A 259,179-nucleotide genomic window follows, 5' to 3' on the forward strand; every position below is an offset into this window, starting at 1 on the left:
TGTTTAAGTTTAAAGAGAGTCGTGTTAGGCGGAGCGATTCCCCGCGGTGGTCATTACTCAGTACTGACAAACACACCGCGGCGGCGTACTGTGGATGTTTGTTTTATGGGTTGGCATTTTTACATGATGGGAGACGGGAAAAAAGCATGCATATTTACACTTAGCATGTTTTATGTCATTCTACTCTTATAACACTGTTGAACATTTGTGTATAAATCTAAATAAATGATGCCTTCACATAGCTCCGGAATTTAGAAACGTTAGAATACAGTTGTGCTTGAAAGTATGAGCATACTGCATGGTGAGACAAAAGTTTAAAGCCCATAAAATCCAAAATACCGTGGCAATTTTTTTGATATTTTCAGAAGTTGAAGTTCACATGAATAGAGATGCGTGTGTGAAATTTGTTGACAATTCATAATATTTTTGTGTCAATAGGTGACGTTTAGCTTTTGTACATTTGCATTTGTGTTCGAAAGTTTACATACCGCAAGTGTATGTAGGTGAAATACACGTCTACAGCCTTTAAACTACTGATTTGTGCAGTTTACCACTACAACAACATTTTGCAGTCAAATGCGTATGCCGAGATACGGCTTTAAAAATCTCGGCCTATGGCCAATCCAGTGCGCAGCCGTGGATGGGGGGCTCGCGGGAGCTCCCTGCCCGGCCGCAATTTCTACTTGGTCGTTCCTACAAATGCACCCCAAAAACAGGTATCCTAGACAAATGCTTGATGTTATTAAATATGTAATGTATATTAGGCCCGCAAAAGCAAATTATGGGCATCGACTAAAATTGTCTTCACTTTTAAAAACGCTGATATTGCAAACTTTTTTTTTGTTAGCAACATTTTTTTTAGTTAATGAGCCACACACATACTGCTTCACCATGTCTCAAGACATCATTATCTAATCACACACAGCCTCTTCTGGTTAATATTTATTCCATTCCATTATAGATTGCTCTTATCTTTGTGTTATGTCAAAATGCCTCAATGTTTTAAATGTGTGCAATTTATTAGAAAAGAGTGAAACGGCTGCTGAAAGAAATTGAAAAAGTTGAACAATCGCTCATCTCAGGCGCTCCAAATATGTCACCACTGGAAGAAAAAAAACACACACATCAGGGATCCTTCGTTGCAACTCTCTCCCACACAGGAATCAACTTCAGGGATGCTTTGTACATTCTACAATGCAGCAGCAATGAGATTTTCCATAGCAGATGTTAAATGATACGTATTAAAGAATAGGGAAATATTTGCCCAAGCTTCTGTCGCTAAAATCAGTTTTAACCTCCATCAATTGCAAATTTCACTTTTTCCATCAGAAAAAAATGGAGGTAGGTGTAATTGTCGAACGTGTTCACACAAATATTAAAGAGTTAAGTTGCGTCTATTTGAACTTGGTTTCTTACCAAAAAGCAACATCTACGAAGTCATTAGTACCTGGTGCAGTATTCACAATGATCTTACATTAAATTTGAGACCGGGTCTCGAATAACTATAACTGTGATACTAAATTCTGACACATTGCAGTCGCCCCACAATGTTGTGTGCATCCATGTTTATGTTTGGGGCAACTCAATTGGCCTACCCAAACTCCCTCTTGTAAAGTAGATTTTGCATTATCTACAGATGCCATCTTTAATGACTATAAGCGTTCTGCTTGCATTGTAATCACTCCACAATGTTGTTTCCACGTTTATGTTCTGTTAAATATATTTTGAACATATATCCTCAGTCACTTACTTGTTTGTGCTAAAGCCAAAAGCCATGTCTAATAAAACATGCTATTTTGGTGCTATTTTGTGGTCAATCTGTTACAGCTTCATTTAGTCAGGCCATAACCCAGTCTAATAGAAAACAGTGCTTTGCCACCATTTTGTGGCATTAATAGATAGTATTCACATGACGTCATTTGCCCCACATTGTGTGCCGTTCACGGGGCCCATGGAATGTCGTATGTTAACGGACAAAGAAGTGTTTGGAATTGCAAAGATAAATCAAAAGGATTTCCAACCAACAAAGCCTACCAAAGTGTGTTCTGACCATTTTGAGTAAGGTAAGTGTCATTGTAAGATGGTAAAAATGCTTTTACCATAATGCAATTGTGATATACAGTATCTGAGCCACGAGACATGGCTAGCTCTGGCTATAAATAGATCTGGTGGTCAAGATGTTTGATTTTCATTTTCATTTTTTAATGGTGTTTCTTTATAAAAAAAAAATCGGTACACGCCAATAGAGACCTCTCGCACATTGCAGTTGAGAAAATAAACACCCTGGCTGTGCCATAATGGTGTAACTATAGGAGTGCAGCTCCTGGACTTACTCTCCGGCAGGTGGCCCCTGCGGGGCCGGGGGTTGTCCCTTGGCGCTGCCGTGGCCTGGGGGGCCCTGAGGTGTTGCGCTTGCTCTGTCCTGGCAGGGGTCGACGGCTCCCCTCTTTGGTGGAGATTTTCGTGCATGCCAGATCCACCACACCAACATCTATCGAAACTCAGACACAATCTGCTTCTTCCTCTGGTCATTGAATCAGTGGAGGCTGGTGTCTGTGGATCTCACTCTGCTTCGTCTGTCCTTCCTTCCTTTCCTCAGTCTCTCCTTTGGTCTCTTGAGGTCTCCCTGATTTGTTGGAATTTAGATGTTTCTGGGGTTGGTGAAGGACTCTGATTGGTGGCCCGGTGGGTGGTGTCTGGTCGGCGCTGGATTTCACTTTCCTTTCTTTTCTTTGGTCCTTCCTCGGGTGTCCTGACGGCCTCACGACTCTGGCTGGATTCTGAAGTGTTGGGTTTAGGTGAACGTTATGGAGTTTTTTAGTAGGTTTTAGGTGAACTAATGAATACACACTCACACACACGCACACACGCACATGCACATACACATACACATACTCACCCACATACAAAATGAAAATTAATACAAAAAATATATATATATTAAAAAAAAAGAGAGAGCAATGATGATGACATGTCAAATCGGTAAAATTACCAAATGAACAATACTGAGCTCTCCAGAGAAAAAAAGGGAAAAAAAGGAGTGCAGTTCCAATTGAACAGTGGCTATGCCCTCAACAAACAAATCTACCCTCAATATGTGCTCTTGAGAATTGTCAATGTACATTTGATTTAACACACAACTGTCTCCATCAGTCTGCTTGCTCGTTGGCTGAGCAGTTGTTCGAAACTAATGAGCGTCATGTTTGGCAAATCGTTCTCTGCATGCGACGCAAATGATCACAACCCGCTCCACTCAAAACGGTGATTGGCAGTCGCAAACACCTGTGTACGTAAATGCCCGTCTTAAGTCAAAGTTTCATTTGCAAAGGCGGCAAGATTCTTTTATGACGATTTCCCAGCTCTTCGCGGTGGGAGATAATGATTCCGTCTAACAGATTGGCTGCCATTATGCCGTTTTTTTCTTCTTTTGCTGGGACTTCCCCGTCAAACAACATCTTTGTCAATGTGTAGAACTTGGGAAAGCATGTTTGTCTTTGGGGAGAAAGATTGAAAAGGTGACAGTGTTCTGCTGTTTGTTTTTTGTGTTGTGTTTGTGTTGTAGTGTCTGAATATATTCTGACAGCGACCAATGTGGATGGTGAAGGATTTTTTTCCCCCGGTGTGAAGCGTGAAGCAGCCCTTTGAAGGACCCTTGAAAATATCCAAAGTGAATCTAAAATTGGAGCTTCCAACCCAAATGGACAGTTTGTTGTGTCTTTTCAGGCACAGACACTTCTTCTTGAGTCAACTCTTAAAATTTTATGTGGCTAAGTGAAACTGGCTCTGGCCTTGTGGAGAAAAGTTTCACCTTTTTATGATGACTGGCGTGGCGAGTCATCAAACTTTGCTGCCACGCTACGCCACACCTAACGCAGAAAATTCAGATTGCCTTGCAAGTTGTCATCTGTTTAGTATCTTTATTCATTCATATTATTCACTCTGATAATAACGTATACGAGCAAATCGGTAGATAGTATAATACAAAAGTACAGAGAAATGATTCTTTTTCTGGATGGTTTTAGGGGGGGCGTATTATACACGGGTGCGTGTTATTCCCATAAATTTACGATGGTTAATTTGCATCTTGCATCTGTTTTGGTAGAACATTTTTCCGTTTATGCCGCTCCCAACCATTTTCACTGAAGCAACTCTCTTCACACTTGCATGGCCCACAGAATATTATGTTCTATTGCTATAAAAACATGGTCCCTACCAAAAGAAAGATTAAAGTCTCTTCTTTCATCAGAAAAAAGTACACACAAACCTGTTGAAAACACTGTGAAAAAGAGCTTGTTTCAACACGGCCCTGGTTGATCTCATATACTCTGCTGGCCGTAATAACTACCATTGCTTTAAGCTTTCTCTTCAGCCCAGGGACATCAAAGCCTTCTGTATGCTCTAGCATAAAAAACATATATATATATATATATATATATATATATATATATATATATATATATATATATATATATATATATATATATATATATATGTTAAAAAAATATGTTTTTGGGACCATGGCAATATTTAAAATAGAACGTTTTTATACGTTTTTGGGAGCAAATGTGTTGGATAGCAGGTCACAAATGGCCCCCGGACCAAAGATTGGACACCCCTGGTTTAAACAATACTTAGTTGTTTGATGGATTAGTTTTAATTTAGGGGTGTCAGGTGATTCAAATTTTTAATTAATATATAGATTTTTTATTATTATTAATCGCATTACTTCAATAGTTAACACGGAATTAATCGCAAATTATGTTCTTAATGTACAATAAAATGTACATTAAATATTTTTTCTAAGTTTCTTCCTCTTGTTAACATAAAAGCGGAAAAAAAATGTAGGGATGCACCAAAATTAAAATTTTTGGCCGAAACTGAAAATGAAAAATACTTGGCCGAAAGCTGAAAACCGAAACAAATTATGCCATTGCATTTATTATAATTAATTACAATTATAATCTTATTATAAAACATTAATATAGCACTGGCATTTTAACAAAGCACAATATAAATTGAAATGTGCCCACACCGCAGACATGTTGGCTATATAATAATATTAGTAAGTGTTTCCGTGTTTATGACTGTTAGCAATAGTGCTAGCATTAGCTAAAGTATTTAGCACGGCCACCAGGATGCCGGTGAAAAAGTGGAGGCGTTCGAGGGAAAGGCTGTGCAGGAGAAAGAGTGGCTCACCTGTACTGCAGTACACGGCAGTTCTGTCTTTGTTCGACCATCTTAAAAGTTGTACACCACGCCCCTCTCCTCTGGTGACCCCGGGAGCTGCTGCGACCAACCAGTACAAACTCACACGGTAAAAAGCCAGCGAGAAGCGAGGCGAACACTCAGCCCCGCGTTCGCTGTTTAATACAAACAGACGCTTGCTTGCACCGTTTCTTTGCTTGCGTCACCACAACATCCTAATTCGGTCATATTCTTTCGGCTTAAAATTTTTGTTAGACGAATATTCGGTGCATCGCTAGATATATTACAATGTGAATTTTGTGATATCAGGAATTAAAGAGCTCTTAATACGGTCGTGGTAACTGCTGTTACAAATTATGCAATTTGTAATTTGTACTTTCTTTTATTTTCACAGCTTGCATCATGCGCTGTAGCATAATGAAGGATGGATACCAGTTAGAAAAAATAAGATTAAGAAAGCCTTCATTAACAATGCCGCATTTGTTGTTCATGTAAAAAAAAAAAGAAGCTTTAAAATAGACTTATTAATGTTAAGAGGCAGACACAGTACTGTATCTGTTTCACGTTGTAGTTAAAAGCATAATTAGCCAAAAAATAAACTTTTATCCATTCCACCGTCAGCCCTCCTAGGTGTTTGGATGATATATTAAGAAGTATATAAAATTCTGCACATTTAAAAAATTGTAAAATACAAAGTGAACCCATTCTCCACAAATATATGCATTATTATTAAATTTATTACTGCAAAATTTTGACGTGGATGTGTCTGATGCATTGCGATTGGAATTCCCCCAGTACAGGCTTTCCAAGTAAGTCATTAATCATGCAATAAAAAAAAAATGCTGTTAAAGAAACTTTACATTAACTCAAAACGAATGCCCTCGTTTTAACTTATTTGTTAACTTAAAGATGCCAAATTTTAAAGAGGCTGTTACATCCATAAATTTTTCTGCATCAGGCCCTTGATTGTAAAAGTTTGGACACACCTGCCTTACATTGTTGCTGCTAAAGGTGTTAGTTGCATTACTCTCAAATCACAGTTACCAGCAACAGCCACTAAATGAATGACGGAGGTAATGGGAAATTTGTGTTGAGCAAAAGCAGAGATGCTGGCTAGTAAAGCTCATCACCTGTCAAAAAGTGTACTACTGCTGTGTCACTGTAAAAGAAGCCGCCTCCCTTCCTTTCCTCCCCTCCCTCCCGCCGCCGTCCTTTTCCAAACACGGCCTCTCCAATCGACAGCACAATTGATTTCCTGATTAATGTCCCGGCCCACCTACTTGCATGGAGGCCCCTCGAGACATCATTTCCTTGTGAGTGAGATCAATATTTGCAGCAACATAAATGATTGTCGGGAGAAAAGTAATTTTGTTTAGTCGGAGGAGGCATTGAGGCTAAAATACTTGATGGCTTTCTACCTATTTGCAGCCATCTAACGATACATTGCAGAGCACTAATTGCTTTTGCTTCTTCAGTCCAATCATAGAGCGCACACCGGAAGAAAGAGTCTCTTGCCATACTTAACCGCGTTGTGTCCTGAGATGGCGTCCATCATACTGAGCCGCTTTCAAGTCTGTTTATCTGCATCGCTGCCACTACACCATTTGAGTGTTGTCTTTTACGCCAAGTCATCAAACTTCACAGCCATGCTTCACCTGCACTTATTGACTGCATGTAAACACACTCAGTGTTAACATTTCAGTTTATCTTCAATAACTACACAAGTATTTAAGGCGGATTTTAAGGTAAATTCTTAACTCGAATCAAAAGAAGCACCAAAGCTTAAGTTCAGAAGGTAAGACGATTCTATCAGCTGTGCGAAGTGCTGATGTACATTTACAGTCGACCGACCGCGTCGGAAACACGCAGGAAGGAGAAGTTGCCTTGCCACTGGACTGCTGACCTCTCTCTTTCTTTGACTCTCGCTCTCTTTCTCTCTTTCACTTGCTCACCATCTTTTACATGATGAGCACAGATAAAATATGTAAGAGCCTGTCGGCTAATTTTAGCTTCCGACTCCTCCATCATCACTTTTAAAAGTTTGGAGCTTTTTAAAGGGGACTGTCGGCTTTGTCGTCATCATTTGTGGTTATATTACAAGGCCAGGCCTTGCCTTTTAACTTATTTGCATCATATTTAATGTTCTATACAGTACAATGTAACTGCTATGGATGATATTTACCTATTAAATGATTAATTTTGATCTATTGTAGTATTTGTACATAAGGGTCGAGAAACTCATTTACAATAGTTACATCAGATTTAAATGTTCCATACAACTCCGCTGTACCGTTTTTACACCAAATTTGATGTGCCACAACTCTAACGTTTCCATATTTACATACTGCTAGTCTCTATACCAGTCCATTTTGCCAAATTTACATCTTATTTAATAATAAATACTACACTAATGACCCAGGCCATTATTTAATGTTCTATACCGCTCTAATGTACCATTTTTAGTTACATCATGTTTAATATGCTATACAACTCTAGTGGATGTTATTTGAATTATATGGGTAACATTTAGCTATTTAATGTTCTATACTACTCTAATCTATCACATTTACATAATAATCTTACATCCATACAATTTTAATGTACCACATTAACATAAATGTACTATACAGCTCTTATCTACAATAGTTACATCATATTTAATGTTCTGTAAGTACCATAGTAATGTCAAATGTAATGTTCTATACCATTTCAATGTACTATATTTATATTACATCATATTTATTGCTCTTTCCGCTCCTAATGTACTCTATTTACATATACTGCACACTGGGCACAGTTCTATACAACTCTAACAGATTTACCTCACATTTAATGTTCTATGCAACTTTAATCTACCATGTTTAAATCCTATTTGTTATGCTGTACAACTGTTATTTCCTATATTTAATTGTTCTATACTACTCCTAATATCCTGTATCTAATGTTCTATACAACTCTCATGTACAATATTTACACTATATCCAATATTCCATACAGCACTGATTTACCACATTTACACCCTATTGTACTTGTAAGTGATGCCCTATATGACCCTAATGTACCATATTGATAGTTGCATACAACTCTAATTTACCACACTTGCATTATAGTTAATGCTCTATAAATCTATGTTGTACCCAATTTGCATATTTAATTATCTATACTGTGCACAACAAGTTGCTAATACTCCATATCCATTGCCACACTTAACTTGAATTCTTCACAGTTGTTTTTTTGGGTATCTGTTTATATTTCCTACCAAAGGCTGCTTTTAAAAAAATAAAAAAATAAACTTCCTGGGTGGCGATCATTTATCGCTACAGTCCTAGACGTTGTAAACCGAACCCCCCAAAACAAAAACAAAACTCCCAAACAAAAAGTGTGATTCATTTGTAGGTTGTCAAGACCCGGTATTGTTTCTAGCCACTGATGACATTGGGAGAATAATTAAAGCGTGGCCAAATTGTTGCCGGGGGATATTTTACATGCGCTAGACGATGGGTGGGGGAGGCAAACGGCCAGCGATATTGATTACTACTGGGATTACGACACCGGCAGCACCGCTCTCAGTCCAACAATGTAATCATCAGCATCCCCACACTTGTAATGCGCAGGTGGCCGCCCGCCTCCTCACCGGGGGAGGGAGTGTCGGGGTGCGAGTGGACGCGGAGCAGATGGATAATGCTGCATCCGCCAGAGGTCGGGATGAATTGGAAGGCGGAAATGTGCCGACTGGGGATTTGTTCTTCTCGGCGACGTTTTAAACGGCACACTTCTGGTGCAGTTAAGAAGATGGGACGATCGCTTAGAGCTTTGATGTCTTCGTCAAGGACACGACAACACTTCCGTACTAAAAAGAAACATTTTTTTCTTGTCTCATTGTATAGGGCTGGACTGGCCATCTGGCATACAGGGCAGATGCCCAGTGGGCCGGTGTCCTTTGGGGCGGATGTGGAGCTCTTCAATTATTATTTTTCCTCCATTTTACCCCGAGAGACAGGCCCTTAATTTAGAAGGAGCAGTCCATTCATCCATTTACACTATAGCGTGTAAACTGAACCAATAAACATCAGTGGTAGAGCTACTTGGTAGCTAAAGGTGGTCAGGAATCGGGTTGGGCCGGCGGTCCTAAGTCAAAATGCCAGGTCCGATTATTTGTGCCAAACCAGTCCTCGGCGATGCCAACACAGAATGTGAGGACAAAGTCGTCCCGGCAATTTTCCAGCTTTGGTCGTAGTATCGGGAACACCATGATGCATGAGGCTTGTAAATTTAATTAATCCCAAATGTTTCCCATTTCCATCACAATTGTGACCGGCGGGTTAAAATGGGTATAAACACTCACTTCTCCTCCTGTATTTTGTTGAAAGCAGTTACCTCTATCACTCGTATCTATTAAAGCAAATGACAAACCATTACCGTTGACATGACTTGGCATTTTTCCTGTCTTGGCGGTAATATCAGAGGCTGCATATGCAGTCTGTAAGGGAATAACAATGTCAGAAATGGAGTTTAAAGTTTAACACCTGACACTCACTTCACCTTTTTGTGGTTAAATTTTAAGGCCAAAATTCCGGTTTCTGAAACATTCGCGGCCCAAACCTGTTTACATGCTTGATTGGACTACCGTATACATGGTTATTGTGCTCAATTGGAAAATCTGTTCGAAATGGTGTCATTACTCAAATTGACGTAATTTCCGCTTTCAACTTTCTACGTTCAATAAAAGACATTATATTTATGTCATTCACCACGCTAGTAAAGTAGTCCGTTTCCTCCTTGCTACAGAAGTGTGGTTCTTGGCTGCATCGTCATGTCTGTTTACCAATGCTTGAATATTTCCAGTGGGTCGCTCACCAGAAGCACAGGCATTAATACAAATATAATTTTGTATAGATATGCACTGCGCAATTTTCAGCTTGGAGAAAGACAATAGTGTAAAAAACAGAGCAGAGAAATCACTGTAATCAAGTGATGCTCATTTAGCGAGTGGGACGGCGCCACGTACAAGTCGTTCGTGTACTAAGTGAAGAAGGAGAAGTTAGTTAGTAGAAGAGGAATAGAGCATGTGCACAAGCCAAACCATTCAAAAATCCGAATAAGCATATTCGGGTTTTTGCGTGTGTTTTCCTGCCCTTTCAAAACCCGAATATTGTCAATATTAAGGTTTTAAAAGGGTTATTGTCTGCGTGTAAACGTGCTCACTGTTGACCAGACATTTTAAAAATTATGAAATTTAAGAGAAGTGGATAACCTGATAATCTGAGTAATCGTTTCCTATGACTATTAACATAAAAGCATTTGAAACAAAAGAATACAACTGGTGGCACAGCTCCAATTTTAATTTTTAGATATTAGAAGGCGAATGTGCCGATTCTTTCTGCCATTAGTTCACAAGCTGACTGGCTTGTGAGGAATGATGGCATATATTAATGGCACATAATAATGTCACAATTAGTCCAAAGTCACTTTAACTATGCACAAAAAAAGAATGCAATTACTGAAAGGACAAGTGACGACTCTTAGTATATTTTAAGTTGTGGAGTGTAAAGAATATTCCCCGTCACCCTCCTTTTTTTGTTGTTGCTTTTTTAAAAAACATTTCCCCCTGGGGAATGTGTGTGCGTACCTTGATGGATTAACCCTGTGTTTCCTCTGTATTATCTGCAAACCTGGGGCGATTTCCAGGGCACAGAAGTACTTGCACGAATGCTTGCTTGGGAAGATGTTTAAATGGATCCCAATTATGTATCCTAGACATTGATGATGCTAAACGTTTACACCATCTAACGTGGAGCATGGCTTTAAAGTTTGATAATCATTTGGAGGATTCGCCATGATATAGGGGGTCATCACCAGGGGGAACGTGGGACTCGAGTTATCGTCAACCAAGGAGAGGCATCAGCGTGTGCGTTCAATATTCCACGGATTTGTGCCGGGATGGTAGTGACGGAGGGATGTGGATTTGATGGCGGATAATGACGCCATCCACAGCCTCCTGTGTGTGTAGGGGGAAAGTGGAGCTAGCTTCTCTCAAGGGGTTAGGGGGTGTTGAGAGAGAGATAAGTGTCTTCTCACGGTTTGATCCGGCAAAAAAAAAAAAAGGGGGGGGGGTATTTGATGCTTTTAGATAGAAATAGAGAAAAAAATCTAAACGCAAGAATCACTTACGAGTAAGCGAGATGGAAGCATTTGTTCAAATGCTGGGAAGGATTAAGCCCAATGCGCAAATCGCCAGCACAGTTTCCAGTGTTTGTGTGTGTTGTTGTTTTTGCGCTGGCAGTGGGGAAACAAGGACAACTGGCAGCGTGTTGACAGTCGGCAAACACAGATGTACAAAGCGGGACAGCGGAGGCATCCTCACTTGCTTGCTTGGTGGCCTTCCATCGGGCGCAAGCACATAAGAACAATGAGTAATACTACGCAGAGTTCACTAGTTAGCCCCAAAGGACATCATGTCATCCATGTTGCGTTTTGCTTCTAAACTAAAACGAGGTGGGTTGATCGATACAAATACCAACACCAGTTTTGGTATTTAGATTAGTCCATGCCATTGCCAGTCCAATGAGATCAAATGCTTTGCTTTCAGTTTCCTTCCTCTATCACAGGGGAAAAAAAGAGAAGAAAAAAAGGAAAATAAACTTTTGAAAATATTAAGACAAATACAATTATTTGAAACACTATAATTATGTCATTTCCTTTTGGACCAAACTAAATTTATGATAATATATATTATTTACGTTAGCAAAAATTTGAAGTTGGGGTGCAGCGTGTGCAGTATGGCTTGCGGGGTGCAAGCTAGTTTTGATAGGGGTGTGTGGTGAAAGAACTCGTGTGGACGTGCCTCAAAACAACTCAAAATTAATATTATTAGGGCTGCAGCTATCGAATATTTTGGTATTTGGATATCCTATTGATCTAGCGAATAATCGGGTATTAAGAAATTAAAAAAATATATACCTATAGGCCTATATACTTTCTTGTTTAAAGAACAATTATAAATACAGATGACAAAAAAAACACACGTTTGCATGTAATAATTAATAACCAACTGGTTTTCATTTTTAGATAATCAACTTTTTTCTTTTTTACTTAAACTGTGCTTGTCAGCAAACTATTTTTCTGTGAAACTGAGATTTTAGACAAATGGTGGAACTAAAATGACGTCAGACCCACAATAGAGATCTAGTCAGCTAAATAAATAGCACATCTGAGTAAGCCTTGTTTGTTAATAAGTGATCAGAAGGAATGGCAAATTAGTCAGGCTGTTAGCATCAAAGTGTGCACAATCCATCAATCCATTTTCTGAACCGCTAATCCTCACGACGGTCGCGGGCACGCTTGCGATGGAGCCTACCCCAGCTGTCTACAGGCTGTAGTATTTACGCCTTTGAAAAGTAATCAGACGGCTGGAGCACTTTAGCTAGCTTGGTGCTGGTAGCTCGCTGTTAGCTAGCAGTCGCCACGAAACGCTGGCAACAGGCGCCGTACAATACAATGTCAGAATAATTATGTCTTAGCGCTCTTAACTGGAGCTTGAACGTGACTTCAGGACTTTGTCTTACTGACGTCTGTCGCAACAGTTTGGGGCATTTCTATTGCCGTTGTTCGCAAACTCTGAATAGAAGAGCACGTCGTCAGCCCTTATACCGCGACGACACGCCTCCGGAAACAACTTCAAAATAATAGCGCTACAATGCATTGATCTACATATACTACTTGGCAAGGTAAGGTTTAATTTGAAATTGGGTTTCTCTCAGCGTTAGCCCCGTTTACTGTCATCCATACTGCCGTTAGCTTGACTACGACTATCTCAGCGGGTATCCGAGGCAGAAATGATGCGAACTCGTCGCAGCCCTAGTATTAATAATTGTTTTTGTACGATTATGCCCATTTTGTAATCGTGGAGGGTAATAATCGAAATTGTAATTGAATTTCGATTAATTGCACAGCTCTAGTATAAATTTTATGTTTGTTTTTTAGATAAAATATTATTCAAATAAATGAATGATTTAAAATAAAAAAATACATAATTAAGTGATCAAAAGAAATATCCAAATGTTTAGGTTGTGAGAAAAAGATGAAAAAGTGTTTATAAAAATTAACTAAAATTGTCCAAAAAGTTAACATAAAATGTCTCAAAAGGAAGTGGAGAAGCAAAAAGTTAACATAAAATGTCCATGAAATTGCCATAATTGTCAGACAATAATAATAATCCCCCAAAAAAAGGCAGGAAAAAAATGTTCAAAAATTAACCTAAAATGTCCACACACAAAAAAAACTACTACTACTAAAAACTAAAGTTTTAAAATATTTTTGGAATTGCCAAAAAAGGCAGAAAATGTATTTAAAGAAAAAAAAAAGCCAGAACAGAAAAATGTTCAAAAAGTAGTTATGAAATGTCCAAAGACAAAAGACGAAATCCCAAAAATGTACACAAAATTGCCAAAAATGTCAAATTTAACTGGAAGGCAAAAATGTCAACTGACCTGGAAGAATTTTTTTTTAAAAAATGACACAATTTTTTTCCCCAAAAACTAAAAAGGGTAGAAGAAAATGAATGTCAAAGTATTAGATGCTGCACATTTTTGTGTCATTTGTGGTCCAGCTCAAATGAAGTCTCGGGTAACACTAACACTAACACACTGTTTCTTTCGTCACAATCTTTAAATGTTTTATGGCTGCAGACACATTTTTGGTTATTTATTTGACCTAAAATGGCTCTTTCGACAGGAAAAGGTAAGCAAGTGTTTCGGATTTTGTGGAAGTCTAGACTTTCAAAAAAATTTCTTAGAATCACAAAAGCACTTGAACATTCACTTATATTTAGAAATGGGACCATTTTCATTAAAAAATATCGGAAACTCCAATATGTTCCCTGTACTTTCTTAATGTTGGATCAATATTTAATCTTGCGTCATTCCCATCCCCGCATCAGAGAGGACAAAAATATCGGTAAGCCTTTTTTCCTCCTATCTTTGTCATCATGCAGTGCTAGATAACCAGCAGAAGTTAATCCCTGGATCAAGGATGACCAGCGGTGATTAGCAATGGTGACTACTGAAGACATTTAATATTTTCAATTTGATGTTTTACTGTTTTTGAATTTACTTATAGGCATATCAATGTGATATAAGCATGAGTGTTTAAAAGAATACAGTGGAGTAATGATTTTGTGAACTTTATTTGATCTTTGTACCCTCAAATGCTGTTGGAGGGGCAATGTGCATGATGTGTCAGAGTCTTTTGGCATTAGAGACTAAAAGTCTGGGGTTAGATCCTAATTGCATTTCTCCCCCAGTCAAGAAGGGGAACTGTATGTAAATGTCTGTTTACTAATAACATCACGTCTGTTTGCTAATAACATCACACATTTGGTCACTAGGAGATGACATGTCTGCCCTTTGTTCAATCAAGAGCCAGGAGGAGGAACCTTTTATCTTTTTTGTATAAATGAGTCGATGTTCATACAATTGTCACACACTTGGAATCATCACGTTGCATTCTGATGTGATATTCTGACTGTGTCTTTAGAGGCCTCTAAATAAATTCTTGCAGGAAAACTTCTTCATCAGATCCTGAATACAATTATTTTGGACACGCAAAGATTACACTTAATATAGTAATTTAATATTCCTTCAAAATGGTGACCCTGACGTGAGTTATTGAGACGTTTTTCAACAGCTGTGATTGATCCTGAACACCGGATTTCTAAAGCGCAAAAATATTAACAAGGTGAGTGGACATTTTATCCACGTAGAGAAATTCTGGTTGTTTGGGATCAATACAGTTGCATTTCGTCTGTGCTAAGTTGTATTTGGGATCTGTGAACAAGTTAGGGGGGTTGTAGTAATATTTCTTACGGTGGGACGGAAAGTCCTCGATTTTGAAAATTACTACGACATTGAACCATGCATGGGAGTTTTTTCCGCGGTGGAATAGGTTGTGTTTTTATTTCTTCGTATGAATAAGCCGTCAGTATATAAGATACTGGGAGTGCGGAGTGGATTAGCCGCCTGTGTGTTAACAAGGTGTGTGCTGTGTGGAGTTATTGAAACGAGGGACATAATTCCTCGGTGAGTGTCTGTTGTGTTAAATCAGAAGCCGGGAAAATATTAAGTCGCGCATAGGAATGCCCCGTGTTTACGGAAGTGACGTCAAGTCGAAGCGCTTCGCCGTTTAAAACGGCATGTGACATTGAGTACCACGGGGGATTGGCTGTTGGGTTGATTGTAGTTGTGTTATTAGCCGCTAAGTGTTGATCACACTTAAGTGAGTGCTGTTGTGTGTTTTGTGCTTTAAGCGGCCTGTGTTGATCACACAAGGCGTCTGCTGTGTTGAACACCCGTATATTAACGGTGTGTGGTGTAATATTAGCCGTCCGTACATTGTTACGTTCGAGAGCTGTGTGGTTTAAGCCGCCCGTGAAGATCCGGATATATTTGTTGAAGTCGCGCAAAAGGTATTTAATATCTGTTTCGTTTTCGTCTTGTTTGTGTTTGTCTGAAAAAAAAAAAAATATATATATTTTTTTTTTTGGGGGGATTAATGAGAATACTTTTGATCTGTTATATCGTAGTATAATAAGTGAGACGTCACTGACTTTATAAATATTAAAAACGACTAATTACTACATATTATGGACGGAAAAAATTGACCGTAACTAAGGAGGTTTGCATAGACTTCCGGTCGAGAGTCAGAATTGGTCGCTAAGCGAACAGTGAGTTCATGATGCTGGACGCATTTCCACCACGGCGTCAACGTAAGTATGAAACTCTTTTAAATGTATGAATGCGCACGAATTGTGATAGTGGTTGGTTCTCACCGTTGTAAAGTGTGGTGTGTTTGTGGAATTTGATTGTGTAAACAGCGCCAGACGCTGATTACCTCCGTGAAAAACACTTCTATAAGTTTCTTCGAATGGAAGAAAAATTAGACGGTGCGGGGTCGTGAGCCAAATGTTGGTTTGTTCTAGAATGTTAGCGTTGGATAGCTCTGTGAAAGTTGCGCAGATGGAGGTGTTAAGTGATTTTGAGAATGAGGAAACTGATGCTAAGCTAGCGGCTCTGACAGCGTACGAGTTTTGCGCAGGAGATGAGTTTTTGGTAAGATGCTACTGTGCGAATCTGTTTTTAAGGCTAAGGATGAGTTAGCTGCGGGCAGCCGCATCTGTTAAGAAATTGGAACATAAATTGGATGAAGTGTTGACTGTGAAAGATGACCCGGGGGGAAAATTTGAACCAAGCGAGAGCTCTTGGCTTAGAAATGAATTGTTGAGTGAACGCGTTTGTTTGTTTGTTTGTTAAGCTCCATGGTGTGTTGTGGCCACGCGGTTTTTCGTTGGTTGTCTTACAATGTGCGCGACGTGTCTGTGTCGCAGCCGTAACGTTGCGATGGATTGTGCGCGAATAAGTCGACATTTGAGCTATAAGTACGTGGTGAAGTTATTATTAGACGAATAAACGGTGTATTTTACAAATGAGTGCGCACTTCGGAGAGGTTTGTGTTCGTCTGTGGTTCAACAACTGAGACGCCACTGAATTAAGTTGAGGAGTGTGTGTTGTGTGAGTGTTTGTTGAAACTATGAATATGTGAAGCATGTGTGAATTGTGAGTTTAAAGGGGGGATTTGATTTCTTCTTGTTTTTGTGTTTTTTCTCCTCAATGCCTTTATGACAAGGGAGAGGAAACTGAAGTTACAGTAAGTGAAAGAAGGACTGAGTTTGTTGGAAGGCAGGTATTTTGTGTCTCCAAAAATGAGCGAGATAAGATAGGATGTATATGAATGGCGTTTTGTAGGAAGAGGAAAAGAGTAGATTTCAATGGAAAAGAGGTGGAAAAAAATTCCTCTCTCTCCAGTTTCTTTGTCCTCAAAAAAGGGTGAAAAAGAATGGTAGCAGGAAATCTGCATATTTTGAAAGGATGGGGGTCGTGAGCTGCTGTTTTAAGAAGGTGGTGATTTGTAATGTTGTCTGTTAAAATTAAATTAAACTAGATAAAAAAGGACAGGGGGGTGTGATACGTTTAGTCCTCTCTTCCATTGTCTCCATTTGGGAGACTTGTAGTCTGTTGTGTGTGTGAATAGCAGGGGTCTTCTAATCATAAAATCAAATTGGTCCTGTTATGCGGAAGGATATAGAGGTCTAGGTGTTAACTACAGGCCACTATCATATTATTTTTAAAATCAGATCTGTGTTTTTTATAGTTGAATGAGTAATAAAACCAACTTTTAATATAGTTGAATAAGTAATAAAACCAAATTTTAATTGAAATAGACTTTTCATTTTTGATTCTATATTTCCCCTGCATCTCTGATAACTTATTCATAGGTGTGAAAATGATTTAACCTTTGTCTTTATCTGAGTCCCATTCTAGAAGTCTGGAAAGGACTTCCATCCAAGTGGCCAGGGTGACTTACAGATGTCACATGTTTCTTAAATTTGAGGTAACACGTAATGAAGATGTCTATGGTAGACATATGCGTAAATATAGTACTACTACTTGCTATAGTGTAGTGATCAAATTCAAATAAAACCACAAAATGAATAAATTAGGGGTTTGAAAAACAAAATATTTTGGGGGAATTTTTATTTTATTTTGTCTTGGAAATTGAATGACAACAAGCAGTGTTCTCTTGCTATGATCTCATCTCCCTATGTCTGTTCCGAGTGTATAAATGTTTCAGGCAGGTTCAATCTTTGACTGAAAGGTGTTTCACTTGGGTGACTCAACCGAAAAGTGCTGAAAATGGAATGAACAGCATTCTCCTGCTATGCTTGATGTTCAGAGTGGACGGCGAACTGAACAATGGTCACTTTCGGGGGGGAAGTGACCACACGGACTGCAAAAAGGATGGTACACTGTAAATCCGCTCGTCCTGTGACTGTTCAATGACTCTTATGCATTGTTTGAGCATAATGTCCAGCAACTTTTTGAGCCGACAGGATTATCATCGATTCTGCCATGATGAACTTTTCCTGAGAGCTCCAGTACACAAAGCCCAGTGCCCGCTTTGAACTATGCCCTGCATAAACTGCTATCGACAAGGACAGGAAGGAATATGAACTACAGTTGTGGACTCAAAGTTCTGGAATCATCTGAGTTTGGTGCCTGAGGTCGTATGTTGTATTCTGTTTGTAGACATTTGCACTCTGTACTATGTCAGAAAGGAGATGTGATCTATAGCAACGCAGTTTCGGAAATTGAGAACAGCTTATGTGAATTAAGGTAGTACAAAATTCATTCTAATCCTTAAATACTATATTTTCCGTTGTTCGATGCTTGTTGAATTTGGCCTTCTATTTTTTTCCCCCATTTCTCTTTTATAACTTTGGCTTCTCAGAGTGGACTCAGATATGGAACACTTACGGCAAATTTGCTGGTTAAATTTTTAATTTTGATTAAGCTCAACAGCACTGATCTTTGGATTCCACGGGGAATGCACAAAGGCAAAGTTCCCTGCTGTGTTTTTACAAGCCCCCACTACTCTGTAGAAGAGGTGAGGTTAGTTAGCATCTTAAGAATACTTTTTGGTAGGTTTAAAGTAGGGATTTTGTTTTGTTTTTCTGATTATAACTCGTTCCTTTTACTAGTTGAGATGGCAGATATTTGGAAGATTTGTGACCTGCAATAGATTAATGGGGTTGTTTAAAAAAAATAATAATAATAATAATAATTCTTCTCTTCCTGACCCTAAAAGTCCTCCGCTGCAGGATCTTAATTTACATCTGCTTAAGTTGGTTGTTTTTCTAATCTACAGGATTCAAATTTACATTACAAACTCTTGCCTCAAAGGCTTTTGTTTTGATGGCTCCTGGCTAGCTCAGCTGGAAATCTTTTTATAGTTCTGGTGTTGGCCAAATTGTCACAATTTGGTTGTTTTTTAATCTACAGGACACAAGGTGTCTGTTTTTCCTCTTTGAAGCAGCAATTTGGAAGCGGCTGCAGTTTTCACATTCAGGTCTGAAATGATCAAAATTGATCTTTATCAGATGGGGGAATGATTGGTCTGTCTGAGTTTGTTGAAAAGGAAGTCTGATGTGAGAATGATTGGTCTGTCTGATGTGAGAATGACTGGTCTGTCTGATGTGAGAATGACTGGTCTGTCGGTGTATCAAAAGGAAGTCTGATGTGAGAATGAAGTTTGGTGTGAGGAATTTACAGGCAAAGAATGGAGCGGAGAATTGGAGGTTTTGACCATGGGAGGTAAAGTAAGTTCTACAAAGATGACAAAAGACGACCCTTATAGCAGAAATACGGTAAGTATGTTCCATCTCAGAAACGATTGAAAAGTATAATTTCTAGAGCCCATGGAATATGCCATTTAGGTGTGGAAGGAACATTGACACACCTGGGTGACATTTTTTCATGAGACAAGTTGTTAAAAATGAACTGCAGTGTTTATTTAAGGTATGAGTATAAATCTCTTCTCAGACTGTTCATGGCCCGGCCGGACATGAATAGTTCTGAGTAAAGATGATGTTGTTTTTAAATGATTTACACTGCTATAATAAGAAACCAGCGTTAAAAATACAGAAATTTGATGTACGACAAAGAGCACATTTATGCTAAAATCTACAACAGTAAATATCATGGTAAAATATTTGATTAATCATTATCTACCATCATAAGGGTTTCCTAGGAAGATTGGATCAGACAAACCCACTTGAAAAAACAAAACTTCATAAGATATAGAAAAGGCATTGAGATTAAAACATATTTGATTTAGTATATTATCTCTGATCTCAAGGACATTAAAGAAAAATAGAAATATTAAACAATTGGCCTCATAAAGTTTCAATGGCAACAAGACTTTCATTATTATGCCATTGAATGTACAAATGTCATTAAACGGATTCTGTTTGAATGCCACAACAAAAATAACTTTTTCCGTGTCCAACAGCATGTTTCAGGACCTACAGAACTTAAACAATTAACATTTGCTAAAAATTACCAGGTGCTCTTTTCAAAGTAAAGAATGAAGACTATATGTTATGAGTGACTAAATGAAAATGATTTTGCACACAGATTGGTTTGCTGATCATAATGGTGGGGGTCACATCCACCACGTGAGCCACGAGGTCCCAGGCTCATCAAATCACATCAATTGAAACCGACTGAGGGGGTTGACTAAGCTGCTGATCTGCGTCCACACCAATTGGAGCCATCTAACGGATCCCACCACACCCGGTTCCAGTGTCTACCTGACAAGCTACCCAAGGACGCGGAGGAAAGAAGATTCATTGGAGTGCCTTTTCCCTGGGCACGGATTGACACAGTTGGAAAAGCTGATCAAGTGTCAATCTGCTGTTTGAAAGGGGGAAATCACTCAAATCCCCTTTTCATCAATTCACAAGGATTGAGTCACACTGGGAATGAAGTCCCGTGACCTTTCCTGCGATCTCTGGCAGTGAGCCAGGGTTCGGAAAGAGGCTGACAAACGCCTCTTCTTAAAAAATTTTGACCAACTGTCGAACGCACTTTTCATTCAACAAGACCTTCATCAGGAGATGGCTTCGAGGGACAGACACATCTGCTATTGCGTCGTGACACTTAACCACATCACATAGTGTTATGCCTCACATTTATTATGCCCCTTCCACCGAATTTTTTAATGAATCAAACTGAATTTTGACTGCTAAGCCCCTCTATCTTTCTCTCTCTCTCTTTCTCTTTCTCTCTCACCTGCTATTCTTATTTTCTGAACTCCACACATAAAAATTGCTTCATTTTTGCGACGATCAAGATTCGCGCTGGACTTTCTCTCTAGACTATTGTGGGATTAAATGTCCGGTTTTTGAACTTATAGAAGTTCAATGGTAGGACTGAAGACATTTAATATTTTCAATTTGATGTTTTACTGTTTTTGAATTTACTTATAGGCATATCAATGTGATATAAGCATGAGTGTTTAAAAGAATACAGTGGAGTAATGATTTTGTGAACTTTATTTGATCTTTGTACCCTCAAATGCTGTTGGAGGGGCAATGTGCATGATGTGTCAGAGTCTTTTGGCATTAGAGACTAAAAGTCTGGGGTTAGATCCTAATTGCATTTCTCCCCCAGTCAAGAAGGGGAACTGTATGTAAATGTCTGTTTACTAATAACATCACGTCTGTTTGCTAATAACATCACACATTTGGTCACTAGGAGATGACATGTCTGCCCTTTGTTCAATCAAGAGCCAGGAGGAGGAACCTTTTATCTTTTTTGTATAAATGAGTCGATGTTCATACAATTGTCACACACTTGGAATCATCACGTTGCATTCTGATGTGATATTCTGACTGTGTCTTTAGAGGCCTCTAAATAAATTCTTGCAGGAAAACTTCTTCATCAGATCCTGAATACAATTATTTTGGACACGCAAAGATTACACTTAATATAGTAATTTAATATTCCTTCACTACACATCACACTAATGGTGCTTACACATCCCTAAAAACGGACTGTTCTTAATGAGCCTGGAAATAACACAGGACATATTGTGGAAAATAGACTTTTTATTCTTTGTATACATCTTGTTTGGTCTCTGGTACGCCTTCCAACCCATTAAGTGTGAAATCAAAGAACCAAGTAAATCTTTTGTTAGCTGCCTTGTTTAGAAAATGTGTTTGTGAGCAAGCTTTTTAAGATTGCTGATGAAGTGTCAGGAGTGCTTTTTTTTTTTTCAACTCGGCGACGCTGCTATGAAGAATTACCTCCTCTCTTGCCGGTGAGTGCTTTGAAATCTGATCATACAGAGAGGCTTTATACAATCCAGATTTATTTCCCCTTTATGTGTAGTCAAAATGCCATTGAAGTTAGCAGTTTCACACAAGTCTGCTAAATCGTCCGCCGTCATTTATGCCGTAAGAAGTCAGTTATTAAATTCAAATGTGTAATATCTATTAAACCGTAGCGGCACAATTGAATGAAACAGATTATTTCAACAGTTGTGCTAATCTTGTGAAAGAAAACCACACACTGTGAGTGGTCAGTGGAGTAGCAGAGGCACTAATATGACTCCTACAAGCCCAAACCGAAACCAAGATCTTATCCGCCGCAGTGTCATCGGCACGCAAAGACGGCGTCACCTCTGCGAAAACGTGAGGCGGCAGGGTCGACCTCGGTGAATTAATCGAGACAACATATCGATCGTGGCCTGTTAAATATGCTAAACATTTGTCAGCAGAATTCTGGCAAGCTAGGAATACCAGGAATTAATCCTTTCTTTTTTTTTTTTCCTTTTCCCGGACGTGACAGCAAGAGGTTTAATTACACCGCTAATAAAACATGCAGTCACCATCATCAAGCGTCCTTCTGTCTGCAGAACGTTAAAGACTCGTGTGATTAAACCTCTCGCTGACTCTATTATTGATGTTTTTGCAGGTTTTAAATGGGATTTTCTAACTAAGATATGTTAACTCTACGTAGCCAGAAAACGTGCTAACTGCACTTTTTTTTTCCTTTTTTTTTTTTACCGGTCTTTTCTCCAAGAAGACGCTTTCAATGGAGTTAGAAGAAAAAATTACTTTTACTTTGTTAGTCTCCTCTCTGATCTCTTAAACGCTTAAATAACAAAAACACTTGAGATCATGATAATCCTATTAAGTGATTTGATGACACATCTAATTAGCATCTATGTTGCAGTGCAATAACCCTTTAAGCAATTGACTGAACAATTATGGTTTAGCAGCAACATGTAGACAGACAATTTAACAGTACTCACAGTTGTTAACGCTGTCCTCTGTACACAGTGACTAATATTAGTGCCATACTGATGATTTCAGACAGGAGTTGAGACCTTACAAATTCCATTTGCGTTCTGAGCAGGCCCCGCCCTGCTGCAGTATGATTGGCTGCTGCAGAGAGGTAAGGACTGCCTCGAGATCATACAACAGAGGCGCAGCATTTAATTGCAGTGTGATAAAAACAGTTTTTCTTTTTTCATCCCCTTTAATGTTTTTACTATATGATTTCTGAAGTATTACATCTTGGAGGGCTATTTTGGTTGTTTTTTGGGGAAGGCTGGAACGGATTAATGGTAGTTCCATTTTTTCCAATAGGATGATTTGTGTTACGAGCGTGGTCACGAAATGAATTAGGCTGGTATGTCAAAGTTTCAGCAAAACTTGCCCTGTATCTACTTTGTATCGGCTCACACAAACACCTCAAGGTCATTAAATTGATTCCAATTTGCCAATAATGTGATGCATTCAATGTGATAATAAAAAGCGCAATGGATGATTATCTGCACCGGTATCAGTCGGTATCAGTATATTCTTGGTGTCAAACCACAGTGCCCATGAAAAAGTATTCATAATTCAAAATAAATTTGATGACGCACCTACTGTACTTTTTAGTTGTTAAAAGTCAGTATCGGTTAATATTGTCTCTGTTTCGACTTGGTATTGGTTCACGTAAAAACGTATTTACCAGTTCATGAATTCAACGTAGTTATTGAAAATAATAAATAACCAGAGCAATAGTATCAGTACCAATGTCCCTGTATGAACTTATTTGGATGTCATAAAAATGCTAAACTAATGAAAATGTATTCATCTTGAGCAATTTGTTAACACATCCACCTTAAATATTAAAAAGATTGTTATTAATATTGGTTTCAGAAATCCTATCCTATCCATGCATCTACTTGCTATCAGCACCCACAATAATTAAACGTCATTAAAATTCAGTCTGATTTATCAATTTGGTGATTCATACTTGGGTGAGTGCTTAAACCTCCCGCTGCCTTTATTATTGATGTTTTTTGTGGGTTTAAAATGGGATCTTTCTTTAAGATGTGTAATCCCTCCGTAGTGAGGATGCGTGCTAACTTTTTTTTTCCTGGCTTTTCTCCGAGAAACGAGAAGCCACGTTCGGTTGAATCAGAAGGCTGACTCGAGGCGACATCTGTTGTCATGGAGCGCACCAAAGCGCACTGGGGGGCATCGATATTTGTGAGTTTTTCTGACAAACTTTGGTAATGGCACAATCCCAGCAGATCCCCGCTGATGTCCGTCCTGCTGTCCACGCATGTTCCCAAAGCACCAGGCTTCCTTTTGTCTGCTTCCGTGACAGACCGGACCGCCGCTTCCCGCAAGGGTAGCTTGTCCACGTTTGATGTTGAACTTTATCAAGCCTGTCCCGGCCGTCACGACGACTGCCGTCAGTCTCGGCGTTCCCCCGCAGAGTGACATGAGACGGCTGAGAAAGTCGTTTTAATTAACGCTCGCAACGTGTTTTTGAGACGCCGCCTCACACTGGGCGGCCTTCTGTTATGGAGAAGACATCTGCTTGATAAGCGGGCATCGCGCTGCTATGGGAATCCCGCCAAGGGGACGTTTCCTTTTGATTCCTTTCCAGTCCGTGTCTCGCTCATTGATGGCTCTCTTTTTCGGTGTTGTCAGTGTTGAATCCCTGTTGATGGATTCAGAGTTCATTTTAGGGTCCGAGCATGGCCACCACACAAGAAACGGACAGACAAAGGTAGTCAGACATTTTGAGTTGAAAGTGCTGTCGTGGAATTTTGTCTATTTACAAGCATCAGGCTGCTCTTCGAGCATGGACTAGAAGTACTTTGCTAGAAGTTTAGTTTATTAGGTGTATATGTGCATTAACAGGCAGCTGTTTGTGTTTTCCGACATTTAATGGCATCGAGAGAAAAAACTTGATGTTGTTCAAGGTTTGAGGTCCAATTTTGCTCAGGAGTCTAGTTTATGAAATATTTATTAAATATGTAACAAGTGAAGCTGCTTGAAAGTGGAGTAGAATTACTGATTCCAGTGTTATTAACCTGCATTGAGAAAGGATTCTCTTATTCATGGTTTGAGGTTGAATTTAACTTCGGGCTGGACAATAAATTAAATTATTTTGATTAATTGTCATTTTAAAAATCGAATCATTGAAAATTTGCTAAATCTTGAAGTCTTCTGGATTATTAGAAGCTGTTGTTCTTATGTTCTGTTACATCCAATTGTTTTTGTTAGTTGTAATTTTGCATAAGTGGCAGAATGCTGGATGAGTGGTTTACTTTTCTTTTCTTTTTTTTACAATAGCTATTGTAAGGGAAATCGGTCCAGTTAATTATTAAATGAATAATGGTTAATTACTAAATTAATAATCAATTGACTCATTAATTGAAGAAGACTCAAACTTAATATTAAATTAATATTGAGTAATTTTGATTAAAAAAAAGTATATATATATATATATATATATATATATATGTGTGTGGTGCTCCACAGGATAACAGATGAGAACCTTGTTGAATCAGTCATTAAAATGAAGGTTATACCCTTTTACAATTTTGTGATTTCTTCTCTTTAGTTTAGAGAGTACTTCCTAATCAATTAAACATGGGACCCAACATTTAACCTCATTGCTTAACCCAATTAGAGGCACCAGTTTGTACAATCTGGTTAATGCTTGCAAAGTTGCACTTACAGATGGTCCCGTGTTGGCCCGAGACACAGGACCCTGGATTGGAGATCCACCAAGCCGTTGAAGAACAGAGGAAAAAGGTTTAGTAGAGAGAGAGAGTTCATCAGGATGGCTGGGGAACGTCACGGGGGTTGACCGGCCGGCTGAAGGGGGGCCTTTTTGGTCGGGGCCTCAGAGCGCCGTTGTGCCATTCATTTTAGCCTTTGCAGTGACCAAAAGCAGCGTGTTTTGCTGTGCCTGTCGCGGAGCGATGGCGCCGTGAGGTGGTCGTGGCCTGGCGGTCCCGCCAGCCATGTGCTAGCCCACTGGTAGCAGCTGTATCAGAATGAAGAGGGGACCCCTAGAGAGCAGGGGGCCAGCAGTGTGAGGAGGGAGCCAGGGAGAGACCGCAGCAAAAAAGAGGATGTACAAGCAGGGAGCCTGCCCTTTATAGTGGGTGCGGCCTCTGCGCCTCCACAGAGACCCGGGCGGAAATTTACCAGCCTGGCGTAAATTTGGGTAAAACTCATCAGGTTGCATTTGGATCCCATGTTAACCGAGATTCTAAGGTCAAAATTCAACCAATGCAAAAACGTACAGTTGAACACATCAAAAGAAATGTTACCTACAATAGCTCACAACTGTTAAAACGTGCACACAAATGAAAGTTAAGGAGATTATGCTACTCAAGTGAAACATCTTCACGACACTTCATGGAGTCAATATTTCAGAAATGGAAGACACCAACATTGTCACACAACACACAAGACACGCAGTCAGGTTTGGAAAGGTTTTTATCCGTCAGTCATCTCAATCCACAGAGCTGGTGGGGCTGGAGGTCTGGGGGGGCTCTTGGTCTCCCCCACCCAGCCCCCACTTTGGCATGTCCAGGTCAAAGAAATGAAATTCCTTTATTTTTGATGAGGTTGTGAAACTTACAACCGGTCGATAATCGTTACACTATCAACTGCTTCATTTTGGCATTCAGGCACAGACAATGAATGTTAAGTTTATGTTAAAAATGATTCAGAATTAGTATACATTGTTGTCTGAACATTTTGCACAGGAATTATTTTTGAATAAATGAAACCTTGAATAAATATGTGTTGCATTTATTAGATTAAAACCGATTACAATTGTAATCGTCCTGAATATCGCCCAGCCCTAATTTAACTAATAAATCTGTTAACAACAATCAGTAACTGCTGGTGAGTGGACCAGAGTGTTCATTGGAATGCTCTCCCTTTCGCAAAGACCGCACCGCCTACCATGAAAGTCAACCATGGCTCCCATTCAAATCATTATTATGCTGCACTATGCTCCCATCTTACCCACAGCTTCTTTGAAAAAAAAAAAGGGGGGGGGGGGCGGGGGGAACGTTGCCCAGGTAGGAGGTAAAGGGAATAGCAAAAGCACAGCGGTAGATTGTTTAAAAGGCGAGTGAGAGGCACAAAGTGTGTGAAAACATGACAATTCCGAGCCCCCAATGACCCCCGGTGGTCTTGCTGCGGTTGATCCCACGCGATCGCTTGATTCAAATCGACCTCAAATGACAAAACCATCCCCCCCTCCAAACGGTCTCATTTTGTCCGGTAATAAGGAAACCTGAGCACATCATGCCTGTCGGGTCGCTTTAACCCGACAGGGTGGCTGTCAATCATCCCGTGAGCCAATCAGTCTTGGAATTGGAGCAGATGTCAGGAAGAAAAAAAGAGTGGCCTGTCTTCGACTGCGCTGATGTGATGACTGCCTGTCGGAAAATAGAAAATAAACTGCCGCCATCACAAAACGTCGTACAAGTGTAAGAATACAACAACCGCTTTTAAAATTACGACATCAAAAAAGCATAATTTTGTCATGTTAATAATGATGGTGTGATCCGATGTAAGTTATAAAACACATCTTTGCTTTTATAAAAAAGTGACAATGAAATGCTAGCTAGTGTCAATCTCCAACTCTTCTGTTTTTGTAACTCCACTACCAAGGTAGTATAGTTTAAACAATTTATCCTATAAATCAGAGCACAGTTAACATCCACTTGTCGCACTCTGGTGCAAATCATTGGGGACGTTTTTGTCTCTGCATTAACAACAAGCAGCTGCTGCTTGAGAATAGACAAGAGGGACTTTCATTGATATTTATTTGCCTTGATAATTGAAACCCATGAACTAATGTTATTTTATTATTTATTATTATTTTAAAAATCGGTTAATCTGTAGATTATTTTGGTGATTAATTGATTAATTTGATGATTTTTAAATTTTTTATTTCCATCCCTTAATCAAAAAAACAGGCCATTATTTCAAATCAACATTGTAGAAAAGGTGCAAACAAATTAATTATGATTTTGTTACTGGTTTGATCCATATAATTGGTGAATCATCCTTTTCTAAATGTAAAACTGTTGTTTGTAATTTATTATTATTATTATTATTATTATTTTGATTAAACACAAAAGATAATCCGTCTGACGTCATGGAGGGCTACAGACATCTGACATTTACTGTTGAGAGGCTAATGTAAGGATTTGGACAGTTTTAAATTCAACAGTGTCTACATGATTAATTGATAATGAAAAATAATTGATGAATTTAATATTCAACTTGCTGTTGATTAAGCGTTTCACATATATTCTCTGTAGTTCAAGATTTGAAATGCACTTTACGAAGTAAGTGCACTTTAAAGAGTAAAGTTTCCATTAAAATTGACTTCAATTGTGGCACAAAAATTTTATTTCAAGTTTGAGATCCAATTTGTACTGTGTTGGATGTGTATTAACAACAAGCAGCTGTTGCTCAAGATTGGACTAGAGTGGCTTTTTTTGTAATATTTATTTACATAAACAAAGTACGTTTTGTTTTAAGTTTTAATGTCCAAATAAGTTTAGAATTCTAATCTAAATTATAACCCCGGAGTTGAGTAAGTGTAGTGAGTGCGGGCCAGACCTGTCACCAGATATCATTCATAAGGGGGGCCCATAAAATGCATGGGGGGACACATTTATTATAACCCAGATTTTTGATTTGCAAAGCACTGACGCACATAATCATTTTAAACATGACTAAAAGCAAAAATAGCCAACAACGTCATATCTTAATAATCGAAAGAAATATTACACTATCAACAAAAGATCCATACATGTGTTCAATATATGTGATGGTACATCAGAGGCAACCCTCAAACTGAAAAAGCACCACGGTAGGTGCAATTTAGGTACATGGTACATCATGCATTGTCATCATGTAACACACACACACACACACACACACACACTTGAACTGAACTTTAAGCGGCGTCTTTCTGTACTGAACCTCATCAATGCATCCTTCCAGTCTGACTTGAATTTGTGAGTGAGGTCTTTTTCAAAGGCAAGCTGAATCAGCTGGGCCTCCGGGAAGCATACTGCGCCGATGCTCCGAGAAAACATTTTTGAGTGCAGAAAATGTAGGCAGTGACAACTGTTGGCATAGCTTGGAGTGGACATTTGAAAGCGCTAAGAAGGTTTGCTATTGTCCATTTTCCATCTCCGGGGGTAAGCGGGGTGTTTTTTCACTAGGAACTCACGAGCCACAGTGTGTTCCATTTCATCCACATCAATCCCAGCTAATTCAACTCGTGGTTTTACTTTTAATGGGTCCGGGAAATTACCTTCGGTCTCTGGGTTCAAAGTTGCCAGTGCGCCAATGAGCTCCGCATTGCGCTCTCCAAAACGTGCATCTATCTCTCCTTGCACAACATCAATAACACTGTAGAATAATTGCTTCAGCTGGGTCTTTTCATCTGTGTCACTTTGTATCTGTAACTGTTTCTTCTACTGAAAACTCACAAAGATTCTTGTTAACTGTTCATCTGGGGTGGCCATCGGCGCCTGTGGCCGGAGGAGCGCAGAGACCCCACAGTTCCGAAAATTATTTTTCTGTGCGCAGTTTTCACACATTTGGAAGCGCTGTTCACAAGTTTGACCGCAGTGAATAAGAGAGTATCTTCTGCTTGTAGAAGTCGGTTAACCGGCTCAGAAAATGACAATTGTTTAACGAGATGCGCAATGAAAAGAAAACGGTTGCGTAATGGCACGAAGGAAAATTATTGTTTTTTTTTTTTAACCCAAAAATTTGACAGGAAACTTTGTTAGCACAACCTGTTTGGGTTTGTCCGTGCCAAGGTCACTCACATCCACACATCCAACAAGGAGTTGCTGCCCAAATGCTTTAATAGTAAGGGTGGGACTTGAAAATGATGTGCTGCTGGATGATGGCTCTTTGCTAGGCGGCTCCGTGGGGTAATTAGCGAAGGCCTCTGTCTTGAATTCTCCAACGACAGCATCTGGCGTTGTTTTAGTGTCCGATTTTGGAGACGAGGAGGAGGACACTGTTTTGTTTTTTCTCAACCACTTACGGATATCCATATGATAACTTTGATCAGATGAGTTATGATTCAATAGTGTCAACAATGACGTAATGCGCGTACGTGACGGTCACAAGCCTCTTGGTGGGCGGGCACGCACCACTATGGCCCGCCCATAGCGACAGGTGTGGTGCGGGCAAGTCATTACAAACAGAACATACACCAAAAGCATCTGATTTCTACAGGGCAGTAAGAAATGTGTGAGTGTGTGTATATTTTGATTATGACCTTATTTTGACACTGGATTTTATTTTTATTTTCAAACACCATGTTTACGTTAATGGAAAATGTGACTGTATGATTTTTAAGGTGCGACATTACAGAGGCAGAGTTTAACGGTACAACACAGTAGAGGGTGAGCAGTGACCGATTAGATATGAGACACTGAGTCCAACAAAAAGCAGCTGATTTTTAAAACACTATAAAAAGTGTAATACAGTTCTTGAAACTTACCATATTTTGACCACAGTCTTGATTTTTTTTTTCTTCATTTTTTATACAGTATATATAAAGATGGCGGAGATCTGTTTTTGTCCTGATTTTTAAGGTGAGGACACTGAAGGTGGTGGCTCACCCAGTCACCAAACCGATTTTGACGTGGGTCCGTCCGTCCTGAGCTAGCCATGCAACTTTAATGCCCATGTGTTGCCCTGGGCTGCCATGTATAATTAAGGCGCTCGTGTGAACTCCTCCCCCGGCACACATGCCGGGAATTAGGTGGCAAAATTGTGAGAAGACGGTACCAAACGTACACACCGTAAATGTGGCGTGACATGCTGTTTCATTAAGTTTGACCTGTGTGTCGAGGAAAAGGATTTTGTAGGCACCAACTACTGGAAATCCGTCCTTACGTTGACCTTGACCTTGTAATGACGTGGCCACATCAATTATGAGGGGCGTTTGTTGGGGTAATGTGCTGCATGCAAATGCAAAAAGTGAGTGTGAGTGGGGCGAGCAGGGTTTAAGGGACGGGACCTGCTGCACTATTCATGCCGCCATCTGCTCCCTTTCACTCGCATTTTCAGACCAGCTTCATTCATATATATATATATATATATATATATGTGTGTATGTATGTATACATATATATATATATATATATATATATATACATATATATATATATATATATATATATATATATATATATATATATATATATATATATATATATATATATATATATATATGTGTATGTATGTATATATGTATGTGTGTGTGTGTGTGTGTGTGTTCAGTTCAAACATACCTGAGATGTGGGCGGCAATGAGAGGGAGCAAACAGTGGCAGCAATAAGGGAGGGATCAATAAAAACAGCCGCAAAAGGGGAGGGGGCGGCTTGAAAGGGGTCATCTCATACAGACCCTGGGCCCATGAAATATAAATGTGGCTCAAACAGACGAGATTGCTCCGTTCCTTCGGCTCCCAAATGTGAATGACAATCACATCTGCATGGACGCTGGACTAATTAGAAGCATTCATCTGTACCAAACTCATGGCCCGCGGGCTAGATTCAGCTTCTGTGCAAAATTCTTTGATAATAATGATAATAGGGTTAGTGACAATTATGTAACTTGATGAGGTGTTTTTTAGGTTCATTGGAAACAGGTGAATGCCATGATTGAGTATAAAACCCAATCAAAACCCAACCCTATACAAGCTGAAACTCTACCATGCAAAGCGAAAGGATACATTAACTCTTTTACTGCCAAAAACATCAATTGACGTTAAGGACACACCCTTTGTATACTGCCAATAACGTCAATTGACGTCAACGTTTTTTTCCCCTCAATGGGCAGTGTAACGTCTTGTGCAGCGCTCCTTTTGTGAATGGTGTTGGAAAATCCAAAAACACCCACTAACTATGGCCAGCAGATGGCAGCATTGTATCTCTTTTCAATGGACTCCCGGGTATCAAATAAGATGAAAACATAGCGGATCTTAGGAAATAGAACTTTTTCAAGGATGACGTGAATGAAAAAAAGTGTTTGTCACATTAAATCTAATTCACACAGTGTCACTAAACAAAAAAATATTCGTGTCAAAGTCACCGTTGTACAGAAAATGTATCTTCACAAAAAGCACGATTCAATTCGATACCGATTAATCCCGATGCGAATCTATGAATTGATTTTTTATTTTTTTTACTCAAATTTAGAAAATACTTATCAGTAAACTTGAAAATTCAGGCTTATAACTGAGCCACTGCATTTAACAAACAGGTTACAATCTGTTTCATGTTCGAACAGCACTGAAATAAAATATTAAGGCTTAATGTTCCATGAATATAACATATATATATGCTTAATGTGTGAATCCTAACCCTAAGTAAGACGTTCTGTTGAATATTCCCATTAAAAAAATTATGTTAAGAAATCGATTCGGCTGCATTTCAAATTGATTCGAGAATTGCGCACTGTAATATTGCGATATATTGTCGAATCGATTTTTTCTAACACCCCTAGTAGAAACATTTTTTTTTTTTTTCAAATGAAAGAATGGAACACGATCTTTCATATGGCATACACCATGTTTATGTAGTCATAGCACACAATTTTCTGTTTGCCTTGAAAGATGAGTGAAAATGCTTTGGCAGTAAAAGAGTTTTAACAACAGCCACAAACGCTGCTAGCTCATCTGAAATGGACTGATTCAAAGAGGAAAAGTGTACTTTGTTTTGACGATTCCACATTTCAAGTTTTTCGAAACATGGACGTTGTATCCTCCCGGCCAAAAAGATTTCTCTCCATCCAAACTTTTATCAGTGCAAATTTCAAAAGCCAAAATCTGTGATGGTAAGGGTGTTTGTTTGTGCCTGTGACATGTCTAGCAACTAATAAACTAATAAAGTCGACCAAAACAGGTTAGTTTTTTGTTTTTACAATATGTTCTTTGCAGCCCCACTAGTCTAAATATGATATTCAGCTTAATATTGCGTTAGTTGAATACGAGTTAAGCAGCAAAATCCAGCAGTTTTTGTCAATATCAGAAGGTGGCCATTTTGCCAATTGCTGTCGACTGTAGATGACATCAATGTTGCTCAGGTCTCAGACAACAACCAATCACGGTGCAGCTTCAGAAAACAGGTGAGCTGGTCGTTTAGACTAGTGAAATCACGTATAACATAATATTGTCAAGAAATGTTTAAAGTTGACTTCCACTTTAATGCCGAAAGGAGTAAATGAGTGTGAGTTGTAGACTGGCCTGCCAGCAGTCCAGACCTGTCATTGAAAATATGCGGTGCATTTTGAAGTGCTAAATAAGACGTCAAGCACATCAAGCAAGAATAGGAAAGAGTTCCACATGCAAAGATTTAACAATGTATTATTTTTGGCTTTCCTTTCCGTCCCTAACAGATGACAGCATCATCTACGATAACATTTTCCCACAACACAAATTCCCTTTCCTCGTTGGCGTCAAATGAGCTGCGACTGACTTTGAAAGATGCTCCAGTGTGCACGTGTGCCACTATCATCTACATTTAGAATGCACTGACACACACCGAGGGGACTCTACGGTGTTTTCTCAGCGGGGTGCGGACTATTAAAGAGGACTTAGCCGTGCAAGGATATCATTAAAGAATAAATACATGTGCACAGGCTTCGTGTTGCTCTGTATGCTGCTCTGTTATCTGACAGTGGGGGGTAGCACCAAGAAGTAGCCCACCGCAAGGACAGTAAAGGTGTCGCCAGGGTTTAACATGTGCCGTCTTCAATAGTTACTTTGGTAGAATGTGAGATTAGGATTCTTTTGTTTTTCAATGAGTGTTGCCTTCATGGTTTTCTTTTACAACTTGGGTTATTTTTGTCCATTTTAAAATTTCTCGTATTTCTTTTTACTGACATTTTCGACACTGCATCTTTTTTTTTTAAACTAATAGTATTGTCACTTCAATTGGGGGAAAAAAAGATTGTAAATTATTCTATTCTTTTTCTATTTTTTATTACTATATGCATTTCTATTTTCAACAATTTGTTCTTTTTTTAATTTTAATTAACTAACGCTCAACATTCACAATTTTATTTTAAACGATGCATTCATCATAATTGTTAATGTTTTATTATTTAGAAGTATTCTTATTGTATGTATGGTATTTTTAACATATTTTTACACTGCACTTTTTATTTTATTCGCTCCAAATAAATCAAATATTTAGTCATTTCAATTTAAAAAAATCTTTATTTCTGTTTTTTAATTTGTATTTTTAAATGTATTTTTTGTTTTGTTTTTTATTTTTTATTTATTTTTTTTTAAAGTTTTTACACCACATCTTTTAGTTTTTAAAAGTACAGTTACATTTTTTTCATTGACTTTTCAAATTTCATATCATGTATTTCTTTTTTTAGCTTTTCTGCATTTCTTATTTTATTCTTTTGAACAAGTTTCTGCTGCTAAGGTAGTAGTAGTAGAAACATACTATCAATCAAAAGTGAGCATTATCATTGTAAAGTCAGGTTTTTTTTCCGCTTAAATGAATACAAAATATTATTTGCATAAGGTTAATTTCCTTGTTTCCGTTTTGCTATAGATGAAACTGAAACTATGTTTTTCTGCGTCTGCAAAAGTGTTGTCATGGTGAATATGCCTTTGTGGTAAGCCTAAAGTGAGGCAAACGCCTGAGTCCATCCACATTCAATATCATAAAGGTAAATCTTATTTCTTATTATATTTTTTATTGTGTAAAGTTTTAGCCTGGGCTTACTTCATTAATACAAAAATAGCAGTTTTGTGTATTTTTCTTTTCCCAAATACAAGTCAGTTGTCAAAAATCAGATGTAACTTTTGGATGCTTTTTTTCTTCTTCTTTTTTTTTTTTAAATACAGCAGTTGAATCTTTTCTGACTTTCATGTGTTGATGGAAAGGATTCACAGAGCAAAAAAAGCATGTGACAGTCCCCGTTACAACACTGCCCCCCTGTGGCTGATTAAGCAACTTCTTTGAGGGCAGTAATGTACCACTGACTGCTTCCCAACTGTTTGTTGGGGTGGGCTGAACTGTAAAGCTAAGCTTGATTGAGTTTGGTCTGAAATAACCCAATTGAACAATTTTGGAATGATCTAGAAAATACTTTTACTTCTCGGTTTTACTTCCTATAAATGTGATGGGCACAAGTCTAAATAATTGTGAGACATTAAACTTTCACCACCCACATGCAAATAAGAAATTTCTAAAACTGCACAATTTAGAGTCACCCACCTGTCATTGTGGTTTCACTTTGGTAGCAATGATCAAACTCACTCCTGGGGGCCAGAAGCGGCCCATCGCATGTCAAATTCATTTGCATAGTCCTTAATCACAAAAGAGTCAAGAGAGAGAAGTGGCAGTAAAACAGGGCTATGCATAATTTTAATAAATGCCAGAGTATAAGATAAAGTATTTCTTACATCAGGATAATAATAATAATTTAATTCAAATATTTCTATGCATCAAAATAAATAATGTAACACCAAGTGAAACTAGCTTAGACACTTTTATTGTGTTTACTAGACTAAATGCAAACAGAGACACTTAATTCCACTATATAGATATATATATATAATCTCCCAGTGAGGTGATGGGCAGGTGTCGTGCACAATATGAAATATGAAACAGGACGCCTAACGGCTGTGTCACCAAGCATCAGGGATGGATGACAGCGCCAAAGAGCTCAGCCAGCATTGCTTGACATCTTCGCGGCTAATCGGAAGCTACAGCAGCTGGGCCACGATGTGGAGATGGTGGTGGGCTGTGATTGGCAGGTAGCGTTAATAATTTAGGAGCTGAAGATTGTCTAGTGTTTGTCCTGTTGTCCTTTCTTTGCAGTTTTTAGATCATGTGAACCAGGTCCAGCCAATTAATGTTCCAAAAGGGCTACATGAGGAACTGAAATGCTTGTCGTGGGCCAAGCCAACATGCTAACTTCAACTGTGTTATTATTAGATTTAGAAGAAGCAATAAATTGTCTTGTTTTAATAAGCGTCTATTTGTGTGGCTATGATTTACAATATATTGTTATAAATAGTGCATTTTCACTAGGATGCGTGTGCTTGCATGCAGGAATTGTAAAATTTTCATTGGAAGAAAATGAGCATACAAAATCTTTTGGGCAAGTTTCTTTTTGATGGACCCCTGAAAATGGCCCTAAAATGTCCACTTAGAGGACAAAATGGCAGACCTCTGTTGTCTTCGTTGGGTTCATGATTGTTTTTTTTTTTTATGGGCCTATTCATTATAGACCTACCTACCAATTTCAGTGAAACTGACTTTGTGGGCCGATTTAGTTTAAAAAAAAATTCATAGGATCTACTGGGATGTTTTTATTTTATTTTTTATTCATAGGATCCTATTAGGATGGGTTTTTTTCTTTAATTTATAGGGTCCTATTGGTACTTTTTTTTGTCCATAGGGTCCTATTGGGATGTTTTAGTTGTTTGTTTGTTTTTTATTCATAGGGTCCTATTGGGACGTTTTTGTTTTTATAATTCATCGGGTCTTATTGGGACAGGTTTTTCACTCTGATGCCCATATACTACCTGATGTCCATTTTTACCAGGAATGATCATACCTACAAAACAAAAGTTAGTAAGTTTTTAAATATGAACTCTAAAATGCAAGGCAATTCAAGAGTCCTTTGCACCCCATTTAAAGCCTGGTAAACACAGAAAGGAGCCTGAATCATTGTTTTGCCGATGGTTCCGGAAATCAGTGAATTACAATAAATGAATAAATAAATAAATAAAATTCAACACCTACGATGTGGAATTGAATGACAGCCAACCAGAAAATGATTTGACTGAAGAAAATGGAAACGACCAAATAGTGGCGGCTTGGTTCCTCTTCTTCTTTTATGTAACTAAATAACTGATGACACATTGCTGCTTCTCATGGGTTTGTCTGTGTACAACACTTGATTGATCGTGTAAGAGTTCTGGTTTGGGGTGAGGATCATCCATCTTTCAGTGTGTGGTGTATCATGTTGGTCATCGGTTTCGGGCTTCATGGCTTGATATCGATGATCGAAGACTTGCAATTCACTTCTCCTAACCAATAATATGCGCATTAACATGGCACCCACCCGCATATAGATACATCACATCTACAGTATTCCTGACCAATAGGATCCTGATGTCTCTTATTTATCTATATTTCCCCTCAAAAAGCCACATTCAACATCCATATCTCCAGGAGGCAATGGAGTCAAATATCTTCTTTCTTTCTCCTGCTCGCAAGTCACGTTGTCATGACAACAGAGATGAGATGAAGCTTATGGCAAAGCATCACCTTTTTTGCTGTCTGAACTGTGGACACTGCCACTCAATCCACAGCGCAATGAAGGTAGGGGTGTTATAGGATAAGAGATGAAGGAGAAGGGAAGAGAGAGCCGTCTCATCACTACTACTACCCGACCAACCCCCCCCAGCTACCCATTTGCTGCCCCGAAACTGGTGCTGAGCTCTCGTCTGTGACACAGTGATGACAGGAAGTCCTCAGTGGATGAGGGAAGTGCAGGAAGGACATTGGCGGGCCACCGTGGGTTCACCCAGGACGTTCACCTGATCAAGGAAATGTCTGACAGTAGAAGAAATGCAAATTTTAACACTTCTCCACTCCACGTGGATTTATAGTTGACATCCCACCACCACTGTACATATTTGCTGTATGTAGTGTGTGAATAGATCTAATCAGACACACCTTTCGTTCTCCAGTGCCTCGTAGTAACAAGGTTGCTTTCCGGTGGAGATTAACAACAGCACCGTTGTCGTCTTGGACCTGATGTCCATAACCACGGAATAGAACATAAGAGACATTTTTTGATATGATAAGGCACACTACAATTCACCCAGGCCTGCTGCTTGTATGCCGATTTTGCAATGCCTGATTAAAATGATAGTCAGCACCCTCACCATTTAAGCCCCTCCACAGCCGCCTACTTGCCAAATGGAACGATAGCAAGCTTGGAAGAACTCTGCCATAGATTCAACCATACATGACTTTAAGACTAGAAACCGAAGTACCACAAGAAAACAAATGAAAGAATAGTAATGCAACACAGAAAGGCACCAGACTGCCTTGTCGCCCTCCATAACAGTGAAGACCTTTACTAACATAAAATCATGTTAGAAAAACAGAAAATGAAAAGACAGCAGAAGAGAGCCTTTCACCACAAAGCCCCTTTAATGGCACCTTTTGTTCATAGCTCATGATATTTGGTTCAACATAGCGAGTGTTTACAGTTTGGATTCAGCGTGAATTGCCACAAAGGGGTCCTCGTCTCGGGTGCTGATCCGGAATTGGGCGCGACCATCATCGCCCACGTGGATCTGCTTTCCTGTGCACCTGTCGCCCTCCTTTTGGCCGGAGATGATGTCGCAGTAGGTGCCGCCGGGCATGCCAGTGTTCAAGGTCACGTCCAGGTCCCTAAAGATAAAAGACAAAAGCTGCTGTTTCAAGTGTGCAACGCAAGTGACTGCAATCAGTCGTAGGGTAGAGAAAACATATGATTCTTTGTTAGGTTTCAATACAGTATAGAACAATAAAGACATTAGCTAAGGGATCGAAATTTAAATACTCGGAAGTGTGTTTAGCATCTGGCTGTATGCTCGTGAGACCTGGGGCCATTTCACAAAGCATGTTCAACAACACAGAGACTAACCCTGAACAGCGAGTTGACAAACACTGAGAGAGGAAACTCTGCGTTTTCGGTTCCAGGACAGCTGATTTAAGGTAGTTATATCAACGCAGTGTAGTTTCACCTGGCGTTGCCACTACACTAAAAAGACCACATCATTGGAGCCCCAATTCATTGAGTCACCATGGCAACAGGAAGCGCAGTGCGCGGCGCCGTCTTCTGTTTCCCTGTTGTTGTTGTTTTACCTCTCTCAACTGAAAATCTTTCTGCGATCATATGGCGAATTTGAACATGTCTTTACAAAAAAAAGTGCCACACCGTAGCGGCTCCCCGTAGAGGAAGGCGGCGTGGGAGAACGTTGCTGCTCGGGTCAATGCGTACATTTAAATGTTGTCCTTTGCAATCACAATAATATTATAGGGGAATCCTGTTGAATTGTAGCTCATTAGTTCATTTCATTTAGGTGCAATCCTGCGGGGGAGAAGCGCACTTGACTTAAGACTTAAATCTAAAAATGTTATTCAAACGGTTATAAAGAAAAAAGCGCAGCACAATACACAATATATGCTGTGATGAGAGCGCATGACTACGGCGCCAGTAATGTTGCAAATGTAAGGACGGATTAAGTTGTGTATGTAGATGATGGACTGTGACGTGAAACGGTACAGTTAAAAAAGATAACTGTCCGGAAATGCCAGCATATCTGTGCGAGGTCTGATAACAATCTCGCGACGAATATTTAATTCCCTGCGGCACTTTCATCAATAGGGTCATTGTCAAAAGGACATGCCGTGTTCGTGTCAAAAGTGGACTTTACGCTATAGACTATAAGCGTATTTACGCAAAAATTCGCAACAGCGGACTTTATGAATGAGGAAATAAAATGTCGTGTGTGGCAGGAGGCGGGGACAGGGAAAACCTCGAGGTTCATTGTGAAAAACCTGCCACCGACTACGTTTGATTCATGGACAATGTTGCTATGCTAACTGACCGAGAGCTTAAATGACCTCTTTTTATGAAACAGACTAGAGACACCTCTTTTCTCTGGTTTCAGTTACCTCCCTCCCTCTGAAACGGAAGACGCAGAGTTTCCCAGATTTCAGGGTTTCTTGACCCAGGGTTCTAAGTAACTAAACCTGCTTTGTGAAATACACCCCTGGATCCTTAAAATAACAAACAACAAAGTCAATGTCTGAAATAAATGCGACCGACCCTCACGGTTACTTGCAAATTTTATATCTGTTCTAAATGTACAATAACATATTTTTTTTCTAGGTTTCACACTCTTGCTAACATAAAAGTGGAGGGAAAAAAAAGTTAAATTAATAGAAATGTGGCTGCATCTTTTAGTCATTGATAGATAAAGTAATTTCATAATTCATAAAAGTAAGTTAAAATTAAACAGATGTACTGTAATGTAAAAACAGGTCTGATATTGATTTGTGTTGAGGACATTTTTCTGCCACTAGATGGCATGATTGCATTTGACAGTATGAAGTAATTTCTAACTCAGTTACTTTTTGAACAGGTGATGAGTCAAATTGCTTTTATATAGTAACGTTCCCAACACTGAATTAGAGACACTTGAGACATGCACTCATGAATATTCAGTCAAATGTCAGTCATTTGAGCTGCTCACCAGTTGTCATTGTTAAAGACGATGAAACCACGATTGCCGCGGCCAAAGGCGACCTGGTTACCTTGGTTGTCCCACCAGTTGCTATGAGGCTGTCCGTTGACAACATTGCGGAAAATGACCATGTTCCTGAAAGGATTTGACAGAGAGAAGTTATCATGCCCCACGTTTTGCATATAAAAAGTGTTGTTCTGATACCATTCTTTGGCCCCCAATACCAATACCCAGCTTTGCAGTATCAGCCGATGCCGATACCATAACGATACCTGAGTTGTTGTTTTTTTTCTCAACATGAAAAGGCTGTCCTGCCATTGGTTCAGAGCATTCAAGGGCCAATAGGATATCTCAGCTCGGCATGCAGTGAACATGTCACAAATCAGTGAATGTTGTGCATGAGCAAGACACAAGATGCTGCATTCAAAGTCCTATATTAGAGTCAGAATTAATGGTATCGGCATGTTAGTTGTTCGTACTCACCGATACCACTGTTTTAATGCAGTATCGGGGCCTATGCCGATACCAGTATCGGTGTCGGAAAAACACTACTTATAAAGAGCAAACACAGACTAAAGCAATCAGTCATCTTGGAGAAGCAACACAAAAAAAAGCAAAAAATCCAGAATATCCTCACTTGATCTGACGCCATCTGTGCTCACACACCCATCCATCCCCGCAGGTCTGATTGGGGTTGATGGGAACAGACTTGGTGCTTCCGTTACTATGACTCGGGGGTCCCATCCAATCGTTCTGATCCTGAGAACGCGACCAGAGTAAAACATGAATCCATCGGAGGATGGATTAACAGCGATGCAGCGAAATGATTGTCAGAGTTGACCAGTGAGAACCTTTCCATTGACAATGTGGCGGTTCCAACGGAAGCTCGACATGACCCTGGTTACGCCGTAAGGGTGGGCCAACATGTACCCCATGGCCATCTTGTAAAGCCTTGGATCCCAGAAGGTGATCACGGACGCACCGCCTGCGCCGTGGCCCCGCTGGTTATCGTGGTTGTCAACAAAAACAACGGCATTGCCGCTGGGCATGAATGCCCATCCCTCTCCCCAGTTTCTGCACATGAAAAACGCAAATGATATTTATGGGGAGTTACAGGTGGTCCTTGTCATTATGACACAAAGTATTTCTCCCCGAAAAAAAAAAGAAAAAAAGACAAAGTATTTGTATGAAAAACACTTTTCGGCCATAAATTCAATGTAAATCAGTAATTACAGCAGTAGCTGATGCATTCTTACGCCTTTGCGGACAATCATTCATTGCGCGGTGTTCGTATCCTCAAAACCACATATTTCTGGACCATCCTAAACTGAGGACTGCCTCATGGCTTATCATGTAACACTACAGGCAGATCTCAGGTTTAATACAGAGTTCTGTTCCTGTGGTGGTGATATAACCAGAATTTTTACACAAGACTGAACACCCTGTAGTTTGCAGAAAAGTCATAATTAAAGTAAATATTTTTTTATGAAAATCATTCTCTCTTTTTTTCTGTCAACATTTCAACAGTGATACAGCCAGTTTTTGTTGTCAGGGTGGCGTGGATCAGTGATAGAGCAGTCGTCTCACAACCCTGAGAACGTGAGTTTGATTCCCAGGCCGGTGTGACTATGTCAAATTATCCGTGAGCAAGATACTGAACCCTCAGTTTTGGAAGGAGGGATAACACTCTATAAATGTGACATTTACTAGAGTAAAGTGTTGTTTGAGTTAAATGTTTAACACTGACACTAGTGTAGAGCACTTTCAACACTACTAAGTGTTTACCAATTTAGATTTCTAATGCTATACGGTGTTGCACTGGTTAAGTGAAAAAAGTAACACTTTGAAAAGTGTCAGATTTAATCTCGATGGTGTGGACACATACGGTATAAACACTTTTCTCGTGTTAGATTTAACACTGTCAGTGTTAATCTTGTGATTTTGCTGTGTATATACACAATATTATTTGTATGAAAAAAAGTTCTAAGCCATAAATATAAAACAATCCAATTAAAGACATTAATTATGGCCGTAACTGAATGTATCTTCATGATCATGCGTAGCCACATTTTCTTACACCTTTCTTAACCTCGGAACGTTGTAAAGTGGGGACCACCCTTGTATATACTGTACAAAGTGTAATTCCCAAACTGCCTGACTGTGGTGTACCTCGTGTAGCACAACTTCTCGCCGTGCGATTTCCGGAAGACGTTTCCCAGTTTTGCGCTGTATTTGAACTCGGTCACTCGTCCCAGGTTGGAGTACTCTTGAGATGAGATGGGCTCACCTCCAAGGTCAATAACCTGAGGGCCAGAGGATAAATAGTTTGTATCAACTACACGGTGTTTGAATTCGAACACATCTTCCATTCCCACAACCGTTACTTCAGTTTTTTTACCCCGAAAATGTGTTTATATTTAGTTCTCCAGTTGGGGACTTTTGCAGTCGTGTTAAAATGCAAATTAGCTTCAAAGGCGGCAGTTTGTTTGCTCACTGCTTGTTTGATCTAAAACTGGATTTACATAGCATGTCTCTTTTTCTATGTACATTAAAATGTGACACATGTCTGCGATGACACTATACATTGACAGAACGCATGAAATGTGCATATACCCACATGACAGCTCATTCCACAAATGTCCGCATCAAGCAGTGAAGTGAACGTGGAAGTAAATAATGTAAAATATAGCAAACACTATGTGTCAATTTTGACCTGGGACAAAAATATTCTCATATTTAACGACAGATTTTTTCAAAATGTAGCAATAGATTGTTTAACATTTATTAATGGATGAGTAATCCTCAAAGGGGTTTTGATTTTACAAGTGCAGATCTCTGACCTTGATATGACTTCTGTTCAGATCATTTCGTCTCAAGACCGCAGTTAGTTGTCTATGCTTTTGTTTCAGTTTAAAGTTAAAGCAAGTGCTTATGAAATGTTTATTTGTGGTAGGCCAGATGCCAGTGTGTATCCGTCACCAACCGGTAGATTTTAACTGACAGGGGTAGCCTGCAAACCTACATCCAATCGTTATGTTGACATTGCAGTCAAATGAGCAGTTTACTGTATTACTTTTTCCACCTTTGAAGAGGCCTGATCCAATCGTAATTCCATCCATTTTTTTCCCCAATTAACGCCCAAGTTTGCCACACAAATTTGAAAAAACAAATTGGAATTGTCACTTGAACCATGTAAATCCAGTCTATAAGTTAAAATAAAGTCGTCTTGGTGGAGTCTTGAGTACCTCCTGGTAAATGAAGGGTCTGGAGCCTTCGCCAAACCACTTGGAGCTGAGGTTGTGCAGGCGGCCGTAGACAGCGGCCAGGTCGCCGGGCCACATGTGCTTACAGGCGTCCACCCGGAACCCGGCCACGCCCAGGTCGATTAGCGCGTTCATGAACTCGGCCACCTTGTCCCGCACGTAGTTCTTCTCCAGGGCGAGGTCCAGGAGGCCCACCAGCCGACAGTCGCGCACCTGGAGGAGGAAATTAATCCTTTTCAAATGATCTCAGGCTAGTCATTATGGACTTTAGTTGACCATTAGGATTCAGGCTGCATGTCTAGCATGTCCACAAACAAAAACCCATGTTACATAAATAAACATATTCAGTAGTTCAGTTATTCAGCACAAACATAGAGCTCACTTTGTTGGAAAATTTGATACAGCGTACCTGATTTGCATCCCAGTAGTTCTCAATTTCACCGCTGCCCGTCCTGCATTTGTGGTCGTTGAAGTCCCAGCTGCTGTAAGGAACGTCGGGGAAGTTCTTGGTGCTGGCGCTGAACCATGTCCCGCACGACGAGTGTTTCCCCTCGCCGCCGGCCGACCCGCACATGTGGTTGATGACGGCGTCCACGTAGATGTTGACCCCGACGTTGTTGCACCTCGTCACCATGTCTCGCAGCTCCTGCTCAGTGCCGGACCTGGAACACAGTTTGTATCCCACCGGCTGGTATCTCTGCCACCACGGCCTCCAGGGATCGTTCAACACAATGTGCTCGTTGGGAGGCGAGATCTAAGCAAGCATACGGGAAGGAAATGATGATTGTACAATCAATGGGCTGCCCAACTGTTCTATGGTCAGGTGCGCATGTATCGCTACCAATGAAACTGGTTCCCTTCCATTTATTGATGATGTGACTGCTGACAAAAATAGCTGGATGAATTTGGAAGTTCTTCAAGCAAATGCATCAGAACTCATAGAATGACACTTACAGCGTAGATGGACAATGACCCAAAGCATACTGCGAAAGTAAGAGTTTTTGAAAGCAAAGAAATGGAATGTTGCCAATGACCAAGGTAATCACCAAAACTGAGTATTTATTTCACTTGCTGAATTCAGACAACACTCTAGGGCAGGGGTGCTCAAGTCCGGTCCTCGGATCCCCTATCCAGCCTGTTTTCCATGTTTGCCTCCTGCAGCACAGCTGAATCTAATGATCAGCTAATCAGCAAGCTTTGCAGAAGCCTGATAACGATCCTGATCATGCTCAGGCTGGATAGGGGCTCTCGAGGACCGAACTTGAGCACCCCTGCTGTAGGGAAATTGCCCCAGCACAAGCAGGACCGGAAGACTATGCCTGGCTGGCAGAGCATAACCGGTAACAAATTCCAGCATCAGCTGGATTTGCCTTTTGCGACTGCAGAACATTTTGCAACCAAGTATTAAATAGTGGAAGTTTGATTTGTTATTGTTAATTTGTCCCATTTACTTTTGGTCCTTTACAATGCTGGCAGCATGTACACAAACTGCTTCACCGTTCACCTGATTTTGATATAAATGTGTCCAATCAAAGTTGAAAGTCTGCAGTCAAAGCACATTTTGTTGGTTTCATTTCAAATCCATTTTGTGGTGTTTAGAGAATAAAAAATTGTCTGTCTGTGTCTGTCATTGCTTCTCTTGGTAAACACCACGTTACACAATAGAAATACAGTGGTGCCTTGCATTATTGGCAACTAATCTATCAATACTAGATTCAAAATATATTTTCTCCAGAGAGTGTATAAAAAGTGTCTAGAATTGACTTCCACTCTGAAACCCCCCACCCCAAAGGATCACACTCTATTTGTAAACACAACAGTCAAAACTGACGCTTGAGGAAGACGAGGACAGCAGCCAACCAGGAATAAGCGTGAAACCAGTTTACCAATCAGGAGCGGGGGATTGCATGGCGAAATTTGCAAATCGACGCCTTTAAATAATTGCCTAAGTCATTTTTTCAGATTTGTCAGGAAACAAACATTTTTACAATTTGTATCATGAGGAGATGATTTAAGCACAAAAAAAAATTGCCCCCCCCCCTCCCCCAAAAAATGACGAATTAATTATTTTAAGAGGGTGACAATATGCCACTGATAGTAGCTTGACACCGTGGTTTGGCTGGAAGGAAAACGTTGAGTCTCAGAAACATCCCGGACAGGCCAAAACAAATCCTTCAGGCTATACCTTTAACGAAATAAAAATAGGCGACACATTACTCTAATCGTCCAAATCGCTGAAATTATTGATGCTAAAATCCTACTCTTTGTATCGAATATTAAGTGTCGACTAATAATGTAAAAGTGACTCTTGGCTGTTCTTTTTACATCCAATTTATGTTCATATCGCACTTTTGCCTCTGCAGCCAGATTGTTATAGTAGTCAAACTATCCTACTGATATTGATAAAATCTGCTGGATTTTGCTGCTTAACTCATGTTCTATTAATGCAATATAAACCAAAACACCAGAATTAGACTTGTGGGCTGCATAGAACTTTTTTTTTTTGACATATTAACTCTTTGACTGCCAAAGACGTTAAAAGACGTTCTCTATGTTTTTTTGTTTTTTTTTTAAACGGGTGGAGGAAAGCCTTGGCCAGCTGTGCTGAAAGTATCAAGCAGATCTAGTTAGTATAATGACTATTTTTGGCCCCTAGATGGCAGCGATGACTCTCTTTGGACAAGATTGGGTAGGCGTCAGTAGAAGATGTGAGGCGGAGCTAGAGTGTTGTGGAGAGAATGTCTGAGGAAGCGAAAATGGCGACCAGTTGCAAGCAGCTCACGCTTGAGCATTTTTTTCAAAGACGAAAAGCATCGACCAATGCTAAAGAGTACATTGATGACGACGATGATGATGATGGTGACTACGAGGTTGACGCCGAAGTTGGAAGCGTTGACGCGGCGGCTATGACCACGTCATAAAGCCTCACCGGCTAGCGATGCTAACGCCGGAAAACGCGGAGCACAACCGAGCACTTCTGCACAGGCGGACGTTCAATCGGACCAATGCGAGTCCAATGCATATTCATCGGAGGAGTGGGTACAGTCTGATCACAGAGAAGACACTGGTTCTGGACTACGATGCCACCATGAATGGAGCGATAAGATGGATCAACTACCCGGTATATAGGAACTGAAGGACAATGAGGAAGCCAGACGTAACACCACCGTAAACGTCACCGTATCATGATCCTGAGAGTAGACTTGATGGCAACATGGCCAAACACACACTGCAGTATATACTTGCTATTCCCCGGAAAAAACGGCCGGCAAGAAAGTGTAGCGTCTGCACGCGAAGGGGCAATTGCAGTGAAACTAATCTGTTGTGCAAATCCTGCTGCGTCCCCTTGCACGCTAGTGATGTGTCGGTCACGAACGAACCGGCTCTGAGAGCCGGATCTTTGACGTGAACGACGGGTGCCGGCTCCTGACTGGGAGCCGCTTTTTTTTTTCTCTCTCTCTTTTTTTTCTCTCTAAAGCAGCATTTGATTGGTGAGTATGTGTGTGTGACGTCTCTGTGTCTGCGCTCAGCGCTGAGCAGCAAAAGGGGGGAGGGGCACACGACAGCACGCTGCAAGCAGTCACACACACTCGAACGCGAACGGGAGGGAGAAGACGAGAGAGAGGAGGAGAGCGCTTGTATAAACGGAAAGGTAAAAAAAAACAGTTAAAAAATGAGTGACAAGAGAAAACGCAGCAATATATGGACACATTTCAATACAACAACTGACAAAACTAAGGCAGAGTGTAAAGTCTGCAAGACTAAAACTTCATATCGGGGAGGCTCTAGTGTGCATTGTTGCCACTTCAGTCCCACCTGAAAGAATCTTCTCAAAAGCAGGACAGATATTAACGGAGAGAAGAAATAGGATCAGCCCCTCAAAGTTGAGGCACTTGGCATTTCTGAATGTAAATCTAGACTGAAGAACACTGTTTTCTGGATGCAGATTTTTTCTTTTATTTTTATTTTACACATTTTAATTTATATTTTGCTCTGCGATTCTGTTTGTCTGTTGTTTCATTTGAAAATTGTTATTGTTAAACCTTATTTATGTTCATTTTTAAATAGTTAAATGTTTGTTCTAATTTGTTTGTTTGTTTTTTCTATTTGAGTTTATAGTCGAGTTTATAAATAAAAGTGTTTTTTATACAACAAACATTTGATATAGTGCAATTTTTTCACATTAGTAATTCATATTGCGCATAGTTTTAAATTATTGTTGGTAATATATTTATTTAAGCGACAAAAAATCTAAAGAGCCATTTGGGAGCCGAAAAAGCCGGCTCTTTTTAGTGAACCGAACCAAAAGAACCGGTTCCCTAAAAAGAGCTGGAATTCCCATCACTATTGCACGCAGGGGAGTGTTACAAAAAGAAAAACTGTATTTGAAACATCCACATAATTGTAAATAGTACCACAGTTGCACACATTTGTAAATAGTTTGCGAAATTGTTTTGTCAAATTGTTACACTGTTGAATGTAATAAACGTATGTTGCTATCAAAAAACACTTTTTCCATTGTTGGTGGTAGTGTTTTACAGAAGTAAAGCACTATTTAGGTGTTTGTGGCATCATTCATGGGAAAAAAAAGGTGTCAAATTCACTAGAGTGCATGAAATAATATCGTTTCACAAAAAGCTTGATTTCTCCGTATTTTGTTTCAAAACAGAGCATTTGGGTGAAACTAACCATTTTCTATTATTGATTACTGAAAAACGGAATAAGGTAGAAACTAACTTTTTTTTCTGATGCAAGATGAGAGTTCAATCTTTCATTTGGTAGTATGTGTGTTTCCATAGTCCAAACACAACATTTTCTGTGGACCTTGAAAGATCAGTCAAAATGCTTAAATCGGCTGGCACTCACAGCATCCCTTTTCTGAAAACGCTTGGCAGTCAAAGAGTTAATGTCAATCAATTGGGGGGGGGGGGGTTACTTCCCCTTTAATGCGTTTAAATTATACAAACAGTTGTGCTACCTCTGTTAGGGGTATGTAAACTTGTGAGCGTACCATATGGTGAGAATTTTTTTTGATATTTTCAGAAGATTAAATTGACATGAGTTAAGATGTGCATGTGAATTTTGGTGACAATTTATAGCATTTTTGTGTCACTAAGCGAGGTTTAGCTTTTGTACATTTTCATTTTCAAGCACAAATGTAACAGTTTGCCTTTAAGGTTAAGCATGGTACTGATTTACGTATTGATGCTCTGAAGGAAATGGTCGTCATGTATAGAAGGCAGAACTCCTCTGTTTAATTGGTATTATTGCTGCCTCAAAACTAAAGCCCTTTGATCGGGTAGACCGTCATAAGCTGTTCTAAAAAGAGGAATGACCAACAGTACAATTACCTGGTTTATCTAATGTGTACATTGATGATTTATCTCATCACAGGATGTATGAGAGGTAACATCCTGGCAAATCATCTTATGTATGCTGATGATTTTCTAACTAATTTTCTCTCCTGTTCTGGGTTTCCTAACCCTAACCCTGTACAGATAGCGCTGCCTGTTATATGTGCAAGATTACATGCTGGTAAGAAAATTCCACGTTGGGGATGTTGGGGAGTACTCAGCTCCAGAGTAGTCCCAGATACCAATACCATTGCCACTTTTGACAATGATAGTTCATTTTAAATAAACACCTATATATCCCGGTAGGCCAAGGTGCAAGTGTACATTGTGTAACTAGTAGTTGTTGGTTCCATTTTAAAATACACTGAACATATACAGCTAAAAATGTTAAGGCCACCGTATCGCCTTCAATTTAATTTGCTTCATCTTTTATTTGTTGTCATTGCAAAGTATGGCTGTGACCAAAGCCAAATGATGGCTTTATAGGAGCAGCTGTTTGCTGGTGTGATAGGCTCCAATTTGCATATGATCCGGTTAGTTGCCTAATTGTGAATACTTGTAAAGTCTAGTTGATTATCAAAATAGTTGTTTGTAGCAGCACTAGTTGAGAATAATTGCATAGACTACTGTAGGTTAGTGCTCAAAATAAAAAGGGAAGTCAAACCCCCAAAAGTTCCTCTAAATAATATGTTCTATGGGCCCCCACTAGTCTAAACACGGTATTCTGATTAATATTGTGTTTGTGGAATATGAATTCATCTGCAAAATCCAGAGGCACATACACATGTGCATTGTACTTCTCATGATTAATGCAGCTCTCAGCAGTTTGTGATGATAACATCCAACTTGCCCAATAGAAATAAACAGCATAGCTAGAAATGATGTGGATAATTTCTAGCTATGCTAGTAAAAAAAAATTGCTAAACTTTTTTTTTTTAAGTATGGTCACATGCACCATATGGCTCAACTCACCAGTTTCCATTATAATCACCACTTTGCACAATCCATGGTCTTGCACCAAATCATTACCAAACTAGCAAAAATCAGCATGGGCTATACCTGAACTCCCCCAAAACCGTTGGGCCCCAGAAATCGTTCGCACTCCTCCGCGATGTCCTCCCAGCGCCACTCAAAGAGGTGCACGATGGCCGTCCTGCCGTGTCGGAGCTGAGGATGGTGCTGGGCGGCGACGAGCCCCCACAGCAGCGTCCACACGATGAACCACTTCATGCTTTTTGGAGGAAATTTGGTAAAAACCCACAAGTGCAACTGTTGCGCTTATATTTGTACTCTTTTTCTCCCCCTCGGGGGAACCAGTGGGAAGGCTGGCAAATAGTGTCAGGCTGGTTTGACAGCTGCCTACTTTCTCACCCTTTTGAATGGGACTGTCATCTTGATCGAAAATACCAGGCAAAAACAAACCTAGGTTTTGCTGCTGGTCAACTCGGAATCATGATTCATGTTAGATCACCTCCTATTTCTGTGAATGTACTTTCATTAGTGAAGTAAAAGATTTGTCTATGTTTAACCATGACTTGGCTGCCAGTTGATGTGCATGCGCGTCAGCAGTGCAAACAAACAAGGGCAACGACTTGTACTCAGTGTTGCTGTCATGGATTGTCACTGTTTTTAGTTTTTCCAAACATTGTCGAATCAAATATCTATGTTTTTTATTTAGTAGTTCCTCCCCACTTCAAACTTCGAACTCCCAATCGTTCTAGTTAGGGGGGAATAAACGGACACTTTTGAGACACTTTTGAGACGACTTATGGCGACTCTAAGGTTAAAATGATTGAAATTATGTTCTGGTTAACTCCAGGCAGGGGCCCTCAAGACTTTTTTAAGTGTCCAATCATGATAATTAAATTTTTTGTTCATCAGTAAATGTGGTTTTGCGGAAAACTTTACTGAGGGAATTTTAGAATGGTTGATTTTGAACAGAGCCCGGCACTTCCGTCTCTCATCGCTTCCTTTCGTTGACGATGGCCACATTTCGGTGAGTGAAGAATGACGTGAAGCCTCGAAGAGATACAAGGACAAAGCATCAACTGAAGAAAGTCGATCTGGGTGAGTACAGACGGGTTTTGCGAAGCTGTGTGTCATCAAGCATTCGCAGAATATGCGGAAAGTGAAAGGTGGGCGTCATCAACGAGAGAAAGCAATGGGAGAGAGAAGTGCCCGACTCTGTTTCTGAATCTCTTAAATAGTTACATTTTCAACCGAATGCACCCCTAAAATTCTGTCAATTTAGTGTAGTCCATCTCTGGTGTACATCATGGGTCAATTTCACAAAGCATGTTCAGCAAATACCAAGTAACCCTCAACAGCGATTTGACGTGACCTGAGATAGGAAACTCACCACTGATTTGAGGTAGTTATATCAACGCAGAGTTGTTTCGCCTAGCGTTGCCACTAGTTAAAAAAGACCACAACAATGGAGCCCCAATTCGTTGAGTCACCATGGCAACGGGGAAGCGCGGTGCCGCACTCTGTTTCCGTGTTGTTGTTGTTTTCTTACTGCGATCATATGGCGAATTTGAACATGTCTTTAGAAAAAAGGTGCAAGACCGCAGCGGCTTGTCGTGGGAGAACGTTGCGGCTCGGGTCAATACGTAAATTTAAATGTAGTCCTTTGCAATCACAATAATATTACAGGGGAAACCTGTTGAATTGTAGCTCATTAATTCATTTAATTTAGGTGCAATCCTGCGGGGGAGAAGCGCACTTGACTTAAGATGAAATATAAAAACATTATTCAAACGGTTATAAGAAAAAAACGGAGCGCAACACACATTATATGTTGTGATGTGAGCGCATGACTACGGAGGTAATGTTGCAAATGTAAGGACGGATTAAATTGTGTATGTAGCAAAAGGACTGTGATGTGAAACGGTACCGCTCAAAAAGATAACTGATAACAATCTCATGACGAATATTTAATTCCCTGCGGCACCTTCATCAATAGGGTCATTGTCAAAAAGACATGCCATGTTCGTGACTTTACGCTATATACTATAACTCGCCACAGCGGACTTTATGAATGAGGAAATGAAATGCCGTGTGTGGTTGAAAGGAGGCGGGGACAGAGAAAACCTCGAGGTTAATTGTGAAAAACCTGCCATTGACTAGGTTTGATTCATGGACAATGTTGCTTTGTTAACTGACCGAGAGCTTAAATGACCTCTTTTTAGTCACCTCTTTTGCTCTGATTTCAATTACCTGCCTTTTTGAAACGGAAGACGCAGTTTCCCACATCTTAGGGTTTCTAGACCCAGATTTTAAAGTAACTAAACCTGCTTTGTGAAATACACCCCTGGACAAGTTCGTCTATGAAAGACCCACAAAGTGGCAGACTTCCTGTATGTTTTCTGGCATGGTTTCTTGAGATATTTCTGTTGCTCTACTCATGATGTACACACTATTGAATATCATGTTGCTAAATGAAACTGGCTTCGGGGGTGGAATTTTCCAACGTTTCCAGCCCCCACCCCCAGCTCTCCATCACACTGTAAAAGTTGTATGAGTTTTAAACAGGGGTGAAAGTGGGCTCTCCTCCACATTACGGCTTCGGCTCTGGTTCCAATCCTCTCGAGAGGGGTTGGACACTCTTCCACTCTGGAGTTGCCCACGATGAGAGGTGTGCAGGTGTGGGTCCTGACTGTTGTTTGTGCATATGCACCAATCAGCAGTTCAGAGTACTCACCCTTTTTTGAGTCCTTAGAGGGTGTGCTGGAGAGCACAACCCCTGTGGACTCCCTAGTTCTGCTGGGGGACTTCAGCGCTCACATTGGCATTGACAGTGAGACCTGGAGGGGCATGATTGGGAGGAATCGTTCCCCCGATCAGAACCCGAGCGGTGTTCTGTTGTTGGACTTCTGTGCTCGTCAAGGATTGTCCATAACAAACACCATGTTCAAACATAAGGGTGTCCATATGTGCACTTGGCACCAGGATACCGTTGGCTGCAGTTCGATGATCGACTTTGTAGTTGTGTCATCGGATTTGCGGCCGCATGTTTTGGACACTCGGGTCAAGAGAGGGGCGTTGCTGTTAACTGATCCCCACCTAGTGGTGTGTTGGCTCCGATGGCGGGGGAAGATGCCGGTTAGACCTGGTAAACCTTTTGTGAGGGTTTGCTGTCAGAAAGAGTTTCAATGCCCACCTCCGGTAGAACTTCTCCCTTGTTCCGGGGAAGGTGGGGGACATTGAGTCTGAGTGGACCATGTTTTGCGCCTCCATTGTCGAGGCGGCCGATCGGAGCTGTGGCCGTAAGGTGGCCGGTGCCCGTCGTGGCGGCAATCCTCCAACCTGCTGGACACCAGCGGTAAGGTATGCCATCAAGCTGAAGAAGGAGTCCTATCGGGCCTTTTTGGCCTGTGGGACTCCGGAGGCAGCTGACAGGTACCGGCTGGCTAAGCGGAATGCAGCTTCAGCGGTCGCTGAGGCAAAAACTCGGACATGGGAGGAGTTCGGTGAGGCCATGAAAAACAACTTCCAGACGGCTTTGAGGAAATTCTGGTCCACTATCCGGCGTCTCAGGAAAGAAAAGCAGTGCACCATTACAACACTGTGTATAGAGGATATGGGTTAGTGCTGACCTCGACTCGGGACATTGTGAATTGGTGGTGATTATACTTCGAAGACCTCCTCAATCCCGCCGACACGTCTTCCTTTGAGGAAGCAGAGTCTTGGGACTCTGAGGTGGGCTCTCCTATCTCTGGGGATGAAGTCACTGAGGTGGTTGGAAAGTTTCTCGGTGGCAAGGCCCCCGTGGCGGATGAGATCCGCCCGGAGTTCCTAAAGACTCTGAATGTTGTGGGGCTGTCGTGGTTGACACGCCTCTACAACATCAGTGGACATCGGGGACAGTGCCCCTGGATTGGCAGACCGGGGTGGTGGGGGGGACCGGAGGGTTAGCTCCAACTATAGAGGGATCACAATCCTCAGCCTCCCTGGTAAGGTCTATTCAGGGGTGCTGGAGAGGAGGGTCTGTCAGGAAGTCAAATCTCGGATTCAGGAAGAGCAGTGTGGTTTTCGTCCCGGCCGTGGAACAGTGGACCAGCTCTATACCCTCGGCAGGGTCCTCGAAGGTTGCATGGGAGTTCACCCAATTGGTCTACATGTGTTTTGTGGATTTGGAGAAGGCGTTTGACTGTGTCCCTCGGCGAGTCCTGTGGGGGGCCCTTCGGGAGTACGGGATACCGAGCCCCCTGATACAGGCTGTTCGGTCCCTGTACGACCGATGTCACAGTTTGGTCCGCATTGCCGGCAGTAAGTCAAATTTGTTCCCAGTGAGGCCTCCCTTTGTCAAGGCTGCCCTCTGTCACCGGTTCTGTTTATAGCTTTTATGGACAGAATTTCTTGGCGCAGACAAAGCGTTAAGGGGGTCCGGTTTGGTGGCCTCAGTATAGCATCTCTGCTTTTAGCAGATGATTTGGTGCTGTTGGCTTCATCAAGCCGTGATCTCCAACTCTAACTGGAGCAGTTCGCAGCCGAATGTGAAGTGGTTGGGATAAGAATCATCACCTCCAAATCCGAGACCATGGTCCTCAGTCGGAAAAGGGTGGAGTGTCCTCTCCGGGTTGGGGAGGAGGTCCTGCCCCAAGTGGAGGAGTTAAAGTATCTTGGGGTCTTGTTCACGAGTGAGGGCAGGAGGGAGCGGGAGATCGACAGGCGGATCGGTGCAGTGTCTGCAGTGATGCGGGCTCTGTATCGGTCTGTGGTGGTAAAGAAGGAGCTGAGCCAATAGGCGAAGCTCTCGATTTACTGGGTGATCCACTTTCCTACCCTCACCTATGGTCACGAGCTGTGGGTTGTGACCGAAAGAGCAAGATCCCGGATGCAAGCGGCCGAAATGAGTTTCCTCCGTAGGATGTCCAGGCTCTCTTTTAGAGATAGGGTGAGAAGCTCAGTCATCCGGGAGGGCCTCAGGGTCGAGCCGCTTCTCCTCAGTGTGGAGAGGAGCCAGTTGAGGTGGCTCGGGCATCTGGTTCGGATGCCCCCTGGTCGCCTCCCTGGAGGGGTGTTCCAAGCATGTCCACCGGCGGGAGGCCCCAGGGACGACCCAGGACACGCTGGAGAGACTATGTCTCTCAGCTGGCCTGAGAATGCCTTGGGATCCCTTTGGGGGAGCTGGTTGAAGTGACTAGGCACAGGGAAGTCTGGGCTTCCCTCCTAAAGCTGCTGACCACGCGACCCAACCCCGGATAAGCGGTAGTAAATGGATGGATGGTAGTTAAAATTGAGGTTTTGCATTTAGATGTGAGGGAATGAGGGAAAATATTGTTAGGAGATGGAGCTTGGGGTTACTGGTGTTTTTATTAACTGTTATTTGGTTATTATTGAAAAAATACAATTTTGAATGAATATCAGTTTTTCATGTATGCCTTGTTACAATCATGTTACAGTAAGTGTAATGCACTAACCTAATGCCTGTGTTAGACCACCTGTTGTGTTTTATTGTGTGTCCCGTGTAACTGTGCCAAAATAAGTTTTTTTTTGCATGTCGGTGGTTTGATGATGAAAAAAATTCCCTAAAAAAAATAAATAAATAAAAATAAATTATGGGTGCACCCCTGGTTTAAAAAAATATTTTGTCATGTTTTGCAAGACGGAGCTTGGTTGAGGCGTGTGTACTCCTGCAGCTGTTTGCATTGGATGTGATCCCATATTGATCTTAGTCGATGAGTAAATTTATTGTTTGCCATGTGACGACTATTGCCTTGCAATGGACTCTGCAGTTGTCAGTTGTGCTTTAAAAATCATTTTCTGCTTATTATTATAACAATTATTATTATTATGGGTGAACACGAAATATTACATTGTGTTCTAGACTGCTAGGGAGTTCCCCATTCCTCAAAACATTCTGGTCGAACATAAACAAAAAAAGCATAGCTGAAGTCAGAGGCTATGCATATTTGCATATCCTTTGACATGAAAACGCTCGTTTTTTTACACGAAAGTCTAAATTTGATCATGAACCACTATTTTTTAAATGACAATAACAAAACTTCACAGGAATAGGGACAGAATAGAAAAAAGAAAAGAAATGTCGGGAAAACTAAAAATGTTCAATATGTCAATATTTTTAATTTATTCAATTTTCTTCCCATTCAATACATTTTGTATGTAATTATTATTATTATTATTATTATTTATTGATCATTATTCATATAATATATATATATTATTCAATTCAATATTTTATTTATTTATTTATAGGCTGATTATTATTCATATTTAGACAAATTTTTCAATTTAATTACATTTTTTCTTCATTCTTTCAAAATTATTTCAAATTTATTTAAAAATTATATTCGTCCATCACATTTGAATTGTTTCCATTCAATTTTTTTATTGTTTGTTTTTCTTTACTGAATTATCTTTATATTTTTCTATTAAATTTACTTTTTGTTTTTTAATCAATGCTCCTTGTCTGTATTCTTAAAGTCTGCTCCATGTTAATTCCAATTATGATATTTCCCTCCTGATGCAACACTTTTCCCACTTGCCCCCACTTTCTTTTTCCCACGAGCCTTTTGGACCGCCAGTCTTCCCAAGGACAAAAGCTTCCTTTCACGTCTGCAGCTGTGGCGTCCAGGTAAAAAAAAAAAGAAAAAGTGGAAGGATACCTCGCTTCTGCCAAGGGAAAATTAGAAAGCAACTAAACTGGCAGAGAGTGAGGGAATAACAGGAGCAGGAGAAATTGGAAGAATGCTTTTTCATCAAGAACTTTTGGCCTTTTTTTGTGAATGTTTGCATGAACTAATTTGACTGAAAGAGGAAAGCGTCCCACTGAGTGAAAATTCACTCGGTCTCATCCAATGGAAAGTTTTTACTGTGCTGATATGTTGAGCAGATGTCGTTTTCTATTGCGCCGCGAAGAAGGTGAAAAAGAATAACAATAAGAAAAACAGCAGCATGAGCAGAAGTTCTCAATGACACACACACACACACTCGTATATCACATACCTCAATGAAAATCTTCTCCAGTGTAAGGTTTGGAGCCTGTGCCAGCACACATGCTCTTCTCTCCATCCACCGCTGACATGACACCTTCATTTCTTAAAAACACCAATTGTCACATCCTTCAAACGGTTCAGTGGTATTTCTTGCCATGAAGTAGCAATATTCTGAGATTAAAATGACATCTTATGTAAAAATGCAATATTTTGCAATCCAACTGAAATAATCTAACTCAAAAATAGCATGTGGCAGGAGGTTAGTTTGGAACGCGGCCCTTCAGTAGAGACATATGTTACTGACTTTTGTTGACAGTTTATTTTTTGTGCGTGCAGCATAACAGCTAAATGCTGCCTCACCATGTTTGCTTTGAACTCTGGTCTTCACTAAATGACCCATGTCCGCAGACATCTATCAGATCAACTCCAAACAAGTCCGAACCTGGGACGCGATGGCGTGCCGGGCGGCGTGTTTGGGACGTTTCTGGCGATCATTTCGCTACTTCGCCCATATAATCAAATAACAAACACATGTTGTTAATGGCCATTTCAATGGAAAAAGCAAGAGTTATGTCCAATTTAAAGTACCGCTGATTGTCACACCCACCTAAATGGGGTGAAGTTCGTTCTCTAACCCCAACCCATCCACTGAGGGAGCGGTGAGCAGCAGCGGCCACATTCAGGAATCATTTGGTGATCTAACCCTCCAATTCCAACCTTTAATGTCAAGGAGGGCGGCGATGGGTCCCATTTTTATAGTCTTTGGTATGACCGAGCCGTGTATTGAACCCACAACCTCCCAGTCTCTGGGCGGACACTCTACCACTAGTCCACTGAGCTGGTTTTCATACATGGGAGGCTAATAATTTGTTCACAACTGTATATTTCCCATTGAAAATGTAATACTTTTCTATGAAAACACTATTTTGACAGAAAAACACAATTCTTTCTGTCGTGCAGACTTTTTTCAATTTAAGATTTCATAACTAAACACTGATTGAAACCCTTTAGGGAGGAACGTAAGGGAGCAGTGAGGAAAGGTTGATGCAAGTGGACTGTGTGGCTTAACTCCATTCCATTTGCACTGCCGGTGGCTGGAAAAGTTGTCAGTGAAAAAAACAAAACAAGTCAGCTGGACTCAATTTTCTGATCGTCTTTCACATGAGTCAGCGGGAAATGGGAACGGCGCTCTTTCGCTTCCATGCTCTTCACCACACTTCTTACTAGCCTCACTAATAATGCCCCTTTTTTCACATAAGGGCTACGCAAATACAAAAAAGAAAAATGAATGTATATCTCATGCCAGATAAATGACACTTAATACTTTCTTATTTTTTTCTCAAATGTATTTCAATTTTTGGTTGTATTTCCCACACCACCTTTTATTTTATTTATTTTTTTCCCTTGCACCAACCATTATGGTGATAAAACTGTTAACACATATTTCATGTTTATTTTTTCTGGTTCCTTTTTTTCCAACTAGTTATTGATATATTTTTTCATATGTGGTTAGTTCTTATGAACTATATTTTATTTTGGTTGGATTTTCAACACTGCATTATTATATATTATCTTATTTTTATATTTTTATTTTATTTTATTTTTTTAACATTGTTGTATTGTTTTTTTTTTCATTTTGTTTCAACACTGTTCCTTTATTTCAATTTATTGGTTTAAATTATTTTATTAGTTTACATTCTATCATAGTTTATTATTTTAGTATTTTTCCCACACTGAAGCTTTTTATTTGTTGATTTCAATTAGTAATACCTGTCCTGCATTATATAATAATATTTGCATATTTTATTGACTGTGATTAGATTTTCTATGCTGCACTTAAAAAAAAAATCGATCATAGTCTTATTTTTTGTTAAGTATTGCATTACTACACTGCACTTTTATTTATTTTAATATTTGCTATATTTTATGATAGTTTTGAATGTTTTCTTTTATATTTATTCACATCATTTTATTTAGTTTTATTTTCAGTTTTTAATATTCTTTTTATCTTATCAATCATACCTGTATATGTTTTTAAATTAGCAATCAAAATTGGATTCTAATTTTATTTATTTTTTCATATTTCTCGCTTTTTGTGATGCTTTTGTATTCAGCATGTAGCTGGCTACATAACATGTGACTCAGTTGACAAGGCTTGTAGGTGCAAATTGACAAACAGGCTTTGAAAGACATCAAGGAAGTTTAAAAAATGTCTGCCACCTCAATTTGAGCCGGATCAAATCAAAAGCAGAGTTTTAAGAAGTATAATCTTTTTTTTTTATTCTGTACTGTCTGTTGTTGTTGAGGGTGCACTGATATGTTCTCCTCACTAGAGGGCTGTCTAATGTTTGGCTTGGAATGTCTTCGTTTCAACCCTCCATGAAAACCTCTGAAAGTTCCTTTCCTGCAATCTCATATAGTTGATATATTCCCATGTAATGACACTCATTCCCTACCATATATTATGCCTTTTAATTTTAATCTGTACCACTGGATCAAATTTAGATAGTAGCCATTTTGACCGTCAAACAGTATATAATCCTTTTCAAATGTAATTCCTCAGTTACACAGATAATGCGATGTCTTGTATAATGGATTTGTTCTAATATGCAGAATATGTAAACAATGTATTTTATGCTAGCTTTTATCCTCCAAAAATGTATTTTGCGATACTATGTTACCATGAAAAGTTTTGTCATTAAAACGTTATATCAAACATTAAAAATATATATTTGGCCATTAAAAAGTCACATTTGCCATGCTGTTTTTTATTCATGAGAGCTATATTTTATTATGAAATCTATAGTTCAACATGAAATGCTAAATCCTAAATTATGGGACCCTAAGTGACATGTAGTCTATCTTAAGATACAGTAAATACTCCATCGTGGGCTTCAGAATTTCATACAGTTTTCTATTGTAAAGTTTATAACTCTATTACACACTATTACATTTGACACTGTGTAAATTTGAAGAAAAAAAAAATTCTATTACATTTGACACTGTGTAAATTTGACTTAAGAAGAAGATGGAAATCAGGAAGTGCAGTATTTTAGCCCAGCTTTTTTTTGCTGAAAATGATTGAATGTCAATCCCCTTTGATCCTGCTTTTTACGCCTACAGAAAGTGACGACTGTGGGTTGCGTCCTTGTGCGTGATTATTGATAATTAGTGTGATATGTGTGTTAATTTAGGAAAAAAAAGATACCCTTCAACACAAAGAGGGATCGGTACACTGTCACACCGTACAATTTTTTTTTGTGCCATCCATTGCTTTTGGTCTTTCCCAATATATTATGTGTTTAAAAGCATTTGCATTATTTTATGTGAGTGTGTATAAAGACCTTAATAATATTTGCCCTAAATACTATAGCTAAAAACATGCCTAGGTTATATTTAAATATGGTATTTTTATATCACGGATTTTACTCATTATGAGGATGAAGTGATCGAGGGGGGATTCATGCAATGCAATATTTTGCCATAAAAATGCTAAAGTTTTTCAACATGAAATTCAAAGTATTTTGGCATTACAAGTTACAACAATATCATATTTTGCTGATACAATATTGGAAAAACATGCTATATGCAATATTGGTGTTGAATATTGCAATATAATATTGCGATGACAATATTTTTGATATATTGTGCAGCCACACTGCACCACCATAAAAAAATTGTGAGTTGCTAGTTTGAAAAAAAAAAAAGCTAGATACAAGTCAGTAGGTATCAGAGATGGGTCAAAATATCGATATCTCGTAATTTCTTACGCTTCAGTATCGATACAGCTGGATCACATGCTGATATTATTGTTGGCCGACGTCATAATTTATGACACTTGAGTTTTTCCTTTATATACTTTAGTAACATGACAAATTGTATCTCTTCTGTTATATCTCAGTATCGTGATACTGTTTGCATAATCAGGTGATATTTTCAGTATCGCAATCAAATCAGTGTCATCGGAAAAATATAGCAGTCATAATGTGAGTTTCTAGAAAAAAGCAAGGAAGGAGCTGGGCAAAATATCGATTCTGCTGCATCATATGATTTTTCTTCTGATATCGTGACACTAGTATTGTAAAAAAATAAAATAACTACTGCTTGTGCGCCTCCTTTGCGGAATTATTATAAAGCATCTATCGTCATTGAGTGACTGGACGCCACCTTCGCAGGACAATGAGTCCACATTTGTCAGCCACTAACTTCTAAACAGGAACGTTCAAAGTATAGTTTAGTCTGGTAGCGCGCATGTGTGTGTGTTTGCGTCTCCATTGGTGAGCGTCGCATGGGCGTATGTGATTTTCTTCTTTCTATTTGCACCAAGGTATCAATTTGGTGTGCCGTGCACCAGTAATAAACTTCTATTCCCGTGCTGCCGGCGCTCTGTTGCCTTCTCCACCGCAGGCTGCGGCGTGGACGTTGGCCCGAGCTGCCCGAGGAAAAACCGTGCGAGCTCCCCCGAGGTTTACTACGCTGCTCTGGCGAGTTGCCGCCAATAATTCGAAATAAGAATGTCTTTTTTATTTTTAATCTCCTTCAAGGACAAAACGCTGTTAATAATTGTTCTGCCATAAAAATTCTATATTTTGCCCTCCAAAAGTTAATTTGGAGATGAAATCTATATTTTGACACTAAAATACTATGTTTAGCCACAAAACACTATATTTTGACATAAAAATGCAAACCTTTGACATGAAAACTCTGTATTGTTCCTTAGCACCTTTTTAAAACAAAAGTACTACATTTTAGCATGAACACAATATATTTGGTCACAAAATGGCCATTTTTTGCAATGAATACTTTGCAGTATTTTGTAATTAGATGCTATAATTTGCTATGAAAAAAATATGCCAGTAGATTTAAGTTTTGCCATGATAAAAAAGGCTACATTTAGACTTTATTGTGCCCATGTAACTATATATATAGCATTTAAATTCCATATTTCATGATTAAAATGGCATGTTTAGCCACAAACACACTACCTTTGCATTCCAATGCAATATTTTGCCGTAAATGCAGTATATATTGCCCTGAAAATGCTATATTTAGCATTTATTGAATTCCATATTAAAATGCTCTATTTTGCCATGAAAAATACAAAATTTGTGCAACATTTGGTTCTGCACTTTATACATCAAGATACAACACTACATTTCAGAATGATAATGCTTTGTTATTTAAGTGTTTCAACATGAAACATTTCCACTTCCTCACACAGATGTTTGCTATGAAAACGTTATATTTCAAATGATAATGCAGTATTTGGCCATTAAAATACTATACATGACATGTACATTAAAAACTGGATTTAGAAGTTATATCTTATCATTAACATTTGGCATTAAACATATTGCAATGTCAAAATTCAATATTTTGTCATGAAAACCATAGAACAACTATCATTTGGTGGATATATATTTTGATGTGAAAATAAAATATTCATCCATTAAAAAACTATATTCAGCTACTAAATCGCAATGTGTCCAATTATTTTGACATGAAAGCATTGTACTTTATTTGCCATGAAAATATGTATTTTTGAAATGATAACACGATGGTGTCAGCAAAGTATTTACTTGTCAAGTGTTTGCTTAAAGCTTTTTATTAGTAGAATTTTACTACAAACAATTAAACTTTGTCTTATGAAAGCCTGCTTAGCTAAATGTTAACACACAATGTATAATACCCTAGACAGGCTAACAAAATTAGCATCAATGTTGCGGTTCTTCTATACCTTGAAACAACTTTATATTTGAGCACAAGCAGTAGAAACACATGCACACCTTACAACACTCACCGGCATATTCAGCGAAAAATTAAACATTTCAATGAAGCTTAGTTGAGATGGTCTTCTTCACATCAGGATGACCAGCACACACTGAATCGTAATGATGCACAAACTGTTTAATATTTGCCTTTTGCTAAATTATGTCATTGCTGTATGTCTGTTAAAAGTACAAGAGAGCAATGTTTGTTATTTGGGGCGCTGGGACAGATTAATGGCATTTTCATCCATCCATCCATCTTCTACCGCTTATCCGAGGTCGGGTTGCGGAGGAAGCTGCTTTAGGAGGGATGCCCAGACTTCCCTCTCCCTAGCCACTTCAACCAGCTCCTCTAGCAGGATCCCAAGGCGTTCCCACGCCAGCCGAGAGACATAGTCTCTCCAGTGTGTCTTGGGTCGTCCCCGGGGCCTCCCGCTGCTGGGACATGCCCAGAACACCTCTCCAGGGAGGCTTCCAGATGCCCGAGCTACCTCAGCTGGCTCCTCTCAACGCGGCGGAGCGGCTCGACCCTGAGTCCCTCCCGGATGACCGAGCTTCTCTAAGGGAGAGCCCGGACACCCTGCGGAGGAAACTCATTTTGGCCGCTTGTATCCGGGATCTTGTTCTTTCGGTCACGACCCACGGCTTGTGACCATAGGTGAGGGTAGGAACATAGATCGACCGGTAAATCGAGAGCTTCGCCTTTCGACTCAGCTCCTTCTTCACCACAACGGACCGATACAGAGTCCGCATCACTGCAGACGCTGCACCGGTCCGCCTGTCGATCTCCCGCTCCCTCCTGCCCTCACTCGTGAACAAGACCCCAAGATACTTGAACTCCTCCACTTGGGGAAGGATTTCATCCCCGACCCGGAGAGAGCACGCCACCCTTTTCCGACAGGAGGAACATTGTCTCGGATTTGGAGGTGCTGATCTTCATCCCAACCGCTTCACACTCGGCTGCGAACCGCCCCAGTGAGGGTTAGAGATCACGGCTTGATGAAGCCAACAGCACCACGTCATCTGCAAAAAGCAGATGCCACATTATTAAGACGAAGAACAATGACCGCCTGTTGCCTCGGTTTGCTGTCCTTCCAGTGAGATGTACATAGTGTGTGTCAGTGGGCGGTGAAACATATAGGAAAACATGCCACCTGAATCACGGCGAGTGCAAGAGAGGAAAAAATGACAAGTCCTATTTGGATGGAATGATTCCATATGCGGGAAGGCCTTCTTTTCTTTCCCCACTGAGTTTTAAACACTTCCAGACGCGCTTGCGATCGCCTTTATGTTACAACGTAAGCCCCTACGTAGACGAGTCAGAGGCACACGTGCATGTACTTGATGCACATGTCTGGCACACACACACACGCACTACATTGAAGTCCCTCTAAAGGGAAAATAGTGTCTAAGTTTGATACTCAGAGAAGAGGATTCCTAACAACCCTGCCAATTTGGAATATATATATCTTTTTAAATCCACAAGTCTATACCATCCAAAGTTTTTTTCAGTTAATAAAAACTTTATATTTTAATGGCAAAAAATTGTGAATGAAACAAAATAAAAGTTCTCTTAAAAAATAACAAGCTACATTTTATGTTTATAATAATGACTATTATATATTTACTACATATATATATTGTTTTTAAACTAACACCAAAACTACATTAAATTTAAACATTTTCAAAAAAATAACTAATTAAAAGCAACTGAATGTAAACAAAAGTCAAAATGAAATAAAACTAGCATAATGAAAAATCCCCAAAATGACTATAACCTCTGGTCTAAAAGGAGGCTTAAAGTTGTGACAAATCAAACTCTTAAGTGCATTTGGGCATGTCCACTGAAAGTTAAACCCGTGCTTCTTTCAAGTGTTAGTTGTCAATCAAATGCTACAGAAACGACCTGGAAAGTTAAATACTACTTCGTCTAGGGTCTTTCTTATGCGTAGACACAAAAAGTTTGAGCCACAAAAATATACCCATTTAAATCCTTCAGTGGCTGGTCTTCACTGGGCTTTTCCACGCCACAACAACAAGGCACTCTAAAGCAGCTACACTAATCCAAAGCCCCTGTTAAGTCTGATTTAGTTTTCATTCTTTACACACACTTGGTTTGCGTGGTGCCCACTGCGCATGTAGGATGGTGCAGGGATGGCGGCGGCACAGTGCAAGCTAGCCCATATTTGGCGCTAGTTGCTAAGCGAATGAACAGGAAATAGGCTGATGCCTTTTCCCACAACAACAACAAAAAAAAAGACAAGTGTTTTTGTGCCTTGGTAAGCATGCTGTTTTTTCCCCCTACATTGTTCAAGTTATTCTGTTACTTTGAGAGACTGATTATATGCCCCGGTAGGTGCTGCTGTTCTGGTTAGCAAAGGAGTATCAATGCCCCCATTTAGGTTAATCTCTAATTCTAAGAGACCATTTGCGTGTGCCAGTAGACGCTGCCGTTTTAGTTTTTGGTTATCAAGAGTTCAAATGTGGGATAAGGGGCATAGCCTATTGAGGGTCTAAATTAGAGATGCATGATTGACTTTTTGCAGGTTCAGTGCGTTGTAGATTTTTAAAAGTTGTATTTATAACACATATTGATTTTCCACATGGCCTGTTCCTGTTGACTCACGTAACAATAAGTGCAAGCCAGGAGAAAAAAGTTCATTTCACATAATTTCACACTTAATAAAAGAAGCTAATATCATTAGCTAATTGAATATATTTTACCACTGCTAGTTAGAACAAATTGTAATCCACAACAGGTGGTTTGGATAGACAGAGAATGGAAACAGCCGCTGGTGCTCTAAAAATCGCTTTATTGAATAAACGATTTTTAAAAAATCAGTAAAAACAAGCTTATTCTTGCCAACCTGTCAATGGCCTCAACTGATGCCGTCACTCTGTACAAACAGCGGCTAAAATATAAGCCAGTAAGCAGTCTTCATTTTCTGACTTCCACATCACTAACTAGGTCAAACTATTGAATGTCACAGACACTATAGTGTGAACAGCGACCCCAAGTGGCCGAAAAATATACCCGCACCTCATTTCTAGCCTACTAACTGATTTCTGGTTAGTAGGTCTACAGTGTATGCATGACGTTTTTTTGTGTACATATGTGCATTGTTTGGTGCTGCGGTTCTGGTTAGTAAAGGATTTCAAATAGGTTAGCTGGGTTTACCCAGAGGCTGAGCTTCACTGAGTTTGTTTACAGAGTAAACGAATGGCTGGAGCGTGAGGAAGTGTAGTCATTTTGCCCCTTATCTATAACGTCGTATTCCATGAGGGAACTTGTTACACCTTCATACTAAAGATCCTTCGTCTTAAATTGATGTCAATCTGAGGCGCGTCAACTATTTGAGAAACTACGACAAAGGCAACATAGAATCGAAGTGTTTTTCCACAGTTTTGAAGGGATGCTCTCGACAGGTCTCAGGACAAATGCGTCACTTCTTCGCGTCCCATTTTTTGGCTTTCCAAACCACACTACTTTCCCAAGTGCCTTTTATATTTATATTGTCATTGTTCCTGTGGTCGCAACGTGCCATTTATCGGTTTCAAACCGTCACCCAACATCGCAGCCCCCCTCATCATCTCCGCAGCGCTTAATTGCATCTTTTGCAATGTTGTGTCATTTTTAGATGTCAACTCTTTTAGCGGGGATAAGCCTTTAGTGGAGTGGAGCTGTTGGGGGTTCGGCGTGGAAACAATGCTGCATCCAGCTGGCGACTGCAAAGCAAACCGCTGCGGTGGACGCTCTCCAGTACTCACACTGGGGGAGGTGTTGATCACGGAAAAATAATGTACTACTGCACCCGCGGCGGCGGCTACTGCTCGTCCTCGTACCTTTTCCACTTGAATAATGTACGTTGACTTGTTGTGGTCACAAAGCTGACATTTTTAACCGCGCTCTCCGTAGTCCATGAACCATTTTGAAAAAGTGTGTCACCGATATAATTTGTACCTTGAGCATCAAATGTTACAATTACAATTGGCAAAAACGTTGGTATTAATCATTCAGGACAAAGGGACATTATATGTCAGCTAGCCGAAAATGGAAACACAGACAAAACAGAAAACTGTTGAAAAGGCCATTTTGAAAAAACACTTATCATAGGGTGACCAGAAGTTTACCATTTTTACCCGGGGCAGTTGCAATTTGAGCCTTGTGTCCCAAGTCCCAACGGATTTTGCCACCACCATTGTTTTGTCCCAACTTTTACGCAGGTCCCGTCCCAGCATCTCTGTTTTTAAGCCAATTATTTGGGCCATGATGATGTCAATCACGCAATTATCAAAGCAATTCATACAATAAACCAATTAAAATAAATTGATCTGTAATAATCCTTCCTATTTACTTTCACATTCACGTTTGCGTTCTTCTTTTCATTCGCTAGCTGGCATGTTTTTGTCATACCGGATTGCTACTACTTCCTGCTTCTGTGTCTAAAAATCTGGGTGGGGGGTATCAGGGGGTTTGGGGGTGGCTGGGGCTGGGTTGGGGTGGATGGGGGGGGTGGACCGGTGGGGTGCCTAGCGGGCCTGCAGTGCCCCGTCCTGCTGCTTTGGGTTGGGGGCGCGGGCCGTGTTGTGGTGGGGGGCGCTCCTGGCTCCTGGGTTTGCTCTCCGGCCCGGGGGTTGTCCCTTGGCGCTGCCGTGGCCTGGGGGGCCCTGAGGTGTTGCGCTTGCTCTGTCCTGGCAGGGGTCGACGGCTCCCCTCTTTGGTGGAGATTTTCATGCATGCCAGATCCACCACACCAACATCTATCGAAACTCAAACACAATCTGCTTCTTCCTCTGGTCATTGAATCGGTGGAGGCTGGTGTCTGTGGATCTCACTCTGCTTCGTCTGTCCTTCCTTCCTTTCCTCAGTCTCTCCTTTGGTCTCTTGAGGTCTCCCTGATTTGTTGGAATTTAGATGTTTCTGGGGTTGGTGAAGGACTCTGGTTGGTGGCCCGGTGGGTGGTGGGTGGTGTCTGGTCGGTGCTGGATTTCACTTTCCTTTCTTTTCTTTGGTCCTTCCTCGGGTCTCCTGACGGCCTCACGACTCTGGCTGGAAGTGTTCGGTTAGGTGAACGGTATGGGATTTTTTAATAGGTTTTAGGTGAACTAATGAATACACTCACACACACATGCACCTACTGTACACATACTCACCCACATACAAAAAAAAAATAAAAATTATAAAATAAAAAGAGAGCAATGATAATGACATGTCAAATCGGTAAAATTACCGAATGAACAATACTCAGCTCTCCAGAAAAGAAAAATAAAAAAAATAAAAAAATTAAGAAGGGGGGCCGGAGGGTGTGTTCCAACTATAGAGGGATCACACTCCTCAGCCTACCTGGTAAGGTCTATTCAGGGGTACTGGAGAGGAGGGTCCGTCGGGAAGTCGAATCTCGGATTTAGGAGGAGCAGTGTGGTTTTCGTCCCAGCCGGGGAACAATGGACCAGCTCTACACTCTTGTCAGGGTCCTTGAGGGTGCATGGGAGTTCGCCCAACCAGTCTAAATGTGTTTTGTGGACTTGGAGAAGGCATTCGACCTGTGGGGGGTGCTTCGGGAGTTCAGGGTACCGAGCCTCCTGATACGGGTTGTTTGGTCCCTGTAAGATCGGTGTCAGAGTTTGGATCAGCAGTGAGTCAGATTCGTTCCCAGTGAGGGTTGGACTCCGCCAAGGCTGCCCCGATACTGCTCATAACTTTTATGAACAGAATTTCTAGCTGCAGCCGAAGCGTTGAGGGGTCTGGTTTGGTGGCCTCATTATAGCATCTCTGCTTTTTGCAGATGATGTGGTGCTGTTGGCTTCTTCAAGCCGTGATCTCCAACTCTCACTGGAGCGGTTCGAAGCCGAGTGTGAAGCGGTTGGGATGAGGATTAGCACCTCCTAAAGCTGCTGCCACCGCGACCCGACCCTGGATAAGCGGTATAAAATGGATGGACCGACCGACCGACCGACTGACCGACCGAGCAATAACAGTTGGATAATGGTGAATGCATTGCTTGTTTAGCGCTGTCAACCAAGAGAGCATTTCAACCAGATTGACTAGCGATTAAACTTGTTATAAATAGTTCCTGTTGAGAATTTGTTTTATATATTTAATTTTCAGCAAAATAGTTGTGTCCCAATTTAAATGTGAAAATCTGATCATCCTAAGTTATCATCACATAAACTGATGGTGCTTAGTTTACTGTCTTTCTATTTTTAATTTTTACATTTGTCCACCAGATAACGCTACTGTTCCCTATTCAAAGCATGCAGCAATTTCACACAATTCACTGTTTTCAACAACTGAAATGATGCAACCCAGTTGCAACTATTTTGATTGTGCTTGATGTATTACAGTATGTGTAAGCTATTTCATCTGCATTTGGAAATGTCTCCAAGATATTTTGGAATGCTGCATGAACATAGGATGACTTTGCCAGACAATATACATTTTAAAAATGTATATTAAAAAAATATATAAAAAAATCTTGCTCCTTAAACTAGCCTAAATTAACAAAGAAACACCCAAAATATGCAATTGGTGATCCCTCATTTACGGACTGTGCTGGAGATGAGTAACGTGGTTTCCATTAATGGCTTGACAGTATCAATGGCCTCAAATCAAAGGAATCTTGGCCTTGACTCCACACATTTACTCATTCTTGCCATCACATTCGATAGCCTTTGTTACGCTGTTTGACAAAACCCATTCGAGGAAACGTAAACTTTCCAAATCGGAAGAAGCGGACTCGCCTCAAGCAAAAATCGGATATTATACATTCCTCGTTCTGCAACATTTTCCTTACACTGTTATAGTTGGAAAGGCAGTCAAAATGTGAGGGGGGGGGGGGGGGGTCACTGGAAAACACCAGGCGTTCTAGTTTGTTCCTTGCAAAAACGCGACACACAGAATGAAGCATACAAGGTCCTCTGACAAACACAAAACCGCATCATGGCCACAAAGGTGATTGTTTATGGTTACTTGGAACGGGATATTCCAAAAATAACCTTGAATAATGAGCCACATGCTGCTTCCCTAAAGTCTGGTCGCATGCAGCAGCCTGTTCTAGTTGCACAGACGTTTGAATCGCTTGGTTGTGTTAGGAAAGGAAATAACGAGGATGTGGACCTACAATTCCAAGCTGTATATTTACCTTCAAACCCTGAATTATGTACAATTAACCTTATTGAGCAAACTTAGAGACATTTTTATGAAATTGCCCTGCCACCCTGCAATGTGATATGCTAGAAATTTACGCCCTCCAAAAGTGAATTCTTTACAACAATGGGATTTATTTTATTTCTCGGTGTTCCTATCTGGATTTAATAGGATTACTTGCAATGAAAGTCCACGTTTATGTACAGTTGGGTGAGCAAAAACAATTGGGACATATTCAATTAGATTCGAGTGAAGACTTCAAATGTATGTACTAGTATGTTGGTGTCACGTGTACTGCGTTCTTTTGTGCCTCTTTCGCTTGTTTGTTAAAATGTTGGGTAAAATGCATGCTCTATTGGGTTTAAATCTAGAAAATTTCAAGAATTAAATTCCCAAAGCAGATCAAATACATGTTATTAAGAACGAATACAAAAAATATATATTGATGAAAGCATGAGGACAAAAAAAAATGCTAATGAAAAAGTACGCAGGGTGGACATAAGGCGGGTGAATAAAAACAATAGTGGCAAGACTGCAAAAATGCAAATTAATAAACTAAGCCGTTTAGGAACCAAGAAAGTTAACTAAATTAGGGAAGTTCTAACTGTACAAGCTAAACCAAACTAAACTACGCATGAAACAAAAGAAACCAGAATGACTTACATGAGCAAAAACAAAAAGGTGAGAACTCGTGAAATGTGAAAACAAGCACACAATGGACATGGGAGCAACGATGTCCCGGCTACCAGCTTCCATCTCTCCAGCGCCTAAATGCCCAGCTGATTGGAATGCCCATCCACTAGGGCCAGAGACTGGAAAAAATACGGTACTGTCAGCAACAGAACACAGGGTCATGACAAGTCACTCTCTCATGATATGCTTGGCACAGTTTTTTACACCAGATGGCGTTCCTGATACAACCCACCCATTTTCCAAGGTCCCACCCTGATCCTTGTGTCCAAAGTCAGCGTTGTTGCCCTCTGAGCCATCTAGCCACCGCCAATGTTTTTTGAAGAATGTTATTTTCAATTTATTTCAACCTCAGTACACAAAATGGTGACCACCTTGAGCTCTTCAGCCCGCCCAAACTCAATCTTCAACCCAATCTTTTGGATCAACCCAGCCTTGGGTAAAAGTAACCCAATCTTCTCAAAACCCACAGCTTGTCAGCTAGGAAAACAACCCAACATTGTGTGCATCAAAATTAGGTCGATTAAAAACAAAGGCGTTACCTTTTCACTACTTGTGTATTCGATCCAAATGGCAATACCTGGAAAAAAAATCTGAATTTTTATTTGTCTAATATTTTTAATGTCAAACTTTTGTGCACGACACCTGGAACTCATGCAGTTTCAATATGGCTGAACTATAATAAACATTGGCTTTCAATTGGGTTAGCATATTGCCAAACGCTATTTTTTTCTTTTTTTTATGCTTGAGTTGCTTTCCTGAGCACATTCGGCAACGATGACCGCTGCTTCCAACCGCCATCTTTTTGGCCGCCGTTGACTCTTTGAGTCTTTGCCACATGAAACCCGAGACACTCAAGCTTTACATTATCAAAGACCTCGCCACTTCGCCCGCTGACAGGCGGAGCCTTTCATTATAGTCGGAAACGTCCGCCCCCTTCTCTAAAAATGTCACTCGTGATAGCTGAGGCTTTGTTTTGTTTTGTTTATGCCTCAACAACTGTCAGATGCCTCAACATTATATAGGACATTTATGATCCCCTAAAAGACATTTATGGTTTCCTCCCGAAAATGGAAGTGTATGTGTTTTCATATTTCAATGCAGATCATTCTGTATGGTACGTAAAAATACCGTTCTGAAACAGAATATATTAGGTAAGTGACTACCTGACGTTATAGCCACATGCTACTCTCAAAACAAATACAGTACTGCTCCAATTCTGTCTGGCAGACGTGGCTATATGCGCTTTTGTCAGATTGTCAAACTTTTTAACTTGCTTCAAACGCCATCACGTCAAAGGTAAAAAAAATAAAACGTTCAAATTTCCATTTTGAACGTATACATTAATTTTGAACAAGCGTTATTTGGGACTACAGATGATTACGGTATTTCGGCCTCATCATGTTTTCGCGTGCCACCAGAGAGCACACAATTATAAATCCATAAGTGAAACTGATTTCTATCTGTATGTGGGTTCTGTTACAGAAAACATTTTTTTTTTAGATTTGAAACATCCTCGTCTGCACCAGGCCAAAGCCCTTTTTGCACTCAGAAATATTTCAAACCTAATTTAAGATTTATGTATTTTTTTGCATGACAAATTCCCATTTATTTAAAAAAAAAAAAAATGGATAATTTTAACCCAAACCTACCAAATAAAAGTTATATGATACATATTCATTCACCTTATAAAGCCTATTTATTTGAAATGCACAATCTTCAGGTTTATGTATTTACAGTAGTTGTTTTTTTTTTTGTGACCATTATTTAACAAAGGAAATTCCATTGAGATCCACAGATCTCTTTTTCAAGGGAGTCATGGCCAAGAGGCGCACTACAACACAATACATTACATACAGTTAAAACAGTAAATTAAAGATTAAGATTCACTGATTGTCACACTAAGAAAACAGCAACAGGTTAATGACTTTATTTCCAGATCCTTTAAAATGGCATCAAACTGAGACAAAGTTATGAGATCTTAGAAGATCTTTTGTAAAGAATTACAATCTGTAGGTGCTCGATACTGAAAAAAAGAAAGTAGAATTACTCTAAATTAATAATTATGAGAGAATTTATGTAAAATACATAGTCTTTTGTTTGAATTGCATAATAATCAGGTTATCTATACACGATAAATATACTGCTATGTGAAAAACACTTATGCCCTTTTTTTTCAATTTTTTATGTTTTTGGGATTAAACTGAACTTTAAAAAAAATAATAAAAAAATAAATACAAAAAAATTAAGTTAATACTTAATTAATACTAAATACATAAACCTGAGGATTATGCCTTTCAAATAAACAGGCATTAGACGAGTGTATGTATATGTATCATGTAAGTTTTATTTGGTAGGTTTGTGTTATAATTACGTAAAAAAAAAAAGTAAATGGGAATTTGTGTAAAAAAAATACATAAATCTTAAGTTAGTCTTGAAATATTTATGTGAGTGAATATGTTGAAGAAATACAGAATTTACCAAAGGATAACTTTACCATGTAAAATTCCACTATACGTGGGTCCATAACAAGCAAGCCTCGACAAAAGTCAATTTCAGCCAGTCGTTAGGAGTCCCTCTCTTCAACGCATCGGCGAACTTTGACTCGACTGGAACTCTGAGCCCTCTCTGAACTTCCGTGTGCTTCAGGGCAAAGTCGTAAAAAAATAAAAAAAACTATGGCGAGGAAATGTCCTCTAAAATTCAGCGGGTTTACAGGCGGTTTACATAAGGGCTAAATGCTTCAAGATGGATGACCTTTAAGTCTTCGGGGCGTACTCGCACTACTCGAACCGTGCCACTAGACACCTAAAGTTCGCTACGTGTGACTGGTGTGAGTGTTCTGATGCACACTCGAGATTGGTACGCTTCCCCTCACCTGACACACACCTGAAAATGTTGAGTCCATATCTCACTGACATTGTTTGTCAAAGTAGCAAATGTTGATTTTTATTTTTTTGTCAGGGTTCATTCAAGGTCACAATTTGTGGCAAAGACATTTGCCAGATGTTCGCCAACAGTTGTAATGGTCGCAAATGTTCATTGCTTTGACTTGTGAGAAACTATTTGAGATTCTGTACAAGTGCTGTAATGTGGCAACTCATTTCACAACAAGCGACAGTTTGGCAGATAATTAAAAAAATATATATATACATATATATATATATATATATATATATATATATATATATATATATATATATATATATATATATATATATATATATATATTTCATGTAGTTTAACACCACTCATACTAAACAGAAAACGGGGAGAATTACATTTAACAACAATTAGACAACTTTGCCTTAAATTATGCTAGCTTAATGCTAACACAAAATGGGGGAAAGCCATAGACAGGCTAATGAATAGCATCAGTGCTGCGGTGTTGTGACGCTTGAAGCAACATATGTTTGAACTTTTAAACATATAGAGCAAGACGTATAGAAAGATACGAACACTGAAGGGCATATAGTCTTTATCCTCTGCAAAAAATGGCGAATAGAACTGTGGCTATTGACGAGCCAAGGTATGCCCATCAGAAGGAGCAACGCAATCTCTGTTTCCTTATGTTGTATTTGATTATGTTATCTATGTGTGTTTTCTTTTATATTGTAGAGTGCTATTTTTCTTATTTATTTATTTTTATATTTATTTGTACTATTTAAAATACATGACAAATATTTTTGTTGATTTTTTTTTGTGAGGCTGAAATAGATTAATGGCATTTCCATTCAATTCAATGAGGAAATCTGATTTGAGATACCGGCCTGGTATCTTTGAGTTACAAGCATGGTCACAGAACAAATTAGTCATACTTCAAGGCACTGCTATACAATAGAAATGTAAAATAAATGACTAAAATTGTCTACAAACTCAAAATCAAAAATCCAGAGGATTCAGTCAGGCACCCAAAAGTACAGTTTTGCAACATACCGCGTATGTGTCGTTAATGATGCAATTTCCTCTCTTGCCAATTAGACATGATAATCGCCATTCTGCACAGTAGAAATAAACAGAAATTATCCCCAAAGTCAGGAAAGTTTTAGTCTTGTGCATAGCGATGGCACGGTTGAAGCCATCAGAATGACCCCCCCAATAAAAAAGTGTGTCAATCCATTTTGGGAAGGCCGGTGAGACACTGATTTAACACATCTTCCTGTACAACCGAAATACATATGAAAACTTTATTTTCACAGCCGCTCTACGTATGTATTACGACGGCATAATTACACATTGTCAGCCGAGCGCATGTTGGCACCGTATGCACGGCTTGTAATCACATGCCTCGCAACTACAAAGAGTGGCCCCGCATGTCAAATCATCCCGAAAATTAAAGAGCAGCCCAGAGAAAAGAGCAACTACAAGAAGAAGTCTGTACATTTTTCTTAGGCGGGTGACTTGATTTTCAAAGAGAAGCATGAAAATGCACATTCATACTTTGAAGAAGATGATCCGTTGGTTTAAATTGAACATTTTGGGAGTGCAGTCCCATGAGAAAGTCGAAATGATGAGGAAAAACCAGACTGACTTGACGGGGATTCCGAAACTGGGGCGCACGCATTCTCAGAAGTGCATAAGTATGAACAGTTCCTCCGTAGATTAAATTTTTGACTTCACATTGTGTATGTATTGACTACAAACGGGCTATGCTAACTATGCTGGATATAAAAAGTCTACACACCCCTGTTTAAATGCCAGGTTTTTAAAGTAGCACTAAGGAACTTTTCAACCTTAATAAAATATTTTCAGAATTCTTCTGATGAAACATGGACTTGAAACTAGTTAAATGGTACCTTTGCCATGGCCTGAGGGGGTCTGTATCGTTTTTACTGGCACTAGGCAACTTTGAGGAGGGTGGTAGGAACACTGCCACACAAAAAACTACAAATATCACTTCCCCCTTTACCCATTTCTTACAAAGACGCAAGTCAATTTGAATGTCGTGAGCTAAAAAATCACACTTGCGCTTGTCCTAATGAGAAACGTGGTCTTCCTTCAGCCATAACGTTACCGACTATGTCCATATGGCGGCGCCATAATCAACGAAAGTTCCTTACATTGCCTTAAAGTGATGAAAAAAAAGGAAAAAAAAAAGAGAGACCAAGATAAATTATTTCAAAGCCTTTTCTACCATGTTTTGTGACATGACTCTTAAAACACAACTGAAATCAGGGGTAGCACAAGTGTGCACACCCCTTCCTCGACATTAACCACATTCAAACTTAAGCTACTTGACAGTCAGTCCACACCACTTAAAGTGCCTCTAATTACCCCCAAATGAAGATATTCAGTTAGGCTTTTGTTGACACATTTTGCTTTATAGCTGACACTGGCTGGTATTTTGAACTGTTCATAATTCCCTCCACCTTGACCAAGGCCCAGTTCTTTTTTGTTTTCTCATGTGTTTTGGGAGATTCCAAAAATGTAGTCAGAATTGTAAGTCTATAAGATCAATAATCTTATAAACTTACTATAAACCTAAGATGGAAGATCTTTATAAGAGCAACCCTGTCCCAAAGCCCGCACATATGCAGAAGATGGGAGATTGCTGTTACATGTATGACACAGCCATTACTTGCCAGAAAACGCCAGAAATCCCTGACCAGTTTTCAGTAAATCTTTTTATGACTTTTCAGGGGACGTCCAGTTCTTGGTTAATGTCACTCATGTGCCCATTCTCTCCATGTGTTGATGACTATTTTAAGCACATTTTATCGGATCTGTTTTAAATTTGTGAAAATGGCAATGCTTAATTTCGAACCAAGCAAACATGGACAGACATTTTTTTTTTAAGGACAGTTCTGGCTATGCATATACAATGGAGACAGGCTTTCATAAAACATTTTCATTGCTTGTTTGACTTCACACTTTTACCAATACATGCAGAAGAACAGAGAGAATCAGTTAAAAACGTCAAATTTGTCATAAAATGGGCTTATAGGGTTTTTGTTGGACTTCTCTCCTTCATTTTTCAAATAACCTGCATTTTATTGGCAGGCATTTGAATTTTTTGGGGATGCTGCCCATTTTTCCCACGAACGGCCATTGTTTTCCATCCAGTGCATATCCCTTAAGACAATAGATTGGAGCAGCTGGTGTCCACAGTGGCGATCGCACACGCGCCAAAATGGAGTTTGCTTGTGCATCCAACAGAAGCCGCGCCTTTCTGAATGTTTCCGTCTGATTGGTTCCGAAATCTCCCCCTACAAAAGCCAATAATAAAGTCAATTTTGATGTGTCTTTTATCCATCAAGATTCTATTCTCTCGCTCTCGAAAGTGGGTCGCAGTACATTCCCGTCCATCTTATCAACATGCCAATGCGCCGTTTCTTTTTTATAAGGTGCCATAAAGTACCTGTTTGTGTCACAAAATGGCGCCGTACGGAGAAATGACTGTGTTTGCGAGCCTTAAACTGCAGTGCGGTGGACGGTTTAAAAAAGAAGCCCTTGATTAGAGTGAGGGAGAACATTGAGGCTTTGGCTTTTAGTGCAGCCCCTCAGTTACGTGGCTTGTGAAAAAAGGCTTGGCTGGATCGAGTATCACCGGCTTGCTACATGCTAACATTAGCCAGATAGGAGGCTAAATCGACTAGAAACCGGACCCTTTTCTGTATAGGGAAAAAGCATGTATGTTCCTTATGTTTCCAAAACACTTGTCCTCTCTCTCCTTGCCCATCTGACTTTGGAACAAGGGGCAGAGTGCACAGTGGATTCGTCAAATTCGCATTCACAAATTCACATTCACACCTAAAATGAGTCAAAACACACTGCCAAAGCAGCAAGGAGTTCATCAGGTGCAAGAAGTGGAAGATTTGAGGCTTGTCCAGTCAAATTCTTGACTGAAACCCTACAGAGAATGCTCGTTTGGGTTATTCCCTTCAAGTCTCCTCTTTAAAAAGGTCATATACATTCTGTGCAGGGTTTAAGGGGATACTTGACTCATTGAGCCATTTTCAGCAGTAAAACGTTAATATTTTGTCCAGAATGAATCTGATAACTTCATGATCAATTTATACCTTTAAAAACAATATTTTCGACTTGCTGTCGACTGAAGATGACATAACATGTGCTGAGGAAGTAGAGGTAACGACCAATCATGGCTCTCAGTTTGCTGATCAAACCCAAAATACAGGTTAGCCATGATTGTTAGTTACCTACTTCCTCAGGACAGGTGATGTTATCTTCAGTCGACAGCAAGTGGAAAATTTTGTTTTTAAAGATATTAATTGTACAAGCATCCCTTTAAGTCTGGAGATTGACTTGACTCCTCAATTTATGAGGGCGTTCCATATACAGCAGTGGCCTACCCCACTAGCCTAGTGGTGAGCATGTCTGCCTCACAGCTCTGAGAGCTTGGGTTCGAGTTTTCGCCGTTTATATACGTATTCTCCTCGTGCTTGTATGAGTTTTCTCCAGGTATGCGATTTCCACCTACATCCTGGTCAGTAACATTTAGCTTGCCTGAAGAAAAATAAACAAACTAGTATTATATTTTGTTGAAATTGCTGTCGTGGGTCCAAACACTTGTCAATATTTCATAAAAACTCTGAACGTCGCTTTCTTGTATGTTTTTGAAGTCTGCTTTCGTGGGCGTAGCCATCTCGGAAATGAAAGTTGGCCTAGTGTTGAACTGATGAATCCAGAAAGTGCTGCGTGCAAGCAAGGATTTTCCCCTGAATGTCAAATTTGAAACCGAACCTTGATTTCAACCAGTATTCATCTGAAAGATGAGCCTTTGTCCTATAGTCACTTCTGCATTTAACTTCAAAATGACAAACAAAGTTAGTCCACACTTCGTCTCAGAATTCTGTAATATTTTCCATGGTGTTGAATTTTTGAGGTTCCACTGAAGGCATTCCAGACGGCACTCGAGTTTTTTTTGTTTTTTTATAAATAATAATGCAAACGATTAGCAACTTGTAAAATCACGGGTTAGCATTCCTACAGGCTGTTTATAGCTTTTAAGAGCTGAAAGTAACATTGTTTGATTAGTGGCAAGCGCTCCACTTAGCGTCCGCATGCCGGCTTCTATGGCTTCCACCTGTGCTTCCATTTTGTCTTCCAGGTTTTTTTCGGTTGTTTTCTTATCCGCTAATTATTATCAGGCCTGAGGTCTGCAAGAGGAAGCTGGCGAGTCTGGAAAACATTTGGATTTTTTGGCTACCGGGTGCTATTTTTTATATATTTTTTTTCCTTCTATGAAAGCAGTGGCCCATAAAGGAAGCTGTTAAAACTCCATTTTGAAACAATAACAACTCCGCCCCCTTTCTGCTTCATTTGCATTTCTGGTCAGCTGACTTGTCATTGACATTTTGTTTCATTTCCTATAGAAAACAATGAAAGTGGAAATAGTCTGGTGGGGTGTCAAACTGTGGCCCGTTGCAAAAACCTATTCATTGTAGAGGCAAGGTTTCAAAGTAACATTTGATTCCTAATTGTGCTTACATGTGTGAAAAGTTCAATTTCCTGTTCTGTGGTGATCATCACACTTGTACCATTCCTTGATGACATCACAAAAAAGACAAAGAAAAAGCAAAATGTCATATTGAACTCCATGTTTTTAGTCCACTTAAAAAGCTTCTCGGGTCATTTTCATACTAGTCGCTAGCTATTGCGAGTTTAGACACATGCTAATGATGTTAGCATCTGTTTGGTAAAAATGGATTATTGCTATTTAACTCACTTATTCACTCCAAGCCATTTTCACTGAAGCAACCCCCTTTACTCCCTGCTGTTTTACTGGATTTTGCAAGGCCCACAGAATATTGTGTTCTATTGCTATAAAAACATGAAAGAAAAGAAAGATTGGAGTCTCTTCTTTCATCGGGAAAATAAGTATCTGTTTCCGTTTTGCATCAATTAGCATTAGAATATAGCTAAATTTCATCATTATTCACAAATATTCACAAATCTGCTTAGAACTGTGGGTAAATCAGCTTGTTTTCAACATGGCCCTGGTTGATCCCTTATACTCTGCTGCCACCTGCTGGCCGTTTTGATAATACCTACCATTTCTTCACACGTTCTCTTCAGTTCAGAAGCTGCATCAAAGCCTTCTGTATGCTCTAGCATAAAGAACACCTGAAAAACTTATAACTATGTTTTGGGGACACTGGTAGTATTTAAAATAGAACATATTTATACGTTTTTGGGAGCCAATGAGTTAACGAACCGCATTTCTTATATCACTGGTTCCCAAAAGTACCACCTCAAGTATAAAATATCTACCAAAGTCTCAAGTGATTATGCTTGCAACTCTCAGAAGTTTTATTTGTTTAGTTTTTTTGGAACCGTGTATTTTTTTTTCCAGAATAGTTACAGAACACTTATTTTCCCCTTCACTTTTTGAAGGATTTCATGTGATTCGGGAGGAGTTGCACCTGAAGCCAGTGATGCTCTGCTCAAGATGGGGGGGGGGGTGAAGTCGTCTTATGGGGCGTGGAAAGAACTTTACTGAGTGGTGATTTGACGAAAGGATGCTTTTCCACTGCGAGTGTCCTCCTCGTTGGCCTTCGTCCAACCCTTCTGAAGGAGCCCACTGCATTTTTTTCATGACAGCGCTCCACCATCAGTGTGCTGCTGCGCTTGAAGAAAGGGGGAAGCCGGTCTGAAGCTTCTCGTCAGGCCGCCACAGCCACAGGCATCGTCACTCTTCCCCCACATGGAGCTGTAGTAGTCGCGAGCACACACACTTTTTCAAGCGGGATTTATTTAAATTTCACTTTTTCCATTTACCGACCAAAGTTCGTGCACCACCCGCGCGGGTGATCACCATGGAGACGCAGAGACGGCCCGCCAGGTGGAGGACGAAAAGGTGGCTGCGGGAGTCCACGCTCGCCGCCGTCATTGTTTTAATCCTACAAATTGCCGCTGTCAAAGCAGGTAAGAAGCGTTTTCATGCTTATACGCCTGCCAATCTTCCAAATCAAGGGTTTTTGTTTGCGCGAGTATTTGCTGAAAAGGAAGTTTGTGATTTTGTCGTATTAATTGCTGGTTACGCGCCTCTTGCACCTTGCATTCGCAGCATTTGTTTAGTTCAACGCATGCGCCTTTACGCACCGTTAAAGCTTCCGTAAATTCATTTTACGATGCGTCACGTTTGACTTGCGACGGATTGAGGGTTTCGACTTGAGTTGGCACACACGCACCCCAAATCCCACATTTTTTAGGCGTCGTCCGTCGAGGTGAGCGATGTTAAAAAAATAAATAAATAAAAACTAGGCAACGACGTGCTCTCCATCGTCAACGCTGTGCACTTGTTTGCTTTATTCTCATTCTTGGTCGTAAAACTGCTGCCTGTTGCGCTGCTGTTCCACTTCTCCACACTGGTTTTTACGCCCGACTTTTACGCATAGAATAAGAAACGCATACGTGAATACAGTACAGGAATCGCTTATTTACAGTAGAAATTAACGCATTTCTCATTACCCTGTAAATCTGATTGTGTGATTATTGCCATATATATATATATATATATATATATATATATATATATATATATATATATATAACAACAGAAAAAGTTAAAATGTTTGACATTGTTGAACTCTGAGGCATGGAATTCACATCCCAGCTCCTGGAAGGATATCTTTTCCATCGTTCCAATATTACCCCCCCCCCCCCAAAAAAAAAAAAAGGGGTGGGGGGGGGGGCGTTGATGGAAAAGGGAACGGGAGAAGGGGGGAGAGAAAAAAAATGGACTATTTTGACTGGTGTAAAAACCCATATGTGGGTCACATTAACGTCTAGCTTTGAAGAATATTGTCGAGGGAGCCAAAGAGGCATCCATACTGTGCGGCTTCTGGCCAGGAATATAAAAATGTGTGTCTACTAGCTTTGTCAGTATTTTTGGTTTCAAATATTTGCTTTTTTGGGCTCATTTCAAAGACTTGGATATATTTCTGAGAAGAAGACTTTGGTTGGCCTTTATTAGTTCCACAATGAGTGAATTAAGTGGACAGAAGCAGCAATCAAGAATAAAGAAGGCCAATTCGAATCAAACCTATAAGCAGCAAGTTGACAATAGATGACAGTGGTAAACTGTGCAAGAATAGATACTATGTATTCAGAGGTGAATGTGACTAGCAGCAAGAATAGCCAGCAACTATTTTACTTTTGGTATTTTGCTAGACTAGCACAGATAGAAGAGGGCGTTTGCCCCTGCTGTGCGCCATTGTGGGAGGGAACGCAGCTGACTCCCGGCCAATCCAAGCGGCTCCCCACATTAATGCATTTAAATTCAGTAGAGCGATGCGTGCATGCGGTCTACATGGTGGCAGAACTTACTTGAGCCCACGCAGCGCTTTTACAGTTAAAGGAACCACAAGAAGAGCTCCACTTGTGGATGAAAGTGGATGTAGTCAGTCATGCATGTGACATGGGCTGTGACGCGAGATGTATCGTCCGCGTGCCAGTTGGGTACGCCAACACAGGAATGCATTGCGCATTTCTAAAATTAGCATGCTAAACTAGACTTGGCTCGGCATGAAAATGAAGTTGCGCCCGTTTTTATGCTAAGAGCACGGGTGCCAATCTATCAAAACAGTGTATACATGCATCGACTATGTATGAATTTTGAACTGAACATTAGGGGTGTGCCAATAAATAGATTAGCATAAGAATCACGATTCTCATTTACTACAATTCAGAAGCAACTTAACTCTTTGACTGCCAAAAACGTTAAATAACGTTTAGTAAAATCCTACGGAGGACTGTCAAAGACGTTAAAAGACATTCACTATGTTTTTTTTGTTTTTTGGGGGAAACGGGTGGAGGAAAGCCTTGGCCAGCTATGCTGAAAGTATCAAGCAGATCTAGTTAGTATAATGCCTATTTTTGGGCACTAGATGGCAGCGATGACTCTCTTTGGACAAGATTGGGTAGGCGTCAGTAGAAGACGTGAGGCGGAGCTAGAGTGTTGAGGGGAGAATAGCTGAGAAAGCCATAATGGCGGCCGGTTGCAAGCAGCTCACGCTTGAGCATTTTTTTCAAAGACGAAAAGCATCGACCAATGCTAAAGAGCACATTGATGACGACGATGATGATGATGGTGACTCCGAGGTTGACGCCGAAGTTGGAAGCGTTGACGCGTCGGCTATGATCACGTCATAAAGCCTCAGCGGCTAGCGATGCTAACGCCGGAAAACGCGGAGCACAACCGAGCACTTCTGCACAGGCGGACGTTCAATCGGACGACGAAGAGTACCCCGAGTCCAATGCATATTCAACGGAGGAGTGGGTACAGTCTGATCACGGAGAAGACACTGGTTATGGACTACGATGCCACCATGAATGGAGTGCATAAGATGGATCAGAACATCTACCAACCGGTATAGGAACTGAAGGACATGAGGAAGCCAGACGTAACACCACCGTAACGTCACCGTATCATGATCCTGAGAGTAGACTTGATGGCAACATGGCCAAACACACACTGCAGTATATACTTGCTATTCACCGGGAAAAAAAGCCTGCAAGAAAGTGTAGCGTCTGCACGCGAAGGGGCAATCGCAGTGAAACTAATCTGTTGTGCAAATCCTGGTGCGTCCACTTGCACGCAGGGGAGTGTTACAAAAAGAAAAACTATATTTGAAACATCCACACAATTGTAAATAGTACCACGGTTGCACACATTTGTAAATAGTTTGCCAAATTGTTTTGTCAAATTGTTACACTGTTGAATGTAAATAAACTTATTTTGCTATCAAAAAACACTTTTTCATTGTTGGTGGTAGTGTTTTACAGAAGTAAAGCACTGTTTAGGTGTTTGTGGCATCATTCATGGAAAAAAAAAAGGTGTCAAATTCACTAGAGTGCATGAAATAATATCGTTTCACAAAAAGCTTGATTTCTCCGTATTTTATTTCAAAAGAGAGCATTTGGGTGAAACTAACCATTTTCTATTGTTGATTACTGAAAAACGGAATAAGGTAGAAACAAACTTTTTTTCTGATGAAAGATGAGAGTCCAATCTTTCATCTGGTAGTATGTGTGTTTCCATAGTCCAAACACAAAATTTTCTGTGGACCTTGAAAGATCAGTCAAAATGCTTAAATCGGCTGGCACCCACAGCATCCCTTTTCTGAAAACGTCTGGCAGTCAAAGAGTTAAAATGTCCCAAAATCAATTTTATTAAAATTCTTTTATACTGTCTTGCCCTTGTTTGAGTGTGCCTTTATTGGGAGTGCTGTTCATGTTGTACACGATTTGGCCACTTAGGGGTAGTGTGGTTCCGCGTGTTCTGATACACTGTTAAGTTTTAGCCACATTAGAGCGTAGAAGAAAAAAGTCACGATCAAATTATGCCAGTAAAAGTTGTTTTTTTTTGCAGCGTAGGAAGAGCATATGCTGGTGAGTAATGTTAAGCTGCTTCTCTGTATACATTCCTGAAACATTTTTGTATGACTAGCCGTTCTTTTGAGTGATAAAAGTGCTGTGAGTAGCGCACTAATTAGCATTAGCAAGTCAATCGCGCTTTCCATTCTGCGTTAGCCTTGAGCTAGCTACGTTCAAGAAACAAGCTAAACAAAGTGTGTTTGCATTTAAATGTGCGCTGTGTGTAATTTTCTTCGTTTTGTGTGTTTAGATTTACAGTTAACCTCAACTTGAGGTTAATTTAACAATAGTGTTGTTAGTTTGAGTTCATGTTGCTTGGGGGACTGATATGCAAGTCACTGCTTTAATGGTCCACTCTGTATGGTGAGTGAGAACGGAATAGGGTGAAACAGATAGTAACAATGCACTCTTTTTTGGGGACTGTTTGCTGCCTGCTAAACTGCAATCAGGGAAGGCAGAATATATACTGTATATATATATGCACATATATAGCACGTAGCAGTTGTGGTCCACACACTGTTCTTGTGGAAAAAGGCACCAGAGGTCAAAGAGGCAAATCCAGAGGCAAATCCAGGTCTAGAAAGTCAAAACCCTGCCACAGTTTGGCTTTAGCCCCGGGTGCTAGCTATCTTCCATGATGCTTTTTTTACCTGCTAGGGCGCTATTTAGCTAACATCAGGGGCTAAAGCCAAACTGTATCAGGGTTTTGACTTTCTGGACCTGGATTTGTCACTTCTGAAAGACACTTTCCTTACAATTCAAAACATAATAAATGTATGTAAAAAAAGAAAAAAAAAGAAAGAAGAAGACATTTTAATTTTTTTAAAAATTAAAAAATTCAATTTGTCATTCTGTCTTGCAAACCAGACTGAAGTAGATCATGACGATTCTTTGCACATCTATTTATTGAAGCAGAAATCATTTTCAATTAAATTATATTGAATCAAAAATTGTGTTTGGATCGAAAATCGATTCTGAATCAAATCACAGACCCAAAAATCAGAATCGAATCGAATCGTGAGACAGTCAAAGATTCCCATCCCTACTGAACATGAAAGTGATTTTTACATATGCAGGAGTGTACGTGAACAGCAGCAAGAATAGTCAGCAACATTGTATGGAGCAAAAAAACAACTTTCTCAATAATCATTTTGTACCGTATGTGTATTGATTACTACTGTGAATTACAAACGTCAATGTAAGCAGCGGCAATAGTCAGCAGCTTTGAGGTAGTAAAAAACTACATGGAAAACCGTACATGAGGAAATCGATGACTCTATCTAGCAGAAGAGGTGGCAAATCCAGGTCACAGTTTGACTTTAGCCCAGCTCCCTAGCTAGCTCCCTGGGTGCTCGGTTACCTGCTAGGGAGCTAGCTAGCTAGCACACGGGGCTAAAGTCAAACTGCGGCAGGTGTTTTACTTTCTGGACATGGATTTGCCACCTCAGTCCATCAGTTATTGTGAGTAGCAGCAACAATAGTTATCAGCATTATATACTGTCTATTGCGTAATCATCAAAGCCAAGTGTCCCATTTGGCCCCTCCTTCCTGTCCCACCATGATTGAGATGGAAGCTCACCATAATTGCATGATGTGCACACACAAACATTTGCGGGGTCTCTTGGGGGGGACTTTAATTGCTGTCATTGCTGCCAGACCTTGTTAGAGCGTCTCTTGTCAAAGGGAGTGAAGAAAAAAAAAAAGTCCCTGAGAGAAGATTCCCGGCTTAATCACAGCTCAATTCCACATCAAAAACGAATAGTCGGCTGGAATTTTTGCCTCCACGTCTACTTCGTTCCTTCTAAATGATTTTAATGAGTTTTTTTTTCTTCCTTTCACTTCGTGTCTCTGCACGTACCTCAGACAGGTTATCACGGTTTTTGTTTATTTTCCCAGGCGAGCTTGTTAACACGGCAGACATGCTGCTGCTGACACAAGTTGACAAATGAGCTGCCGTAATGGCCGCAAAAACTCCATTAAAGCAGTCGCGGCTATTAGTCGATTATCTGTGGAGTTCGAGGCGGAGTGGCTGGAATGTTGGATGGGGACAGGGTGCCGTGCGGTGGAAAGAAGAAAAGCGAAGAAAGGAAAGTGGTGGGGAAAGTGGGGGTGGGTAGATGGGCGGCTGTCCTGAGCAATGGGCCACATCTGGAATATATGAGGCCTTGAGGTATGCAGTAATGCACAAAGGTATTCCCAAAGTTGCAGAGAAGCAGTAGCGCCGCACAGTATTCCAAAACTGACAAATGCTCATTTCATTTATTTAAATACGTTCCCTTTTTATCACACTTTTGACATGATATTGACATGAGAAATTGTTCTTTAAAATACATAATCACTAATGGTTTCACTAGTGGTTTATAAATAGATTATTAAGTGGTACTATAGGTTAGATCATTCTTCATGAACTCATTCACTGCCATTGACGGCTATAGACGTCAAAATTTCATTTGAAGTATTTCTATTAGTTTAAAATGTTTTCCACTTTTGTTAACAAGAGTATGAAAACCTAGATTTATTTATTATACATTCAGAACAGATATAAAAATTATGATTAATCATGAGTTAACTATTGAAGTCATGCCATTAATTACAATAAAAAAAATTAATTGCCTAACACGATTAATTAAAAGAAAAGATTATTAAAAATTTAGGAGCGTCAGGCGATTACATTTTTTAATCGTAATTAATTGCATGAACTTCATGAGTTAACTCACGATTAATCAAAAATGTTATATCTCTTCTAAATGTACAATAAAAAAAATTCTAGGTTTTCATACTCTTGTTAAAGTGGATTTTTTTTTTAACTAATAGAAATGGTTAAAATGAATATTTGACGTCTATAACCATCAATGGCAGTGAATGAGTGAAGGGAAAAAAAAGTGTGGCAGTATCTTAACCATACCTAATAACCCTAATGAAATTGCTTAACTGTTTATTAAGTGTTTATAACATTAACAATTATCAGTGATGTTCATTAGGTTTTGTCTCACTATTAGGAATATGCAAGCTACAGTCATACATAAACCTTACATCTCATATGACATTTAGGCATTCATTACATCTTTATAGAGCAATAACCAACTAGGTCATAATCACTTAATAAACAATTTATGAGCCCCGCGTGAGGGCAACTAGTGTGTTAATGTGTTAATAACGATATGCAGTAAAGTTTGCCAGCAAATGCACCAATGGTGTCTACATACTCAATAGTAGTAAGTAATTTAGAATTGCTAATTAGCATTTCTTTAACATGTTTATAACACAATTATAAAGCTACTTAGTAACTACTTTTGTGGTTATTAGGTATGTATAAACTTGGCAACAAATTGACCAAATACAATATCTCAGAGGTGCCCAAGTCCGGTCCTTGTGAGCCCCTATCTAGCCTGTTTTCCATGTGTCCCTCCTTCAACGCAGCTGCATCTAATGATCAGCTCATCAGCAAGCTTTGCAGAAGCCTGATAATGATCCTGATCATTAATCAGGTGTGTTAGTGGAGGGAAACGTGGAAAACAGTCTGGATAAGGGCCTTCGAGGACCGGACTTGGCACCCCTGCAGTATCTTATTTTTATGTGCTTATTAATTATTATGTAATCATAAGCGACTGCCCCACTTAAAGCTTATCGTGTGACTTAAAACCATTTGGTACGTCTTCATAAAGCAATAACCTTGATAAACGTGTTATAAAGCCTTTAAAAAGCCTTCATGAGCGTAACTTGCTAGTTAATGCTTGACAAAGATGAAATCATTCATATGAGAAGATGTCTAGCAGTCAACACCAGACTGCAGGAAGTATTAAGTAGATTAATAATGATGTCATAAAAGTCATAAAAGCAGCAATAGACAACTAAAATGTTTAACATTAGGCAGTGGGAGTGTTATGCAAAATGTTATTTTTAGAGCTGTCAAACGATTAAATGTTTTAATCAGATTAATCACATTTTAGCGTTTTGATTAATCGCTTAATTAAAAAGGCTTTTTTTTTAAATCAAATTTGAAGCACACCTGTTATGTGTTAATATTTTTGACATTTAATGTTATGAGACGTCTTCAACACTTTTTGATCCACGGCACATGCTCATCCTCTTTTTCTAATCAGTTAATTACTTGCATAATTTAAAATGGGGGGGGGGATACCCCAATATTTTGACATGAACAAATATTCTGAATGTCATACACAAGCATTTATTAAATGCATTACTTATGACAGCTTTATAAAGCATTAGTAGTGTTAATAACCTAATTAATAACGTTAAAAAGAATGATAATAGCAGTTATACCCGCTTTAGAAAGCATGAATAATGTGATTATTTACCACATTAAAAATCATACCCAAACTAGTTAAGAACCTCTTTATAAGGCAGCACACAAGCTGTTAAAACACTTAACGAAGCATTAACAAATTAGTTTTAATCACCTTATAATGCAATTTACTGGTTAGTAATCAATTCATCCATTCTGTGCTGCTTATCCTCAGGGTCGAATTACAGCAATGAAATCATTAATAAACTGCTCCATAACCACTTCTTCATAGCATTAATTAACTCATTGTAAAGCATTAACAAAGTTGCTTTAATTACTTTCATAAAGCATTAATATACTAGTTAATAACTTCCTTACAAAGATTAACAAATTATATTACAGCAATATAAAGCATTTATAAACTAGTTAACCACTTTTTTAAACAGAGAGCCTAATTGTAAACTACTTTGTTAAGCACAAATTAATTAATTAATTACTTTAAGCATTAACATAGTAGTTAATTACCTCATTATAATGCATTAATAGACTAGTTAATAGCTTTTAAATTATACAAAAAGCAATTAATGAAGTCTTAACAAACAAGTCACTAACCACTTTATGAATCATTAATAAACTCGTTAATAACAACTTTTTAAATCATGAATCCATCCATCCATTCCCATGCATTCTCTGAAACGCTTCTACTCACTAGGGCACTGGAGCCTATCCCATCTGTCTTTGGGCAAAAGGCAGGGTACACCGAGAACTGGCTGCCAGCCAATTGCAAGACGAATAAGTTGTTAATAACCACTTTTGAAATGATCAACAAACGAGCTAATAACCGCTTAACAAAACATTAATAAACTATGTAATAATCACTTCATAAGGCATTCATAAACTAGTTAAACTACTTAATTAACTCATTGTAAATCACTAGTTAAATGTTTTTTTAAACATTGTTAACCTAAGCATTTAACATTTTATTAACTTTAATCAATTTGTTTATAACAACTTACTGCTTAATAGAGTATTGACAAAGAACTTACTAGCCACATCATAAATCATTAATAAACTACTGAATCATTAGCAAAAAAAACAAACATTTGTTAAATCATCAAAAAACTAGTTGAACAATGAATTAGGCAAAAATAAACTACTTTATAACAACTTGAAGAATTACTAAAGCCTTGCAAAGGGTGCTCAAAGAAAGAGAAGTAGCGGCCAAAGTTGGGGCCATCCTAGTTTAGTCTTGTGTATGTTTTAATAAAGGGGGGTGAGGGGTGCATAGGGAGTGGTGCCAGGCCTATAATGGCTTCAGCATGTGGACTTCAAGCTCCAGCAGAAGCCCCACCAGCACTCACCACCTCCCCCCGCCCATCCCAACCAAGCAGCAGCCACCCATACAGGAACCGCACAATCAGCACTTCCCGTGCTTCACGTGCCATCAGAAGAAAAATCGTATCAAGCGGCGGATGTTTGCATTCTGACTTTGAAAATGTGTGAGTGGTCAAAAGTCACGGGCAGGCCGCGCTCGCTTGGGCCGTGATCTTGTCCGGCTGGAGGTTTTTCCCACGTAACTCCTCAGGGGGGATTTTTTGGGTCACCCGTTAGTCGTGGTGGGTCTTTTGAAGAAGACGCATCGTGTAACTCGCCATTGGTAAACAGACTTATGTTGTTTTTTATAGTCTGGCATTTTGAATGAGCAAATCAATATGCTACAATCTGTACTGTGCGGACAAAAAAAAAAAGACAAACCGGGACCATCATATTTTGTATTTGTTAGCAATTGTCAGGGTGTGGCCTGACAAGAACAAAGCAGCAGATGGCAATGAACGACTGAAGTCACAATAACAAAGTCATAAACATTAAAATGACTGAACAAAAATATTTTCGATTAGTAGACATGGGGACACTGTAAAATTCCCTGAACATAAATAAAAAATATGGCGAGAAGTAACAGACTAACAAAATAAATAAAGATGCATTTGTCTCCTTTCACCATGTTAGGAACGACTCTACTGTTCCGCCCAGCTTCACTGAGCGAAAGGTAGCATCAGGAAGTACTGTTAGTGTGTTAGCTAGCAGGCTGGCAAGCTTCCTGGTTCATCGAGAATAGACAACCAGGACTCTACCATATTTATCTGAAATGGGGGAAACATATAGATTGCAAATTCAACAGCAAAAATGGAAAAATCACAGATTCTCCATACTTTTTGCTTTTCTGTCTGTATGTTAGCTCGCAGGCTAATTCTTGATTCTTGCTCCGAAACCGTAGACTAAAAGGATTCATACCATTAGCAATCTAAGGCAGAGGGGAGCAGTACCATCATTTCTCAAGTGGCAAAACAGAAAATAAATTCTGAAAACAGTAAAATTTTAGCTAGGAGTATGCTAGCTTGCAGTCTACCTGCCAATTCCTGGAGTCTGTGAACTAGACTTTCCCATTTTTTCCTTAGAATGCAAATGGTTGTCCTGTTTTTAAGGTCTTAGTGCAGCCTATAAACGCATTTGAAGACTTAATGAATTTTTCTTTTTCACTTTTTGAGTCATGATGGTACTGCGAGGGGTAGAATCTCGTTTGTCTAAGGCAGTGATACCCTACTATTGAGTCGCAGCGCATTAGTGTGTCACAAAAGATCATCAGGTATGCCGCGGTGAATTATTTTCACTTCTTTGGGCCAAAATGTATTATTTATTGACTACAAATAATGTATCTTTGCAGTGTTTCTCACAGATTTGAAATCTACTTGGGTGGGTGGATTCAGGTGGGTGGACTCCGGGGGTGGGGGGGGGCGTCTCTTCTAACCTCATTATCCACAAGTGAGTGGCGGCGAACTAAAGTTACATGCGGTATATCTGGTCGCGACACGTTTATTTTTTTAAATATATATTTATATATTTTTTATTACATTTTCTTGAAATCTACTTGGGTTGTGGCCAGTTTACTTGGGTGGCCCTCCCAAGTATTAACATGGCGTGGGAAACACTGCTTTGTTCATCTATCTATGTCAGCGATATATAGTGACAGGCAGAGCAAGTAAATGCTCTTCCACTAGATGGCAGAAGGTACAATTAACCGGTGTATCCACCTGTTGACATTTCAGCCTCATGTTCAACTAAATCAAGTTAATCGAGACAAGATCGTCATTATGTTAGCTCGCAAGCTAGTTCCTGATTCATCAAGAATAGACTCATATATTTTAGTGCATAGGTGTCAAACTTCGGTCCTGGAGGGCCGCAGTCCTGCAGGTTTTGGAGGTTTCCCTCTTCCAACACAAGCTGATTCCAATCAGCAGGATCGTTATCAGGCTTATGCAGAGCTTGCTGATGAGCTGATCGTATATCAGCTGTGTTGGAGAACGGAAACATCCAAAACCTGCAGGTCTGCGGCCCTCCAGGACCGGAGTTTGACTCCTATGTTTTAGTGGCTACTACCTAGTTTGTGGATAATGACCTTCAAGAAAACAAGAAGATGGATGGAGCATCCACTCTCAAAGAAAGCTGCTGTGAGTGAAAGTTGTTATTTTCTCTCATAGTTGCATGCTGTACATACATGATCAAAGCAGTCTAAAAGTGGACAGTGCCAATCTATTGCCCAAGCGTGCACGAGAACAAAAGAGTCTAAATGCATGCTGTGGCATTTTTTTTGCGTGTGTTTGTTATACGAAGTGACCTTAAACAACACTTTCACGGCACAAACGCAATCAGCCGGCCTCATTTCCCCTCTTATCATCGCTGTAATAAGTCGTCACGTGACAGGAAAAGGAGACGAAACGGGGATTTGCCGGAGGAATGCAGTGTGTATTATTTAGGGAGGGGGCGAGACACAAGAAAAGAGTCGTTTGGAGAGTGTTAAATAGTTTGGATGGTTGCCCAAACAGCAACGAGGGAGCCTTAAAAAGCTGCTAATATTCTAGAAATAATATAAGGCAGTGGATTATTATTATTATTACGTGTTTTCACGGGATCTTGCGGCACCTCTCTTTCAGATGGGGGTTTAATGGCATGTGTGTGGGTCTGTGAAAAGTTAGCTCATGAGGGCTGTTTGATATGACTTTGATGTCAGAATCTTAGCAAGGTTTTTATTTGGTGTCTACTTTTTAATCTTAAAGATAATATGTATTTTTTTTCTTTAGAAAAATGACAAATTTTCAGGTGGGAAATACATGACTCTTAAATATAATATTATGACTTTTTGTCTTATCTTGGAAAAAGTACAACTTTATTATTGCAATATTGATTATTTTTTTTTAATCTTGAAATAAATACACTTTTTTGTAACAAAAGTCATAATGTGACTTTCTATCTAGGGGGAAAAGGCACATTTAGACTTAATAGGAAATTCTCTTTATTGTATTGTTAAAAAATAAATCAAACTTTTTTTCTTTTCTTTTTACTTAACAGTGCACCTGTGGATACTTCAGTATTGTTCCAGTGCACAGTAGCTTTTACTTCTGTTTATGTGCCTTTTTCCTTTTGTTGGACTGTACTGTGATTAGTTTGTTGGCTGCAGTTCATTCAATCGTTAAGCACTTCCTACACTTTACAACACTTAATGGGTCAATTTGACTCAACTTTCTGGGTTGTTTTATACAAGATGGTCCAATTTGTTGACCCAAGTAAAGGATCTGACCAATATTTATGAGTTGTTTTACACTGCAAGACCCATTTCTTGACTCAAAGTTTGGTCAAATTGACCCAATTACAGGATCGGTCCATTTTTTACCCATTGTTGGGTTATTTTTTTATCCAACTGTTTTTAGAGTGTACTCCCCACTTTAGGCGTCAATGGTTACATTTCTATGCAGTTGAATTGAATTGCATCTTCTCTTCACAGCCGAACCGGTGGACGTGCTGAAGGCGTTGGACTTCAAGAGCTCGCCACAAGGCGTCAAGAAAACGCCCGGATTTTGCACAATGCGCAGAGGATCCAAACCCGATATTGCGTACAGAGTGAGCAAAAACGCCCAGATCAGCGCTCCAACAAAGCAGCTCTTCCCAGGTAAATGTCCTCTTTTTTGGGAACCGGTGTCCAAATATTTTCCATCGAGTACAGATATAAAAAAAAAATTAAAGGATGAAGTGGATCGCCTTAATTCCATCTTTTATTTCATGAAGATACAAAAAATAATCAAAAATCAGCGCACTGTACTGTTAGTTAAGGCTAAAAAAGCAGCCTTCACCCAGATGAGAGGTGTTCAAACCTTTTCCATAAAATGCCTGATGAAGCACATTTTGACCAATCACGTTGATATTCTTACAGCTTTTGGTTCTAAAAATGCTAAAATGTATACATATCCAATGTAGGTCAATATAATGCTTCAACTAAATCAGAAGTGTCGATATTATTTCCATCAGATTCCAAATGCAGAAAAATTTAATTATTCTTTAGGTCACCTTTATACGTATGGAGGACCAAAAGTGCCAAAATTAAATAAATGAATACAACATTAAATAATCAAATAAATATGTCATTTATTAATTAAATGAGTCATGAAATAATTAAATGTGTCATTTATCAATTAAATCTGGAATTAAATAAACCAATAATTAAATAAACGTAGTATATATATATATATATATATATATATATATATATATATATATATATAATTATTTCATGGTCCTGTGTCGCTGCGTTTAGTGGGCGGGGCTAAAGCCCATATCACTCAAATCTTGTCTGATCGAAACATGGCAGCTATGGTGATGGATTTTTTTTTTTTTTTGCTGATATAGAGTGATCGAGGCTTGATGTTGTGCAAAACCAACATCAAAATAAAAGCCATATTTCTACTATTTCGCTAAATTACAATTTGGACTTGTAGGTGTTTCCATTGAAGAGTGATTTGCTTCTGAGGCGTAGTTCTTGTAATGTCCCATCTCGACTCTCACGAGATCTCGCAGTTCTTGTAGGCGGTCAAGTCACGCTAACAGCTCCTCATGCAACGTCACGAGAATAAATAGTTTGCGTAATTAATTATTTAATGGTGTATTCATTTATTTAATTTTGGCACTTTTGGTCCTCCATAGATATAATTCCATATTTTGTTTATTAAAATATCGTAATAATTCCCATGTAAATCAAGAAATGCTTAGAAAATTCTGCATTCTGCATGTCTAAAGCTTATCCATCAGGGGCCGATGCAGAAACATTCTTAAAATAATTTATACAATTTTTCAATCTTTTGCTCATTAACCGAAAGAAGAAATTAATGCGAAGGGAAAGTAGCTTTCCTCTAAACCAGAACTATCCAAACCTTCTCAACCATGTGCCAAATGCTGACAAATGAAATGTTTTGTCAAGTCTTCTTGTGTTTATTAAACATGAAATAAAAACTTCAAACAAACAGAAGGATAAAATATGTTTAGGGAAAAAAATGGTCTGCATCTAAACCAGATGGGTCCAAACTTTTTTCTTTTGGTGCTGGAAACAAAAAAAATGGAAGTGTTAGAGCCTCAACTGGAAGCAGGTACCCTAAACAGCCACGTGACAGAAAATTGCGAAGGTTTTTATACACCAACATGGGTGACAAGAACATACTCAAAAATGGCCCCTGATAGGAAAAAGCTCTTCCAGAAGGTTTAAATCAACATCTTCCACTGTTCAATCGTCACATAAACAAAGAGCAACACCCGCTTTGTGTTATCCAATCCAATGTGTGGAAAAGCGGCGATGCACTACTTGTAATTAAGTACAGTGTAAACTGCCAGCGTCAATACAGTGTGCCCTCTTCTCAAGTTTAATTGCTGCCAGCCTCCACTTTGCTGCAGTTGGCCAGTTGGCAGTCTTCCACTGTCTGGCTCTTTTTTTTCTTTTATGAGATGCAGAAGGCTGCCATGACGCATTGAGGGGCAGGGGTGGGCAACCTGTAGAGTGTGGACCAGCTGAGTAGGCGTATGCGTCATGCGAGGGCACCTCACTAAACCAGATATGAACAATCCCTCGAAAGTTGCTGCGGTAGACGTAATGAACACTTTCTCTGGCTGCAGCCATCTGGAGTCTGGTCACTTTGGTTTTTACGTGGCAAGAGAAAGACACTTGGCGAAGGCAGGCGACGTGGTTCTAGTCCTTCACACTGAACTAATTAATTTTAGCCTTCATGCTAAGCTTAACTCCGAAATTCAGAAGTCAAACACTGGTCTTTCACCCTTCACACTAAGCTAAACCAAGCTCTGTAAACATTCACACTGAGGTAAATGCTACACTATTAGCCTACCCATTCAGCTAAACTCAACTATATAGCCTTCTTGCATTTTTTTCTACTTTCATACAAAACTCAAATCTTTTGGCCTTCACGTAAAGCTAATTTTGACAAAATGGCACAGCCAGCTTCAAATAGCTGGATAATGGAGAGTGCATTGACTAGCGCTGTTGAAGATAGCATTTAGCATTAGTAATTGATGTGGATGTCGGCCATCTTTCGACCCCACCCCGCCAGACGAAGTTGGACTAGCGAGGAAATTTGGTGAAATTTATTGTATGTTATATACCGTCCCACTTTTCAATTGTGGAAAAATCTGGTCACCCTGGTCCATTTGGCCTTCACACTAAGGTAAATCTAGATATTTGATCATTCACGCTAAGCATAACTCAGCATTTTCTACTTCCATACTAAACTCAACTCTTTTACCTTGCTTGCTAGGCTAAATTGGACACTTTTAGCCTTCACGCTAAGATAAACGCTGTAGATGTTTAGCCTTCACACCAAGATGAACTCAAACTCTTTTAGCTTTCATGCTAAACTGAACTCAGCATGTCCGACATTCATACTAAACACTTATATACTTCAAGATAGCCTAAACTGTGTCTTGCAAGCCAATATTGACACGTACTGCCATCATGTTCAGCTAAAGGCAGCACTTTCTCTGCATTTATGCTAATGACCTGAACTCATTTTGCTTTCATGGAAATTCCTGCTCAAATGAACTCAGCACCTTCAATCTTCAGTCTGACTCTAAACTAATCTCAATTCATTTAGATGTTCCACTAACCTAAACACAACATTTTCTACCTTTACACAAAGCTAGGCTCGATGCATAAAGCCTTCATGCTAAGTTGACCACTTCAACTATTTTAGCCTTCACACAAAGTCAAATCCAATTTATCTTGGCCGCTGTGCTAAACGAGAGTCAATCCTAAACTACGTCAACACTTCCTGCCCTCATATTAAATTAAAGTCGACGCTTTCAAGTTAAAACATCCTAAAGATGACTTGACTTGCTTTCGTGCTAAGCAAAAATATTTTCACTAAATTATATATATTGAGCTAATCAAGCTAGCTAGGTAGTTGTTTCTTCCATGCTGTCTATTCTAACGAAAAATCCTGGGTGCCCTTTTCCAGGTGGAGTTTTCCCGGAAGACTTCTCCATCATGTTCACCGTCAAACCCAAATCAGGCCTGCAGTCCTTCCTGCTGTCTATGTACAACCAGCAGGGCATCCAGCAGCTCGGCGTGGAGGTGGGCCGCTCACCCATCTTCCTGTACGAGGACCAGCACGGAAAGCCGGCCCCCGAGGAGTACCCCCTTTTCCGCTCTATCAACCTGGCTGACGGCAAGTGAGTGATTCAGTGACCGCTTTCTCCACGGGCTCGTCCCCACCATAAATGTTGCTTGTTAACTAAGCTAAACTGTCTTCTTATGTAGTTTAACTTCATGCTAAATTACACTTAGCATTTCCTTCTACATTTTAAGATAACATCAGAGTTGATTTTGTGTTAAGACAGTAAATCCTCTTTATCTGAGCATGAAGACAGGAAGTGTTGAGTTTAACTCTGATTTTATATTCACAAATATTATTATTATTATTATGTTGTTTTTTGTTAGAATATGGTGAATGTTCCAGTACTAAGTCATAACACAGTACATTTATTACAATTTAATTTGTGGAATAAAAGTTAAACAGAATAATTAATCAAACTTTGGGGTCTGTCATGTTGGACAAAATCGCTGCACAGCATAAACGTCAGAACTACAGTGGCACTTTTGCCTGGTAAAAGCACATTTGAGTAAGCCTGGTTTGTTAAAAAAAAAAAAAATGGATCGGTAGGAATTGCAACTGTGTCAGGCTGTCAGTATCAAAGGTCAAATGTGCAGATTCATTTTAGCCTATTAAACTGTCTGCTAGCTACTGGATAGCTGCTAAAACAGGTGAGCTGGCACCATGTACAATTTTGATCAATAATAACGTGATTAATTAGAGTTTTTTTTTATTTTAATGATTACTTAGTATTTGCACATGATTTTGTGGGGATGGTGTTGTGTTGATACTGGTGGCACTGGTAACAGTATTGCAATATGGACTATAGTCAGTTCAGCTTCCAGTTGGAAAGCAGTAATTTAGCCACTTGGGATTTAAAGTCAAATTTCAGGTGATTTCAGCAATTTGCAGGGTTGGTATGTGAATAATTGCTTGTGTGTTCGTCATTAGATGGCATCGTGTGGCCATCAGCGTAGAGAAGAAGCGCGTCACCATGATTGTGGACTGTAAGAGAAAGGTGACGAAGACTCTGGCCAGGGGCGAAGAGGCAGCCATCAACACGCAAGGCATCACCGTCTTCGGCACCAGGATCCTGGATGAGCAAGTCTTCGAGGTGAGCTGCTGACTATATTGGAAGCGCTGTTTGAACCCCAGTTTCCCAAATTCCCACCCCGTCGGTGGAACATTTAAGAGGAGCTTAAACCCGTCAAGGCGACAAGATTGATTTGATTGTAAAGTTGGTCAGGGGAAGATGTTTTTGGCCAAGTTACTGTTTTTTTTTCCATGTACGCTTTTGTGCTAAGTTAAACCCAACACTATAGCAGCCTTCATGCTACTCGTGCCAAGCTAAACTCAACACTCCATCCATAACTAAACATGTCATGCTAATTTAAAATCAACAATTCTATCCTTGTTTCTAAACTAAACATTAGACTTGATGAAACGTAGCCAGATTTGTGCTAATGGTTCTTCATTACCTACCTGAATGCAAATCTCAACTCACGAGCTAAACTCAACACGCTTCAGTCCTCATGCTAACCTAATCTCAACTGTTTTAGCCTTAATGCTAAGATAGAGCCTTTACTTCCTACCTTCACACTCAAGTCAACTCTTTAAGCTTTCCCGCTAAACTAAATCCAACTCTTTTATGCTGCATTCAAGGATGGTCGGAAGTCGGACTTTTCAGAGTTCAAACCACGAAGTGTGTACGGGAACGCCCCTTGAACTCGGAAATTCCACTTGCGAAGTCGGGGGGAAAAAAGTATCCCGACTTCACCGACTAACTAAAATTGACATCACACTACAATAGTGACCCCTTTTTTTTGCTTGCTAGAGGTAAAAATGAGTTTTGAGTACCAAAATATAAAACAATTTATCACTATCCGCCATTTTGGTTGTTTACTTTCGCCCTAAAATGCTTTTAGGTCAGAACTGGGGAAAAACAACTGGGACAGGTCTTTTAGCCTTCATGCGATGCTAAATCCAACTCTCTTAGCCTTCATGCTGTACTAGAATTTACACATTTAGCCATCATGCTTAGCTAAACCAATATCCTTTAGCTTTCATACTAAGCTAAAGTTGTTACATTTAGCCTGCTCATAGATTTTTTAGACTTCATGCAGATGCAATGATCCAGGAAAATCTTCTACAATTCACGCTAAGATAAACGCAGTTCTTTTCTCCATTAAGCTAATCTATACTCAATTGTTTTAACCTTCACTCTAAAATAAATGCAACACATTTAAGATCATTGGAGATCTTTTAGCCTTCATGCTAAACTAATCCCAACTCTTTTAACCGTCATACAAAGCTAAACTCATCTTGCTTTCGTGCAAAATTCAACTCAGCAATTTTATCCTTCTAGCTAGTTTTAACAATCATGGTAAATCTGAACCTACCTCTTTGAGTCGTAATGTTTAGTTCAACTCAATTTCTTGAGCCTTTACACCAAGCCCAACTCTTTTAGGTTTCTTTCTTAGTTCAATTCACGCTAAACTATGTTTAGCTCTTTTTGCTTACTCTGAGCTCAGTTATACTTAGCAAAGCCATTCAGGTTGTGACCTGAGTGGAAAATGTGACTTTGACGCTCAACGCTTTGATGTGTGATCTCAGAATTGCTGGCTAAAGTGAAGCAGTCGTGGTTAGATGTCCTGACAGCATTGATAAGGAAATATAGCATGGTTATGTGGGGCCATAAAAGTCGCGGTTGTGAATGAGTTTTATGAAGGAAAGAAGGCCAGACTGGAAGCCACAGTGAAGATTGTAATTAAGGTTGTTATGAGTTGAGGGGAGACGAGTGAACAAAAACACTTTCTCCAAGTTTTGACTACTCTTTCATGTCGAAGAGTTGTTTTTTTTCTTAAATCACTTCATGTTAAGTTAACTCAATAAATTTAGCCTGTCCTGATGTCTTAATTTAAACAAAATTTAACATGTTTAGTGTTCAAAATGAATTAACGTCAACTATCTAACAATCTAAACTCTTCATGCATTCATGCTAACCTAAATACAACTCTGTTGGCCTTGTTGCGTAGCTAAAGTCACCAAATCTTATATTCATGTTAGTCTAATTTTGGTGTACTTTCATACTAAAATAAATTCAAGGCTTTCTTCTATCATGCTAAACAAAACTCAGCTATGTTAGCCTTCATTCTAAGGTTGAGTTGAGTTAAATTCACACGTTAAGGTCTATTCAACATTTCCCATTTTCATGCTCAGCTAAAGTCACCATTTTCCATTTTCATAACTTCATAGGCTACTAAATTCTCCTCTTTTAGTTTTTGTGCTGAGTCCAACTCAACACATTCTTCTTTTATTTCAAGATACACTCAACTCATTTAACTGTCATGATAAACTATGTACACTAGACTCTTTTAGCATATAAGATCATCTTGTCATGACGCAAAACTAAACTCAGCATTTTCTACCTTCATTCTAAATGTAATTGACTCGTGTAGACTTCAAGCCAACCTAAACTCAATGCGTTTTAGCCTTCATGCTTTTAATTGTTGAAATGAAAGTTAGATAACAATAAATAAACCCTGTGATTGGCTGGTGGCCAGTTGAAGGTGTATCCTGCCTCTCGCCCAAAGAGACTCCAGCACGCCAGTGACCCTGGTGAGGATAAACCATTCGGAGAATGAATGGATTAATAAAAATACAAATTAAAAACTAAACGCTTGTAGACTTTCTGCTAAACTGTCCACAACACATTTGGCCTTTCAGCTAAGTTAAGCAGACATTGAGGTGTTTTTCATCAGACACTATTAAGAAAATTGTAACATATGTTCCCCTGAGTTATAATTGCTTCCTGCTTAATGTCTGATTCCAAATTTCTTGTGTTGCTGTATTGTCATTACTGTAGCATATGTTCAATATAAGCCATATGTTTTTTGACTTCAGATTTTGTTGTGATTGTACTACATTCAGTCCCCCTTGACACCTTAGGAACGTAACCAGCTGTGCTGAAAAGTTGCATGTTTATGCTCAGAAAGTACAAACCCATCCATAGGAAATAATGGAAAGTGAATACATCCATTCCAGCTTCAAATAGTTGGGCATTGTAAATCCTTATCACTAGTTCAGGCCTTCATGGTTTAACATTCCCAACTGTTGTGTAAGTATAAAGAGAAGTTATCCACTGTACAGCACAAATCAGTACAACTAAAGTAAAGCTATTCACTCTTTAAAGAGGGCTCACAGACAGCCACAAGTAATAGTCACCTTCAAATTCTGATAGGTTGAAGTTTTCATTCTTTTGCTCTTCATTCTAAGCGGAACTCAGCATGACTTAGATTAACTGAACTCATTCATCTTACTGTACATGCTAAACCAAACTCAGCACTTTGTCTTTATACTACATTTTTGGCCTGCTTTGCTAACCTAAAAACTCAGCTCTTTAAACTTTTTCTTTCATTTTTTTTTTTTTAAGTTATGGTCAGCCAATCTTGGCACTTCTTGTCTTTAAGCTAAACTGAGCTTTTTAGCATTTGTGCTAAACTAAACTCATCACTTCAGCTTTTTGTTACCGGTATTTTATTTTTTATTTTTTATTTGAAGTTATGATAAACTAAGCTAACCTGAGCTTTTTAGCATTTGTACTAAACTAAACTCAGCACTTTTAGCTTGAATGGCAAACTAAACTTAACACTGTTAGCCTTCATATTAATGAGAACTCTACTGTTCTAAGTATTGTTGCTATACTAAATGCAATTCCTTTTTTATCATGCTCTCTCTATTTTACCTTCACGTTACTCTAATTTCTTTCATTTATAGTTCAACTCAGCACTTTTAGCTTTTATGCTAAGTAAACTCAGTAGTAAGCCTACTTGTACTTAACGCAACACTACCTTGATCCTAACCTAAACTCAATACTTTTAGTCTTTGTGGTAAGCTAACTAAACTATTTTTGCCTACATGCTGAACTATTTAAAATGTTGTACTAAACTAATTTATTTTAGCCTTCATGCCTAACCTAGACTGGCCATTTTTAGCTTTCACACGAGCCTGAACTTGGCTGCTTTGCCTTCATTCTAAGCTAAATTCAAAACTTATTGTCTTCATTTCTAAACTCAGCATAGTTTCACGCTTAACTAAAGTCTTTCAGCCTTCATGCTAAACTCACCTCAGCACTTTCTTCTTTTACACAGCTATCTATACTCAACTATTTTAGCCTAGTGCTGGGTGGCAGATGCAGGAGTCTTGGAAGTGCAAGGAGAAGCTGGAGTAATGATCAGCATGTGTTCACATTCCACAGCTGGTAGACACATATCCTCACCCAGCAGGTCTAACAATTATACAGCCTCTGCTGCTCCCACTTTTTTTATATTTAATACAGATGGTGCTGAGTCACTTGTGAAATGAGACTTTTGTTTGGTTGAGCTCCACTAAATGTACCACCTTTGGGGTTAATTAACACAAAGGCTTAAACAAATTGACTTTAGCAGTGGTGGGCACTTCCATAGCTCCATTGGCCCTGTCTTTGACGGATGCCCACATTTTTGGCGAGTTTTTTTCTGGTGCACAGCCTCGTAAAAAATCTAGGGACTGAAAGGGACCATCTGACCTGGATCAACTGAAAACTAAATAAAAACTGTTTAATTTAATATAACTAATTGTGCACTCTAAAAGAGTTTAGGTTAGCATGAAAACTAAAAGTGGTACGCATAGATTAGCATGATGACAGGAAGGCTTTGCTTTAGTTAAGCGTAAAGCAGGGGTAGGGAACCCTGGCCCTCGAGAGCCACTGTCCTGCCTGTTTTCCATGTCTTTCTCCACCAACACACCTGACTCCATCCATCCATCGTCTTAACCGCTTATTCCTCACAAGGGTCACAGGCGTGCTGGAGCCTATCCCAGCTGGCTTCGGGCAGTAGGTCGGTTGCCAGCCAATCACAGACACCTGATTCAATGACAGCATTGTTGTCAGGCTTCTACCTAGCTTGCTGATGAGCTTAGCATTTGAGTCAGGTGTGTTGGAGGAGGGAGACATGGAAAACAAGCAGTACATTGGTTCCCTATCCTTGGTGTAAAGGGTAAAAAAAGTTACACTTGCTGATCTTGAAGGCGGGGCATTTTGAATTTAGCTTAGAATGAAGGCTGGAAGTACTTAAGTGGTCAACATATTTGTGTAATTTTCTTTAAAACAAAACATGAAACGACCATTTCAAGTGCCTGTTAATTCCTCCAAACAAAAAAAATGAACAACTAAAAATGATGACAAAAGTACATCACCAAATGCATTGCCCACGTTGTTCTTCTTATGAATAATGTTCCATGAATAATGTTATGCAGTCTATTCCCTATATGGTGCACTAGCAGCACTACTAAGGGGTCACGGCATGTTGTAGGGCTGTCCAAATGTAGCGCAAACAAAATTACCCACAATGCACTTTGTGAACATTGATGATCACTCAACAGGGTAAGACCATTGCATTGCAAGCAAGTGCAAGCGCGAGAATCCAAGCAATACATTAACTATATGCCACGGAAATAATTCATTCATTTTAAATGAAAATTATATGTATAATAAAGGAAATAAAATACAGTTGAAATGTTTTTTATTCACAATCAATAGTTGGTATGACAGGTACAGCGGTCACGTAATATGCAATGAGGAGAAAGTAGTGAGCTGGCTGTCCTAATCGCCATTCCAGACACAGCCTTTTAGAACCCCTCAGTATTTTGGCCCATATTGGCTTGTTGGCAGATATTTTTAACTGAAACTTGTCAGCTAATCAAAGAACAGGTTCCCAGAGTGTCTGACTAAATAAAACGGTAATAAAGATGTGTTGGGAATATTAACGTTCTGAAATTTGAAGGCTTTTTTTTTTTTTTACCATTTTCATAGGCAATAGCACACAAAAATGTACCCAAACAAGGCTTCTTTTTTTTCAGAAAACAAAAAACTAAATTTTTCCGGAACACAGCATCCAATTTCAGAATTCTTGGTGCCTTGTATTGAAGTGGCCATTCCAACTAGACTTGCCATTTTGATGGATAGCTATTTTGGGGATCTCTTGTCATGGTCCAAAAGGAAGCAATTAGTTAAGATTAGCATGTAGGCTAAATGTGTCGTGTTTGGCTGTGCATGGAATTCTTTTTTAGCATAAATTCTGGAAGTGCTGAGTTTAGCATGAAGGTAGGAAATGTTGAGTTTAACTCAACATGAACGTAGTGAGTTATGAGTTAAGGTTAGTGGGTAGGCTAAAAAAGTTGAGTTAGCTGGAATGCTAGATGTCTCTAGATGTCAGATTAGTCTGTAGGCTAAAACAGCAGCGTTTATTAACATAAAAGCTAAAAAAGTTGAATTTAGTATGAAGACAAGAAGTGTTAAGTTTATAGCATGAGTGCAGGAGGTGCTGGTTTACCTTAGCATACAAGTGCTGAACTTGGCTTAGCTTAAATGTCCAAGAACCATTAGGAGACACCTGGCTACAATTCAAATGCAGCTTAGCATTACGGCTACACATCACGAGATTCCATTGCATCTAATGTGATTCTATCCCACGCATCCTGTTCACATAAAAGCACTATTGCTCTCATCTTAGCAGATTTCTTCAGACTTTGCCACTGCTACTAAAAGCCGCGGTCAGGCTGGGAATCTGGAGAGTGTTAGGCACACTTCCCTTGGCTAATTGTTGTCCTTGTGCGTTTTTTTTTTTTTTTTTTCAAATTCCATCTGCGTGTGTTGTTCCACTTCCACAGTTCTGCTTGTGTAAGTGCAATCAGACAATAAGAAGAAAAAAAAGCAAGCGAGTTGCTCATACACAGGAGGAGTAGGCAGCTGGATGGTGTGTCACCTCCTGAGCTGGACACATGTGGGCCCTCATTGGTGTCAGGGGCAGGCCAGATTGATGTCATCAGAGAGAGAGAGAGGAATGGAGGGAGAGAGAGAGAGAGAGAGACAGAGAGAGAGAGAGAGAGAGAGAGAGAGACTGCCAGTGTAAAAAGAGGTTAAGCGTATTTTTTCATTTGTGCCAGAGTGAAGCTGTCACCATCTTGTTTTTTTAAAACTCTACGTGCAATGTTGAAATATCATTTTATTATTCGTACAAGTGTAAAAACAAGTTAAACATCATTAATGAGACATAAAACAATAAAATACGCAATCTTGAAATGGCGCTCTTTCAGCTTCAGTTTTGTTGCATTGGGGTTAGAATCTAGATTAAAATGGTTGATTTTAAGTGAAGTTATGTGAAGGCTGAATCTGTCAAGTTTAGGTTAGCGTGCAGGTTAAAACAGTTGAGTTCAAGTTAAGTTTCGCATTGAGATGGATGTGCTGAATTTAGGTTTGCGTGTAGACTACAATAGTTTATTTTAACATGGCTTGAGAGCTGAATGTGTCAATTTTTTTGTTAGTCTATAAGTTTAGGTGATCATAAATGCCAACAGTGCACAGTCTAAAATAGTTTATTTTAACTTGGTTGATGGATGATTGCGTGGCATTTAGGTTAGCATGTGCTGTAAGCTTAGCATGAATGAAGGTTATGCTAATTAATGACACTCTTTTAGCCTGAATATGTTGGGTTTTGCCCAGAAAAGACGGATGAAGTGGCTAGAGAGAGGGAAGTCTAGGGCTTCTCTGTTAAAGTTGCTGCCCCCGTGACTATAATATGGAAATGTGACTAGCGGCAGATAATTTAACTTAACTTCTTGAAGGCTGAATGTATGCTAAGAGTTTAAGTTATAGTGTATGATAAAGAGTAATGTAAAACACAGGTGTCAAATCAAGATTCAGAAAACCCTGCTCCAATTTAGCCACAGGTGATTCTACTCAACCGGCAGGACCTGGCATTGCCACCTCTGGAGTTTAACCTAGCTTTAGTCCGCTGAAAGAGTCTGTTTTAACTGAAGGCTGAATGTGTTGAGTTTAGGTCTGCAGCAGTTGTGTAGTGGTCCCTGGAGAAGTGGGTATACTCTCAATTTTCACCAGTTTTTTTTTTAAGTAGTCCAGAAAAAACGTTCTCTTTTAGAAACGATGACATGCAAGAATAAAAAAAATAAAAAATCCGTCATTTGCTCACAATAATAAAATTATCATAACTTGATAAGAACAGTTTGGTAACACAAGCAGCCTAAAATAATGTAAAATGTATTTATCATGAGGCAAACATAAAGTATATGTTATAAAACAAATTACAATATTTAGTGAACAATGAACAAAAATAGTGAAAAACAGTCTGGTTAGACTTCAGTATTGTTTTGTGCTGAAAATTTAACTATTTGTCCCCATTCTTGTGTTTTAATTTACCGGTACTTAAAAATCAGTACCAGCCCAGCTACTATAAAACTTAACTAGAGCATGTAGTTAGTGTGTAACCGGCAGCGTCCAGGAATCAAACCCACATCGCAATCAAGTATCTCGTGAACGAGGGCAAATCAGTTCACCTGAGCTAAATTTTGGGTCACCATTGTGGCTCGGGGGAGTATTTGAAGGATTGTTTTCCTCGACATGACCCGCCCTTCTCTGCCTCCGATTGGCTCATCAGTCCTCACGCCAAAAGTTAGTCACTCTAATCAGTGTAGGCAGGTGGTACCTGTCAATTAGAGGCACAGGAGGTAGGGCATGGCTGAACAATGTGAATCAGGGGGGATTCAGAAGTGGGTATACTCAATACTGACTGAAAAAGAAGTGCAAGAAGGCAATAGCCCATATGTAGTAGCTCAGGCTGTAAACAGGAAGTATTGAGTTTAACTTAGCAAAAGTTAGCTTATCATGAAGGCTTAAAGTTGACATTGGCTTAGCATGATGGCTAAGGGTCAAATGCCTTGTTAAGCTTAACGTGAATGCATGAAGTGCATTTAGGCTAGTAAAAGATTGATTGTAACTTTTTAACTTTTTACCTTTTTTCAATGCTAAATGTGTTGAGTTCAGGTCAGCGTAGGCTAATAGAGTCAAGTTTAACTCTTAACTTAATTGGCTCGAATGGTCAATGTGTCATTGCATGAAGTGCATGTTGTCTCGTGAGCTTTCGTGACATTTCAACGTAAACATCCTACCACACCGAATTAATAAACATAGAACTGAGGATGTGGAGCGGATATCAACAAGTTCCTGCGCACTAACAACAACACAGACTAGACAAACAGACAAATAAGCACCATTCTGCACGGCTTGTTGTTGCGTCCTGCTGCATAGTTCGTGACAACACTGAATGTGTAGCAACTTGACTGTCATACAAATGTAAAAAGAAGTAAAGCACCGTCAATAGAACAGCTTAACTTCACTTTGATGACAAATCTATATTTACAGTTTATTTGAAAACATTTATGACTTTAGAAAGCTCTTTTGTTATTTTTCATTTATTTACTGATTGGCTAGGAAAAGTCCCATGGTTCCAGTTCCACAACATTTATACTGAGGCATGTTGACTCAAGTTTAAGTTACCCAAAATGACACTTTATCTGTCATAACGATATAAAAGTAGTACCCCCGCTCAAAAAAAAGAACAAATCTGAAGTAAATATTTTAAACAAATTTTTGGGACATTTACAATGTTATAATTTATTCCAACTAATTTCATTTGCTGATTGGCTGGAAGTGGTCACATTCTTCAACTTGCTTTTGAGTGAGGCGTGTTGGCTGACGGCAGCGTTAGCGGTGCAGATGTAATTTCCTTTTCCAAAAGCTCATGAAAACCAGACGTCCTGCGATAACTACAGACCTTGGTTATTTATCTGCTGTGCACGGGGACTGGCAGCCTCTCCCGTGGCAGATGCTACAATAGGTTGCAGATTCGCCTCGAGTCTTGATTAATGATCTTTTATATCAGGAGGATTACGGCCTATCGTGCTCTACCACATCCTGCTTGTTGTGTTTTTACTGTCACCTTTTATGATCGCCATGCTGTGTTAATCAAGTAGAAGACTGCTTGTATGTGAACACTGGATGTGTGTCTATTTTGTGGGTTTTTAGCTGACATTGTCTGTCTGTGTCATGGTCCAGGGTGACATCCAGCAGCTGCTGATCGTGGCAGACCCCCGAGCCGCCTATGACTACTGTGAACACTACAGCCCCGACTGTGAAACCCCCAACCACCAGGACACCCCCCAAGCCCAGGAACCTGAAGAAGAGGTCAGTAGAAAAGAAAATGTATTTGTGCTTGAAAGTTTACATACCCTTGTGGTATGTAAATTTTTGAAGACAACTGCAAATGTACAAAAGCTAAACGTCACTTAGTGACGCAAAAATGATATGAATCGTCACCAAAATACACACACACATCTCTACTTATGCCAACTTCAACCTCTGAAAATATCAAAACAATTGCCACAGTATTTGGGATTTTATGGGCATTAAACCTTTGTCTCACCATGCAGTACGCTCATAAGTTTACATGTCCCTTGGGTATGTAAACTTTCAAGCACAACTGTACATGCAAAGTCGACATTAATTCCTGTATTAAATTATGTTAGTATTATCATATATTGTTAAAAAAATAATAATTATGTTGTATGATCATTTTATTAATTACATTTATACAGCAGTATCATATAAGTTTCTTTCATTTCCTGTAATGGTTACTTTTTTATTATTGCAATCATCTTTTGGCTTCAGTTTATTAGCAATTTAGGTAATCTGCAACTTTATGTTTATATTATTATTATTATTATTTTAGTATTTATTGCTACTTCTGCTACTACTTTTGATGATTGGCTAGGAGACATCAAGATGCTTCAACTGCCATTTTGGCTCAAGTTTAAGTGATCCAGTCCTGTATGGTTCGTTGCCCTTCAAATGATACACATACATTTTGAAATTGACAAAACTGAAAACATTTCTATATATCTATTTAAAGAATTGCTTTGTGGACATTTCTGTCTTCATAAATCTTTTGTATTTGTATTTTGATTAGCTTATTGGCTATGGGAAGTCACAAGGTTGTGTACTGCCTTATAATTAGATGTGGGTCATCCATGGTGACTAGATATGGTCCCTTGCCGCTCAAAGTTTTCAGTCATTTTTTGTGTGTGTTACGTCTCTAAGAAGAGCTGCTGCTGTCAGCTGACATTTTTCCGTCAAGTGTTTGATCAAATAACTGATGAGCTCACGCTGGAAAACTTTCCCCATTTTTTTCTCTGCCGCCAAGCCCGACCCGAGCCCCGCTTTGGAGTGGCCCCGTGATTTATATCACTAACGAGTTCAGCAGGCTGTGCTACCCGAAATCCAACCTTTTTTCCTTTTCCCTCCATGCAGCAAGACTCCCAATACCTGGAAACGTTTTTTGTTTTTTCTCTCTCAATGCCGGTCGAGTTCAAGTATGGAAGAAGTGGCTGGAAAATGTTGCTTCATCATCATCAAGTTCACTCTGGTGGAGGCTGTCAAGCGGAGACAAGAGGGAGAGGGAGAGGGAGAGAGAGAAACAGCTTGGCCGCACATATAGTTTATTCACCGTCAATGTTATAGTGGGAATGTTCCACGCAGTCCCTCTCATTATAGCTTTTTGAATAGATTTATTCATTATAAATGTGCATGGAGGAGACCTTTGTTTTTCTTTTTGGGGAAGTGCAACATCAAGAGTTTGCCGTCTTTTAGGAAAGGACAACATCAATAGTTAGGTTTCCATATAAAAAAGAGAGCAACATCAATATTTTTTATTTTCATGGAAGTTCCCAACATCAATGGTTTGTCTTCTTTTTAGGAAAGTCTAACATATTTTCCTTTTAGGAAAGATCAACATCAATACTTATCTTTTCACACAGTGCCCCTCATTAAAGACTATTAGACAGATTTACGTATGGATGTGTATGGAAACCTCCACTAGGGAGCAACCGCCTTGACCCTGCCGTCGCTTGCAGTTGTCAGCCACATGTGTGCGGCCCAGGATAAAAGGAAATAGGAAGCGGGAGTGATACGGGAGTGCGTGTCCATATGTGTGCACAAGTGCGCGTCCAATTCCAATTTCATCCGAGCCTCGCGGTGAAGCTCCCAGCCAAGCACTTCGCCGTCGTAAATCCGCGCCCCCACAATCCCACAACCCTCCCGCTCCCCCTTCTTGTCAGACTCTCTTGTCTGTCTGGCCGGGCCTCCGCTCCAAGCGTGACCTCCGGACGGATGTTTAGCCAACACTGTGCCTTTTATCACTTTTTCACAATGTCAACAGTTGTCCAGGGGACTAATATTAATCCCTCTAATACATATCAGGAATTGGGGCTTAATGGTCTTCATCGCTATTGTTAAACTGTCAATAAATGTACGGCGGGAGGAAAGGGCGTTACTAAATGGTAGTACTGTTAATTCTCCAAGTAATGAAAAATTCTGAAACAAACACTTTATCATATGTAGCAGCGGAAATCTTTTCTTTTTAACAAAGTAAAATCAATGTGTTTTTTGTTTTGTTTTTTTAGGAAAATGCAACATCAATTGTTAAAGGAAAGTGAGACATCAATAGTTTATCTTTTTAGTACAGTGCAACACCAAGAGTGCGCTTTGTTTTTAGGAAAGTGTAACATCAATAGTTTGTTTTCATTTTTGGGCAAGTGTGACATCATCAGTTTAAGGTTAGCATAGCAAACCTTTTGATCCTACCATTGACATTTGTAAAAAATGTTTGATGAATTTAGAATACTCTACTGTAAAACCTTACTTTACTTAATCTGACGGACAATAGTTGTAGCCAGCAACACTTAGCTTCGTGTTAATTTGATTATGTGTTTGGAAGTCTGCGACCCTTGTGAGGAATAAGCAGTCACGGAAATGGATGGATGTTGGAAGTTTATGTGAACTTTTGTTAAATTTGAAATATTTTGCTGTAAAACCATTTGAACTCCTCCCCACCAAAAAGGAAATGTGACTAACTCAATAGTCGTGGGACAGCAACGCTTCGCTTTTTTTTTTTAAGCGTGCTTTGGAGTCTACCTATGAAATTAGTGTCAACGTTTTCTGAATTGGTGCTTAGGCTAGCATCAATTCCCACATTGTATGCTAATCAGAGAAAGTTGTATCCATTTCCTGTGTGGTTTGTCCTGAGTGGCTCGACTTCTAGGCTGTAAATAAACAGCAACATTATATCCCTGAAGCTGATTATTTTGCACCGCATTCATGTGGGCTATTTTAGAGCTCAGGCCGCACGTTTATTTAGCGCTATAAGTCATTTAGTGGCTGCTATTTGCTCCTGTAATTTTGCCTTTTCCCACCATGAGTCAGGACTGCACACTCACTTTAATGAGGCCCCATTAATGAATGCCTCTGGCTATTGTTGACATTCAGACCTACGTGTAGCAACGCGTCATGTTTGACCGCATAATAACTTGTTTGGAAGCAAACAAGATTTATCGTTATTTTCATCCATATATTAATTATTATTATTTTTTGCTTTCATATGGATGTGATTTATATGAACATGTTATTTCTAAAATAGCATGTCGGGTATAACCCAGCTTTGCTCTCACTTGCCATGTAAATACTGTACAATATGACATTGTGCTGGTGTATTTACATGACGGTATTGATGGATTGACTGCACTTTCCGTCCATTTCTTCTTTCCCTTTTACAGTATGCTACTAACTATGATTATGGTGAGTTCTATGACTACAGCGAAGGAGCGCTCACCACAGAAACTGCCCCAACCGAAAAAGCCAAGACTGAGGTACTGCCGCTACTAATACCGTTTTCATGGCCAATGCTGTCATGAATAACAAGCGTGTTCTTCTTCTGTCCACTTTTATCTGTCTCTATTTTTCTTTTTGGTTTTATTATATGTCCAGTTTAATAACTTTTTATTTGGGTGTTTATTAGGCCAACACTCCAACAACTACGCAGTAAAATTGGTCATTTTAAAGCATTTTATTGGCAGTCAAATGTCAAGAAAGTGTTACATGAAGAGCTTGTCTTTTTAAGAACCAAAGGATGCAGACAAATGCAACAGTAGGATTTTGAGGCTGTTTCAAATAGTTAACAAGTTTGACGTATTGTCAAAAGCATATTGCTAGACGTGGTGGACGCTAGTCCGAGGCTGAGCTGCACTGTAATTGTTTACGTAGTATTATTCATGTGGCTAGAGTGTGAGGCAATTAAACTTTTTGTCCCATATATTATGTTTTGTCTGGGATCTCAGTGTACCCATCTACCTTACAATACTGGACTTTTTGTAGCGATAAACCTAATAAATGTCAAAGTGATCCTACATAATTGAGCTAAATACATATGACCCATCTCCTCAATACACACACAGTGGAATGTTTATTACATTATTTCATTAAAAAATATGGTTAATTGATCAATTCATTCTCATGCCTAGCCTTTAGTAGCCCATAATACATTTCAACATGCCATTTGATGGCAGGACTAGTTATGTAAAATCCTTTGCAAATTTGTTTTAACAGGCTGTATGATACCTAATAAGGCAGAAAAGTATTTTTAAAAATCTGAAATGACAGCCTTTAGCCTTGGATCGGCTGTTCAGAGGTCTTAAAAATGACACAAACATCATAAAAAAAACTTTGCTATGTTTTTTGCTATAATTTGAAAAATGTTTTGTTGCTCACCATTCACTATCTTAAAAAAAAAAAAACGTTTTGCATATACCGGTAAGTTGTAATTTTTTGTTTCTGATTTCAGACCCTCGTAGATGGCGACTACTTCACCGATTACGACTACACCATTGTGGATGGAAGTCAGCCTGAAACTCCCACAGCAGGCCATGTAATTTTTTACATTTTTTATTATATGTTAATTTTTTTATGTCAAGTATGATATTTAATTAAGAGTCATCAATACAGTTTAGACAGTGCTTCCTGCTGAAGCCATACATCATGACAGAGTACTATGCTTTTAAGGCAAAGCGCATCGATCAGGGTATTTTAAAATAAATTTACAAAAAATCTCAACCATGTTTGAAAACCTGCACCTTGTGTAAAAGTCATCAATACAGTATAATACGTAAGAATTTGTCTAATCAGTAAGATGGGTGAGTCGAGTAAGTCACGTCAATTTGAGCCTAGTGTCATTAGATTGTAAACATTATTTAAAATCTACTACTTGTATTATATTCCACATTCATCAGCTGTCTTAATGCTAGTATCCACTTTCTGGAAAGTTTTAGAAATGTTAATGTTGTTGGTGGTGGTCATTACCCTTATTTGGTCAAAATCATCAAGCTGCATATGCTACTGTTTTTCCCTACGAGAAACAACGTCGTAAAGATGGCCACAGCAGGAAATCGTTGTCATTCAGCGAAGCATAACCAATGGAAAACTGGTAGGCAGACAGACAAATCTTCCCTCCCCTTTGCGTGCTTCTGATATATCCAGAATTTGGCAGCACTTAATTTGTGCTTAATCATTACAAATATAAACAGCAACCTAATGAAGAACATTCGGGGGTTAAATGGGAACAGTATGACTATTTGTTTTCCGTAAGTCACGTTGTCTGCACGACGCATGTTGGCATAAAACTCAATATGGCAATAATAGTTTTTGCTACTTGTTAGATTGCAAAAAAAGATACTTTACCAGTTTCAGATAGTTTTGAAATTGTGTTTTCCACTTTGACTGATGACTACAAAAGGTTTACGGAGGGGTGTTGCATAAAATTTGGTACATCGACTAGAAAAGTGGCGGATTCAGGAGTCACAAATCCACGAAACTTGTGGGTCGTCACAGGACAAATAAGCCCATAAAATATTCGTGCGGATCAGGATGAGGATGATAGAGCAATTGTTCACGTTTTTAACATATAAATTCAAGATGAGATTTGTTTTTAATTCATAATTTTCTCAGTAATAAAGAAATTATACAGAAAAAGTCTGGTCTAGGTACAAGCAGGCGACATCTGTGAATATGTCAAATTTGATCACGCTCAAATTTGATAGCAACCACACAAAATCTCTCGGGCAATTGACAGAGTCCTAAAAATGGCCCAAATGGCCCTAAAAAAGCCATTTCACACCAAACTGTCAGACTTTCTATGCTGTTCAGGCATGGATTCGTTGGCGTATTTTGTGGATCTACTCATAATTGCCTACTAAATGTGTCTTCTACCTTCTAACTTTGACTCCTGGATCTATCCCAGACATACGATGAGGGAAACGTGGATGATTACATCACAGGCGTGGAACAGGTCGGGGCAGACCCCACTCCCGCTGTAGAGACCGTCGCCCAGGTGGACGACAACGTGGATGCCGGCACCAACACGAACGAATTTAGAGAATACGACCTGAGTGAAGGAGAGGAGACGGAGGAGACGCCCTTCAACTACGGCGACTATGGCGACTACGGCACTACAACCGAAACCAAGAGCTCCACGGGGGAGGAAGAATTCGGACCTGGCGTTCCGGCTGAAACCGACTTCAGGGAGAGCGGCGTAAGTGATGACAGTGGAGGGTATTAGCAAAGTGTGGTGGTGATCAGGAATGCAAGTTTTGGAATGCAGCGGGTGTTTGTTGTTTCGGGATGTTTATTGTTTCGGACGGTTTTGGGTTGTTGCTTGAAGCGTAGACACCGTCGAGGATTTCGCAGATGGTAACCTCTCTGTCACTGCTGACATGAACTCTGTAGCCCGGTGACCTGTTCAGTTTAGACAGTGCTTCCTGCTGAAGCCATACATCATGACCAAGTACTATGCTTTTAAGGCAATGCGCATCGATCAGGGTATTTTAAAATAAATTTACAGAAAATCTCAACCATGTTTGAAAACCTACACCTTGTGTAAAAGCCTGATTTAAAACCCTAACTGTCATGATCGGTGCTTTGTTTGCATCTGCATTTGGTTTTATTTCATGTTAAAGTCTTAGTTTTCTTGGGGTTTATGCCTTGTCCTGTTCGTTAAGTTGTTTTTTTCACCTGCGCTCATCAACCCGGTCCCTTGTGTCTTCCAATCAGCTCTCTCAGCCAGTCGTGTCTTGTCCAGGTGTTCCTTGTTGTCTTGTCAGTTTACTTGCCTTGTTTGCTTGCGTCTGTTCTTTTCAGGTTAAATTCCCATTTTTGTTAGCACTCACCGATACCGATACCACTGTTTTAATGCAGTATCGGGGCCTCTGCCGATACCAGTATCGGTATCGGAACAATACTAGTTATAACTGCACTTTCAAACTCTAAACCATGTCTCGAAAATAAAATCTTAATTATCAACCCTGTGGTGAAACCCTAACCCTGGTTTGGAACCCCAACCTTGTCTTGAAACACTAATTCAGGGGCAGGGGGCAAGTTTGGTCCTCGAGAGGCACTATCCAGCCTGTTTTCCATGTCTCCTTCCTTCAGCGCAGCTGAATCTAATGATCAGCTCATCAGCAAGCTTTGCAGAAGCCTGATAACGACCCTGATCATGAATCAGGTGCGTTAGTGGAGCGAAACATGGAAAACAGGCTCTCAAGGACCAAATTTGGCCACCCCTGCCCTAATTTGAAACCCTATCCCTTGCTTACAGTGTCTTGAAATTCTGCATTAAAATTGTTTGAAACCTTAAAACTTGTCTTTCAACAGGTCTCCCTAATTTGAAACCCCAATCATAGTTTAAAACCCTAACTCTGTCTGGAACCCCAAATTTAAGACCTTATTCCTGGCTTGAGACCCAATTTTGAAGCCGTAATCCTGTCATGAAAGCCAAATTTGAAACTCTAATTTCAATGTGAATCCCTAACCGTTTTTGAATCCCAAGCCCAGGCTCCAAATCTTTGAAACCAAACTTTAGTTTGAAATGCTAACCTTTGTTTGAAATCCTAACCAATGCTTAACTTAATTTGAAACTAACCCTGTAACTTGGAACCTGTCCCCTGACTTGGGATCCTACTTTGAAATCCTAATCCCTTCCTGAAACCCGAATGCTGACTTGACTATTTTGAGACCTACCTTGAAATCCTATGCATACTAAACTCGAAAGAATAGGAATTAAACAATATTATACACCCCTGCAGTTGGCGATGAAATCAGCACTATGAAATTGAAATTAAATTGTTGTCTATAGTTCCAAGGATTTCTTGTTGTGCCTATGTGGAGATGAAGATTCTCTAAGGCAGGAAGTGACAAACCTTGGGGGTTAATCGCCAACATGCTATTAGCGCTCTCCGGGCTATAATCCCAGCGCACCGCAAAAGTCCTCCATGACTTTCATAAACTGCTGGACACTGTCCTTCTTTTGGGGCTTTGGGAATTCCTCTCATGTGAAGTCATTGTATGGATAGTGTCAGGTAACCACCCCTGTAGTTGGGGTCTTTTTTCTCTTTTTTTTTAATGTCTAGTAAGGAAGCTTACTAAATGGGAGTCCAAATTATAGCCTCTGGCTGTATTATTCCTGAGGTTTGTTTTTCCAAGCAAGGAGCAGAGCGCTACCTAAATCTTCATGAACAGTAGTCAGCAGTCTGTGGCACTTTTCTTAGCACTTTTATCGCTATACCCTGCTGCTCGTCAGTCTCGCCTTCTCACGTTTTTAACCACCCCAACATAAACATGCATTGCAGTGTTTAAGAAAAGTCTTCCTCTCATGTCCACAGGTGGGAGGAAGTCAAAGTTACCTGGGAGAGAAAGGAGAGAAGGGAGAGCCCGCTATCATTGAGCCCGTAAGTCGCATTTTAACATCAACTTCACAATACTCATCCAATTTGTCTGAGTCAAAACACACACCTGATTTATACCTAACTCCAAGTGTGAAAAGTATACTTTATTGCTAATCACTGACTTTTTGTCCCAACACTATATTTAGCTCATTGCTAATTAACAGGCTAATGGCCATACTGCTGGTTGCCAAAATAATAACAACAAATATATCCTATATATTTGTTTTATGTATTTAATTTCTTAGCTATGGCTAGTTGGCTACCACAATCAAAAATATTTGGTCTATGAGATTTTCCCAACAAGGAAAAGGCAGCACTCGCATCCACTGTGAAGGCCTTTCCACACTGCACTTGGTTTTCTTGGTGTTCACCTTGGGGCAGGGCGCAGGGAGGACGGCAAGCTTGCCCATATTTAGAAATGGTTGCTTAGTGAGCGAGGTGGGCGCTTACGTCAATCGTCAATACACGTCATGGTTCTCAGTGCACAGTGACGTGAAACCTCAAAAAAATACACGGACTGAGCACCGACTGAAGCATGCTTTACGTCCGTTGATCGGGGTGAGTACAGACGGTCCTTCTCATTCCGTGTTTTTTTGTGAGGCTTCACAAACCGCGTAAATAAATAAATCATTCATCGAAAAAGTGGAAACATTCGGCGAACGGTGGGCATCATCATTGATTGGAATTGATGATTTGTGGAAGTGCCCACCTGTGCTTAGCGGCCTACCAGGAAATTGCATTGATTATTTTCCTGCTTGTTGGTCTATTTACTGTTAGTACTCTGAAATCACTCTGCCAACCCCTTCTTAATGGTTGCGTCATCTGATGTCATAGCAACACTGCTTCCAAGTGTGACCATTTTTTCAACTCAAGGCAAAAGCTCACCTGACGTGACACTGGGTTCTTCAATGGCGTGCTGCGCCTTGTTAAGTGCAGTGTGAAAAGGCCTTTGGTGTACAATGGCAGTTAACATGTAACTGCAAATGATCTTAGTGAGTTGATAAGAAGCTAGAGCAAACATCTGACGTGCTCTTTTAAAACGGTGTACTGTAGATTTTATGTGAGAAATTTGACGTTGACCAACACCTACCTAGCAACCTACAGCTAAAAACTGACCAAATACCCTCTAAAGCTCCACAAAATTGATAACGTATCAAAACTATTGATAGCAAATACAGTTAACTGACTAATTCCCCTTTTAAAATGAACTTCAATGAAAGTTAATGTCATAGGTTTTAGTCATGATTTTCTTAGTTCGTTAGCTAGCAGCTCACTGGCCAGTTACAGCTAACTGCTGACTCATTTAAAGATTAACAATGGGTCTAGTTGCTACTACAATACAGACTTGGCAGTCAAATTCATGAAGTTACTTGCACGGAATCTGCCAAGTGGCTGTTAATTTGTAAGCAATCAGAATGTCAAATGTTAAATGTCAGACTCTGACATTGAATGCGTATATTGAAGATTTTATGACTAATTTTCAGCAAATATGTGACATATGCGACTTTTTCCGTACAGTCTAAGCCATACAGCCCTAATATTAAGTGAAATGGTTACTCCTCCCGTACCATCTGCATTGTATCCCGTCCAAAAGTGTGACCACACACACATAGCCGTCAATGAAATACTGCGTGTAGCAGTACGTAAACTCCTCGACCTCAAACCCGCAGCAGCCGTCTGTTATTTGTAACGCTACTGTATTATCTACTCTTTTGCTTCTTCTTTTTTTCAGGGTATGCTTATAGAAGGACCCCAAGGATCCCCCGGCCAGGCAGTGAGTATCACATTTTCTCCTGTCTGCCTTGCACACATGGAGAACAGCTAAAAAGGGGGATAAAGGAGGGGGTGCCTTTATGGAAAGAGTGTTGGTGGTGGAGTGTGATGATGGTGGGGGTGGGGGGGGTGGGGGTTGTCAAATTTTGAGGTCTTTTTGAAGCCATCTTTGCTTCTGTCTTTGTTGGCCGATGCACCGTGAGCGCTGAATGGACCGCCTGCGGTGAGCTTTGGGATATAATGAACTCAAAGTATGCATGTGTGTTTTTTTCAGGGTGTCCCGGGTACCCCAGGACTGCAGGGGGCTCCAGGACCTCATGGAGATCCCGGTGCGAGGGTGAGTTGAGTCCCCACAGTACGTGTAATTAATACATTTTTCCACTTATATCAACATTACTTTAATCATATGATTAGTCTACAAAGCATTCACACAGAACAAAACAATTGTTGCTTATTAGATTAACGCCATGTTACGGGAATAATTGTATTTCCTGAGGAAAAGTTGCAGTATGACTGGATTGAAGTCAGAATTTAGTAAGAAAATATTTAAGGGGGGGATGGAATAATCAAACCCTGATAAATATGATCTGACACATGCATTGCACGGAAAATCCATTAGAGGCCAGTATCACCCAGCTGATGGCTTTTTCACCGACCTTGCAAGATTGTCCCAATTGAGAAAAGGAGAGACACCTATACTTGAAATAATAGTGGGAAATGTTCTTTCTGATTTTTGGAAATACTAATATGTTTGATATGTCTGTTTATTATTATATTTTTAACATTTATCAATGTACAAATTTAAAGCATTGTGACCCAATGTATCAAATATAACAAATCCAAAGTCATATGTGGATGTTGATTAAAAAAAAAAAAGGTTTGTTCAAAAGGACCAATAAATACTCTATTTAAATAATCTGAATTTTCTCTAATAGTTCATGGTTCAGGCTTTATTGGGTTAAAGCAATTTATCCATTAAAATGAAGTAGGCCTACTTTTTTGGTGGCCTAAAAACACCTATTACAGTACAAAAAATACTTTTAGAAAAGTTTCTGTTGCCTAAAAATAGCCAGTACAGTGCAAAATTATTCCTTACCTCGCTGTTGTTTGGTGTACAATTGATGTACACAACGAGAAACAACAACCATAGATATAAATAGGTAGATACAGTAAAACATGCTCCTTTTGAGTTGTGTGCTTATGGCGATGCTAAGCTAATGTCCATGTTTTCCATTACCATTGCTGGACTGTCGCAATCTGCCATCATGGCCACCACCTAGACACCTCTGTTAGCTGACTCTAGTCTGTAGTGTATATCTGTGACAACAACGGCACAACATATACAGTACTGTATATATATATATATATATATATATATATATATATATATTATTATTGATTTTTTAAAGAAATAAAGTAGTATTTTGAGGAATGAGGAATTTTTTGAGAAGGCAAAATACAGTATTTTTTTTTTGCATGGGAAAGAATAGGGTTTTTTCCAGACATTTAAGTCTCTTTTTTTTGATGGAAGGAAAATATTTTTGGAGAATAAACTTTTTATTTTTTTCAAAGAAAGGTAGGATTTTTTGTAAAAAAAAAAAAAAAAGCATTTTATTTTCAAGAACTAAGTTTATTTTAAAGTTTTTGCGAAAAAATTTAACATTTTATTTGGCAATAACATTTTTTTACAGTACAGTACAGTAGTATTCGCCCCGATCGTGAATACAGTAATACACCCCCCCATCCCTCCAAAAGGCAAAACATTTTTTTAATAAAAAAAATATATATACTGTACCGGTGTATTTTTATTTATTTATTTTTAAAGATAAACTATCATGTTAAAGAAAGTGAAAGAAAAAGAAAGTGACCTCACTGACACAATGTGGTGGTTCCTCTGGGTGTTAAAGCAAAAGTGGATCCATCCCCCTCCCGTCACTTCCTCCCATGGGAAAACTGTCTGGCCCAGGAGGATTAGACGTGACTCCTTCCTGTAGTCCCGTGGTTTTCCATGGCGTAGCGCTCAGTCTGGATGCAACATCATTGTCGTCGCTAACCTTCTTTTAACGTCACTTTCCAAGACGTTGGATGGCCTAAGTGATCTGGTTTCGCTTAAAAATGTACAGTAGCCTCTATGCCTCCTATCTTGCAAGGAATATGCAACAAAGACAACCCCTAATGCAAAACGTGATGCTTTATTGGCTATAAAGACGTGGTTTTTTTTCACTATTTATTTTGAATTTCTGTGTAGGGAGAGAGGGCGGGTGCAACAACTGTCAAATTGATGTGGTGCTTGATTTAAAAAAAGACTGGGAAAGGCATCTTAATTCACAAACATCATGCTTTTACCCAAAAGCACAAGTCACTTTCTACTGACCCCATTGGGAAACTGTTTATTGTTGCTATAAATCAAAGAAAAAAATACTGGATTTGAAATGTGTTAATCGGCTGTTGGGTGGTCGCAACATGTCCTCAAAAAACCTCACAGATTTTTGCAAGCACATGTATCCCTGTGAAAATGTATTTTAAGGATCTCATACACAACCCCTGCAAAAGTCCCTCAATAGCGCCCCTCTGGAATGTTTGGGGGGTCAGCTCCCGACACCAGGTTTAACTGACATGAAACTGGATGAACATGTCTGTTATAACATGACGCAAAGAGAAATCTCAGGAAACCACGTCTGATATTGAACAGGAAGGCAACCATTTTGGTTTCAGGCAGCCATTTTGGGGTGAATTACATGGTACAATCCTGTATGTGAAGTTTATTTGTAAGCGCAGGTGTGTAAAAGTACATGAAGTTGGGTAGCTTTGTGTGAAATTGAACAGGAAGACAGACATTTTGTTTTCAATTGACCATTTTCTAGTAAATTCCATTTCCAGTCCTTAGATCAGGGGTGGCCAAGTTCGGTCCTCGAGAGCCGCTATCCAGCATGTTTTCCATGTTTCTCTCCACTAATACACCTGATTCATGATCAGGATCGTTATCAGGCTTCTATAAAGCTTGCTGATGAGTTGATCATTAGATTCAGCTGTGCTGAAGGAGGAAGACATGGCCACCCCTGCCTTAGATGAACTCTGACTAGGCAATTAGCATTAGCATCAATCGGCAGCAAGGATCCTAGACGGATGAACAATGTTCAATTCCAAATCTTTTTTGCTTATGCCAACTCATGTTGGTGAAGCCTGGTGTCAAAATTTGATCATTTGACATTGGAAACCAACGCCACGAACCATTAAGTTGATGGAAGATGATCAGTTCTGCCCAAAAATTAACATTGCACCAAAGAAAATCTGTTCTCAACTAGTCCGCATGTGACTAATATATTTACCCCCCGCCACTAGTTTCACCAATTTATAAAATTGAATGGGCATGCCAGTCATATGAAAAAGTCTGCAGAAGTTTTCTGTTTTAGCCGAATTCCAGGGCTCATAGTACTTAGACAAACTCCCACTGGGGAATTTGCCGAATTGAGCCTTAATTAGAAGCAGGTATTCTAGACGCCTTGGTGATTCTAATTTGCGGCAGCGTATTTTGATGATCATTTTCATTCCACAGGGCCTTCCAGGACGACCTGGAATTCCGGGTTCGGACGGTGTCCCTGGGCCTGCAGGTACCATTCTGATGCTTCCAGTAAGTTCTACCACTTAAGGCACTGGAACAGTGGGCTGTCCCTCAATTTGCATTTTCCATTTTTTGCATGCATTTGTCATCTTTGATCTGAATTGCGTCATCCTTTTTTTGTTTTGTTCGACAGTTCCGAGCAGGCGGTGAAGCACACAAGGGACCTGTGGTGACGGCGCAAGAGGCTCAGGCTCAGGCCATCCTTTCCCAGGCCAGGGTAAGTCATCACCGGCACAGCACTGACTGAAATTAACCGTCCGTACGTTTAGAGGGAAAGTCAAGTCAAAAATGTTCTTTGCAATGTTTTCTATGCGGCCCCACTAGTCTAAAGATGGTATTCTGATTAATATTGTGTTTGTGGAATATGTATTAAGCAGAAAGATCTATCCGTTTTTATCCATTTCAGTGGGTGGCCCTGGCTCACCTGTTTTCTGAAGATGAGCCGTTATTGGTTGTTACCTGAGCCCTGAGCAACTGTGATGTCATTTTCAGTCTACAGCAAGTGGCAAAACGGCTGCCCAATGAGATGGATAAAAACTTGTAGATTTTGCTGCTTGTTAATTCATATTCCACAAACGCAATGTTAATCACAATGCCGTGTTTTAACTAGTCGGGGTGCATATAACATATTATTGTAAGGATTTTTTTTTTAACTTGAATTCCACTTTAAAACAGCAGAGCAGATTAGCATCTACCCTAATCCTAACTCAACATCCCCTTGAGGACTCTGTTGCGTCTTCTATTTTTACACACTACCTAAATATCATCTTAACAGTCGCCATAATGTCTGTTGTACAGCTGACAGTGAATTTTCTTGTATTAATTCTATTTTCATGTCCATTCTATCATTCCTTTGCAGAGGCAGAGTTAAAATACGTAGCCTGTTTTGCGGTGGAATATTGCAGCAATTTCTCTTTAAACATCACTGTTAGTTACAGCTTTACAGGTGGCGCATCTTCTGCTCAGGTTGTCATACAAAGTGAAATTTTAACATTCTATTATTGTTTCTCGTAACCGTTTTATGGCACTGTACAAATAAGTTAACCACTGTTAATAATAAAGTGTAAAAACTATAAAACAACAAAGCATTATTTTAAAACAACGCTAAGGAACTTTTGGTTTACGTTGATTATGGCGGTGCCATATGGACAAAAGCGGTATTGTTATGTCTGAAGGAAGACCACATTCACCATGAGGACAAGCGCATTGCGTAATTTTTTTAGCTCATGCCAGCGAGCTTAATCCGGGCCAATGGTGATCCTTGACTGTCCCTTTATCCGGGTAGCTTCCCTTTTCCTTCTCTCTTTTTTGTCTCTTCAGACAAAACTTTTCAGTTGTTTTTCAGCTTCTGCCAGGAAGGCAGTAATCGTGTGTCAACATTCAAATTGACTTCCGTCTTTGGAACGAATGGGGAAAGGGGTAGGGAAGTATGCCATAAAGCATTCAGCACATTTGTAGTTTTTTTATGTGGCAGTGTTCCTACCATCCTCCTCAAAGTTGCTTAGTGCCAGTAAAAATGATAAAGACCCACTCGGGCCATGGCAAAGGTACCATTCAACTAGTTTTAAGTTGATGTTTCATCAGAAGAGTTATGAAAATATTTTACTACTTTAAATGGGAAGTCAACCCCCAATTTTTGGGGGGACAATATGTTCTATTCAGCCCCACTAGTCTAAATACGGTATTTTGGTTAATATTGCGTCAGTGGAATAGGAGTTAAGCAGAAAGTAATTTTCGATATCAGAAGGCTGTTGAGTGAAAATGACATCACAGTTGCTCAGGTCTCAGGTAACAACCAACCACAGCTACGCTTCAGAAAACAGGTGAGTTGTGATTGGTCGTTGCCTGAGCACTAAGCAATTGTGATGTCATCTTCAGTCAACAGCAAGTGGCAAAATGGCCGCGCCCTGAGAGGGATAAAAATGGCTGGATTTTGTTGCATAACGCATATTCCACAAATGTAATATTAATCAGAATGTCATGTTTAGAATACTGAGGTCACATATAACATACTGTATTATTGTCAAGAAATGTTGAAGGTTGACTTCCACTTTAAGTGTGAAAAGAAGCAGAGCAGTAAAAAAAAAAATAGGATAGAAAAGTTAATAACTAGAAGCTATACGCTTCTTTGCTTGCTGTATTTATCGAATGTAAACCTAAAACTTATGAAGATTTTCTTAAGGATATGAATAAAAAGAAAATTGAAGTTAGAAAAATCTAAAATGAAACAAAAGTTATAAGTGCAATTGTAAAATATTATACATTGAAATGTAATTAATTTAAATAAAAATTAAATTTCAATGAAGAAAAATACAAGTTAGGTGAAAAATAAAATCCCTAAAAATTACACTACATACAAAAATATAATATATATATATATATATATATATATAATTATAAATTAATTATTTTTAATTTATAAGAATGTATTTGTTATAAAAATACATTTAAATCCACGCTTAAACAGTTCAATAAACAGTCAAATAAATTTATAAAACAACTTTACATACATTTTTTTATGAAAATACAATTACACTACAATTAAAATAAACTTTTACAATGTTAGACGGTTACCACTTTATGATAATTATGCAGCATTTGTAACAGTCCTTTTTTTTTATACTGCTTCACATAACCTTAATGGGAATAAATGATAGAAAGGCAAAACCCAGCACATTTCAACATTACCTTTAAAATAACACCCAAACCTTATGTATTAAAAAGCCAAGAGCGTCTCAGAAAGAAAAAAGAAAAAAGCCAAGAGCGTTATTTGAGCATTGTCTAGACGTGCCTAACAAATTGTGGAAAACGATTGAGTGGTACCGCTTTAGAGAGGTAAGAGGGCAACACTTAGAACACATGGAATTCATTAAGGGGAGCACAAATGTCATATTTGCAGGATTGGAGTGCAGCCAAAACTCATTTTAAAGTCAAAGCCCTTTGTTTTTACAATTGTCTTATTTATTCCTAGCACTAGGCACATTCAAAAGGAATGGTTCTCACAACCTGGACCAAACAATGTCATTAATATTGCCTTGCGAGGGTGGAGTAGGACATGGATTGCTTCCCTTAGCAAATTAGCTCGTTTTTAGGCCATTAGGCTGCAAATGTTCCACACATTATTGGCATTGGAGCTTAAGCACTGAGAAAAAAATGTGCCCACTTTGTACATTTTAAGCCTTATTTGAATTATTTTCAGACACATGATGGCGACGGGCTATGTAGTGGCCAGCTCACGACTCATGTAGTGGCCAAGGCGCTTTTATTTACTCAACTGCAGAGCCTACCAGACATTGATCAGGAAGGGATGATTATAGGGAATGTCCTCCTGTTTATTTTTCTGGACATTTTTGTTTGAATTATACCTGTATTCCTTTTCTGGACAAAACTTGGCTGATTTTTTAAATAAAACTACTCTTAATTCCTTGCTAACTTCCTTCAGTGAGACGCTCAAAAGGCAAATGTCAGCTTTATAGATGCCACATCTACCGTGCTGGTGGTTTGCCCTCATTACCCTGTTCTGTATGTAATAAATCAACTAGATGTAGATGTACTTGTACAAAGACCAAATCTTGGCTTTACAGATGCCACATCTGCTGTGTTGTGGCAAAGCCGCAGAAGATTTGAGTACATTCGTAGACATTAAAGGCTTCCTTACATGAACTTAGATCAAATGTGTGAGAAAGTCATCCATTCCGCGTACAACTGCAGTGTGGGCGAGCAGTGGTTTTACGTGTCTCTTTGATTCCCCCCAGCTGGCCATGAGAGGTCCTCCAGGGCCGGCGGGCATGGCGGGACGGTCTGGTCCTGTGGTGAGTCCCTTTTCAAAGCACTTTGCACTGTGAATCCGCATGCTTGTCAGTTCAGCCCACACCGCACATGAGGTCATGAGCACAACCTTGATGTGCGGATATATATCACACACACCCATACATGTGTAAGTCACTGGGCGGCTGAGGTCATGCAGTCATCTTTGGTTTGGTTCCGGTCCAACTGTGTCTCACACACCCAGCCCCCTCACTTTGTGATTTTACACTGTAAACGCCTGATTCAGGAAGTGATTTACTGCATTATATTATGTTAGGTTCTTGTCCAGCAGCTGCATACATGCCAAACATGTTGACTCGCTAAATTCATTTTTTTAACAGGGCGGTCCTGGTGCTTCTGGTCTTAAAGGGGACAGCGGAGACAATGGGCCACAGGTAAAAAGTTGACATTTTTTCTCTCACCGTCAGCCATGCTTGGGCTTCGATAGCATTGCATATTGGAAAATCACATAAAATAACAATGTACAATTTGTTTGTCTTTATTTGATCAATTCTAGTCTCTGAAGTTATAATCCTTTGTATGCAAGGTGAATGCAGACCTTAGAAAGTCTTAAATGTAAGCACCTTAAAAAGATCTTTAAAAGCGTCTTGCAAAGTGTGTGCGCACTTATGTGTGTGTGCCTGTCCTTTTGCTTTTGCGTGCGTGCACACCCGTTATCTTATGGCCCCCACTTTGTGAGTGGCCACCCTGACCACCCCACTGAAAAAGTTCTAGTTCCGCTCCTGAATATTTTATCAAGGTGGCCTATAAAAAAGGTCCTTAAACATCTTAAATTTAATTAACATTTGTCATTTTGACCTATGAATTCTTACATTTGATTGAAAAAGAAAAAATATTTTATTAGTGGCCATAAAAAAAAGTCTTCAAAATTCTTACATCTGAACAAAGTCACCTTTAAAAAAGTTTTTAAATTGTCAGAAATTTGGTCAAAGTTGCTTTAAATTAAGGTCTTAAATTATCTTAAATTGACCTTGAAAAAGCCCTTAAGAAGGTTGCTCCAAAATTCTTAGATTTGACCTTAAATTTGCAAGATGGCCTTAAAAAAGTCTTAAAATGCATTAATTTGATCAGAATTCATTTGACTTAAATTAGTTTTGTTTTTTTTTTGTCGTGGACTATAAGAGGTCCTCCAAATTCTGAAAGTTGATCCAAGAGGCATTTTAAAAGAAATATATTTAAAAAAAATTCTCAAATTAGACCAAAACATTCTTACATTTTACAAAAAACTTAAATTTGCTCAAATAATGTAGAAACTTGACTTAAATAATCTGAAATTGCGGCCTTGTTATCAATTTGCTCAGAGGACATCATGTACTGTATCTCCTATTATACAGAACAGTATATTACGATCTTATATTTGACCTTGAGTGACAAGATAAATGACTATAATAATTATCTGTTTGTTCCTTAGGGCCCTAGAGGTCTTCAGGGTCCTACTGGTCCCCCGGGAAAGGCAGGAAAGAGGGTGAGTCAAACTTGGATGACTAAATCTATTCTATTCTATTCTATATCTAGTCCATAAGAACCTCTCCAATGGCATCCATGTTAACTCACATTTGGTTTGTGTGCGCTGCTCTAGGGCCGTAATGGAGCTGACGGTTCACGAGGAATGCCAGGAGAGTCCGGAACCAAGGTAACTTACGCATATGCAGTCATGATTGACCATTGTAGGCGCTGTTGCACCCGTCGTGACATCACTGTCTTTCCAGGGTGACCGAGGTTTCGACGGTCTTCCCGGGCTACCCGGAGAGAAGGGCCATCGGGTGAGTACCATGTTTTTGTTTTCAGAGTTCTTTTAACTTCCCTTTTATGTTCCTCTAACTATCCAGAAACCAACACCACACAAATAGTAAATCAATTCAATAAATAATAAACTAAAGTTGTTTGTTCTGTTTCACGTCAAATTGACAGTTTGCATTAAAAAAAAGACTCATTTTTGTGATTTTCTTTTTATTAGATAACTAGATTATTATTATATCAAGTCGCGTTAATTTCTACTGTGCAAGGTGTTGGTTATCAGGAATAACTGGCAAGGGAAACGTTCATTGCGTGCATATGTGCCTGTGTGGTTTACTTCAAGTTCATGTACTGTGCAAAGTTACATCATTGTGTTGTTTTCTATTGTGCGAAGGCGATGGTTTTCATTGATAATTAGTGATATGACATCATTTAGTCATATGATTGCATGCACATATCTACATGGTTTAGTTCTATTGTGCAAGTTGGCATGCTAGTTTACTACTAGCTCAGTGGCCTTGTGGTAGAGTGTCCTCCCTGAGACTGGGAGGTTGTGGGTTCAATCCCCGTCCGGGTCATACCAAAGATTATGAAAACAGAATCCATTTGCCTCCCTGCTTGACACTCAGCGTTATGTGTTGACCAAATGATTCCCGAGCGCAGCCTCTGCTGCTGCTCACCGCTCCCTTAGAAGATGAGTCAAATGCGGGGAGCAAATTTTGCCCCACATAGTTGGGTGTGACAATCAGTGGTACTTTAACTTTTATATCTATTGTGCAAGGTGACATTTATCCTAAATACCTGTAACTGGCATAATCATTTAGTCATTTGACATTTCCATGTATGTTGTAATTGCTGTGTTTGGATAATTTGTAGTTTTTTCTCTTTATTTGACTAGTGCAAGGTGTCACCTTTGTATTAATTTCTATTTTGCAAAGAGGCGGTTGTAATTAATAGCCGATGAAATTAAATATTGAACATGAACATCGCACTTGTGCCATGCGTGCTAAATTTTTGCTTAATTATTTATACTTCTAGTGTTTATTTCTATTGTGCATGGTGGCCGCCATTTTGTATAGCATTTCTCCTCATTAGGGTCATTATGAGCTGGAGCTTATCCCAGCTGACTGGGCAAGAGGCCTGACTAGTACTGGTCGCCAGTGTTGGGAACGTTACTTTAAAAAAGTAATTTGTTATAGTTACTCATTACTTGCTTAAAAAGTAACTGAGTTAGTAATTGAATTACTTTATAGTAAAAGTAACTCGTTACCAGGCAAAGTGACACGCTTCCAGCAGCACCTCCAAAATAAAAGTCACTATACATTTCAGCTGTCAAGACACTTTTATTGTGATGAGGTCGGACTACAACAGTGCCTCTAACTGTGCGCAAATGACATTTTAAGAGCTAGTCACCGCACAATGTTTTGTAAGCTTACTTCCAGCCTTGAATCTAATAAATACATTGTAACGCAACACATTTCTCATACAATAACAATAACGGCGTTTCAAATATGAGGAGAATAATTAGTTAGATTAGTCTGTTTATGAAAAAACCCCGGAGTACAGAACAAACATGGCTTTGCATGTATCAAAACAACATGAAAAAGACAAACACAGGAGAAGTGACAGTGGCGGCTGATTCAAGTACAACACTGCTTGTTGAACGTGGGAATAAAGAAGCAAAATATTTTGTTGCAAAAGCATAAGCAAACTAAAGAGGCTGCGCATACGTCATCAATCTGCGACAATGCGTCGTCATCGAGCTGTGACCATTTCGTCAACACTGGAGGAGTATCCTGCATATGGTGTTCAGACGGACGCGTACGGGGCGTGTATTGAAATCTTTCCACTCTGGAAAGGTTTCAAAAGTGATCGGTTTCAAGCTCCCAAACCGCGCCATTGTGTGGACGAACAGCCTTAACAGTAAGAAACTTGTGAGGATACATTGAAAATGGCTTTCGTGTGGACGGGGCCTTCAGTAAATTTAAGATGCATGTTCATGAAATGTTGGAGAAAATCCATGCAAGCACTGGTTGTATAAGTAAACTTCACACAGGGATGACTAAATATAGGCACATGAATCAGGATATGTAGAAAATAGATGGATCTGTACCAAATAAACACAAGGGGGTTCAATATTTTAGATTTTCAAACGGGCCAATTTCACCCGTGACAACACACCAACAACAGCATCTGATTCACGTCAGATGTTGGTTCCAAAGCGGTGTGACCCCTTTTCTTTCTTTATAATTTTTTTAAAGGGCAGGGCAGCGGTCATGGAAGAGTCCCTACAAAATCACAGAGGGAGTATTTCCAGACGTCAATTTCATCCTATAGGGAGTAATTAAAGGACGTATAGAGGACATGTAAATACAGGGAATCACATTCTACCAAATGCGGTCACCCGCGCTTTAAGTTCATGTCTTTGCGTCGTTTCGTAATTGCCGAGTCATCAGCATTTTTCCTTCCTCGGCCCCAGCTGTAAGCCTGCCACTCCCCCCTTTGCTTAGCAAACTTCTCTTTGATACCTCTCTTCTCTAGGGGGAGCACGGTCCGACAGGGCCTCCAGGATCTCCAGGAGAAGACGGGCAGAGAGTGAGTAGTGGGCGCCGCACGACCCCTCCAATTCCAACGTACCCCCTTTTTGTTTCCATGCCAGTAACCCCGCGTGTTGCCTCCGCAGGGAGAAGACGGCCAGGTTGGACAGAGAGGTGTGGCTGGAGATGGCGTAAGTGGATGTATTGCCTCTTGATAAGAAAATGTGGTGCTAGAAGTCCGACACGCGGCAGCAAATCAACCTGTCTTGGTCATCAAAACCGAAAACAATGTGTGTGAGAACAGAATGTCTCATAATGTGTGTGAGACAGCACACTCACCCTTGATTATAAGTGTCCAAATTGAGACTGATTCATGGAGTGGGAGATACCCATATTGACCACATGAGGTCGGTGTTTATGAGCACAATAGTTGCGGAGCATTCCAGATTCCTACATTTTTATGTTTCTGTGCTGCTGTCACTTAAGGCAGCACGTTAGCTTGCAGATGGCAAATGACATTTTTTTAAATCAAATTTTCTTTGAGATTTTACTCAATGTTTATTATGCTTATTTTTATTTTCATTGCATTCTTACTTTTCTTTTCTTTGAGATTTTTCTGAAGAGATCTTCACTCTTTTTTTGCTGTTATACTCAAATGTACTACTACTACATAAGTGCTTACTCAATTTTCTTTATTTTTCTCATCTTTCCATCCTTTGATCTTTGCTGTTATTCAACCTTCCTTTTTCAGTGTTTTTAACTTTAGCTTTACTTTATGTCATTTTCGTTTTCTTTTTTTTGCCATTTCATTAAAAATGAAAAGCTCTATGGGTTTAGTTGATACTATTTTTTTATTTACTTTTGTGTTCAAAGTTGTTCACTGTGTTTTTTTGTGTTTTAGTCAGTGTTCTTCATGGTTTACCAAAACCATGTTTGTTTTCAATTCTTGTACACAATACATTCTTTCTTTCTTTCTTTTTTACCATTTTACTCACTGTTTTTTTGTTGTTGCTGTCATTCAATCCTCTTTTTTTTCCTTTACTTTATACACTTTTTTTTGTTGCTGTTGTACTAAATACTCTTCAGTGACTCATTTACTGAATATTATTTTTGGTATTCTTTACGCCTGTTTACTACACTCAATGTTCCTCATCCAGTGTTGTTAGTTAAATTACTTCTAGTGTTCCTTGTTCTTGTATTCAACGCCATGTACTTTGCGATTGTTTCGTCATGCAGGGTCCTCGAGGTTTGCTCGGCCCCAGAGGTTCCGCGGGTCCTGCAGGACAGCGCGTACGTACTCCGCACTTTCTGTATCATCGTGCTTGCATTGTCCCCGGCTAAGTGCCCTCACCTGTCAAACCCGTTTCCCTTCACTAGGGTATTCCTGGACTTGACGGTCAAGCTGGTCCCAAAGGAAACATGGTGAGGACCATGTTTTTGTTTCTTCATGGTGTGTTTTTTTTTTTCAACAAGGGCATTAAATCACACGTGTCAAGACCACCAGAGCGATCGCATCGTCATCCTCCATACTTAACGTTAATCGCATGTCATAACAGAGGTCACAGTTCGTTTTCATGTTACAGAAAAGCATAGCTGTCAAGCCTTTTTTTTATTGCAACTACAAAGCGCAAAGATCCGTTAGGATGATGAGGATGCCGTCAGCTTTCGTGAGGGTCTCACCGGGAAGCTGGATTGGGGTGGGGTCACTGGTCAAGATGTGGTCACTGACTCACTGACATGAAGATATTCATAAAGTCAACATGTTATTTGGTTAATCTCTATGAGGCCTCATTGTCCTCGCTCAGGGATTACACCGATGCTTCGTTAGCCTTCATTTCCATCAAAGTTGTCACGACATGTTTATATTAAGATGGGAACATCTGAAGCAGATTCCCCTCTGGGAGGTTGTTCTGCCTGCGTGTGGTTTGTGACACATTTAAATCACAAAAAGAGATGCAAAAAATAAAAGTGTAACACACACTGCACCTATTAGACACCTCATTATGAAATGTCACTAGATTTGTCTATTTGTGAGGTCACAAGTCACTGGCATTGAGCCAGTTGGGTGTTTTGCCTTTCAAACTCTTTATAAAGGTCTTTGATGGGCTTCTTTTGCTCCCATCTCATTCGAGCAACCAGAAATGGGCTTTTGCCAAACTGTTTCCACCAAGTTGATAGCATCAATTGTTCAAAACCTTTTATGTTGATAGATTGTAGAGTTGCTCTGAAAAGTAAGGCTGTATTCTTGTTTTAGTTCAAAGAAGAAGCATATGATTGTCCAGAATGTCTTATGTCAATGCGATTGTCCAAGTTTACCAGAAAAGTTAAGGCGGTACTGTCTTGTCTTTTGAGTTTGATCGGGTTATTCCTCAACTAACTCATCGACTCATCTTTTTAGACTTTCCGAGAAGAAATACGAGCCCTCTACAAAGTCAGAAATCTTCAATTGTTCCAAATCTTTAACCGGAAAAGTTAGTAGTATTGTGACTTTTTAGATCACCCCAAAAGTGCTTGATGGGGATCTTCCACAGCAAACTCAACCAAGCCTTTAAAAATGCCCATCGACAAAGACTGAACTTGTCCGACCATTCTATGGACCTAGAGGGGCCTTCCCCAAACTGTTTCCGCAAAATCGGAACTTAGCATACTTTTGCCCAAATTGTCATTTCATAAAGCTTTTGTCTGTGTTTACTCAAAACATTAATGATTGTTTTCTTTTTAAGAAAGTGCAGCATCATTTTTATTAAACGAACAAAGCAGCCATAAGATTGATTCATGTTGGCATACTGACATTTTAAAACGAGTTAACGAGGTCGACATAATACCAAAAGCCTATCGCTAGCCATGACGTCTGCACTGGTTCGCTTTCCAGCCAGATCCCAAGCCCAGATTTTTTTTAAAAAATGGGTCATTTGAGTGACTTGCTATTGCAACCCCTAACAGGACAAAACAGAAATTGTCACGTGAGGTGCAGAGTCTGAACCCAAACACAAACAAAACACGGGAGTTGGGAACAAGAGTCTTTATATACAAAAATACAAATTAACAACAGAGAGCACGGCTGGATTCAGCTGGCCTCGAAGAAAGCACTTGACAGAACATCCATGACTGAGAAACCTCGATTGAGCGAGCAGGGCTGGATGTTTTGCAAACAACACAATCCAATCAAATATTAACTATGTGCTTTTTCGATGTTCCAGGGTGTACAAGGAGAACCAGGTCCTCATGGACAGCAGGGTTTGCCTGGTCCTCATGTAAGTCCTCCCTCCTTCCATCCATCCATTTGTCAGTCTGTCTGCGTGCTCTGTTTTCTAACTCAACATGATCACTTCCTGCCTTAAATTCTACCCCTCGCTATTTCTTTATTCTCCTCCTCAGACGTCTGTTTTCCCCATTTAACGTCTGCGCAAACACTTTGCTCTCTTATCTCCTCCCCTTTTTTAGCCTGAAAAATTCACACGAGGAGTTGACTTAGGTTCACTTCTCAGGAGGAACCGTCATAATTTCCCTGGGTCTATTTGACCCAGAGGGGCTTGTTTAATGATCCAAATATGTCCGAAAAGCCCAATAAAAACTTATTAGATCTCATTAACTCTTGTTCAGATCTGATTTCAATCAATATTTAGTGGTGAGCTGCATGGCTCAGTGGTAGAGTGGTCCTCTCCCAACCGGAAGGTTGTGGGTTTGATCCTCACACCTGGTGACCATGCCGAAGTGTTCTTATACAAGACACTGAACCCTAATTTGCTCCCAGCGGACCTGGAAGCACTGCATTGCAGCAGCTAACCACTGGTGTACGGATATGTGTTTGAATGTGACACTTTGTAGAGCGCTTTGGGCACCGTATATAAAGCGCTATATAAAAAGCATTATAATTGCATCTGTAGTATTTATTTTCATTTTCATCGGATTGGTGATGCTAATCTCTTCTTTCCTGGGTCAAACTGACCAGATGACAAATCAAGACAGCTGCAAATAAGTGAGATACCATCACTCTCCTTTGTGCAGGTGGCAGAGTTTTGCTTCCCCGCCCGGGAGACATGTTTGTGTGTGCATGTTTGAGTGAGTGAATGAGTCCCAAGTCCCAAAAAAACAAAAAAAAATAAAAAATGGTTCATGCGTTTGCAACCTTCAGTATTTAACTTTATTCGTCAACAGTCGTTTTGACCCAGGTAACATTTGAGTTAAGTAATTTAAGTGTATTGCTCGTTATTAACTCAACTTGCAAATATTTGAAATAAACCATTTTGGTGTCAATTTTATACCGGGAAAAACGTATTTTCTTTTTTTTTACTCCTAATTTGTGGGTTAATTTGACCCGCAACGTAACTCTACTGTTATTGTTATACTTTGAAGTTGCTCACTAAATGACTACTGGTGGGTATGATTTAGATGTCAGGATCTGATTTTTATCCTCTGGAGAAAACACATGAATAGCAATTCATAAATGTGGTTCACATTGAACAATTTCAAAATGAGAATTTTTTTTTACATTATTTTTGGCTAGGTGTAATCACCATACAATACACCTTAAAATTGATCATTTCACATAAAATATTTGCAAGTTGCAAAGATGATAATGAGAGTCAATACGAAGCCCTTTTTAACATGCGCAGGGTCAAATTGACCTGCTGACAACCATGAGGGTTGCAATTATGTGAAATGAATAGATGTTTGCATGTATCCACTAAACATGTTTTGATTGGATTTTCCGTACATGGGGTATGACATGATTGAAGAATGTAAAGATTTTAAAATATAATGAGTCGATTTGATTCAATTTGGTACGGCTGTAGCTTTTGTCACGTTTATTCATATGCAACAAAATGTAAAGGTTCTCTAAAGCCAAAACCATCCAAGTTAATTAAATTCAAAGAAACAACAAATCATCACAAACATCCAACTGATTTATATTTGGTGTACATTTTTTATAAAAGACAATTCCAGGCATATCTCAATACGGGATACGATAAGATTCAGGAATGATTTCAAATTGTAACAATTTGATTTAGTTCATTACATCCAAACTGATTTTCCAATTTGAATTGTTTTTGTTACACCCCTAGAAATGAACCAGTTTCATAGTATACGTTGATTGCACCTATTATGCCAAACAGAAGAAGTTTACTCCAAAAATTAGATTTTTGAAAACTACTTTCACCCATATTTGTTTCGCAGAGGGAAGAAAAACAATATCCCAGCGCTAAATGCTTATTCTTCTCAGAGATCGAGGCCTCGGGAGTAAAGTCAAGCGACCTGCGGAAATAATAATAAAAGTCCATTTGCATGGGCAGCTGAGCGCGTCTGAATAAACACTGCTAAAGTGCTCCCAATGTGGAAGCAATGAAGCGGCGAAAATAAGCAAATTAAAACTGGAAACAGACTTGACAGGTGCTCTTTTTTACACTTTGTGCGTAACACCCACTCTCTCTCTCTCTCGCCTTCTTTTTCAGGGTCTCATTGGGCCTCAAGGTCCGATCGGGCCTCCTGGTGAAAAAGTGAGTACTCCCTCCCTCCTGCCTAAAAAGTCCATTTTCACTTAAAAGCACTTCAGCAGATGTACTGCTGTGGAAGACAGCTTCAAGTGGTTGCCTTCATCTGCCTCACATTTGACAATTTTGAGGTTAAATCCATAGAATTACATGCAATATATAAGTAGAACTGCTAAAATGGGACTTAGAGGAATTAAAGTGAACCCTTGCAATTGGCAGTGGTGTGGGCCCAAAACCAGCTGTCATTTCAAGCATTTGCAAATAATAACTTTGACTCTAAATATACCCCAATGTATCATCAAAAACACTTAATCAGCATCTCACACACTGATTAAAAGAAGTTGGGTGAACAAACATTTATATAACTTAGAGTTCTAGAAGTGTAAGGACCCTGGCGTTTATGTTCCCACTTCAAAAGCCTTAAAAATACCAATTACTACTTTTATTAGCCAATTGTTGCGTTTTTGATTCAGTGATACATATTGTAGATACACTTTATATTTAGGTGGGCTCTTACTGTACCAGCTAGCTGTTTGCAGCTGACTAGCTGCCAATAGTGGTCCAGACCTTTCTCTGCATCATCTTGCGATGACTACAACTCTGGTTTCTTTTAGCCTGGCAAGCCACACCCATTTTCTCTTTCAAGAAAGTGGGTCTGGACAGGCGTCCATAGACAGTGATTCTGCTCTGGCCGAAAACAGGCCGGCCAATCAAATTTGTCTATTTGCGTGACGTCGTCTTTTTTCCCGCAATGACATAAGTCATTCACTACTGTCACTCTTCGGCTGGATGTTGGATTTTTACTCCGTCTCCACAGAAAAAAAACAAAAAAAATACTTCAACGAGTCGCATTTCTGACGTCACTCCGTTCTTCGCTCATTGGTTCATTCCACTGTCTGTTAGCTCAGGTTTGCCCTGCCTCAGAAATGCAACTGATAGGACGGGTGACCAGACTAATGGATTTCCAGACAAGGTTTCTCTAATGCTCGTACTAACTAATCATAAAACCATTTATTTATTTATTATTTATTTATTTTATTTCCGAATATCACTGACAAAATTTTGTGATAAACATGACCAAAAAAAGCTACAATTTTTAGAGTTGACTTAGCACTGGGGCAGCAAGTCTTGGGCGACATCTTGCGAGATGATGCAATCAGCTCGAAGCTTGTTGCGCAACATTTAAGAGATTTTTATGGCAGATGGCATAATTGTACAAATCCCAAGGCAAATGTGAAGGTTTTCCTGTGTTTTTTTTTAACTTCCGGTCTTCTTTCTCCATCTATTACTTGAATATAGGGACCTCAAGGTAAACAGGGTTTGGCCGGCCTCGGTGGCGCCGATGGGCCTCCTGTAAGTAAAGTTCCTCTTCACTTCGTTCAAAATGCCAACTAATAATATTGTATTCAACTAAGGACATCTTTGTTTGTTTGTTTTTTAGGGTCATCCAGGTAAAGAGGGTCCTCCAGGAGAGAAAGGAGCAGCTGTAAGTGTTTGTGTGGTATTTAGGCTTGGTACCGTGACAAATGAATTATGTACCGTCGTGTTTTTATATGATAATAAAATAGTTGGGTAGGCTTGCATACCAGAAAAACCACAGAATTCAAACCGAGAAACCTTTGCTGGTTAATTTTGAATGTAAAATATTATTTATTTATTTATTTTATTTTATTTTATTATTATTTTTTACAATTTTTAATTGTAAGTGTATTTTTTTTTATCCTTATATATAAATTGTCTTTCTAAAAAATATATATATTATTTTGTTAGCAATTTTTATTTATATTAGTCACTCAAATGTTTTTTTTTATATAAAATGTATGTATTTTGTATTTTAAAGGTTTTTTTTTACTCTGAACTTTAATTGTGTATGTTCGGTATACAGTATTTGAGTTTTTGTATTTTTGCTTTTTTTAAATGTTGCCCTGCACTTATCGTTTTTTTTTTAATTTTTCACAGAGTGTGTTTCTATTTTTCACCTAAAATATTTTCTAAATACTTTTTAAATATTTTAAATTGTTTATACAGTATTTATATAAATTTAAAAAAATATGTACAGTAATTTCCATGAAATGCTGAATTTGATATTTTAATGTATTTTGAATTAGTGGTGTAAACTATAATACAATTTCAGCAACGTCAAGTGACAGAATTACTTGGATTCTATTCAACTAGTCCCCTGTTGCTAAGCAGAATTCATGCGGCATTATTATTTCTGCCCAATAAAAGAAAAATCCAGTCAAACTTGGGGCAGAGAATTCCACAGCCCCAACGTAGTAGCTGAAAAAGGGACAGGGAGTGTTCAGCAACAAAAAATAGCACTGTTAAGGATTTATTGCTCCTAAAAATAACATGCTTTTTTTTTTTAGCATGCTGCCGTATGCTGGATGTAGTGGTCCGCTGCCCATTTTGTCCGTTTTATACACAGTATATGGAACGCATTGCGTGTGACCTTAATATGAGAGCATTTCACCTGACTTGTTGATTGCCTGTAATTGGGTCCAGCTTCTTGTCAGTCTTTTCCACATGTGTAACCTTTTACATACTTCTGGGAAATCAATGGGAGTATATCAAATAAACTACATTTTTCCACGTCCTTAGGGTTTCTCTGGACCAATGGGATCCATCGGCTACCCCGGACCTCGTGGCGTCAAAGTGAGCGCTCATCACACCTTGGACAAAACTGATCAATACATACAAGAAATTCAGATCTAACTTGATTTGTGGTTTTCTGCAGGGAGCAGAAGGAATCCGAGGCCTGAAAGGTGGCAGAGGAGAAAAGGTAAACATGTGTTTTATGTCTTCCAGAAGAGCAGCTCTGTTATTGGCAAAGATAAGAATATTTGATTGTGTAGACGACCACTAATCGTGCAAAAGGAATGATCTTTCTGGAAGGGCTCAACCACACAATTGAGCAATAATAACCTTTGTGACCAGATTGTTTGAATTGACTTGGCCATTGTGTGTATTTTAAAATCTCCAATGCAAGCAGCTAGATTTACTGTGCGGTTACATACAATACTGCACTGCGATGAAATGAGTCAAAGTTATGGTCCATTGTGACTCAGGTTGCAAAAAGAAGTAGGGAAAACAATTTTGGGAAACCTTCCATGGAAAAGGGGGATATTCAGTTGGACACTTTTCAGGTCAATGAATGGGAATTACTGGAAATTGATTAGCTGTCCAATTATTTTACAAACTGTAATGTCCTAATGAACCAACATTAATATTCAAAATTATGAAATTATTCTATAGCTATGTATGTATGTATGTACGTATGTACAGTACAGTACAGGCCAAAGTTTTGGACACACCTTCTCATGCAATGCATTTTCTTTATTGTCATGATTATTTACATTGTAAATTCTCACTGAAGGCATCAAAACTATGAATGAACACGTGGAGTTATGGGGGGAAACAAGGTGAAATATGTAAAAACAATATGAAAAAAAAGCTAATATAATTGAAAACATGTTTTATATTCTAGTTTCTTCAAAATAGTCCCTTTCCTTTCAAGAGTAGTCACCTGAAATGGTTTTCCAACCGTATTGAAGGAGTTCCCAAGAGTGTGCAAAGCAGTCATCAGAGCAAAGGGTGGCTATTTTGAAGAAACATGTTTTCAGTTATGTGACCTTTTTTTGTTAAGTACATAACTCCACGTGTTCATTCTTAGTTTTGATGCCTTCAGTGAGAATCTACAATGTAAATAGTCATGAGAATAAAGCAAACACATTGAATGTGATGTGTGTAAGTGTAATAAGGTTTCAGAACTACAATGCTGCACTTTTCTTTCTGAACACCAGATGTCGTTAGAGTAACACACATGTTAAATCAAATGTGGTTTTGCTGTTTTAATCCAAAGTACCACTAGGAGTCGCTGTCGATTATTACTCAAGCTTCCTGTATTTCTGGCTTATGCCAACAACTATACGGTCTCATCAATATATTGATTGATTTGATTCCATTTAGGGAGAAGATGGCTTCCCTGGCTTCAAAGGCGACATGGGCCTCAAAGGCGACAAGGTGATTTTCCAAATGTTTTCACTTTAAATTGTGTCAAACATCCAAATCAAACTCAATACTAATAAGAATTTGTTTTGTGGGCATCCAGGGTGAAGGGGGTGCACTGGGACCCCGAGGAGAGGACGGACCCGAGGGCCCCAAGGGCACATCGGGACCCAACGGAGATTCTGGCTCAATCGGTTCAGCTGGAGAGAAGGTATAGCATCCGATCACATGCTAAGACTGACATCCAAATTAAAAAATAATTTGTGGTTTCTTCTGTTGTTTAGGGAAAGCTCGGAGTGCCCGGCTTGCCCGGATACCCTGGAAGACAAGGGTCCAAAGTAAGTGGCATGAATGTGTTTTTTTTCATTACTCAACCTGATTGACTGGAAATTAATATTTGACCAGACCTGATTGTGACAGATTCAAGACTGGAAACTTCTGCACTCCAATTCTTAATTTTTTAATGTTTTTAATTATGTAAATTTTATCTAGTTTTTTTTTTTAAGGGTATTTGTTAGAATGAAAAATTTAGCTACACTTACTTTAATTACTTTGATTGTTTTATATTATTGCTTTTCAATTAATTTTAGTATTAATTACATTTGAATTTTACATCTAATGTGTTAATTTTAATATTTGCGCTTTTATTTCTTTTATTCCTTCATTTATTTAAGTGCATTTTCTTAATTTTACAATAAATTTTAAAAGTGAGAATTTAGATTTCAATGTAATCCTGTTTTAATTAGTTTTTGATTTAATTCACTTTTTTTAGTCTTGCAACTTCTTCCTATTGTGCTTTCATTCATTCATTCATTCATTTCTAACAGACACATATTTTAAATTTTTGTTTTACTTATTTTCTTTGAAATCATTTAGAATTTTTTTTTTTTTTACTATAATCCTTATTGTAATCTGTTATTTATGCAATTATCATATGATTTATTTATTTTTTCAAAAGTAAATCTACTTGGGTATTGAAAAGCAATGAGAAAACCCCGGGAAACGGTTTCTTTCTTTCTTCTTTTTTCTTCAGATATTCTGGATTATTGTATATAATTAATGTAATGTATAATTATAATTAGATAATATATATAATTATATGCAGTAGCAAACAAATAGAATGTACAGGTTTATATGTATTTGAATGTATTATTATAAATATGAGTAGTGGTAGCTACAGTATAAGTAATTGTTTAAAAGTCCACGTATGTCTTGTCTTGTTGTTTTTGACCCGCGCCACATTCCAATTTGCTCTTTGTGTTTTTCTTGCAGGGCTCCAATGGCTTCCCTGGTTTCCCCGGCTCCAATGGCGAGAAAGGCGCAAGGGTGAGCTTTGTTTTACGTATGTTTATGACAAGCCCAGCTAATGGCTTTTTTTCCAGAACATTTTAAACTGGTGTGCAAGTAGACAACTATTAAAAATATACACATTGTTTTAAGAAAGATTTAAACTGTCATTCAAGTAATAAGTGAGCATTTCTGTGCTTTAAATCTAGAAATACTTTGTAAAATAAAACTACCCACCCTTGTCTGACAAAAATATAATGGTGACGTAACAGGAAGGAAATATAATTCAAATACTTTATTGTATATATATTTGTTATTTTTCAGCATTTTTACTTTTTTGGGGGGACAAAAATGTATTTATATTTGTAATTCTATTTTCATAATACCATACATATGAATAGGTAGATTGGCCCCTCTTGAGCTCTCCATTGCCTTCGATGGGAACGTCGCCCCTGCCAACATGGCTGTATGCACGTAGCCGGATTTACTGAGTATCTGTGACAACAGCAGCACAACCTGGAAATACATGTCTGTTAATTGCACGACAGCTCCAGTAAACAACATCAGTAAACAACATCTGTCAGTTCTTGAACTAAGACAGTAATAACAAAAATTCACATATATAATTAACACTCATTGAGATTTGAGACACAAACATCTTTTTTTTCTTTTTGATTCTTCAAAAAACGCTGTTTAAATAAATAAATAAAAGTTAAAAATCTTTTTATTTTTTAATCTGTGAATAGGTGAATGTGCGGATGCCGATCCGTGAGTAATGGGGGGAGGGTGTAGGGTTCCACAGTACTGTAAAAATGTTTTGAGTGGACTACACTGTAGTTTCTGTCCGTTAAATACAAAATTCATGAAATGTTGGTCAGTTATATCGAGGTTCGGGTGTATATATTTTATAATACTTTGTTAATTTACAGTATTTTCACTTATTTATGATTGACTGTTTGAGAAAAAAAGCTTACAAAAAAATGTAACTATTGCGGTTTCAGTTAACGTTTTTACACAGTGAATATGAATTTTGTTGTATTTTTGGCATTAGTAGTTTTTTATTTGTATAATGTGTTTATTTTTGTTTAATTCAATCTTTATTTTCAAAGTAACCATGCAAAAAATGTTAAGATAATTGTAATTGTACAATGTACACATTTGAATTTTTACAGCTGATTTTTTTGTCCATTATTTTGAATCTATCTTGTTTAGTTAAATCATTAAAAATTTGATAAAATTAATGTAATGCTTTATTCAATTAAATTAAATACACAATAAATTTACGGATCAATACCATATTATTTTATTTTGTATTTTATTATGATCCGTTTTAAATGTTTTCGTTTGATTTGCTTTATTTTGTTTAAAAAAATCATCAGAATTTCACTTTAATTTAATCTTTTAAAAAAAAAACATATTTTAAATTTCATCCTTAATTTTTTTTTTCCCCCCACAACCAATCATTTGGATACATGGCGGTCATCTCAACAACACACGTTTACCGTTTGTTTGTCCAGAGATGCTCACGTGATATTAAAGTTCTGCCAAATCATTAAAAATGATTTGAAGCCTGTTCTGTTGTTGTTTGTGTCTCTGTCAGGGAGTTGCTGGCAAATCCGGACCTCGAGGCCAACGCGGCCCAACGGTAGGCAATTTCGTACATCTGAATCATAAATGATTCATGCTGCCCACACAATAATAATAGTCACATTTTGGATCAGATCAATTTGCTGGGTGGACACTACGCATTCATTAATTCCCTACATAATATCGACATAATATTTATTTCCTCCGATGACCATAGTTTGTATGTGCAATGATGTGTGTGTAGGGTCCACGTGGTGGGCGTGGTGCCAGAGGACCTACAGGAAAACCAGGAGCAAAGGTGATAAATCAATTCATTTATGGACTGTGTGATTTAGTCTAAATGTGAATTGAACTGCAGAAAGCTGATAGTGTGTTATCTTTTTGTCCTCATCAGGGCACCTCAGGCAGTGATGGACCTTCAGGACCACCCGGAGAGAGGGTGAGATTTATATTTTTTTATTATTATTATTTGAATTAATCTCTTACTTTGTACATTTTGTATGCAGTATTATATGGAAATTGAATGGATGGATAGATGTGGGCGGGGGGGTATCATGTGTCATGAAATTGAATTCCATTTTATCAACCACTTCTTCTCATTAAAGGGTCCTCAAGGACCCCAAGGACCTGTAGGCTTCCCCGGACCAAAGGGACCCAATGTACGTGATTGCAATCACAGTGTTAATAATAATCTATAGGTTATTATCCTGATGATGATGTATTTGGCTCTCCACTCTACGCGTAGGGCCCACCAGGAAAGGACGGGCTGCCAGGTCACCCAGGACAGAGAGGAGAGACGGTCAGCATTAATCTTAATCCCCCTGAATTCCCAATTGACCTTTTGCTAAAACACATCCCTGGATCTGCTGACAGGCCAATCACAAGCTTTTTTTTCAGTTAGCCAGCTAAGCTAACGATCTAGCATGTTGACTTGGAAGAAAACTGAGCTGTTTCGTCCCATTTCAGGGTTTCCAAGGAAAGACTGGACCACCAGGACCTGGAGGCGTTGTTGGACCTCAAGTAAGTCCTTTTTATAGGAGCCAATGCATTCTATTAGGAAAAATTAGAAGGACAGGTAAAAAAATATATAAATATATATATATACATATATATATGTATATATATATATATATATATATATATATATATATATATATATATATATATATATATATATATATATATATATATATATATATATATATATATATATATATATATATATACACTGATGAGTGAATAACTTTGCTGTTCACTGTCAGGGTCCAACCGGAGAGACTGGACCAAGTGGCGAGCGAGGTCACCCTGGTTCCCCAGGCCCACCTGGAGAGCAAGGTTTGCCAGGCGCTGCTGGAAAAGAGGGTGGAAAGGTAAACGAGCACTTTTCGTAGTCATAAAAAGTCAAAGACAACAAATTATTTTGTGTGGATTGTCACAATGAAACCTTGAGCGATCGTACAGACATTTTGTGCCATTCATTTTTTCCCCAGGCATTTTTTGCACTGTTGAATGAATATACTGCAGGCCTCATTTGCTAGCGACGGACAATTGTCATCTTTGTCCCTTAAACTAAAACGACAAATCCATGAAAATAAAAAAAGGTCCTACTTAAAACCACTGTGAATAAAATTTTTGATGTATCTTAACATAAACTAATGCAATCCGTTATGTGAAATGTAGTCTCAGTATTTATATGCAGTGGCGTCTTGTCTTGTGACTTCAATTTGTTCTATGACTCGTAACTCAAATCTTTGCTCGCAACTCATGACGAAAAATGGACATACAGTAGCGACAACTCGTATCTTGTAAGTCAAAGTAACAATGTTTATCCACCAGATGGTGCAATTTTTCCTCATTTACAGCATGCAGCAAAATTGCGCCTTTTACTGGCAACAGTGCCTCCCTAATAAACTGATGAATATGTGTCTCAATTCACGTGCATGTCAAAACATTTTGGTTGTTTTAAGTCACACAACTGATTCAATAGCACAGGCTTTAAGTCCTCATCTTACAATTATTTTTTTGTGTATTTTAGAGATGTTGTTTTTTAATAACTTGCATTGTATTTTAAAACCATTACATTCATTGTACTTACCCTAAAGTGTAACATGTTCTGGCTGTCACTCAATGAGTTATTTGTCTCTCTACAGGGAGATCCAGGCCCTCAGGGGTCCGGTGGTAAGCCAGGTCCTGCAGGTCTGCGTGGCTTCCAGGGGGCAAGAGGTCTTCCAGGCGCTATGGTAAGTAACGTTCACTGAGATGTAAAAACACACAGACTTAATTTACTTCTTTTTAATGGTCGTACAAGTGTCAAAATAAGCAACATGTAAAAAAAAAAAAAGAAGGCTTAATGCATAAGTAATTGGTTCCTTTAAATATTCCTAATCATCATGCATTATACAGAGAGCTATGCCTCTCTAGTGTAGCTAAATAAGGTGACCAAAATATTAGGAACCCACACAGGTACAAATAGAGTATTTTTTTTTTAAGCAAAGGCAGAGCAGCGCTATATGAGCCAATAAATCTTTTTCACAAATCTTTTTTTTTTTTTTTTTTTTTTTTTTTTTTGCGTGTGGAATCTTCTGCTCGCTCGGCATCCTCCATGCCCGCTGGCGCTGAGGCCCGCGAATGAGTTACGGTAATGAAAGCCCTTTATTGCATCTGGGTAGCAGCCTTTTCCTCCTATGCAGTGGTGATTCAGCACAGGCGAATACACAGCGCTCACTGCAGAGTCACAAAGCCAAATGCATGAAAGCCCTCCCGAGATACAGTAGATAGACCCGGATTTCACCATGCTCATTCCTTTACCCTATATAAAGTACATTAGGTTATTAAGTTGAGGTCTTAAGGGTTTTATGGCGAGTCGTCAAATTTCGCTGGCAAGCTCCGCTCACATTCAATGATGAAAACAAACTGTTTTGTAATTTAGCGTCGCTCATCTACTTTTTTTTAATTCAGTCATGAAAATCTCTCGGGGTAAATTTGTCTTCAAAGTAGCACTGAACCTGACCTTAGGGTCTAAACTTTCCCCCTTTAAATTTTGACGTAAAATGGCCACTTAAAACCAAAACAGCAGACTTGCTGTGTCTTTTCAAGCATGGATTTTTTTAGGCTATTCACGATAGACACACCTTCCAAATTCCCATGTTGCTAAGTCATTTTAGCTTTTCCAAAAATGCCAGGGGAAGCTACCTAATGTCTAAATAAACTTAAATTAACCACATCAAACCAAAATGACTGGGAATCAATGTCATTTCCAGCATGGATTCTTCAGAGTTTTTAGTAGTTCATGTATGGTACCTACCAAATTTCATGTGGTCTTACCTACATTCAGTGACGAATCTTAATCTTCCTAATCTGTGTAGCATCAAATTTGGTAGTAAATGGGACACCTGGAAATGTCCAAAATGAACCTAAATGACTTTCAAACCAAAATGGCAGACTTCCTGCATCTTTTTCATCATGGATTCTTCAGCCTAATTTCTTCTATGCGGGTCCACATCTGACGCCAACTTTCTCCTCTCCGTGTGCTCTCAGGGTCCAGGTGGCTTAAAGGGAGGAGAAGGGCCCCAGGGTACCGCCGGCCCTATCGTAAGTAACACTGTAACACATTTGCAGCGTAAATACTTTGCTGTACTTGTTTATTGTTATTATTACAAATGTGCTGTTGGGGAATGTATGGTTTCACTGATTTGTCGCACTTAATGGACATCCTCCTCGGTAGTAGTCGTACACACTCAAGTGGAAGAGCGAACAGGATCTCTTATGGGGAAGTACTGCATGAATAAGTGTGGCTCTTGAAAAGCCTCTGCAGCAGCTGAATGGGCGAAAGCTGACTGACAGTCGACTTTGAAACGCCTGACATTTTGTCGAACCGTTAAACACGGCCTTGTTACAATTATAGCCCTAAAGCACCTCTCTAGCGACAACCCATCAGATGACAGGCGATGAAAAGAGATGAAAAGATCATCTGTGAATGAGCGCAATGAGGCAATTAGCTCAAATTGGCGGGAATATTTTGGGATGGCGAACGCAACACATTGACTTCCTGCTGTTGTGGGAACGTCAGTGAGTGTGATTGCAGCATCGATCACTCTAGCCTTTCATTTTGACGGCCAGTTTAGCCTGTGGTATCCCATAATTTTGACCAAACACAACAGCTTTGGCTTCATGCTACTATTATATATCCAACAGTGAGACATATCCATGCTGTGTTTTAAATTGCCATGAAATTGGTTGAATTTCAGCACGATCATTTGTGGTTAGCACATTTGAATCGCATTTAAATGATCCAGATTTGAATCTCAGCAAACATCTTTGTACAGTTTGCATGTTCTCCCTGTGATTGTATTGGGTATATAGGCTTCTTCCTATACTACAAAAACATGCATATTTTCTTCATTGAAGACTATAAAATCTTCAAAGTTGTAAATGTTGTTTTGTCTACAGCAGTGGTTGTTGGAGGTACCAAACCCCACCAGTTCCCTACCGAACCCAGAATTGTTTTTATTTATTTTTTCAAATTGGGTTTTACTGGTCAACAGAATGACCAGGAAGAGTAGCCTTTTCGTCGAATCTGGCTCTCTTCAATTCAGAAAGTGTTGTGTTCTTGTCTTCCCCATCACCATGCAATTTTCAATTTTCATTTAGTTTTGCTAGATAGCTAGTTGTGCTGGACTAGAATTGCTATGCTTGGCATTGCAAACCATGCAGTTAGGACGCTGATTACCATCACTCAACTCAACTCTATATTTCTAGAACCACAGCTGAGGCCGCAGATACAATGAAAACAGTAGAGGCCCCAGAATTGACCACCATGTTCCATTATACATGTGAGGTCATATTGCACATATTTGCCCAACCACTTTTTTTTCTCCTCGACATAGTTGGTATGAAGGGATTACAACAATAAAGAAATTACACGGCGTACCATCACAACTGCCACAAGTCGACTACTTGCGCAGCACAGATAGGCCAAGCAATGTAGCGTTATTGGGGCGTGTAATCACAAATCATTTGAATGGGGGTGGGGGGGGGGTCTTGACCTCTGAAACCCCTGAGACTGACTCACTCCTTCCTTGGGGTTCGATCAAACCCAGATTAAGTTCCACCGGGGTAGGGTTTGGAGTGAGTTTTAGAGGATTTTGAGGGTATGGGGTGGTTTAGGGTTAGTTTAAGGTTGGGTTTAGTGGAAAGGTGAGGGATTATAGTTAGGCGTGAGGGTTTAAATCAGGGATGGTGAGATCCGGTCCAGAGAACTACAGGTCTTGGATATTTCCCAATTCTGCATTAACCTGATAATGATCCTGTTAATTGGAATCAGACGCAGTTTGAATAGGGAAACCTCTAAAACCTGCAGGACTCCAGCTCTCGAGGACCACAGTTTGCCATCCCTGGTTTAAAGTGAGGGTTAGAATGAGGGTTTAAGGTAAAAATGTAAGGGTGAGGATTATTGTTGGGGTGAGGGATTAAAATTAAGGATTAGAAATAAAACTCAGGGTTAGATTTAAGAGTTTGGATTAGATTGAGGGAATATGGTTAGGGATTGTGGGTGAGGGATTACGAATAAAAAAAATTAAGAGTTATGGTTAGGAGTTAGGATATGACATTAGATTCGGGGTTTAGGGTATGGGTATGGGATTAGGGTAAGAGTATTAGAGTTGATTAGGGTTAATCCTGCCCCTTCCATCTATCAATATTTGCTAATGTCATTTTTTTCTATACCTGTTTCAATGTGACAGGGTTCCCCAGGTGAGAGAGGCGCGGCTGGCCCCGGAGGTCCTATCGGCCTGACGGGACGCAACGGCCCCCAGGGACCACCCGGACCGGCTGGCGAAAAGGGAGCTCCCGTAAGTACATTTTTCTCCACCAGCAGTTAATCTCGCAGGGTTCATACATTCAATTTGTTATCCGTTTTTCATGTTATTTAGGGAGAGAAAGGTCCCATGGGTCCGGCTGGCCGCGATGGCATCCAAGGTCCTGTTGGTCTTCCCGGTTCAGGCGGGCCTCAAGGCCCACCCGGAGAGGACGGTGACAAGGTGGGTAAAAAGTATTCCTAGTCACGTACGACGCAGACAATCAATTAAGTGCAAATAACTCACTTCAAGGTTGTTGTGGAGGCCAATTAAATTTGAATCCCTGGAGAAATATGTACCTGGCCAATGGCGGTCAAGGGGGCTTTGAAAAGTGCCTTTAAAGATGGAGGATGCCCTCTGCTGCTTTTGTATCGTCCTACAGGGAGAGGTTGGCGGCCCCGGACAGAAGGGAGGCAAAGGAGACAAGGGCGAACTTGTAAGTCCCTTGCTTTCATATAAAATGTTCATGTGGTTGGAAATATGAGGATGTGTCATCTTCATCAGCTTTGTAACTGTTCTTGCTTCAGGGACCACCAGGCCCCAGTGGTCTTCAGGGTGTGATCGGAGCTCCTGGTCCAGCTGTGAGTACCACTTCCCATTTTTTCCGATCATCTCAATGAGTGACCAATACAACAACAGCTAAAGAGTAGACATTGGGTTCAACATCTGTAACTTAACCCTCTTTTTTAAAAATAGTTTTGAGGTTGATGAGATAAAAGCAAACCTATACCTGTGCATTCAATGATACTGCAGCTCTGCTTACCTTTTGGCTCTGACACAATATGTATTCATGAGTGAACGAGTCCTGCCACGAATAGCAAAATTCTACAATTGTTGCCCACCCCAAAAAGTTGGGGATTGCCTGCAAGATGGCAACAAAGCACTTTTTTCTATTAGGCCAGGCGTTAGCCTGAATAACTTCAACATAGTTCCATGGGCGCCAAAAAATCTGTCTACAGGGAAAATCACAAATGCCAAACTGGAAATATGCCAACATGCATGTGTTCACTGTACTGTAGTCAGCCCGTGGCTTTGAAAATCTGGAAAAAAAAGAGAATATTAGCCCAGAATGGTTGCCAAGAAATGAAATTCGGTGATGCTATAATGTAAATTAACTGAATACTAACATCACTCACACACACACATTTGGAGAATTAGGCAACTAACAACAGATTTACTGTACTTGGTAGTGTAATTCCCCCTTTAATGACCTAACCATTTGTATACGAGCAATCAAAAAGTCACATGCTCCTAATAAGTCCCCCTTGAATTGCCTCAACTGATTTAAGAGTTTTTGTCTACTACTAGGCAACTTTTTAACAAGCCTCACTGACATTGTTATCCTAAAAATGACACAGCAGCACATCAGCATGCCGGCGGGGAAAAATCGCCACATCGCGTTCAGTGTCGACAAGCCGCCAAACACGCTCGCCGCCACGCCCGCCTCATTACCGCAACGTCAAGACTTTCTGCAATAGGGGATCACCCGAGGGAGGGGGGTGCGGGGTTAGTCGAACCAGCGGCTCGTTGTTGTAAATGTTCCAGCTTTAGCAGCCAAAAGACGGCATCTGTAGGGGGTGAAAATATATATATTTTTTGAATGCGAGGGCAGACTGGCCGAGAGTCGGTAGCATGACCGAGCTGAACAGGCAATTAGTGAACATTTGTTTGTCAGTTCAAATCAACTTCATCTGTGCTCCATTTGCTATGGTGCTGGAAAAAAAAGCTGTTTATTATTATTGTCAAAGAATATACTGAAAGTAATTGCACAAGGAAATGTAGGATTTAAGGTTTTTGTTTTTCCTTTGATTGCCCACTGAGGATAGGTATTTATTATTATTATTATTATTATTATTATTATTGTAGTATAAAACAAGCAAAATCATTCCAACAAAGTCATAACGGTAAGATAATTATTTTTAAGTAATTTTACAAGAACCAACATTTTTATTGCAAATAATAAACAAATTTAGGAGGAAAAAAGTGTTGTGATTTTATAAGAACAAAATTTTAATCTTACCAATATTTTTAGGAAAATTTTCAAGTTAAAAGTAACCCCCAGAAGTATTCTTTTTATGATGATAAAAGCAGTAATTAAGTAGTAGTAGTATTAAAAATAATTATAATAATTGTAGAAAAAAAATGTAATTTTCGGAGAGTTATAATTTTACCCACAAAAATGTAATAAATTGTAGGAAGAAAAAGTACAAATTTTATGAGTAGGAAAAATTTAATTGAAGTACTAAACTAAGTAAATTGAAAAAAATTTTCCTCATTTTTGGAGGAAATTAAATAAGAATTAAAAAAGATTTGATTTTGCAGGGGGGAAAATTCAGATTTAAAAAAAAGGATATATATTTTAGAAGCAAAACAAAATTATAATCTTACAAGTGTAAAAGTGTTTGAGTTGGAATTTTCAGAGAAAAAAAAATAATTGTAGGAGAAAACAACATGATTATTATTAATTAATTATAATTCAGTAACACTTTATACAAATCTTACATAAACTCCAATCACCATGTGACTCACATATCAACTGACGAGGAAAATCAAAAGGTTGTACAAATCGTCATGAAACGAACTTTGGAATTCTGGTTAAGGAGACCATTTGTCCCGATTGACTGTATCGGTGTTGTAAAGTGCTTATTGACCCTCCCTTCAACGGAGTCACCTTGAATATGCCTGGTTTCGTTTGGGCCTCGTGTAGGGCAGCGATGGTGAAGCCGGCCCCAGAGGACAACAGGGAATGTTTGGCCAGAAAGGAGACGAAGGATCCAGAGGTTTCCCCGGTCTTCCGGGACCCATCGGCCTACAGGTTTGTCCTTTCACTAATCTTGTTGTTTTCGTAACCTTCTTGAGATGTACGTCCCGTCGTTTGTTTCCTGAGTACAAATGACTTCCTTCTAATGACATTTCATCTCATTTACATGACTGTGGGGGGAAAAAAACGGCATCATTTATTCATGAAGCCTCACTCCTGGTTAAATAATGTTTCTTTGCCCTCCTGTCTGCTCCTGCTTAGAATAGGCAAAGTTACACATCAATCAGCGCTAGCATAGCGTTTGGCATCTAGCCGAGCTGATGTTAATGCTGAAGTTGATTCTACACACCAGAATCACTTATCATGCACAGTAACAGTACAGGGATACCTACAACTGGATACCTAGCTCGTTGCTTGCACAAAAAGCTAACACAGCAGTCTACATTTTCACTCAGTGACAGAAGATTTTCCAAACCAATGTCCTTTGTTCACAAAAGGCTAGTAAATACTAGCTGAGAGTCCAATCAAGGCAAGGCAGATTTATTTATAGCTATAGCACATTTCGGTGACTTAAGGTGCTTCACACAAGCAAAAGCACAACACTTAAAAGCATTTACAAACAAAACAGCTCAAGCAAAGCAAAGAGACCCAAAGTAGCTTGCAAAAGCATCATCATCTCCAGCTATTGTAAACCTGAATACTGTACAAGGTGTTACAAAAAGCTGGTCAATGGAGTCTTACAAAACCAACTAATATGGGAACAAGAACAGGAAGTAGCAATGGCACCATTTGTTACATATTACACCTACAACTAAAAAGTGATAGTTTAGGGACAAATAAAAGTTGCAATTTGACCAAAATATATATAATTATAATTTGGGGATTAAAAATGTTGGGTGTAAATCCTGTTATGAACAAAAGTAAATATTTAAGGTTTTTTTTCTTCATCAAAAGAAGGTAACATTTGTAATTTTTCAACAAGTCCTCCAACAATAACAACCATATTGGTCATGTTACCATGCACTAAAATACGACCAAGTGTCACGTGTTGTAGTTTAGCGACCTCTATCGGCCATGTTAAATAGCGAAAAAATACCAAACTCAGACTCGAACCCGGGTCGTGTGGTCGGAAAACGAAACATTTATCTTACTGAGCTAACAGTCCAGTAATGATCTTAGTGTTCATTTTTAATGTTGACATGTATGTCAATTCCCCGTCACGGACTAATGGTTGGGGTTAGGATGAGGCTCTCAGTGAGGTACCGTTGTACAGCACACTTTACGTCCTTACATGGGACACTAATGGTTGAGATTAGGAAAAAGCACAGTGAGGTTGTAGTTACAAAACATGTAGTCAACACTAAAACAATCACCGGCCAAATAGCTCAGTCAGATAAAAACACTCGTCTTCCCACCAGTTTGACTCTCACTTTAGTATTTTTGCGCCATTTAACATGGCCGATAGAGGTCGCTAAACTAAAACACGTAACACTTGGTCGTAATTTGGCACCTTTTCAAAGCGACCTATGTGGTCATATTTATTGGAGGACTGTGTGGTTATTTTACAGAGGGGGATCAAAATCATTTTAAGAGCTAAAGAGAACAATTAAGTATTCTATGAGGGCAAAAAAAAAAGGTTTAATAGTATGAAGAAAAAAAGATTAATTTTGAGAGGGGGTGGGGGGAGTGTTACAAGTGTCAATGTATACATTTACCACCAAAATCATAATTATAAAGGGGGACAAAGTTATTTTCCCAAAATTAAAAGAGTGTCATTTTACAAAAACAGATATTGAAGTTTTGATTTTAGGGAATAAAGGTATTGAAGGTGGGGGTTAAAAAAATAAGTTTTAATTTTACAAGAAAAAAGTCATAGTTATTAGATTTTTTTTTAAGTTCTAATTTCACAAGAATAATAAATTATTAATATTATTATTACTATTTAACAGAAATAAAGCCGAATATAGATGAAGCAGCCTCACCTCCATCAAAAAGTAATCCAAAGGACATTTCTATAAAGAGAAACTCAGAGTTTAACATCTCAAAGTTAATTACCTCCATACTTGGCTCGCCCCCGCCGGCCAGCCGGCCAGTGGGGCCTAATAACGTCGTTATTCAGCGTAATTGACTTTTAATTGGGCCTCCCGCACTCCTCTGATCTCCCCTCTTTTAATTAAGAATGCCCTTCAGTAGATGTCCACTCGGAGCACAGTGCTAATGATTTTTTCACTGTGGGCAATGGATAAATAGATTGAAAGTTTTTTTTTCCTCTCCCATGTAGCTGAAAATGTGGTGCAGGATGTGCAGACGGTTGGATGTATCAATGATAGAGAAGCATTAGTAAACGCATATCGATTTGCTATGTGTGCCGAAGAGTGCATCTTTCTAATCCATTAGTGTGCGTATTTCACAAACACCGCCGTTATTTATTGGCCGGCACTGTGGGATGCGTTATTTATCTGTCCGTGCTCGCTTAGCTCAGGAATGAAGCCTCAAGCCGTTATGAATTAGCCTCTTACACCAGGAAATCAGCAATATGAAACAAAGCTGTATGTTGTTGTTGAACAGGATGGGATGGGTAGTATACAAGGTCGTCTGACAAACACCACCTCATGATGACGAACGTGCATTTTCAAACAAGATAATAGCAGTTTATTCAGTTAGAAATGTTAAATTCTTGGGATTTTTTTTTTTTATGCGTTTCAACATCACTTATCATTTTTATGTTGAAAAGTAGTGCAATAAAAATACAGATGTTTTCCCAAACATGATGAATATGTGTGATTAAAATATTGATCAAATGAATCATGATTATCATTTTAGCCATGATAATGCAGCTCAGTCATGCTCTAACAAATGACTCGCACCTCTTCCAGGGTTTGCCCGGACCTCCAGGCGAGAAGGGAGAGAACGGAGACGTTGGAGCCATGGTGAGTGTACTTTTGTTTTTTTAATATAATAATGTGATTTTTTTAAAGACATAATTCTTTATGCATGTCTTTTAACAGGGACCTCCTGGACCACCAGGCCCCCGTGGCCCTCAAGGACCAGGTGGTGCCAGTGTAAGCTTGTTTTCTGTTTGAAATTGAAATTCAGCACTTTTACTGGTATAACGGCCTTCACTGATAAATACGCTGTATCCACAGGGAGCTCAAGGCCCCCCCGGTGGTATTGGAGGACCAGGAGCTGTCGGTGAGAAGGTGAGGAGGTTTTTAATGTGCGCTTTGCTTGTGGTAGCTCATTTTTCTATCTTTTTTTTTTTCACGTTAAGACACAATTTGACTTTTTTAGGCTGCGAATGAGGCGGAGAGGTGATGCACCATCTTTGCTTAGATATTGACATGTTTTTTTTAAGGATTTTTTTGGGGGGTGATGCTTAAGGGGAGAAGGGAGTGCACAATCTTGGTTGGGATGTTGTGGAATTGGGTTGTGTATTCTAGTAGCTTTCACTTCTCACTTTGGTGGTGTGCATAACGATGAGTGGTACAACATCCATGTCAGGAAATTGAATTGGCGCATGGCCTAAAATGTTTGGGAAAGGCAACTTTTCAGTGTAAAATGATTGTGTATAGAAGTGATTGAAATTTTGGGGGTAGTGTGTGCAGTACAGTGTGTGCAGTGTGTACTCTTTGGTAAAATTTACAGTATCTAAATTTTGCCAAACTTGCTTTTCGCTCAATAGGGAGAAACTGGCGAGGCCGGCAACCCAGGATCATCCGGAGAGCCAGGTTCAGCAGTAAGTCATTTTCACACCCAATTTGAAATTCAATTCTGATGATGCAAATATTGTTTAAATTGACAGATTGACCCTGTGGTGTGTTTTGCCTTCAGGGGCTGCGAGGAGAGATTGGCGAGAAGGGAGACTCTGGACCGCCCGGAGCAGCGGGACCCGCCGGGGCTCGCGGACCCTCTGGAGATGACGGCCCCAAGGGTAACCCTGTATGTGCAACTACGCTCGACACCATGGCATAGAAAACTGTTTTTGTTAAGTTAAAATGTTGAGTCATTTTCTCACTCTCTCTGCAGGGCCCTGTTGGTTTTCCAGGAGACCCCGGACCTCCTGGTGAGCCCGGTGCTGCTGTAAGTATTACATATTATTAATCATTTCTAATTGTTCCCTATTATTCTATGTGGTGGTGTTTGCTAATTGCACCAACGTCATCATGGCCCATTATTGTATGGCATCCTTTTTGTGTGGCAACAAATTTGCATTGATTTGAATGTTTGGAAAATCTCTCATTTAGGGCCTTGACGGTTTAAATGGTGACAAGGGAGATGATGGAGAGGCCGGTCAACCGGTACGTTGTTACAAATCTGAAGATAAACGGTCAAAAGCAAGTATTGCATCCCGATATATTACAATTTTTTTGTCACCCCTCCATTTAGGGACCTCCAGGTCCTTCTGGTGAGGCTGGAGTACCAGGACCTCCTGGCAAACGGGTGAGTAGACAGTTTTAAAAATGGGGGATTTAGATTAGGAATGTGTACCATTTTTAATATATGGTATTTAATATATTTTAAATTCATTAATTAATTACGTCATTCATTTTTTATTTATAATAAGTTGTTTTTGAAAGATTAAAAATGCCTTTTGATAGATAGTAAGTAATAATAATAATAATAATAAGACTTTTTATATATTTATTGCATCTAAAAAGTAAATCTGTTAAGTGCTTTTTAATGGACAACAACAACATGCCAAATATTCACTTTGCCGGTATTGTTATGGGTTGTATATTTCATTATTTATAATATTGCTTATTAGGAGCTCTATGCAATGAAAATATACCGAATGTGCCATCCTAAGACCATCCCAACGTTATTCATATTTTAATTCAGTATATAGTGCGTGGAAATACAAATAATTTAACTTAATGTATATTTGTATTTATTCTATTAATATCCTTCTTCTTTTTTTATGTTTATAATATAGTATGGCAAATATTTGTCATAGTTGGAGATACATGCCACAACATTCATAATTAAATACATACTTAGGGTTATTTTTCCGTTATGTTATGTATATGTTACTGTTATAAATATTTATTATAGTGGATCTCCAATATTCGTGGAGTAGAGCCCAATTATGATTTCACTGAAAAATATATATAATTTTTTTAACCCAAAAATATTGAATAAGGTGGGATTTAGCACCAATAAGCTTTTTCCATGTAACATATATAATTTTAGAAACATCAGCATAATACAATACAATAATAGTTTTTAGAATCAACTCCTCATGGTGCACGACGAAGCACGTGGATGTGCATCGTCATAAGCAAACATACAAGCTGGGGTACACACACACTCACACACACAGACATTTGATGACGGCCCTAATAGCACATGACAACACCAGTGTGCTGGTGACCTCATGACCTGAGGCTGTTTGGACAGCTTTTAGCTTTTAGCGTGTTTCGAACATAATGGAAAGTATCTTCAAGGTCAACACTTGGACGGGCGACCATTGAATGAAATGATAGCGGCATCAATAATTGTGTGTGTGTTTGTCCCCCTGTAGGGACCCAATGGACGAGCGGGACAGGAAGGACGACAAGGAGAGAAGGGATCCAAGGTAAAATGTGGATTTAAACAGAACAAAATAACAGCATGTTAATATTTTATCATTTCCTGTTAGAAATAACACCTGACAACTTGAACTCTCTCTCTACTCAGATCTTGCTATGTGTTAGCATACCAAATGTTAGCATTTGATCAGTTCTCACAACTTGGATGCAATAATCTTTCATACCTGAATTGAGTCAAAAAAATAACCTTTTAGTCATAACAACCTGTTTTGCCCCACAGGGAGAAGCCGGGGCTGAAGGACCTCCTGGAAAGACCGGTCCTGTGGGAGCCCAGGGACCCTCTGGAAAGCCTGGTGCTGAGGGTCTTCGAGGAATCCCTGGCCCTGTCGTGAGTCTTCAGTTTTGTTTTTTGATAGATGAGTCGAGATGAGGATTAAACTATTAATGTTTCCAGCACCTGAAGCATTTGCTAGCGCACATGCTAAGCTATATCCGGTTTTGTTTCATCTCAGGGTGAGCAAGGACTTCCTGGTGCCTCTGGAAAAGATGGACCTCCTGGACCTCTTGTAAGTTTTGCAATATGGGTCAATGCAGGGTTTTTCCACTGTCATTTACACTCAACATCCTGACTGTCTGCAGGGACCACCCGGACTTCCTGGTATGAAAGGCGACTCCGGATTCAAAGGAGAGAAGGTAATGCTTATTAGCACTAATCGCAAATAATACCTGACAACAAGGTGTGATTTAAAATCACTATTGGTCAACCGTAGCAGTTTTTCTACTTGAGTTGCTATTGTTCAACATGTTAACTTACCCACTGTGAGCATGTTAGCATCATAGCAGTGCATCTATCCAGTGAGAAACAAATTAACATTATGCCGGTTGTCGGCATATATTTTTTCTGCTGATAACCTCACGTATTGTATGGAATAATTTCATTTTATTCAGTAAATTTGTGTCAATTCCTTCACGGGCAGGGTCACCCCGGTCTCATCGGTCTCATCGGACCCCCTGGAGAGTCTGGAGAGAAGGGAGATAGAGGTCTTCCCGGACCACAAGGTTCCACTGGTGGCAAGGGTGAATCTGTAAGTTCATATTAGATTGACTTCTTTAAAAAAAAAAAAAACATCATCACATCCTAATGTATGTTTTTTTCTTCCCATAGGGTATTTTGGGTCCCCATGGACCTCTAGGTCCTCCTGGTCCTCCTGGTATTCCTGTAAGTTACACTTTTTGCATATGTTTTTTCCACATTTTGTACCTTTATGTTCACCCATCTCAATTTCTGTATTTTCTTACCAGGGAGCTTATGGACAAAAAGGCTCCAAGGGAGCATTTGTAAGTTGTGTTTTTAACAATCAGTCATCCGTCATTCTTGGTAATGGGTTCTTTTTAACATGTCTTTTTTTGCCTTCAGGGTTCAGCAGGTCAGAAAGGAGACCCCGGATTGATGGGACCCCCTGGACCCCCTGTAAGTTACTCCAATTTTAGTGTGCTACAAAAACATTTAGAGAAGTCACAATAATATGTTCTATGCAGCCCTCTAGTCTAAATACGGTATTCTGGTTCATATTATGTTAGTGGAATACGAGTTAAGCGGCAAAACCCAGACATTTTTATCAATATCAGTTGGAGGCCATTTTACCACTTGCTGTCGACTGAAAATGGCATCACAGTTGCTCATGTCTCAGGTAACAACCAATCACAGCTCAGCTTCAGAAAACAGGTGAGCTGTGCTTGGTCGTTGCCTGAGCCTTGAGCAACTGAGATGTCATCTTCAGTCGACAGCAATTGGCAAAATGGCCGCCCCCTGAGATGGATAAAAACAACTGGATTTTGAACATAACTCATATTCCACAAATGTAATATTAATCAGAATGTCATGTTTAGACTAGCGAGGTCAAATATAACAGATAATTGTCAAGAAAAAATTCAGGTTGACTTCCAGTTTAAACTAACCAGCTAGCACAAGAAGCTAGCAAAGCAGTCTACATCTTCACTCAGTGCGCCTTTAAATCCAAACTTAAAAGTTGGTCAGAACCTGCCACACTCCTATCACGCCTAAGAATTTGATGGTTTCTCATCACAATAGCATCTGGCAACAAGGCAAGATGTAAAATCCTTTCAGCACTATTCTCTTCACAGGTTGTTGATGTAGCATCCCTAGCATTAGCATGCAAGCATTTGATCAGTTTTCACAATGTCACCTTATTCGCTCCAGTTTAGTTAAACTTTCCTCTTGTGCTCCGCAGGGCCCGGCAGGTGACATCATCCAGTCGCTGCCCATCCAGCATGTGTCGAGAAAGAACAAGCGGCACGCCGAGGAGCAAGCGGACGAGGCGGCGGATGATTACAGCGTCGACGGCCTGGCCATGGAGGACGTTTTCGGCTCCCTCCACAACCTCAAGCAGGATATCGAGCGCATGAAGTTCCCTCTGGGCACCGCCGACAACCCTGCCCGCACCTGCAATGACCTGCGCCTCAGCCAACCTGACTTCCCAGATGGTAGGCGGGGTAGAAGTGCCCGTTAGCTTAGCATTAGCAGCGCAAACAGTTTTTACCCAGGCTGTGTTTTAAATCACTTTTTATCCACCACTACAGCTGAACGATATTTGAAAAAGATGCAATATGGGTGTTGAATATTGTAATGAGATATTATTGTAGGAAATGATTGAATAATTCTGAACAAACTCATTTGGGCCGCTTGTATCCGGGATCTTGTTCTTTCGGTCATGACCCACAGCTCGTGACCATAGGTGTGAGGGTAGGAACGTAGATCGACCGGTAAATCGAGAGCTTTGCCTTTCGGCTCAGCTCCTTCTTTACCACAACGGACCGATACAGAGTCCGCATCACTGCAGACACTGCACTGATCCGCCTGCCGATCTCCGGGGCAGGATCTCATCCCCGACCTGGAGAGGCCACCATGGTGTCAGATTTGGAGGTGCTGAGTTTCACATTAACCGCTTCACACTCGGCTGCGAACCGCTCCAGCGAGAGTTGGAGATCACAGCTTGAAGAAGCCAATAGCACCTCATCATCTGCAAAAAGCAAAGATGCAATGTTGAGGCCACCAAACCGGACCGACTCAACGCCTACAAATTCTTTCCATAAAAGTTATGAACAGAATCGGTGACAAAGGGCAACCTTGGTGGAGTCCAACCGGCAATGCGGACCAAACTCTGACATCGGTCGTACAGGGACCGACGAGCCCGTATCAGGGGGCTCGGTAACCCGTACTCCCGAAGCACCCAAACAGGACTCCCCGAGGGACACGGTCAAACGGTCAAACGCCTTCTCCAAGTCGACAAAGCACATGTGGACTGGTTGGGCGAACTCCCATGCACCCTCAAGGATCCTGCCAAGGGTGTAGAGCTGGTCCACGGTTCCACGGCCGGGACGAAAACCACACTGCTCCTCCTGAATCCGAGATTCGACTTCCCGACGGACCTTCCTCTCCAGCACCCCTGAATAGACCTTAGACTCCAGCACACCTTCCAAGGGCTCCTGAAAGACTGGGTACTCTGAGCTGCTGTTCGGTGCATAAGCACAAACAACAGTCAGCTACCGTCCCACCTCCCAAAGGTGGAGGGAGGCGACCCTCTCGTTCACCAGAGTAAACCCCAACGTACAGGCGCCTAGCCGGGGGGCAATAAGTATGCCCACACCTGCTCTGCACCTCTCACCGTGGGCAACTCTAGAGTGGAAGAGAATCCAGCCCCTCTTGAGAGGATTGGTACCAGAACCCAAGCTGTGTGTGGAGGCGAGTCCGACTATATCTAGTCGGGACTTCTCAGCCTCGCACACCAGCTCAGGCTCCTTTCCTGCCAGAGAGGTGACATTCCATGTCCCCAGAGCTAGCTTCAGTAGCCGTGGGTCGGACCGCCAAGGCCCCCGCCTTTGGCTGCCACCCAGCTCACTGCGCACCCAACCCCTTTGGTCCCTCTCACAGGTGGTGAACCCATGGGAAGGGGGACCCACAATGCCTTTTCGGGATGTGCCCGGCCGGGCCCTATGGGTATAGGTCCGGCCACCAGACGCTCACCTCCAGGCCTGGCTCCAGAGGATGGGCCCCGGTAACCCGCGTCCGGGCAAGGGAAACCACAATACAAAATTTACATTCATCATAGGGGTCTTTTGAGCCATGCTTTGTCTGGTCCCTCACCTAGGACCTGTTTGCCATGGGTGACCCTACCAGGGGCATGAAGCCCCAGACAACATAGCTCCTAGGCTCATTGGGACTCGCAAACCCCTCCACCACGATAAGGTGATGACTCACAGAGGAGTCAGTTTCCTCCGCAGGGTATCCGGGCTCTCCCTTAGAGATAGGGTGAGAAGCTCGATCTTCCGGAAGGTACTCAGTGTCAAGCCGCTACTCTTCTGCGTTGAGAGGAACCAGTTGAGGTGGCTCGGACATCTGGTTCAGATGCCTCCTGGACGCCTCCCTGGAGAGGTGTTCCGGGCATGTTTCTCGGCTGGTCTGGGAACACCTTGGGATCCCGTCGGAAGAGCTGGTTGAAATCTGGGCTTCCTTGCTAAAGCTGCTGCCCCCGCGACCGGACCCCGGATAAGCGATGGATGGATGGATGGATGGAATTCCGAACAAAAAAAATGATGATGGTCTTGCTTCGTCAGGCGAATACTGGATCGATCCAAACCAGGGCTGCATAGGAGACGCCATCAAAGTGTTCTGCAACTTCACGGCAGGCGGCGAAACGTGTATCAACCCAGACAAGAAGTCCTCGGGGGTGAGTGTTGGGACGAAAAAGAATGCAATGCAAAGACGCCGAAGTAAGCATAGTGACGTGTTCTTGTTCTCCTCTGCAGGTCAGAATATCCAACTGGCCCAAGGAGACGCCCGGTTCCTGGTTCAGTGAATTCAAACGTGGAAAGATCGTAAGTAAAACCGGCAGCGTTTTAACATTTGATCAATATATTAGCATTGTACGGCATTAACGTCCCCTTTCTCGCCGACGCGCAGCTGAGCTACGTAGACGTGGCCGAGAACAGCATCAACGCGGTGCAGATGACCTTCCTCAAGCTGCTCAGCTCATCGGCGCACCAGAACTTCTCGTACGTGTGTCATCAGTCGGCGGCGTGGTACGACGCCAAGGCCGACAGCTACGACAAGGCGTTGCGCTTCCTCGGCTCCAACGATGAGGAGATGTCGTACGACAACAGCCCCTTCATCAAGCCGCTCATCGACGGATGCGCCGTAAGTGCTCACCTACCTTAACCTTCTAACTTTGTTTGAAACGTTGACCCTTGTTTGAACTAACTTCAACCCTTACTCCAAACTTGTAACCTTACTTTGAAAACCCAAACCCGATTTGAAACCGTGATTCTAAACCCTAACGTGGATCTTATCTTATCTTAACTTGAAACTAACCTTAATTTCCTTGGTTTGAAAGCCAAACAAACACTTACTCAGACTTGAAACATAAATTTAAGACAAACTGCGGTCCTCGAGGGCCAGAATCCTGCAGGTTTTAGAGTTTTCCCTACTCGAACTGCAGATGATTCCAATTAACAGGATCATTATCAGGTTTATGCAAAGCTTGCTGATGAGCTGATCATGAATCAGCTGTGTTGAAGAAGGGAAATATCCAAAACCTGAAGGACTCCGGCTCTCAAGGACCGGATCTCTCCACTCCTGCCTTAACCTATTCCAAAATTTAACCCGAACTTTAAAACCTACTTTGAAAGTCCTTAACCCTTACCCCAATCCCTTCAGACCCGCGTTTTTTATGCTAGGCTTTTTCTTTTTTTCTTTTTTCTTATTTCTTTTTTTTTTACTGATTTTGACTCCTTTGCCACATAAGAATAACATGGAAAATAATATTTGGGTTCGCGCATGTCTTTATTTGATATAGTGGCCACCAGAATACAGTAGTATGGCTGTAATGTGCTGTGAACTTACCAGGCTTATATGTAACATTTTTAGCATGAACATTATGCAAATCAACTTGTGATTGTTATTGGTTAGCTGGGATCCAATCATGAACCAGAAGTGTTGACATCATCCAAATTATGCGTTTTATTAGTTTAGACACACAAATATGTCATGTCTACTGCAATCATCTATGGGTCTGAAAGGGTTAAAATCCTCATGCGGATTTTAAAACCTTGTTTTGAAGTCATAATTTAGAACTCAAGATTCTCAAATTAAGTAACTTGAGAATCTTATTACAAACCTAATTTGAAACTCTAGCACAAATGTGTGAATTTAATTTCACAACCCTAATTTTATATAATAATAATACACTTTTTTTTTGGAACTCTAACACATATTTGGGAAATTCATTTCAAAACCCAATATCAAGCAAAAACATTTGTTTGCAACCCTAACCTAGGCTAGAAACTCTAACTAAGGCTTAATGCCCTATTTCGAAACTCTAACCCATTTGAAACACTTGTTTAAAACTCTAACTCAGTGTTTAAACCCTAATTTTAAACTTTAACTTGAAACTCTAAACCTGATTTGAAACCCTAGCTCAGGCTAGAAATCTTAATTTCAAACGTTTTGCTTCAAACATTAATCCTAATGGGAGAGTCTAATTTCAAAACCTAATTTAAAACCCTAACACATTTTGGAATTTTATTTCAAAATCCTATTTTTTAAACAATAACCCTAACCCTGGTTTAAAAACTCTAACTCAGTATTTTTTAAACCCTAACTTGAACTTGAAACCCAAATGTGAAAATCTAATTTCAAACCCTAACCCTCTAACGCCGACGTGTGTTGTGAGCAGTCTAAGCAGGGCTACTCCAAGACAGTTTTGGAGATCAACACCCCTCGCATCGACCAGCTGCCCATCCTCGACGTCATGCTCAACGACTTCGGCGACTCCAACCAGAGGTTCGGCTTTGAGGTCGGCCCCGTCTGCTTCCTCGGCTAGACGCCCCCTCTGCCCTCCCCGGAAACCCCTCCCGACCCCCGCCTCACACCTTAAGCCCCCCCGCCCCCCTGCCCTCCACCACCCCCCCAACCGCCGGACAGGGTCGGAAGGCGCGAAGCCAGGAAGAAAGAAAGTGGGGAGTGTGGTGGCAACCCCCTGTGGGTTCGTAACCACGTGACTGAGAAGCAAGTCAGGAGCGGGACGAGAGAGAAAAAAGGACTTTTAATGCCGTGGCGGGCGGACGTGCTCGACCACAGACGTGCGTTCGCGCAAAACACTCAAGGTGCTAAACAAATTGCTTTTTGATGAAACTGTAATTATTATAATAATTATTATTATTTTGTACAATATTGTGCCTTTCTGAATCCACCACCCTTAAGAGACTTTGCATGTGTCCCAGCTCGTATTTTTTTTGTTTTCTGTTAAAATGTTAAGAAAATATACAACCAGGACGTACAGCACGTTTGACCAAATTTGTAAGTATCAAAATGTTTGTAAATAAAAATGCCTTTTATGACAACAAGCAAAAGTGCAAAACAAAAGACATTTTAGTATTTTTTTAATGACTTAATGGGAAGTCGAGCCATAATAAAAAGTAATATAAATATTGTCCTAAAGTTCTTATCCTTTATACCTCAAATAAACATCGGCCATATTTGTCTGTTCTAGAATACATGGTTGTTGTTGTTTTTTTGCAATAAGAAATTTTCTTACCTGTCAATTTACCAACAAAAAAGCCTTGTTGACTTTTGTGTGCCTTTTAGAAAAATTATTAAAACTGGATTCTGAAAATGGATGTGTCAATATTAGTCAGTTTTTCACAGAGGATAGAGAATATATGCCTGTGTGTATTTTGATCTTGTCTGTCTACATGTGATGCTCCACTGTTTGTGTTCAAATAGCCATTATTAAAGCACCCCAATTTTGCATTGCAATGTGTTAGCATTCAGCCAATTTTTGGTAAAAAAAATAAAAGAAAATTATATCATATTGTAATTTATAAAAAAATATAAAGTAATAACATAATTAAATTAAATGTAAAAATAATAATAATAATAATTAGTTTGTGCATCATGATTTAATACTGCATCCCAAGCCCAAAAAAGTTGGTCAATTTTGCATATTTGTTCATTTTTATTTTACTTTATTTATTTATTTTTACCAAATAGCCATCCCACCAAAACATACCATTTTCCACCAAACTCTTCCCATCCCACCTCAAATTATTTTGAAAATGTTCCTTCCCTTACCAAATGTTTCCATTCACCCATCAAGTTTTTCAAATAATTATTGCAGAATTTCACCATAAACTAAAAAAAATTATGCTCCAAATTTCATTTTTCCTTAAGGTATTACATTGTTTTTCCCCCAAAAAATCTATCCCCCCAAAATTCTCACCCCTCTACTCTTTCCTTAAAATTGTCCCATTTATCTTTCAAATTGGTTCTATTAAGTGACATAATTTTTCCCGAATTTTCCCCTTGCACCCAAAAAAATTGAATAGGTTGGTAGACGTTACAACTGTAAAATATCGTGGCCAAGTATACCGGTCTTTCTTTCTTTCTTTCTTTCTTTCTTTCTTTCTTTCTTTCTTTCTTTCTTTCTTTCTTTCTTTCTTTCTTTCTTTCTTTCTTTCTTTCTTTCTTTCTTTCTTTTAATTACTTCAATTCATCAACGATTATTAATGTTAATATAAATATGACAGATTTGGATCAGATCAAACAAAAAACAATTCATGAAAAATTCATAACACACTGCGCCTTTCGTAACCAATAGATGTCGTATGTCGAAGCCATATTTACCGACTGTCTCATCGCCGGTGTTGCGACAGGCAGCGGGGCTGCGCACGCGTGTCCGCATCAATACAAGCAGCTGCCTCCTAACTTGGACCCAACGAAGGCAGCCGGAGAAACAAGTTATTATTATTATTCTTTAAATGTATTTAATTATCTGTATTATTTAGTTTGTGCTTGTGTGCGTGCGTGTAGAGTGAGATTGCGCTAATAGTTCTCGCGCTTGTTGGACTGACACGCCCCCCACCCGTCCACCCACCAACGTAGCGACTGGACGGACACGAGCGGGAATTGGACTTGCTGTTTGTGTTGTTATTGTTTCTTGTTTGAAGTTGTCGTGGTTTGTGTCACGTCACGAGATGTGGACGCCGCCGCCGCCGTTTGTGTCCGTCCTCGTACTGCTGCTGTTTGGCTGCTGGCAGTCTGTGGTGAGTTCAATGACACCTGCAACAACAACAAAAACAGCGAAAATCGACAAGACTCAAAATTATTAGGAGGGTTTATGTGTGGATAATGTTCTCTAATGCTACTTAACTTGTAACCGTATGATTTTAAAATGAAATGTAATGTGAAATACAATATTTATACATCATGTTAATCCTATGTCAACAAATGACAAAAAAATTTAGCGTTGTTTGTTTGTTTTTTACATTATTTTACTATAATTGTTTGCTACATTCACCCACTAGAATTTCATTATTATCCACCAAAATGCATTTTATACAGCAAAACTTTAGACACGCTTTATTGTGCTATCAAATGAGAAAGTGTCCCAAAAAAATTTGACTCATTCTGTGTGGATGCGTGTCAAACAATATTGACATGTAATGGACTTTGACTTTGTGTATGCGCGTGTGTTTTTGTGTGTGTATGTGTGTGTCTGTGTGTGTGTGTGTGTGTGTGTGTGTGTGTGTGTGTGCGTGTGTGTGTGTGTGTGTGTGTCCAAGCAGACCACGGTGAGGCCGCGGGAGGGCTGGCAAGTGTTCGGCTCTGCTCAGGATGCCAACGGCCGCTGTGTGTGCACGGTGGTAGCACCCGGGCAGAGTCTGTGCACCCGGGATGCCAAAGGACGACAGCTGCGACAGCTCCTGGAGAAGGCATGGCGATGCGTGCGCACATACAAGTTATTCTCTGGATTGGGCAATATTAATGTTTTTATTTGTGTCAGTAAGGAAACATGAGCTCAAACCTGTCCAAATCCGGTCCTCGAGAGCTCTAATCCAGCCTGTTTTTTGATGTTTCTCCCCTCCAACACACCTGATTCATCTGATCAGGATCATTAACAAGCTTCAGCAAAGATTGAGAGCTTGATCATTTGATTCAGGTGGAAGACATCTAAAACAGGCTGGATATGGGCTCTCGAGGACCGGACTTGGACACCCTATATATGGATGGATGGATGGAAGATGGATGGGTTGGGTGGATGATGATAATGGATGGATGGATGGATGGATGTAAAATGGATAGATGGATAGATGACAAATGGATAGATGGGTTGGGTGGATGATGATAATGGATGGATGGATAGATGGATGGATGGGTTTGGTGGATGATGATAATGGATGGATGGAAAATGGATAGATAGATGGATGGATAGAAGGAAGATTGATGGATGATGGATGCATGGATGGGTTGGGTGGATGATGATAATGGATGGATGGATGGATGTAAGATGGATAGATGAAAAATGGATGGATGGGTTGGGTGGATGATGATAATGGATGGATGGATAGATGGTTGGATGGATGGATGGATGGGTTGGGTGGATGATGATAATGGATGGATGGAAAATGGATAGATGGATGGATGGATGGAAGGAAGATTGATGGATGCATGGATGAATGGGTTGGGTGGATGATGATAATGGATGGATGGATGTAAAATGGATAGATGTATGGATGGGTTGGGTGGATGATGATAATGGATGGATGGAAAATGGATAGATGGATGGATGGATAGAAGGAAGATTGATGGATGATGGATGCATGGATGGGTTGGGTGGATGATGATAATGGATGGATGGATGGATGTAAAATGGATAGATGGATAGATGAAAAATGGATGGATGGGTTGGGTGGATGATGATAATGGATGGATGGATAGATGGTTGGATGGATGGATGGATGGGTTGGGTGGATGATGATAATGGATGGATGGAAAATGGATAGATGGATGGATGGAAGGAAGATTGATGGATGCATGGATGAATGGGTTGGGTGGATGATGATAATGGATGGATGGATGTAAAATGGATAGATGTATGGATGGGTTGGGTGGATGATGATAATGGATGGATGGAAAATGGATAGATGGATGGATGGATGGAAGGAAGATTGATGGATGCATGGATGGAAGGGTTGGGTAGATGATGATAATGGATGGATGGATGTAAAATGGATAGATGGATGGATGATGATGATGGATGGATGGAAGGAAGATTGATGGATGGATGGGTGGGTTGGGTGGATGATGACAATGGATGGATGGATGGATGGATGTAAAATGGATAGATGGATAGATGAAAAATGGATGGATGGGTTGGGTGGATGATGATAATGGATGGATGGATAGATGGTTGGATGGATGGATGGATGGGTTGGGTGGATGATGATAATGGATGGATGGATGTAAAATGGATAGATGGATGTTTTGGGTGGATGATGATGGATGGATGGATGGAAGGAAGATTGATGGATGCATGGATGGATGGGTTGGGTGGATGATGATAATGGATGGATGGATGTAAAATGGATAGATGTATGGATGGGTTGGGTGGATGATGATAATGGATGGATGGAAAATGGATAGATGGATGGATGGATGGAAGGAAGATTGATGGATGATGGATGCATGGATGGGTTGGGTGGATGATGATAATGGATGGATGTAAAATGGATAGATTGATGGGTTGGGTGGATGATGATGGATGGATGGAAGGAAGATTGATGGATGATGGATGCATGGATGGAAGGGTTGGGTAGATGATGATAATGGATGGATGGATGTAAAATGGATAGATGGATGGATGATGATGATGGATGGATGGATGGAAGGAAGATTGATGGATGGATGGGTGGGTTGGGTGGATGATGACAATGGATGGATTGATGGATGTAAAATGGATAGATGGATAGATGAAAAATGGATGGATGGGTTGGGTGGATGATGATAATGGATGGATGGATAGATGGTTGGATGGATGGGTGGATGGGTTGGGTGGATGATGATAATGGATGGATGGATGTAAAATGGATAGATGGATGTTTTGGGTGGATGATGATGGATGGAAGGAAGATTGATGGATGCATGGATGGATGGGTTGGGTGGATGATGATATGGATGGATGGATGTAAAATGGATAGATGGATGGATGGGTTGGGTGGATGATGATAATGGATGGATGGAAAATGAATAGATGGATGGATGGATGGAAGGAAGATTGATGGATGATGGATGCATGGATGGAAGGGTTGGGTAGATGATGATAATGGATGGATGGATGTAAAATGGATAGATGGATGGATGGATGATGATGATGATGGATGGATGGAAGATTGATGGATTTATGGATGGATGGGTTGGGTGGATGATGATAATGGATGGATGGATGTAAAATGGATAGATGGATAGATGAAAAATGGATGGATGGGTTGGGTGGATGATGATAATGGATGGATGGATAGATGGTTGGATGGATGGGTTGGGTGGATGATGATGATGGATGGATGGATGTAAAATGGATAGATGGATGTTTTGGGTGGATGATGATGGATGGATGGATGGAAGGAAGATTGATGGATGCATGGATGGATGGGTTGGGTGGATGATGATATGGATGGATGGATGTAAAATGGATAGATGGATGGATGGGTTGGGTGGATGATGATAATGGATGGATGGAAAATGAATAGATGGATGGATGGATGGAAGGAAGATTGATGGATGATGGATGCATGGATGGAAGGGTTGGGTAGATGATGATAATGGATGGATGGATGTAAAATGGATAGATGGATGATGATGATGATGGATGGATGGAAGATTGATGGATTTATGGATGGATGGGTTGGGTGGATGATGATAATGGATGGATGGATGTAAAATGGATAGATGGATAGATGAAAAATGGATGGATGGGTTGGGTGGATGATGATAATGGATGGATGGATAGATGGTTGGATGGATGGGTTGGGTGGATGATGATAATGGATGGATGGATGTAAAATGGATAGATGGATGTTTTGGGTGGATGATGATGGATGGATGGATGGATGGAAGGAAGATTGATGGATGCATGGATGGATGGGTTGGGTGGATGATGATATGGATGGATGGATGTAAAATGGATAGATGGATGGATGGGTTGGGTGGATGATGATAATGGATGGATGGAAAATGAATAGATGGATGGATGGATGGAAGGAAGATTGATGGATGATGGATGCATGGATGTGTTGGGTGGATGATGATAATGGATGGATGTAAAATGGATAGATTGATGGGTTGGGTGGATGATGATGGATGGATGGAAGGAAGATTGATGGATGATGGATGCATGGATGGAAGGGTTGGGTAGATGATGATAATGGATGGATGGATGTAAAATGGATAGATGGATGGATGATGATGATGGATGGATGGAAGGAAGATTGATGGATGGATGGATGGGTTGGGTGGATGATGACGATGGATGGATGTAAAATGGATAGATGGATAGATGAAAAATGGATGGATGGATGGGTTGGGTGGATGATGATAATGGATGGATGATAGATGGTTGGATGGATGGATGGATGGGTTGGGTGGATGATGATAATGGATGGATGGATGTAAAATGGATATATGGATGTTTTGGGTGGATGATGATGGATGGATGGATGGAAGGAAGATTGATGGATGCATGGATGGATGGGTTGGGTGGATGATGATATGGATGGATGGATGTAAAATGGATAGATGGATGGATGGGTTGGGTGGATGATGATAATGGATGGATGGAAAATGAATAGATGGATGGATGGATGGATGGAAGGAAGATTGATGGATGATGGATGCATGGATGGAAGGGTTGGGTAGATGATGATAATGGATGGATGGATGTAAAATGGATAGATGGATGGATGGATGATGATGATGATGGATGGATGGAAGATTGATGGATTTATGGATGGATGGGTTGGGTGGATGATGATAATGGATGGATGGATGTAAAATGGATAGATGGATAGATGAAAAATGGATGGATGGGTTGGGTGGATGATGATAATGGATGGATGGATAGATGGTTGGATGGATGGGTTGGGTGGATGATGATAATGGATGGATGGATGTAAAATGGATAGATGGATGTTTTGGGTGGATGATGATGGATGGATGGATGGAAGGAAGATTGATGGATGCATGGATGGATGGGTTGGGTGGATGATGATATGGATGGATGGATGTAAAATGGATAGATGGATGGATGGGTTGGGTGGATGATGATAATGGATGGATGGAAAATGAATAGATGATGGATGGATGGAAGGAAGATTGATGGATGATGGATGCATGGATGAATGGATGGGTTGGGTGGATGATGATAATGGATGGATGGAAAATGTATAGATGGCTGGGTTGGGTGGATGATGATGGATGGATGGAAGGAAGATTGATGGATGCATGGATGAATGGATGGGTTGGGTGGATGATGATAATGGATGGATGTAAAATGGATAGATGGATGGGTTGGGTGGATGATGATGGATGGATGGAAGATTGATGGATGCATGGATGGATGGGTTGGGTGGATGATGATAATGGATGGATGGATGTAAAATGGATAGATGGATGGATGATGATGATGATGGATGGATGGAAGGAAGATTGATGGATGCACGGATGGATGGATGGATTGGTTGGGTGGATGATGATAATGGATGGATGGATAGATGGATGTAAAATGGATAGACGGATAGATGAAAAATGGATGGATGGGTTGGGTGGATGATGATGATGATGGATGGAAGATTGATGGATAGATGGATGATAGTTGGATGGATGGAGGGATGAATAAGTTGATGATTGAATTTTCACACCGATCAGATTAATATCGATGATCCTTAAGAGTGGATGTTGTTTGCAAGCAGGTCCAGAACATGTCTCAGTCCATGGAGGTTCTCAACCTGCGTACTCAGAGGGACTTCCAGTACATCATGAGGATGGAGAGCCTCATTAAAGGTCTGCGCTCCAAGTTCAGACAGATGGATTCGGACAGAAGGACGCTAATCGCTAAAAACTTCCAGGTACTCGCCGGTCCGTCTCGCCTCCACGTCTCAAACGCTCAAAGATTCCCGGCGTATTCCTGATGTCTTCCCAGGAGCTGAAGGAGAAAATGGACTCGCTGCAGCCGCTGATCCCCGTGCTGGAGCAGTACAAGACGGACGCCAGGATCATCTCCCAGTTCAAGGACGAGATCAGGAATCTGTCGGCCGTCTTACTGGCTGTGCAGGAGCAGATGGGAACTTTTGATTATGACGAGCTTAACCAGAAAGTTCTCAGCTTGGAAAACCGCCTGAGAAGCTGCATGAGCAAACTCAGTCAGTCAGGATTCAATATTATCCATCCAAACATCTTCATGCACCTGCCCACCCATCCATCAATCTTTCATCCATTCTTCTATCCATTCATCCCCTCATCTATCAACCAATCTTTCATCCAATCAACCATACAACCATTCATCGTCCATCCATCCATCCATCATCATCGACCCAACCCAACCATCCATTGTCCAGCCATCCATCATCCACCCATTCATTAATCTTTCTTCCATCCAACCAACCATCCATCAATCCATCCATCTCCCTTCCACCCATCCATCAATCTTTCATCCATTCTTCCATCCATCTATTCATCCCCTCATCTCTCAACCAATCTTTCATCCATACAACCATCCAATCATCCATGTTCCAGCCATACATCCATACATCCATTGATTATTCTTGCTTCTATCCAACGATCCATCAATACATCCATCTTCCTTCCATCCATCCATCAATCTTTCATCCATCCTTCCATCCATCCATCATCCATCCATCATCATCCACCCAATCCAACCATCCATCTTCCAGCCTCCATCATCCAACCATCCATCCATTCATTAATCTTTCTTCCATCCAACCATTCATCAATCCATCCATCTCCCTTCCACCCATCCATCAATCTTTCATCCATTCTTCCATCCATCCATTCATCCCCTCATCTATCAACCAATCTTTCATCCATACAACCATCCAATCATTCATCTTCCATCCATCCATCCATCCATCATCATCCACCCAACCCAACCATCCATCTTCCAGCCATCCATCATCCATCATTCATTATTCTTTCTTCCATCAACCATCTATCAATACATCCATCTTCCTTCCATCCATCAATCTTTCATCCATCCTTCCATCAATCTGTTCATCCACCCTTCTATCAACCAATCTTTCATCCATTCAACCATCCAACATTCATCTTCCATCCATCCATCCTCATCCAGCCAACCCATCCATCCATCTTCCATCCATCCATCCATCTATCCATCTTCCATCCATCCATCCATCTATCCATCTTCCATCCATCCAACCATCCACCCATCCATCTTCTATTCATCCACCCATCCATCAATCAATCAATCTTTCATCCATCCATCTATCCATCCATCTATCCATCCATTGTCCATCCATCCATCCATTCATCCATCCATCCATGCATCATTCCATGCATCATTCCATGCATCATTCCATGCATCCACCCAACCCTTCCACCCAACTCATCCATCCATTTTCCACCCATTCATCCATCTCCATCCACTCATCCATCATCAATCAATCTGTCATCCATCCAACCATCCATCCATCTATCCAGCCATCATCATCCCCCTAGAAATACTGTAAATCAGAATTTTTCCTTGCAATTTCTGTGTGTGCGTGCGTGTATGCGTGCGTGTGCAGCATGTGGCAAGCTGATGAAGATCAGCGGCCCGGTCACGGTGAAGACCTCTGGGACCAGATTCGGTGCATGGATGACAGACCCGCAGGCTTCTCCCGAAAACATTAAAGTGAGTGTAATCTGCGTTCAGGGTCCCCCCAGAAATTTGAGTGTGTGGCACAACTTCCTCTGTAAGTTTAGTAAATGGACGGACATAGACAATGACAGCAACAAAGTGTCCTCCCAAATTTGACTTTTTCCTCCAAATTTTTTTTTCTTCCGGTAAAATAAAACGTTTTTCCCTGAAGAAAAAAAAAACATCCTTTTTTGTCATGAAGACATACATCTTTCCCCCCCTGAAAATGTCGTTTAAAAATAAATAAATAAATAAAACTAAAAAAAAATACTGTTTTTTTAATATATACTTTTGTACTTTTATTGCTAAAAATATGCTTCTTAAAAAACAATAATTGTTTCCTCACTCATATTTAACTTCTTTGCAAGAAATACTTATACACTTCCCCCCCAAAAAAAAATACAAATAGTAATTGCTATCAAAAAATGTGGGTTTTAAATCATGAATCATGAAACTTTATAATTTACTATATAAACTATGCTTTTTTTGTCAAACAATTTTTTTTTCTCCTGAGAAATACAACTTTTTTTCACAGTATATCACTACAAAACTATTTGAAAATCTAAAAAATGTACTGGAAATAGAAAACTTTTTTTCCTGCAAATGTTTATTGTTAAAAATCTATTTTAAAAAAAATCCAACAATTTACTCCAAAAATAATAATAAAAAAACTTGTTTGTGATTTTGTGAAGTTTTTTCTCCTCAGAAATACCCGAGTTTGTTCTGAAAAACGTCCGGTTATTGTGCCGGTGTGTGCGCAGGTTTGGTACATGGACGGCTACACCAACAACAAGATCGTCAAGGAGTACAAATCCATGGCGGACTTTGTGTCGGGCGCGGAGTCTCGGACGTACAGCTTGCCCTTCAAGTGGGCGGGCACCAACCACGTGGTGTACAACGGCTCGCTGTACTACAACAAGATGCAGAGCAACATCATCGTGCGCTACGGCCTTGAGACGGGCCGCGTGCTGACGCAGCGGGCGCTGGACTCGGCCGGCTTCCACAACGTCTACCCGTACACGTGGGGCGGCTTCTCCGACATCGACCTGATGGCCGACGAGCTGGGCCTGTGGGCCGTCTACGCCACCAACCGCAACGCCGGCAACGTGGTCCTGAGCCGCCTGGACCCCGACACCTTGCGGCCGCTCGCCACCTGGAACACCGAGTACTCCAAGCGCAACGCCGGCGAGGCCTTCATGATCTGCGGCACGCTCTACCTCACCAACTCGCACCTGACCGGCGCCAAGGTCTACTACGCCTACTCCACCCGGACGTCCTCCTACGAGTACATCGACATCCCCTTCCACAACCAGTACTTCCACATGTCCATGTTGGACTACAATGCCCGCGAGCGAGCGCTGTACGGCTGGAACAACGGACACCAGGTGCTCTTCAACGTCACGCTCTTCCACGTCATCAAAACCAACGACGACGCATAAACTGTGACGTTTGCTGACATCTTCCTGAGGCGTACTTAGGGCCCGACCGATAGGATTTATTTTTTGGGTTTATGAATATATTTGGCGCAGTAAAATTAGTTCTGTAACTCCCAAAAACGTGTAAACACGTTTTTAATAATGATATGAATTACAGGCAGATTATTTGACTGTTTTACCGTTTTTTTTTTTTGTATGTCATTATTTTGTCCAATGTTGTCATTAAAGTAAATTAAATAAAACAATATATCAATCGGCCAATTTTAAAAGAGCTAATATCGGCCAAGCAATTGTAGTCATAATTTAGTTACGACTAAATGAATGAATAGATGAATTAGAATGATGATCACAAATTTCAACTTTGGTTGTTTCAAACTCTAAAATAATTTCCCATTTGCATTTGGTAAGATGAGGGTTCAGTCTTGCCACCTTACGCCATCGCCGAGGCAAATGAAGAAGATGGGTGATTGTTGTCCCATGTATTAAACTTGCCAGAAATCCCTGCAGCTCATTCAGTGTTGATATTCCAATGTTGCTCTTGTCAGCATTTGAATGTGTTTGGTTAACTTGGAACACAGCCACATCACAGTTATGAGGGTGTGCACACTTATGCAACCACAACGTCATTTTTTTTTTTAAACAGTTGAGTTGGGCAGGTTATAGGTCACATTCATGATGGAGAAGTTTTGAAATGATTGATCTTGACATGTTTTGATGTAATAAAATCTGGCATTTGAGCAGGGGTGTGTAGACTTTCTATAGCCACTTTATTTCATGGCATTCAGCTCGCGCTTTGCTTCACTGTACTCATCATTGAGGTCATCCACAGCCAACCAAAATCATCAACTTTGAACTAAATTATGCGAAGAAGCGGCATTAGTTTACATTGCACTGTGAACGGTCAACAGGTTGTCAAGCTTTTATTTGAGTAATATGTGAATTAGCCTTTGATTTGTGTTGTGCTTCTCTGCCGCATTTCGATTGCAGTGGACATTTGAAAGAATCATCTGCCGGTGTAAATAAGAAGCGAATCACAATAATAAACTATTCTCCGTTATGACTTGCTGCTGGTGTGTTGCCTCTCTCACACAAAACACAAACAAATATACTCCAAATGCAAATGTCAAGACGTCTCATTCCTCAAGGCAACATAACAGGCGACCATGAGGTTAACATATTTTTTATTTCGACAAGGAGACAAAAAGCTGTTTTTCTTCTTAAAAAGCAGTTTTTCTTCTTGTGGTATGAAGAAACAGCAACGGTGGTAAACAGCAAATCAATAAAACAACTCATTTGACCTTAATGTGACAGTCCAGTGATTTGGGCTAGCATATATTATTTTTCTCAAAAATGTATTCCTTGATATTGGATGCATTTTTATCTGTGATCTCCCCCCCCCCCCCCAGAAAATAATAAAACTAATGACTTTTTCAGCGAAAATTGCTTTTCTCTCTGTCTTTAAAATATCAAACTTTTTTTTTCTTGAAAATATTTAGCATTTTTATAAAATTAAATAAATCTTGATACATGATATAGTAAGTCCAACATATGAGTTGTACTTAGAAAATGTAAGATTTTTTTAAAAAATCTTTGAATGATCTATCATTTTTGTTGCAATAATTTTTCCCAACACACACACACGCGCGCACACACACACTTGTTTTACTATCATCGTGGGGACATCTCATTAACATAATGCATTTCCTAGCCCCTCGCCCTAACCCTAACCATCAAAAATGATTGCCTACCCCCATTCCTTACCCTGACCTCAACCATAACCCAATTCAAACCTAAACTCTAAAACCAAGTCTTGACCCTCAAAAAGACATCTAAAATGGCCCCACAAGGACGGGGCCCACCCGTCCTTGTGGGGCCATTTTTACAACTCTGTGAAATCCAGATATATATTGGCCCCACCATTTTTTTTCTTATCTTTTTTTCAACCAAGACTACACAAATTCTTCTGCAGACTTTTACGCTTAACTGTTGCTCTCTCTCTACTATAGTAATGGCATAGAAATTAGTAATAATCCTAATGATAATAATAATATCTATATCTTTGTATTTGAATCATGTATATATCATATACCATACATCATAAACTGTACTATAATGATGCATATTATGAAAAGGCATGACAGGACATTTCTGAATAAATTAAGCAACTTTTATTTTATTTATGGCAAAACATAATTGTCATCTATACTGCTTCCTCAGGATGAATAAAGCATTAAATATTAAATATGAAACACTGTATGCGCTTTCATTTGTAAATGTCATATATATAGAAATGTGGCATACAATTATGCAAACATTCATTAAAAAAAAAAAAGCCTCTGAACAGCCTCCGGGGGCTTGTGTGTTCATTTTACAAATATATGTACATATTCATATACAGTACATATTGTTAATGAGTTTGTATCAGGTTTTCCTCTTGACAGGTGCAATTTTGGCATCCTTGCGTCCGCCTGCGCCGCGTTGCTGCAACGTGACCACGTCGTCCTCCGACGTCTGCTGCTTGGCAAAGTTGACGAACACCTGCAGGCGCGCGCGCGCACAAACACACGCACACACATATGTAAGCACGTGCATACATATAGACACCGAACACCGACATCTGACATATGTCATATGAGAAGCTACAATAACCACACAAAAGATCCAAAAAGGTACATAAAACACAGTAAGGGTACAAAAAATGGTGTATAAAATGAAAATAACAAATAGGGACCATAAATCACAAAAAGGGTGGTAAAATAGAAGAAAATGCAGAGCAGTGAGAAGGGTCGGGTCCAAAAAGTGAGCCTACCTGGTCTAGTGTGGTTTGCGAGACGGAGTAGTCCTGGATGCCGAGTCGTTCCTTGTTGGAGACGACCAGCTGGAAGATCCTGGCCAGCGAGGACGAGGCGATGTGGTACTGCAGCGTGTTGTAATGCTTCTCGCGCCGCACGCACGTCGGGAAGCTGCTCTCCATGAACGCTTCCACCGGCTCCAGGTCGGGCGGCGCGCCCGCTTTGCCCGCCTTCAACTTCATGGTCAGCACGTAGCCGTCCCCGAACCTGTGTGCAAACAGGACGTTATTAGGTAGACGTCTAGAGCTCTTTTTTTTTTTTTTTACCGGTTATTATTGTGGATGTGAAGGTCAAAATATTAGGAACAGCTTTCACTATTTATTCATACAATATTTTTACTTCCTTTGGATGCCAAGATTGGACAGGATTTATTTTTATTACTATAATTTTTTTTCATGGTCCATGGTATATTCTTTTTTTTTTTACTACCAGTATATATTTTTAATAATATTTATTTTTCATCTTCTTCTTCTTCTTCTTCTTATTATTATTATTATGATAAGTAGTGGTAGTAGTAGAATTGATTTTTAAAAATGATTTCCCAAAAATGAAAAACAAAATTGAATATTGTGCAGTGACTGTCTATTGTGTATTTTTTATTTTATTTGTAATTATAATTATTTCAAATATTTGTTTGTTGCCGTTATTGTTGCTTTATTTTATAAACGTTTGAACCAAAATTTACTAAATTTAAGCAGATGAAAAAAGTAAAACAAAACACAATATTGTTCAGTGACTGCCTATTGTGTAATTGTGTCTTTTAAATTGCATTTTTAATTATAATTATTTTAAATATTTCTGTTTGTTGTCGTTATTGTTTAAAACAAAACAAAGCATTGAAAGTGATTACTATTATTTATTTAAATTTAAAAAAAAGGAATTAAAAAAATCGTTAATTCACGTAATTTTGTCTTCTAAAATTTATTTGTATTCATGGTAACATATATGTTAATAATATTCATATTACAAAATATAAATTAATATTAAATTTAAAAAAACAAAATTGACTCGTGTCCACCAGATGGTGACATTTTTCCTAATAATATATTAAATACACAGCATGGATCAAGTGTTTGTTTTTTTAATCCTGCCTAGCAACAAGTGACACAGCGAGTGCCGCAAAGTGTCACTGGTTGTTTCCCGTCTAAAAAAGTCTTACTTGTATTTGAGGTGCTGGATGGTCCCCAAACACTTAAAGGTGCCGTTGACCATGATGGCGAGTCGCGTGCACAGCGCCTCGCACTCCTCCATGCTGGGAGATGCAAAACACAACATTATAATGTAACCCCAAAATTCAACCTTAGCCTCTAACCTCAACCCGTCAACTCCTGAGTTTGGAAACATGAACGGGAATTAACCAATCACATTCAAAACCCCAAATCAAGTTCCGCTGTTTTAGTTGTGCTAACATTGACTTACTCGCTACAACTGTTCATAATTCCATCCACCTTCTCCACCCTCTTAATGCTACCGTGTGATCATCAAACCTGTGTGACGTCAGCACGACAGCCCGGCCGTCGCGGATGACGCTGAGGATAGCGTTCCACAGGAACCGGCGCGAATGCGGGTCCATCCCCGTTGTGGGCTCATCCTGAAAGTCAAAAATTGCCCTTCGGTGAATGCAAAGAATTCCGAGGAGTTGATCGGCTGACTCACCAAAAGAACCAACGCCGGGCAGCCGATCATGGCGATGGCGGTGGACAGCTTGCGTTTGTTGCCACCGCTGTAAGTGCCGGCGCAGCGGCCGGCGTACTCCGACAAGCCCAACTTCTGGATGCCCCACTCGACCACCTTATGCGGGGGAGGATGTCGACATTATTACACCGCCACTAAAGCCAACTCGTACCGTGAACAGGTGACAGAGACCGAAAGCTGCTGTCAAAAGCAAAATGACCTTGGCGCCAAAAAAATCTTCTCAAAGATGACTCGTATCTCAAAACAGCTGAAAGTGGAGTCCGTATGTATGTGAATAGAGTGGTCCTCACCCTGGGGATCTCGTCCTCGGGCACCCCCCTGAGGCGGGCGTAAAGGTACAGGTGCTCCCTGCCAGTCAGCAGCTCGTCAATGGCGTCCAACTGCGGGCAGTAGCCCATGTTCTGGTGCACGTCCAGAATCTCCTTCAGGATGCTGACACACAACACGACAAGTTGCTGACATTTCTTCAACAAGTTTTCAGTTTGCCTTACAGAATGTCAGTGAGGGGAAGATTAGTCTTCAACTCATTCACTGCCATTGACAGCTATAGACGTCAAAAATTCATTTGAACTATTTCTATACAAATTGTAATCGCCTGATGAATTTTTAATAATCTTTTCTTTTTTAAAAAAAACAAATATATATATTTTTTCAATAATCTCTTTTGTTTTTAAGAAAAAAAAAAATTAGGGGCGTCAGGCGATTAGAATTTTTAATCGTAATTAATCGCATGACTTCCCTGGTTAACTCACGATTAATCACACATTTTATATTTGTTCTAATACAATAAACAAAAAATCTAGGTTTTTATACTCTTGTATTGAAAAAATGTTTAACTAATAGAAATAGTTAAAATAGTTAACTCCAAGGTTTGTGGTCTCGTACCTGTAACCAACCACGGTCGCATTCCCCGAGCTGACGTCCGTGTCGCCTGTCAACATTTTGAAGGTGGTCGTCTTGCCGGCGCCGTTGACGCCTAAAAGTCCAAAACACTGCAAGGGAAAAACGTTTCATCAACACGATGAAATTATGACAACTGTTAATATGTTAACTCATTTGCTCCCAAAAACGTATAAAAACTTCTTTTTTTTTTTTTTAAATATTACCATGGTCCTAAAAAACATATGACATTTTTTATGTTTTTTTTTTTATGCTAGCTAGATCATACAGAAGTCTTTGATGCAGCCTCTGAACTGAAAAGAATGCTTGAAGCAATGGTAGTTATTACAAAAACGGCCAGCAGGTGGCAGCAGAGTATAAAAAAATTCAATATCAATTTTTTACTTGTCATTATTGTGTTGTTTTTTTATAGTCCTGGATAAGCCCAAAAAAAAGCAAGCTCACCTCTCCAGTGGAAACACCCACACAGATGCCGTCAACAGCTGCCCTCTTCCTGCCCACGTAGGTCTGTGAGAAGGAAAGAAGCCAACACATTAAATTGACTCCTACTTTTAAGGGACATTCAGTGATCCCTAGCGCCATCTAGTGGTCAAAGAATAGCATTAGAAGCACGCTTGAGCACGATACATGAAGGACTAAAAGTGAAAATAAAAATAGATATTAAAAAAAATTATAATTTGAAAATGAAAATATATATATATATATATATATATATAAATGGAATAATAAATAAATGACAAAATAGATGAATAGATGACTCAATATAAATAAAAACGGATATAAAAAAATGTAATTCAAAAATTTAATACAAACATATTTATTTATGTTTATATATATACTGCCAGAATTAGAAATAAATGTCAAAATAAATAGATGATTTAATAAATAAAAACGGATATAAAAAATATAATTAAAAAATTAATATAATATAAATTTAATTCCAAAATTAAATACAAACGCATATATATATATATATATATATATATATATATATATATATATACATATATATATAAATATATAGTGAAGTGGAGTCCCTCTTATCTCAAGGCACCCCAGTATATGAATAGAGTCATCCTCTCTCTCTCTCTTTCTCTCTCTTTCTCTCTCTCTATATATATATACATAAATACAATTGTATTTCATTTTTTCATTTTTGAATTATATTTATATTTTATTAATTTTTGAATTATTTTATATTTTTTTATATCCGTTTTTATTTATTGAGTCATCTATTTATTTATTTAGTCATTTATTTATTTTTAATTTTGGCAGTTTTGGTCCATACTGCCAGGACGAAATGTTATCCAAATGAGGGGGGGCGGTTCTAAGCGTGTCTTGGGTTGGACTCCGTCGTTGCAAACTGCCTTTCATTTGTTGAGTGAGCGGGTCGGCAAACAAGGAAGTCTCGCCGACTTGAATGGAGAGCTCCAGCAATGGACAAGCAACTCAAGTCGCAAGTTGTGGTGACAGTGGACAAGATAGTCGTCCATTGCTGGATTCTCTAATGCAAGCCGGCGAGACTTCCTTGTTCGCTGACCCGCTCACTCGACCATTGAAAGCCAGTTTGCAATGTCAAAGTCCCACTCATGACATGCTTAGGACCGCCCCCTCATTTGGATAACATTTCATCATGGCAGTATGGACCGAAACTGCCAAAATTAAAAATAAATAAATGACTAAATAAATAAATGACTAAATGTGGAAATAAAAACGAATGTAAAAAATATAATTCAAACATTAAATAAAAATGTATTTATTTATGTATATATATATATATATATTGATGTTTTTATTTCCATTTATATTTATTTTTGGGGATTTAATTTTCGAATATTAATATTAATATTAATAATATTTTTTTAGATCCGTTTTTAGTTTCACTTTTAGTCATTTTTTAAATTTTTATTTGTGGCATAGTTGTGAAGCGGGCCAGCAACGCCAAAAGGCCGAGCGAGCCGGAATTAGCCGGAGGAGCTAACAAGAGCGGCTAGCGGGAGTTAGTCGGAGCCATTGGCTGGAGTGGCTAATAAGAGCGGCTAGTGGGAGGAGCTAGTAATAAAAAAAGCTGGTAAAAGCTTTGCGAGAGCAAAGCAGAAAGTGATAAGCGACGGGCCCGAATCGCGGGAGTTAGTGACGACCACCTGCAAGCCACAGCTGTGGAAGTTAAGCTGCGGTCGACCCATTGGGTCCGACACTCGGCCACCCGGGCTAACTACATTCGCGAAGTTGTCAGGAAAATGTCGGCGAAAAATGTCAGCTCTATTAAGGTGAGACTACAGCCATGTAATGTAATTAGTGATTACTAGACCTACGATTATATATACGCAAAAAAATATGTTTATGCGATACAACATATTTTTGGGGGATACGATTGACATAAACAGTCGGTTGTTAAAATGAATGAAATTATTAGTTCACCATTAGATGGCGTTAGGGATCACTGAATGTCCCTTTAAGTTGCAAAAAAAAAGTCATCTGACAACCTTGCTGAGGTCTTGGATGTGCAGAATGTCCGATTTGCTGCCGCCGTCGTAGATTCTTCGTCGCTCGCACGCCACGTCGTCGTCCTCGTCTGTTGGCGGACTACGCTTGCCGTCCGATAACCTGCGAGGGTTACGAGTGAATCATGAAAATGTGTTCTCATTTCAAAAATAAATGTGTGCCATAGGGGATAATGGAAAGTGTCCCCGGGTGAAACCGTGACCATTATAAAAACCTTTAACTTTAAAGTACAGTTTAACATTCATTAACTCCCTAGTGTCAAATTATCATATGTGTATAATGTATTACCAATGGTCCAAGAAGAAGCGGTACTGGATGAGGAGGTTGAGAGCAAAGTAGACGAAACCTTCCGCTGCCATAAAGCAAACATTCCGCCCAACAAAGTCCCATCGGAAAGGATTGTCGGCATGCTCCTCACCTGCCCAAAACATAAACACACACACCATTGGAACGATTACACTCATTCACTGCCAATGATGGCTATAGACGTCAAAAATTCATTTGAACAATTTCTATTAGTTAATTTTTTTTTAAATTTAATTAATTTTTTTATGAAAACCTAGGGGAAAAAATCGATTGTACATTTAGAACAGATATAAAATTTGTGATTAATCATGAGTCAACTATTGAAGTTATGCGATCTATTACGATTACAAATTTTAATCATTTGCCCTCCTTAATTTTGTATTTTATTTAATTTTTTAATTAGGGCATCAGGCAATTAATTTTTTTTAATTGTAATTAATCGCATGACTTCACTAGGTAATTAACGATTAATCATGCATTTTATATCTGTTCTGAATTTAAAATATATTTTTTTCTAGGTTTTAATTTTATTTTTTAATTAGGGCGTCAGTGGATTAAAAAATTTAATTGTAATTAATCACATGACTTCACTAGTTAACTAACAATTAATCATACATTTTATATCTGTTCTAAATGTACAATACATTTTTTTCCTAGGTTTTCATATTCTTGTTAACAAAAGTGGGGAAAAAAAAGTTAAACTAATAGAAATAGTTAAAAAAAAAAAAAATTGACGTCTATAGCCGTCAATGGCAGTGAATGAGTTAAGACGAAAGTCACTAGTGTAAATGATGGTCATTACCGAATCGGGCGTAGACGTCGGTGACCGCCTGGTTCATCGCCATGTCGATGAGGCCGCGTCCCAGACAGAAGTGAGGAAAGACCAGCAGGCCTTTCTTCAGCCACTCGTTAAACATCAGCAATGACTGACGACACGCAGACCAACAAATTGAAAAATGTATCATATTGCATTATATAAAAGAGTGCTGTACTTGTCTTTACCCGGTTGTTGTCGAAGAGCTCCAGGATGAAGGTGACGGCGCTGCTGTTGATGCCGATGAACAGGTTGATGCACGAGAGTGACACGTAGGCAGTGCTCGGGACGTTGAAAAGGTACGACATGGGGTACATCATGGGGGTCACAGACCACCTGAAACCACAATACATAGAAGACTGCAACATATCAGAAACGTGTCGGGCTGCTCGGTAAATTATTATTATTAATTCCAGTTTATTTACGTACATACAGTACTTTATTATAGTTCAGCGGTAAATGTATGATTCTTTCTTACCCATAGAGGAGGAGCAGCGCTACAAGGGCAGGCAGGTTGGTTGGGGATGTGTAACATTTTTTGTCAAATGCCACGAAAATGCCGACCACCAGGGCAGCGCAGATGGAATAGTTCACCTGAAAAAAACAAAAACAAAAAACATTCAAACGTCCGGTAGCCTATAAATGACAACGGAGCAATAAATATACTGGTGGCTGTTGACAAGTCTTCTGCCCGGATTTAGTTATAACTGTTTTGATTTAGTTATAACTGTTTAGATTTAGTCATAACTGTTTTAATTTCCTCAGTAGAGCTGGGTGAGTGTTTAAATGATGTTTGGGGGAGTTTCCTCTATTCCCACACCAATTAGGCCATTTGTATAGGGTTAAAGCAAATGTGTTAATATGATTCCTTTGAAAGTCTTATCTTATGCTAGGTGACGTCGGGGCTGAGACCTACTATATTTCCACATCAAAAGGCCATCTGTCAATGTGTATTGGATGCTGTAAAAGTCTGTCTTGGCTGGGGACATATGGTGGCTGGGGGGGGAGATAGGGGCTTGGGGAAAAAGGAGGCGTTGTAATACTTTTTCAAGATAGTATAAGAATGATATGAGCCTGCTGTAACGACACACTTGCGAGAGGAACTGCAGCCATTTGTCTGTAAACTTGTTTGTGTCCAGAATATTCTGTAAAATAAATCCTTCGAAGGACCTGTTCACCGATCTCCAGTCTGTATTCAGAAAATCAACATTCTCTCAAACCGAACAACAACGAACACGCGGAAGACAAAGATAGTCTTCTAACATGGCGCTCTGCCCTCACCATATCCCAGAAGAAGTTGGACAGCCAGTAGATGAAAGGGCTAACACCGCTGACAAACTGCAGGTGCTTGGCTTTGGTGGCACGCTCCTGGATGAGGTAGAGGACGAAGCTGGCCGGGATGAAGGACATGGCGAATATTACGCAGATGCCCACCACTGCGTTCACAGATGTGGTCAACCTGACGGGAGAAAACAACCCGACACAAGTATCAAATCTGAGCCATGGAATTCTTTCGCAATATTGCTAATTCAACAGCTAGCATGTTAGCATTTTATCCAGGGGTTGCTGTTCTCTGTTAGCATGTTATTTATTATTTTATTAATTCTCATTAGAAATAGTAGCCTACCGACTTCAGTATATGTATGTATAATGTATATGGGTCTGCCTTGGTACTTTCTTTATTTATGTTGCTGAATGTTTATTTATTAGCATTTAGAAACTTCACTCAAATACATGGTATTATGATGGATCTGTGTTAAAGCTCTTTCTCTACTCAGGTCCAGCTATTTGTTAGCAATTTTACCACATTAGCATTTTACGAGTTTATTATTTTCTCATTAGTTTACTACATGGCACAATGTATAGTACAAAATCATCCACCTTAGCTTAGCTTAAAAGCTGCCTGGCACTTGCTATACTCAGGTTGCTATATGATAGCATTCTATTCTCATTAGAAATATTGCTTGACAACACAGCACAATGTCAAATCCTTATCGATCTGCCTTTGCGCTTTCTGTATTCAGCCTGCTATCTCACTGTTAGCATACCTACTGTTACTATTTGAGCGACTCTCTTTTGAAATAGTACCTAACTAAATAGCAGTTTGTAAAGTCCTTATAGATCTACCTTAACTTCACTAATAGTAGTAGACTGTAGTGATACTAGAATAGTTGTTCTATTTTTCCTTCCTTCCGCTACAGTGTCGCCATCCATGTTAGCATGGTTAGCATTTTAATTCAAAGGCTGTAGCATGTTTGCACTTGTTGCTAGCCATTCGCATTGTAAGAATTTCCATTTTGTTTGTTGTCAAATTACAGTTCTACAGGACTTGGACTTTTCTGACAAGGGTTGAGCAGCTCGTTTGAGGCTCAGCACTCACACAGTGACCTCGGAAAGCTGCTCCTTGGTGAGGTTTAATGGGTGGTTGAGGGCGGTGATGCCAAACTCAATTGGTTTGGCACTGGTGGGCAGGAACGCACGCAGGATGGCGTTGTTGGCTACGTTCATGAAGGCCACCATGGCATGCCAGCCTTTGTTGTTGTACCACACCTGCCAGGGAAGACCATTTACAACCACCCCTGAGCACAACTACAAATTACATTGACCATCCTCTACTTTTATTTGAACCATAATGACCATATTTCCTCAAATACTACCCACCTTTATGTTAAATTCACTCTCCATGTATCGTAGGAAAGGGCCGAGCTCCCGCAGTGCCACTCTGGAATGCTGACCCTGCAAGAGAATGTTTGTGATTAGTGCGCTTGGAGCAGGTCAAATGCCGTGTTCTCAGCTAACGACGGGACTCGTTACCGCGGTGATGTTGAGCATTCGTCCAAGTTGACGGAAAACGTTTTCCATGTCTCTGGGCTCCACGTCCAGGATGGGAAGCTGTCCTCCAACGGACAGGCCACCATATCTGACGAGATACTCCGTTCAGTGGAAAAGCAAGGTCATTATGATTTTATTTATTTACCAACGATGGATACTCACCTTTGTTCATTGACCCAGTATTTGCTCTTCAAACTGTGTGACCAATCAGAGAGGAAACCGACATTACCAAAAAGCCCTGTAAAGTGCTTTTTTTTTTTGAATGAGGAAAGGCAGACGTTAGCATTAAGCTAGCAGAAAAGCTATGTGGTTTTGTTTGGTAGCCAGTAGAACAAAATCAAAACAAATATCTTCTTCCTCTCGATAGTGAAAATCAGGATTATGAATTATTGAGTAAAAGAGTGCATTAACCTTACCTTGTCCTGATGAGACTCGGGTAGGTTTTGACCAGGAAGTCAGAGATGTTGCGCTCGGTCAGATCCATCATGGTGTCCCCTGTAGCTTCGAGCCGTTGCAGCGGTGGCAGGCCACCGGCACCAGCGGGACAGATGGGCATCATGGTTAACTTTTTGCTACCGCTGCACAGACAGGAGGGCGACGGGTTCCTCTCGTTCCACTCTGGACTCTGCAGGATGTTGCCCGTCACGGCATCGACGTCGGGACGCTGCCACTCGGACGGCTCGTCGCCACATGGCATCCTGACCGGACAAACAGTACAGTCAAAAATCAACAGGCACACCTTTAAACAATGTCTTTAATTGAATGGCTTTAATTGTAATTCAAGTTATTTCAGTATACTCACCCCAGTGGTTCCCCCTGCATGCATCGGGTTCCAATACCCGGTCGATTTAGGAAACGTTCGGTGAAGTGCCTCATGGCTGGGTCCGAAGGTTGCTCGTTACTGCGTTGGAAAGACAAATAAGGTCGTGGCAATATTCTAGCACTCTGCCTCAAAAGAAGAAATATGACATGTCATGGGTGGCAACCTGAAGAAGGTGACTTGTGGTCCGTACATCCAGGGGGTCAACGTCAGGCTGGGGTACTCTCCAAACGGTGGAACGATGGTGGTGAAGATGAGGGCTATGAGGACAAAGCTGGCAGGCAGGACAATCTGAACCATCATTAAAAAACAACAACATCAAATCAAACAACGACAAATCTATAAAAGGATGAACAACATTTTTTATCCAGATTCAAATCAGTTTTGTAATTGGGAGATGCACATTCCTGAATTCAGAATCTAGATCTTGATTACTTTTTGTCACACATCTCTTAAAAAAAAAAAATATGTAAATTGTGGATTTTGATGAAAATGTGTATAGAGAGCTAAAATCGGTAAGATCAGGATCTGAATGCGGACACTGGAACTAGTTCATTTTTTTCTGACATATATAAGTCAAAAAGTCACAAATGGATTTCAGTCAAATTTGGCTAATAGCTTTATGGCTCAAGGAAAAAAATGATCATTTTAGATCTGGATCTGGATCCTGATTGGATTTAGGATAACTTCGGGATTACCAAAAAACAGATTAAAAGGACAGTTCAAATAATTTATTATTTGTATTTGAATCCAGGTTCCGTATCTAGAAAAATTTATTTGAATGAAATTTGGTTCATAGATGTGAAAAAATCTTGTTTTGAATTTGAGATCTGGATCTGGTTCTAAATCAATTTTGCAATATAATGTAAAAACTGTAAAAAGCTTTTGATGAAATTTGATGCATAGCATTGGAATGACAAAAGTATGAAGCCAATCCAACTTAATTTGGCTCTAGATCAAGAAGCAGATACTTTTTGAATTAGAGAAAATCAAAAAGTTGAGAATGGATTTAAAATGGATTTGGTTTGTGGCACTTAGTTATATACAAAAGGGCCACCAAAATCTCAGCCTTTCAAACTAAAAAAAATGAGTGAGTGAAATTTGGTGTACAATATTCCTCTGGAATGCCTAAAGCACAAATTGAATAACTCTGGATCAGGATCTGGATCAGGATCCGGATAAGGGTTATTTTTCCAGCATATATAAATCACAAAATTTTGGAAATAATTTGGATTCAATTTGGTGATTATCATCTGTATTAGCAAACTGATCATGATCTGGAATTTCCAAATCATTATCCAGTTATGGCTACGGATACTAAGCGCCCCCTTCTGTTGGTTTTGTGCAGTGCACGTGTACCTGCGCCACAAAGTCTTTGCGGCTGCGGGTGGCGTGATGAAACCTCTTGACAAGTAGCGCGTGAAACTGCTTCAGGATCAGCTGTGCTCCTTTCACCTGCCTGGAGCCTTTGCCAGCGCTGCAGTCTGATGCGCTAGCTTGCATAGTATCGTAGCGCTCTGTAGTTGACGCACATGAGCAGCGTTAAAAACACGGAAAAACAAACATATGCGTGTGAGGTCAGGTGACGCAGTGAGAAAGCGATTTATTAGAGGAGCAAAGCTGGGAACAGCTGATGACTACAAATCGTTAGCATAAAAGTAAAAATAGAGATGCACTTTCTAAAAACTGTGTTCGGTGGAAAAAACATCAGCAAAAGCTTTATTTGTCCCATGTCTGACCTTCATCTACTCTTGCTTCATTTTTTCTCCGCCGCAACATCCATTCTTCTACAGGTAAGAAGGGACATGGGGAAGGACACAGGTGACAAAAACACATGTGACGGACGGTGGAGGGAAACACAGGAGTGTGGTGGTGAAATTTACCAGTGGGGACCGAGTTGGTCGCTAATGCCTCGCCGTCTGCTGTCACCTTTAGGAAGATCTGCAAAGATGGAGCATTCAGTCATACATTCATTGATAATAATAATAATAATTATTATTATTATTATCATTAATATTATTGTTATTATTATTATAGCAAGGGGGAAGTAAAATTTAAATTATATATTTTATTTTATTCACATAATTTGGATATTATTTACAAAAGTATATAATAATGATAAAAAAAAACTAATAATACCAAAATCAAGTAAAAGGAAATTAAATAATTATAATATCCATCAACCTAACCATTTCTTAACCGCTTGTCCTCACAAGGGTCGAGGGGGTGCTGGAGCCTATCCGAGCTGGCTTCAGGCAGTAGGCGGGGTACACCCTGAACTAATTGCCAGCCAATCGCAGTAATTCTTATTACTTATTATTATTATTATAGCAAGGGGAACTAAAATTAAAATTATACATTTTATTTTATTCATATAATTTGGATACTATTCAAAAAAGTACATAATGATAAAAAATAATAATACTAAAATCAAGTAAAAGGAAAATAAAAAAATGTATTATTATTATCATTATTATTATAGCAAGGGGGAATTAAAATTAAAATAATATATTTTATTTTATCCATATAATTTGGATACTATTCACAAAAGTATATAATAATGATTAAAAAATAATAATGCTAAAATCAAGTAAAAGGAAAATAAATAATTCTATTATTATTATTATTATTATTATAGCAAGGGGGAACTAAAATTTTAATTTAACTAAAAAAAATAGTTTTAATTAATTTTATTTCATTCACATAATTTTGATATTATTTACAAAAGTATATAATAATGATAATGATGATAATAAGTTTACAAGTCATTCTCGTTTTCCTGTTGAACATGAGACCCATCAACAGTAGGGATGTAACGATATCCAAACATCACGATACGATATTATCATGGTATGAAGCTCACGATACAATAATTATCACGATATTGTGGGGAGGTTGGCGATACAAAAAAAGGCCACAATTTTGTAAAAAATGAGCTCATACTAATAAAAGAGACAACATTGTGCTTTTGTACATTACAGCAATGCTTATAAGCAACGTACAATCTCTAATAACACTTAATATTGATGCACTTATTTGCTAATGCAAGCGCACATTGATTTCCTCCACATATTCACTCGGTTCACAAGCATATTACGTTCTCCTTTATCTGACCATCAGTGTGGATTTTAAGCATAGAAGGGCCAAAACATGCCTTGTTAAAACTAAACTGTCCTAAAAAAAAACTAACCACCAGAGGGTGCTAGAACTGCACAAATGGAAATCAACCTGACTTTTAAACAGATGTGCTGCTTTTAATATCGTGACATGACAACGACGATATATTGTGACAATTTTAATATCGCGATATCACGATATTGCCGTTATCGTTACATCCCTAGTTAACAGGCAAGCGTACCTCCTCCAGAGACGTGTCAGAGATACCGAAGCTGCTGAGGCCCATTTCGGTGAGGGTCTCCTCCAGCTCCCTGAAGAGGCTGGCGTAGGCGCGGTGCTTGAAGCCCCGACTGGGCAGCAGGAAGGTGAGCTCCTGACCGATGGCTTCCATGAGTTTGGCCTCGGGGACGTGGTGGTGGATGAGGCCGCTGATGCTGTCCAGTTCCCCTGCAGACATCAAAGATGGTATTTTTGGTTGGGAAAATGCGCATTTTGATCATTTTGTGACGTATGCACCTCACCGTCTAAGACCCGTGCGACATTCTGGCACAGGTTCTGGGACTGATCCTTGTGTCTGGTGCAAATGGAGCAGGCGCAGGAACAGTCGGAGGCACAGTCACAATCGTTCTGGAAAGAAATCATGAACACATTTAAATTATTTACAATTACCTGATGGGGAAATAGAATCGTTTTTAAGCCTGGATTTAAAAGTATTTATACTTAGCTGGCATGTTTTGAATCTTTATTTATTCATATTATTCATTCCGATAATAAAGGATGCCAGCAAATCAGCAAATTATACACAAGTACATAAAAAAATGATTTTGGTGGCTGCATTAAACATGGGTGTTTGTTGACAAGATTTTATGGTAGGCATTTAAAAGCTCACCTCCTTCTTCTTGAGGTCCTTCATGCGGCGCACCAGCGTCAGGTAGAAGCCGGCGCCGAAGCAGTTCTTGAGGAAGAGCGGCGAGCCGCAGCAGTGCAGCTGCCCCTTGGAGATGATGGCGATGCGGTCACTCAGCAGGTCGGCTTCGTCCATGTGGTGCGTGGACAGGATCACCGTGCGACCTGAACAACAACACGTTAACATATAGAGACAAGACGCTGTTAAACACAACTTGATCTGCAGGATATGTACCCGATCGATATTTCAACAGGAGGTCCCAAATGGATCTCCTGGAGTAAGGATCCACGCCGGAAGTGGGCTCGTCCAGGATGACCACCTTGGAGCCGCCAACAAACGCCATGGCAACCGACAGCTTCCTCTGCATGCCACCTGGTGGTGCAAAATGGAGACTCAGAGAGCGTTTTCTCGCTAGCACGAGAAAATAAGAAAAGCAACTGTTGGAATTTGGATGTTTCTGGGGTTGGTGAAAGATTCTGGTTGGTAACCCGGTAGGTAGTAGGTGATGTCTGGTCGGTGCTGGATTTCACTTTCCTTTATTTCTTTGATCCTTCCTCGGGTCTCCAGACAACCTCACGACTCTAGCTGGATTCTGAAGTATTCGGTTTAGGTGAACGGTATGGGATTTTTAATAGGTTTTAGGTGAATTAATGAGTATACACACGCACGCACACACTCACAAACACACACCCGCACATACACATACTCACGCGCATACAAAAAAAAGAAAGAAAAAAGAGAGAGCAATGATGATGACAAGTCGAATCGGTAAGATTACCGAATGAACAATACTGAGCTCTCTTAGAAAAAAAAAAGAAAGAATTTTTTTTTTTTTAAGAATTTAAAAAAAATAAAAATTAAAGAAAAGAAAAGCAACCGTTAACCTGAGAGGTTCTGGGCCTCTTCGTCTCGCTTGTGAGGAAGGCCCAAATCCACCAGCATGTCCTCCACCTCCTTCTCCGCCTCGGCCTGCGTGCGACCCTTCAGCAGCGAGTAGAACAGGATGTGCTCCTCCACCGTCAGACTGGAAGACAAACACGAACAATACGGAATACAAAATTTACTTTTTCTATACGGTACGGTATAGTGCTTTTTGATTGGATTATTTTATGTTTCAGAACCATCACAACGCTCAAAAAATTGATTTATTTTTGCAATTATGTTTAAATATATATTTCATATACATAGGTGTGCCAGTATGTATAAATTTTATTCTAGAGCTAATAATAATAAAAATAATAATAATAATGCATTGGATTTATATGGCGCTTTTCTATCGAATCAGATACTCAAAGACGGTCTAGGGCTGGCAAAGTTAAAGCGTTAACTAACTAATTAATCACAAAAAATTATCGCATTGTTCATGTATTAACGCAGATTAATCACACTATTAATTTCGACCGCAGATTATTACAGCGGATTGTTACGCTGAAGTTAGCACAGGTTTTGTTTTGATCATTAAACTAATAACTACATGTATTACAGTAAAGCATTTAAATAAATGTTTGCGTATGACATTTTGAATATTTGTTCATGTCAAACTATCGGGGTAATTTTTTTTCTATTTTAAATGATGCGAGTAATCAACTGATGAGAAAAAGAGGAGGATGAGCGTGTACAGTGGAGCAAAAAATGTTGAAGACGTCCTCATAACATTAAATGTTGAAAGAATTAACACATAACAGGTGCTCTTTAAATTTGGCGGGCAAAAAAATGTTGATTAAAAGCCTTTTTAATTAAGCAATTAATTGTGATTAATCAAAATCCTAAAATGTGATTAATCTGATTTAAAAGAAATTATCGTTTGACAGCTCTATTTCATTCTCAATTCATATTATTTTTTATTAATGCTTTGAATTAATCTTCTTTTTTGTTCAAAATTGGGCATTTTTATTTCAATTTCTGATAAAATTATAATGAGACTGAATACAATCAAAACTGTCTTTTTAAAACTCTTTCAATTAAAATGTATAGATTTTTTTATTTTATTTCACCTTTCATGTAATGTTTTCAGATTTTTCCAAATTACTAGTCCAAACTGGGTTTATATAATTACTGTTTTAAATGTCATTTTGGTCTTCTTCTTTTTTTCAGTTTAAATATACTGGGAGCCATTGTAAGACATTCCAAACAGATTATTTTACAATATTTTTTATTGATTTAATGTTAAAAGAATTTTATATTATTAATGTAATGTAGGCCTAATTGTGTTTATTTTTTATTTTTAACTATTGGTTGCAAGTATAATATAAGCATTTTTAACCACTGGTATTTTGAATGCATTAATATTTACAAAATATAGAGTTCAATGCAAAACAGTTTTAAAAATTTGAATATTTACATTTTTTAAACTCAAGTTTAAGTACTGTCAAAAGTAATTCATTTATTTATTATGTATTTTTAAGTGAGCATCTTGTATTGTATGTAATGGATGCACTTGGGTATACCCCAAAAAATGTCTTGTGGGCACGTGTTCTGCTTAAAAGTGGCGCAAGAGGTACTCACTGATTGAAGAGGATGTTGTATTGAGGACACATCCCCAAGGAGGACCGCACCATGTCCATGTCGGTGCGGATGTCTCTTCCATAGATGTAAGCGGAGCCGGATGTGGGCGGGAAGAGCCCGGTAAGGATGGACCTAGACAGAAGAAAGAAAGAAATCACTCCTGAATGAAACAACAAGCAACAATAATAAAAAGTACGCATGTTGTCAACTTACATGGTGGTAGTCTTCCCAGCGCCATTGTGTCCCAGGAAGGAGGTGATTTGACTCTCATAGAAGTTGAGACTGAGGCGGTCGACGGCGGGACGAGAGCCTCCCGGGAACACCTTGACCAGCTCCTGGATGCGTACCCCCAACTCCAGACTCACTGGATCAGGCTCGAACAAAAGCAAGCCTGCCAGAACAAAGCAATGAGATCTTTGTCAAATTGCAACTTAATCTTCAAAAAATAGTATTATTAAAATTGCCTCTTTTTTTTTTACATCCAATACAAAAAAAGTCATGTGAAGTGTGCAATCAAAAATGAACTTTTTAATTTGATTTATTTGGGATCTGTAGAGGGGAAACTCGAGCACAGAAGAAGTTACAGTTTCTTATATTTTAGTCCCTCTTGTGCACCAGAATCATGTTAAAAACCGAATAGCTCATTATGTTATTATTAATAATATACTTGAAGAATTAATATCATATAACAGACATTACAGATATTTCATTTGGATCTAAACTAATGCTCATTCTATGCAAGTGTAGCGCTTGTTGTATCTGACATGTAACACCTCGCATGTCCACTAGATGGTGTCCTTAGCGTTTTCTCTGCACTTCCTCACCTTCTGTCCCCCCAGGGGCCTTTTCCTCCTCCTCCTCCTCTTCCTGCAGCCGCAGCCACTCTTTCTCCTGCTCCAGGCGCTCCCGTTTGTTTTGGTGCTTGCAGGTTTTCCTACTGGCTGAGCCATTGCAGGTCTCGGCAGGTGAGCCGCCACTTTCGGGGTCCTTCTCTGCCTTGTCCGCTTCAGGAGTAACTGTGAAAGAAACAATTATTTAACAATTTAAACAATTTCCGGGGATCTTGGTGTTACGGAGGAGGATTAGGGCCAGTGAAGAGAGAAAAAAGAAAGTTTGGCAGGATTCTGACTTTATTCTCAGAATTCTCACTTTAAAGTCAGAATTCTGAGAATAAAGTCAGAATTCTGAGAATAAAGTCAGAATTCTGACTTTAATGTGTTAATTCTGAGAATAAAGTCAGAATCCTGCCAAACTTTTTTTTTCTCTCTTCACTGGCCGTATTGTGTCGTCTGTGATGTTTATTTATTCATGTTTTTTTTTTTGTTTTTTTATGCAAAACACTGCACTACAGTGCGAACCGTGAAGCTGCTCACGCGAGCACCCATAAAGAGAGTAAAAGCATGAATTACTTTTCTTGCGGCAGCACTTCACATCAGTTTTTGAAATAGACAGCAAACAAAAAAATTACTTGGTTGATTCATTTCACATTTGATGGGTAGGCAGGTACTTTAGCTTTTGCATACAAACAACAAAAAGTCACTTGTACATAATATCTTCTCATTAACATTCATTTTGTGCACTTGTGAGTTGGTAATACCTGCGTCATCCGTGGCAGCAGCTGGAGATGAAGGTTTGTGCCAGTAGGACGGCTGCAAGGGGAAGTAGAATGGCCGACCAATGCCATACTGACCTGCAGAGAGCCGGCCGTGAGAATTTACTAGCTAGTTATCTGGTTTGCTAGAAACTTAGCTAATTTATGTAGGTACTGTAATAACTATATGTACAGTAGCTAGCTATTTACTCATACCAAGACAGATAGTTACTTATTAGTTTTTAATCTACCTACTTACTTAGTTATGTAAGTGGGCCATTTTCATTTATGTACTTAGCTAATCAGTTACTTAATTAGGTTACTTGCTTATTACTTAGTTACATACTTTTTTACTTAGGCAGCTAGTGAGTTACTTGCTTAATTGGCAATTAACTTGGAGTGATTAATTGATTGAGTTAGGTAGCGAGTTACTTTCTAGGTAGCTTGTTACTTAGTTAGCTAGTTAATTACTTACTTGGTTAGCTAGGCAGCTAATTGCAATTTGCTTACTTAGCTAGTTTAGTAGCTTGCTAGCAAGCTAGTTACATACTTTGGTACGTACTGCAGTTGGTGCGATTTACTTACTTATCAAAGTATGGAGCTGGCAGTTGATCTAATGATGTACTTATGTGGCTGGTTAGTTACCTACTTAGTCAAGTAATTTTCTAGTTAACAACATACTTATTTACTTAACTAGTTAGCTAGTTACCTACTTACAGTAGTTACTGTATGTTGCTTGCCACTTACTTATTTACCTACTTACTTAATTACTGAGGTAGCTAGGTAAGTAGTTACTTACTTAGCTAGTCAAAAAAGGATTTGAGGTTTGATACTAAGGTACACATGATTGCAAAGCTCCCAACAAGGGGATAAAGTTATGAGAAAAGAAGCCATTTTAAAAGTACCTCGGTGCCAAGGCCTCACCTGGAAAGACGTTGTCCAGGTACCAGGCCAGGACGCCATAGAGTGCGGCGTCCAGCGTCATCATAAGGATTGAGGTGAGGAAGGAGTAGGTGTCCTTCTCCAGCGGACTGGTCCGGATGTTGTCCCACTGCAGGCCTATGCCCTGCTCCTCGTAGCGTGACAGGTATTCAGTCCCGAAGCCAAACGCCACCTGAGACAGCAAGCTCTGGAGAGACAATGGGCGACATCATCACGTGACCTCTCTCAAAATGTGTTTTTTGGTCTACGTACAGCGGCCATTTTCATGGTGGTGGTGAGGCGGTCCTGCCAGGCGAAGCAAAGTACGTGGGGCAGGTAGAGGGTAAAGTAGAGCACACCACTGCACGCTGCTGCCAGGTTAGCCTTGCTAAAAAAGATGCTCATGAGGAAGCACTGCATGATGGTGGCCACTGTGAATGTCAGCAGGAAGAGGTACACCAGCAACGGGTCGCTGTAGTTCAGCACCTTGCCACCCTGGAAATGGGTCATTATGGTATTAGTTATTTAGCAAGGTTGCTACCTACGTCTTTACGCTCTTAGCTATCGTGGTTAGTGAATTAGTGTTTGTGAGGTAGGTAGGCTGGCAGGCTGGTAGACACGCAGGTACATGTTTTACCTACTTTCTTAGCAGTCTTGTTAGTTATAACGTTAGTTAGCTAGTTAGATAGGTAGCTATATAGTTACTTAGTTAGCTATCTAACTTAGTTTTAAAATTATGATTGGTAATTCTGTAGTTAGTGAGTTACTTAATTTGTTAGGCAGCTAGCGAGTTACTTTCTAGTGCTTAATAGTTTTTAATTTGTTTGTTGACTTACCACAATGATGGAGGTGAGCAGCACTGTGCTGGCCGCCATGGTGACAAAACTGTCGATGAACCAGGTGCACCAGAGGACGCCGTTGGCCACGCCCATGGCCTTGAGGGTCTCCTTGAGGCGCAGCTCCTTCTCCAACACAATGCTCTTCACTGTCATGGACACTGAGTAGATCCACGCCAGCACCATGAACATCGGGAAGCAGCGGTTCAGCGTGATCATGAAGCTGATGGCCAGCCAGGGAAAGGTTACGCTTTGTTAACAATACTCTCGTAAAAAAGACAGCTAATTAACTATCTACTCACTTACTTAGTTTGCGTGCTACTAGTTCACTTACTTGATTACTGACTTAGTTAGTTAGTTAGTTAGTTAGTCAGGTAGGTAGGTAGGCAGGCAATTACTTAATTCCTTCCTTTCTTGGGTAATTAGATCGTTATGGTATTTAGGTAGTTAGTTACCAACTTAGCTACTTAGCTAGTTAACTAATGACTACTAGATAGGTCTCTTGGATAGATAGCTTACTAGTTACCTACCTATTTAGTATGGTCGCTAGCTAGCTAACTAGTTACTTACTTGCTTAGCTAGGTAGCTTAACTTAGTTAACTATGTTCTCTCTAGATATCAAACTAGCAGTGCAGACTCACAGGTCATCCACGTAGCAGGGGTAGGGCATCTGCTGCACGTAGACCCCGAGTGGCCAATCGTGGCCCGTGTGAACTTTAATGATGCCGTGTTCGATCATGTCCAGCAGGTAGGCAAACCCCCCCCAGATGTACCTCTGGTCCTCCACGGAGTCCGCCCTAGGGCCTGGGTCCCAATACCTGTAGACATAGGGAGAACACTAGCTACTGCAAACTTTTATCAGCTCTTTGGCTGTGGTGTGTTTGTTGGCTGGTTGATTAGTTTGTTTGGTGTTGGATTCATCTTTACAGTTACTAGTTACTTATTGAGCCATAATTTTTGTTATCTAGCATATATCTAAACTTACTGTAGTTAGCTAGCTAGTCACACATATAATGACTTAGACAGCAAGCAAGTTACCTTACTAGTTATGTAGCTGACTAGATATATAGTCAGTAGCAAGCAAGCATGCTAGCGTAGTTACTTACAGTCGTTAGTCTGTAAGTTACATAGCTAGCCAGTAACTTACTTAAGTACAATAAGATATTTCCCTTTTTTTTTCTTCCTTTGACTTTTCTTTGAGTTCATTTCTGTCACACTAAATGGAAGTGCCGTTGGTGTAAGCATTCACACCAAACAAAATGTCAGGATTGGTCAGAAAGGCGAGATATTAGTTTTCTCAGTCAGAAAACTCAACAGTTCCAAAATATCAGACATTTTCGAGAGATCAAAGACAAGATCGCAATCCGTAAGGCAAGGATGTCACAGTAGCAACAGAAAACCACACCTTCCATTCAGACTGTGCTGATGTTATCCCCACTAACCTGTCTTTGACCTTGTTGGTGCGCTCCACAGCGTCTATATCCATTCGGATCTTGTACTTGACGTGCAGCGGGACACTCGTGGTCCAGGGATACATGTCGGCGAAGACCACGCCAGCCCAGAACTTGTTCTCCTCCAGCAGGTACAAGGCCTGGTGAATCATTTGCGACTCGTCCGTGTAGGCCACAAACTTGTCCAGGTTGATGCACTACAGTCACGAAAGACAAGGTTGACAGCAAGCCTAGATAATGGTGCCGAGTCATATGATGCGGTTTGGGTTGCTGTAGATGATGAAAAATGAGTGGGTCCTACTGCACCAAACCGTCATGGTCAATGGAACAGTCCAAGACTTGTCAGTTCAAACCCTCATCAGCACTGTGACCTCAGCAAATTTCGTAAGACTTCAAATCAAGAATGAACTCGACAAGTGTTGTTGTGATGTTTCAGTAAGGTTTGTTGGCTGTGCTGAATTGACAAAAATCTGAATTCATTAAATTGTGAAATGCAAAATTCAATAAATAACCTAATTAATTAATTTAGTTAATTACTTTGTTTAGTGGTTAGACAGCTAGTTACAAACTTAAATACTTTATTAGCTAGTAACATTAGTGACTTTCTTGTTAGTTAGTTAGTTAGTTAGTTAGTTAGTTAGTTAGTTAGTTAGTTAGTTAGTTAGTTGGGCAAGAAGTTCAAAAGTTGTTGACTAAACAAAGTTTGAAAGCTATCAATTTCCTGCCTATTAGTTCGTTAGTTACCTTCTGAGCTACCAATCTACTACCTATCTACATACTACTTTGGTTAGCTTTTTATTAAGTTATTTAGGCTAATTACCTTATTACTTACCTAGGTAGTTAGCTAGTTGCTGACTTTGCTAGTTATTTAAAAAAAAAATAGATATCTAACAAGCAAACCAGCTATTTATTTTGTGAGTTAACTTGCAAACTAGCTCACTTAGTTAGTTGCTAGTTACCTGTAGTTAAATCTACAGAAGCCAAGTAGTCTACAAAACAATACAACAATATTTAAAAATACTAGCTATATATTTTATTTTAGTTGCATTATACCATATTTAACATTTACCCCAGAACAGTTACAATAATTATTACTAATGGAAAAATGATTAGCTATTTATCAAACAGCCCCTTGCACTTCACACACACATGTAACAGCCAGTGAAATTCCCAAGACATGCAATGAACCACGATCCTATTCCACAGTGTGTCCAATGTGACCATTCAGATGACTGTAGATGAGAAAAATCCTGTACCATCCAAATGTGACAGGATGAAAGCGCCTAATGGATACATATGTTCCACCACTTGACAGAGGGCGGGTGTGCCCTGTAGCGGTACAATGGTGGCCGACAGCTATGTCTAATTGGCTGAATAAATGTGACACATTCACATTTGTTTGTGTAGAGGATGGATGCAACCATTTGTCCCGCTTTTATTCATGTTAACGTGTGACAGCTCGTGACAGCAGGATACCCTCCAGCCTTCACCCTCCCCTGGCGGGAGATTAGTTCCTTGGCTTGATAGTTTGGTAGATAGCCTACAGTAGCTAGCTAGAGATTTACTTGGGCTAGTAGCTAGCAATTTACTTCCTGACTTAGCTATCTAGCTACCCAGGTTAGGTAGCTAGACAGAGAGTTACTTATTTACTTAGCTAATTAGTTATTTAGGTTTAGTGTTAGGCTTTGTGTTTTATTTTAAAAAAGTTTTAGTTTATTCGTTTTTTTAGATGTTACCTTTTGACGTTTTTTTAACATAAAACAAACAAACAAACATTTGTTTATTGTTACCTTATTCGTTATTTAGGTTGTCAAGTTATTTGGCTTGGTTGCTTGAGCTCAAGATGGATGGACAGACAGACAGACAGATAGTTCTTGTTGTTCTCACCTCAGCATACTGGTTGATGGTGCGTATGATTTGGTCAGTGACGTTGAAAATATTCCTCCAGTCGAAGCTTGGCATTCCTTCCTCTCGCCGTTCCTCCGGGCCACCGTAAAGGAAATTGAGAATGTCTCTGGTGGTCACGTTGGCATCCTCCAGGCTCTTGTCCACAAAGTTCATCACAGTGGGGTTTGCCAGTGTGTCCTGTGGCCATCACATGTACAAATATATGAAGCATACCTCGGTAAAAGCAAAGGATGCAAGCAGGTTGCTTATTTAGTGATAAAGTTAGATAGTTGGTTGTTTAGTTAGTTAGTTATCCTGGTAGCTAGCGATATATTTCCTGACTTAGTGACCAGCGCACTTTAGAATCAAGAACAGAGCAAGTGTTTGAATTGAATTAGCCAGATAGTTTAGGTGGCTAGACCGAGAGTTCCTTACTTATTTACTTAGATAGTTAATAAGGTAGGTAGGTAAGTAGCTACTTAGCTAGTTAGTTTGTTCATTTGTTCACTTGTTGCTAGGCACAGTTCATAGGCCTCAATTTTAAATGCCCTATGGGTCAATGAAGAATTATTGAGTTGGAATTCAGATGTTGAGTATGTTCATGGGTGAGTAATATTTGAAATCCTTGTTTTCAAGTCTTACTCTGATCATGCTCATCTGCACGCTGTCGTGGAAAAAAGCCCACAGCTGAGGCCCCACCTCTTCCCAAATCTTGCCAAAATTGTGCAGCCTCTCCAGCTCCTCAAAGGTGGTGTTGGCCTGACGCACGCACACACGCACACCCACACACACGCACGCACACACACACACACACACACAAAACAAACAGTGAGCATGATTAAAGAGTCAGAGGGAAGGGGTGTCAGGTGGGTCAGGCTGGCGGCGGGCCTTCCTTACGCTTTTTAATATCTTGCGGACGGCAGGGGAGTCAGGAGTGTATAGGATCTTTCCCATCAGCAGGGGCTTGATAGAATTCCAAACCACTTTGGTGACCGGGTTAGATTCCAGTGTCTGCATCAGGCTGTTGCAGAAGGCAGCTGCAAACATCAAAGATACAATTCAATGTAATGGCGGAGGACAAGTCAAAATCAATCAATCTGTGAGTTAATTGAATTTAGGTAAAGATTTTAGGTCTGAAATTGAATTTAGGAATAGAGGTTGGGTCTTCATTTGAATGTAGGCAGTATTTTGGGTTATTAGCTGAATTTGTCAGAGTTTGAATTCAATTTGAATTTAGGAAGATATGTTTGTTCCTAGACTGAATTTAGGAAGACAATGGTGGGTAGGTAGTAGAAATAGTTTCATACGTATGTGACCATTTGCATTGACGGATGGTGGAAGGAAATGATCGTTGAATGGAAGTGGACGTGACCCGGAGCGACTGTTATTTTACGAATTAAAAAAGTTATTATTGCCCATAGAGCCATGGAATCTACTACTTCAACCAAAATTCACCTGTCAGTTGAAGTTGCGCATTTAGTCGGGACTCATAGAGCGTGATATTTACTTAAGTTGGAGATCGCTAGTTTGAAAACCCCCCTTACCTTCTGTTGCCTGCTGTTTTCACCAAGTTAATCAAATCGCTGACTTTGCCGGAATTCACGACCTATACCATTATGTAGTCAATGCCGTCTCTCCTCCTTACTCCAGGGCTGATTTAAAAGCTTACGCTCACACTGGGTGACAATATACCTCGTAATGCAAAGGTAAACCTTGTTTTATCATGCTAACTGACTTATTTTTACATAGTCCGTTCTATATTAAAACGCTGCGATGATGTTATGTTACTAGAATGGAACAAATGACTATCGCAGTGGCAAGCTATGCAGTCATTTCATGAATCTGACTCCGGCTCCAGAGTGAAAAACTCCAAGCACAAAGACAAAATCCCACATTATTAAACAGTCAAATGCACTTAATAGTTTTGAAGAAGGTACATTTTAAAACTAAGCTGTGTGTTTGTGCAGTTGGCGTAGACGCTAACTATCTGGCTCGTTAATGTGATTTGAAACACGCAATTCGACACCTCTGTTACAATCTTTGTTAGAGTGTACATTTACTAATAAAATGTATGAACATTTATCTACTAATTACAACATTTATCTACTAACCTAGCAAAAAATTATCACTGCAAATCCGTGAATACTTTGTGGGCTGCCAGTCCTTTCTGTTGATTGCTGCCATCAATCAATGTCTTTTGTCTTCATTAGTAGGTATGCGATAAAAAGCAACATTTGGTTTACTCCTTTGTCTGTCTGTACAACTGACCGCAAAGCAAGATATGACCATTTTATAAGATCATCGATTAGATAAAGGACTTTGCACTGTATGAGATTCAATGGTTATAATACAGGCAAGTGGCTCTTTTGCCTTCTAGCGTCCCAGAGGGGGCGTTCCCATGAGGGCTGTGACGTCACGTGCAAAAGGTCAATAGGTACAGACAGGCAGGCAGCAAGTAGCAAAATAGATGTTAGTTAGTTAGTTAGTTAGTTAGTTAGTTAGTTAGTTAGTTAGTTAGTTAGTTAGTTAGTTAGTTAGTTAGTTAGTCAGATCTAGTTACTTAACTAGCCATATAGATTTTATATATAGAATTATTGGTTAGTTAGGTATCTACCCAGTTAGTACATGACTTAAACCAATATTGTTAATCTGGTGGGTATGGTACAAATCTATAGTATACATAGGAAAGTTAGTTTTAAGTTAGCTAGTTACATGTGTATTTTAATATGCAGTCAGTTATGTAAGTGGGTAAGCAGCAAAATAGTTATTTATTTATTTGTTAGTTTATTTAGTTAGTTAGTTAGTTAGTTAGTTAGTTAGTTAGTTAGTTAGAACTAGCTACTTAATTAGCCATATAGATAGTTCAATTATTGGTTAGTTAGATATCTACCCAGTTAGTACACGACTTAAACCGATATAGTTAATCTTGGTATGGTACAAACCTACAGAATACATAGGAAAGTTACTTTTAAGTTAGCTAGTTACATGTGTATTTTGCTATGCAGTCAGGTAGTCAGTTAGGTAAGTAGGTAAGCAGTACGTTAGTTAGTTAGTTAGTTAGTTAGTTAGTTAGTTAGTTAGTTAGTTAGTTAGTTAGTTAGTTAGTTAGTTAGTTATAGTTTAATTGTTCCACATAGGTGACTTATATGTTAAAGTGAATAAATAACAATGTTTGTCAGATATTTTGTTGGGAAGCTGAACTCACTGGTCGTATGGTCATACACGTATGTGTCGCGGGTGCGGCTGCCGTTGACACCCAGGAACACCTTGTAGTTGTTGTCCTCATACCAGTTGAAGGAAAGCACGCGCGCGCCGCCGCCCTCCGGGTATCCGCAGAAGAGGCTGGACATGGACGCCGTCAGCTCTGAGAAAGAGGCAGGGCCGCCAGCTCGGAAAAGAGAAGTGACTGCTTTGATGAGCGCCCCGGAGTTGTCACGCTGCATCAACTGATGGGAGTGGAAACGATGAATAAAACGTATATAGTTTGGTTTAGTTAAATATTATGAATATTATAAATAAAAACAATTCATAATAGGCAAACTAAATTAAAAATACAGTACTGTATATGCAATAATAATTGTAAAAATGATTTAAATTAAGAAAAGCAATTAAAACAACTAAAAATAGACCCAAATATAAAAATAATTTGATGTTTAATGCAAAAAATAGTAAAACATTTAGCACACCTTTATGTATCAATGTGGTATTTCTATACAGTATTTGTGGTATACATGGTATATGCAGGGCTGTAAATTACCACCGGCCAACCCGCCAAATGTGGGCTAAAATTTATTTTGGTGGGTGGTCATAAAAATGTACTAGCCAATTTGGCTGGTATTGCATGATGCATTCGCCAAATTGGCTAGTAAATTGTTATGACCACCCAAATCGTACTTAGTCTCCAAACCTTTGTCTATAGTTCCTCAAAATGATTTTGTAATATTTTTTTATGATATTTTGTTTGTTTTTTCAAACTTAAATGTATTATTTTGTAATGTTTTTCTCATTTATTTTCAGATATTTGATTACATTGCTCTTTTTCCCGTTTTGATGATGTCACCCGCTCATTCCGAAGAATACGTGAAGTCAGGCAGGAAGCGTTAAAGCTGGCCTGTCTGTCACCATGGCAACGTGCAGGTCCCACTGAGCAGGATGTGTCATCTCCGTGGAATGTTATCCCACCCACTCACAATTCTTTCTCACTCATCTGGCCTAAGGTGATGAGGATGATGATGACTCCTGCCACTCCCACCTCCTCCAACTCTACCCCCTCCAATGTCCACCCCTCCCTTGGGACGCACGGTGAACGTGCTGAATCACACACGCACACACACGGAATTGCTTGGAATGATCCACAATGTGATAACATGAAATGCAGTCAAAAATGTCATTATCGGTAAACCTTTTTGATTTGACACTCTCAAAGAGGGTATTACTCTTAATGTAAAAATATTTTTTATTTTCAGATTCAAGATTAGTTTATTGATCCCTAAAAGGACAATTGCCCCAGTCACAACAAGGTCCGCCCCTTGAAAGAGGGGCACATTATGAACTTTGAAAAAACTAAGCACGTAAAGCTACATAATAAAAGACATAACACAACTATTAGTGCTTCTATTTTGTATGTATCATGAAAAGCAATAATGATTTGTTATAAAATTATTTACAATTATTATTTAAATGAATTTGTAACCAAGTTCAGATCGAGTTAAAATACAGCCTCTCGCATATAAAACAATTTAATATTATATATGAAATAAACACCAAAACCAAATTATCCTGAGCTTAAAACTGACTTTGAAGGGAAATAAATCCGGTTTACCATCTCAAAAACTGTAGACATTGCGATGCAAGCAAGCAAAGGCATGCGCTCCTTGGCGGAGGTAATAAAAGGACCACATTGACCCTAATGATACAGGAGGAGTGAAGAGGCTAAAAATAGCCTGCAGGACCTCAGGAGTGGGTGGATGATTGGATTGGGCGCGGTGGGATCTTAAAGGAAGCCACAGCGGTGCATTGTGGGATACCTCACCTCTCGGATCTTCTCTGATGTCGCCCTGAGGACGCGACCCCACCGCCTCAGGTCCACCCCGTCGGAGGCGCTGTCCATGACGCGCGGCAACTGAAGGGAGAGGATATGTTGATTCATCAACTATTTTGTTCAAGGGAAGCGGGCCGAGGTGATGTTGGGAAAGCGCCGAGACAAACACGTAACGTCCTTCCTGGGCCTGGCGCATTCCTTACAAACAAATCGGGGGCGGGGGTGGTAGGAGGAGGAAGGGGAAGTGAGGCTGACGAGGGATTGTTGGAGGAGGAAAGTTGTAACGAGGCGCGCCGGGGTCAGCGTGCTTCATAATTCTCTGTAAAAGCTGACCTTCAATTTGATTAGGAAAATATGTAGAGTGGAGTCATGCTCAGAAGTTTATATGACAAGCTTGTTATTTCCTTTATTGCTATGTTTTGTTTAGTGAAGTAGCAATCATTTCAAAAGCAAAAAAGGATTCGATTCTGAGCATGGTGTACAACTACGTTAATCTGTCAGCCAAGACAGGACGTCGCGGGTCACGCCTTAGCGCGTGTGGGCGGGGCCCAGTGTAAGCCCATTAAGGAAACAGGGGCAAGACGGATAAAGCCTGAGTCACCCGCTGAGCACTTCTACCCACTTTATGAGGTACACTAAATGGGGACGCGCACGACGCGCACGACGCGCACGACGCGACTCTCACCAGTCGGAAGATCTTGAAGAAGTCCACGTTGGCGTAGAGCGCGTCCTCGATCTTCTGCAGCCGCGGCTGGCTGAGGGCGCACATGGCGTTGCGCACGCCGTGGAGGCCGCGGCGGCTCGGGAAGATGATGAAGCGCTCCAGCAGCGCCTGGCTGCACGCGATGTCCTTCAGCTGGAGGTCCGGGATGCCTGACGCAAACTGCCGACAAACAAAATAAACATGAAAAATATATCAAATCAAATAAAGAAGAAATAAAATAACATTTAAAAAAATTAAATGTCACCTTTATTCCTCTCATCTGATCATTATACGCCGCAAATTATATCTGCTACGACCCAATGGTTAGCATTAGCAATAGCATTAGCAACACCCAAGCCTCAAGTCACCTGTTCTATTCGTATCTGAGCGTTGGTCAGCTGGTAGACAACAGATTCGGGGAGCTCGGCGTCTCGCAGCAAGAACGCTGTCAGAACCTCGTCGTCCTTCAGGATGTCCTCGATCTTCAGACCGTGACCTGAACGCAAAAACAACGAGCACTGCGCTGAGACACGCGTTATTTTGATTTCTAATCATTGTTTGTTTCCTTGAAGCTGTCAAAAAAGGACTTTGAAATTAATTTATGTCTATTTGTGCTATTGTTGGTTCTACTTCCTGTTTTGTTCCTTTGATAGGATTTTACGTCAGAGCAGGTACCAACCAAATTTTTGTTTGGATCTTCTGTGACTGATGTCATGCATTTGTGTACATCAATTTGTGCTTTTATTTTGGTAGATTTTGAGTTCCTGTTTTTGTTCCCTTGATACGACTCTCAACAGGAGCGTTTTTTGTAAACAAAAGATTTTGATTGGAATCTTCTTTTACTGGTGGGGCGCATTTTTGTACATTTGTTTATGTTATTCCTGGTTTTATTTTGGTAGGATTCTACTTCCTGCTGTGTTCCCTTGGCAAGACTTAAAGCAAAAACAAAAACGTTTTAATCTTATGATAGTAGTAGTGTTGCACATTTGAGCCCACACTCTAAACACACTTGGGTGAAAAATAGACCGATCTTCTACTTGGGTCTATTTGACACGATTCTATGTTAAGAAATGGGTCTTTTAGTGTAAAAGAACTCATAAATATTGGTAAGATCCTTTCCTTGGGTCAAAAAATTGGGTCATTTTGTATATTACAACCAATAAATCCAGTCAATTCGACCAATAAAGTGGGTCGGTCCATTTTTTTTTTATCCATAATTGGGTTACTTTTGACCCAACGGTTTTTAGAGTGCATTTGTTTGATTTTTGTGTACTTTTATTTATTTATTTGTTTTTTGTTTGTAGAAAGTTCCCACTTCCTGTCTTGTCCACGTTCTTGTGTGATCGATGAGTCTCACCCAGACCCATTTTTAAGCAACTTTTTGTGAACAAAGAACTTTGATTTTGACCGGTGTCATGTGTTTGTGATTGTCCGTGGTTTTATTTTGGTAGGTTCATACTTCCTCTTTTTGTTCCCATGCCGTTGATAGGACTCAAAGCCAGAGCCAGTATTGACCAACGCTCTGTAACCGACTTTGATTTAGATTTTATCCAACCAATGTACTGCATTTCAGTCCATATGTTTGTGCTATTAATGTTTTTATTTTGGTTGTTTTCTACTTCCTGTTTCTGTTCACTCACTATGACTTTTAGCTGGAGCTAGTACTGTATTGACCAACATTTTTTGATCTTCTGTGACTAATGCAGCATATTTGAGTCCAACTGTGGTTTTATTTTGGTAGGTTTCTACTTCCTGTTTTTGTTCCAATGCACTTGATAGGACTATAAACCAGTAACTTTGTAAAAAAAAAAAAAAAAAGAAGAAGGAGAGGGATTTGATTTGGATCTGAGTGTTTGAGGGTGTGTATGGGGTGGATAGCTGTCACCCGATCTCCATCGTACCTGACATGACGGCCGGATTGTTGCGTAGCGTGTCCATGAAGTCGGAGAATGTGGACACCTCCTGCCACAGACGTCCCAGCTGGTGCACCTCCGCGTCGCTGAACATCTCCAAGATGTCCGTGTAGAAGCGGGACAATCTGAAGCAGCAACAACAAAGAAAAGACGATTGGGCAAGCCTGGCCTAAAGTGATAATTAAGAATGAAGTCAGTCACTCACACTGAATTGTTGTAGTTGGAGACGAACCCCGGAAACTCTCCTCTGGTGGGGTGTCTGAAGCAGGGGTTGTTGGCATTGCAGAAGATGCCCTGGATCCAAGGAAGGACGCCCGCAGACGGCATGGCCTTGTTGGGGAAATGACCTGGAACCAGCATGTGGGAAGAATGACATAGATAGCTATGCTAAACTAGCAAGGATTAGCACAACAGTGTCACATCATATGACATGTTGTCACTCTGCAATGGCGTGTGGTCCATGTTTACCTCAGTCCAAGTAAGACGCTAATGTCTCTTTTGAACCATATAGCTAACCGAAACAGCAGCACCTTATCAACTATGTAATCTGACTTTTTTCACTCCAAATTAATGGTCTTTGGTTGTCGGAATTTTACAGTTTCTTTTCTCCAGCATATTCAAGTGTAGAGTTTTGTTGTATTAATATACTGTCTAAGTAAACTTGCTGTTGTTTTATTTCATCACTTTTGCTTTGCTTTTGATGCCTTTCTTCACCAATTGGCTGGGAACCATCCGATGCTTCTTCCGGTGAGACGTGTGGAATCATTTTTGGCTCAATTTACTAAATGTGATTCCAGACCACATCAACAGAATATGATTTGATTCAAGTGATTCAAGTCATATTTTTCATGAAAAAAAGAATGCATTTTTTTTTGTGGGTAAAAAGTCCAAATATTTCAGGGATGAAAAAAGCAGAAGTTTTTTTTTCCTGAATACCTTCACATTAACATACTAAGAACATTTAGTATTTCTACATAAAAGTGTATTTATTTATTTTTTTAGATAAATGTTATTTTTTTCTAGATACAAAGTTGTATTTTTATTTTGAGAAAAGGGTATAATATTAAAAAAAAGTTTTAAAAAAAAGGAAGCATTTTTCTAGATTAAGATATTTGAAATAGATAAAAATTGCTATATTTTTTTATATGTACAGTTTTGGAATATGGCAAAATGTCAAGACTTTTATTTTTTAACAGTACAGTGGATCCCACTATTCATCATGATGATAGTGACCAAGCCCAACCGCGAATGCCATACAGCCTTGAATAATTAACACTCGCTTTTAATTGCCATGAGAAAAAAAAAATGGGGCGGTTTCCCCTCAAAAGCTGTTCCCTTGTCGCTTAATGTCACTCCTCGTTCTTTGGTGGATTCCCAACATGGCCACAAAAGATGCCGAGATATTGTCAACTACCAATCAGAGGAAAGTATATTTGTACGTCCATTCACATGCTAGCCTAATTAACCAACTAAAAAACCTTGAAATAATATTCCAAGATAGTACCATGTCAAATGATCTTGCAAACCCAACGAAAGACCATCAAAGATCATAAAAAAAATGTTTTTTAAACAATTGTGCAAAGGGATATTTAACAAGTTAATATCTCAGATCAATTGTAATCTGTTGATGTAAAAACTCATTTGCTAACCAAAACGACAGCACCTACCAAAGCACCTAAAGTAAGTGCTGATGTATGCTTGTTTAGCACTCCAGGAGACTTTGACTAACTCCGCAATATTGTTATTCATGTTTTTGTTCCCCATTTTCTCTAAAACAGTACTTACCGTTTCATTTAGAACCCGCGTTATACCACTAATGTTTATAACTATTGAATCAATGCCTCCCCCCATCTGCAGTCGCATGCTCTTACATTCATGTTGCTGGTAGAGCGGGTTGGCCTTCCTCAGCCACACCAGACCGATGAACAGCAACACGGGCCACAAGAGCTCCACCAGGAAGCGAATCTGCAACAAACGAGCTCATTAGAATCAGAAAGACTTTGAAACAGGAGCTAAAGAGCTCAACATGGACCGTTTTTGATGTTACCTTCTGCCTTTTCCGCAGGGTCCAGTTCTTCCAGAGCAACAGGCGGATTTGAGAGCCCGTCTTCATGGCTCCCCCTCAGATGGGGTCATGTGACTTTGCAAAACCTAAGGAAACAAGTTGGCAGGCTCCGTTTTGAATGCCTCGGACCAAAATCTTCCCTTTCGTCGTAAAACATCAACAAAACAAGACACACAAAACCTGAAATAAACGATTATTTTTATTCATACAGTACTGTATATGCTATCATCCAGATGAGGTCGAGATACTGAATACGTGCTGGGCCCATTTGCTAACCAAAACAGCAGCACCTACAGACACGCGTAAATTCAAGTGTGGTAATAATGTGGCGTATAGTCAATGTTTCTGTTGTAATATGTAATCACTTTTTCATTGCCATTGTTGCCTTTCTGAGTTTGATTGGTTGGGAAAGATCACATGGTTCTTCTAGTGATCCGTGCAGTCCGTGTTGGCTAAAGTCAGCAAATGTGGTTCAAGGAACCCCAACAGAACATGAACATATAATCAAGTCATATTTGCCAAGAAAAAAAAAAGATTATTTTCTTTTTTTTAATGTCCAAATATCGGTGCAGGTCAAATTTTTTTTAGCAAAATAAGTTGTATTGTCTGAGAGAAAAAAAGTCTTAACGTTACCAGAAAATGTTGTATTTTATCTAGATAATTGTTTTATTTTTTGGTTGGGGGGGCATTACAAGGTTGTATTTTTTATTTCAAGAAATAAATTTATAATTTTTCTAGATTGCAAGGTTGTAGTTTTTTAGATTTCTTCTTCATAAATGTTTAATTTATTCTAAATTTAAACTATTGGCATGTTTTATATTTTTTTTCTACACAGGAAAGGTGCAATTGTGAATTCAGCATGACTAACTTATTTCTTCTAGATAGAGTTGTAATTTTCTTGATAAAATGTTGCATTATATAATGAGGAAATTACAGGTTGGAATATTACTAAGTCATATTTTTCTAGACAAAAACAAACAAAAATAAATAAAAATTGAGAACCGCGTATCATTTTAGGTTAAAGGTAATTGGCGAGGGAAAATGATTTTTCTAGAATAAAAGTTGTACTTCCTAAATTAAGGGTTATATTAACATAAAGAAAAGTCTTTCCTCAAACATGACAAAAAGTCCACAATTGTCTAGTTACAAATTAATTTTAAAAGCCTTTTAAATAAGAAAGGTGTACTTTTCTCAAAAAGACTATTGCAAAGTTGTATTTTCTAGATAATTTAAAAAAATGAGTTAACAAAAGTGTATGTTTCTTGCTAAAAGTAATTTGTGAGTAAGATTTTGATAGCTAGTTTTATTAAATTTTTCCACATGACCAGTAATAATATTGCGATAAAAGTCTTCTTTTTCTAGAAAAAAAAAGTATGGCAAATGTGTTTTTTTATAGCTAAAAATGTGTGTATTACTAAGTCATATTTTTCTAGACAAGACAAAAATGTTTCTAGATAAAAGCTCATTTATTAGATAGGCTGTGTTTTTTTCTAGTCAAGAAAGTGGAAAAAAATCTAGATAAAAGCCCAAAGTTACAAGAAAAAGCTAGATTTTCTATGTGCATATTTTTTTCTTGATTAAAAAAAGCCGTACTTTCCATTCTGAATTAAAAAAAAAGATATTTTGCCCCAGATTAGAAAATCATGTTTTCCCAGATACTAAATGGTACTTTAATTGTCGTAATATATTCCGAGTCGTTCTAATATTCCGAGCACACAATCAAGCCGGAGAGTTTGCTCAGAGAGAAGTTACAGTGGCGGCGGGCTGCCTTCTGCATCCGCCCAATCGGTTGTGATTGAGAGACAACTACAGGACAGAGCAACACGAAATGATGTTTTGGTTTTGGCCAAGCGAACACAACATGGTGGATGTAGCGTGAGTGAAGGTTTAAATGCAGACCTCAGAACAATAACATGAATGCAACGTTATAAAAACGTGTAAATCCCGGCCAGGTAAAACGCTGATGACAAGGGTACATGAGGAGTAATTTGTTTGGACAAGATTATGATGTCATGCAGAGGGCGCAGGTGGGAGAAAATGAGCAACTGTCAAAAAAGTGTGGATGAAAATGATGATGCTGGAAGGCAAAAATGCTGGCACACCTTACAAGGAAAAAATACCAGTTCCAGGGTCATATATTGGCAGAACATAAATTTAGAAACATTTTATTAGAATTAAAAAAAACATTTTTTGGGGAGAAAGTTGTAGTAATACATGAAATTGTAAGAGAATTGAGTTGTTTATTTTCGGGCAGAATTAGAAAGTTGTATATTTTGACAATGAAAAAATGTTGGACAAGTATAAAGTATCATATTTCCTTAAAATAATATTTTATGAAAATTTAGTTGTACTGTTTTCTAGAATTTTTTTAAAAATAAATTTAAAAAATAAAGTCAGAATATTACCTAAGAGAAGTCATATTTTTTTAAAGAAAAAAAATCTAGATTGGAGTCATTTGTAATTAGCCTACAAAAAAAAAGTTTGTGATAAGTCAGAATGTCATGAGTATAACAAACGGTGGGGGCCTTTGCATTAAAAAAGTCATCCATTTTGAAGTTGTACCTTCGCAAGGAAAAAGTTAGGAATTCTAAAAAGAAAGTTCTTTTTTGTCAAGAAAAAAGTGTGGAAACTCAAGAGTAAAGTAATATTTTTCTTTCTCGAAAAATGTCAAATTCTCATCATAAAGAATTTCTTTTAGCTCAAAAATTGTTTTTGTTGTTGTGATAACTGTTTCTCAAGACAAAAAAATCACAATATTAGGAGACTGAATTCCACTACACAAACATTGAAAGCAAATAAAAGTGTATATCAACACACGTGAATCACATATGTTGCACGCAGTTTTTCTTTTCCAGAGGGACCCAAATAAGCAGTAGCACCGCCATTCTCCGTATTTCGCATTCTTACACAGAGCCTGACTCTCCACTATGACACGTGACAATCCAAATAAAACTGTGTGTTTGAATCTTACCTGAGAGGGGGCAGCGTGTCCAAGGTCCACCGCATGTAGACCACCAGGCTACAGCAACAAGGTATATACGATGCTGCGAACACACGCACGACGGTCGGACAGAGGGACGGACGGACGCCTCTTTGCTCAGCAGTGACGGCCACAGAAACAGCAACACTCCTAATCTGATTGCTCTAATCTCCCGGCTCAGCTCTGGACCGCCGCACAAAAAAAAAGAAAAGGGAAAAAAAGACAACAGTCATCATCCACTTTGAAGGCCAACTAAGAGAGGGGAGGGAGAGAGCGCAAGTGCAAATGTTTTTCATCCTTCAATTTACTTCTACATTTCTCAACCATTCCAACTTCAACATGTTCCAAAAGTTTATACGTTATCGGGCTATTCTTTTTCTCATTTCAAACATCCTGTTTCCCCCAAATTCTACATGTTTTTAATCCCCAAATTCCCCATTCATTGAGGAGGTTATGGTTTTGGGTTAGGGCTCATATCGTTCCTATTCAAAATTCTAAATATTCAGCTCATTCAATTCGACTGCCATTCAATCTGGTAAATTTCACCCATGCAAAACCTTTCAACATTCTGCATAATTTTACATTTTTGACCCATATTTCCACAATTCCCTCATACCAAAAATTCCCCATTTAAAAAGCAAAGGTAAAATCTTTTTTTTCCTTCTAGCTGCATTGAAACATGTTATTTTCTTGTGGCGTCTTTTTTTAATTTTTGATTAAAAGTTCAAACATGTTTGTTTTTTTAACAAAGAATTTTCCATATAAAAAGTTGTAATATTACATGGAAAAAAATATATTAAAAAGCCGTATTATGAGGAAGAAAATTTTCTATTTTTCGAGATATGAGCAATACTTTATTTTCTAAAATAGATTTTTTGTAATAGTATTTGAGAACTTGCTTTTTGACATAGTATTTCAGAAAAAAATATTATGACAAACACATGTGGACAAAACTGTTGGTACCCCTGTAAACTCATTCAGTCCCAGCCATTTTCACAGAAGCAAGCCCCTTCGCTCCCGGCTGTTTTACTGGATTTTGCAAGTTCCACAGAATATTGTGTTCTATTGCTATAATAACCTACCAAAAGAAAGATTAGTCTCTTCTTTCATCAGGAAAAAAATATATATTTTTGTATCTGTTTCCATTTTGCAGCAACTAGTATTAGAATATAACTAAGTTTCATCATTATTCCCAAATCTGTTGAAAACGGTGGGGTTAAGAGCTTTTTGCAACATGGCCCTGGTTGATCACTTATACTGTGCTGCCACCTGCTGGCCGTTTTTGTAATAACTACCATTGCTTTAAGCGTTCTCTTCAGTTCAAAGGCTGCATCAAAGCCTTCTGTAAGGTATGGTATAGCATAAAAATAAAAGTAAACATTTAAAAAAAAACGTCTAAATACCTTTTTGGTACCATGGCAATATTTAAATGAGAACGTGTTTATACGTTTTTGGGAGGAAATGAGATAATGAAAGAAAAACTGATCAATGAAATCTTTTTAAATTTGCAAAACAATACATTACATAACATTACAAGAAAAATACATCTCCTTTCAAGATTAAAAACATATTACTGTAATGGTAAAAAAGTTGTTTTTTTTAATGTCAAAATAACAAAAGATAGTGTTTATTTTAAAGATAAGCATTGTCTGAGATAGCTATTTTGTAAGGCAAAAAAAAAACTACAAAAAAGGTCATTTTGTTCACTATAAATCATTTCAATATAGTTCAACAAAAAGTTTGAACATGGACGAGATACTTTTTGGACAAAGTATTTTTGTTATAAAAGCAGACATTTTTCAAGATGATTTTTTTTTAACATAAGAAGTTAAGACGAGAACAAGCCGTCTTTTTCAAGATTAAAAAAAATGGTATGAGAATCTCTTATATTTCAGAAACATTTTAAAAATACTTTATATTTTCAACTTGTAACTTCTTATAGATAAAAACTTGTCATTGTCTTAATTTTTCAAGGTATTATTCGCAACATTAGGAGAACATGTTTGTTTTTTTCATGAAAAAGGGCCAAAATATCACAAGATTGCAGTCCTATATTTCTCTAATGAGAAAGAGGATTTTTCGAGATCACTAAAAAAGTGAACGAGAAGGGAATGTGCATGACATAGAACACATCAAGAGGTGAGTCACTCAGCTGAGCGGCTCGCCAAGGTGCCGCCGATAATTAGGTGACAGGAGTGTCACGCAACATCACACTGACAGCATAATAAACACAAGATTTCTCAGAATGTTCAAACAGTAATAAACCAGAAATTTGCCATTAAACAACTTTTTTTTTTTAATCTGCGGCGAGAAATGCCGCAAGTCAACTGTGAGGTTGCCATGGCAACCAGACGCAACAAACATGCAGTATGAAGAATGGAGAGAAAAACAGCAATCGATAAATATGTTTTACATATCCACAATAGGAGGTACCAATCATGGTAGAGTATCAGAGCCACACGGAAAAGAAACAAATGACAAAAATACCCCCCAAAAAACAAAAGTTGTACAGTTATGGGAATAATTTAGATTTTCTTTCTCAAGAAAAAGTCACAATGTTACAAAAGCTGTAATATAAAAATAGAAAATTACTTTTTTGAGAAATAGACTATTGTGAAAAAGTTACATTTTCCAAGATAAAAAAACTACAGAGAAAAGTCGGACTATTGCTGCGGGGAGGGGTGGAGAGAATGCCTTTTACATTTAAAAAGCTCAATTTTTTCCAAGAAGAAATAAGACCAATTAATACGAGAAAAAATGCTCAACAACAAGAATTAAGTTCTGTTTTTGGACAAAAAAAAAGAAGTAATCCCATCCCCCCACCAAGATAAAAAGTCATATTAACAAGTGACTAACTTTGAAATCACGCACTCATTTCATGCATTTGTCAAGCCTTCGCTTCATACCCAAAATCCAATTACCACCAAATACATCCTTCAAAATCTTTCATTAATAGTGATTACACTTACTCCAGTTTTGATATTAATAGTAGAATGACAACCCCCCACCCCCCCCCCCCCCCCCCGCCCACATATTTGGATTTATGCAGCCAACTCCTCTGACCCTTCCCTTCCTTTACAACTCCTCATGCAACAATGTACTCTCTTCTACAATTACCTCTGGTAAGGATATACAACATTTTCCTGCAGACCATGCCTGAATATGAGAGGGAAAATGGGCTGACTTCAACGCTCACGTGGGTAATGACAGTGAGACCTGGAGGGGCGTGATTGGGAGGAATGGCCCCCCCGATCGAAACCCGAGTGGTGTTTTGTTACTGGACTTCTGTGCTCGCCACGGACTGTCCATAACGAACACCATGTTCAAGCACAAGAGTGTCCATATGTGCACCTGGCACCAGGACACCCTAGGCCGTAGTTCGATGATCGACTTTGTAGTCGTGTCATCGGACTTGCGGCCGTATGTGTTGGACACTCGGGTTAAGAGAGGGGCGGAGCTGTCAACTGATCACCACCTGGTGGTGTGTTGGCTCCGATGGCGGGGTAAGATGCCGGTCCGACCAGGCAGGCCCAAACGTACTGTGAGGGTCTGCTGGGAACGTCTGGCAGAATCCCCTGTCAGAAAGAGTTTCAACGCCCATCTCCGGCAGAGCTTCTCCATTGTCCCGGGGGAGGCGGGGGACATTGAGTCCGAGTGGACCATGTTCCGCGCTTCAATTGTTGAGGCGGCCGATCGGAGCTGTGGCCGTAAGGTGGTTGGTGCCTGTCGTGGCGGCAATCCTCGAACCCGCTGGTGGACACCAGCGGTAAGGGATGCCGTCAAGCTGAAGAAGGAGTCCTATCGGGCCTTTTTGGCCTGTGGGACTCCGGAGGCTGCTGACGGGTACCGGCTGGCCAAGCGGAATGCGGCTCTGGCGGTCGCTGAGGCAAAAACTCGGGCATGGGAGGAGTTCGGTGAGGCCATGGAAAACGACTTCCGGACGGCTTCGAGGAAATTCTGGTCCACCATCCGGCGTCTCAGGAGAGGAAAGCAGTGCACCGTTAACACTGTGTATAGTGGAGACGGAGTGCTGTTGACCTCGACTCGGGACGTCGTGAACCGGTGGGGAGAGTACTTCGAAGACCTCCTCAATTCCACCAACACGCCTTCCTTTGAGGAAGCAGGGTCTGGGGACTCTGAAGTGGGCTCCCCTATCTCTGGGGTCGAAGTCGCCGAGGTGGTTGGAAAGCTTCTCGGTGGCAGGGCCTCGGGGGTGGATGAGATCCGCCCGGAGTTCCTGAAGGCTCTGGATGTTGTGGGGCTGTCGTGGTTGACACGTCTCTGCAGCATCGCGTGGACATCGGGGACGGTGCCTCTGGATTGGCAGACCGGGGTGGTGGTTCCCCTTTTTAAGAAGGGGGACCGGAGGGTGTGTTCCAACTTTAGAGGGATCACACTCCTCAGCCTCCCGGGTAAGGTCTATTCAGGGGTGCTGGAGAGGAGGGTCCGTCGGGAGGTCGAATCTCGGATCCAGGAGGAGCAGTGTGGTTTTCGTCCCGGCCGTGGAACAGTGGACCAGCTCTACACCCTCAGCAGGATCCTCGAGGGTGCGTGGGAATTCGCCCAACCAGTCCACATGTGCTTTGTGGACTTGGAGAAGGCGTTTGACCGTGTACCTCGGGGAGTTCTGTGGGGGGTGCTTCGGGAGTATGGGTTACCGAGCCCCCTGATACGGGCCATTCGGTCCCTGTACGACCGATGTCAGAGTCTGGTCCGCATTGCCGGCAGTAAGTCGAATTTGTTTCCGGTGAGGGTTGGACTCCGCCAAGGTTGCCCTTTGTCACCGATTCTGTTCATAACTTTTATGGACAGAATTTCTAGGCGTAGCCGAGGCGTTGAGGGGGTCCGGTTTGGTGGCCTCAGCATTGCATCTCTGCTTTTTGCAGATGATGTGGTGCTGTTGGCTTCTTCAAGCCGTGACCTCCAGCTCTCGCTGGAGCGGTTCGCAGCCGAGTGTGAAGCGGTTGGGATGAGGATCAGCACCTCCAAATCCGAGACCATGGTCCTCAGTCGGAAAAGGGTGGAGTGCCCTCTCCGGGTCGGGGAGGAGGTCCTGCCCCAAGTGGAGGAGTTCAAGTATCTTGGGGTCTTGTTCACGAGTGAGGGTAGGTTAGAGCGGGAGATCGACAGGCGGATCGGTGCAGCGTCTGCAGTGATGCGGACGCTGTATCGGTCCGTTGTGGTGAAGAAGGAGCTGAGCCGAAAGGCGAAGCTCTCGATTTACCGGTCGATCTACGTTCCTACCCTCACCTATGGTCACGAGCTGTGGGTCGTGACCGAAAGAACAAGATCCCGGATACAAGCGGCCGAAATGAGTTTCCTCCGCAGGGTAGCCGGGCTCTCCCTTAGAGATAGGGTGAGAAGCTCGGTCATCCGAGAGGGACTCAGCGTCGAGTCGCTGCTCCTCCACGTTGAGAGGAACCAGTTGAGGTGGCTCGGGCATCTGGTTCGGATGCCTCCTGGACGCCTCCCTGGGGAGGTGTTTCGGGCATGTCCTACCGGCAGGAGGCCCCGGGGACGACCCAGGACACGCTGGAGAGACTATGTCTCTCGGCTGTCCTGGGAACGCCTTGGGGTCCCGTCGGATGAGCTGGCTGAAGTGGCTGGGGAGAGGGAAGTCTGGGCTTCCCTGCTAAAGCTGCTGCCCCCGCGACCCGACCCCGGATAAGCGGAAGAAGACGGACGGACGGACGGAAAATGGGAAAAAAAACTTTGACAAAAAATAAATATAGCAGCCCATTGTGACTTTAAAGTGAGAATTCTGAAAATAAAATGAGAATCCTGCCAAATTTTTAAATTTTCTCCCTCCACTGGCACAAATCCTCTTCTGTAGCAGAGAATCCCGTAAAAAAACAAAATAATATATATTTTGAAGTATTGGGGGAAAAAAGGGCAATGCCAAACCGCAAGTATGTGGGGGCTCAGTCTATAACATACTATACTTTTCTGAATTTATTTTTTTCTGAAGAATCTAACGTAGTGTGACTTTCACAATTATACATTTGTTCTGAAGAAACAAAAAAAATAAAACAAGCATTTCCCCTCCATGTTTTTCCTAAAAATACTAAATGTGGTATCTCGCTGAGTGGCGAATGATTGCAAATGTTGCGACTTTGTTTTTTTTGTCAGGGTTCGTAAAAGGTTGCAGAAGAGGTCTGCAGACACTTGTTATGAAACCTGACAAAAACCAAGTATTTGCAACGTTCACAAGTGAGATACCATCTAAAAGGATGAATTTCTTAAAAAAATAAAGACCCTACACCCCCTCAAAACATTACAAATTGGATTCCGCCGGGAAAATCATGCTGTTCCCATTTACCGTGTGGCCTTGATGCTCTTTGGTAGAAGACAATGTAACAACATTTAAAGGAGTAACAACAAAAACAACAACATTTAGCTTCAATGTTCTGCTTTGTATAAAATCTGCCTTAAGTGCATTGCAGGATGAACAAAAAAGGAAAAATGATAGGCTGGCTCCTGTTTCAGTGGTTTTTGTTCAGAGGATTTTGGAAAAAATGATCACTTGGAACACTTTGATGGTGTTGTATTGTCAGACAAAGTGGGCCTCTCTGTGTTCTAGCTCCTGGAGCCGGCGAGGTCGCAGTCTTTGGTACACGGCCTTGGTCTCGCCGGGGTCGTCATGGTCATCAGGGCTGGCGGGCGGCGGCGACTGTGGGGGCGACAGGGAAGCCGCCCCGGGGTCGATGGCGCTGTCGGTGGAGTCCTGCGTTTGGAGGCGGGCGGGCGGGGGGCTAGGGGACGCAACGGTGGTGGTGACGGTGGCGGTGCTGGTCGTGGTGGTGGTCCAGTCGGGGAGCGTCCTGGCCCTGCTGACGGGGGGCTTGTAGAAGGTTCCCGGCGGGGGTTGCAAAGTCCTCGGGGGTCTGAGCGTCAATGCTGAGTTGGATGGCGACTCGTCCCGCTTTGAAGTCCATGCGGGTTTGACGGACACGACGTAGGGGTTGTTGGGGAACACGGTGCCGACGGTGCCGGCAGGGGCCATGGCGGAAGCGGTGTTGGCGGCGGGAAGTTTAGCCATTATCATGGCGGTCCTGGGCGTGACATCGTAATGTTTGTACTTCCTGTCCCATGTCCGCCGCTGCATGGCCCGGGTGTCGATGAAGGGCGTGATGTAGTAGGCGCTGACACGAGATGAGCCAACGCGAGCCGGCGCCTTTTCCGCTCCCGGCGTCTCCGTGATGACTTCCGCCGGCGGGTCGGTGCGCTCCGCCGGCGTAGGAAGGCGTTCCAGAGGCATGCTGATGGGACGGCCCACCGGCCGGGTGCGATTGGCTCGGAGCTGCACCATTGACGCCAGGGTGGACGACGACAACGATGATGCGGAGACGGCGGGAGCGGTGCAGTCTGACGCCGGGCCAGACCTCCGCAGGCTCGATCCCTCAACGACGCCGTTGACGCTGTCCGAGGTGTCCATCCGGTCGGTTCCGGGCTGGACCTCCTGGACTTCATCCAGGATGTGAGAGGACGGGATCACGGAGGAGAACCGTTTGTACACTTTGGCACTCTGCACCAAGAATGACAGTAAACAAAATGAGAATACGTTGTTGTAGATTAATTCTAGCAACATATAACAGATTGCTAACATATAGCATGCCAGCAAATACAGAAAGCAATCCAGCAGATGGATAAGGATTGTAATCAATATAATTGTAATATTAATAATTTAAATTATGTAATTAAATTACTAACAAAATGAAGTAGTATTTCATTTGAAGTAAAAATTAATTTATTGCTTATTATCAATCAATGAAATAGTATTATTCAATTTAAATCTAAATTCTAAAAATAATGTAAATCATTTAATGCAGTAATTAATTAAGCGTGATCATTTTTTTTGCATTTTAAAGCAGTTAAAAGTATGTTTTTTATTTTAATGAAATGTTTATATCCTTTTTTTTTTTTTTAATAATAAGTTTTTACTATTGTTTAATATATTTAATTTGTTAACGTAAATTTTTGAATGTCTGTCATTAGGATTTATTTTTTGTATTTTATTTAATGATTTTTTAAAACTTTAAAATATTATTGTGCTGTAATAATTTTAAATATGATAAAAATAATACTAAAAATTATCTCTCTCTCTCTATGTCTAAACAATTAGATTCTTATTGGACTTTTTTCAATAGTTTAAAATTACACTTTAAGATATATATATATATATATATATATATATATATATATATATATATATATATATATATATATATATATATTTTTTAATTTTATTAATTTCATCAATCCTTGTCAGTCGGAAACTTTCAATGACCACAATTCATTCTTAATATATTTTCCCAAAAATTTATACAATTGGTCTGTCCCCACATTGCTTGTACAAATTACTGACCGAAAACCAATCAAAAAATACAGGGCGCTTTTTTTTTCGTCCAAAAAAAGTGATGTGTTGGGAGATGCAAGGATTCTACCTGATGCCAGCGAAATACATCCTGCACGTAATCTGCTATTTACCTCTTTAATGTCTGTCAGCGAGGCGGAATGTCTGCTGAGGCGCTGCAGCTTCTCCTGTGGGGTGAGGGCGGGTGACATCAGGCTGCCCGAGGCAGTGGCCGAGGCGGCGTCCGACCCGCCTGAGCAGTCAAAGACCACCGGGAAGTGTCGGACCAGAAGCTCCACAATGAGGGCCTGGTATGGGTAGTCCACCAGCGAAGACAGGGACACCTCGGCGTCCACCTGCCGCGGCTTCACCAGCGTGGGGCCAAAGATGATGCCCAGGTTGCTCGCCGTCATCTTGTTCTCTTCCGCTTGCTCTGCCACTCTGCACAAGAACAACAAAGAAGTTGGACTTTTTCCAGATGATAAAAAGTGTGAGACTACCGGTATTTTCATTCTTACTAGCAGCTTTATACAACCAAGTCTTCAAATATAAAACTCAAGGAACAGCTTCATACATTTTGTTGCAGATAGACCATACGTTGTAATGCGTGTTACCGCCACCTACGGCACTGGAGTGGAACAGCATCTCTTGATTTTGTGAGATTGTTGGGCTGGGGCTGAGGTGACATTCTCGTGTCTTCACGACATTTGAGGACAGCGTACCTGTTGAGGTGCGCCATGAGGAAATGCAAAGTGCGGTAGTTGGCGGCAGGCAGCTGACGCAGTAGATCCCTGATGCGGAGGACCAAGCGGTTGAGGTGGACGCTGGGCCCACCGGGCTTCTTGGTCTCGCCCTCCTGGGCCTCATCCACCACCACGCGTTGGTACTCTTTGGCCAGGCCAATTAAGTCGTTGTAGTAGCGGTACAGGATCAGCGGCTCAGGTAACTGCGCACACAGAACAATGAAAAACAGAACAATGAAGAACATTTGTTCTCTCTGCGCACAAAACAAAACGTGGCTCGAGCAAACTGCATGGAACCACATTACGTTGCTGGAACGCATCAGTCGGAAATCAGAACTATATATGACAAACAAAGGAGGAAAATGAGGGTTTCCTGTATTTACTTCTCCAAATATAAGGCTTTTTTCCCCCCAAGAAGATACTGTGAGTGCAGCTTGTAGGAAAGTAATAGGGGAAAAAGTTTGAATCTTATGATGAAAGGTTGTATTAAATCTCAAGAAAAAAGGTTTTTATTATTATTATTTTTAGAAATGTGCACGATAGTTTTCAAGATAAAGTCAGTTCATGAAATGTAATATTTTTTCAGATAAAAAGTTGAAATTTGAGAATAAGGAGTTCTTTTCAAGATAAAAACTTATGTCATGAGACAATGTATTTTTTTTCTTCTAGAAGACGCATTGCAGAGTTTGACACTTTTTAACTCGCGACTTCTAACTCTACATTTGACTTCCAGTTCTACTTCCAACTCTACTTCCTTTTTTTGTTGCCTTGGAGTTTGAGCTAGAATTTGGGCTGTGCTCTCTCTCTCTCTCTCTCTCTCTCTCTCTCTCTCTCTCTCTCTCTATACATATATATATATGTACTACTTGTAGCGACGGCGTTTGTTGATGTTGCCTCCCTCACCTGTCGCAGGTAGAGCTTGAGCACGTTGCTGATATCGTGTGGTGACAGCTCTGACAGCTCCACCAGGTCTTTGCCGTTCTCGAAAGCCTGGCAAAGTTTCTCCACGCGCGACTTGGCGCCATTCACGCGGTAAATACCCTATGAAAAACATAATGCAAGTCAATTTACACTAGTGTGCACCCGTTTTCAGCCAGTGCCTCTAAAACTAAGTTAGGAGATACTGTGCTTCTAGTAAAAAAAAAAGAATGTTAGTATGGAACCTGTTATATGTGTTTCTCATTACAACACATGTAGCAACAAGATGACCATCACAGGAAGTGAAGGCTCCACTAGATTATTTACGGGCTTGAGGGATCGTTATGGCTCACTTTAATATTGAGAGCGCGGCTTTCGATCTCAGAGGTGCACTTCTTGATGATGAAGGGGATACCGTCGGCGCTATTTTTGGATGCCTGGGTAAAGTTGATGCCAAAGAGCTGCAGTCTGCCCTGCAGCTTCTTGTGGCCACACTGGATGGCCAGCGTCTCCAGGCACTTCTTGTGGCAGGCCAGCGAACACTGTAAGATGGGAAGGGAAAAAAAATTGAGACGAGGCACTGTCATTTTATAAAGATAGCGTACAGTTGTACGTTACCTCCTCACACTCGGCTCCGTGGAAGACCACCAGGCTGTCGCACTCGCGGCACTTGGACGGCGCTCGGAGCTTCCTCAGTTTGTGCGTTAGTGCCGCTTTGGACATCTGAGCGTTGCGGAAGGGTCCGGGAGAGCTAGCCGTCTCCGTTACCATCTCGGCCAGACCTGAAAAGAACGGGAGAGGAATATTCACTCTGAAGATGTGGCGTGAGAACAGATAGAGGAAGTGAAGTCTGGCCAAAAATAACAAGACTCTCAGAAGACAAAAAAAAAACACACTCACACACAATGAAGCTTGGCGTATTACTGCCAAGCATATGCTGTTTAACACAACAGTAGTGGGTATTTAACTCTCTGCACTATGAAGGAAACAGAGTTATTTGAGAAAAAAGGTTGCATTTTTGTAAAAGTCTAAAGTATGTATGAAAAAGTCCAAATATATATATTTTTAAATATTCACGATCAGTTTTTTTTTTCATGCAAATTTTATTTTATTTTTTAAGTTTTTGAACAGAAAGTTTTTTGTCTAGGAGCAAGGTTCTATTTTATTTAGAACAAAAATGTGTAGTATTATGAGAAAAGGGTTGCATTTTTTTCTTCAAGAAAGTGTTATTTATATAGATTCCAAAGTTGCTTTTTGTAGATAAATTTTTCCAGATACAAGATTGTATTTTACTGGAATATGTTCAAAATAAATATTTTTCTACATTAAACTGTATATAAAAGATAAATGTTTTGATTTTCATCAAGAGTTGTAATATTACTAAGTTGTCATTTTCTAGAAACATTTAGTTTTTTTTAGGTAAGTACATTTTTCAAGGCAATTTCTAAGGATAATCACAAATTTTCTATCCAAGTTTTCTATCGAAATGGTAAAGGGAAGTAAGGATACAAAAATACAGTTGTATTTTTAAAGACTCATAATATTATGAGAATAAAGTTGCGTTTTTTCAGGGCATTAAAAAGTGTGTTAATTAATTGTTCAACGTAAAATGTCATATTACAGGAATGATGTTGTACTGAAAAGAAGAACTCCTAATACTATGAAAACATGTATTCTTTCAAAATAAAAGGTTCATTTTTTTCTTGAAAAGTCTGTTTGAAAAAAGGCAGTTTATTTTCAAATAAAAAGTATCTTTTCAAGATAAAAAAAAAAAGTACCTGTAATCTCATGAGGTTATAAGCAGTACTTTTCAAGATTGTGTGAATACACTATTATTTTTCAAGATAAAAAAAAGATCTTATTTAGAGATTTGCCCCAAGATAAAAGTTGTATTTTCCCAGAGGAGTTTTTAAAAATATACCGGTAACAACAGCAAAAAATCCAAGACGAAGTGATATTTTTCCAAGAAAAAATATATTTTTCAAGATAAAAAGGTGTATTATTACTATAATTACCCAATGGATGCATGGGCTGCCCACGAAGCAAGTGAGAATTGCACAATCTTTGCTTAAATGTAAGATATTACTAGGAGTTGAACTTTATGAAACCTCTGCCTTAGAAAAATGAATGAGTGGTGAAGAAAAAATTCTGAAAGCTGACCATCACAGGAAGTAAAAAGACTTTTGACTCAGAGAGAAACAAAAGAACACCAAGAATGTGATGTGAGTGGTGAGTGACTCATTTGTCAAGGTTCCTGAGTGTAAGGCTTACTCTGTGCCACTTATAGCACATTTCCACCCTGCAACTGGGAACTTCTGGAGGATCATTGCGCATTTGGAGCTAGTGTCTAATTTTAGTTCCACAGTGGTTCTTTGGAAGCCAACGAAGAGCATGCTAAGTGAGGGAGGCAGTACTACCAAAATTTCCAGCAAATTGTGGTTGAGTAGGTCATACCATTATCCAAAGGTGATGGGGGTTCTCTCTCATCCAGGTCGTCAGCAGAAGACATGGTGCCGGTGGAGGGAGTTCTCGGCAGACGTCGCTTGAAGTCGCCTGTGTGACACATTTAAAACATTGTGAACCATGCGTCACCATATGTCGCTGACATACAGTAGATGAACAGATACATTATTTGTTGTCAATAAATATGAATTCCAAAACCAATTAAGTATAATGAGATTAGGTGCCACAGCTCTATTGACCCTCTTTCTCTTCATACCTGGACTGGCAGAGGGGGAGTCCATAGACCTGGACTCACTGCTGCCCCCCGCACTCTCCGAGTCGCTGCACATTCCACCCTGGCTTCCCGGACTGCCGGAGGTCCAGGCTCGCAGCGGCGGGGCCTGGCCCCTCAACCCTGTGAGGACAGGAATATCGTGAGTGCCGTGAATCAGGGAAAGGGATGCTGTTCCTCCGCCATTTTGTAGCTGCTCACCCGGGATATCGGTGCTGCTGTTGGAGCGGCGCGAGGCGATCCCCTGCCGGCGGTGCAGCGGGCTGTCCACCTCATCGCCGCTGAGGATGTCGCAGGAGGTGAGGGAGGTCTGAGACAAGTTGCCATGCGATGAGTGGGTGCTGCCCACTGAGCGCTTGGCGAACACGAACCTGCAGGAGACAGGAAACATGACACGCATCCATTCTCCAGACTTGAACACAACAGAGATCTGCTAATGACGAGAGTTGAAGGGAGTACCCTCATAAAATTATCCATCCATATACCATGGACCAGACACCAGCCAATCACATGGCACGTATAGACATACACACATTCACAGCTACACTCACAACTATGGACAATTTAAGTCTTCAATGAAGTTAACATGTCTGTTTTTCTAATATGGGAGACAGTAAAGTTTTAAGCCAGAGGTTGCTCCTTTTTGTGTGTGTTTGAACATCAGAGAGAACTTTTGATTGCAATGCGACCTTTGATGAGGGTTTGCCCCACACATATATAAAAGAGGAACATAAACTTAACATGTCACGGGACATGTGAGGTTTGTCTTGGCTTTCATGTACTGGGTTTTACAACAAAAATCAAAGCAAAATAGTATAGGAGTTAGTTTTAGGGTTGCTACGCTTCCATGCTCAAATGTAAACACTTGATGGCCTTTGGAGATGGATGTTTTTTCCAAGCGTGTAAAATAAAAAGCAGCCAGCTCCAGGTGTTGAGTTTTTAATGTCTTTTTTATTTAAAGAAAAAAAAGCAATAAAAAAATATATACGATAAATGCATTATTTAAAAAAACTAAACATTGTGGTGCTCAAAAAAATGAAGCCCTAAATTTTGTGACTCAAAAAATCTATATTTTGAAATTATCTTTTAGTTTAACTATGTTTTATTTTGATTTTTTTTTTTAAATCGTCAGTGTTTTTTTATTTTAGTTTTTTATTTATTTTCATTAAATACTATTAATGATAAAAATAATAATAACAATAATAAAGTTGATATGAGTACTAAAATTAATAATTTATGAAAAACTAATACATTTTAAAAAATGGGTTTCTCTCAAATCAACTTAACTCAAATTTAGATATAGGTGTTCAAAATAAAAAGAGGGATTTATTCATAATCAATCAATCATTAATTAATTAATTAATACCAAAGACACTTTCTTTTATATTCTATGCATTCTATATATTTTATTTATATATTTATTTTTTTACATTATGGAGTTAAAAAAAAAACAACAACTCCAAAGATACACAATAAAGAATAAAAAAACAATCAGACAATTTTAAAGCACAAAAATTACATACACATAAGAAATGAGATGGTTGGTGCATTTCTCTGGACAACTATAACTAATCTATCTAACAATAAACACTGTGTCAAAATGATTATTCAATTAATCAGTCCTTTATACGGCTATGAAAAATGTGTTTTGTAATAGCAATTTTGTAATAAAATGAAAAGTATTACTATACGTGAGAAATCCAAAGGCAGTTTAAGTGTAAAAATGTACATACTTATTATTATTATTATTATCAAACCCTTTTAAACCCCCAAAACTACACAAGCATTTTCACATGTTTCAGGCACCTGTGTGTGAACTCTGATGTTTTTTTAATGTTTCTCTACGGGTAGTGTGTGTGTGGGAAGCAGCATGTTTGGACAGAAATGCGAGAGGCAAGCTCTCACACTCGCAATCTGCACACTTGCATTCAAGCTTGCGCCACAGATATTTCCTGAGAGGAAGGCCAACACATTCACATTCTCTCTCTCTTCCTCCCAATCTGACTCATTGTTACTTGTTGCTCCTCTGAAAGAACAACCCCAACACACGGATGACTTATACACCAAAAAGGTGCTTTCGTTTGTACAATTGTGCCATTTACTGTGTGGAAAAATGCTCCAACAGGTCTCGAAAGTGCTTTAATTTGTTAAATAATGCCATATTTTTCTTTAGAGGGCACATGATTTCAAACCTGCACAATTATTGGAGGCCTTACTTTTTTTTTTTTTATTCACCACACCCGTATCATGATAAAAAAGCTTGAAAAGGTTCTTAAATTTGTCAAATAGTAGTAACGAGGTTATGTGGACACATTCCGTTTTTACAGGGTACAACAACAGTTGAAAGGCTAAGGCTGTATCATGCTGAACAGGATTGTCAAGGAAGTTTAATTGGTTTTATTAATTTGATTTAATTATAACTACCATGGTAAAGGGAGGAAGGTTTTTACCCAACTGCAGACGTGGGAGGCATTTTCATAACATTATCGTAAAAATGAAAGATCGTGTTAAATATTGCGATGATCTCCAGCAGTAAGTGTCTACCCTTAAAATTCATCAGAGGAACTATATGTAGTTGCTCCTGTTGTGGTCACCAACAGCGTATGTAAACTTAGGTAGTTCCAGTTCCATACCTGGTGCTGTCTGAGGAAACTGAGTCGGAGTGCACGCGCTCCCTGGGCAAGTGTCGGGGCAGGCGGCGCACAAACTCCGAGTAGCACTCGCCAGGCTCGTATAGTTTGGCGCCATCACTAAGCGCTTGGTGATGGGCGGGAAGCGACGCCATCTGTGCGTGCTGCATCTGGAACCAGTTGACCGTCACCTGAAGACAGGAAGAGCAGGCCACAATGAAGGCCACAAAAATAAATAGAATTGAGCAAAAGTAAGAGTATAGCAAGACATTTGATTAGGTACACGTGCACCATGTCTTTAGACCCAAATTCTGCTTGTACCATTTGATATAATGCTCTCTTTGGATTGACACACAAAGTCACAGAAAGTCTTAATACATAACAATCTAGTATGTTTGGAAAAAAACAAAAAAACAAGAGAATAAATCAAAATACCAGTAACAGCTCAGACGGATGCTGTGACATGAATTACATCCTACCTTTGGTCCCAGAAATGTCAAACATGGTGGTCCTTGATAACAGTGTTCCCTCACTTTTCGCGGTTGATGTTCCACGTTCGCCCGCTATAGGTGAATTTCCGCGAAGTAGAGGTTGTAATAAATAAAATAAATTATTGCGTTTTGGGGGGCGAGTTACGTACGCATCTACTGAGCCATAACGAACCCACGACACATTTCTCACCCTTCTAAACACTTGTTAACTTGAGCAAAGAAAAATATTATATATAATATAATATAAATTAAGAAAAATAGCTGTATTGTACAGTACACTAGTTGTGTTGCTTTTTCTGTATGAATAAGTTCATGGCTTTAAATAATAAGGTTACAAATATTTCTTTGACATTAAAAACGTTTACTAAGTTTGGATGGATAATTACTAATTTTATTTATGTTTAAGGGAAAAGCATTATCACTAAACATACTTCTAAATATATTTCCGGGTTCCGCTGACATACTTCCGGTTTACGAGCGTAAGCGACAAAACAACATGTTCGCCTTCACCGAGCAGAATGGAAATGCTATCCATTGCCATCCACGTTGAATTATCAGGCAGGAATGCCGTAACGTTCGTTTGATTATACTTTATTCAGGTTGTGAGTGTGAATATGAATGCTTATTTTCATAAGAATGTTATAAATAACTGGATGCACTTTCGTTTGCAATGGCGCTACAGCGTATGTAGCGGTTGCCTTATTATGTTATGGACCCCAAAAAAATCAGCAATAGAGTGAATCCGCAATAAGTGAACCGCGAAATAGCGAGGGATCTGTAACAGTAACACTAATAATAATGAAATGTGTCCCACCGCCTTGAGCGTGAGGTCGCACTGGAAGACGGTCTCTCTGATCTGGGTGAGGATGGTACGTTTGACATTGACCAGGTCCATCCTTCTGACGCCCGCGTCAGCCATGCTGCTCTGGTATTGTTCCTGGGCCTCCTCAGCCTAACGCCACAACACAATGACACGATCAAGAGATGTGAAAAGGAGCGACCATGGATGCATTTAATTTACCTTCTGCAGGGCCTCCTCCTCCAGCTTCCTCTTCCTCTCTAGCTGCTTGTTGCCAGCATTGGGCTGCTCCTCCAGGGAGCGGCTGGTGGACGAGTGGGCCTTCTGATACTCTTCTCGCCTCTGGGCCTTCAGGGCCCGAGCCTTTCGTAGGCTCGTGTCTGCCTCGTGCTGGAATACAACAGAAGCAGACGAATGTTAAACTCTTCCTTCTTGTATTTTTTTTTTCACTTTTTAAATTCATTTTTGTGTATTAGTATACATGTGTATTATTCACCATTTTCTTCTGCTCCTTTTGCCACTGCTCCTTGAGGTCTTTCCTCAGTTTGTCCAGTTCATTCTTACGGGCCAGGAGAGGCTAACCAAGTGGGTAGAAGGGAGACAATGACATTGTTTTTCCTAAAGTTTAATCATTTAGTCATATCGCTACTGACAAAGCTTCATAAAAAGAAAACATATATACAGTACTTTACAGTACAAACTTTAGTTTGAAATGAATGTTATTCGATAAAATTGTTTAAAAAAATTAAATAATAAACATTTTTTATTAAAAATTAATAAAAAATGTCTTTTTTTAACAGAATTTTTTATTTTACTGCATTTTTAAAAGGATTTGTAAAAGTATTTACTGTATATGCAATATGTAATGCAGTAAATTATTTATATTTATAAAATGTATATGTCTTAAAATGCAATACAATTTTCAAATAATATAATTCAATTAGGTGGTAATGCTTTTATATGTATTATATACACTTATAACTTTTTTTTTTCATTATTATGACCTGTCTCTTGAAAATGTTTATTATTATTGATTGAAAAAAACATTTGTTTTATTGATCTTATCTATAACTTATTTTACATTTGAGTATCTGATTAGATAGAAAAGCGCTATATAAATCCAATGCATTATTATTAGAATTATCTTACATTATTTATTCCTCCACTATGCAACAACGATTGACAAAGTACTATAATTTTGTTGATTTAAAAAAATAAATGAAAGGAAGCATTCACTTATTGTATTGCATTTTGTGCAAGATTAGAGATGTTGGTGTTTTATATTCCTCCTTTATGCATCACCATAATACATTTGTAAAAATTGCTTCATGTGACAATTAATTTATTATTAAATATTTTTACATTTTCATTACTGTAATTAATATATCTTTTTTGTCATGGGCTTTTGATGCTGAGTTTGAAATGTATTAATTTAATTAATTTCCCCTTGCAGGAATAATAAATTATATTTATCTACCTATTAAACTAAATCATCAACATGTGGTTGTTCAATAATATAACAACATAATTGCTAATATAATTACATCACCCCAAAACACAGGGATCATCATATAGACTAGAGAATGCAGCTCATAACCATGAGATCCCAATGGTGGCCAGTGAATGAGGCAACACAGGCAAAGTAGCCTCCAATTAAAAAAGATCAATTCTGTCTAATTTATACTGTCCAACCTGTATGAATTTATTGGTCTGCAAGGCCATGGCGGTTTGCATGAGGAGTTGGTTGTATTCAATGTCGTTCTTGAAAGTGGAATTGTAGATGTCGCCAAAGGGCATGTAGTCCTGCACAGAGCCAATGTGTTAAACCATCCTCTCAAAAAAACAATCATTCATCAAGAAGGTGGAGTGGAATTTAAAAAAAATAAACAACCTGCTGCGCCACCAGCGACTTGGCCGACTCGGCCAGTTTGGCGTAACTTTTGGCACATTCCATATCTAGAAGACATAAAAGGACTGTTCATGTCAATTCCGCCAGTTTCATTTAGAAACATGAAATTTAACATCAATGATTGTCTATCATGAGTAGACCAACAACAACAAAAATAATCAAAATGACATGCAATTTTAAGGTAATTTTAGACATTTCAGGTGTCCCTCAAAGGCATACTAGTCCTGTGACTTTGTCTAATTGCGACCAAAATTTGTAGGCATCCCAAGACCAACAAAAAAAGTTATAAGAACCTATTAGGGTTATTACGACAATTTCGGAGAGTCCTTCAAAGACAGGTTCATCCTGGAGATTTTGTCCAATTGCTACCAATCTGCAGCAAGTTTTTCCTTAGCAACATAAAATGCAACAGCGATGTCTATTATTAGTAGAAGCCATATCGAAAGAAGTTGTTTAATTTCCTTTTTATTTTTATTTTAGCCAATTGTTCCCAAATTCGAAGCACATTCAATAGATGCTTTCGTTTTGGCCGCGTGTGGGCGTCTTTGACTTGCCATAAAAAAAAAATAAAAAATCATCTCTAATAACTAGAGGCTGCACAAGGTCAGAGATTGGCCAAACATCTTATGTTGTAGTACTTTACGGTATGGAGCGGGCCTCACCCATGGTCACTCTTTTCTCCATCCAGGCCAGCAGGTCTTTGATGTACTTGGACCAGGCTTTGGCGTACAGCAGGGCTGACTCCACCCCACTGTCATGCTTCAGCAGTATCAGGTCCACCTCCTCCTCGCGTGACAAAGGAACATCTGGGCCTGAGGGGAATGATTAGGTATTTTTACACAAATTAAAACGGTTCCCAGGTTCTTTAATGAATGATAAGACTACACCAAAAATCGTTTGGGAAGGTTTTTGCTGTCTTTTGCCAAAATGTTAATAGTTGTTATTGGTTATAGGTAAATTCATCTTAAAGACATTTGAATCTTATACACAAGTTTTAAGACATTGTTGGGTGTTTTGAGACTGGCTAGCAATGTTTATTCATTCAAGGAAATCTTGATGAGTCAATTTTTCATGTTCTATTGGGCAGGATTATTTTGCTTAAAGAGAGTCCTCATTTTACTTTTAATTCTCATATTTCAAGCCCAGTTTTTGCAGTATAGTTGTCCTGTGTACTCAAGCTGTTGCTTAAAAATTTAGATTTCTTCGCCCAGGTAGCTACCAAGTCATGGGTATATTAGGCAGGTTAGGTTGGAACTCAACTGTAAACCGAAGACGCCGGTTATCATAATCTGACGCATGTTAAGATATACATTAAATACTGCCGGTTTATTGAGCTGTTGGCTTTGAGGTGACAGTGGTTCCGTGTAGTCTGGCTTGAAGAATCAAGCTCAGTTACAAACGTATTTTTTTTGTATTCAAATATTTACTGTAATTATGACTTAACTGCTGTTAGTGTAAGTTAGTGATATACTACGGCGCATTCCAACTTATGTGGAAGGACAGTTTACATTGTAAACTGAGGACACCGAGTAAAAACAGTTTAGTTAAATTAATGTAGTAAACACACTAATTATATTGTAGTCCCCTATGGGGAAATTCAAATCACTCTGAAATACTTTGTATTGCACACCACACATAGAATCATATCACACTCATAAGGGCATGCAAGGAGAGACTCAGACTGAAAGAGTTTCACAAAGAGGACTGCATCACTTGAGCTGGAGGGGCTTTGCTTAAGGGCAGAGCCGCCGCGCCCTATATACGCAGAGTACGCACAGTTACATAAACAAGGTTTTTTGGGGAAAAAAGTGCTTACAAAGATGAGTGGAAATAAGCAAAAGAAAACCAAGCACGTCATTCACGTTCGGCAGTAAACTCTTGGTGCGTTCAATGACCACTCACACATTTGGATAATTCAAATATACATAGAAAAAACGTATTCAATGTATCAAACAGAAATAAATACTATGTGAGTACATTGCAGGGGGTACTTGGAATCATTTTATAATTTATTTCCTAGATCAAAAATCTGTCATAGACGCACCAAAATCAGAACAGCCGCATGGGAACCTAAATTTCTAATAAAGCTCAGATTTTTTTTTTTCCGAAGCATACACATCAGCCTCAAAATATCCCACACCGATTACTTTCCAAAGGGCAATACAAATAGGGCTCCGTGGCAATGATTAAGAATTGTGATATCACAATGACATGGAGCTGGCAGCTGGCAGTATCAGCGAGTGATTAGATACAATGGAAATGTGCGTGACATCAGCCAATCAGAGCAGGTTTTCCTTCTCTTCTGCTGTTTGCAAGCTGAAGACGTTAACAGAAAGTAAAAGAAACAAGAAGTGAACAATGACCGAACGCGCAACTAAACAAGCCATGACTAGGCGTCATCTTCCCAAGATGAAACCGTTCCGACAAGATCATGTTCTTCCCCGTCGTTTTTCTGGTGCTACCTCGTGAAGTAAATGAAGACGTTGTGCAAGGTAAGTACTCAAAAACAGTTAACACAACAATCCTGTTGAATCATTAGAACAAGCTAGTGGAGCAACATGTGGAAAGCATGCACAGGCTGCCGACGTACCATTAGCAGTTTAGCCGCTACTATGTAGCCGTGCAGCTATCATCTTTTGATCACCCCAACCAGTGTGAATTATGAAAGTTTGCTGGTCTGCGAAAACTTGTTTAAACCAGTCCGTGGCGCAACAAAAAGTTGGGGTTGGGTCTTTAAGCCATGCAAACTATTATGCCCCCCACCCTGTGAAAAAAATAAATAAATAAATAAATTCAGGGGCACCATCACACTTTTAAGCTTAGGCCACCCAAAGGGATTGCTCAAGGGTACCTCAACAGTAGCCACCAAGCCAATTATCATCTCTTCAACAACTAGTTGCCCTTTTTTCACATATGGATTTGAACCTGTGCCCTCTGACTCTAAAGCCCAATTCATAAAAGACTGAGTGGCAAACTGGGTTGGACGTGATTGTGGCTTTTGCCATCAAATTAAAATGGTGGATTATCAGGTAGCCGCCAAATCATTGCTGGATAATTCTTCACATTATGTCCCTTTAAAAAATGTTAAGAGGTTGATGCTAAAACAGAAAAGACGTGGCAATGAGGAAGTGGATGCCACTGCAGGAGGATGTGAAAATGCTGGCATCTTCTAAAAAAGACAATCGACACCCCCCCACTTCTACTCGGAGCCCATGTGTTTCCCATCCGACGCAGGCCCGCTCCCGAACATGCCTCGGAATGTCAGACATTCAGGCCAGCAGGGAAAATGTGTGGTCCGGCAGAAATAACAGGGCGGGTCTCCACCTCAGGCATTCGTAAATCACGCCGAGAGCTCCTAAGTTGACAATGTTGGCCTGCCCTTGGCGAACGCGCCATAAACACTCCGTTCCACGCCCCTTGAATGATGGAACGTTGACGCCCACTCACCAGCAAGGTCGTTCTTCTCTGCTCTGTCGTCCTCTGGTTCCACGGCGAGGTTGTCAAAAGACTGCAAAAAAGGAGGACACAGCTTTACGTGACAAGAATGTAAAAGCAGACATGCAATTAACAAGCAGCTGTGCTCTCGACACCCAAATTAGAGTTTGTCTTTGAGGCTTTTTAAGTTTCCGGGATCAAAGCTTTCAAATAAAACAACAAGTAAACGGAATTTTTTTTAAATGCTTTACCCTGCTCCTTCTGGTCTGGGGGGTCCCCAACCCTGAGCCATTGTCCACATCTCCCATAAGGAAGTCAGAAACTCTGGGGAAAAAAACAACACAATTCAATATTAATAAAACTACCGTGTGTAAAATGTCAACTTACAATGACACACACAATCATTGTGATGCAACACTGGCTTGAGTGTTTGGCTTTGAGGGTAACCCCAAATTGTACACGAGCATCTAGAATAAATGGTGGACCAGTCTAGACTATTCTGAGACTGTTAGCGCTAGCTAACATTACTTCTCTTGTGTGCAAGCCTTAGTATCAGCTTCCCACCCCTCTACGACAACTTAATGACAAGTTGCTGTTTGATTTTATTCATTTAAAAACAAGGCTTAGCTTGGGTGACCGCGTCGACACAAACTGCATTTAATACAGTGGGTCAAAACAACACATTCTAAATCAATGTGATGCTACAATGGCTTGCAAAAAAAGGGCATATAATGTGATTAGCATTGCTTGAGCTTATATTTTAGTATCTTCGTGGACCAGCCTGGTGACCACTGAAATTGTATCAGCGCTAACATGACCTCTCTAACTTGTAAAAAAAAAAAAAAGGGGGGGGGGGTGCTCATACATACCAACTTTGAGGCATAAAAGTACAACGAAACAAAGTCTGCTTAGTTATGCTATCCTAGTGTTTAGCACATAAATGAATTAGTTTGGCTTAGCTCAGCTTCTGATCATCTTTCTTCAAATTGTTTAATATATTCAAAATCACGGTGACACTATGCTATATAGACAACAACATACAGTCATCGTAATTGGCAATGTTGCATCGCTTACTGTAGTAGTAGTAGTAGTATCTCCAATAATCATGGACCAGCATAGACACTGCTCATATTGTGCTAGCATTAGTGTTGCTAAGGCTACAGTGCTATTACACCATACCGATACGCAGAGACAACATTTTACATACTGCAGTATGTTCTTGTTTAGCATTTACATTTGGTTTTCTCACTTAAAAAAAGCTCGAGGTAATACTCTACTTTGACTGGCTTTTGTGTAAAACAGTCACCAGAGAACCAGGGAGTAAATTTTGCCATCTTTAGTTGATACTTCAAAGTCTTGCTACTTCCTTTACAAGTAATCAGAATTAAAACGGTGCTGCACTCACACATTGCCGAATGTGAACGCCAAGGTGTCAATGGACGCATGAATCTCGGCAAATGTGCCAACTAGGTTGTCCGGTCTGACTTCCTTGAAGTTGATGCCTGCAGAGAGAGAGAAAAGCAAAATATCACTGACCTGGTAGAGTGTGTGTTTATCAGCAACAGGTCAAAAAGCCTCGGGCTGCTTACCAGAGGTGGAAGTAAGTCTTAAGTGTCAACTCTTCACATTCAAGTTTCAAGCAAGTCAAGTCCCCACTTGGGTTAAGCAAGTCGCAAGTCAAGTCATACAATCTTGCCAACATATGAGGTGTATCAGAAAGGTTCAAGGACTGGTGTCACAAAATTATATGATGATATATTTCAAATCTGAAAAACAAAATATCCTGGAGCTTCTCTGCATTTCCATTGTCATGGATTGTTCCTTGACTTTGGGAAAAAGGGGGGGGGGGGGATCACATGCCGTCAGAATTGGGTGAGTAGGTTGGTTGCTCCAATACTCCAATGTTGTTCTTCTCAGTAGTCACGAAACATTTCTGAGACACCTACATTTGCTATTACATTTGAGTTGCAAAGTTACATGTTGACATTCTCCTTTTTTTTCAATCAAAACCATAATTGTGGAATCAAAATTCAATAGTCCTTCGATCTCCCTCCATGACACCAGCTAGCATGAGGTGGCCTCTGCATTCTGCATGACAGCATACTGGTGTGTTACCCGATTCATGGGCACCACACACACAACAATTCAACACAAGATCTGTCAAGTCAAATGTAAGTCGAGTCTTAGTAAAACCAAATTCAAGTTGCGTTGAGTCTATCATAAATTGCAGCAATCCGAAGGCCTAAAACACCTTCCACCTCCTCTGCTTTATTCCAGAAATTACACATTAAGGATCTTAAGTCAAAACAGTCACCTTCAGAAAATCTTGAATTTAAATCCAATCGAGGGTGATGTAATCCGCAATGAAAAAGTGTGAATTCTCGTCCATCCTTGGGAATTTTGCAGCAAAAAGTTGAGGAACGTCGAAGGTGAAAAATCTTCAGGAAGCACTTTCCTCAGCAAGAACACCGTTTGTGACCAAAGTGGCAGTCTGTGACGTTGGACGTAGTGTTTCCTGTCTGGGCTGTAACAGGAAACACTCGCGCACAGCTTCACTTCTGTCACTCTCTTGCTTACCTTCAAAAACTTGAACACGTAAGGCTAAGGTCCACAGTCCACTTTTTTCTTTTTTTTTGAAAGCATTTACCATTTTCGGTCCATGACGGCAAATTCCTGGGTGACAGCGCATCCCCCTACCAGCCAAAAATATCTTATTTTACATTTTGAGAAGACTCTCGAAGAGTGCTGCTGAACGCTGCTATGCAACTCTGCACTGCACTGGCTTCTTCCTCAGGACATCCTGTGGCTCTCGGAACAATAATTCCAGCGCTTGACCCCACCTCCCTCCCATCCCTCGACACTGTTGATTCACTCTCACCTAGTTTGCATCTGAAGAAGTGGAACAACAAAGTGATGTCTTCAATACTTGCATGTCTAATATTTTCCTATTTTACTTCCGTTCTATATGTTATTATTTAACACGTTGATTTAAAAAAACAATGTTACAAATAATTGAACAATTAACCTCTTCGGACCCATAGATGGTCCCAGTGGACTTGACATATTCACGTGTCTAAACCAATAAAACACATAATTTGGATGACACTTCTGGTTCATGATTGGATCTTACATAACCAATCACAATCGCAAGTTGCTTTACATAATGTCCATGTTAAAAATGTTGCATATAATTATATAAGTTTATAACACATTACAGCCATATTATGCTGGCGTCCACTAGTCTATAACAACTAAAAACATGAGATAACCAACCCAAAAACTATGTTGTTATTATGTGGGAAAACAGTAAAAATTTGCAAAAATTAATACATTTTGCCCAGCAGAAAAAATGCGGGTCTGAAGGGGCTACTTAAATCATACTGTGATTTAAAGTAATTTAAATTTGTTTAAAAAACTGTTTATTCATAAATTAAATACAAAACATTTTTAAGTGTAATTTTACAGATAAGTTAAAAATTTCAGTTGCACATCAAGAGACAATGGAGCACATTGTGAAGTGGGACAAAAAAATGGAGTGCACAACCTCTAGGAGTGCTGTTACGCCTCTATTTATTTTCACCATTAGTGAAGCATCAATTTCTCTGATCATCGATTTCGGACACTTTTGTTGCTGATTTGTCTCTATTAGCGGGAAACACACGTTATATTTATGGTATATATGTATTTATTTATATATTATTATTGATATTTAAATAACATTCTGTTTGTTTATAATTGTATAAATGGGATGGAAAACAAAAACATTTTAGGATTCATAGCATATTTCTAATTTAAAAATTCTATAAATAAAAAAAATGGGAACCTATCATTTAAAAAATGTTTAATAATTGCATTGTTAATTTGCTGTTTGATCATATTTCTTTTTTTAATATACACAAAAAATCACTCATTATAATTTCCCGTTTTAAAACAACATTAATTTATTTTTTAATTGATGCTAGTCATAATTGTGGGATTTTAAAACTAAAATGGAAATGACAATTCACCAATTAATTACAATTTATAATAGATTTAATAATATTTTTAATTAAAAATATAGTGTTCCACCACTACTTTGTGGTTTGGTTACTGCGGATTTAATGTAACATGGATTTTCATTTGTGACTATTTGTGACATTTGTAACCCAGTTTCTGGTTAAAGTAAACCATTTAAGATTAGAGAGAACAACTTTAATGTAGTAATTCACCCAAGGTTTTGTCCTCCTCCTCCTCCTCCTCCTCGTGCTGCCAGGGTGCAGAGGGTGCATGTGCTCACATTAGCTTATGAACATAACCTATAATCATCAGATTGGTTGTTTTTCTACATTTGGCATTTTAAATGTTAAATTTATTAAGTGTTTAGAAGGGTGAGAGCCACGTGGTAGAGTTCGTAATGGTTTAATAGAGGCGTAAATTCCCCCAAAATAAAAAAAATAAAAATATATATATAAAACATTGCGACGGGGACTTGGAACATATTATCAATGAAAAGTGAGGGAACACTGGTATTATTAACACTTCGTTTAAAAAAAGCATTGCTCAAATATAATTTCAAATGATTTTTTTTTAAAGAATAACATCTTTATAACAACAAAGATGAAATACTGTACAATAAAGAATTAATAGGTTTAAAAAAAAAATAACTCACACAACATCATGTCTCATTCAAGTGACACATGGTAACAACAAAAATGCAAGTGCATAACACTTTTGGTGGACAACAGGGAGGAATCTATTTCTTTTCCCACTTTTATCGACTATTTTCCCTAAAAGTGTGAAATGCCACTCTCATGCAGCGGCTCCAAGACGAGTTTGCCCTTGACATTTTCGCACGTGTGGAAGAAAAGTGCCTTTGGGAGTCGTTCAGAACAATGAAGCAGAGAGCGGCACACGTCAACGCTCGGTGTCAGCGGCGTCTGTAAACGGGTTGGGCGAGCGTGTGTTGCAGTGTTTGTCTAAGTGTGCGCTGCTGGCGGGCTTCCAGACGCCGCAGGTGTCGCGACAAACGTGGTGAGGAGACAGTGAGGCCTGTTATCATGCGAGCGTCGCGCTCCTCGTCGCTTACTCATCAGTGCTCATAAACGCTCCTCTTCAAGATTGTAAGAAACCGTTTTAAACAATCAGAAAGCTTGAAGAAAGTCATTTTCGGAAAAGGCACGTGAAGAGAAGAACAGCACGAGTTGACTTGATATGATTATTTAATGCTATGTTGGACTGGACATCACCGACATATCACGTCGCCCTTGTGTTCGCATGCTGCTGTGTCCCCCTTTATGTGGGGATTGCACCTGCGCGGAAGCAACATACGGGAATAATTGACTGCTTTAACGTCTTGTTACTGACGGCCTCTAACGAAACAAACGAAAGGCATTTTGCAAATGTGGACGGACGCTGGCTGCCTCTCACGCCTTCTTAGCATCAGAAGAAAGAGAGTAGTGAGGAAAGAGAGTAGTTTGCAAACGTAGATACTGGCAGACCTTAGAGATCAACTAGCTTAACATTAGTGAGGACGACGTTACAACAAGCTAGTTCTTAACGTGGGTACCAAACCCAACTCGTTGTGGAAGTAAGTGTATCCTCTTGCCTCTATATCTTTGACACACTGCGTGCACAGTTCATGTGATCGCGTGCTCCAATAATTGATGGGACAAAACAACATCCTGGGTTCTCCAGTCAGCCAGGGTACACGACGCGGGATCCTGTTGCTTAAAGTAACGTGCCGGTTATTTCCGGGATGGTACACTGCGTCAACGGCCAGTGTAGGTTTCCACAACTAAACTATGTTTGAATAAGTGAATATGTCTTAGTAAACGTATTAAGATAAAGCGCTATTTAGGTGCACTCCATAGCAATTAATATTTTGATCAAATTGGATTTTTCATATGTTGGACTGTGAGGCATTTTTGGGGGAAAAGTACAATAAGTAAGCGATTCGAGTTTTTTCAGGACTCGGTCGTTGACGTGAACGAGAATCTTGAGTGCTGATGATGGCCCTGAGTCCAAGCACTAGTCCAGGCACTAAATTTAAATTAAAAAACATCTTCCAAAAAAAGTCAAATTCGACCTTATAATATAATAACTTCTTTAGTTCTCAAGAACTATTTTGCTTTTGAATTAACGTTTTTAACGTTTGATCTGCTGCATATGTCATCTCAGCATCATTGAAAATGAGGGCTTGCCCTCAATGACCTCTTGACATTTAAATAAAGGTTTGAAAGTAAAATGGTTATGAAAGAAAAAAACGTTTCTCCTCAAGAGAAAATGGAACATTCTATAATGACATAGAAATGAGACAAGCTCCCCACACCCCCAGCCCCAAAATGCTATTTTCGCCATCTAGATGCATTTGGACACAGCCTAACTGTTCTCTTGAAAAGCAGATCGTTAATTAACAGTCAGCATTCATCAGTTTGATGCTCTATAAATAATGTAAGCATCATTTACAGTTCAGTAATAATTTGCTTGGATTGGTGCCATGTTTCCAGCGTGATTGAAGTGCAATGGACCATGCTGTTTCCTTTTTGGCATTGTATACATGCATACTCTGGCACTGGGTCAGGCCTCGGAGCTTTCAAATAGAACAGGTGAGCGTGCGGTGACATTTCTAGGCCAGGTGTCGTGTTAGCAGCATGCTAGGTTAGCCACCGCTTACCTTTCACCTTGGCAATGAGCGTGCCCGCTTTGCCCAGGATGTCCACCGAGTTGAGGGCCTGGTGTTTGGCGATGACGGCCTTGAGGACGCGCAGCAGCTCGGCCAGACGCTCCTGGACCACCTGCTGGAGAGTGTCCGAGCCTTCTGGGGAGGAGAGGAGGACGCACAAAAGTGTGGTTGGTTCAGTAGCTAGGTACAAAGTCGCAGTCACACTCATTCTTGACATTCTTTTGGTCTTTGCAACAACAACAAAAATCACTTGGCACATGCTTATCTCACTTTAAAACACACTACAGACGTGGACGTTTTGCTTCTGGGGCCCTAAAACCTTTTTAATTGGCCTTGTACACAACATTGTGGAGTGGCCACGTCACAATGTACTAGACACCATGTCATCTCCACATAAGATAAAATGATCTAATATGGAGGATGCAGATTTGGTCAAGCAAAATAGGTCGAACCCAGAACATAAACAAGGACGCACACAACATTGCGGCGTTCCCTAGTGTCAAGGTCTACTAGAACACTAATTGTTGTCAAATAAGTTGTCAATGCAAGGCCATCTATTATGAAGTGGGAACATTTGGCAGAACAAGTCACCCTAAAACAATCATTGAGACACGTAACATTTTGGAGTGACAAATGTGTCAGAATTTACAATAATGCTACACAATACAAATTGTAAAATACCATGTTTCCACACAATGCAAGAACAGGCAGACTGAACACATAAATAAACAAATAAACTCAGACGCGCACAATATTGTGGAGTGATCACGTCAGACAAGCAAAATGCTAAGATCATCTATTACGAGGAGGCGGACTGGGCAGAATAAGTAAGTCACACTGGAACATATCATGGATCCACACAACATTGTGGAGTGTCCAATGCTAAATCGTATTGGTCACTTAAGATGTCTGCATATAATACAATATGATCTGCTATGAAGGAGATAGACTGGGCAGAGAATTGAAGTCGCCCTGAAACAAACATGGACTAGATAAATACAACAAAGTGGAGTGACCAAAATGAGTCAGTCTACTAGTACGCTAATCATCGTAAAAGATGTCTCCACGTAATGCAAAATTATTTATTACAGAAGACGTAGACTGGGCACAACAACAACAAAAGTGACAGAACATAAACAAAACATGGACGCACACAACATTGTGGAGCAACCACATGCCAGTCTACTATAAATGCTAATGGAAAGCTAAAGATGTTGTCTCCACATAACACAAGATCATCTATTATAGAGGAGGCAGACTGAGTGGGACTAATGGAAGATAAACAAACATGAAGGTATGCAACAATGAGGCGGGACGACGTCTCAGAGATGACTGAACCACTAATTGCTGTAAAAAAGATGACAGGTCTGTATAGTTCAAGGTAATCTATTATGGAGGAGGCAGAGTGGACAGAATAAATAAGGCAAAACATTTTTTTTTTATCTTTTCATATAAACAAAATGGATGAATTGGTCAAACAATAATCCTCCTTTAAAAGAGAACAAAAGAACATCATTATTTCCAAGATCTCCACACTTTAATAAGCCACTGTTTGCATGCTCCGTAGGTGCTGCTGTTTTGGTTAGCATAGACTCAGCCGTCAACAGTGGAGAAACAGCCGACAGTAGATGAAACGGGCGTGGGAGGCGCAGTAATGAGGGGCTGTGGAAGCAAAACAGGGCCCCTACCAACCATGCAATCACACATATGGGAAAAGACAGAAAAGAGGGGGAGGAAGGGTGGAACTGAGACAGGAGGCTTTCTGAAATAGAACAACAAAACAGGAAACAAACAAAAAGTGAATGTTTGGAAGACAACACTTGTGGTTGGCTGAGATGCAGTGAGGAAAGAACAGTGACATGTTGCATCACGACGCACACGGTGATGAAACACCTGCCAACGGAAGAGGCTTGTGTGACAGGAAGCTTCGGTGGTCGCGGGTGAGGCACCTAACAACTCGCTTAATCCTCTGCACAATATTGTGGCTCTTACGGTGACACGTACATGCAAACAAGGCATATTTGGGGATTAGACAGGCACTGTTACGGCCACCTGTTAAATACAAAACATATCCTGTATTGAATTAAACACTAACCAAGACCACAATTTCTGGATTGTGGACGGACGGACACAGATGGATGATCGCTTGCTTGATTGATTGATTGATTGATTGACTGACTGACTAACTGAGACAGACACAGACAGACATTCTTTTAGAATACGTGCTGCAAAAGAAAAAACAAAACAAAGAAGAGGCCAAATCTTTTGATGCAGTGTGAACAACATGACAGTACTGCAATCAGACAATGACAAACGATAGCATCATTTATCACTTTAAAGGCCGGTCGCACCTTTCTCGGCGTTACTAGCACCTTTTACGGATAAAGTAGGTGAACGATGTCACGTCTTGGCAATGCGCAACAGGTAACATCATGTCTGTCGTGTTTGTGTGTGTGTGTGTGTGTGTGTGTGTGTGTCTGCGATATGGGGGGAAGAGAGGTGGGCAGGAGAGTCATCTGGTTTTCATCAAGGCGAGATGAGAAGCTGGATTTATTGGAACGCTGAAGGAATTACAGGGGGGAGTGAAAATGAGAGGTTGTGTGTTTTTCTCAGCCCTTCACTCGACGTGACACACGCACTCACACACACGCACCGCCATGCGCACAAGCATACACGCACACATATATCAACACACACGCACGCATACACATACACAGCTGGAGTAAGAATCCTCCAACTTCTCCATAGATTTCAACGGTGCCTTTAAACGGTTCCTTTCCACCTCTAGAAACGTTTATCCAAGAGCTTTAGGTGTTTCGACCACGGGAACTTTCATCTAAATTTAGGTTCCGGTGCCCCAAAAAAAGCCCCTGCTCCATGGTAATTACTTTTTGGAGCATGGACTGCAGAAGCGATATAACCTGATTAGAACATTTTACGGATTACTAAGTAGGCCTACTAAGTGCTAAGAACTAATAGTTCCAAGAGCCAGAGCTGCTTCACTTGAAGGCTGAAAGAAGGCCAAGCTGGGGAGGTAGTAGTCTCTAGAGGTCCAGGAACTTCTAGTAGTGGTGTGACTGTAGTTGTATATATATGTATATATATATGTATATATATATATATATATATACTAAGATCAAAAAAAAAAAAAAAGAAGTGGGATTTGGGGATTTTACGTATGAAAAGCATCTTAAATTTAGCCCTACAGTCAAAAGGCAGCCCTGCATGAGTACACTACTCTTAAGAGCTCCATGGAACCTTTTAGTTGCAGTAACTATAAGCACCAAGATCTAAAAGTTATTATTAGAACCTAAGGTGAAAATGTGGCCTGGGCCCATTAGATGAACCTTCTGGGGTCAACTCAAGTAGGGTCCAGAAACCTTTGGGGTGGGGAGGTGACTGTAATTCCAAAAATGTCAAATACAAAGATTTCAAAGTTACTGGAACTTAAGGTGGCAAAGCCTGAATTTAGTTCTGGGACTAAATGTCCATACAACAGGGGATTATTACTCTCAGAAATTCAGAAACGTTTGGGTTGGGATCTGTATCCAGGACTACAGGATCTTGAAGTGCAGATGCATAATCAACAACCTTAGGAGAGAGGAGATGCTTGTCATCAAAATAAATCCCTGATCGGTGGTTAGTACATTTGCGAGTTTCCAGAACCTTTGCGACAAAAAACGCAGGGTTGATCAAATCAGATTGCAGCCTTGTGGTTCCTAGAGTTACAATTACAAAGACCTAAACATTAATTATCAAGTTATTTTTATTTATTTATTTACTGTTTGTAATTTATTTCAGCAAAATGTTTGCATGTAGGGAGCAGCAGCCTTGGCTCTATAGCTACATCGGCACGTGACTGGGCGGGGTGACTAGTGGAAATGTGAAAAAGATGTGTCCATTACACTTTTGCAATATACTTCCATATCCCATATCGACAGGTCTCAAAAACCAACCCATAAAGGTGGTGTAAAAAAAAAAGTCACGATATTTGACAGACTGTTTCCATTACCAGTTTGCTAATGCGCATTTGCATTTTGCGCCTTTCTGAGGGCAATGGAAACTCAGCTACCCATCATCGGCTTCCCAACATCACAGAACAAAATCTCACAGGAGAGATGTGAGGCTCACCTGCTCACCACGAGAACCCCCCCCCCCCAGCACCCCACCACCACCCCTACGCACCCATGCCTGGAGAGTTGCTCTTTGAAGTACCCCCACCCCCCACTACTTAAAGTCAACAACAATGGACCCTCATTAAAGTGCTCACCCTCTTTCCCTTTCGGGTATGTTTAGCTCGCCGGTGCTTGAAGCGCTTTGACAATCAAAGGAGAAGCAAGAAGCGCACACTGGGTTAGCTTGACGCCAGAGCCCGCCCCCTCTCGATTCGCTGAATGCAAACGAATTACCATCCCAAACACTTGTTTCCTTACTCGGAAGGTTTGAAATTGATCTATTTGTTCACCAGTCACGTATAAAGAAATCACTGTATAATGGAAGGCATACCACTTCATTAAAGTAAAACTATTCCCCGTTTTGTAAATTTGCTTGACAGACGTGATGCAATTAATAAAAATTAGGAAGCGGGGTATGATGGTGGTTGAGTTTGGCAGAAAGTTGACTTCTGAAGCTTAGACTTAGACTTAGCTGAAGCACCAGCTTTCACTCACTACAACTTTCGCCAGAGGTGGCAAATCTAGGTCCAGAAAGTAAAAACCCTGCCACAGTTTGGCTTTAGCCCCTGGTGCTAGCTATCTACCTAGCTCCCTAGCAGATAAATGAACACCATGAGAGCTAGCTAGATAGCGCCTTGGACTAAAGCCAAACTGTGGCAGGGTTTTTACTTTCTGGACCTGGATTTGCCACCTTTGAATTTTGCTCACCTCAAACTAGCCTATCCCATTGCAAACTCACAACAAAACAACAGCACCCCAAATTTTTTTTGATATAACTTTGTCTAATTCTTAGCCCACTACTTCAATATTAATCAGAGTTCTGTGTTGGGGTTTAGTACCCCTTTCTGAGCAACAAAAATAAAAAATATATTGTTAATGACATGTAACCATGTGCCAATCAAAAGTAAGTGCAATAGCCTCGTCTATTAGCTCCGTGTCCAATTGGACTACTTAGATCACTGACCACCCCCACACTCCCCCCACACCACAACCATCCACAATGACAGAAAAACACATGGAAAAAGCATGAGTGTTTACAAAACAGAAAGGGGAATGAAGCTGTGAGCTCCGATCTCAAGTGACAGCTCACACTGACCGCTCGCTATTGTTTGCGCGGGAGGCTGCGTGCTCACAGCGGTGTGTGACAGCACAGAGAAAGCCGGCCAGAATCAGCCATGAGTGCTTTTGTCACAACAATGGCATAAAAAAAAAAGAGGCCTGGAAATGCGCTGCCTGATTGCGGTGATGGTGGCTGAGGAGGTGGTGATGGTGGTGGTGGGGGAGGGGGGGTGCCATTGTTTTTGGTAGAGATAACAGTGGTCAGGGCCTGCATTGTGGAAAGGAAGAGACACCCCCACCCAAGCACTCATCAGTCACCCCCACCGTCCACTGCCTCGTTTCCCCTTGCCATGATGAGCCCATATCCCACCCCCACTTATAGGAAAATACACACACCAAACAAATATGACCACTATGCCACATTGGCATGGAAAAGGAGTGCAGAATATTGCGCTACAAAATTTGGATTTGCCGGAGTTTTTTCACTGAACATATTAATAAGTAAGGGACAGGATGTGTTACTCTTGTACATATACTCCAGGGATGGACAACTGCGGCCCCTGATCAAATTCTGGATGAATACCTGATGAATTACGCCAACCCCCACCCCCTCTTTTTTGTTGTTGTTTTACCAATCTTAAAAAAAAAATCACAAAATGCTGATTCACATCCAGTAGCACTGAAAGAAAAGTTTTAATGTGCAGTAAATGTGATTTATGTGTTTATGTTTGAGATTATTTCTCAGTTTGGAAAATTAAACATACCCCCACCAAAATGACCCAGAGAAATTATTGCTGTTACTGAAAAACAAACTTAACATGAGTGCTTAGAAAAAACAATGCAGGCCTACATTTGGTGTGGGGGGTCCTCGGCATAGGGGGAGGTCAATCTAATCCAAAGCTTCAGGTGGCCTGACAAAGGTTATAACCCCCCCACCCCAAGCCCCTGTCTCTCTGGCTGATAACAACCGGCAATCAGCGAGCCTGTCTGGACACGAGATGAGCTTCACGCAAAACAAGCCACAGCAGCTCCAGTGAGAAAAGCGCCCTGGAGAAAAATGACTGTGTGATTTTTGCTGAGAGGTTTGATTCCTTCCTCAAGGATTCAAGCACAGTGACGCATGTTGACACAGTCCACCTGACTCAAGTTGCACTCTCAATCATTCACTTTGAGTCATTCCTACAGAGAAACGTCAGCTAAATGGCATTTTACAACAAAAAAGGGGTCTGATACAGCAAACACATGTAACAAATTTACATTGCCAGGACACATGCAACGTGATCTGTATCTGGTGGAATTGATTTGTCAGGATTCTGTCAGCAAACACGACTTACACCCCCCTCATCCCTTCGTCCAAACAATTTTGGCCTCCGCTGCCTGGAGTTTTGCATGCCTTGTTTGGAGGCTGAGCAGGGGCCACAGACGTTGCCCAGACAGTAAACAGCAGACGCGCCATAAACAGCTACCTGCTTGAGAGCAGGGGGGTAAGCGGGGGGCACTGTGTGAGGTCCGGCCTCTGCCTTGGGTCTCTTGACACAGCACCAAAGCAAAATCCTCCAATCAACAATCAATTGGTAAGCTGCGAAGATCCAAAGTCAGAGTTGCACACCTTTTACAACTGATTTTATTGTGTTTCCACAAGCCCCTTTCACGCTGCTCATTATTACCAATGCTACGACAAAAATACGCAGTGTGAAAGGATGAGGCTGTAACGGCAGGAAAATACGTATCGATGGTCTACATCAAAAGCACAAAGACAGAATTTTCTCTTCCCAGTACGAAAGACTGAATGATGGCTACATAAAGGGGAATATCAAAAACCCGGAACCGGCGTGTACGGTGTCGGTGTAACGCCTGGTATGCATTTAATTGTAGTTCCCTAATCTCCCTTACACATCGTTCCTGTTTTTTCCTGTGTGAGTGGTCTAAGTCAAACGTACCGACACAGAATTTCCCAGCTTCCAAGGTAATATCATCGATGGAATGACAGCCGCGTAAGAAGGAATATCAGAAAACCGGTACAAGAATACAAATGCCCTGGTATGTACGCTATGTATTTTTTTTATTACCATTAGCCTATGTCTCTGGGCTGGAATATTAGAACGCTTGGAACTCCTTGTCCATTATTTAATGCATATGCATCGGCCCCTTTAAAATACCCCCATCTTTTTTTCTATGTTTGTGTCAAAGGTCCCAAAACAGTATTTCCCAACTTCTGAGGTAGTATCAGAGGCTGCAGGACGGCAGTCTGAAAAGGAATATCGGAAAGCCGAGGAAGTTAAACACCTGCATTTTGTTACGTTTCTGTTTTCCTACTCTTTCTTTTGCCTGAGATGGTGGTATGTTAAAGAATAGTATGGAAGAAGTAGCGTCAGCGGCAGAATGACGGCTGTGTGAAAGAGAATATCGGAAAGCCTTTAAAATGTTATCGCATGCATATTTTTTTGCACACCATACCAAATGCTGATGCTGTCCATTAGGAGCAGGCTCAGTGTGAGTGATCTCCATTGCAATCTGTATGCTATGCCAGACCCTGAAAGTATGGCAACTATGAGAATGTGTCCTGGAGATGACTTTTGCTACAACAACAAGGTGACGCACAGAGCTGCAAAAAAAAAAAAAAAAAACTGGTCCCAGGTTGTAAATTTCTCGCCTCTCCTTCACCGCGACCAATCTACTACACAAACATCCCCCCTGGCCCATAACCATAAATAACCACCCCAGGAAACACGGTGCAACCAAGAGCTCGCACAAAAACATCCTTCACGTGGCATCACGGGGAGGGCCGAGTTACAGCCCCCCGACAAATCCCACTCTTTTCTTTCTCCCGGCCCATTAAGCCATTATGTCGTTAGGACGGCTTTCGATTGAAGGCGCCACCCGCGAGCCGCCACTTGAGCTGGCCTGGCACACTTGGGCAGGTATTCACGCTGATTGCTCGCGATTTATGGCCAATAAAGAGGGACGTAACTGGAGACAAAACCTTTTTCATTTAAAAAAAGAGAAAGAAAAATAATTCCATCCATTTTCTAAACCGCTAGTTGGTTTCAAGTCATGGAAGTCAGTTGCCCCTCTCACACTTGCTGTCAGTATCAAAGGTTTGTCCCAGAATGGCGCGTTGATTTCCTTGTCATTACCTTTCATATAGAAGGAAAGTTTTTGTTGTGAAAATGGTAATATGCCGGGTTGACCCTGGGAAAATTTGGGGCCTTCTACAAGAATTGTCGTCGTGATATTTTACAAAAGAGAAAATTACCGCACGTTTGAGTCCCGTGGACGTGCGGTGCGAAAAGCACTACAAGTGGATTTCCGCTTGCGTTACGGCTCTGATAGATCAATGCCAGGTCATGTTCACCTTTACTTGTTCTGTTTTTGTACCTTTTACACAGAACTGCAATCTGTCAAAAAGATTGTGGTGTGAAATTAGCTATAGGCAAAGTCCCACCTGATTTATAGCTCTGATGCTGCTACCCACAAAGACGATAACCAGGTTGACACTACCCCCAAATCTAGGAAATTGCCATAATTCCGTGACTGTACCATTCACACAAAACAGAAACCCGATAAGAGTTGTGTACAAGGTGCAGCATCCCACTTGTGTTACGCCACAAATACTACGCTCTATTACTGTATTCAAGGATCTTTTGTCGCTGTGCCTTCCGGGTGGATTATCTTAACGATTGATTCTCGATCCTGTCAATCATTCTAACGTAACAACGTTGTGCGTGCTCGTTCCTAGCTGCGTATGCACACTTCGAGTGTTTGTAGCATGTAGCCGCTGAGCTTCGGAATCAACCATTCATCGCTGTAGCACCACCGATCCCACCGCATACTTTGAAAATGGCTGACAGCCGCAAGAGGACATCAGTCTATGAAGCGAGGCCAGCTGCAGAGACTGATGAAGATGAAGATGAGTTTACACGTTCCGACATTTGATAGGTGTTTCCCCCGGACGAGCAGGAGAGCTGGTAGGATGGTCTTCCGCATGCGCATTTAAAAAAAAAAAGTGACATACGGACGTTTGGCTTCTACTTTTCAAGAAAATCCTTGGAAAATCCACCTTTAATGCAACGACGACAGCTTTCACAGGCAGATGGCGTGAAAGGGGCTGCAGTGACGCGACGACGGCATGCAGCATTGTGAAATACAACAATGCAGTTTGACTGGAATACAGTACGATCTTATCAGCATGTTGCGATGACACTCTGGCAAACACTTTTCTTTGCAGAATGAGGCTAGAGTCAGTGCTATATTTGACACCGTAGTAAAATATTTCAACCGCAGTCAGACAGTTGGAAAGGCTCTGAAAATAAAAATGCCTGACGTTCTTGGGCAAAGAAAGACAAGTTTTCTAAGGACGCCTTGAAGGCGACGTCCAGTAAAATAGGCCACTGATGCGTTGAGTGGGTCCTCCGAGCAAAATGTAGCTGGCTGGCCATGGGTTTAACTTATTCCAGGGAGGGGAGGCTTTTTCCACGTCAGCGTGGCTCACAGCTACCCTAGCTGCTCTATTGAAGGCACTGCACGGCCACAAGTGAACATTTGTTCTAAAGGAATGCCGAGTATGCGAGAGAGTGGGGGGTTGGGGGTGGGTCGGCTCAAGCCAGTACGTCGACGACGGCTTCTTTATTCTTTTTTTTTTTTTTTTTTTTTTAAATCACCTCCCACCCGATTAAAAGCATTAGCTAAGGCAGGACGGGACATATGGACATAGAATGACAAGCAGATGCTAAGAATGTCAACAAGGAGACAAAGCTTTGTGACACCCCTAGCACATAATGCAACAAGTGCATTTATGCAATGTTGAATTAAAAAGTTGCTTGAAAGTACATTTACTACAACTAGCTAGAACCAAAACTTAATTCAAAACCAGAACCAGAACTGCCATGGGAACTAAGAGCAGAGCCAGAACAGCTAGATGAACCACAAGAACTAGAAGCAGAAGTAGATTGTAAACCAAATTAAAACCAGAAGTACATCTGTAACCAAAACTAAAGTCAAAACCAGAACCAGAAATACAATGACTAAGTTTACATGCAGACAATAACCCTTTTAAAACCTGAATATTGGAATAGTCGGGTTTTGTAAAGCCATGTAAACATGCGCAAAAACCCGAATAAGAGTCCTGGGTTACTACTTTCATAACCGCAATTCTTGCTCATATAAACGCATTTGGAATATCTCGATCGATCAAGGCTATGTTTTTCGCTGTGCGCATGCTCGCTATTTTCTTCTTTGTCTTGTTTTCTTCTTCATCTTGGCTTATCTGATTCGCAAGACATCTTGGTCTATGTAGTCACGACTTGTATGAGCAGCTCCGTCCTACTTGCTAAAGGAGCCTCCCTAGAATACATGGATTTCTCCACTGCGTTTTCACATTACTTTGTGTCTCTACGGCGAAAACGCCACAGTTTGTGCCTATTCCTATTGACACATACAGTAAATACAAGTATATAAGTCCGTGCTTCTTTTGTGTAACCCACCGGAAATACTCAAGCCGTTGTCAACAAACATGATGCTTGCAGTTCTTGAGCGAGAAGGAAACCGACTATATTTAGCGCAGTGAGTGACATAAATATAATGTCTTTTATTGAACTTATAGTAAGTTAAAAGCGGAAATGACGTTATTTACGTAATTACGTTGTCCGCGCGACGCGGTCTGAATAGGTTATTCAATCGAGCACAAATGAGCATGTAAACGGGAGTAGCTCTTTCCGCCACGCATATAAACGATATAAACGTGTTACCTTGGTTGTTTCAGAAACCGGAATTCTGACCTTAACCCGAATATTGACTGCATGTAAAGGTAGTCACTGACTACCAGAACTAGGGCTGGACAATTATGGGAAAAATAATAATCACGATTGTTTTGATTGAAAAGGAGATTGAAATCACAATTAATAAAATTATTATTCATAGGTGCTAATTACTTGCTAGGTGCATTGTATAGTCCAGAACCACACCAGAACATTACTGAAATAATAACTGCAATTAGTATCAGAACCAGAAAAACACTACAATTTAAAAAAAAAAAGGGAACAATTTGCATAACTACAACTAGTACCTGGATTAGAACTAGACCTAGTACCCGTACCAAAAAAAAAAAAAAAACTGCAATCAGAGGGAGCACCAGAAGCAGAACTAGAACACAAACGCTGCAACTGCAACTTGGACAAAAACTAGAACTTGATTAAGAACCGAAACCACAACCCCAAGAACTAGTAGCACAATTGGAACTACAATACAACAAAGTTCAAAACCGAAACTAGATGCAGAAAAGCAGCTATTATCTGCACCACTAGACCTTAGTAGCATGGATGGATGGATGGAATAACGATCAAAAGCATCACTACCAGAACTATAACCAAAACTGCAAATACAACTGGTGGAAGCACTAAGACTAGCTCCGGAACCCAAACCACAAGTACCTCGATAACTACTAACAGAATCATAATTATACCATCCCAAAAAAAAACTACAACTAGTAACCAGTACAAGACTAAAACTAAAATCAAAACCAGACTAGAAGCTAGGGCCCAACCCAAATGGATTTTTCTTTTAATTATAGTGATATTTGGCAGAAAAATATGCTGATAACTAATTAGTTGGCTGGTTATTTAAAAAAACAACAACACACAATTAATACAATAACTTGTGGGTTGTTGTTTTTTTTTCCCTTATAGCTTACAAAAAAGATATGAATTACAGGCCAAAGTTAGAACATTTGATTGTTTTCCAATACTTTCCTTCAGTACATACTACTCAGAGAAGAATTTTCAGGTGCAAAAACGTGCAGAAAAGCATGACCTGGCAATTAGTTTTAGGCCATAAATGTGTGCGGTACATAAGCAACATAATGAGTGACATCTGGCAAAACATGATTTATTCATGATGCCCTTTCACGCTATGTCACGTTTATGATTTATTTTTTTGCCATGAAGTGAGGACTTCAAAATAAAAATGTGACGCCTTTCTCACATGAAAGAAAATATGTCATCTTTGACGGAGTTGCCTTTCAAATACAGTACAAGAGTGTTCAAGTAATACGGGAGACAATTTTTAACACTAATAATGCACACTAAGCGTGAATATATATCATATCATTGGATATTATTGGACATATCACTGTCCTGTGAAAAACACTTCGGTCCATTTTTTTAAAAAACATTTTGGGGATGTATGCATTCAGTTTCATCCCTTTAAAAAAAAGAGACAAAAGAATGGACATAATTGTTTTTCACAGGACAGCAACGATAATGAATACATTTTGGAAGTAACTAGCAACACACACACTAAAAAATAGACTAGACCCCAGACCGGAAGCAGAAGTACAACCACAACCACAATATAACCAAAATAAATAAAATTAAGACCCAGAAGCAGAACCTACTTATACAATTACAGTTGTGTTTAACGTCCAAGTCATAGATTAATAGTGGAAGCTATTAAGCGGCGGCTGGCATAAGGGTACCCACAGGGGCGGACAGAGTCTTTTCTGGGAACGGGGTCAGGGTTCACCCATTGGGTCACAAGAGCCTCACCTTCTTCAGACCTGACCTAGTATTTGTGTCGAGCGGAGGTGGGATGGTGGTTGGGGGTTGCGCACCAATAGCTTTCCCCCGGGCTGTGGGTTACTAAGCTAAAAGCCTCAAATACACCTCAGCTAAGGTGTTAAATTCCTGGGTTAACTGGTTCCTGCTGTCCTGGCTCACGCTGCCGTTGGTGTAGCAACGACATGTCAGACAGTAATGAAGGGAACACAGTGTGTGTCATCTTGTTTGTTTACGTTCAGCTTACACGTGATAGTCATTTTCAAGCTTAGCAGTTTGGCTCAATTATCAAATATTATTAATTTATGGGATGCCTGTCAATCCCAGCACACTCCCTAAGGTTTTGAATATTAGCATGATGCCTAGTATTTTTATATTTTTCATCTAACATTTTTTCTTTTATCATATACATGTGTGTACTTTTCATCAAAAGTTTTTTTTTATGTCAAATAGTTGTGTATTCTTTCTTATGTGTAATATTTGTGTATATTTTGAAATGTTTTTGTAATATTTTTGTACTTTTTGCCAAATATGTGTCTTTTTTTTAAATCAAATATTTACCCATTTCTATACTACTACTACTACTAATACTACTACTAATAATAATAATAATAATAATAATTTCTGTCCCTTTACTCAAAAACATGACATTTCAAATTGATAGTGCAAGCAATTAACAAACAAATGATGATTCAGTTGCTGGTTTGGTCCGTAACATGTCAGAAAATGACAACAAATTTTGCTCATTGTTTTCCAAAGTAAATGAAACAAAGATAATCAGTCCATTTTCATGGAGGACTACAAAAATTGGATAATAAGAAGCTTACATTTTGAGAATTCATACAATTTTAAATTAGAAAAGGCATCTAAATTATTCAAATGTTTTTGTTGTATTTTTTTTTTACTAATTTAGTCATTTGTAGAATTTTTGTGTTACATTTTTAATATTTGCATATATTTATTTTATTTATTATGTTTTCTAATATTTCTGTGTTTCATGTTTAATATTTATGTCAAATATTTGTGTCTATCTTTCCGTAATTATTTGTGTGTGTGTGTGTGTGTGTGTGTGTGTGTGTGTGTGTGTGTGTGTGTTTTTTAACATTTTAAGATTTGTTTCAGGATTTTTAAAACGCTTTTGTCAAATTTTTGTTCAACATTTTTATTTATTCAGCATTTTAATATTTTCCCAGTATATGTTGTGTAGGAATTATTTTTTGTATTATTTGTTTTTCCGCATTTTTCTCTCTCTCTTTTTTGTATTTTTTTTTCACTTCTGCCACTCACTCTCTTTAGCCAAGCCCTTGACTTATATCTTCTTCATCAATATCACCATAATTATTTTGCTCGCTGAAATCATCACTGTCTTATTTTTGCATCTGATAAACGACTGGCGGCAAATAACCAGCACAAAGGCTTTAGTTGTACAGTACAGTACAGTACTCCCCACGAACGAGTACACGCCCTGTGAAAAGTAAAGCTTTTTATCCACCCTCAACAGACTGAGGGATTAAGCCTTGTGACAGCGAACGATACATAATGCCATTATTATTATTATTGTTATTATTGATGCATTAAGCTGCTTACAACGTCAGGAGAGGACACTCACGAACCTTTTGCGACCTTCATTTAACACAAGCACGCACAGGCACACGCAATGACTTACTCACGGAGACCGTCCTCCTCCAAGCACAGGAATGGTTAAACAAATCACTCCCGCTGCCAGGAGCGCTGTTGGACCTCAGTGTGTGTGTGCGTGTGAGTGTGCGTGTGTAGCAGTGCAGTAGGGGTCAAACTACAGCTAAGTCATTCGAGCGTAACAAAGCAAATGAAGCAAAACTTGGCCCAGCTGGGACAAAATATTGATCATAACGTATCGTTTTTCGCTTGCAATATAGTAGCGATGCACCAGTGCCAAAAATCAGTAGTAATATCAGTATCACGATGTATTGTTTTTTTGCTTATGCAATATTAATAATTGATCAATTTTACAAAGGGCCAGGGCAATTTACATTTTCTTTTGTATCACTATTAAAGCATCAAATATATTACATATATTTGGTGTATACTGTATATATTTCAATCAGGGTGGGACAATATATATATGGATATCCAGTATTAATATCTAAGTGTGAAACATTTGTTAGTTTAAACTAGTGCAGAGGAAAAAAATGGTGACGTAACATTTGCACTTATCAAACAACATCGATACAGAAGCCTCACGGATCGATCCAGCTTTTATAGGTCAGGTGAGCACGACATGAGCAACCAGACTGCAATCCATCTATTGTTGACGTTAAGTTGTGTCCAAATGTTGGTATAAACACTATTATGGCCCTTGCGAATGCCCCTTGTCTCACCTGGACTCTGGAAGGCTTCCTTGAGGTGCAGCAGCACGTTGGCGAACCACCTGACGTCGTTCACCAGCATCATGACGTATTCCGGGTCCACTCCGGGCGGGCATGACGCCGTCACTGACGTACCCGACGGATCTGCGCTGCTCAGCGGGTTGTGGGAGCGCCGCCTGTGCCCGCCATCCCAGGTCTTGGTGGAGCCGGCCGACAGCGAGCCCGTCAGGGAATTGGAGTGATGTCGAGATGCCACGGGGGCGTGACCTCGCTTCACGCCGCTGCCTTCGCTGCTCTTACGGAGCATCCTGGCAGCGGGGTGGTGGGGGCGGGGAACTAGTTTTCGATGCAGCCACCAAGAACGTCAATGGCTCCCCCTAGAAACAAGCAGGATCAAGATGATGATGGTATCCTAACTAGTGCACGAATTTAGTCACATAAGGTGATACAGTAGGAAGATCAATTGATATTTGATGTATCATGTTGCATTATTATGATACAATATTCATACCAAGTGTCAAATATTGGTCAGTTTTAACTCGGGGTGTCCCGATTCAATTTTTTCACATCCATTACGATGCTGATATAGCAGACTAGAGTACTGTCCGATACGGTCCAATATGATATCAACATGAATGATACATGCATTTATTTTTATTTTTTTTAGTATGAAATGTTAGAAGAGACTTGATCAAGTGAAAATATGACCAATTTATTCCTACCTTTTGGGTTACGCTTGTATATGAGCGTTTGTTTTTTGGCTGATATTGAACTGATAATTTTAACAAAATATAGATGACGTCATGTATCGTTCTCCCAATACACTATTGCTACCAACACATCAATATTCGATCACTTTTTAATGGGGTTGTGACAAAACATTCTGACAAATCGATTTTCTCTTACAGTATGATATCAATAAATCCAGTACACTTACACTATGTCAAATATCAATCAATTTTAACTATATTGTAATAGGCTACATCATTTCTTTCTTGTGCTTTTGTTTTGTTTGATTTTATGTACAGACGTTACAACTGTGGTTGTTATAACAATGCTCTACAATTTAAATTGCGTTGAGCGTTTTTTTCCAGCATCAATTTCAATCAAATTTAACCGGATGGTGTGACAAAATAGAATAATAGAATGATATCGTTGTTTGTTAGTATCAATGCTGCAGCGTCAAGCATCGTCATTAATCATCCAAATATCTGTATTTTAGCCATAATATTAAAAACAAAAAAATAGTCACACTATCTTAATCTGAATAAATACAGCAACAAATTATTTTTTCATTCGATATGCATCAGTATAGACAGCAGACAGAAATATTATCGACATTGATGCTGAGGATCATGGTTGCAACCATACGATGGAGATCTTTTATGATAAAACATGAGTCATGACGTATGATAAACCTTTCGGTTTCATTCCAGGGCTGGTATAAGTGTTAGAGTATGTTTGTAATACTTAGTTAGTGTATGGTGTAATACTAGTGAATAGTGAATGCTGTACTGTACTGTATTCAATCACCCGACATCGGTCATGAAGTATTTCGCTGGCAGAGTCTAAAAAAAACCTCATGTGTTTTCACCACTCACCTGCCCAGCACTCGTAGGACATGGCAGCAAATATATCCAGACAGTTTCAGACCAAAATGATTCCCTTTCGGTGTGGGGGAATTGGAATAATAACTTTAAAAGAGCACAAAGTGATAGACGCGCTTCCACTGTAAATGTACAAGCAACTGGAGCCCAAGCAGAAACAACTCTCAAATCATTCGTCATGAACGAGTCTGCTCGTCACGTGTAGGTCTAACCGGGCGTTGATTGGTAGAAGACCAGCGGAGAGGGCGGGGCCACGGTGATGTTCACAAGACGAGGGGACGTGTGGGGATTTAAAAGCTTAATCATCAAAGAAATACAAAAATGAATGGCTTTTTTGTCGTGTTTAAATTCTAGTTGTTAGCTTGAGGTGAGTGAAACGTCAGCGAACGACTTTATGACGCGACAGAAGCGGGTTGATAATTACGAAGTCATACTTGGTTACAGTATTGTTCAGTAACTGCACTTGTTTCCGAGCGACATTTGAACAGCATTTGCCGTATCGTGAAAAAGGTAAGCTATTTGAGTACAATCACAATTATTAGATTTTTTTCCACATACAAATCACTCATTTAAATGAATTTATAGTTTACTTATGGGTAAATATGGTTAAATCTGAGTTTCTAATCCGCATTTGGGTAGTTTGCGTTGCCCATGCTGCCATCTAGTGTGCAAAAATATCGACGCATCTTGGCTTCAGGGCTGATTCAGAAGCTCGTGTTTTTTTTTTTTTTGTACAGCCACACTATTAGTACACCACAAGCTAATGACATCATATGCAAGAGTGGTTATTTAAAAAAACAAAAACAAACCCCGCCCTTAAGAATGTAAGAATCAAGAACGTGTTTCCTATAACGGTTCACATTGTTTTTCTCATTAATGTTACACAAGCGTTAAATATCAATC

General features: G+C 39.8%; 5 protein-coding genes across 11 annotated transcripts; 2 read left to right on the top strand and 3 right to left on the bottom strand.

The window, feature by feature from the left end:
• Window positions 1-38,147: 38,147 nt before the first annotated feature.
• On the bottom strand, window positions 38,148-50,330 carry LOC144044751 (alpha-amylase-like). Its single transcript, XM_077559350.1, has 8 exons — window positions 49,927-50,330; window positions 43,923-44,267; window positions 43,496-43,726; window positions 42,420-42,553; window positions 41,102-41,324; window positions 40,888-41,009; window positions 40,260-40,385; window positions 38,148-38,409 (listed from the first exon to the last, which is right to left on the bottom strand). Exons 1-8 carry the CDS (start codon window positions 50,095-50,097, stop codon window positions 38,220-38,222), a joined length of 1,542 nt encoding a protein of 513 aa, XP_077415476.1. The 5' UTR covers window positions 50,098-50,330; the 3' UTR covers window positions 38,148-38,219.
• A 29,709-nt stretch (window positions 50,331-80,039) lies between these two features.
• Window positions 80,040-163,837, top strand: col11a1b (collagen, type XI, alpha 1b). The gene is made up of 67 exons (XM_077557308.1): window positions 80,040-80,318; window positions 92,855-93,019; window positions 96,360-96,573; window positions 97,446-97,608; window positions 107,443-107,571; window positions 110,994-111,086; window positions 112,058-112,141; window positions 113,510-113,800; window positions 115,926-115,991; window positions 117,721-117,762; window positions 118,036-118,098; window positions 121,318-121,392; window positions 121,517-121,600; window positions 125,139-125,195; window positions 125,532-125,585; window positions 126,623-126,676; window positions 126,791-126,844; window positions 126,921-126,974; window positions 129,490-129,543; window positions 129,632-129,676; window positions 130,722-130,775; window positions 130,863-130,907; window positions 132,686-132,739; window positions 134,939-134,983; window positions 136,277-136,330; window positions 136,419-136,463; window positions 137,579-137,632; window positions 137,715-137,759; window positions 138,947-139,000; window positions 139,089-139,196; window positions 139,270-139,323; window positions 140,258-140,311; window positions 141,873-141,917; window positions 142,104-142,157; window positions 142,254-142,298; window positions 142,465-142,518; window positions 142,605-142,658; window positions 142,826-142,879; window positions 143,122-143,229; window positions 144,010-144,099; window positions 145,397-145,450; window positions 147,601-147,708; window positions 147,790-147,897; window positions 148,097-148,150; window positions 148,242-148,295; window positions 150,422-150,529; window positions 153,352-153,405; window positions 153,484-153,537; window positions 153,622-153,675; window positions 154,158-154,211; window positions 154,307-154,414; window positions 154,502-154,555; window positions 154,720-154,773; window positions 154,862-154,915; window positions 155,997-156,050; window positions 156,284-156,391; window positions 156,516-156,569; window positions 156,643-156,696; window positions 156,981-157,088; window positions 157,169-157,222; window positions 157,306-157,341; window positions 157,421-157,474; window positions 158,256-158,508; window positions 160,639-160,751; window positions 160,831-160,899; window positions 160,985-161,218; window positions 162,756-163,837. Exons 1-67 carry the CDS (start codon window positions 80,210-80,212, stop codon window positions 162,900-162,902), a joined length of 5,430 nt encoding a protein of 1,809 aa, XP_077413434.1. The 5' UTR covers window positions 80,040-80,209; the 3' UTR covers window positions 162,903-163,837.
• Window positions 163,838-164,723: 886 nt separating this feature from the next.
• Window positions 164,724-175,283, top strand: LOC144043555 (noelin-3-like). 3 transcript variants are annotated; one of them, XM_077557310.1, is made up of 6 exons: window positions 164,724-165,123; window positions 165,643-165,804; window positions 170,824-170,979; window positions 171,063-171,273; window positions 172,675-172,781; window positions 173,549-175,283. In XM_077557310.1, exons 1-6 carry the CDS (start codon window positions 165,055-165,057, stop codon window positions 174,224-174,226), a joined length of 1,383 nt encoding a protein of 460 aa, XP_077413436.1. In that variant the 5' UTR covers window positions 164,724-165,054; the 3' UTR covers window positions 174,227-175,283. The 3 variants fall into 3 exon arrangements, with proteins under 3 accessions (XP_077413436.1, XP_077413435.1, XP_077413437.1); XM_077557309.1 differs by having other exon boundaries at window positions 164,726-165,123; window positions 171,054-171,273; XM_077557311.1 differs by having other exon boundaries at window positions 164,727-165,123; window positions 165,643-165,792; window positions 171,054-171,273.
• Window positions 175,284-176,376: 1,093 nt separating this feature from the next.
• On the bottom strand, window positions 176,377-213,035 carry abca4b (ATP-binding cassette, sub-family A (ABC1), member 4b). 3 transcript variants are annotated; one of them, XM_077556438.1, is made up of 50 exons: window positions 212,856-213,024; window positions 209,867-209,970; window positions 209,691-209,784; window positions 208,025-208,166; window positions 207,808-207,944; window positions 206,275-206,402; window positions 205,889-206,086; window positions 205,195-205,284; window positions 203,368-203,608; window positions 201,060-201,199; window positions 200,805-200,921; window positions 200,163-200,360; window positions 198,267-198,472; window positions 197,466-197,642; window positions 196,825-197,047; window positions 196,262-196,483; window positions 195,992-196,196; window positions 195,074-195,166; window positions 194,301-194,492; window positions 193,690-193,867; window positions 193,477-193,608; window positions 191,856-191,995; window positions 191,206-191,343; window positions 190,954-191,135; window positions 190,586-190,691; window positions 190,306-190,511; window positions 188,831-188,888; window positions 188,687-188,734; window positions 188,307-188,464; window positions 187,114-187,238; window positions 186,930-187,028; window positions 186,544-186,825; window positions 186,290-186,322; window positions 186,110-186,215; window positions 185,957-186,031; window positions 185,676-185,845; window positions 184,577-184,754; window positions 183,774-183,889; window positions 183,484-183,631; window positions 183,284-183,407; window positions 182,464-182,593; window positions 182,157-182,277; window positions 180,115-180,177; window positions 179,656-179,762; window positions 179,061-179,202; window positions 178,732-178,866; window positions 178,563-178,666; window positions 178,235-178,327; window positions 177,033-177,282; window positions 176,377-176,761 (listed from the first exon to the last, which is right to left on the bottom strand). In XM_077556438.1, the coding sequence occupies exons 2-50, from the start codon at window positions 209,930-209,932 to the stop codon at window positions 176,645-176,647; spliced, it is 6,933 nt and encodes a 2,310-aa protein (XP_077412564.1). In that variant the 5' UTR covers window positions 209,933-209,970; window positions 212,856-213,024; the 3' UTR covers window positions 176,377-176,644. The 3 variants fall into 3 exon arrangements, with proteins under 3 accessions (XP_077412564.1, XP_077412565.1, XP_077412566.1); XM_077556439.1 differs by lacking the exon at window positions 188,687-188,734; XM_077556440.1 differs by lacking the exons at window positions 176,377-176,761; window positions 177,033-177,282; window positions 178,235-178,327; ... (11 more) ...; window positions 185,676-185,845; window positions 185,957-186,031 and having other exon boundaries at window positions 186,156-186,215; window positions 186,290-186,375; window positions 212,856-213,035.
• Window positions 213,036-218,340: 5,305 nt separating this feature from the next.
• On the bottom strand, window positions 218,341-258,421 carry LOC144044151 (rho GTPase-activating protein 29-like). Of its 3 annotated transcripts, none has more exons than XM_077558383.1 (22): window positions 258,271-258,421; window positions 256,682-257,046; window positions 241,529-241,669; window positions 236,282-236,378; window positions 235,128-235,200; window positions 234,889-234,949; window positions 232,104-232,253; window positions 231,424-231,488; window positions 231,225-231,335; window positions 230,029-230,109; window positions 229,755-229,922; window positions 229,548-229,685; window positions 228,246-228,433; window positions 225,814-225,983; window positions 225,598-225,735; window positions 225,333-225,431; window positions 223,497-223,660; window positions 223,232-223,420; window positions 222,864-223,001; window positions 221,940-222,163; window positions 221,352-221,658; window positions 218,341-220,389 (listed from the first exon to the last, which is right to left on the bottom strand). In XM_077558383.1, exons 2-22 carry the CDS (start codon window positions 256,974-256,976, stop codon window positions 219,415-219,417), a joined length of 3,972 nt encoding a protein of 1,323 aa, XP_077414509.1. In that variant the 5' UTR covers window positions 256,977-257,046; window positions 258,271-258,421; the 3' UTR covers window positions 218,341-219,414. The 3 variants fall into 3 exon arrangements, with proteins under 3 accessions (XP_077414509.1, XP_077414508.1, XP_077414510.1); XM_077558382.1 differs by having other exon boundaries at window positions 241,529-241,672; XM_077558384.1 differs by lacking the exons at window positions 241,529-241,669; window positions 256,682-257,046; window positions 258,271-258,421 and adding an exon at window positions 237,191-237,679.
• Between the last annotated feature and the right edge of the window lie 758 nt (window positions 258,422-259,179).

The sequence above is a fragment of the Vanacampus margaritifer genome, chromosome 2 (assembly GCF_051991255.1).
Source record: "Vanacampus margaritifer isolate UIUO_Vmar chromosome 2, RoL_Vmar_1.0, whole genome shotgun sequence".
NCBI lineage: Eukaryota > Metazoa > Chordata > Actinopteri > Syngnathiformes > Syngnathidae > Vanacampus > Vanacampus margaritifer.

What these genes read in the sequence shown, in the direction of transcription:
- LOC144044751 (XM_077559350.1), bottom strand. Translation starts at nt 50,097, where the DNA reads ATGAAGTGGTTCATCGTGTGGACGCTGCTGTGGGGGCTCGTCGCCGCC. An exon ending in GAGAAGTTGTGCTACACGAG is followed by an intron (nt 41,325 to 42,419) that starts GTACACCACAGT and finishes TTTCATGTGCAG; the next exon opens with AAACTGGGGAGAGGGATGGG. An exon ending in CACAGATGGCGTCAGATCAA is followed by an intron (nt 40,386 to 40,887) that starts GTGAGGATATTC and finishes AAATCCTTTCAG; the next exon opens with GAACATGGTCATTTTCCGCA.
- col11a1b (XM_077557308.1), top strand. Translation starts at nt 80,210, where the DNA reads ATGGAGACGCAGAGACGGCCCGCCAGGTGGAGGACGAAAAGGTGGCTG. An exon ending in ATCAACCTGGCTGACGGCAA is followed by an intron (nt 96,574 to 97,445) that starts GTGAGTGATTCA and finishes GTTCGTCATTAG; the next exon opens with ATGGCATCGTGTGGCCATCA. An exon ending in CAGGACCACCCGGAGAGAGG is followed by an intron (nt 142,299 to 142,464) that starts GTGAGATTTATA and finishes TTCTCATTAAAG; the next exon opens with GGTCCTCAAGGACCCCAAGG.
- LOC144043555 (XM_077557309.1), top strand. Translation starts at nt 165,055, where the DNA reads ATGTGGACGCCGCCGCCGCCGTTTGTGTCCGTCCTCGTACTGCTGCTG. An exon ending in TGGAGAAGGCATGGCGATGC is followed by an intron (nt 165,805 to 170,823) that starts GTGCGCACATAC and finishes GTTTGCAAGCAG; the next exon opens with GTCCAGAACATGTCTCAGTC. An exon ending in AAGCTGCATGAGCAAACTCA is followed by an intron (nt 171,274 to 172,674) that starts GTCAGTCAGGAT and finishes GTGCGTGTGCAG; the next exon opens with CATGTGGCAAGCTGATGAAG.
- abca4b (XM_077556438.1), bottom strand. Translation starts at nt 209,932, where the DNA reads ATGAAGACGGGCTCTCAAATCCGCCTGTTGCTCTGGAAGAACTGGACC. An exon ending in AGCTCTTCGACAACAACCGG is followed by an intron (nt 183,408 to 183,483) that starts GTAAAGACAAGT and finishes GCGTGTCGTCAG; the next exon opens with TCATTGCTGATGTTTAACGA. An exon ending in GCGACCGTGGTTGGTTACAG is followed by an intron (nt 179,203 to 179,655) that starts GTACGAGACCAC and finishes GTTGTGTGTCAG; the next exon opens with CATCCTGAAGGAGATTCTGG.
- LOC144044151 (XM_077558382.1), bottom strand. Translation starts at nt 256,976, where the DNA reads ATGCTCCGTAAGAGCAGCGAAGGCAGCGGCGTGAAGCGAGGTCACGCC. An exon ending in AGTCGCTGGTGGCGCAGCAG is followed by an intron (nt 231,336 to 231,423) that starts GTTGTTTATTTT and finishes GGCTCTGTGCAG; the next exon opens with GACTACATGCCCTTTGGCGA. An exon ending in AAAAGGAGCAGAAGAAAATG is followed by an intron (nt 229,923 to 230,028) that starts GTGAATAATACA and finishes GTTGTATTCCAG; the next exon opens with CACGAGGCAGACACGAGCCT.